This window comes from Molothrus ater, chromosome 5, assembly GCF_012460135.2.
Source record: "Molothrus ater isolate BHLD 08-10-18 breed brown headed cowbird chromosome 5, BPBGC_Mater_1.1, whole genome shotgun sequence".
NCBI lineage: Eukaryota > Metazoa > Chordata > Aves > Passeriformes > Icteridae > Molothrus > Molothrus ater.
In genome coordinates, this window is record NC_050482.2 from 32,846,079 (window position 1) to 33,126,222 (window position 280,144).

At 40.4% G+C, this 280,144-nt stretch overlaps 5 protein-coding genes and 1 non-coding gene across 8 annotated transcripts; 3 read left to right on the forward strand and 3 right to left on the reverse strand.

Annotated features, from left to right (window-relative positions):
- Nucleotides 1-18,551: 18,551 nt before the first annotated feature.
- SRGAP1 (SLIT-ROBO Rho GTPase activating protein 1) lies at nt 18,552-157,819 on the forward strand. Of its 2 annotated transcripts, none has more exons than XM_036400967.1 (22): nt 18,552-19,184; nt 86,041-86,236; nt 88,644-88,806; nt 97,006-97,068; nt 107,016-107,198; nt 107,583-107,711; nt 114,584-114,805; nt 115,588-115,689; nt 117,155-117,352; nt 117,472-117,556; nt 121,392-121,419; nt 123,781-123,883; nt 127,492-127,552; nt 127,706-127,783; nt 129,286-129,420; nt 139,300-139,405; nt 142,580-142,804; nt 143,851-143,930; nt 151,687-151,867; nt 152,428-152,562; nt 152,689-153,034; nt 154,769-157,819. In XM_036400967.1, the coding sequence occupies exons 1-22, from the start codon at nt 19,118-19,120 to the stop codon at nt 155,144-155,146; spliced, it is 3,264 nt and encodes a 1,087-aa protein (XP_036256860.1). In that variant the 5' UTR covers nt 18,552-19,117; the 3' UTR covers nt 155,147-157,819. The 2 variants fall into 2 exon arrangements, with proteins under 2 accessions (XP_036256860.1, XP_036256859.1); XM_036400966.1 differs by lacking the exon at nt 123,781-123,883 and adding an exon at nt 124,392-124,425.
- A 19,894-nt stretch (nt 157,820-177,713) lies between these two features.
- KICS2 (KICSTOR subunit 2) lies at nt 177,714-187,413 on the reverse strand. The gene is made up of 3 exons (XM_036400634.1): nt 187,140-187,413; nt 184,818-185,106; nt 177,714-180,440 (listed from the first exon to the last, which is right to left on the reverse strand). The coding sequence occupies exons 1-3, from the start codon at nt 187,372-187,374 to the stop codon at nt 179,624-179,626; spliced, it is 1,341 nt and encodes a 446-aa protein (XP_036256527.1). The 5' UTR covers nt 187,375-187,413; the 3' UTR covers nt 177,714-179,623.
- A 1,428-nt stretch (nt 187,414-188,841) lies between these two features.
- On the reverse strand, nt 188,842-192,377 carry RPL18A (ribosomal protein L18a). Its single transcript, XM_036400635.2, has 5 exons — nt 192,276-192,377; nt 191,708-191,887; nt 191,011-191,140; nt 189,412-189,521; nt 188,842-188,991 (listed from the first exon to the last, which is right to left on the reverse strand). The coding sequence occupies exons 1-5, from the start codon at nt 192,291-192,293 to the stop codon at nt 188,899-188,901; spliced, it is 531 nt and encodes a 176-aa protein (XP_036256528.1). The 5' UTR covers nt 192,294-192,377; the 3' UTR covers nt 188,842-188,898.
- LOC118698493 (small nucleolar RNA SNORA68) lies at nt 190,282-190,413 on the reverse strand. Its single transcript, XR_004981894.1, has one exon. It is a non-coding gene; the product is annotated as a small nucleolar RNA SNORA68 (small nucleolar RNA).
- Nucleotides 192,378-193,974: 1,597 nt separating the features above from the next.
- On the forward strand, nt 193,975-220,235 carry XPOT (exportin for tRNA). 2 transcript variants are annotated; one of them, XM_036400939.2, is made up of 25 exons: nt 193,975-194,097; nt 197,540-197,673; nt 199,476-199,558; nt 200,624-200,680; nt 202,148-202,217; nt 203,376-203,594; nt 204,175-204,359; nt 204,706-204,874; nt 206,125-206,361; nt 206,655-206,693; nt 209,240-209,302; nt 210,271-210,395; nt 211,274-211,418; nt 211,571-211,690; nt 211,872-211,966; nt 212,703-212,772; nt 213,069-213,307; nt 213,781-214,066; nt 215,278-215,467; nt 216,656-216,772; nt 216,858-216,973; nt 217,465-217,512; nt 218,431-218,502; nt 219,073-219,129; nt 219,603-220,235. In XM_036400939.2, the coding sequence occupies exons 2-25, from the start codon at nt 197,614-197,616 to the stop codon at nt 219,627-219,629; spliced, it is 2,889 nt and encodes a 962-aa protein (XP_036256832.1). In that variant the 5' UTR covers nt 193,975-194,097; nt 197,540-197,613; the 3' UTR covers nt 219,630-220,235. The 2 variants fall into 2 exon arrangements, with proteins under 2 accessions (XP_036256832.1, XP_036256834.1); XM_036400941.2 differs by lacking the exon at nt 193,975-194,097 and adding an exon at nt 196,557-196,572.
- Nucleotides 220,236-223,861: 3,626 nt separating this feature from the next.
- Nucleotides 223,862-252,021, forward strand: TBK1 (TANK binding kinase 1). The gene is made up of 21 exons (XM_036401226.1): nt 223,862-223,918; nt 227,841-227,961; nt 229,668-229,808; nt 230,645-230,774; nt 231,360-231,541; nt 232,372-232,532; nt 234,405-234,515; nt 236,250-236,429; nt 237,763-237,959; nt 239,151-239,209; nt 240,327-240,418; nt 240,858-240,959; nt 242,894-242,972; nt 243,822-243,943; nt 244,069-244,145; nt 244,488-244,527; nt 246,886-246,987; nt 247,077-247,173; nt 248,196-248,302; nt 248,613-248,684; nt 249,534-252,021. The coding sequence occupies exons 2-21, from the start codon at nt 227,875-227,877 to the stop codon at nt 249,583-249,585; spliced, it is 2,190 nt and encodes a 729-aa protein (XP_036257119.1). The 5' UTR covers nt 223,862-223,918; nt 227,841-227,874; the 3' UTR covers nt 249,586-252,021.
- Nucleotides 252,022-280,144: the final 28,123 nt, after the last annotated feature.

The following is a 280,144-nucleotide window of genomic DNA, read 5'->3' on the forward strand; positions in this document are numbered from 1 at the left end:
CCAACTATTTGAGACAATTAGTTCTGAAGCTGATGTAAAATGTATCCTTCCTTTCTGTTCCTCGTACATCTGCTCGATTATATTGCCTTCCTCAAGATTGTGGACAAGTTAGACCACTGGAGAGCAAGCTGCTCTGGGTGACTGTAGGCAAGGAATCCTCCCTGTTCTTCCTTTTCTTCCTCAATGGATTCTCATTCTTGTATCATGAAAATTAATGCTGAGCGGCTGTGTATCATCAGAGAACTTACAATTCCATCCATGGAAAGGAGATTTTGAAAGAGGATAACCTTTCCAAGCTATCCTCTTGGATGATGGGAGCTAGAAGATAGTAGGTGGCAATAGATGCCGGCTAAATCAGCAGAGCACTGGAAAGGCACTGGAAACAAGGTCTGCATCATTTAGAAGCTGGGAAAGTAGAACTGGTGTAACATTTTGCTTACCAAATCCTGGCTTCCAACTCTGACTTTCAGATGACCAGTGTGTGGCTGGGTCATGCTTATTCTTAGCACCACTCCTGTACAGCCCAGTGCAGGTTGCTCATGAGACCCAATAGCTTAGTTTTCTCTCCAGGAGCTCAAGGTCCACAAAGCAAGCTAGAAGTGGCTATATGCAGACATATGTTCTGGTATATTTTGAAACTGAAGTGCACATCAGACTGCATGTGTGTAAACAAAGCTATTATTCATATGTGAGCAGGCAATGTGACTCTGGTATAGCCTCTCTCCGAGCTTGTCAAGAAGGAAACACAAAACACCAGCACACAACCAGAGTATCCTCATGCAGCATGAATGCAACCAGCCCCAGCTGTGCCAGGTACAGTGCAGGCCAGTAAATCATCTGACCCATGTTTAGATTTCAGTAGAGCAAACAGGATACAGCCAGGCTGATAGGTCCTGGTGCAGGCAGAAAGCACACAGTGACAGCTTGCTGTGCTCCTGAGGCCAAAGCACAAACTAACTGAAGACCGGACTTCTGTGCCTCTGACTGCTGCTCCTAAATGGAGCATTGAAGAATTCATCTCTTGTCACCAGGCCTCAGCAAGGACCACCACTTAAAGAGCTTCAGAAGCCCAGGATGTGCCCTGGTAAGCGCCTTGTAAATACCACAGACACAAAGTATCTCCATTGCTCCTTATATTCAAAGGTTGGATGCTTCCTCTGAACTGTTTCTCAAATGTGGGAGTTTGCAGAAATCAACTGGTTAGTGCCATCACTTCTCAGTAAAGACAGAAGGCCATGTGCCCCCTGCCCTGTCCTCTGATAAACAAAGCCTGTGCCACTCTGCCTCAGTGTTTGTAATTCCTAGCCAGACAGCTGGAGGACACTTTGGGTACACCTGCATTGTCACCTTAACTCAGAGCATCAGCCTGCAGCTAGCCTCAACTCCCTGCTCCCTATCACGCTCTGCCTCACTCTGTGCCATGGACCAGAGAAAGGTGAATGCTGTGACCCTCCCTGCAACTAAAGTAGCCTAGCAGAGAGTGACACTGGCCCACAGGTGTATTCAACACCCCTGGGTTGGTGGATGCTCTGGTTCTGCAGATTTGTACCTGGCAGAGCTGGCTGAGCCTCTGCACACCAGACTAGCCAGGCCAGCAAAGCAGCACAGACATGGTGCCCTACTCATGGCTCCTGCACTGTTGAGGCAGGAATGGCAGCTGCTGCAGTGATGGATTCAACTCAGTGCAATTAGCAGGAAATTTCATTTACCCCTGCAAAGTGGAACACGCTTCCTTTCCTCCGAGGGGAGGATGGTCCTTTGTAACAGGCAGTGAATGAAGAGGACAGGGTAGGTGTGTGGTTGGAGAGATATGGGCCAGAAAGAGACAGAAGAGGGATTGAACTGACTTTACAGACCTGGTGACTGGGCTTATCTCATACCTGCAGAAGTCAAATGGCAGGTGAGTGCCCGTGGAGGTGCAAATGTCCTGCAAAAGGGAAAATACACAGAGGGGAGGGCAGCACAGGAGAAAACTGAAAGGGAACTGTTCTTTGTTTAATGCTGCAGCCTCTTCTCAAAGGGTATTTTTTTCTTTAATTACTCACACTACAGAAGGAAGTTATTAAAACATGAAAAGATGCTGGAATAAAGCATATACATCACTGTATGCTCAGTTTTAAAAATCTACACCAATATCCTGATGAACTTTTAGCTAAGGCACTGCAGTCTCTTCTTCTTACCTAGTACTGTGAGGAAAATTATCTTATTTATCCTCAAAGTATGAGTCATCAACAAAAGGGGAGATTATTGTGTATGTTTGCCATAATTAATGACACTCACATAGAATGAGACTTTTGCCCCCTCTGTGAGCTGAAGCTTAACTTTCAGAAGGAGCCTTTGAACACAGTGGCACTAAACTTATCAGTGACTGAGCACAAAGCATTTTTGTCTAGCTTTGAAGCCATTTATGAGGTTCTTGCAGAAAGAGAGAACAAAGTTACCTTTCTCTCCTACATGCTCCTTCATTACAAGCTCCCCAAGGATCATGGACAAGCAAGAAACATAATGAATATTCATTTCCAGAAGTTCAGTTAATACTTGTGCATGAAGACTTTCAGCAGGCTTATGCACAAGCACACTGGAGACTTTGCTGTATGTCTGTACATAAAGCCAAAAATATCAAGAACTCAGAAGCAGTCATGGCTCTCTCTTTCTATAAATTGAATTGCAAGACTTTATTCCTCATTGACTTCATGTTTTTATCATCAGACAACTTTTATCTTGAGAACATTACAGGGTACAGTGGACTGAATATAATATGCAATAAGCTTTAAAAACTTTGCCATAGGACCATGAGTGGAATTGCCTCTCTTTAAATATTTTTATACTTGATAATTTCCTTCTTTAAAGCACATGTGTTGTCTTCTTCATTAAAGTTAGTAACCATGCTGAATCACATTTCTTTTTTTTGTCATATATTATGCAGAAGAGATTTTTTAAAATGTGGCTTCTTATATAATGCCTCACCCGCCTAGCTGGGTTCAGTCCAAGTGTCTGAGCAGTACAACTTTAATTCTTTGCTTTCTTCTCAAAGTCAATTCTAGTTTCTTCTTTATGAGGACTAAAAAAAAGGAAGAAAATTACAGATTTTGGTATTTTTTACTGGTTTTATTACTTTCAATAATCAAGAACTTTCAATTCTCATCATCTAAGCCACTTTCCATGGCACTGCAAAATTTCAGACAAGGCAGCATTTTGAGCTGGGCTTCCATGACATGCCTACTACCACCACCACCTCCTTCAATCTTACCCATGAGGTGGCTGCTCAGGCAATGGAGCTTCCTGAAGTCCCCAGCTGGAATCCAACCACTTGGCCTCCAGCCCTTTGCTCTTCCAGCTCCCAGACAGGCAGGAGTCCTGTTCCTGGCTGAATTGAGGGAAGAGAGGTCTGTGGATATATTGTGTCAGTGTGACAGGTCCAAGCTACAGGCAGGAATCCAGAAGGATGGCAAGACTGACTCTGGCTTGGTGCCGGGGTAATTTCTTGGGGCACAGTGTGACAGGAAGGTGTAAGGGTAGTGTGACATTTGCACAGGTGCAGTAAAGTGGGCATGGAGCACTCCCTCTCCATGGGCCAGAATGCTACAGCCAAGAGTGCTGGAAATACCACTCCTGGGCTCTGCTCCTCAACGGTGTATGAGGGGGAAGGAAGGGAGATGGATCAGAGTTACAAGAGCTACCTCCTGCCTTCTCTTCCTGGCCATCCCCAGGAGCTACACAGCTTTACCTCCAGTGAGGTAGTGTGCTGCTGGGAAGAACTGAGCCTATGTCCCTCTTCTTATTTTGTTTCACTCACCAGGAATACATCTCGAAAAACAAGAATTAAAAAGGCATACTGCTTAGTCTGATATAAGATGAAAGGAAAGATATTTTCTGGCTAGTATATAAGAGTAAGACTTTGAAAATATTTGAAGAATTATGAAGAGCAATACAAACATTTTAGTATTGTGGCAGGACACAGTGATTGAGAATGAGGTGAGGTCTCAGGTAACTGAGCTGAAATTAAATGGAACAAAGGCCCTGATCCAGCAAAGACACTTCACACAGGCACAGCAGCTTCTGTGATCTGTTCTGAAAATAAGCTTTGGCTCAGATGTTCTGATACCATTTATTGTCTGGTTTAATATCTTAGTGAATGAGCTACTGACGCCATAGCTGAAGAGGGGATATATGCTTTTCTTAGCAAAAAGGATACAGAATATTGACAAGAAGAGAACTGCTCTCACCAGAGCTTAATTTTCACTCCTTTGAGAGTCAGCTTTCTGTAAATGGCATTAGCTTCATACTGCCTTGGCAAAATCAACCAAAACAAACATTCCCAGTTTGAGTTGTGCAATACAGGAACTCTGAAATGTTCATTTTCAGAATAGAATACTCTAATTATTATTTCAGTTGCCATGTTAAAAAAGGTTAATAAGAGTTCTGGTGGTGAGAGAAACACCTAGATAAAATGCTTTCTAAACATTAGATATAGACTTATTGTATCCTTTCTAAATAGGAACATCAAGCCCTTTCCTCCCAGTTCAAGATAAGTTGTAGCCACACATTCAGTGAGTTCCTGGGTTGACTCAAGATAAATTAACATAGAAAACTCCTAAAAAGAAAAGTGGCAGAGGATTTTTTTCACTATGTCTGTTTTTTTTGAAAGAGCTAAAGGAAAACAAGCTGGTTGAGATTCTGTTTGCCTGAGGTAATCAGTTTTTTGATGTGTGAGTAAGGTACAATTTTTTTTTCATCATAGTAAACATAGGGTGAGTAGGACTGTGAGCCTAGACTTGCAAATTTTCATGACAGCTTTGCATACTGAAATGATTCACATAGTGAAATAATGCTGGCAGTCAAGAAAAGAAACACAGCTTCTCCTGTCATCCAGATACTCTCCAAGATACAGAATCCTACAGACTCCTAAAGTCAGTAATTTTATATCAAATGAGTTCAGCAGTTTTGAACACATACATAAAGACCAATTCAAATTCTCCTTCCATGTTAGTACCTGCTTTGCATGATTACTTACCCAGGGCATTGTTCTAGCAGAACGTTGGTAAAATACTTGCTTAACACTAAAGATAAATGAATCATTCCATTGTTTCATTAGCAAAGTAATGAAGATGCAGGAAAAGACAGAATCTAACTCTAAATACCAATCTGGACATAGGCCTGCCCTCAAAGAGGACTAAACCATTGGCCAGCTTGCTGTATACACACTTGTCTGCTTGATGGTCCTCTCCATTCCTGCTTTTGTACATGAGTGGTTTGGGCCTGTAATTAACATGTCCAAAAAACATGTCCAGAAAACAGAAGCTATGTACTCAGAGAAAGAAAAAGAGAAAACAGAGGATTTAATGTCTAAAATTTACACAATGAGCTTGAACTTATGCACTGCAGGAATTAATGTTGGATGTCTGGGCCCCAAAAGAGAGTCCAGGAGCCTCCTACAGCTTCATATTGAATGCCCAGAGTAGGTCATGTATTGCACATTGGCCTGCTCACACATCAGTTTTATAGCTCTCCAGCCTGATATAATTCATTCTCCACAGGCACAGCACAGCTTCTTACCTGAGTTTGTACAAACTTGGGAGATGCTTGTCACAAGCCTTGGGACTCTGTTTTGCATCCCAAATACTTCAAGGCCAGTATATTATCTGACTCAGCAGCACTCAAGTCCTCTCTTGAATTCTGCCAAGGGAAGTAGCAGCTTAAATCCATCAAACAAAAAATTGGGCCTAAGAAGAAAAGGAACATTTTAACTGCATGGATAGAAGTCAATATGCTAGGGGGCCTTTGGGGAAGGTGCAGCTGCAGTTGCTTGATTTTCTTGAGGAGTCATCAAAAGCTGCTGCTCTGCACAGTGAACCTGATTTAACTTGTTCCCTGTGGCTCCCAGAACTGAGTCATCCTCTTCAGTATGTACTCCTTTGATACAAAACCTGTTCATTACATCACCTCCAGATCAACCATGCAAGTAAAATGGATCTGACACACATTTTTAACTTGCAATGATTGTTTTTGCCAACTTCTCCTAATTAGTGCAGATTCTCTCTGTGACCTATTTTCAGGAACTGAGCAGTTCAGTCAAGCCTGGATGATAAGAGCCTGTGGTTTTACTTCTACAAAATAACATAAAGTTCATCTGTAACTTCAAGTTTCCCTTTAGCTGCTGCTATTGCAAACAAGTTAGAGGTATGAAATAGGACACTTATTTTCAAGGTTAAACCTTGAAAGTCCTCAGCACTGAAGACATTTTTAATCAGAGAATCTCTTCTCTACTTCATTTCCATGTTGTATCTATAAAACAGATGTGACTCTCCCACCTCATTCCTCACCAGCCTTGCTGCAGAGAAGACTTGCTCTCATTTTCTCTCTTGTGGTCCTGCCTGTTTGTTCTTCAGTGAATCTTATTATCCTGTCTGAGCAGCCACACAAATTTAATGACTGGGGCAGAGACTACTTCCCTGGCTGGCTGTTGCCTAGGGTCTGGTGTTTCTAGTTACATTCTTGGGCACTAAGAGATGTGGCTGTGAATTGCCCAGGCTATGGCAGGTGTGTTTCCTCCAAGACATCCACATAGGAGATCTGAGGAGGGATCCCAGGCTCATTCCCATTGCTGTGTCTCCTGGCCCACACAAGGCAGCTCCCACACAGCACACTGGATTTCCTGGGTAGTCACTTCTCCCCAGGCACTATGAAAGTGAAATGGACAGCTAGACTGCCTTTGGCATTAGGCACTGCAGTGCTTGAGCTGTAGGGACTAAAATCTTACATCGGACCAATCTGACAAATACAAAAGACAGCTTCTGAAGTGTGCTGATAATCTTCTATCTATTCTTCACAAAAAGCAATATAAAGTCCTCCCAGTCTAATACCATTTCAAACCAAAGCAATAAACTCTCAACAACAAAAAAATCTTTTGCTAGGTGGTTCTGTCTTGCTCTGACCTGACTGGCCAGGTGGGATGCATCAGCTGCTGGTCTCCCAGCTCATTGTGACTGCTTGGAAAACTGCCCATCAGGCTCTGGATTTAAGGATGGGCTTTTTCATTCTGCTCCACAGGCTGAACTTGCCAGCTTCTGAGTTGTGTCCTATTGCCATGGATTTGGATTTTGAGACTGATTTTCTTTCTCTGTAGGTACTTTCAAGTTAACTGAGAAGGTCTGGGGGAAGGGAAAGGAAGGGACAGATAGTAATTGGGTCTTCTGATCAGACTCCCTTCACTGTATGTTCCACAGAATCATAGAATGGCTGAGGTTGTAAGGGACCTCTGGAAATCATCTGGTCCAACCCCCCTGCTCAAGCAGAGCCACCTTCAGCTGGTTGCTTGGGATCATGTTCAAATATTTATTATCCCTAAGGATGGAGACTCCACAACCTCCCTGAGCAACCTGGGCCAGTGCTGAGTTTAATAAAGCATATGTTTAATAAAGTATATATTCATATTCATATTAAGTGCATTTCTTACATTTTATAAAATTAGATAAGGACTCCATACACAAGAAAAAAAAAAACAGAAAGTGTAATATAAAATTAATGTCTAATATTCTGAGTCTGAAGCAAGAGTACCTGAGGAAATCTTTGTTCCTATGTAACTATACAGTGAAAAAGTTGTACAGAACTGAGAATGATTTGAGGGACTACTCTAAATGCCATCCTCTCTTAGATGATCTGCTAGGGCTACTCTTTTAGGAGTCATCTCAGTTATTTCTTGAAGCTTTCTTAATGGACAATTAGATGTTAAAACACAAAAAGAGCACAATCTCAATAGGGACTTGGGATCATATAAAAAAATAAATCAATAAAATAAAATTTGGTTTGATAGAATATACAAATAACATAGAATTGTACAAGAATTCAATTCAAAGAACTCTGCAGCAGGTGGTTAGTAATGCTGGAGGCACCCTGACTCACTAGAAATTTGTCCGTGCCACTTGAAAATATTTGTTTGGTGTAGCTCAAATCCCCATGCATCTGAGATTTATTGCCTATGAACAACTAATCATCTCTTTAAGTCTCTTCAGAGGTTCAGTCCAAACAGCTGTCTCAGAGTTTATTTAAGGCCCCACAGAGCTGTGAAATTGTGACACCTTTTCTATAACCCACCTTCTGGCTGGAGTATTCACCCCTATAATAGAAGAGCTATTCCTAATCCACTCAAAGGGGGTTGAATAGAGAGGTGACTCCCATGTTGCAGGGTGTCCCAGTCAGTGTGCTTCAGGGGATTATTTAGTCCTTTCCTACTGAGGCTGCACCTGCAAAGATGGGTGATATTTACGATTTCCTCTCTAGGTATGTTCTTCGCAGAGAATAGTACACTGAAGGCTGTGCATCAGCTCCATGACTTTGCAAATGTGGTCCACTTTTAATAGTGCAGGAATTACAGTTTACAGAAACCTGGGAATATAGTGTATATATATGGGATCTAGCTTTTCAGGTGTATTTAGCTTACCTAAACCCAGCTGAAGGATGTTGTAGGCTACTGATATGTGCCAAGTTGGTCTGCATATTAGTGCCTTTCCTTACACAAGATAAAGTCCAAGCCACAGGAGAGCCACACAGGCCAAATTTCTTGTCTCTGTGAGCTGAGAGATGTAAGCACAGTCTTACAGAGAAAAAAAAAGAAGAAGCAGTAGGTCCTGACTACATGAAGGATGCTTTATAAATTCTATAAATCCTGAACTATTCAGGGAAAAGAAGACATGTTCTGCATAATTATCCTTGGAGTGCAATACTGTAGAGTATGCTTAGGAAAAACACCAGAAGTACAGAATGCTTGATTGAAGCAAGGCATATTGATGATTCAAAAAAGGAGCATAATTTTTTAATAAATGTCATTTTTAAAGCAATCAGGCAGATTCAGTGTTCTTAATTCTGTGGTCATACAGTATCACAGGGACATAATTAAAAGCAGTAACTTTTCCAAGCTGAGAGACATGTGGTTGCCAGGCAACATATTATATGTTTGAGAACATACAACACTGCACATGATTTATGTAGTGCTTTTGTTGTGTCTCCAGATGCTGATACCATTGTATCTAATGCAGATTCTTATAGGCTCAGCCACCACCTATCTATAACCATCACACTGAATCCATTCCTTGGTTTGCCAGCACTATCCATCAGCTGCAAGCCCATTTTTAAACCTACAGCTTGAATCACAACTGAGTCAGTAATGTGAACAGAAATTGATAGGAAAGGAGTAGTAATGAAATGCATTAAACTCCTTTCATTACTTTTCTTTTAATAGCAAATAATAATATTAAATAATCAATGTAAAATTATTAATATAGATGTTGTGGTTTACGGTATTTGTGAAAACTAAAATATTTATAACGTGCTTATGTCACAAGACATCATCTCCCAAGAAAAATTACACTAAGAATTAGAATTAATGGAAATCTCCCAAAAGAACTGCTCTTTGTTTTCAGGTTCTTGGAAAGAAAGAACACATTTCCATTCTGGATCTGTTCCTTAGCTTGGACTAGACTTTGTCATTCCCATGGACATTGCTTCATCCACTGCCACACTTGAAAACTCATAAAAGAAGACATCAGCTCCTGTGAAGGTTCATAAGTACCAGTAATCCATGTTATGAAAACAAACCTACATGGGGTCACATATGTTCAGATGATGTCATTTTTGTTGGACTTGTTGCAGTAGTTTGATATTGGAGAATGATGACTTGGAGAATACAAACATAGGAAACCTTCCTTATCCTACTATATCTCACATGTTGTGGTTTCACAGGCCATGCCACCCTACTCCAAATGAAAAACTGTATTTACACGGCAGTCAACAGGAAATAATTGGTTTGAGTCTATATGAAAATCTGGTCCATGTATGTTAATTTTCTCAGATTTTATCCAATTTTTTGCTTCAAATATTATTCTATTGTGAGAAGGGAGAATCAGCTACTACATTCACCGGGAAAAATGCTAAAAAAATGGTTTGAATATTTTCTGTTTGAGGTCTGGAATCTTTGGGTTGGTGCAGGCAGAATCCTCCTCTTGGAAGTAGCCCGCTGGAGGGAGCTGTGACATCTCAAATATATCAACAGCCTCGTCTGGAAACTGCCCTGGAGGCCCCCAGGAAGGATTTTCTACACATCTTTAGTTTTATGCACTTTTGAAAACTATGAATCACTTTAAACAGATATTAACTTTGGTCAAAATGAATTTTTGAAGCAGTTGATGTTAACAGAAAGCTTTTGGGTTTATGTCTCTGAGATACAGACTGCATAAAAACAACTTCATTTGGAGAAAAGTGCCTGTGTGCAGTTTGCAATATTTGCACACCCAATTATTGTGACAGAAATAACAAAAGGGAACTATGACTAAGAAATGTTCTTAGTCATGCCAAAAATGAAAGGAAAAGATTGCTCCGGAACTCCTTATTGATTTTCTTCCATGTGGGACACATCTTCTTGGACACTGGCATAAAAGCTTAAAAGCTTTACCTTGAAGCCACAGTTGTGAGGCTAAGATCATTGTATTTTACCTTTGAGCTACTGTGTGTCTCCTGTTGATGACAGCCAGCAGCCCACGTGTGCAGAGAGGGTCAGCTGCAACCTGAGGATATGACAGAAAGCCAGGTTTAACAAAGGACATGGGTACCTTCAAACACCTAGTGATTCTACACCTCTGCAGCAGGGACTTGAGCATTGCCTGAGGAATCACTGGAACCTCAAAATTCACCCAGAGATGGAGACTGCAGCAAGGAGCACCTTCCCTGTACAAAGTCACACTAGTATCAAATACCTAAAAGAACAATTTTCAGGTTAATCCTTGTCTTTTAAAATCCAGTGGCAGAAGAAGGACATCCTGATGTCTTTTAATACAGGGAGACAGCAGCCCTAGAAGTAGATCTGGATTCAATTCCTTCCACAGCCTGAAACCATTCCAGCTGACACCACCCAACTTACCCTGGAGTATTCTCGGGCCATGCTAGCAGCTGGGATTTTGAGTGAAGTTAAAGTATTATTAAACAAAATGTAGAGATTCTGGATCTCCTCAGACCCACCTTGGAGCTGTATCCCTTCCTACCTCTATTTCACAGTCTAGGATTCAGTTATGTTGGCATTAGCATTTCCATGTAGGATCACAGAATATTTTGAGTTGGAAGGGACCCACAAGGATCATTGAGTCACAGGTATCACCACCCCTCCTGCATGAGTCTGGTTTGTCTTTGTCCAACTGGGAAGGCAAAAGTAGCTAAGAGGAAAAAAAAAAAAAAAACCTCAGGAAAGCAGCATCATGCCATCAACCATCAAAAGAGAAGATGCTCTAGAAGTAGCCTTCCTTTTCCACTTTTGCCTCTCTCTGCATATGCCTTTTTCTCAGGCAAGGGCTCAGCCAGAGGGTAGACCAAGGGGCTTAATCAGAGAAAGGACAGCATGCTGCGTAGACCATTAATAGCCAGGCACTTTTTCAGGCAGATAGACTGCAGCTGTTCCCACCCAGCCAGCCACATTAATGAATAAGCAGACTAGCTGGATGCTTCTGAGAAAATGAACAAGGCTGACATTTGAAGTGTCATTGCTGGGCTTCAAAATTAATGCCCTTTTGAGACAAATGAAGGCGATTCGCAACCTTTAAACTACTGGCACAGACGGAAGCAGCCCAGAGAGCTGAGATTCCTGGATGGCCCATGAAGGCCATATAAGGATAGCAAGACTGGCAGTTGTGTTCCCCTATCTAAGTCCTGAGGGTACAATCCAGCAGCCTTATTCATAGAAGCATTCCAGTTAAAGTCAGATAACAGCAGCATGATGAAGTAGGTAGAACTGATTTTTAAAAATGTGATGTTCTTAATTATCTGATGCTGCTTCAAGCAGTTCCTTCTCCTTTTAAACATAACCCAGCTTCTAATGTTCTCCACTCAAAACCATTAGCATGAGAAGGTCAGGAGTAATAAAGTAGCAGAAGCATTTCATTTTTAGATGAGAATGGGTAGAACAAACACAAACAATGCAAGTAGAAAATTTAAACCCAAAAGATGCTTATCAGAGTTGCAATTATCTGCTCATCAAAGACTTTAAATACCACTAACACAGCTCCTTATGCTCACTTGGAAGAGTTCTTTCAAAATACACTGGTGTTCCCTTACCAGCCTTAGAAAGAAAAGCCAAACCAAAAACAATCTTCCTGCTTCTCTGGACAATATACTCTTAAATTTAAGAAGTAAGATAAAGATACAGAATAATGCTAGTGTATGTAAGCTGGCAGGTATAACGTGTGTAAATCTTACAAATTAGGCATTCAGCTCATTATGTTCAGAAGCAGAATACTAGAGTCTCAAAGGCTACCAACAAAACAAAAGTAGCCCCACAGAGAACACAAATCCTGCAGTGAGGATGCAATTATTTCTATATTTCTTCTCCTTCCCAAAGACAAGACTGCCTCAGTCTCTTCTCATTAAGTGAGAAAGTTATTACTTGGAATTAATTCCTCCTTCTAATTACTAGTTGGGAAGTGAATAGCAATACCATATAAAAAAGGATAATATTGTTAACAACAGCATATGGCATAAAGTAGCTTCATCACTTTCTATATGTTAGTTATGTCATTAGTCCTATTAGCACTGCTCAAAATTAACAAGTTAACAAGGAAACATTAAGATACACTTCAGAATTGTAAAACCAAAGAACTAAATATTAACATATCAATCACTTATTTAAGTCTCATTAATTTCTTCAAACAAAATAGTAATGAAACTAATGTGAGAAGGTTTGGGTTTGGTGCATTTCTTTTTGATTTAGAAGAAAGACAAGGCTTGTTCAGGTCCCAGACTCTCTCAGTCCCCTAGGACTGAAATCTTACCTTATTGAACCAAAAGCATCTCTTAACATTTCAAGTCAGTGATTTCATTTGGAAGATTTTTTTTCTGCAATGTGAACAATTCTCCACTGGATTCAGATGCATTTCATGCTGAGAGAGCTATTGCACACATTTGAACATGGCAAATTGGCTGTATACGCACATGCACGCACACACATATATAGAAAAAGTTACCTAGTGGCTGTTTTTCTGAATCCTCCTTCAGATGACTGGCCAACAGGATTACTTTCCAATGTGACTGCAATTAGTAAATAAGCAAATGCAGTCTGCATACCCTTAGCTATGCATTTTACTCAGCAGCAAATTACTATAAATATTCCTAATTGTTGTTAAGATTCAGCATATTACTTTCAGGTTTTATGAAGAGGATATAATTTCTGTCTTATATGACCTCTGGTTATGACACTAAGGAAAATGGGAACAAAATCTATACTAAATTAACTATCTAAAACAAGTGAATTTCAGATGCCCACCTCTCTTAATTGACTTTTGAAGGAGGTTAAATGATGGTTAAATTACAGAATCACAGAATGGGTACAGTTGGAAGAGACCACTGGAGAGCATCTAGTCCCATCTCCCTATTCAGACAGGGTCCCTAGAACATGTTACTGAGGACTGTGTCCAGACAGCTTTTGAATATCATCCTCCACAGCCACTCTGGACAATCTGTTCCAGAGCACAGTCACCCTCACAGTAAAAGAAGTTCTTCCTCATATTCAGGTGCATCAGTTTCTGCCTCTTGCCTCTTGTTCTGTTTCTCAGCACCACTAAGAAGAGCCCAGCTCCATCATCTTGATACCCTACCTTCAGATTTTTACAGACACTGATGAGGTCCCCACTCAGTCATCTCTTCTTGAGGCTGAACAGGCCCAACCCTATCAGCCTCTCCTCTTAACAGAGATGCCTTAATCATCTTTGTAGTCCTCCACTGGACTTTCTCCCAGAGCTCTATGTCTCTTTCATACTGAGGAGCCCTCATTTGAATTGGGCATATGACTTCAGTTTGAATTGGGCATATGACTTCAGTTGCCTAAATCAGGGTGTGTGAAGCCCGCAAAATGGACATTCTGATCATTAGATTCTAAAGAAACTCAGCATAATGGACAAAAAAAGGAACCCGAGGGTGTATGTAGTAAAGCCTAGGGCTTGGAAATGGTCATGGACCTGGTATAGCATGAACTTCCAGCATAACCAATTCTACATACTCCACCTGTAGACACTCTTACCGAGGAACAAGAATGCCCTTTCTTCCTGTGTCTGGAAGAAATTGTGTACACCTGTCCTTACAATCAATATACCCATGCCAGTGGTCAGAGTATTATTCCTGGCGATGAAAGCTGAGTGACAGCTTAGGCTCACAGAGCAACTTGGGTAAGGGAAATATCTCTCCTGAACTACTGAAGTTTGGGCAGCTCACAGTCTTCATTTCATTGTTGTGAAGGTGCAGCTGATTGCTTTGGATCTGCTTTCAGGTCAGCCAGGGTGAAGTCCTGGCTGTTCTGCAGCCTATGACAAACCCCATAAGCCCAGATTTCATCTCCATGTTTCAGGAGTTTATAAGCACGGAGCAGCATTAAGAGCTGCAGTGGTTGGGGGCAGGGGAGAGAAAAAAAGCCTCACTGGTTTTACATCTTAGATAAGCAACTGTATTTGCAAAAATAATCTCATTCCAAAGCAAATAGATTTGATTCTTTAGAAATGTGCATCTTATCAGTGACAAACATTTGAATGAGCTCTTTGAATGGTGCCTCTTACTGATTTTTCAGTAACAATCAAACGTTTCATTGTTTCAATTAAAGGTTGGTCTTTCATTTAGAGACTTACTGTCCAATTGTAAAATGACTGATTGACTGCAATTATAAAGCAAGATGAATTGTCTTCTTTTCTGACTAAAAAAAAATAGTGTAGGGTTTTATTGTTTAAGGGGGTCAATGTGTTTCATTATGTACCAACAGAGAATAGCTCAATGATATTCCAGCAATCAGTTACATGGACTGTTTTTATTAGCAGCTGAAGAAACCAAATACTGTGCAGCTCATCAGGCTGTGCAAATGAAATGCAATAATGAAGTTCTCAAGCAAGCAGTATCAAACATGCCTGTGTTATTTCCTTTTTGCACTAAGTGTATGAAGTATTGCAGGAACTGCTCTCTGAATAAACACATCTCTCTTCTATCATACATAATTCAGGTTTTCCAATTCCCTGGTGGAGTAGATTATCTAACTCCATACACTGAGGTACAGTCCACAAACCCTGCACCAGAACTGTACCACAACAGTACTGTACTACACTGCATTATTGATACAGCTCTGTCTCTTGCAACAACATACATGCTCTCCATCAGCTTTATCTTAATACTTTTTAAATGTCTATAGCATTCTCCCTGTGAAGACCTGATATGCTCTGCAAGCAGTAAGTTAAGAGCACATAGAACACTGGATAAACATGATTTCTCGAGTATCACTCATGAGTGCACAGGGATTTATATAACAAGACTGTTCCACAGCTCTAGTACTTGCTGCTCTCTAAATTCATGGGAACTCCGTGGGGATCTTTGGGAACAGGTCTCAAATGACAGGCATTTCTGTAATAATCTTCTGTGTCCTGTGAGTCACCTCAAACATGGCATTGCAGAGCCCAGGCAGGGTCTGTTTCTCTGCAATCACCACCCTCACAATGGGATTGCAGGCTGTGTAAATCAGTGCGGAATTGAGTCTGGAGACTTGAGCTGCTATGAACATCTTAAAAGAAGATTACACCCATGTAATAACGCACAATCCTCCGCCAATCCCTAAAGAAGAGCGGGGCAGGGAGGGGGGGAGGGGGAGCTTGGTAAGCAGGGGGAGAACAGGGACAGGGGGCCAAAATCAGATTTCTCAGCCAGCTCAATCCTGGTTGTCCTGGAGTCCAACTCTAACTTGGGGATCCAGAATCTGTGCAGCTCTGAGCCTGGCACACTCAAGCCTGCTGGGTCCCTGGCCCATCCTTCCTCAGTGGTCTTGCTACGGACACACATAGCAAGTGTTGAATGGCTGAATACAGGGAGGTCAGTCTCCAGAGCCCAAAGGTGGTTTCTTCATCTTCTCAAGCAGTAACATAATCTGTCTGCAGCTTTTCTTTTGGCTCTGTGGAGCCAGGATGATCCTTCGGATGCAGGATCTAGTGCAGAGGGAATGGATGGTGTTGGCATGGGCATTCAGCCTGTCTCTGCACCCTTCTCCTCACAGTCTTTCCAGCATAGGCTCAGTAGTAAGAGAGGGCTGCATCCTTCAGGACTCAGGAGAGGACACACAGAACATTTCTACACCATCAACCACATTTTGACATGGTTTGTATGCCCAAGTCCTAGGTAAGGGAGAAAGGGAGTGGCCTGGCTGGAGGTGCCAGCCTGCATAACCTCACACAGGGTAGAAGGGGACTTGAGCACTGTTCCCTGTCCTGTTTGTAAAAACACAGTGCTCTGAAAGACCAGACAAGACCTACAGCTAATCTCCAGCTAGTGCCTCATGTTCCCAGGGAAAACGGCCCACTGTCTTGTAAATCAGCCAGTCCCCAGCCAAACAGATGGACTCAAACAGCCAGGAAGCAAGATGCTGGCATCAGAGGTTGAGATGAAAATCAAAGTGGTTGGGATTACAGAGATGACTGCTCTTTTGAGGCTGGGCTTCTTATTCAAGGGATGTAATTTGACTATCCAACCTAAATTTTTAAATTGGTTTTAGACAATAACCTCCTGTACTAAGACAGTGTTAGGTGATCTGGATTGGGATCGTAGTGGAAAAAGATTGCACTGGGAGGGCAAGAGGAAGAAACATAATAAAATTACAGAGAACAAAACATGAAGATGGAAAAGGGAACAGGAATCCTGTTACCCTGATCCCCTGGCAGGAAGAACATGGTACTTAATGAAAGAAGAACAGCAAAGGACAGATGTACACTTTCTGCTGAAATGCAGAGGTGCGGAAGTGACCAACTGTAAGACCAAGGCAACATGCTTATAAGAATTAAATATAAACACAAGCAAGAATGTCTGCATGAGTAAAGTTAACTGTGCCATTCCTCTCTGAGCACCAGCTCCCCACAGCACTCAAGCTCAAATCCCTTGAGCCTTTCCAATTGCAGATTATCCCACAATTCACTTGTTTGTCCCAAAGAGTCAGGTCCTGGCAGCATCAGTGCTAACTGTCCAAGACAGGATCTCTGGGAACTTCCACCACACCAATTATACAGCCACTGGATTTGGAAATTCATTGTAAATAGTGTGCATCTTTGCTTAATCACTCCTGGACATACCTGACATCAATGGAGCCCTCTGTCTCCAGAATGTCCCCTGCCTGTTTTTAACCTCCTCAGAACCTCAAAGTCTGAAGCTGTGCCCTGGTTTGACTTTTGGCTTTGACCCATGAATGATGCCACATTCTTTGCTCATCACAAGGCAGCAGTGTCCATCATTCTGCTTTTTCAATGTTTACTTTTTTCAGAAAGCTCTTTTGCAAAAGCAAAGTTTCAGAGCAGTCGGGGGAAAAATAAAAATGGGTTGTACAACCTGAGCCACACCTGAGCCCTTGTGCATCCCCAGCCTTGCAGCCGGGGACCTTGGAGAAGCGTGGCTACCAGCTCTATGAACCACTGTGCTAGACTCCTGCAGGCATGGTCTCACTGCACCTGCAGAGCTGGCAGCCAGCTCTCATCCTCCACAGTCTCCAAGGGCTGAACCAAGTTCCAGCTCTTCAGGCAGAGGAGGCTGTCCCCACTGCAGCTGGAGGTACCCCGGACCAAGGGTATGCCAGGGTCACTTACACCCTCTCAACAACTTGCCCCACGCTCCAAATTTCAGCTATTCCTGCCCTTCTGGATGATCTTCTTCCCACTTTCCCAGCCCCAGCTTTTTGGGGAGGGCTGTGCAGCACTGCTTGCTGGGCTGGAATCCATCCTTCGAAGGCTGACATTGAACGTGACTATCAGACATCAGGGCCAGCCCCATGTGTGCCATGCACAGCACCTCAAGGGAGCATTTTGAGTGGCCTCCCACCCAGCTTTGCTTGTTTCCCGCAGGAGATGTGGGGAATGCCCCACACAGGCGCTCCTGCCCTGGAGAACGAGCTGCACCCTCAGGGGAGCACCGGGCTGACAAGGGCGGTGGAAGCGAGACCTGCCGTGCTGAGGGCGCAGCTGCCAAGCTCTGGCTCCCTGGGTCCGGGCCCCTACGCACACCGGTGCAGCTGTGCCCTGTCTTCGGAGACACTGGGGAGGCACATGGTGTCCCCAAAGGCCACTCGTCCCCTCCGGGCTCCCCCTCCCCGGGCGGCTCGGCGCTGACAGCAGCACGGGGCTTTAACTTTCCCCGCCGGATCAAGGGCCTTCTGTAACCGTACCGCGGCCTCACACCCCTGTCCCCTGACAGCATCCGGCCACCATGTGCTCGATGGGGGCGGCGGGGCGAGGGTGTCCCTCCTCCCACCCCCGCCCGAGCCCGAGCCCCCCAGGCCTGCTGGGCCTCCGGCTGTGGGCCGGCCAGGCAAGCGGGCGCTGCACCCACGGGTCCGGCCCGGGGCGGTGAGCGGCTGCCGGCGGGGCGGGGGAGGCGGAGCGGGCAGACAAGGCGAGCAAGGACCGGAGGCGGGCGGGCAGGCAGGAAGGGAGGAGACAGCGGCGGGAGGGCGGGGAGAAGTTTATTCCCGGAGACACCTCTCCAGGGCGCGGCGGGGGAGCCGCCCCGAGCCGGCGACTGCTCGCCCCGCGAGGTTGGGACGTGCGCCGCGGCGCTGCCGCCCGGGGTTAGTCACGGCGGGGCGCCGGCCCCGAGTTCTCAGCCAGGCGAGCGCGGCGGCAGCAGTGACCAGTGTCTCTGGCGTACGGACCGAGCGCGGCCGCCTGCCTCCCGCCCACCGCTCTCTCCCTGCTTCCCTTCCCCTCTCCCGGGTGCGTGCGGACAGATAACAATGGTGGGGCGCAGCCGCCGGGCCCCCGCCCTCGCCTAGTGGAAGCGAGTGCCCCGCGGCCGCTGCTCCGCCGCCCCGCCCTGCGGCGGCCCCGGGCCGCGGACCGCGTTGCTGCCGGCGGCGGTGCCGGGAGGCGATGGTGCCTGCGCCGGGGTTAGTCTGATCGCCGCTCCCCGCCTCGCCGCCTCCGGTGCCGGCGGCGCTCCCGCGGGGCCAGCGCCCGCCGCCTCCCCGGCTCGCTCGGGCTTGCGGCCGCCTGACACAACTTGGGAGCACCTCCAGATAAACAAGAACAATTAGTGATAATAATTTAGAACAAGGCGGAGAAGCAGAAGAAGCGAGTGGATAATGTCAACCCCGAGCAGATTCAAAAAGGACAAAGAGATTATAGCGGAGTATGAAAGTCAAGTGAAAGGTAAGCGCGGGGAGGCAGCGGGGAAAGCGCCGCGGGGGCCGGGCGTCCTGCCGGCCCCTTTCCCCGGCTGCCGAGGAAAGCGCCGGCGGGCCGGCCGGTCCCAGTTGCCCGAACTTCGGGGCGGGAGGGAGCGGCGAGAGGGCGGCGGAGGCTTTCCCCCCGCAGCGCTCCGAGCGGCGCCGGTGGGTCCGAGGGGCCGGGTCGGACGGCAGCTGCGGCGGCTCTTCTACAGCCCGACCCCGGCCGGGCACCTTCCCTTCCTCCGCCGGCTTCGGTAACGCCCGGGGGGGAGGGAAGGGGAAAGGGAAGACAAAAAAAAAAAAAAAAGCTTGTCAGTTACTGAGGCGAGAGACAATGCTAAGCCATACCCTTTTCTTGAGGCACATGGCTGGTGTCTCCCACCCTTGCCTCAGGGCTGTAGTTTTTGTGCTGGGCTGTAGAAGATGGCTAATAAAGAATTACCCTTGACTATTGAATGAGCCCATTCAGCCATCCCAGGAAGTATTTCAGCCTCGCATCGCCCGCTGTATCGCATCCAACTATTGTGCCAAGGACAGCGCCGGCAGATCCTGGCTTGAGCCAGCGGCGCTTCCAGACCCTCGAGTTTCCTCGCCTAGCGTTTTCCTTCTGGCAGTGTCTTGGGTGGAACAGAGATGGGGAAAGTAGCGCCATGGCAGTGGGGTGTGGGTCTCTTGGTGCGCATCCTTCTGAGTGCTGTCGGGGAAAATATTGCATAATATATAAATTGCAATAAATCCAGGGATGGATGTGAACGTGAAATACGGCATTTAAAAAGCTATGCAACATCTGAACTCTGCTTTTTAAAATGATGCTGGTGTGCTCTTCACATCGGTAGGATGTCCCCTCCTTGATGCTGCCCACAGTCTGCGATGTGCAGAGATGGAGCCTGTCCTCATGTAGGTCCGTGGGCTTCAGGAGCAGCCTTCCTGCTCCACGCAGGCATGGGCTGGGGACCTTCCCTGTGAGGCATCTGGAACAGGGTGGGAGGGACCACTCCTCAGCTGTTGAAAGATTTATTGACTTTGTGTACTTGCACAATATATTTCCCTCTCACTTGATCCTGTGACATCAATTTTTCAAGGCAATGCTTGTCGTTCTGTTGGGGTTTTTCCTCTTAAAAGTAAAGAGGTAGTTCTTGAGTTTTTTTCTTCTTAAACTTTTTGTGAAAAATACCTGTCGCTATCAAAAGTCATTTTGTGTCCAAGAAAGGATCTATATTAAAATAAGAGATCTGCCAAATAGGTGGGCAGTGAGGGGTCTGAGCTGGCAGGTGGGGCACGCTTCAAGTGTCTGTCTGACATGGGCAGGGCCAAGACAGTTCTCACACAGCTGGTGTATACACTGCCATTGAGCCCTTGAAGGGTTGGCGCTTTTTCCTCTCTGTGGACATGGGTGCAGATTTGTCTTGGTCACTGAGCATAAAAAATGTTTGAGATCTTAAGCTCATTGCACAGTGTGCAGACTGTTCTTTGCCTCCTCCTAACTTGATTGTTAAAGGCTCAGCCTTTATTATCTGCAGCTAGTTGCTATATATGCCAGTCTTTTCTTTTGAATAATGAAGAAAAAATGCCATGCCCTTCAGCTACATCTATTGTATTGTTTCAAAAGACACTAAAGATGACGGCATGAAGTTCTGTTGATAACCTTGCTCTCCTTTGGTGTCATGGTCCTCCATCATAATTGCAGAGGGAGGTGGCGTTTGTAAATATAGCTTAATAGGAATTTTAACTTGCATTGCTTCTTTGTGGTGGTCTGGGGTGTGTGCAGTCTGATCCCACCCAACTGTCTTGCTGGAATTGTTGATCAGCAGCTGTTTGAAAAGGTATGCTGGGCTAGATGCTTTTTCTTTAACCAGCATCACTAGAATTGTATTTCAGATGTCAAGAACTGTCTGTGCCAAGATATAATTCTGCTTGACACCAGCTGTGATAGTATAAAAAAGCAGTGATACCACTGTGTGATACCTTGAAAATCTTTTTGATATTGAGGGTTCAAGGCCTAGGAAATCAGCCCTAATTAGCCAGCAAGATAGCTTTAAAGGAATGTAAATTCAAGAAAGTCAGATCCCCATATACTGCTTGGAATTTCTTATATTAGGTTAGGAGAAAGGGTGTGGCCAAATTGCTTTTGCTGCCTGTGATTTCTGGTGTTTGCAGTGGCTAGCTGATTTCTCACTGCTGATGTGTGTAGTTGCTGAAGGATGTGGACAGCTGGGCAGCAGACTGGCCCTTTGAGGTCCTCTGGACAGACGTGTGCACAGGAGTGCAGCAGCACTCCTGTGTCTCCTGTACCTTGGGGTGAGATTGCACTGAGCCTGGCTTGCTGAGCATCAGCGTTGGTGCTTCAGAAACCACGCCGCTGGTGGGTGCAGCTGGAAATCCTGCCCTAAGATTATGTCTGAATGTTAATACTGAAGGAAGAGGGGCCTGTACTGTACGTGCCCTGTAGGGTATGTATATGGTGCCATATTTGGAAATGAGGATTTGGTAGTGCCATTCTTCACATAGCTTTTCTACTCTTAAGTCCTCAAATAGGAAGCAGTAACAGATGTTAATTGTCGTGCCTGGTTCCTGAGTGGTATAAACTGACATCTTCTCCTTCGATTTTTAGCAGTATCACTAGATTGTCTATTGCTATAGTAGAGGTCATGCAGGAGCAGCAGAAAGTCTGTAAATGTTTGTCAAACTGAAGTAAACAAGGTACTTCTGACTTGTTGGGCAGAGTATTTTATTGCACCTTTTTTTATAACATCCTTGTTCTTCAGTCTACCTTCTGTCAAGAACTATCCCAGCTGAATCAATAAGGTAAGTGTGTTTACTTCCCTGTACATTGTATAGAAAGCAGAAGAATATTTCTTAAGGATGTTTTAATACTGAAGTCAGATCTGTCTAGCTGGATACCTATACATGTTGTTTTGGGGGATGTAATAATATAATGATGGCATGGGTACCTTACTTTGTAGACATAAAGGCACCTGGAAAGTAACATAACTAATAAAATATTCCTGGTCATCCACAGGATAAGTTGTATCTGTGTTTTTCTGAAGATTGTGGTAATTTTATTTGCACTCTGAAGTCATTAGAGATAGTTTTACCAACCTTGCAGCTGGGGTGGGGGATACAACTAGAGCTAGAAAGTGGAAGGAATACTTTTTAGATGAGCAACAGACTGATGGTATAGTTATGAGCCAAGTATTAACTTTCTGCCGTATGACCCTGTTAAATTTATAGTCAGCATGCCTTAACTCAAGCCTCAGTTGCCTGTAGTAGCCTATCTTACATTTTGTGTTCTGAGGACCAGCACTCCTTGATACTGCTGATAATGTCAAGTAGTGTCTATTGATAAAGTTATTGAGCAATTCACACTAGTTAAGAAATACTAGAGCATCCTCTGATATCTGTGAGTGGGTGTCTTGAGATGGTAAAGGGTGAGCTGGTGAGATCTTGAGTACCTGGCTCCCTTTGGAAATTTATCCTTCTGAAAAATAAGTCTCTTGTAGGAGCAAGAGGATTAGGGATATACTGCTCCAGAGCTTTTCGATCTTTCATGTTAAGCTGGCATGTTTGCCTTCGTAGGACTTGCAACTGGCCTTCCATGGGCAGGAGAAATGTGCTTTGACTAGGTAAGCATTGTACTGCCTAATTATCAGGCCTTTCTCTTTAGAGAGATACTCCTTATGGTGTGAACTGTTGAGAATCATTGCAGTTTAAGTCTCAGCCTTCTTACACTACTGCATCTCCAACTGAAATGGGCTGAGGAAAGAGCTGCTTAGATCCTTCCTTTTTTCCACCTTAATTTTTCAGTTGGAATTGACCTAGTGGAAATGCAAGCCCAAAAGCAGTTTGCAGAGGAAGACACTTCCCCAAGATCAATATTTGCATGGCCTTCTTCAGAACAAAATACTCCTATTTTTTCATCAGAAAGAACTTGGTAGTAGTCTGTATTACATTCCCTAACTAATTTTTATGGAAAATTAAAATTCTGAATTGTGAAACTGAATTTCAGCTTCACATTAAAACAACAACAGAAGCCTCTCTGAGAAAAGGCTGAGTTCTGAAGTACAAATTGGGCTGTTGTTTTAGTAAACTGATAGCTATTTTGAATAAAGTCTTTGTAATGAAACATTTGGTACCTTGGATGATGCCAGAATTCTTGAGGTTTATTTAAAAAAATCTGATGAATAGATGCCAGTTTTCAAAGTTCAAGTTTATCAAGTGTGGTTTAGCAGAAATTTTTCTGGTCAAAGAACTTGACCACACACAGGACTTTGTCTGATACAGAAAGGATATTGTTCTCCATGCTATTTTCCAGTTGGAGTTATGTTGTCTGATGATGTTCCTTATCTTTTCCCCCACCATTTTCTCCCAGCTCTCTGATCCTTCCTTTCAGAGTACAAACACCAGTTGTCCAGGTAAACGTTAGTGAGTTTGTCCAGGCAAAGGTTATTGAATTTGTAGTTGACTATGCAATTGAAAGGGGTATCTGCAAATAAGGACAGTTCAGTCATAAACAGAATAGTTTTTTGGTTGGTTTTGGGTTTGGTTGGTTTTGGGTTTTGTCTTGTTCCTTTTTTTGTTCTTTTTAGTTAACCAACATATTCAGTATTCTTACACTTCCACAGCTTTCTTGGAATGAAAACTAAGGAAGTTGGTTTATTACTATGCTGTGTACCAAAGTATTTGGGTTATGGGGGTGCCCTACAAAATGCCTGCTTCCCAAAGGTCATGACTCAGGAACTTCAGAGGTTTTGGCTTCTTAGTCTTTCTATATAATTAATGAAAAAACCTCCCACCTTTTCTTCATGCCTTTTTGAAAATATGACAGTCAGGAAAGTACACTTTTTTTTTCCCCTGGTTTGACCACACACTGTAACTGTTGTGTTCCCACAGCACAGTGAAACTACATTATTCTACTTGAATTTAAAGGTAAATAAAGTCTCGATTACTATAGCACACATGAAAAGGTAGGCAGTGAATGGATTGTCTGAACAGTGTTTCTTTCTGGCAGTATGGCGCACTCATAATGCATATTTAATGTATGTGTTTTGTCAATACAAATTTTTGTTAGTCTCTAGCATGAAGTTTTAACTTGCCTCTGACTCTGAAGCAATTTGGAAACTTTTTATGATCACTTCTTTGGGGCTTTTTTTTTCCAAGCATACCTTATATGCAGTTTTGCCGTTGCAGAGCAATGCTCTAAATCATGCTAAGGTCACTTAATTTCCTGCTATTATCGTTTATTGGTCACCTTTTTATGAACTGGAGTTCTAGTTGCTAATAAAATTAAACATAGCTTTGAAGTGGCTGCAGTAAGACAGAATGGGATCCGCAGTAAGACAGAAGGGGATCCAAATTTCTTTCCATTTTCTGCTTCAGACTTCACTTGTGTTAGGTTTTACCTTTTGTTAAAACTGGACTCCTTGTCAGTCAGAGGTGATGGATGGCAGTGCTGGTAGAAAGTGGGTCAATGCTGTTGAGATTGGATAAGAAATCCACTCCTGACCATTACACAGCCTGTTAGAAATCACTGACCATGACTTGACAGTGCAGCGTGTCTCATCTCTGCTTTGGACAGGGATGGACACGGGGAAGAGCAAAAATGGAGCCAGGCAGGTGTCAATGCAAGCTCCAGTGTTACTTGTTCTTCCTTTTACCTTTTTTTTCCCAACTCTTCCTACATCTACCTGTCATGCTATCCCACATCTAACCTTTCTGGTCTCCCTAGTGGAAATTGCTGCTACGTTAACTTGTATTAATCCCTATTAGAGTCTAATCTACTCTTACTGCTGGCTTTCACAGGGCAAAGTAGGCTTTGGAGTGTGGGGGTTTGTTTGTGTGTGAGTGATTAGGCTAAATGTGTAGCAGGGCTGCCTGTGCTCGGGGTGCTGCCGCCTCTGCTTCCTGCAGGGTTTAGTCTTAGGCAGCATTTCCTCTGGGAGTGCTTCTCCCAGCTTGCCGTGTATGGACCTGACCCTTCCAGGGATCTGCCCCATGCTGTCAGCTGTGTGGGCTGATGTGATTGAGTGCTGCCCATCTCTGGGGCAAGGCTGGCTGACCTTGTGCTGTGCTGCTCAGTCTGGGAGCTGTGAGTCATGAACGGCCTCTTGTTCCTGAAGTTATTTCATCTTTTCTTTCCCCACTTTTTGTCTCTTGGGCACTGTGCCACACTCCCTGAGGTTTAGGAGATTGTGGGAATATGTGTGTAGGTACATACGTATGGATGTGGAAGAAGAGCAACAGCTGAAAATTGGAGGCAGTGGTTGAAGGTGCAATGACTGCCATTGCTGCTTGTGTACCAGTAACAGGGATGAGGCTGGTGGGCTCTGCAGTAGCAGATATTGGGATGAAGGACAGAAGGCCATTGCTGAGAGCATGGGTCCATGTCTTGACTAAGAGACAGAGCTGTCTGCACAGGAAGACTGCTTGCTGTGTATCTTTTACATTACAAAGGCTATAGCTGGCACCAAAACTAAAGGAGTTGGTTATCACTGCTTTTTCCTTTGTTTCCAAGACTTAAACAACTGCAGGCTGTTCTGGCAGTTTGTGTGGTGGCTTGGTCCTGTGGGAGTGCTCTAAGACAAACAATTCACTTTGATCTGTTGTAATGGAGCCATAATCTGAGGCACTACTTCCTCTGGAATCTACTGTTTTCTTCTGGAAGTCATCTTCTTGTAGACATTGACGTGTGTACAGGTTAGTTACAGCCACCTGGTAGGCTAAAGATGTGTTACCTATGCTCTGCCCACTAAGCCATCTTGTCCAGGCAAAGCACTCATATTCTCAAGCCGTTTTCAGTTAATTTCAGTTTTGTAACTGATCAAGGAAGATCTCTTTAAGAACTCCTTACCTCTTATTTTTTCTCTTCTGTCACTATTTCTCAGGCATATACCTGTATGAATTTCAAGATGCAATATTCAGTCTTGCATTGTACGACCTGCTGGAAACCTGAATTTTACCTGGAGGTGACTGATAAGTCCTGAGATTGAGATGTAATGTCATTATGAAAAATGAAGAGCATTTTGGAAATAACCCCAAGCAAATCTGATGTCCTGTTTCCTGTATGTGGGCATGGGTCATGTTATTCTCCTGTCTTCTCTGGAAGGTGTAAATGCTTGGTTTAGTTTGTACTTGGCACAATAAAATAATCCCAGCTTTAGATGCATGGTAATGAGGTAGGTGTTGCAGGTAGGAAGGGAAAACCTATGACACGCTGTAAGAAAATGTTGTGGAGAAAATGTATGCTTTATGATTTGACTCTTTAATAATCATATCTGTGAAATAAATTTAAGATGGTCTGTGTTATTTACTCCAAACTCTATCCAGTGCAGGACAGTGTTGTTGATCTGTCTTTAATGAAGTCTCTCCTAAGGTACATGGGTTCCTTATCTGTGTTTACCTTGATCGTAGCATCTGGAGGGGGGGTGGTGCTTTTTAATTAAGGCGGTGAGAAGGAAAAAATACTTTGTCTATTTTTCTCAAAAAATATATAGACAAAGAAAAAATACAGGTATAGACAAAGAAAAAACACTTTGTCTATTTTTCTCAAAATGTTCAGTAGAACTTGCTTAAAAGTGTGATCATGGATTCACCAGTTAGAATATTCCTGTTAACTTTGTTTTGTTATCTATTATTGACCAATAAAACATGCTTTAGTTTCAGTTGCAACCTCCTGAGACTTTCCTTTATAGATGCAGAAGTGCTGACAAGCAGGCAAGGGAGTTGTATTAGCATATCAACCAAAACATTCTTGAAATATACTGGACCTAAGTGGTTGTTTTTATTGTAAAATAGAAGTTACAAAAAGTATAATTAGAACACTTATGGTGCAGTATTTCTTGTTAGCTATATTGGGAATAAAAAGTAAATGCAGCTGGCTTACCGGATGATGACTTCCAGGAAGTAATGATTGTAACCTTTTACATAATTAGCTGTTGTGGGAAACAAAACTGACTAGAGATTCATGTAAACTATCCAGACTCCTTAACTGACTCAGTGCTTACTCATCCAAATTACTCTGCATGTAAAATCTTCTGGCAGTTTGTTGGTGCTGTCTTTTGTGGGGAGTTTTTGAGATGCTCATGTTTCTTCCTGCGTGTCACAAACGGAGTGGTGCACACTTTTGGATTTTCTCAGTGTGTAAAACTAAATAAGGAGACAGGCTGATCCCCTTTCACTTTGCAGTGTACATTCTTTCATATGGGAAAAGAAAGCAGTGTCTGCCGTTTTAGCCAGTTCCAGAGTATCTGCTTCCTGAAAATCAGAGGAATCTGTTCATGTTTACAAAGTACAGAGTACACCAGAAGTCTAATAAGATTCAGTGATAGCTCTTGTATGACTCTGTTCTTTCAACAACGTGTCTTTTTTCAAACCTTGCTGTTCACTGCTTTTCCCCTCTGATTCTTTTTTAAGCAGAGATAGGATAAACAATCTAAAGCATCAGGTCAGAGGCAAGATAAAATAAATGTTCATTCAGTACCAAGATGAGCAGGCATCTCAGCTGAAACTTTCTAACTCATCAATTAAGTTACTGCTTTACACAATAATGGAGAAATTGAAATGATTGCAAGTTACTTAATTGAATTTTTAAAATATAGATCAGGATGATGCTTGTGCTACTAAAACCAAGAAAAAACACCCTAAAAAGGGGGTGGTGGCTTTTGTCGTATGCTTCAATACTGGTCTCTATTGACTAGTTGCTGTGACTAAGTTGCTAGGCATAAAGTTACTTTTATTTCTTTGAGAGTATTTCTGCAGGCACTCAAAAGGCATGCTAAAAAGAAAAAGTTCTTAACCCTTATCATAGGATTCTTACTACACCAAGGTTGATATAGGTGGTTAGACAGCACAGCAAGCTCTATCTCTTGCAAATCACTGATTTGCCAACGAGTAGAAATGAAAGTGTATAAGCTCTTGTCCATAGGTGCCTTGTGTGTTTTGCAAATGGGTGTCTGCATTCTTGGCTTAAATAATACTAGTTTCTTGAGGAATCAGCTGTGTAGCAGAAAGCTAGCTTTTGTGTGTGTTGGCATATGGATAACCAGTATGTTTAAGAACTTAACAACTATGCTTGCTGCCTAGCAGACTACTTGAGGTTAAGACCAATGTAAGAGGGTTCTTTGTATTATGTACCTTTTCTTGGGCTGTCTTTATTTGTGCCTTCCTAATTTCCAAGTAACAGTGCATAAAATTAGTGAGATTCTTAATGTAATGCCAGAAAATAGAATCCAATTGTTAATCTGCTCAGATACTTCAGCATTAAAATCACAACCATGTGCAGAGTGGGAGAAGGTTCCCCTGTGCAGAACAGATGAGGGAACCGAGTGCAGGTAGCAAGTCCACACCTGCTAGGTGCTCCTCTCCTCTCCTCCCAGGGTGCTGTGGAGGAGCCTGGTGGCAGTGAGCACTGTTGTGCATGCCTGGCATCACTGCTTCCCCAGCAGCCTGTGATGAGCAGTCTATTGCATCTGCAGCCGAGCTCATCGGATTATTGTGGACTGTATTGTAATCCTGTAATTGCCAGCCACTTCTGATGCCATGGTATTGTAGTTGTGGGTCAAATTCTCTGCTTCATAAGCAATATTCCCACTTTACCTGTGGGAAGGTGCAATAGACTATGCCTTGTGAACTTGATTGTGTGGCCTTAATGAGAAAAAAAAGCCTCACCACTCTTACAGTAAAGATTTTCTTCCTTATATCTAATCTAAAGCTACTTTCTTTCAGTTCAAAGCCATTACCCGTTCTTCTATGCCTTTGTAAAAATTCTCTGTCCAGCTCTCTTGTTCCCTTTAGGTACTAGAATGCTGCTTTGAGGTCTCCCCTGAGCCTTCTGTTCTTCAGGCTGTACAGCACCAACTCTCTCAGCCTGTCCTCAAAGGAGAGGTGCTCCAGATCCTTGATCATATTCATAGCCCTGCTCGTGACTTGCTCCAGCAGGTCCCCATCCTTCTTATGTTGGTGGCTCTAGAGTGGGATGCAGCCCTCCAGGTTAGGTCTCACCAGAGCAGAGCAGAGGGGAAGCATCACCTTCCTTGGCTCACTGGCCGTGTTCCTTTTGACGCAGCCCAGGATGTGTTTGGTGTTCTGGGCTGCAAACACACATTGCCAGATCATGTCCTTCTCAGGGTTACTCTCAGTCCGTTTTCTGCTCAACCTGTATTTGTCCTTAGGATAATCCTGACCTACATGCAGGACCTTACACTTGGCCTTGTTCAACTTCATGAGGTTTGCAGGGGCCCACCTTTCAGGCCAATCTAGGTGCCTCTAGATGCCATCACTTCCAGCATGTCAACCACACCACACAGCTTGGTGTCATTCGCCAACTTGCTGAGAGTACGTTCAATCCTATTTTTCGTGTCACCAGTAAAGATGTCAAAATGCCCTGGTCCCAATACGAACCCCTGAGGAGCACCACTCAACACCACTTGTTTCCATTTGGATGTCGAGCTGTTGGCCACAACTCTTTGAGTGAGACTATCCAGCCAATTCTTTATTGACCAAGTGGTCCATCTGTCAAATCCACATGGCTCCAGGTTAGAGACAAGGATGTTGTGTGGGATAGCATCAAGTGCTTTACACAAGCCAAGGTACGTGACATATTGCTCTTCCCTTATCCTCTAGCGCTGTAACCCGCATTACAGAAGACCACCAAGTTTCTCAGGCACAGTTTGCCCTTATAAAGTCATGTTCACCTGCCACAGTATTTTCCACCTGCCTTAGCATAACTTCAAGGAGGATCTACTGCATGATCTGGCTAAGCACTGAGGAGAGACTCACATCTCTGGGAAACCTTTCTGGACAACCATAATATTGAGCAAGAAGAACCCTCTTTTACATATCAAAAGGGATAAAAATCAATGGAAATAAGAGCCAAAGTGTAATTCCTCCAATATATAATCCCTGAGAAGCCAACTAGTGGGTTGCTTGTGAGAGGGTATGGGTGTTAAGAAGGATTGTTCAATGAAATTGTAAGCACATGCCTTGATAGTGGCCTGCTTGACAGTTCAATACAGCTCTGTGTTGTTCCCTGGTGGTTCCAAGATGGCCTCTGTAATTGTGGGTGGGGGGCTACTGGGGTCTCTGCTCAGGCCTAAGACAGACTTTCAGGCTACAGTAGCAGTTTTCAGTCTTCCTTGGGGGGCTCAAAGAGACTTAGGGTGTAAAAAATCCCATGGGATGAAATTAATAAAAGAGCTCTAGCTTGTGTTTGCCTTTCAGATGCCACATTCAGTTTGGTTGCTGTCTTGCTTCTGAGGTGTTGGTATGTTTGTGTGACTGCACATACTGGCCTACATGTTTATTCTGTAGTATAGTTTGAAATGCAGTGTCGCTAATATTTATAGAGCAGAAACTGCCTTGCCTGCAGCTGGCAGAGACAAAGTGTCAGCCTCATCCATGCTGATGTCATCTGAGTTGCCACCAGAGTAGACCTAAAAATATGTTGCTTTTTCTGCTGAGCCATGTGAGAATATGTATGAAATTGTGGCATCAGGAATCTGATCAGTGCATCCTTCCTAGGGATCAGAGCATTTGCTCTGAAGGAGTTCAGTTCTATATTTTGCTGCCGTTATCTTATTCAAAATTGAGTCTTGAGTACAGATCTCCCCCTTGGAGTTTGCTCTGAGAACTAAGGAACTGAGTATTCTTGGACGAGTCTCCCTGGTTTCTTGTTTGTTGAAGCTCTCAAGCTCTTTCCCAGACTTAATGAATATTTAATTATTTACAGGGTGATTATGAATCCATTGCCTGGTAGTTAGAGCAGGCACCATAGAGATAGGGTTCCCTATGCATTCCAGCAAGAGTGTGTTCCTGCTCTGCTTTTTTAAAGAAATGGAAAAGGAGGAGGACTGTAGGATTGAGATAATTATGTGACCATTCTAAATTAAGAATACTTACTTTATTAATCTGGAGGGGGGAGTGTTCAGAGGCTACCTTATTTGTTTATCACAGTGTATACAGAAAAAAAACCACAGCTCTTTCCTTTGTAATGATTTTTAATCTTAAAGCCCTTACAGGATTTGCACCAATTTTTTGTAGTTTGTCTCTAGTTTTGCAGATAATCTGTGAAAGAACTGTTTGCTCAGAGTTATTTTAAAGGTTCACAGATGAATGTCTGTTTGCTTGAACCTTTGCTTTCTGCAACACTCCCTCCATACAGCAGTCAGTCCTCTGTCCCATGGCAATTCTGGTCCCCAGGTGCCCAAGTTGCAGACTCACAAACAGCTTTTTTTTTTTTTTTTTGCAGCCACCAGAAACTTACTAAGCAAATATTCCTGATTTATTTCATATCTGTGAAGAGTAGGGGTAGGGGGTTTTGTTTTGTGTGGGGTTTGAGGGGTTTTTTTGGGGGCAGAAAAATTACTTCAACTGATATTTGAGGAGGAAAGAAGGGCAGTTGGTCTGCAAATATTACCAAGGCAAACCTTCAGGTTTAAGTCAAATAACAGTGAATGTTTTGGGGTTTAGCGACTAGAGATGAATAATTACTGTGCATTAATATAGCTCTAAGGAGGAAAAATGAAGAGCTCTTTATCAGTCATGACAGCTGATCGGGTTATTTCCTTTGCAGAGCTGTTTTGCAAGGCAGCAGGCAGTCCTTCAAGAAGCCAAGCTACTTGTTACTGATTTGGGGCTTTACTTTGGCGTATTAATGGGTTTATTCTTTACTTCTACTGCTGCAGCTATATGTGGTGAGGTCAGGTTGTTTGAACAGCTGTATGCAAAGTGACATAGCTGAGAATCAGGCACGGAAATGTCTGAATTCTTTTTCCACTTAATTTAAACGTGGATTTAAGATGACCCTACAGGTATGCTTCTGAACTGGTGCAGTGTTGTGTTTTGCATTGGAAAGGACAATTTGTTCTTAGTTCTGTTCTGTACTCCATTCAGTTATCTGATAATTTATGTAACTATTCATGTGATGATTTTTTTAAATTGTAATTGACTGTTGGGTTAAATGAATAGCTAATGCATCATGAATCAGTAGCACTTCCTACTGAATAAGAGTATTCTTATAAGTGTATTGAAGATACTGTAAGTAAGGAGATAGCATATATGTGAAGACTTAATAGAAATTTTAGTTCCCTAACTATTTACGTGTAATCTATTGCTTTTTTAGTTATAATATCTGACTTGGAAAGCACATGTTTGCGTTATATGGCTTTGGTTTTGCTGAGCAATATTTGTGTTAAGATATTTGGAAATAGATTTTAATTTAATTGCTTTTTTTACTTCTATCTCTGGAATTACTTTTTTTCTCAGTTTGTTAACTATCAGTAGTGTGGGAGATCATGGGATTAGCTATGATCACTGAAAACTCCATCTTATGCATAGGTCTGTAGCAAGATGCTCTGGAAAAGAGCTTCTTAGGTTACAACTTAAACCATATGGGGGATATGGTGGGGATTCAGTGCAGTGGGGATTCAGTACAGTGGGGATTCAGACCTGTTACTAGGATCATACAGGCCATTATTCCTATTACAGTGTGTTTATAACCTTGGAAACCCCTTTGAATCTCATCTGAAGAGTCTGTGATTTTAGGAAGACATACCTCTTGTATAGTTCTTGTGCAAACAAACCTGACTTAGTGAAAAAAAACCAAAAGCTTTCAGCCTCTCCTACATCAGCTACCCTGCTCTAACTTAAGCAAGAGGATTTAATTTAAAGTGAGGAGATATCTTAATTCCAGGTGACTGAACAGACTGACAAGAGTCTCCTTAAGTGTAGTGAAGGTAGCTGTACTTGAATCAAAAATGGAGTACCAAGTTCCTTGTTCACAGCATTAAATGAGTATTGATGAAACAAACCGGTATTTCTCTTTAGGAATTTATTTTTCCTATAATGGGTAATATTTTTGCCCAGATCTGGTATTTAGGTGGTTTCCTAAGCAAGGAGGTGTGCTTTGCTGAAGCAGTGCTGCATGTGGATGGTGTGGAGCTGGCACTGGTAGATGCTGAGGAAACTTCTCAGTTGTGTAAAGACACATCAGTGCTTTCTAATGTGCTTTGGCTACAGGAAGAGCTCGAGACCCACTGCAGTAAAATTTCAGTCAGTTAATGGAATAGGCTTTGAATGCATTCATTGCACTGAATAGTTGCTAACTAACGCAGGGTTGAAGGGATGAATGAAGTGGTACTGCTTTTACAAGCAGAATAGTTGCTATGTTAGGACAGCATTGCTTACTTCACACACATCAATTTGTTGACCTGACTAGAGCTTTTAACCTTCCTAGGGCTAATCTCCATAATGTCTGAAGAATTTGGCTTAATTTTGGCATGGGAATGTGCCAAACGAATCCAACTATGAGTCATTATTTTTATAGTTGGACATTCAGACCTACCCCCACAGTCAATGTGTCTGGCTGATACTTGCCTGAGAGCTTGCAGGATCTGATCCATGCTTTTGGAATCCTGACTTCTTAAGTGTAGGAGAGACTGTTCTGAAACAAAGGAAATGTAATGCAGAATATACTGAAGCAAAGCAATAACTGTCACTTGAATCAGATGCAATTCATAAAATAAAATTAGCGTAGGTTGTAGACAGGATTATGCATACATTACAGAATGTTTCAGTAGTACTCAAGATGCCTTGTGAAAATGGTAGCAATGATGTTTTCAAGTTACTGACTGTTACTTCCTTTTTTGCAAATGGCTAAACTAAAGCATGGCACAATAAAATAAAGTCACTTCTAAAATTTATTGGAGGCACTGAATTGTGGAGGTAATGGAGAATGATGTGAATGTCACTTTCATGTCTGCACTATAAAATGCAAAAGCACAAACATAGTAACCACTAGGCTCTTTTTGATGTTTTAATCTTTTAAACCTTTGAAATGGTGGTGTGTTTGAAAGGGCTCCTAAATCCATTGGTTAGTCTGTGCTGTCTCGTATTGTGTTCAAAATCATAGCAGATAAAGGAAGAGTGATCAGAAAGCTTAATGCAGTCAGAGCATCACGACCTGTTATGTAAAGCAACATTTGGCAGGGCCTTCCCAGCTGCTGTAAATGAATGTTAACAGCATTTTATCATCTGCTTTCACTGTCTTTATTACATAATCTGAATATTTATGACCCTATTAATATGTTTAGCCTTGAAATATTGAAGGAATGAAGGTTCCACAGAATATTGAACAACAAGAATTATTTTATTTTTTGCCTCATGAACAAAAGTTGTGTTAATATTAAAAAGCTTTGAGTTCATATTTCAGATAAGTTTACTGAATTGCTTTACAGGTATATATTGTTCATTCCCTAAATTAGGTATTTCTCTGAACATTGTTATAAGAAAAGTATCTTGATGATAGAATTGTGTTGCTGACCATGATGGGCCTGTGTGTATATGAAATACAGAGCACTAACAAGAAAGTGATGACTTTTGTTGCCTGTAATGCAAGTCCTTGATTGCATTGTGATGATACTCTGTAGCCTTGAGCAAGCATAGCCAACCTAGATCCGATCCTGGCTATCAGAATCACCTCTGTCAGAGAGCTGATCTGGGTGGGATTCTGGGGCAAGCTGTGGACCTAGTTATCACTATAAGGGTTTTGTGTGGGTGGGGGTTTTTTTGTTGGTTGGTTGCTTGGGTTTTTTTTTCTAACCAAAATCTTACTTTCTGCTGTGCTTCCTCACAAACATATATGCCCTCCCTCTGTTGTGACTAGCTATACTGTTGTCTTCTGACCTGAAATGCATATCACATAATTAGGGGTGTGTGTACCACATTACATAACTGGGGACTGGTTGCAGATGCTGTCCCACTCCTGAATGCACACTTGCCTGCATCGTGATTGTACTTGAAATTACATGTAGGATGGTAATATGCATGGTCAGAAGATGAATGAGGAGCTGTAAATCATTTCCCTTGGGAGCCTCTTGGGTTATATTATGTCCCCAAACAGAACTGAACATCACCATTTCAATAGTCATCTGCAAATTTCTAACAAGATGATGTGTTCAGCAAGTGACTCTCACTGATGGAGTTTACAAGTGACATTGGTATGTGATTCTTTACCATCCTGCAGTTAGCTGCAGGCTTATATTTGCAGATTGTCTACAATCATACAAAGTGGAAAATGAAATTTTACATCTGAGTGAAATTAAGTTCTTGATCACTTTTATCTTTAAGCACAAAATCTATAGCCTGTGTGAAAGCTGCTGTCCTAGATTTTTTTCCTACTGATTGCCAGGGCTAGAGTTGGAGAGATGCAGGTTTGTGGAGGTAGGTCCCTTTTGTTTCTAAAGGTCTCATGGGTGTAGTGCAAATTCTGTGGTGTGTTGTGACACTGTATCTAACTCTGAGCAACTCTGACTCATAATGGTCTGTACTTCCACCTCTCCACAGTCAAACCTCATGAACTGCTACAGGAGGCAGCTGCACATGACTGTAAGTGTACAAATTCTTAAAGATCAGTGGTTACAGGGTATGGAGTGTTAGAGTCAGGAAGTTTAGATTAACACATATTTTTTAACAGTATTTTATCCCCAAGCAGGATTGTTATAGTTACTGCAGAACTCCAAATGGACTCTCTTCCCTTGTGGGGATTAGAGATTTAAATATGTATTGTTCTTCTGGGCAATAGTACTGAGCAGTCAAGTAAGGTTCATAATAGAACAAGGAAGCCTTTAATTAGGACAGGAGTTTCAATTGCATTCTTTTTTGCTTTGTGTAAGAAAAACTTGCATTAAATCAGATAATTAAAACAATGGCAGGGTGAAGGAAGTTTGGAAGAAGCACATCTATTTACAAAGTTAAGTGCTGAGTTTACAATAAACCAGTAGTTTTTATTTGGGAAACTTAAAATATGATTTGCCTTCTCCCAATCCCTGAGCATTTGAGTCAAGATATTTTAAGGAGAAGTTTTTCAGGTTATTCAGTGGTTTGGGGATTTCTTGCTATCTTTGTTTTTTTCATCCAGGAGATAGCTTTATCGCAATGTAAATTTAATAGCAATGTTTACATGGTTCTAATATGTTGGGTTAGGTTGGTACGTGCATTGTAATTGCATTCTTCCCTTACTCAACTTTGTACTTACTTTGTGTGACCTAAATACAATGCAGTATTTCCTTTAAGCATAAAGAATGATAATGAATCTTTTCTGGTATGTTCTGGGGTATACATTGTATTGTTGAGGTCTTGAAGTCAGTAACCTTCTCTATAGCCTCAGCAAGTTGCCAGCCTGCAATAAATTATAAAACTGGCAATTTTAAGGAATCATACCTAGTAGCTTCAAGGGTTCCTTAATTTGTTTTTGAAATTACCTCTTGCAAACAAACCCCAAACTAGTCTCCTCTGTCCATCAGACACTGGTAAGAGGAAGCCTCACAGGTGTGAAGCTTTCTTTTGCACTGGCTTATTTAATGCTCACTGGTTTACTATGTGTGATGAGGCAATGGAATAATCTGTCTTAAATGAGTTTTTTAAAGGAAAAGCTCAAAAGATGGTGGTGGTGAATTTGGTCATCTGTCTTATGCCTGTCCTCTGCAGTTTAAATGCCAAATCCAGCAATGACAAAAGACTGCTGTTGTCTGAGAAACAATTGATTCTACTCCTTGTTTGGATAGAAGAGCTCTCAGACATGGCTTAAGGTAGTCCATTTCCCTCATTACCTATCTCTTTGGGTATTTTACAGCCTTCTGCTCAGTCCTATCAGGAGAACACTTTTCAGAGCAAAATCCATGTCCCTTTAAAGAATCTAACCATTTTGCTAAATTCTGAAGAAAGCAACTGTTGACTTCATTGGACTTTGGGAAAGAAAATGTGGAGCCCTTTATGTTAAATAACTGATGTGATCTTCTTTGCTCAAAATTTTATTTTGTGGAATGCTCTAGAAAAATTTGAGTTTTACTAAATTTTCGCCTAGCTTTTAGTTTACTAAAATTTCACCTAGTTTTACTGGGTGAGTGGTAAACTCCACTTTAAGTGCAGAACAGCATCTGAGTTGTGGAGGTGCAAAGAATACTTCATAGTAGCAGTATACTTGAAACTTACTGAAATCTCCTGCCCTTACCCTCATCTTGCATCCCCTTTAGTGCATCCCATATGAGTAATTTTTTTTGCCAAATAAAGCCATTATACTCCCTCCCTTGGAACAACCTCAACTGGCATTTGGGATTCTTTACCAGGAAGGAGTGACAGGGACATTGTGTTGCATTTATAGAATGTGCTACTAAATGGCTCTTCCTGTTGCCTGACTTGATCATGACTGGTTCTTGTTTGTCACAAGGATCAGTACAGTAATTTTATGCAAGGGAGGTATTAGTAATCTGAGAGTAGAAATTCAAAAAGGTCTTTTTTTTTCCCCCAAATATCAAATAGTGTCTGTTACCTCTTGTTCTTTCTATTGGCATTGCTGAGAAGGGTCTGGCTCCGTCTTCTCTCTTCCTTCCCTCTGTTCCCCATTAAATATTTTAATTCATTGTTAAGATCCATTATTAAGAATCTTTCTTCAGGATGAAAATTGCTCCTGTTTTTTAATCATTTTTGTGATTCTTTGCTGAACTCCCTCAAGTATTCCCCATTGAACTGGACAGTCCAGAACTGGACACAGCAGTGCAGATGAGATCTTACCAGTTTTGAGTAGAGACAAAAAATTTTCCTCTACCTGCTGGCAATGCCTTCCTAGTGCTACCTAGGAGGCTGCTGGCTTTCTTTGCCACAAGGACACTTTGTGGGCTCATGTTTAACTTGATGTTCATTAAGACTTTTTTTTGATAAGCAGTTTCCAGCCTGTACTGTGTACTGGTGCCTGCAGGTGCAGAACTTTAAACTTGCCTTTGGTAAATGTTATGAGGTTCACATCTGTCCATTTCTCCAGCCTATTGGGGTCCTTTTGAATGGAAGTTGATTCAATCATATGCCGAATCAACATGCTCTTCTCAGTTTTGTATTAGTTGTAGGCTTGCTGAGGATGTTCTCTGACCAATCATGTAGGTCTTTAATGAAGATGTTAAAAGAGTAGTGGCCCCAGTATCAGCCCCTGGGGTATGCCAGTGGCTGCCAGCTGGACTTCATGTTGCTGATTGTAAATCTTTGAGATTGACAGTTCAGTCAACTTTCAGTCCACCCCAGTGTTTGCTCTCTAGCTCATACTTAATATCAGTTTTTCCATGAGGATATTGTAGGGGAACAGTGCTGAAAGCCTTACTAAAATCAAGATAGACAATATTCTGTGCTCTTCTCTCCTCTGCCAGGGGAATCATCTAATTGTCGAAGGTTATCAGGTTAGTCAATCCTGATTTTCTTTAATAATTGTATACTGACTATTTGAAATCACCTTCTTGTCCATAACATGTTTGGAAAATATTTCCAGAATTACTTTCTCTTTCACCTTCCCTAGGGTCCTGGTGAAATTGGCTGAACTTTAGTTCCTGGATCTTTTTTATTTTCTCTCTTGAGTATAAGAGTTGCCTTTGCTTTTCTCTTGTACTGAGGAAGCTTTCCTGGTAGTTATGACCTTGTGAAGATATTCCAGAATTGCCTTGTAATGGCATTAACCATCTCTCAGTATTTATGGATGTATTCCATCAGTTATAGTGGACTTAAGTATGTCCAGTTTGTGTGTTTGCTAGACTAATTCACTTGTACCAAAGATAAGTCATGCTTGCTCCTGACTTTCCCATAGGTTTCTGGAACCTGAGAATGCCAAAGCCAAATCTTTGCCGCTCAAGTCCAAAGCGAAGGTGCCAGTGAACATCTCTGCATTTTCTCTGTCCTTAGTCACCATGTCCTCTGCTCCACTCAGCAGTGGTCCCACATTTTTCCCTCGTCTTCCTTTTGTTGTTGATCTACTTGGAGAAGTCCTGCTTGTTGTCCTTCATGTCCCTAGCCAGATGCAGTATCAGATGGGCTTTGGCTTTCCTAATTTTCTCCCTGCATTCTTGGATAGTTCCTGGGCTGCCTATCCCTGGCGCTTCCTCTTATATGCCTCCTTCTTATGTTTGAGTTTTGTCAAGAGCTCCTTGTTCATCTATTTAACCTTCCTGCCACTCTTGCTTGATGTTCTGCTCACCAGGGCAGACTATTCTTGAACTTGGAGGAAGTGATCCTTGAAAACCAACCAGCTATCCTGCTGATAGCAAGTGCCTGAACAGACCAGAATCTGTTCTCCAAAGGTCCAGGGCTGTTGTCCTGCTATTTATTTTGTTCCTTTCTCATACCATCCTGAATTCCATCATCTCATGGTCATTGCAGCCATGACTGCTCCAGCCTTCACATTCCTGGCCATTTTTTTCTGATTTTTAAGTATGAGACCAAACAGAGCATCTTCTTATATTGTTTCCTTAATCACCCATGTCAGGAGGCCACTATCAGGGTGCTGCAGAGACCTCCTGGATTGCTTGTGCTTGCCCTTCTCCAGCATGAGTGTTGCTTATAAAGCTTACTGTGACTACTCTTCAAGTAACGGGTGCAGCTTAGGAGCTTTTGGTTTTTTGGTTGTTCTTCCCTAGCTTCAATATAAATCAGTTTTTCACCTTGATCCAAATGGGACAGATCACGTGATGAGATTGTACCAGCCGTGAATGTGTACTTATGATGGATGGATTTCTGGAGCTTATTAACAAAATTTCGTACAACTTAGATTACATAATTAAATTAACCAGGAAAATATGAAACTATAAAATATATAAAACTATAGACTGTGCTGATACTATGGGTCTTTGTGAATTAACTTTTTGGTTAAGCAGTAACTTTATAAACTTTTTAAACCAATCTTGCACTGAGTAATTTTAGAATAAATTCTGTAGGGTGGATTTAGTACAAGAATGCCCTAGGTTAGTGACACATGCTGACTATACTATTTGCAAGAAACAACTTAAAAAAAAAGGTGCATCTTCCATTTTAATTGAACCCTTGAAATTTGTGCCTACAAACCAAATGAAAATTGAAATTAGATGTCTTGTCAGCAAATTGCAAGCTATCAGTCACAACTATAGATGAAAGTTAGCACGACCTACATCTGTCGTGTTGATACAATGGTGCCGGCATTACAGTTTCATTGTTCAGGTTTAGGGTCAAGCCTGTTGAGACCTCTTTTTATTCAGCTTTGAATGTATCCATTTTCATTAAGTTTTCAAAGCTGTTTGAAAGACTCAGCAGGGCAAGATGCGGTGATGCTGAAGCTACGTTAGTCTTGCAGCTATCAAACTGTCTCCTAGTCACAGATGGTCACTGCGATTGTCCACACCAATCTACCGCCAGAGCTGCTATTGAAAGGGCACAAAACTGATGGTACAAAGGGACGCCTTTTTTCCCGCCAGTAAATGAAGCTAGTGTTGCTGTGAGCTGGTATTGTCGGAGGTTTTGTGCAGGAGAAGAATGGTTGTTGACAAACCAGTTTCCATGCTGAGAAATGCTACTCTTATTCCTAACCTTAGGGATCTTTCCTTGGTTGAGTAACTGCTAATAGCAGAGTGGTATTTTCAAACTATTTTCATTGATTCCTTGGTCGATAGTTGTACTGGGAAGTCTAATAGTGACAGCAGTAAATGTGGACTTCCTAAAGTAGGCATGTTTCTGTTTCTGTTTTGTGACTGTTAGAAGAAAACCTCTTTGACTGTACACCGTTAAAAACATCAGAGGCCTTAATTGCTGTATTTCTGTGTTTAATCCTCAAATGTTAGTGTCCTTATATACATTGAAGGAGCTTGGACAGTTGTCTCTTTGGGTTAGCTAACTTAGTTAACCAAGTACCAAATATCTTACTTCTCATGCTATCAAAATTGATAGTTTTGGAGTGGGTAAATAAATCTTAAAATCTTCCATTGGCAGTATGAATGTGCTTTTTGTTTTGTTTGTCTTTAAAAAGAACAGATTTTCGTACTACCGTTTTCCAAGTACCTTTTCTTCCTTTCAGGGTGGGGTGAAAGCCTCTGTACAATGACTTCCCTGTTTTTTAACAGACTGAAGAAAGTTTTCGTGAGATTAAAACAGTTCTTGCCTGAAATAACAATAGAAAGCAATAAACCTGATTCCTATTGTATGGGATCCTTTGTGGCCTCTGATAGATCCTTTTACCAGTGGCGAAGGAACCTTTAAAATTCAAGTGACCACAGCAATGAAATGAATGCTTCCTGGAGGGGAAGTATCAAGCTTTTGTGGAGACCAGTTGAATGATTCACCCCATTACAAAGTACAAAGTAATAACCAAGTACAGATTAGAAATCATACTTTAATTATTATAGTATAGGGATGTTGGGGTGGTTTGTTTCACTGAAGCTATCCATTGGTTAGCCTCCTGTGCTACAGTGGAGTTTTTTATCCTACTAAGGCCCTGAGTAATTTCTGAGTTGCCTTTTGCCCTTGGAATTTCATAGCTCTCCGAGTATGTGAATGTTTGTTTGTTTGTTTTGTTTCTTCATCTGGCTGTTAGTCTGTAGCAACATGAAAGGTCTTAGACACATGTAAGTTGAGGAAGAGTACATTTCTACGTGTGAGAGGTAGGCAAGCTGGTAATGTACTTAAATTTGCAGTCATGAGAATAAAATACGTCTGTGCCAAAGATGGAACTGACAAAAAAGGAATATTTTTCCCATAAAATGAAAATCACTTGCCGAGGGGTGGATTTGACTGTCACAGAAGGAAACTTCGAACTTCTTTCTGGCTTGGTAATTCTGTTAACAAGGGAATCTAAAGAATGAGACTTTCTGCCAGGAAAGTGTTGAATATTGATGAATTTCAGATTTTGCAAGAACTGAAATGAATTTGACACTAACCTAAAGCCAAGTTATTTTTGTAACTAGTGGTTCTTAATGACTTCAGTCAATATGTTCTTGCTTCTGTGATCATGCTTTGTGCTGCCTTGCTTGGTTTCAGATCTTGTATTATTTTCCCATTTCTGCCATACAATATACTACATGAAAATAAGTTCTTAAACAAACATGTTGTAAATTATTAGAATTTCTCAATAGTGATTTCCTGGAAGCTGTGTCCTGTTTGAGGGGTGGTTTCCTTTCTCATAGCTTGTCTGTGTTTATTATGATGTCAGTGTAACTTATGCTGTGTATTTTCCAGGCAGAAGCTTTTCCCTGTTCTTTCTGATGTATCAGGTGCTTGTTAGAATAAGCAATAAATGTGCTTGAGCCAAGCAGTACAGGTTTCACAAATTGAAAGCCTTGTGCAAAAACAGTCAGCCTCTCCAGCCCATGGACTGTGGAGTTCTGAGGAATGGGAGCAGGGAGCGGTGGGGGTGATACGGGATTATGTGATCCCATGGCCTGGCGCCTCCAATGCAGGGTGGAACCAGCCACAGTTGCTTCAGCAGCCTCTGTGCCAGCCAGCCCTGGCACCTCCTGCACCTACATGATATGCAGAAGAAGGCTGACAAAATTAAAGCACAGTTTTGGCTGACTGTGGTTAGTTCTGGACCTTACCAACTATGGACAAACAACTGTTAGTGAGCTGGTCACGTTTAATTTATTACCAGTTTGAATAATACTGAAAAAGAAATGGTTTGGATTTTCTATAGTCACTGTCAGAACAGAAACAGCACTTCATCCTCCCTTTTCAGCTTCAGTTTAACTTCACATCCAGAAAAAATCAAGATCTTGCCCTGTCAAATGCACAGGAGTCAAGCAGAGGATCTTAAAGACAGGTCCATGAGTTGTGTCAACACAAGTCCTTTCAGATGTTGTTCATTTCAAGATGTTGTTTTCTGGCTTTGCACACAGAGTCAGATTTCTAAGAATAACGGTAGATAGAAAAATTTTGAAGTGCAGTGTGCTCTGCTGAGGGAGTAGTTCCTGGTGCATCTGGACCAGTTGTACCTTCTTAGTCTGGTTTCCAGTGCAGCTGTAAGTTAGATGGAGCAGCAAATCCTTATAAAATGTTAAAAGATCTAAGGTGTTAGGTGTTGTTTGGGGGGATGGTGTTTTCTTTTTAGCCTTACATTGCAATTAAAGGAAAATCTATCTGTTAGTTATCCTGCAGGTGTTAAGGTATTAAATAAATTGTACTGGCTGTATAGGTTATGTTGAGGTTTAAGCTAACAGCAATATCCTGAAAAAAAAAGGAGAGGATTAAGGTTTGGATGCTTGAGGAAAACTCTTCCTCCTTTGTGAGGAATTACTACTCTGCACTTCAGGGAAAAGCCAATGTTTACACTGCAAAATTAAACAGATTTACAGTGTCCCAGTGTCATAGAAATATTGTACCAATTATCAAATGCTCAAAACCACTCGATTTGTACTTCCTTGCTAGTGGTTTAAAATATTACTTTCTTATCTGATGCCTTTTCTTTCAGAAAATGCTTGTAAAATCAAGTAAGCGATTCCACACATAGCAGACTCTACTGTAACTATTTTGTAGATTGTAAAATTGCTTCTAGGTGGTCATGAACCCCAGAACAGTGTAGGATTTTTTGCCTTATCTGATGATATGGCTGAAAGCACCTGCATGACCTTTAGAGAGGCATCAAGTTTTATGACAGAATTAAAACATCTGGCAAGTGTTCTATTTGCTGGTTATTACAATTGCCGTTTCCTTCAAGACACCAATTTCCAATAACCTATCCTACATTATGGCTTTTCTTCAGAAGAGAGATTCTACCCCAGATAATTGTAATCACCCAGACCATATCCATACTGCCTGCAGGCCTGAGGGATGTTTTAGCATTGCAGCCTAGCCAGGAGCATACAAGATCTTAGACTTCATCAGCTTGGGGCTGTAGCTGCATGAGAGCTTTCAGTGTGAGGACACTTGGGAACTCTGCAGCTAGAAAACTAGGAGGACAAACCTGTAGATAACGAGTTTATATTTCTTGTTTAGGTGTCTCTTCTGGAAAATACTTGCAGAGTTGCTCAGCTCAAATGGGGTTGAAATGCAGTGCAGTCAGGCTACTGCATGCCACTCTGTGCCTCAGCCTACAATTTATTTTATCTGCTAGGACCATTTTTCACTGGTCTGTAATGCTTCCCTTCTTTTATGTTCTCCCCTCTTGCATTCTGTGTCTCAAAGGTGGCTGTTGCTACCCTTTTGCCTGAGGAATGCTGGCAGTCTCACCTCTGAGCTCTTCCACTTAAATTCTTAATCAAAGAGTCTGCAGTGTGAGAACTGTACTGCCTCTGCATCCCCTCTGCCAAGAGCACTGAATTGATATGTGTGCCTTTCTGTGGTGGATGGACCTTGCCCACTCTGTTTCTCTCTGGCCACTGAGGGGTTAAATGTCTTCATTTTAAATGCCTTCCTGTGGTTTGGGGGTGTCTGCTATTTGGGATAACTGGTGTTACTGCCAGTTAGACAAATTGCTGCTACTTTCAAAGCTCCTCTTCCTCAATCCCTTAACTTCCTTGCAAAAATATGCAAAAACTAAATGCAAATGCTTTGTGTAGTGCTGTTGTTATCAATGCAAACCTTTCAAGACATTATCTTGAGGGAAATTAGCAGCACCTTACTCATCAGTGTACTTAACAGTAGTCTCACTGGCACGGTATGGGAAGGGGGAAACTGCATGTTTTGTAAGTGGCTTAATATCTGGAAAAACTGGAATTTGCTTTGACTCTTTAAGCATATAATTCCTGCCTAAATTGCTTATTAAGTTAAATGATTGATTACAACTGGAGCTTTGTATAAAACTGAGGAGTTGCAGAGAGTAAAAGACTTAAAATAATACCTTGAAAGTTGTACATTGCACCTTGAAAGAGGTACATTGCAGAGGGAGGTGGAATTGGGCCCCACGCTTCCTGAAGAGTCGGCCAAAACTGTGCTTTAATTTTGTCGGCCTTGCTGTGTGGTGCTGTCTGTTTAAAAGTAGTTGAAGTTTGATTTTTTTTTAAGGTGGATTTTAACCTTACAGTTGCTCAGTACATTTAAAAAAATATTTTTTGAAAGTATGTGATAGAAAAATCTCAAAATAAAAAAGCACAAGGGAACTTTTAACTGCTTGAGCTGCATATGCTTAAAGTTTATGAAAAGAGGTATTCAGGGACAGGGTGCAGCGTTGTGTCTCGCATCCTCAACGCAGCTGCTTAGCAGCGATAAGGAAGCAATGCTCTATTCATGCTGACCTTGTTTCCAAAGAAGCCTTGTCCTGAAAACTACTGAAAATAAGGAAGAATTTCCTGTGACATGCTGCTCGTGTTGGCTTTTTAAACGGGAGTAGAATGAAATCTCTGAGCGCGACACATACTGTATCTAACCACACAGGATTTCCTGTGCTGGAATGGAAGCTCGGTGGAAGCCACGTTTTTCTCTTCCTCTTAATTCATTCAGAAAAACAGAGGTCAGCGTCATGAATTGATATGGCTATAGTCTCTGTTAAAAGCTAAAATCAGCAATTGCTAATGGATACATTGTGATGCCAAGAGGACTGCAAAGTAATTTTTTTTCCCTTTGTAACAATAAAGCCTGTACATATCCTGATTACACTTTGAAACTCTCATAAAAGAAGAGTTGTGCACTTAAAAATTCCATCTCAGTGAAGGTGAAAAAAATAATGCCTTAGACTTTAGTGTCTTTTGGTAGTAGACTTTTTGCTCTATTCAGAATTAATTAAGCAATTGATGAATTGGGAAAGACACAGAACAACAGTTGGATTTTGCCTCTGAAAACAGAGAAGATGTTTATTTTTCCTTAAATTAAACTTCATTTTCTACTACTTTAGGTAAATAAAATTCTGGTTTTCCTATCTGTTGCTCATTTGCAGCATTATTTTCCTGGGAGGGTCTCACTGGTTTTGAATGGTAAAATCAGAGCTTCATGCTACAGCCACAGGGAAGGCTGAAGTTATGCAATGGGTTTTGATAGGATAGAGTGCATATATTTTTTATCCTATTTAAAGTATAATCACCCTGTTTGCAATAGATCTTCAGAGAATGAGATTACAAGCCTGTGCATAATGGCAAGTCATCCAGATGTGCTCACACTATGTCGTGGCTCACTTTGCTCCAGAGCCAAGCTGACCAAGCAGCCTCCTGACTATGCTGTGTTAATGGTGAACCCAGAGCTTTCCTGGTACTTCTTGGCTTGGGTTCAGTGCTTGGGTTCAGTGCTTTCAGGTTGCTCAAATATTTTTATTCTTCCTTTAGTCCAAATAGTGGTGTGCTGTAATCATGGAGTGTGGGTAAGAGTGACTCAGGGCTGTAGGATAGCACCTAGTGCTTTTATGCTGTATTTGCTGAACCTTTCTGTTGTACTAAAACTTAGCTGTGCTAAGAAGACATTAGTAGCCCATGTTTCAATTCATGGCTTCATGACTTCTGTTTTGAAATTCTGTGAATAATGCCAGGTACAACTTGGCATACTCTTATCTGAATTGCAGTTTGGCCTTAGTGTAAAGTTTTGTGACTCTGTACTAAGATAGTGTGATAATTATCCTCTGTACCTGCCTTTAAGGAAGTAAAAGTAGTTTTGAAGTGATAATTTGCTATTAGCAACAATGAGATCATGTCCCAGAGTTGATAAAACCTGAAGGGAGATATTGGAAATTTCAAAGTGTGTGCAAACTGGTGTGTGTCGTACTGGTTTAGAGGGAAATATTGCTATATATTGCTTACCACATGCACTAAATTTATGCAGAGTATTAGTCCTTATTACTCTGGTCACTGGCCTTCCTTTCAGTGAATGAATGAATGAGTTGAGAAGAGTGTCTTTGCATCTGCAGATTGTGAATGAAACATTGATTGCATATTACTATGGTGGCCTTCCTGTGTGGCATCAGAGACACTATCCACAATTCCCTTTGATACTTAAATACATGCATTCCTTTGTGTGTGGGATCAAATAGATAGATATATAGATGAGATTTGTAATATGAGTGTGGTGTTTTAAACATATGGTCATCTTTTACTGTGTTTGTGGTAACCCAGAAAACCAGTTAAAAATAATCTAGTGTACTTGGGATTCATATGGCAAGCCTGCTGTGTCAGCATTTTCTTGACATTATTTGTGTGCCTGCTGAGGACTGTGTGCCTGAAGACTGTGAAGGGGAAGGTGGGACATGTGTTGACCTTCCTTGGTATCAGACAGACTGTTACTCAGTGAATATATTTAATGCTTGCTCTGAAGATACTGAAGGGAAGGTCGGAAGTGAATATTATTCCAGCTCGCCCTTATTTGTGTTTTTCTCCACTTGTTTGAGGACAAAAGAAATTTTGGTTGAAGCCCAAGACACCAATCTGATAGTTGCTCATCTTCTTACTTGTTAAATAGTTTATTACTGTTGTCCATCTGGGAAAGGTATGCTAGCACAGTTATCTGCACAGGAAAGAAACACTTATCAATGCTATGGAATAGACACAGTGGAAAGAAGACAGTAAGTATTTTAAATTTAATTTTAAGCCTTTTCAGTTTGAAAATATAAAATCATTGCTTTTACTTTGTAGTAGCAATGGTTGTTTCATGTTGCTCGTAAACAGAAAGATTCAACAATAAACATGTCAGTCTACTAGCAACTGCACCTGTGCAGCTACTTAGAGCTGATTAATGGAAGACAGTAGCATATAGGGCTTAGTAAGGACGTATTGCCAAAATTAAAACTGGAGAATATTCTTTTGAATAATAGTTGAAATGAGGAAAGAGGAATCTCTTTGTATATCTACCATGATGTATGTATTATGCCCATGCAGAATAGCAGAAGTTGTATTACTGAGCAGGGAATCTTTGACGTTGGAGCATGTGATAAGGATTTAATTACTTTGGGCTAATACTTTGTATTGTATTTTCTTTGCATTTTTACTGAGTTGTTATTGCTTCTGTCAATGAAAACAATTGCTAATCTGTCTAGAGTGTCAATTTGATTTGTTTTGATTTGTTAAAGTAGATCAGGATCACCATCTTATATCTGTTTCCATTTTCACCACTGGATGCCCCCATAAATTCTGCAAGGTCCTACACACACTTTGATAAATAACAAATGGCAGGTGCAGCTGGTCACAGATGTTACCAGATTTGGCTGTCTGGTCAGATTGATGATGTTATGTTGAAGCCATGACATGAAATGAAGTGTTCCTGCGCATCTTCAGGGAGTTGGTGCCTGTGAAGTGCCAAAACCTCTTTGGCAAGGCTGGAGTCACAAAGTACAGGTGGACTCACTGGAGAAGAGAAAATTTTAATTGCATTCAGGGAGGACAGCATCTTCTGGTAGATTGCTTATTTAAGGGATACAAAACTTCCTTCTAGAAATGCTCTGGTTTAGGAGTAGTCATTTTACCAAAGTAATTCTCAGAGTCCACAGCCTGTGCCTTTCACCTTCTCTTTTGGACCAGGCAGGAGGGCAGGATACAGACCACGGTGAGTCATCAGTGATTTACACTGTGGTTCCTTTTGTCCCAGGGGACTTGCTTCCCCTTGGCTGCCACCAGAATGCTGAGGCTCTCCCATCATGCTGAACACACATCTTAGCACACAGGCAGATACATGTGTGAGACACCTGTGTTGGCAGATGGTGATCACAGACAACTTCACTTGTGTGCCTGGCTGCGCCTCCTGCCATGGCTGCTGCCTGTCTGGATACAGGAATGCCTACAAGCTATGGAACTTAACACTTGTTTCTCCAGAATGTTTTCTCTACTGGCAGAGTATCTAGAGCACCACTACTGTAGGCAAAAAGTTGGAGGTATCCTGGAAACGTCAGAAATAGCATGGCCAGCAGAGCTAGGGCAGTGATTGTCCCTCTCTACTTGGCACTGGTGATACTGCACCTTGAATCCTGTGTTTAGTTTTGGGCTCTTTGCTACAAGAAGGACATTTTGGTATTGGAGCAAGTCCAGAGAAGGCCACAGAGGTGGTGAAGGGTCTGGAGCACGTCTTGTGAAGAGCAGCTGAGGGAGCTGCAATTGTTTAGCCTGGAGAAAAGGACGTTCAGGGATACTGCTCTCTAGAACTACCTAAAAGGAGGATGTAGCAAAGTCAGGGTCAGTCTCTTCTCCCAACTTAGAAACAATAGAACAAGAGGAAACTGCTTCAAGTTGCACCCATGGAGGTTTAAATTGGTTATCAGGAAAAAATTCTCCACGTTTCTTCACCAAAAGGGTTTTTCAAGCATTGGAACAGGCTTCCCAGGGAAGTGGTGAAATTTCCATCCTTGGACATGTTCTGACAAAGAATGTGTAGATAAGGGACTTGAGGACATGGTTTAGTGGTGAAGATGGCAATCCTGTGTTAATGATTGGACTTCATGATCTTGAGGTCTTTTCCAACCTTAATAATGCTATGTTGTTACTCAACTGTTCATTTTCTTTCATTATACATTATTTAGAGCTACATCAATTTTTAAGAAACTTTGAAGAGCAGAAATCACAAAAGCTATTTCAACATCACTTTGAAATTTCATATATTTATTTATTTATATATATAAGTCATATATTGACCTATAGCTGGCTCTGAATTTCTTCTAGCCTTGAATTCTTTTATCTGCCCTTTAGACTCTTGTCTAGTTTCTCATCTTTAAAATTATTAAGGTACCAATTATAATCTCTGGAAGAAACAGAGTCAGGATTAAGAAGGGGGGAGGAACCCCAAACAAGATAGTAGGTAGCTACTTCAAGAGATCAGAAGGGTGAAGAGGACCAACAGAACTTTGAATTTTACCTGAATTTGTGATAGGAAAATACCATTGCATACTATTGTATTTAACTTGTTAAAGATAGGATGTGAAGTGTGTTCTCTATTTTTTGATAAGGACTAAAACCATAATGATATTCTTTGAAATATCTGGGTTTGCTTTGTGAAACAGATCATGGGACATCAATCCATGTTCTTTGCGCTTGAGAAGGAACTTCTCTTTAGTATATTATTTTATTCATTCTGTGTATTACAAGAGTTCATGAAAGTTCTCCAAGTTTTCTGGTTGGTGTTCTGTGGTTTGGTTTTTTTTCATTCACAAGTGCAATAAGTGTTTAATTATGCATGTAGCAGATCTGGGCATGGTTATTGTTGCCTCCTGCTGAAGAGACACAGTCTCATATTCCCTTACCTGATGAGAATGTCCTCATCATCAGACAAAAGCCTGTTGGGGTGAGAGCCTTCTTTTTTGCCTTCCTTCGGGCAGCATTTAGTTTTCCATGGATTCCTCATAATTGTTAGAGAGTCTGAGCTAAAGGGAAAGCAACTTCTTTTTAGTGATGGAAACTATCACTAATCAGTGGGAATTTTTTTACAAGCCCCTTAGTGATTAAGAGTGACCCTGCCCATGCATTGTTTTTGCTAAAGGCTAGATGTGACCATCAGACTGTGATCATGGGGGGCTTTTTCTCCTGAACTCTTGAGACAATGAATCTCTGAATTCAGGCAGCATGAAGTGAGGCTTCTCAGTGTAGATTTTGGGACAGACTGACTCAGTTCTCTCAGGTGGAAGAATTTTAGCCTAGGCTGTCATACCTGGTGAATAGACTTCCCAACAGGCTTTTAAATACCATCTTGTTTTGTCTGCATCTGTCAAGGAGGAGTTCAAAGTTTGAATCCTCTCTCAATATGAGCACCTGCCATGTGCATCTCAATGCAGGGAGCTGTTTTGAGGCCTCAGATACAGCCTGCCAAGTACCTTGGTGGGCTACCATCCTGCTATAGTGGAATGCAAAAATCTTCATTTAGGAGTCTGGAAGCACCTTATATGCATTTGCATGATACTGTGTTGGAACAAGTAACTATTGCTTCTCTACCCAGTCTTCTCTTAACCTAAAGACTTGGAAAACTAAATGAATGCAAATATGGATGTTGTCTCTTCCATGGTAGAAAATGTCAAAAATTGTCCAGAAAGAACAGAAGTATTATCAGGTTTTATCAAGAAACAGGCTGACAGTCTTATTTAAACAGAGCATATAAAAACAGATAATCAAACCAACACTCAGTCTACAAGTGCTTCTATACAATGCTTCAAACTCTTACAAGCTAATATGAATGGATTGGAGTGTCTGATTTCTTCATTAAAATACCTTAACGATGAATATTCCACCTTAACGATGAATATTCCAGGGTTGTATATTGGTTTATATGTCAAAATAGCAGCAGGTTACAGCTTTGGAATAATGGCTTTGTGCTTTAAGGACAGTGAAACTGGATAGCATTAATAAATAAAATGTATTAACAGGTGCCTCACTCCATGTGGCTAGAAAATGAATGAATATATGGTCATTATCCTGGAAATAGACCAGCAGTTATAGCACAGAATGGTGATAATGATGCAGAATATGGAAGAAGATGAGAATTGCTGTGATGTCAGCAAAAAATGTCCAAAAAATTCAGTTACATCTCCATATGCAAGGGAGAAGTCACAAAAGGTATGATGTGGAAATAATGGTTAAGTGCAAATGAGTTTGTTGAAGCACCCACAAAAAATGCTGATTTTTTTACTGGGTCTTCATTCACAATTTATATGCTGAGGATTTGTAATAGATGATGTATTTTAATTCAGTTTTCTCATCAAATAAAAAGGCCTCCCAAAACCCCCTTACTTCCCATTATAATATTTCAGAAAGGAAGTAGATAAAAATGAGGAAACAATCCAAGGCATATTAAAAGGAGCCGCATAAAGGGTAAAATACATAATAGACTTTGGAATAAACCATGGATTAACCTATTAAACTATGGCTCCAGTTTAATGTGTTCTTTGTAAGTGTACTAGGTTAATTGTATGCTACTTATCAAAAAGAGTTTGCTGTGTAAAACCATGGTACAGAATTTATTAAACACTGTATATAATTATAGTCTCTCTACCTTATAACAAAGGTGACATACTTAAAAACGTACAGGATGCATGGAACCACTTGGGTGCGAAGGGGATTCCAGATGACCTGGGAACAAATGGCTAGGGAGGGAGATGGGAAATTGTGTTGCTGAAGGCAAAAAAATAGATAAGATCATGGAAAAGACGACTCGGAATGACTGAAGTGGCAGCATTCTGGAACACATTCTTTCTGGAGGACTGGAGGGAATTAGACAGTTATCAGCCTTTGTTAGAAGTGTCCAGTGTGAGAGGTGGTGATCTTTAACCTGGAGAGCATCTGCCAGACTACAAGATTTTCAGCCCCTACTTGAAAAAAATGTGTGTGCCCAATAGGATGAATATGAATGTGATATCATTCTGACTTGCTGTGTTTAATTCCTTACTAAGAAGAGAATATTCAATTCAAGGATAAAAACAAGTATTTAAGTCTGGAAAGCCTTATACTATGAAAAATATCACCTATTCAAAAACTTTCTTCTTTTTTGAAGAAAGCATGTTTTCTCAGTCTTTCTGTGCTTTGGTAAGGTCACTTGCTGGACGTGTTTCTTAAATTGACTTTTCTTGGTAGTTGTTAGCATTTTAATAAAGCACCAAATTGCCTGCTTTATAATAGAGATGGAAAGGAGCTGCTTCTGGTCATGTTTAGGACAGATCTTAGGAAACAGCTGGGCTTTCCTTTTAAAATTTTATTTTCCTTAAACTGACCTCCATTCAGTAATTTTGCTGCTTTTTGCAGTATATTGGTTGCATCTTGGAATAGTAAAATTTAGAACATGTATTACTTATATAAAGGAATACATTCATATTTTTATTCCTGAAGAATTTACATTCATATTTTTATTCCTGAAGAATTTTCTTCCTAAAGTCTGAAATTGTCTTACATTCCTGCACAGATATTTTTCAGGAACAGAGGTAAAGATTTTTACCCTGAGTATTGCTAGGCTGGTCTGATCATGCTTATATTTTTGGATGACACTTCTTCCTAAAGGTAATGCACATAGCAGCATGACTCTGTCTGTGGCTGTCAACCTTGTCATATTAAAATGTTTGAAAGAGCTTTTAATCTGCCCCAGTGCACATCAAATAAGCATAGTTAACTATCGCTGCCTTTAAAGAACTCTTTGTATTCTCTCAGGGACATCTAGATGTCTTCCTGATACAGGCAAATAGTGTGCATGATGGCACTCAGTATTTTTATTTGGAGAATTGTTTCTCTTATTTCCAAATGAGTTTAGTATATTATTCAATTGAACAAAATTCTTTGTTTAGGGGACTGTCTACAGTCCAGGGAAGAGTTCATCTGAGTTTTCTTTAGCTGTAATTGTGAAGTAAAGTTATTTATTGAGAAGTAGGTATATGTGAAGAACGTCTATATTCGCTTTGCTCATGAACGTGCAGTTTATCTTTTCAGTCTCTGTATACAATCATGATATAATTTAGGGTGGGAGGTGTGTCTGGAGGCAGCCTAGTCCAGCCTGTTCTGAGCAGCCCCTTAGATGAGGTTGCTCAAGACTGTTTGCACTTGAGCTTTGCATACATCCAAGAATGGACAATCACTGACTCTCTCTAGGCAACCTGTTCCCTTGTTTGACTGCTGTCACAGAGAAGGTCTTTTTCCTTCCAGCTAATCAGAATTTTTTGTCATGCAGTTTGTGTCTACTGGTTTTCCTAGCATCACTCTGTACCTCTGGGAATACCATGGTCTGCCTTCTTATATGTATGCCTTCCCATTAGGCAGCTGAGGACAGCACTAGTGTCTTCCCATGTATTTCAGTCTACAGTTAAAAGTGAAAAAACATTCAAGTTGCCATTTTGTTTTCCTGTGGGAATTGTAACGTGAAAGTCTTTTGCCTCAAAAGTCCTCTGTCTGCTGAGTAGTCTAATTAAACAAAGTTTTTCCTCCTCTTTTAGTGTAGGCCAGTCAATTAGACACTAGTGGAAAGTATAAAGCACTTGAATTACAACTCTCTGAGAATTACAGTTCCATTTTGAATCCAGATATTTTCAGCTCAAACTGTGAGGATGTTTTTCAGGCTCTCGTCCAGCAATATGTCAGAATCTTATGTGTCTAAAGCAGCCTCTTATAGGAAAAACTTGAGCTTTGCCATTCAATATAAAATTTGGTTTTTGCTTAAGTTTGCCAGAAAGCTTTTAAGCAGATGTTTAATGCATCTTAATAGAGCTGAATGTGTTTCTGCTGCTGCCAAAGGAATTGTACCCTAGTGTTTTTTGGAAATGACTGCCTTAATCATGGTTTCCCAAGCCTTCTAAAAGTCTATTTGTGTATTCTAAGTTGTGTCAGTTTTTGATGTTCCAACTAATTTTGATTAGGTTTCGGTTGTTGACTGTTTTTAATAACCAGCTAATTTTTTTCTTTACTACTACACCAGAAAGTATACATGAGTATAGTTTTCCTGTGCTTTTCAAGTATTAAAGTTGAACTTTCTTTGGAATATTCAGAAGACAAAGCAAAACAAAAAGGCAGTAGAAATTGTTGTACTGAACTGCAGTTGAGAGTTTGGTTCTGTCAAATCAGTTCAAACAGGTTTAACTGCTCAAAACTGACCATGCCTAAGTACACACACTGCAGCACTTTCAACAACATGACTTTACTGCCTTGGTATTACAGAGCAAACATGAAACAAGATGGTTTTATCTTCTAAGGTTTATAAAGAAGCATTTTGTTTGTTGGTTGGAGGATTATGAGCTTTAAAACATACAGAATGCTGGTATTTTCAACTGAGGAAAAAGGAAAAAGAAATACCGTTTATTGTAGCCTCTCAAGCGGTGAAACTCAACTTGTTCATATTCATGAAATAAAATGAGATTCTTAGGGCCCAGTGTGTGAGGCTGATGACATGACTCCATGGCTATAATTTACTTTGCATCATACCTAGATGTGTTTTACCTGGTTTGAGCCTTTTAAAGGGACAAGACGCCTTCATCTTCTTAAGCTCATTCCCTGGAGGGCAAGTTTGGAAAAAAATATTTTAATCTTGAAAGGTTTCAAAGTGGCTCATTGTGGCAGGAGGAGGCAAACTCTGTCCAGTGCTTGGATTCCTCGCAAGGAATGTAAAGAAAAAATAGAAGAATTTTGGGCTTACTTTTTTATGGGCAACAACATTGATAAAAGTTAATAGAGCTAAGGTTAGAAGGACTGTGTGAAAGCAGTGAAAATTTATTTTTGCGTATTTCTCATGACACATACTGAAAGTGCTCATAGCAACTATCACCAGGGAGACCAGTGAAATCCTGAAAAGCCCTAGGGTCAGATGTGAGCACCAGGAGACATTCCATTTTGATTAACCAGGCTTTGAAGCAAACAATCTCTTTCCCTCCATTTCAGTGGTTTTTTTAAAATAGTTGGAGAACGCCATGCCTTAGAATAAAATAATTCTTCATTGCTGAAAAAGTTGCACAGATACAGACAGTAATACATAAGGCAAGCATGGGGCTGGCATTACAATGATGGCAAACCTCAGAGTAAGCTGTCAGGATACCAAATGGCTGTAAAAATTAGCTGTAATGGACATAGTTAATGCATATTAGGCATGAGTCCACAGTCTAACAGCTTGCAGCTTCCTCACATCTGTAATGTATAATGTAATGGCCACCTCCTCGAGGCACTGACTTTTTTTTTTCTTTTTTTTTTTTTTTAACTTAATGGAAAATTTAAGGTAACATTGGCAAATTTCTGGTTTGGGTACCATGAGTTGTTAAAAGCAAAGCCTAGAGATATGCCAAAGAATGTATTGTTTGTGTTTTTTTTATTCTTAGCTTACAAATTGGGAGGAGATATTTCACAATACTTTCATGAATATTAAGTAAAAAATTATATTAGAAATTCAGAATGTGTAATTGGTTAATCCTGGAACGATTTTTCCCACATCTATGCTGGATCCAAATGCCTTTTTGGTTTATACGCACTTAAAATCATGGGGATGGCATTCTCAGTGGTAGTTGGGTATATTATATTCGGTTTTATTTTCTTTTGGTGCTTTCTTGAGAGAGAGTGCCTTTGCATCTACTTATACTTATCTCTTAGCTGCCTTCTTTTTTTCAAGTTTATATTGCTTTGTCCAGGGCTTCATTCTATTTCATTGCAATAAGTCTTAATGTGTATTGCTGGCTGGAGGATTATCTGTAACTTCTGCCAGTTTTTTACTTGGGTTCTGGGAAATGCGTAACGCTGGACGTGACGGCCTGGCTCACTCTCCAGCCAGTCACCGTGCTCCACTCATCTGACACATCTTCTGTTTTGTGGCCTTTTTATTGCTGCTTTTTAAACTGAGAGCATTAAATAGGCCAACTGGCATTAAAAGTGGGGATTGCTGTTTTCTGCTATTGATTAACTTACGCATGACCACACTTTTTAATTTGTGTGGATAAACAAAAATGAAGCAGCCAGTCCAGCAGCTCATTTCTTACATAACCTTGCCAAATGAGTCTCTTTGGGCTGCAGCCTGGATCAGTCGGTCTGGCATGTATTGATGAAACTTAGCAGTAGTGGGAAGACGTGGCAGCTGTTAGTGCTGTCACTGGCTTCCCTTGTCTGTGGCCTGATGAGCTCTGTGTAAAACAAATGGGTAGAAAAGTCACTGGGGTTTGTTCTGTGGTGGGGGTGTCCTTTACCTTCAGGAAGAAATCAGATCTCTCTGTAGTGACTGCTGTATCTAACTTTCTGTTAAGAGAATCTTCAAGACTGTTTACACCGGTGTTGACAAGAGGTTGCAGATCATGCTGTTTGAGTGCTTAATGCTGACGCACTTCTGCTGCTGCTGCAGCCTTCCTGATGCCCCCATAAATGTCCCAACAAGCTGACAGGATTTTGCAGTTTCTGGGGCGCAGTTACCAGGTGGCTCTGCTGGCTGCAGCCTTCCTAACCCATGGCAGAGACTGAACCATGAGGTTCCAGTGGGACATGGTGCTTGGTACAGGGATCATCGGTGACGCCAGCCCAAGGCAGGAGCAGCACTGAGGTTGGCAAGAGGATGGCAGAGGGGGTGAAGGTCTGTATATGAACAGGTGACAATTAGTGCTATGTTCCTAGAGGGCTGGGACACATCTGCTTTCTTTGGGATGGTGGTTGTAAGAAGAAAACACAATAGGAAAGCAAAATGCCTTCTTACAGAATGGACCAGATCAAATGTCTGAGTCTTGTATCACTTCCCCAGTATCAGAATGAGGTGTTATGCTAGAGACACTTTTATGCCCATGGTTGCAGGGTTAATACCAAAGAATTTATTTCGTTTTCCACTAGATTCTTTTATCACTTTATCTCAATTATGTAATTTCAGTATACCAAAAAAATCAGTGTAGTTCAGAGCCATTAATGGCTACAAGGGATGTCTTAAATTAGCAAACTATCCCTAATACTTTAAATTTTGCCTTAAAATGTGTAATTAGGTGCCTTTCAAATGCTGCTGGCACCATCATAATTGTGTTGTATGATATCGCTAGCTGGCTTTGTGTTGATCTTGGTTTCAGCTTAGAACAAGGCTGAAACTTCTCACTGAAGTAGCTATGCTCTTAAATCTACACCCCCTTAATTCAAGCCTAATAAACAATTGGAAAATTTTCAAGGAAATAATTGATTTTGTTCCAGAAATCTAGGTGGTTTTAGTGCTGATTTTCCATGGTATGTGAAAGAACAAACTGATTTGACCTGAATTTTTAATATATGTAAAACTGAGAACAAAAAAAAAGTCGGAATTTTCCATACCTTCTATGTCATTTGCAGAACTTTGGGATTTGGCTGATAGGAATAGATTGTTTGGTTTGCCCTGGGCATTCATAGTAAAACTGCAAAACAGAAGAGTAGGAAATAGCTTTTCATGAGACTTCTGTAAATGCCTCTAATATGCCTTTCATAATGATACCCCTGCCCAGTCTGAGCAAATAAATAGCATGACATTTGCTGAGAAATACATCTTGTACCATTTAATATTTTAGCTTTATAACAAAATGCTCATGAAAAGAATGCAGAGTTGCGTAAGAATATGTTGTTTGCTCTCAATAATGGGAGGAAATGCTTGTGACTTTAATAGACATATTTTATTTTAGCAGTAGTGATGGTGGAAGTATGTCCTGTGAGATGACAGTCTTTTTATCCAATAGAGGAAAATAAATCTTTCATTTCACTAACTTGCTCATAGGACATCAATTTACTTGGCAGGGTTATAAGATTCAGGGTATCTCAAGATGAAAAGAACTGTGTTGGATGGTTAACTCTGCCTTTTAAGTATTGGATTCTTTTCTACCTTGTTTCTTAATGGGGAGAACGTGGTAATTCTGCAATTAAAAAGTACTGGACTGTCAGTGTCACCTTATTGATTGATTTATAAACATTACAAATTACTTTACTGAATTAATTGCATAGATCATTTATATGTTCCAGTTCTGATGGCAACAGGGATAGTTTTGACTTTGGAAGATTGCTTTTGTTTGGATTTACAAGGGGTAGCTCAAGCATTCTTCTTCACATTGGTTTACAGTGAAGTCTTGCTAGTTTAGTTCCCCTCCACACTTATTTATAGCAGATTCATTCTGTTTGGATGCTCATTTTTCTGGCTTCAAATGGTGCTGTTATGGTTCAGCGACTGCCACAAAATGCACATCCTGAAAAATCTTGATTGCTGGGTGGACAGTAACCTGCCTGTGCTTTCCTGGCATCTGCAGTTATGCTCTGTCTGAGCAGGAGATCTTGAATCCTCTCCATCTCCGGAAGGAAGCTTGAAACTCTCCCTCTCTTAGGCGGGACCCCGAGTTTCAGTGCTGCAATGATAGGTTGTGGTTTCCTCACCAAGCCTAATTTATTCCCTAGACAGTGTAATTTTGGTATTTTTGGAGCAAAACCGCTCTGAATTTAGAACAAAACTTGTACTATGTAAGCTTTGGCTTTGAAAACAGTAAAATGGTTTAAATGCAGTGCATGTTTTCTAAAGGTTTAGCCAGCACTGGATGATCTCAGATCCCTCTTTAGAGCTTCCCTCTTTGCTACATTTCTTGGAGTGCTCACGTTTGGGAACCTCTGGCAGCTTCTCCACTATTTGTAGCAATGCCCTGCTTATCCTGTCAGGTAAGCCTTTGGTCTGCTTGTGCCAGTTCATGTAAGGCAGCATTGCACCTAATTGGAGATAAGAACATGAATTCCTTGAGACAAGCAGCTTGGCCCATTGTATTTCCATGTTTGCTCTTCCCAGAGCCCCACTGAATTTCAGCTTTAAGGCCTACAAGGACCACTATATTAGACAATGCAGAGGTAGGTAGTCTCAACAGCTGGCTTAGGTCCAGTGCCTTGCCTATTTTTTTTGCATAGCAGCCTTCTTATTATTCATAGCTTTATTGTGTATAATTTCTTTTTCACAGCTTTTATTATCCATCTTTTGAATTATGGCTAATATATTGATGTTTGTTACTCCAGGGCCAGAATACAATACTATTATGGCATTTCTGTTAACTGTGCTGGACTCAAACAATACAATGTGTTTTTCTTTAAAACTACTTTGCAAATTTGTGATACTTCTGTCTTTGTAGAAACAGAGAGTGATCTCTGCATCTACTGGAATTTTTTGAGACCTATGTCTACTGATAAACTGCTTCCATCATCTCCAATAAAATGGGCATTAATAACCATTGAAAGGAGCCACTCATAACAAAAGCTTAAACACTTGCGGTTAGAACAGAACATGACAAAATCACAGTGAAATGTATGATATGCTATGTTAAGTAGGGAAGAATTTAATGAGGCACTTGACCACTTCGGGTTAAACTGTTGATGACTCTAAAATGACAAATGACTCATAAGTGAGCTACAATTAAAAAAAAATTTAAGAGGAGAAGGAAAGTGGGTTGGCAAGCTGACTACACAAGGGCAAAAGAGGCTAAGGAGATCATACCTTAGAGGAGTTAGTAGAGCACTCACTGAGGTAAGACCTCAGTTTCATCCTGCCACGGCTGGCAGTTGTAGTTAAATCTGGTCTCTGCAGATCTGGATTTCTTTCTCAGCTCAGCTGCATGGTTTGACCAATGTAAAGTAGGGATGGTACTTTCTTTGTGATTCTGCTGATGGTAAACTTCAGGAGAATGTTGTGCATTACTCTGTATTTGCACATCATTTAGCACAGTGGGGTTTCTTCTCAGCTGGGGTTTCTGGGAGCTTTTATGCTTAAGGAATAAAATATTTTTATCTACTTCAATTACTGAACCATGCATATCTTCAAAAAAATGAAGACGACAGCTAAGTTTTCTTGTGCCACGGAAATAAACTTAATACACTTAGCTTTTGTATTTAAATATACACTTGGTACTGAAGAACGTTAGCCTTGAATGGAAACATCCCACCAAATCTTTTACACTCAAAGCCTGCTTTGAAAGAGAAAGGATTTTTAGTCCTGTAATGTGGAAACAGTTAGACCATTAAATTATATTAATGAATCTCATTGAAAAAATAAAATCAAGATTCTGTCAGTATTGGTGCACTCCCAGAGTATTCACATCAAAAATGTTTTTTGCAGGGGGCACTGTCTAATCAGGTGAGCTATAGTTTTTTCAATTGACAGAACTAGGCAAAACCTTCTAATTACAGAGTGCAGTAGAAATCTTCCAGGGGATTTGAGTGAAATCAAGCTTCTCTTGTAAGTATCAACATTCTCTAGAGAAAGCCTCTTGCTTATTTGCATCAAGAAACCCCAGTTCTTCCTCTCTATAATAATAGGATATCAAGCTGGTGTGTTGTAAAATACAGCAGAAGTCATGTATCTCCTTTATGAGATCACTGTGGTATATTCTCTTCTACTTTTCCAGAGTCATACTGGGAGCATAGTGCAGGTTGGATTAGCTGCTCTGATGAAAGCAATCAGCTCGTCTCCATCATGTTACAGAAATAAAGACCATCCTCGTGCATAATTGCCATTATAGAATTACAGAATATCCTGAATTGGAAGAGACACGAGATTCCACACCAGGCAACCTAAAGATTAAACCATGTATTGTCCTAAGTGCATTGTCCAAATCCTTCTTGACCCTGCCAGACTTGCGGCCATGACCGTTTCCTTGGAGAGTTTTTTACAGTGCTTGACCACCTTCTGAGTGTAGAACTTGTTCCTAATACCCAGCCTGAACATCCTCTGAGATGTCCTGATGGTACAGAAGGGAAAGGAACCACGCCTCAGGAAAGAAGGTGAAGAGGAACAGATTTCTTTGAAAACTGCTTATCCTGTTCTGCAGGACACTCAGGAAAACAGTCACTGGGAGGCAGCTACACAAATTACTCTGTTGGCAACATGCTGTTTATGCCCAAGCTCTCTCCTGGAGCTCTCCAGCCTTGAACAGGAAGGACTTAGGATTTAATGGCAGGAGCATGTACTTGTGCTCAGAGTCATGTGTGCCCTTAAACTCCAGTGCTCACAGGGAATGACCAAAAAGGGTACATGATCTGCAGACACATGAATGACCAAGTTTCTGTACAGTGGAGACCACCAGTTCCACTCTTTCCCTCTCTTAAAGGCTGTGTGGCCTACCGCAACAATAGAATTGGAAACTACTGTGCTGGTACCTAACACAATACTTGGAGCTTCTGTGATGGGCTTCATGATTCTCCAGTTATAGCTGAACCCTTTGAAATAGGGTGTTTCTTGTAGGAAATAATCTCCTAGCTAGTAAAGATCATTGAGAGATGTAGAAGCTATTTGAGTCTCTTTCTTCTTCCACTTTTAATGTCATATTGTATTCAGCAATTGCCCCTGAAGTGCCTGTGGCTGTGCTGCTTCCTTGTATGTGAGGTAATTACTTGGATTTGTTGACAGTGAATGTTCATGTGTTAAGTGTATTCTGTCTTTAGCAAGTTCCAAAGAGCATACTGTTGGTTGATAGTAACTGATATGTTTATCTATGATTCTCAGTCTCCTTTCTTGTCACTTTTTGCTCAGGAAAAAGAAAGATAATGACGATTGTAGTGTTGATGGCCAGAGGCAAGACCTAGTTCTGGATGTTACTAGACCTTATGAAGTTAAATTTGTTTCTCTACCAGGTGTGTAGGTGAAGAACCACAAGCAGGGACTTACTTCTTCAGCAAATGTGGCAGTAGAACTTGCTTTGGTTTCATTGATGCAGAATTGGATCTTAAGTGAATAGTAGTCTCTTCATTCTTCTTACATGTTTGTCTTGGCTTTAGTTTTCATTATTTTCTGAACTTAATTTTTTTAATAATAATTCACAGAGATGTTTAAAAAACCCAAACATCAAAACATAATGAGAGCTGTAACCATCTTTGAAATGTTGAAAGAATCATGCACTGGATTTGTACTGGACTGTCAGTGGTGCCTTTTGCTAGAATTGCTTGTGTTGGATCTTTAATGATCTTGAATCTTTCTGCTTACATGAAAACTGAGATGCTTAGGTGATCTCTTTTGAGATTAACTAAATCTCGACACCTGAAAAAATATCCCCTTCCTAAAGGTACACTTTCAACAAAAGAAACAATTACCATTTTAATTATTCTGGGTTTATGTAGTCTATTTTTTTAATATAAGAATGTCAACATAGTGCTGCCTGGGACACTTGGAAGTCTGGCTCTTTCTTCGCATTGCATCACACTGACACATAGCTCTGTTAAAACCCAAATATTTCTGTTTGCAGTCTGAAGCCCCTTCTCCTTGACCTGGATTTGGGGAGCATGGCCTTCTCCTTTTTGTGGGGGTCATGCTTTCCTGAGTCATTGACCAACTGAAGAGTGAGCGCATGTTTTACTGGAAGTGCCAGTAGCCCCACTGTGCCAGCCTAACTCTGTAACTCATGTTGGAAATACGTGTCTCTTCACGGGATTGTGGCTGCATAAGAAATTTTTATATTGTGTGTGAAAGTTTTTGTTCAGGTAACTCAACAAAAAACTGTCAGTGAGATTTGATGGCACCACTGCTATGAGCATCAAAAGTAAATTATGGTTTAGAAAGTGGGCATCACTTTCGTGTTGAAGTTCATGCTTGCTTTTCTGACTTCTTGAATATAGTGGAATTCTACAAACACAATTATGCTGACATAGTAAGAAGCTATCTTAAAATTTGAAGTTCTTAAACATACAAAGCTACCCATCAGCATTCCAGTTTGCCTTTCTTCAACCCACTTCCCATTTTCCTCCCAAAAGCTTCAGATGATGATTTGTTTTCTCTCAGCATAAAAGGAACTTCCATGTTTGTATTCCTTTATGCTTCAGATTTTTATCCTGTTTTCCCAAGTAAAGATGTACCACGAGATCCTGCTGTGTCCGTCTATTTGACTGCCTGCCCTCCTCTCTTGAGCACCTTTTCAGCTGGAGGGCAGATCTCAGCCACACAGGTCAGGGGGTCAGCAGTCTGAGAGACAGGATGCCCCTGAGAGCCTTTGCAGTGTGCATAGCTGTCTGTAGAAAGGAGAGTTTATTCCTGTTTCAGCTGAGGGGTGTACTAATTAGCTCATCTTTCATTAGCTATCAGGAGACAGAAGCAAACAGGTTACATCACTTCTGCTTTTATTTTTCCCTTTCCTCTGTCCTTGCCTATACTTTTTGCCATTTGTTTCCCCTCTCTGAACAATGCCACTCTCTTGGGAGATCCTGTTGTTTGTCATCCTGTTATTTTGACCAATACTCTGTCTTTGCTCCACAGCTGCTTATCTTTTGAACTTTGCTTGCCTAAAAATTATTGAAGATGCTGCAGGGAAACCAGCTGGGAGTCAGAGAAGTCATTGAAGCTGTGAGGTCTGTCAGGAAACAGGAAACCCAGGTTGTATACTGTGGGGGTTCTCGCCTGCAAGGCTGCAACCAGTGGAAAGTCTAATGCTGCCATCCTTTACTCAAGTAACTAATCCTAGTTTGTATGCTCATATGCTCAGGCTCTCAGAAGCCAGCAGAAGCTATCTGTTTTTGAAGATTGCTGGACCAAGTACTCATTTTGAGAGAAAGATAAATTGTTTCTTGCCTTTGAAACTGCTGCCAGCAGAAGCAGACTGCACGCACTGAGAAAAAAGTTGTACTTTGGGGAGCTAATCGCTTGAATGTTCAACACATGGCTAAGTGGTAAACTCTAAGCAGATTATGTTTCACTGAATTGTTTTCCCTGTTTGGTTTTTTTTTTAAATGTCAAATATATCACAATGTAATTTATGAAGACATGCCTTTGAGTAGAACCACAAACACTTATAGGGACACTTGCTTCAGACAACATATGGCAAATCCTATGAATTATGCACAGCCAACATACGGAGAATGGAGACAGCCTAAGGAAATGATTAGACCTGTTACCGTAGCAGTGACTGTACATTATTTTCACTTGACTGGGAAAAATGGAGTTTTATTCTAGGTTGGGGCTGAGATTGTTACTGCCAGGTGCAATATATTTACATGCATATTAATATTTAATGGTTTCTAGGAAATGTGGTAGCTTAGTTCTCTTCTGTGCTAAACCATTTTTCTGATGTAGTTGCTACAGTCTTGTTGCAAAAGTAGCAGCATAAGAATATATCTCAATTTTTTAAAGTGTATTATTGTAAAATATACGTTATACACCAGCAAATATTCTATGCCAGATGGGGTGGCTTTCATCAAATTTGCATTTACCAATTCTTGCCTTTCTTGTTCTGAAAAGTAGATTATATGTTTTTACACTCAGGTTAATTGCATTGTTCCACCAACAGATTTGTTCATCCTCCAGAGAAAATGCTATTAGTAAAATGCTGATAATGCAGAGTTTGGACTCTTCTGGGGTGAAAGACCCAAAGGTTTTTAATTTAAATCCTGGCTCTGCTTCTGAGGGTTGTCAGATGTCTTCCATAGCATCTACTTCCTGGAAAAAAAAATACTTGAAACTGGCTTGTTGCACTACAACCTAGCCCACAGCACTTCATTGAAACTCTGAAAATGCCCATGGGTGATGAGGCACCCAGGACATTTGGCTCAGCTGTAGAAGTCAGTACTGGATGGCCTTGCTGCTCCCAAAATTTCTGTTACAATTAAAAAGAAATCTGGAGGTGACATTTTAAGTTTAGATGGTTCCAGTTTGCATTACAGAAGTGAACACCTTCTGAAGCTTCATCTATGTGATTCAAGTATTTCAAAACCAAAGAAGCAGAATTCATAGAAAAAAATTACCTTCTTTTGCACCTCAGACCTGCTGTACTCTGGGAAGGTGACAGAAGTTTAAGAAGCAGACTACTTCTCTCAAGCCTATCTGGAAAGCACTTGGGCTATCCATTATCACCTCTTTTCTGATAGCATTAGCCATTTAATTCTTCCCAGATGACTGATACTTATTTGGGTTTTCTTCAGACTCTTAATTAGATATCTTTCCATCCTGCTTTCTCCTAGCTGGCCTCCTAAGAAGTGCTGTGTGATGAGCTAAATTAGAATCCTTACTCCACGTTAACAGTCTTACTTTTACCTCTTTCACTTTCAGCACTCTTTGTAATAGGTATATGAACATATATTGGCTAAAGACAATAAAGCATCTAGTTGTTTACACTGTAAATCCATAGAACTCATATGATTCCATATCAAATTTTGGTAATCCTTTCTGGCTTTACTTTTCCTGAAGATATGTGTTAGAGCACAATATAATAGCTTTGACTATGGAGAATGCACTAATGCTTCACAACATGTGTATGCAAAAATTTATGGAAAAGCTGTTACTTCTTCTGTGGAGGAAGGGGAGTAAAGGGTAAGAAATGCCTCAGTCAAATGATGAACAACATTATTAGTTTCAGAAGGGGACATTTACAAGTAGATCTTCATGGCCTTCTGTCTAGGCCATATGGTGAAAGATATTTATCTGGTGATTCTCTTTATGAAAATTCAGGTCAACTTCCTTTATGAGGAGTTGGAGTGAACATGACTCTTCTCTATTTGAAACTATCAAGATTTAGAGCAGTGCTGCCTTTCTCTGTCTAGGTTTACGTTTAGGCATTTGTGCCCATAATGATGTGCAAGACTAATAGATTTGGATTTCATGTTCAGCTGTAGATGATGTGAGTCTTAAAAGATGTTGAATTTATTTAGCATGATGCCTCTAAAAATTGAGATCCTGGTTTTCCTACAAGTCTGGATGTTTTCAGAGTTTTATTACAAATGTGGAATCTGGGATCCTGGGTTTTGCTTTCTTGTTCATCATATCAGCATCTGTAGAATTGAATATCCACACTACAGGAAGATCAGGCAGTTCTGCCTTTTAGTGTATTGAACAAAATCCACATACAGTCAAAAGTCACCATAACATTTGAAAGATCTAAAATCAGAATAGAATATCTTGATAATGTCTTTCAAAAAGCTCTGACAGAATCATTCTTCCCCTGTATTACATTTAGTGAGATCAACATTTTTCTAAGAGAAAATTGATTTCAGCGTCTTTTCTAACACCTTCACTTTTGCTCTGGTGCTCCTACTAAGCTTTGACTAGCCTTAGTTCTGGACATCTTGACATAGATAGGAGTTTCTAAAATGGAATTGTGCTTTTAATGGTAATATTCATATTAAATACCCTGATTGTTGTAAAAATACATATGTGTTTTAGGATCTAAAGATGCAATGGACTTGGAAGTAAGTGAACAGAAAGCTTGTTTGTACAATGGCACAATGACCTACAAGCTAACCCTGCAGCTCTGCTGAGTGCTGCAGTGCAAGTCACCAGACAGGCTTGTAATCACAAAAATGGCCTTTTACTTTTGAAGGCAATATGTTTTTCCTCTATGGGAGGCAATGAGAGAAGCACCCTATATTTCAGAGGCACTTTTTAATTGAGAGTCACAGATGGCTTTATTTTTATGACTCTGAGAATTTGAACTTCAGCTTAGGGATTTTCCACAATGATTTCCCCACTGTGAAAAATGCAATCACATTGTTGAGTTTCTTCAGACAGGTTGAAAAGTTGAACTTTGCAATAAACTGCCAGTGACTAATGCAGATGTTTGGTTTGCACACTGAAGGCAGCATTGCACAGAATTTCCTCTCTTCATCCTACAGATACCTGCATATTTGAATTGTGGCAAGAAAGGGCAAGAAAGTGGCAAGAAAGGGGCTTCTTGCCATTCAGAACTAAACGTTTTGCTTAAGGAGCAGGAGGAAGTTATTAGTATGCATACTCACAGCAGAGCTTTTAAATGAGATGTTTCAAAAGTACTACTAGTATGCAAGTAAACATGTCTCCTGTTTTCTCAATAATCAAATTGTTCACTCCTCCTGGATTTCTTTTGCCATCAAAGCCAGGCATTGTGTCTGTCAGTATGCTATGGAGTCAAGGCTATAGCTTGCAGGAGGAGTTGGTTTGGGTGTCAGAACCACTCTGACAGCTCCTTATGCTGCTACTCACTTGTTTCTTAAGTGCTGTGCCCTTGATTCCTCTGGTGGGACCTCAGACAAGTCCTCCTCCCCATGCCTGCCTTAGTTCCCTGGGCACTGCACCAGCATGCCAGTAGCTGCCTCACCTCATACAGTGTAGAAGTCCACTGTGGTATTAACTGTATGTGTTTTAATAAGAGCAGCCTCTGTGAGTCCCAGCAGACAGGCAGGAAGAGATGAGATGTGATGTATAACCCTTCTCCCCTACTCTCACCATGCCCAGTAGCCTAAGAAAAGCCAAGGAGGAAAAAATGAGAGGGAAGGTAAGGGACTGAAAAGTGAGCTTCTAAGACAGACAACTGTGTCTTTGTAGCACAAAGAGGAGAGGACATGAGGGAAAGGAAGAATAACACTGAGATAGGATCAGCAGTGTAACACCCCCTGGGACTTGGCTGTTAGGAATATGGCAGATCTGAGCTGGGGGTCCATCCCATGCTCCACTTTGATGACCAGCAGCCAGTGTGAGGTCATGACAGTCGCCTGGAAACAACAGCAGTGACTCTTTAAGGAATACACTTAGCTCAAAAGATTGGAGGGTGAAATGCTTTTCAGTTTCTTGGCTTTTGATCCTTGTGCATTTCACTCCTAGTTAGTTTTCTCTTTTCGTTTACAGCATTGATTCCCCTGGAGTTTTCATCTTTTGTTGGAGAGTATGTTTTTAACATGTCAATAAAACCCTACAAAACGCATAAAGTTCAATTCGCAGGGTGACTCTGTCAGATGGCTTGGAGATTGACTGAGTTGAAGTTGGTGGTGTTTCTTTAAGATTGAAAATGATAGGGGAAATCAAGCCAGGCCAACTGAGCTCTGTGGAGAGGCAGTTCTGGGAAGATTATCACCCCATTAGAGCTTCTCATTCTGCCATAGTTAAGGGCTTGTCATTACTGTGGTTTTCTAGCTATCATCTTACACCTGGAAAGCATTAACACAGGATTCAATTCCTTGTAGAATCCCTTCAAATGCATTTGTTTGTGGAAGTAAGTTATCTGTTGCATTTGATGTGACATAATAATTATAATTCCTTTCTCCTGAGACAACTCCTTGTTTTGTTCTTATGAATGCTTTTTTTACCACAGCATTTCCTTTCTGATATATTTGTTTTATAGTTTTAAGTCTCTTTGAACAAAGGGAATATTTTGTTTGTTCCTTATTTAATTGCCATAATTACTCTCTTTCCTGACTAGTATGTTTTAGGCATTTATAACTTCTTTTGTGTTAGCATTCCAACATCGACTAAGTGCCTCTGATCCATATTAAGTGCTGGCTATCATCTGCTGTGGAGCTCTTAAGCAGTTGCCTTAGAACGTCAAATATATTGCATTCTATCCTTAACAGAATAAAAAACAAGTTGGAAAGACCAGTAGCAATGAGGGAATACAGTGTTGCTGTTGTCAAAAAAGTTATCCTGGTACAGGAGAGGTTGTCTCAAGTCAGTCTGATTTGGTGCACAGCAAGGAGGCATGTTTCTACTTCTTCAGAAAACAGCAGTGTGTGTCCCTGTCTAGCATATCTGTAGTAGCCAGCCGGTGACCTGGCCAAGCTCCTGTTTGACAAATCCATCCATTTCACACATTGATGCATGGGCTAATGTTGTACCCAACCTTTCACTGGAGGGAGAAGCCCCGAGCAAGGCTACGGATCGATGTCCTACCTCCCTGGGACTAGCTGTTTCAGAGAGCCCACTCATGTCATGGGAGTCTTTTCTCCCTCTCCAATAAAAATAACCAGACCTACAGGATAAAGTATTTTCTTTTCCTCACACTGAATAACATCCTGATACATCCACCTCCATGCCTCAGGCTCAATGCACACCTGAAGAAGCAATTATATGGCAGACAGTTTCCTCCTCAGCTTTCTCCATTATTCAATTGCTTCACATTCCTTTGTCCTCTCAGCACTGGCTGATCTGTCCCTTGTCACAGGTGTCCCAGGACCCTCAGGACTGGCAACCTGCACAAAGATGATGGACGAGATATTCACTCTGGGAGTTGTAGCTGCTCTGAATTCCCTGCAGGAGGATTTATTTCATGGCATGAGGAATATTCAGTTCCTGAACTGGGTACTCCTTAGTCACTTAACATGGGTGCTTGCCTTCCAGAGGCATAGAACCCTGTGGGTTGCTGCTCTACACCACTGCAAATCCAATAGTGAGGTGCATGTGTTAAATGACGGTCTGATCCGCAAAACCAAAAGGAAATTCTTCCACAGGAAATATGGTGAAATGTGTGGTTGTTCCTACTGCAGGCTTTAGGCAAGAGAGTCATTTATCAAGAAGGAAGCTGTATCATCCTTCTTGTTAATGCTTTACACATGCATTTTTGCTCAAGTGCTTGACAATATCCACTGTACTTTATGGCTGACAGTAATAGAAATTGCCCGTATGCTGTAGGATTTGGACTGAAAGACAGCAAACCCTTGGCATTTGGTGCCATTACTCTTGCCAAGGCATCAGAGTGTCACATCCAGGGAAATGTATCCTTGCAAGTAATTCACCAGGGTGTCTAATGCACAGCTGACAGATAAGACAGCAACTGTGCCTAGCACTGTGAGAAATGGCTCAGCACATAATCAGGTGACAGTGTATCATGCAGGGCAAAGAGGACTTTTCTTACTCTTTTTTTCCTTTCATGTGTGAGTTCATATCTGACTAACTTAGGTGAATTTTCGTTTACACGCCGTGGCACCTCAGTGCAGTTGTTCTTTCTGCCTCTCCCTGATTCCTGGTATGGGGGGCTGCTGGTTCCTGTGTGAGGTGCTAGAGAGCTGTGTTCCAGGGTGAAAAATAGATTATACAGAAACTAATGGTTTGGAGTCATCGCACTCTTTTGGCAAGGGGGTGGTTTCTCTGGTTTCCCTCTGTCAGCAATGGAGAGAGTAGCAGCTTTCCCAGGGGGCAGACCAGAGTGCAAGGTACTTGGCTGCTGCTCTGAACCAGTGGCTGAAAGAGAAGCAGGGTGGAAGATGAACTCTCTTAGGCCAGAGTGATAATGTAACCCTGCTACAAGGGAACCTGCGTGGATGAAAAACAATCCTTACCTGCAGTTCCCTCACCTGATTTTTTTTTTTTTCTGGTTGGATTCAGGCTTTGGTCTGACAGATTATGCAGCATGCAGCCTCATGTATCTTACCTGAGGAGGGGATGAGCAAAGAGGGAGAGGAGGGAAGGTGGGCCCATATATTTCTTTAACAGCCCACAGTTAATCAGCTAAGAGAGATCAGCCAAAGCTTCAGTCCTTCTGCACTTCAGGTCCCATGACTCTTCTGGTTTGCAAGTAGTGGTGGCAGTGGTGTAGTTGCAGTGAGAGCTGATCTGAGGGATAATCTTTTTTACCTTGTTAATTTTTAGTGAGATCAACACCCTAAGCACGCATAACACATGTTAGCACAGATGCGCTGCTCTCAATCCAGCTTAGGTCAGCTTAAGTTGCACCTCTGCAGTATGCAAAGGGCAGTCAGATGGAGACTGTTTAACAGCAAGTGCAGAGATAGGCAGTAAGGTTTCTGCTCTCTCATAACACCAAATTTGCTATAATAATAATAGCAATTCTAATTTTGATAGTGCCTGGAGTAAATAGAATGCCTGTTGCATTTTTGTTCTGCTGGATTTCCTTTTTCCGCAAAGAACCACATAGGTCTTGCTTCCAGAACAGAAAGGTGCACTCATTCTCTCCCTTCATTGCTTTATCTGAATGTCAGAGCTTGGGTTTGCGTCCCTGCTGTTGTCTTGAGATTAGCTGGGTTTTAGGCAGTGAGAAGTGGCCCATCATAGAGAAACCACAGCCAAATACAGTCCTGTCAAACTGGAAGGTTATGCTTTTATTCTCAGCAACCACTTTTAGACAGCTTCATATTGAGCTCTTCATTTAAAAGTGCTTTCTAAAAAAAGTACTTTATGTCCTGTGTAACAATCAAACTTACTGGAATGCTGCTTACTAAAACACTTCAAGCCACCCACTTCTTTGCTCTTTTTCTCTTCTAAGGAAGCTTAAAAAAATTATGGTACAAAAACATTTGTGGTGAATAAGGTACAGGGCCTTATTGCACTCTGCCACAGAAGAAGATAAAGCATTTTCTCAGATCACACGAGAATTTAGCAGAAACTGAGAATAAAATCTCTATTTCCCAGGTGTTATGTTTGTACTGTCTTCATCCTCACCCAGGCAGCTCCTCTCTTCCTGCCTTAGATATGGCATGAGATACTTAATGCCACACAGAACCCACATTGTTCCTCTATGTGCAGCATTTGTCAAGCAGAGGTTTGAGATTTAGATGGTCATGTATGATAGAAAGGTCACCATTCTATGCTGCAGAAGAATGAGCATGGCTGTGCATCCATTCATTTGATCAATACTGCTGCTGTTGGGAGCTGTAAATGGCTGTCTAGACCAGACCTTAACAATGGATGTCTCGTATTGAAGACAGTGCAATATTCAGTATTTTTATGCAGAAAAGGTACAGTTTTCTGAGCTGATTTCGCCCTTACTATATATGTTCTGAAGTAGTACATCTGTATTATGACGATTGTCTATAGTCTTTAATAAGTAATGTCATTAATGTCACAAAATCTTGTTCTGTGTTTTTCAGTCTTTTAGTTCAAAATCTCATTTATTCATCAAAGCAGATTCTTCTGTCCTCTGATGCTCATCCAAATGTTTGCTGTGTAAGCTGCCTGCAATGGAGCAAATGATTCTGCTCCTCCAATTTATTTTTTTTTTTAACCCCAAAAACATATGGGGAATACAGAGGGAGCATATGCCTGCAAAGTAAAACATCCTGGTAAATAAAGAGGAGCATCCTCAAACCAGTGTGTTGTACATGGCTGTCTGGTGCCTGTATAAAAAGATACTGGAAGTATTTTGTTTTACCACCAAACAATTAGGGTTCTTGCTATCCCTCCCTCCCTGCATTCAGAGAACATCAGTGGAGGCTCTTGAGCTACAGCAGCATTTTTCAGGATGGCCGTATAGGGCAGTGGGAATACAGTGAAGGCATCCAAAAACCCACTCTCCAAAGGAGACCTGAAACTGTTACCAAGTTACTAATTTTGGATTCATTTGCGTGGGGCCCCATCCTGAAGTCAGCCATGCACAGAGGAATCCATAGGAAGGATGCAGGTGGTGGTGAATCCAGCCCAGATCAGAGGCAGGTGTATTTGGCATAAGGAGCAGTGACTGGCCAGACAGTGTGTTCTCTTGCATAGCTAATGAGTGCAGGCTTCTAATAAGACTGAGTGTCTTGAGACTTTTCACTGCACTGAGGTGATGGAGTGTGCACTGTGTGGCAACACAAGGAACAAGGACAGCACTTTTTCTTATTACATCTCAGGAACAAATGCATAGGTCTGAAGGTGCAAATTGCAAGAAGTCTGGCGCTCAGGAGAATGCTGACAGTCTTGTCAAGTATTCCCCTGCCAGATGCAGTCTCTGCAAGGCTGCTTATTCTCCTGGATCCACTGTTGTTACGTCACTGAAAGCTTTTACTTCTTGCCTTAAATTTCCTTTGGCAGCAGTTGTTTAGATGTTTTTGCTTGGAGATCTAAATGATAAAATTTCTGTCTAAATCAAACGGACTACTGACATATTAAGAAAAAGAATCAGAATTTCCTTAGCACAGGAAATTGCAAGGTTTGGAACTTCTGTTTACATCTTAATTACAAGCTTTTTATAAATTAAAAGACTGAAACTTTGCAGAGGAGGGAAGCTTTTAATTAAAATCATTAGGTGTTTTAGAATTGGAATATGTTTGTTCTCCTTTGTTAAATCAGAGTGCTTAAGGGCTTTCCTGATTTGTTTTGATTTTTTTATTTTAAATCATCTCTGCCTTCAGAGTGCTTGCATCCTTGTGGGTAAAGATATCCTTTGAAAGTATCTTTCCTTTTCTTGCCAAATGTGGGTGGATGTGCAGCACTGCAATGGTAATTCCGGCACAAAGTGCTTGGGAGGGGCAGGATCTCCAGCTTGGTGTTCCCAACAAAACACCTGAGGGGTGGGGGCAGGTCAAACTGAGTGATTCTCTTGATACAGAATGGCAAGGAGGACGTGCTTTGAGAGGAAGGATCTTCTTTGAAAGTTCTAAGTGTCCTAGCCTGAAACCAAACTCTGATGCATTTCTATCAAAGTGTGGTTTTTATGTCTAGCCTTAGTGATGATTCAAGAAACAACTAATTATTCAGCAGAGTTAAAATGTTGCAGATGTGCTTCTCACTCAAAGAACACGAGGTAGGTCTTCAGTTACCATCTAATCACATTGCTTCCGTCAGAGACTACACTAATTCTGAGTGGCTTTTCCACCCACTCTGAGGAGCTCAAGCAGCTTGTTTGGCTTGATTATGAACTGCCTGTAGGTCTGCTGGAAAACTTTTTCCTGGAAGGTGGCTTACAACCAGCTTTTTCTGTTCAGGCTATTGGCTTTTCTGACCTGAATCTTACCTTAGAGTGCCATATTACCTGTATGGCTAGAGGACTATCTCTCTATGGAAAGTAGGAAAAGCTTGCTTTTTCCTTGGGAGAAGGAGGCTGAGCTCAGCAGCCTGGCTGGATATCATGTCCAGTGGTCTTCCAGACCAAGGGAGGCTTTTGCCTATTCCTGTCTCTAAAGTAATTTTGTAAATAGAGCTTTAGGGGAGAAAAGTAAGTCTAGTTGTAACACCTTGGTAGATTTCTATATTTGCAAGCAGTTTCCACATGATTGACAGTTTTGGGCATTGTTTAAGGCCTGTTTGCTCTCCAAGCAAATTCATTTTTTTGGGAAGTTGGAGGAGGGGATTCCTGCTGAGGTTAGCTGGATTCATCTGGGTGTTACAGTTCTGTTGAGTCTTCTGACAAGCCTTTCTTCATGCCTGAAGTTCTTTATTTTCTCAATTTTTGACCTCACTGGTTAAAGCCAATGCTAATTTGCAGTGAAACTGGGTTTTATGGACAGGGGAAGAACCATTACCTGCAACAGTGCATCAGAAAGGCTTAGCTTGCAGAATGCTTAAATACTGAGCACTTACTGTCTTTGCTTTCCATTCTAGGTAAAGAGTTCTGTTTTTTTTCCTTCAAAGTAGACGAAAGTAAATGTTGCTCAAACCCCTTTCACAGCTGCTATCTTATTCTTTTTGACTATCTTATTCTTGTTCTTCATAACCTAAAAGTTTCTGTAAACAACAAGATCGTTGTTCTATAGAGAAGCCACAGATGAGGTCTTTTAGATAATGCCCAGCTTGGACATGAGTAATCTGCAGTTTTAGACTGAGTCAACTGGGACAACTTGAACTTCATGCAAAGGTAGTCTTCTTTTCTTTGTGGCTTTTACATGTCAAGGTTATGACAGATTATCACCAAAGTGACAAAGCAGTAGATGAGCACTAAGATGAAAATCCCTATCCAGGCAGAGAGGACAGGACTGATGCTTCAGTAAGCACTGTCGCTGTACTTTGACAGATTAGGTGCAGAAAGGAAGTTGCAGTGAAAATGCACATTTTGCAGAAACTGGAAAAAATAAATGTTTTTCAACTGGTTTATCTGTATTTTTGTGTTCTTTGAGGTTTTTTGATAAATTTTAAATGGAACAGGAATAGAATAATTTGAGGCAAAGGATTGCAGGTAACTTGAGGCGAAGGATTGCAGGTAACTTGAAACTGGAGGTCAGCTGGGTTTAAGTTATACACTATCTGTTGATAAGCTTAAGTAACTCCAGTGGCTTGCCAGTGGAGTTTTCTTTTCCAGGAACTGACCTGGTTTCTCCTTATCTCTCTACCTGTCTTTGTTCTATAAATATTTCTGATGAGAACTTCAGTAATTTACGCAGAAGTAGCAATTTGCTTGCCTAGAACACACTGGCATCTCTCTCTGCTCCCCCTGCCCTTTCCAGGAGATGTTCTCCAGCTTTTTGGTCACAGCAGCCACTTTCAGGCAAAGGGGGCAGATTCTTGTCAGCAGTTTGGCCATTGCAGTCCTGGGTTCATCTGGCCTAGTAGGTGTGCACTGCCACACTTGACTTTTTGGTCTTTACTTTATCCTTCTGTTTCAATTATTTTCCCAGTGCTCCTGACTGACTCAAACTCATCTTTGGTTTAAAAAAAAAAAAAAAAGTGTGGCCCTAAAGTAAACATTTGGAAATATAGCACTGTTGTAAAACCAGTATCTGGAGTATTCAGAGTATTCCTGATTAAGGAAACATAAGCCAGGAGAAAGCCTCCTTTGGCAAATTGTCAGAAGCCTGTGAGATTCATATTGCTTGCTGGCATGTCTGGTTTGTCCTTCCAACTACCCTTGCTTTTTTCCCCAGTTGGTATCCGTGTTTATTGTGTTTATTATTTCCAAAAAATTCCCCTAGTATTTTGCTAATGGTTGGATGATGATCCTCTTACAGGATGGAGATTTCTCCATTGTAGATTTCACATCTTTCATTTCTTCACTAAGTTGTGCATGGCCTTCCGTGAATTAACAAACAGTGTTTTTTCCCAGAATAAAAAATAACTATTTTCACAGGTTACCACTTTGCCATCCAGGTGCTATAACTGCTGATGTGCTTCTCAGAGCTGGAACTTTACGCTTACAAAACATCAAGATTCAATTTCAGTTTAACCAGGGAGAAGGGCCTAGGAGCTACAGCTACTGCCCTGCCCATTGCAGTTCTTCTCCTTTCTCACTCCAATGCAGCTTTTGCTACCAGAATGTCTATTTCCAAATGGAGATAGGCTAAAAACATAGGTAATAATAGGGATTTTATAGCCTTTTTTTATAAAGGAATTCTGAACTAAGCATGTGAAGCATTAATCCCTTGGCCATTCAGTGAAGGTGCCCTAAGTGGCACATCTGTTTCCTACAGCTGTTTTTGGTGTCTTAGCTTCCATTCAGCAGTCATCAAAGCCCTGCTGGAAACCCTAATCACCCATATATCTGTTGGAGAGAAACGTTTACAGAATACACAAAACAGTGAATCAATGCAGATACTGGGTTCTACAAATCATCAGCTTTAAGTTTTGTTCGTTCTGGTATTTCCTCTCATTAAAAAACTCGGAGTTATATTTTTCTTTTTTTTAAAACTTCTGACAGATTGAAGACTGTTTCCAGGGGACCTGGAAATATGCAAATTATTTTAGCCCGGAGTTCATTTACTAGCAGATACTATTCTTCATTTTACTGCTGAGTGAGTAAGCAACAGTTACCTACAGTCTCATGGGATATTTTTTTCTATTCCCATTAGCAGGAACCTCTGGGGGGGGGGGGGGGGGGGGGGGGCTTTCTTCTCCTGCTACTGTAACAATTGAAGATAAAGTTAATTAAATGTGGTCCACAATCCAATTTATACTCCCCTGTAGCAGAAAGAATCTGCTCTGTGACACTGAAGGATTTGTTTTTTCCCAGCTGCTGTTAGTGAATTTGAGGCTTTGAGTAATTGGGTTCAAAACCATCCTTTGAGGTAGGCATTTTATCTTCTCACTTAGGCATTACACCTTCTACCAAATCAGAGCAGTACACAGACAAATGTATTTGAAGGATGGCAGAATTTATCTAATCTTGTTAGGTGACATATAAAAATACCTGTCTCTTACTTCTACTTGTATAATAGTTATAATCAACCAGCATGGTGATTATCTATTTACTAGTACTCCCACAGATAGAATAAATAATTCCATCATGATTGGGGTTATTCTTTTGTTTAATTAGTAAAAATACGAATTTTCTGTTCAGAGTTTGTCATACAGAACTTTTTTTTCCCCCCAAAACATTATATCCTGTTTCTTAAATCCTCTACTGAGTCAAATTCAGTATTATTTGCTATGTGAAAATGAGACAAGACGCTGAAATTTACTTTTGGGTAGTATCATAGTCCTGCTCAGAGCACCAGTAATCCCTCACTGGGGCTTTGGTTTTGCAGATTTAGGCCAAGTCTCTACTAAAAAATTATGCAGATCCAGGTCCATCTGGTCTGACAGACATTCTCCTGAGCCAGACTTGCACTTTTACAGTTAAATCTGTCCAAGAAGCCTGAAGCACGGTGATAGAATTGCATTCAAAGTTTGGCTGGGTGGTGGATGCCATGCTTCACTCAGCGCTGGGTGGGTGAGTGAGGAGCTCTGATCCCCCACTGCTGCCTCGGCAGTGCAGGGCTGTCCCTGCTCTGTGCTGCTCGAGAGCACGGTGCTCATGGGCAGGGGCTGATGCTCTGCCCAGAAGTGTGCCAGCATCCAAGGCAGGCTCTGCAGCTCTGGCATGTTGCCCAAGACAGTTTCTTTCCCCACTTGGTTTGCTGGGGCACACAGGGCCTTCAGTAACTACAGGGATGTACTCAGTGAGTAGTTAGCATGGGATATGTACATAAAGTTTTAAAACCAGTGTTGGAGGCATCTCAGTGGCATAGCTGTTTGTCTCACTGAAGGAGTATCATGGATCTGTTGCAGAAAAAAAAGTACATATTTATTTTAGAAGAAAAACACAAAGGTGCTCAATGTATTGAGTTGGGGGGTTGGAGTTAAATGTATCAAAGCTAAATGAGCAATAGTGAAAGTATTTTACTGCATGTTTGACTGGTTGTACTGAAAAGTGATGTGGGTGAAATGCTGGCACACAGCACAGATTACCGTTTCCTTTTTGTGCTTAACTGCACTGTTACTTCACCTTGGGACTTAAAGAGCTGTCACTGAAAGTCATGGCTGGGTCAAATGCATGCTCTTATTTATGACATGCAGCAGGGTGTGTGTCATCCTAAAAATGTTTTATTGACCTCCTAAAGATGTGCCGTGCATGGAGAGTCATTTTCACAGGATGTAGGGAGGGAATTTTCTCTAGTTATTAATTTCTAAGTCTTATCACAGTGATAGTTACCAGTGTACAGGAGATGCTGTATCTGATTGATGTGCAGATTTCATGCTTTCTTATCCGGCTGCTCAGGAGTTCCTGACCTGCACTTCTACCAGCATAACTCTCATTTTAAGAGCTATGCCACCTGCCAGAGGCTCAGATTAATTAAATTTTTTGTCAAGAAAAGGTACTTCTCTCAACATTTCATTTCTAGAAGAAGCCTTCAGATGTTTTCACTTGTCAGCTCTCCGTCCAAGATATTAAGAAGGAAGGGTTTTATTGTGACAAATAAGTAGAACATAACAAAATGAAATGGTGCTGGTCTGGATGCAATCTGTACTCAAATCTGTACGGTCAGGAGGTTTATGATTCTCTGGAGGTAAAGGATATGTGCTAATACTAAGACTGGAGTTATTTCAGGGTAGTGTTGGTGGACAAGTGATGCAGTGTCTGTTGCAGAGTAGATACTGCTGCACTTTTCAGAGGCAGCTCCGTCCTCAGCCTTGTAGGAGCTGAGGCAGGAATTCAACCTGATTTCACCAGTTTACAAGTAAGGAAGCTAATGAAGAGTATTAAGTTTTCAGTACTGCTTGGATTGTGACAAACTGGGTTTTCTTTCCTACTGGACCCCCTGGTTAGTGTGGATTTTTTGTCTCATGGAGTGCTAATGCCAATCAGGCCTCCCAGACATTGTGCAAAGAATGTTTCCAAGAAGAGTCATGAATCATCTTTCTGTTCTATAGGTAGATACGTCATTGGTGAGAAGATAAGAAAGATTTGGGCATACTGATTTTTTCTTTTTCATTTTCTCACATGCCCAGAATTTAAGACTGCAAGGAAAGGCTGATGGTATCTTTAACAAGCACAAAAAAAAGGATGATTGAAGCTCTTAAGAAGCTTCAGAATAAGTTTTCCCATAGATCTTGACAGTTTAGATGCTCTAAATGGGTTTTTAGACACCTACTTTATGATCACCTGTCTGCTTGGCAGACAGTTGCATGGACTCTTTTTTTCCTCTCTCTCTCACTTTCTTTGCAGAACTGATTTGCTCCTCTAGAGGTAGGGCAGCTGGATTTTGGGAGAGTATCTGCTCTCTCAGGGCTGGTCACTCTGGTGAAAGACCTTGAATCAGACTGTTGACGCAGAGGAGGCATCTTGCCCTTTGCTCTCTACTCTTCTGGTTGGCAGTGTTTTGAGATGAGCTGAGCTTTTACTATTGAGCAAAATAAAGTTCCTTCTCCACTGAGGGACAGAATTTTTTGTCCTCAGTCCCAGATCCTGTGACTACAAGGACAGAGTATGCCAGGCTCAAGGTTTGGGAGGACATAGTGCCAGCACTTAGTTATGCGTGCAAAGGAGCAGTTGCCACAAAAGCAGTGGCACTCAAAATGTGGTGCAGGCAGACTGCCTGCTTAAATCCATGGTCACTTGGCAGCAGTATTGTGGCACAAGTGTCCTGCCAAGTCATGAGCTGGCACACTGCCCTCCATTTAGACTGGGACGGTAGGCAGCCAAGTGACCAGCGGCTGTGGCTGTGAATAGCAGGAGGGCGCTAGTCCAAGAACAACAAGAAGAAAAGCTTCTTCTTCTACATCTAGAGATTTTGTTGGCTCTTCCAGACATGTCTTCTCATTTCAAAAGGATCTGGAAGGTGCCCTATACAGCTGCCCTTTTTGAATCCTGTCCACTGGGATCCCCCAGTTACAGGATTCTGCATTAGCACATGCTGTTGCCCAGTCTGTGACTGCAGTAGACAGAAGTGTATTTGCTTGAATGTATAGAAATGAAATTTGCAGCTTCAAGGAGAGGATTCATTGTTTCTCTGCTCCCTTTGTTTGAGCAGGACAAGTGAAGTGACCCATAAAAATTTGTCTGCATCCTGCAAATGGCTTCTACACCAGCGTTCCTCCTAATGGCTGCATGAGGATTGGTTTTTATCTTTAAGCATGCCAAAGTGCTTGAATGAATGTAGTTTACAGTTTTTAAAGAGGTTGACAGATGTCAACAGGGGCTTCAGATTGCTCATTCTTTGTACAGCCCTTCAGATAGCAGAAGTGATTCTCTGTCCCCATCCAGCTCTACACTACAGCCTGAAGACGTGATCTGTCATAGGCAACCTCAAGCACATTCCCCAAAATCCCCACAGAAACAAAAAATCTGAAATGAATTCTCTGGAAAATAGCACAAAGTCAAACAGTAAGTTTAATGCTGGGGTGTGCACAGCAGAGGTCACACTTCAAGTGGCAACATGTATAAAGCTGTATGCTCAATGTACTAAGTGAAATTGATGGGGTCAGGGTAGAACAAAGTCCACAAAAACCCTGCCTATGGAAGCTCAAGGTCATCACTGTCTCTGCAGCCACACTTCTTACATGCTGAACACAGGGGAGTGATCTCCCCTAGTCTGTCATAGAAGGTTAATGTTGTGGTACAGGCTCATGATCTATTTAAAGGCATTTCTACATCAGCCTCCGAAATTTTTGCCCCAGCATCTCTCATTAGCTGTCAGTCTGGTGGAATTTCCTGGCTTTTGAAGTGGATTTTCCTGCTTGTGGTCAAAGAAAATGGCAACAAGGACTTGGGAGAGAGTGTGAGCCAGACTCCCTGCTGACCGCAGAGCTTCCCTCGCCATTTGTCATAGAAACACTCAAATAGCTTTCCAGCCAAGTCTCTGAGAAATAAAAACTTTACAGCACTAGCATCTTTAGGCTGTGTATCTCAGAGACCAGTAATATCAGCTGGATCTGAGCACCTACCATGGATGTGTTACCTCTCACCATCTTTATCTTCTTATCTGTTGAGAGGAACAGTAATGTCCCTGGGAACTGTGAGAGCACTGATGGGACATGGCATTAAGGAGTACTAGATGTGCACAGGGACACCTTCAGGCCCCTCTCAGTGATTCCTGCTGCGATTTCTCTGCTGGCAGCATCCTCAGTGGGCTGGAGCTAAGCACTTTGCTCAAGCAAAACCTAAACTGCAGATGTTGGCCAGCTGCACACAGCTGGACCAAAGCTCCACTCATCTTGACAAAGAAGCCAAAACCAAGTCCTTACAAAGGCAGAGGCTCGAATGAAACTGAAATGATTAGTCCCCTCATGCAGCACCCCAGCTTCTAGCAGCAGGGGTAGACATCAGCAATTCTTCATGCTAAATAACTAGGGCACAATGAGAGGCATATAAGACTCAAGTGTCTTCAAGGAGGAACTGCAAGATGATTAATGCTGCAATAGCTGCTTAATTACAAATGCATGTTGGTCACCAGATGATATCTAGGCTGAATTTAATGTCTGAATCTTTGCCTGTGAAATATGATCTGGATATCATTGGCATGACAATGAAGGATATGTGTGTTGATAGCTCACTGGGGAAAAAAAAAAGACTAAGTGTAATGGTTTTAGAAATGCAAAGTCTAAAATACCATGTATGGGTTTTAGCGCATGAGACATTTTTGAGACATTTAAAAGCAACTCTTTTTTTTTTTTTTTTTTTTTTTTTTTTGGTGAAGGACACATTTGGAGAAAAATGAGAAGGGATGCAGCTTTGTCTGGTTACCCAGATAAAACCTGCAAACATAACTATGTCTTGTGAGAGCTTCAGTACTCTCAGAGTTCTCTTGAGTTACTTGCTTTTGTGATCTTTTGAAGGGTGAGGCCCCAAGGCTGTTGGTATGATTGTCCAGTAATACCACTGGATTAATATGTCTGCATAGTTTGTGAATTGTAATCATGACTTAAATATAGCTCCTTGCCAGGCAGGGTGAGGCAGCAGGTGGGAGGCTTGCAGTGCAGCCAGGCGCGGTGACTGGGGAGACATGTCCTGCTCTGTGGCATTTTCCAGAGCTTTCAGCAAACACCACAGCCCATGCCAGGGCTGCCCTGCAAGCACAAAAGTTAAATGGGAGCTAAGAGTGGCAGGCTGCATCAGCTCTTGGAGTGGCTCAGGCAGGAAGCATCTTGAGGCAGGTGTGTTGGTAGCACCATGAAGCATTCTTTAGAGTTGCTTTGCTTGAGAGTTGGTAAGAGAGTTTGTGGTGGTCTGAAAGGTCTCCAAGGTCTAAAAGGCCGGGCACAGCCTGGTGCAGCATGGCTGGAGCACTGCAGTACCTCAGGGTAAGGACGGAGGTGGGCGTTGCAGTGGGGAGTTCTGTAGCAGGGCAGCAGTGTTGGTCTGTCTGTGGGTTAATTTGGTTAATACCATGTGTTTACAAGTTGTGACCTATGAGGTCAGGAGAGGGTTTCCTTTGACTTTTTGGGGATGTTTGATGGAGTCTGGTGCTTTTGTGTGTGGAAGTGAAGGTGAAGGACTTAGTTCCATGCTGGTGTGTAGCCAGCATTATGATTGTGTCACGTTGTAGTGTAACTTCACAGGTTCCTTCAGTGGGGTCACTGGCCTGTCACTGGTTCCATATGTGTTCTCCAGGGTAGTACAGGGTATTACAGCAGTGCTATGTAAGTCACTATTTGTAATACTGTACTGTGTGCAAAGAGGTAACCTTGATGAGTTATTTCTGATTATGATTTGGGTGATATCAGTAATTCAGCTTCATTTGCTCTGACTTAACTTTCAAAGCAACTATATATCTTATCTCTTTTTACTTTTCATGATGCACAGATCTGTCCACTTGTCAAGGAAATAAAGATTTGTTGAAATGTTAGAGCTATATTTTCAAAATTGGCATAAACAAAAATTGCATAAACAAAATATAATTTTATACTTAATGCAGTAATTGTAGTGGAGGGTGTCTGTGAGGGCATGACCAAAATAAATTTTAGCATAAAAATCTTTAGAAATAAGGCTTTATTCAGTTTATTGATTTAATTGCCATCACATTAACTGTTTCCTCACTTTGATTGTGCAAATCTTGGACAAAGTGTAGGTGGATTTAATTTTTTCCCCAGTTGATGTAATCTCAGTCTGTTCAAGCTGGAGTATAAATGGATGGGATTCCTTTTGAGCCTGCCCCTGGCCAGAAAGCCAGTAAGCATTGACTCAAAGCTGCCAAGAGAAAGAAGGAGAAGGTGCTAACTCATCCAGGGTTTAAACTGGTCTTTTCCTGGCACAAAATAGCCTGGCAATTTGACATCAGCCACTCAGCAGAGCAGAAGAGCATTGCCCATTACAACTGGTACCAATTCAACTTTTAATTTAAACATGTCAGCAAAATAAGAGTAAAGACAGGCACCCTTCTCTTACTTGCTACACCTGTCTTTGTATCTATGGAGTTTGGACTATACTGATTTTATTTCTTTGAATACAATGCAGCAATTTTCCATGCCACTCTTTATAGCCTTAGGGAAATCACACATATAAACTGGTTAAAGAAAATAGCATTGTCTTGGTGCATTTTTCTGTAGCAGTAGGTAATGGGTAGTCTATTATAGTTAATAATAGTACCTGGACAGTTGTGATTTTGTCACACACAGCCACTCAGGCTGCCTGCCTATTTTTCCAGTACTTGTTCTGGGGGTTTATTGTTGTTTGGTTTGTTGGTTGCTTGCTTTTTTTTTAATCCACCACTCTCATCAGAAAATGGAAGTCACAACATTTTCTGATCTGATTTCTTATTCATTGCCGTCTCCTCAGCCTGCCAGTATGGCATTACACATGTTATTAGTAAAAGAAAAGATAAAAAATGGAGAGAACTGTGTTGAAGTCACTTCTGGACTGACTGTGGTCAGCTAGCATGAGTGGGATGTACATCTCCCCTTTTTCTCCTCCAGCAGGAGGCCACAGGCTTAGCCTTTTGGAATCAACATGTTCTTTCTCTTTGCTGAGATTCAAATAACCAGAAATTAGAAATCTTCCCTTCATAAAGCTGCAGCCCCCTGAGCCTCTAATTTTACCAGCCTTACTCAGAGCTTGTACATCTCCATCAGCTTTCATAGATCATGCTTCAATTTTGTTTCCTAAAATGCAAGTTTGAAGGAAGCCACTATTGTCCACTGGAAATCCAGACAGCATTAAAAAGCTAAGGCAGTTTCTCATATTTTATCAGTTGTCCCTTGTTCATTGTTTCTTGTATTTCTATTCATATATTCCTGTTTCTAAAATCTTTCTCATTCTTGTTGCTATGGTAAAAGCCTGCCTAAAAAAGAATTATAGCAGCAAGGTACACTGACCTACAAAATAATCAGAACATAGTTGCTCTGTACAAAATGCTGCTTTCAAAGTAGCTGCTAGAAAATCTTGAGTGGGAAAGGGAGGTGGCTGAAGTATAGTGACCATGTACATGGATCTGGATTTAGTAAAAACTCCAGCTTATAAACAAAACTGCTGCTCCTGACCAGTGGATCTGTACAGCCAGTACCCCATACACAGGATTTTTCCATGACTGCAATATTTACAGTAGTAGAAACCTAAAAAAGCGGTCTTGAGCATCTGTTTCTGTTGTTATCCTTCCAGCTCCGATGTGATTTTCTCCTCTGTGTACATGAATGTCATTGATACAGTGTTGTATTACAGTGGCTCATCCTTGCTGGAGGCACGGTTTCTTTTCCAACAAACTGATTTGAAATGAAGTGAAAACCAAACCGTGAATTTTTTGGTTCACCTCCCAGACTATAAAAATGGATGGTCTCATTAATGATTAACACAGCAGCTGGTAGCTCACAGGAGATCTGGAAGAAAATACTGCAGTGTCTCCCTCCTCCAGCAAATATAGTGGCTAACAGTTTTCTCTGCTCGTACTACCTTATTTCAGTATACACGTTTGAATCCTAGCAGAGTGGATCTCTGCCTTCATACCTGTTCTAAGATCAGTAAGGATGCATTAGATCCTAGTTGCATCAGATAATATTTTGTGATGTTATTAGTGCTTAGTGGTTTGCAGTTGCATGTGATGTTAGTATGACTTTTAGAATGCTCTTCTATTTGAAACTATGCTGTGGGCTTTGAAGATTTCCAGGATCTTTTTGCCCACAGCATGGTTATGTCATTAAGAATCAAGTAAAATTTCACAAAAATTTTGCATTTACATGGACATCACTTTCGGGTGTTTTGCTGTTGATAAATCCTTATTATAGCATTCAACTGTGCAAAAAATATACACATATATTATTGTCAGGAAGTGTTTACTACTTATTCTACTCCACAGTATTGGAGTACACTGCCTGGGCAGCTGACAAATGTGTAATGAACTCTAAAGAACCAGAGGGATCTTTTTAGACTAAATGTTCTCAGAATGTATTTAACTGGTCAGCTAAAAAATCACCAACCAAAATAAAAGAAAATCAAAAACCCCAGAAATCTCTAAAATAAAAACCTTATTACATAGTAATTTTGCATATGGCAAAATGTGGTAGGTTATCTGCAGGCTTTTCCTTTTTGCTCTAGAAGAGAACTGTGAGCATCTATTATCTTCTGAACTGAGATTCTTCTAAAACAATTTTTTTTTTAATACTAAAAAATATACTATAGTCACTGGAACGTCGTGCAGAGGTGCAAATTTTCAAATAGTTGTCTCTAAGTATAGGTACATGTTTTCCTCTATATTTACTGTAAAACATTGTTGGATGCATGTATAGTACACCAGTTCCTTCCCTGGCAGAGATAGGGCAGACATGGAAACTCACCTGTGCACCATTACAATGGATAGTGCCTCCAGGGTTTATCACAAGGTTGTTTCCATGGCGTACATGGAGATAGAACACCTGACAGTCAACAGGCTGATCCTGGCCCAAAGGCTGCTTGTTTATCCAGCCATTCTTCAGGGCAGCACCACCTTCTGCAAGGAGATCACTCCAAGTGGAATGTTGTGCTAGTGCCAGTGGCCAGAAGAGGGATGGGAGAGGAAGGTGGAGACTCACCTGAGCCCCAGCTGTTTGTAAGACAGACAGCACGTGGAGTGGAGGGATGAGGCATGTGGTGGCAGAAGTGAGAGCTGCCGCTCTTGTGTCCCACCACAGACCTCGAATCCAGCTCCAGCTGGTGTAGCTGTGAGGATGAAGTACACTGGAGCATTTGTAATTTTGGTTGGTAACACTCAATTAATTTACTTTCACTGACCTGAGTGGATATTTGTTTGTTTCATTAGAGATCCGAGCTCAACTCGTTGAGCAACAGAAATGCCTGGAGCAGCAGACTGAGATGAGAGTGCAGCTTCTTCAGGATCTGCAGGATTTCTTCCGCAAGAAGTCGGAAATAGAGATGGAGTATTCCCGAAACCTGGAAAAACTGGCAGAGAGGTTCATGGCAAAAACCAGGAGTACAAAGGATCATCAGCAGTACAAGTAAGAGAAATCTGCTTGCCCATCGCCCCCATGCTGTACCTGTTGCTGGTTCAAAGGCCTGTTTAAAATTCCCAGCCCTGCTTAGCAGCATAGCAGTTCTCATTGCAGTTGAAGCATGCCTAAAATACCAGTGTTGATGTGGCTCTATGCAGTTACTCATGGCAGCTTCTGACAAGTAGTTTCAATTTCTTAAAAGTTAAGTTGCACAAATACTATCCCTAACCTACCATATGGATTTTAAACTACCCAAAATACAGCCAGTATCTAGAAGAGATGCAGAGCTCCAAAAGCTTGAAAATCTGTGTGCTTATTTCTAGTGGAGTTGGTAGGATTTTGAAGCATCTGCATGAAGGTCAGTCAACATTACAACAGCAACAAAAAAGACAATTTTGGCCAAGAAGGACATTAAGAAATAAAACTATTTTGATTTATTGTTGCATGTGAACTTTGCTGCATCTTCACCTCTCTGATTCCTGGGAATAAAGATGATGTGAACGTTATGTGTTGTTTACGATTTAATGTATCCTTTTAATGGCAGAGTTTTGTAACATGCAGCAGGTTTTCTGAAATGCTTCATTTGCATCACTTGCTTACATAGTCTTATGTGGTTATTTTTCTGACTTGAGCTGATTAACGGATGCATGTGTCTGGCTCTGTTATGCTTAGGGATTTAGAACAATATTTTTTGTTTGTAAAACTACAAAATAATTTTCCCACTGTTCACTCAGTGCTGTGCTAGAGATACACAAATAAAACTGTTGTTTCAGGACAAACGTCTTTTCCAAATAAATCTGGCGAAGGAAAGGTTAATCAATTAGAGCTTGAACAGTTCAAAGAGCATTAACATATATTTCTTAAAATTTGTTTTAGTGACTCAATGATTCTCTGAAATATCCAACTTGTGCATATGTCACCACTTCTCAGAGAGCCCTGGCTTTTATTCTGCTTGTGGCAAAATCTTTTTTCCTTATGTTTGCAAACATCTTTCCTTGTTCTTAAACATGTTAAATCTAGACTGGCAGCTGTGCATGGGAGTTATGATTTGAGTTCTACCTTTGGCTTTGCTCTTGCTGTTCTCTGCTTTGAGAACAGGTTACAGCAAAAGTGGCTTTAGTTGTTGGTCCCCTGAGCTGTTCCCACCATTGCTCCCAGAACAATCAGGAAGGTCTGTGGAATCGGCTTCGGGACGTACAGAAGCAGTGAGGACCAAGTAGTATCAGCATGGCCCTTCAGGAGTGCTCATGTGGTCTGACCTGGCTGATAAAACCCCTTGCTGTCAAGTAACACTGCTAAGATGTCTATCTGAAACAAATGGAGGAAGTTTTCTTAACTCCTGATTCATAGCAAAGCAAAGCACTGATGAAAAAGAAAATACTCTTCTCTGTTAATCATTCATTGTTGCTTTGATTCTGAGGGTGAGAGCTGAAAGTAGATGATTAGGTGGGAATTAAAGGCCATATTTCTAACAATGAGAAGAGCTAATTATTAGAGGAGTTTGCCAAGAGTTGCAGGAGTTTCAATTCATCACCACTTCTGCCTGTTTGATCCTCATGTGCTTTATCCTTTTAACTAAAGGAGAATCCCTGTAAAAGAGGAAAAAAAAAGAGCAGCAAGTTTCTGGAGCAGTTAGTTGGAAGGCAAACTTTATACTAAAATGTCAATAAAATCATAAGACAAATTATATAAAGTTTTTTTTTTTGTCAGTGAAATAGTTGTGAACTACATGTATTTTTATTTTGCCTTGTGTAAAAGAAATGAGAAGTCATCTTTTATTTCACTTTTTGCTACATTAAAGCTGGGAGTGGGCCTGCATTGCAAACAGTCTGTTATGGGAATTCAGAATTGATCACTGGAAAAAGTCCAGTCCTGCTCTTTGTCTTGTAATTGACACATCTAGGACTAGCAGTAGCAGTGTATTTATGAATGCTGTGAATTTCTGAGCATTGCTCAGAGAATATGGATGCTTGAGACATTTTCTTCTACTTCATCAGTTATACAAATCCATTGCAGTGAAACAGCTACACCTGCAATTCTGCTCATGAAGAATTTGGGTTGTGCTTCCAGTGCTTGTTTATTTCTGATATCAAAAATTAATTACTGTTATTCTTCCAGGAATGACCTTTATTGATTTTGAACATTTACATGTACTCCATCTCTAAGCTTTGTGAAAAGATATTTTATACTTTTAAGGTGGCTTGCAGAGTATCCGTGCCTCATGGGACTCAAGTGTGTCTTAAAAGTCATCTGAGGCTTGCCTAACCTGAGTTATCCCAAGAATGGATAGATTGTTCAGATGCAGATATTTTTATGTAGCAAGTTGTGACTGTAAATGTCAGTGAGGCGTTTCAGTTAATAACATAATCTTTTCATTTCTATATGTTATACATGTGTGTATCTCCTTCCTCAGGAAAGACCAGAACCTCTTGTCACCAGTGAATTGCTGGTACTTACTCCTGAACCAAGTGAGAAGAGAAAGCAAAGACCATGCAACACTGAGTGAGATCTACCTGAACAATGTGATCATGCGATTCATGCAGATAAGTGAAGACTCCACCAGAATGTTCAAGAAGGTAATGCCTCTCCTGCAGCCCTCTATCCAGGCTTATAAGATGCATGAGGCAGGCAAAAGTGTCCTAATAGATAGCATGTGAGGAGAAGATTCAGCACCCACAGCATAAAATCTGTTTTAGCATACATATAAATTCTTCATGACTGATCTTTTGAAGCAGATACTTAGTGCTGAAATGCCTGGGATCCTGCTGTATATGCTGGTGACCTTAAGAGCTGAATCACAAATATCCAAAAAGCAGGGGAAAAAGCCTGTCCTTCTCTAAAAAGCACACTTGTCTGTCCATGCAGAAAGGAAACAGTTTTCACTAATATCTCCCAAAATAGTAACATTGTATTAATTAATTATTTTTTAAAATAATTTCATTGTGAACAAAACAGATTGAAGGCGAAGCAAGAATCTGCTTTTTTGTCCCTTGACATAAAGTTGGTAGCATATGCTGTAATTCTCCTGAAAGTGTTTCTTTTTCTTCCTAATATTAAATATAAACATACACTTTTGATAAGTATTTCTATTAGAACCTTTAAGTGTTGTCTCTGTACATGTTTGTCCTTGTCCATGACTGTTAGGTATTTTCATAACACATGCATGGTGTGTAAATCCCTCATGTACTAAGCAAGCACTCTAAACAACCTTAGCTCAAGATCTACCTCATGTGTTTGCAGCCATTGTTGTTCAAATGTTTCAAAAGAAAAATAGATTATAAATGCATATATATTAGTCACAGCGGGATGCTGGTAGACAATCAGCATACAAAAGAGTTCAAGAAGAGTAAAGGTTAAAAGACGTAAATTGTGTGATGAAATGATAGCAGCGGTACCCAAGTTAATGTTTTCAAAACAGGGACCTGGTTTCACATATACCCAACCATAGATAGCACTGGGGTGGGGAGAAGAATCATTTAGGGACCACATCGATTGTTCTTGGAGGAAATGAAAGTAAAAACTTAAATAGAACTTCCTGGTATGCATTAAAACCTGTAACAGGGACAGAGCTGAAGTTTATAGTTTCTCAATCAGTAATGGGTAGTTCAAATAATATGTCTGATATGTAAAACTATAATTCACTGACCACTCAATTTAATGAAATGGAAGATAGTTATAGAAATTGATCCAATAATGAGAAAAGTGATTTGAATGGGCTGCAGTACTGTCTATGTGCAGATATCTCAGAGTTCCAAACCAGTAGACTTTTTTTTTAATCTGGAATAGTTTTCCCTTTGTTTGTGTCTTCTTCAATAGGTGTGCATTATTAGACAAATCTGTTTGCTTTCAGCATAGTTCAGTTTTTTGGCACTAGAAATTTTGCTTCATCTTCCCTTTTGTCCAGGTAGACTGTAAAATGGTATATTGTTAAAGTTTTCAGTGGACAAGTGTGTGTCCTTTTATATTCACTCATAGTTTATTAATGGAGATTGCTGCAGCTTCTCTCTCAAGAGGAGGAAAATGCGTGAATATTTTCAGTGTGTTAACAGGAGGCATATTGTCCCATCTCCCTGATAAACTTGTCTCTGTCCTCCATGTTGTTCCCATTCAGGTGCAACATTTCAAGTTTTCTCTTTCTAGCACAGCTTCTTGAAGAAGAGCTAGCATCTGCTCTTGCTTTTATATTCCTAACTTGGGAATATAAAAGGGGAAAGAAGAGCAGGGAAATTGAGGTGGTCCTGCCATGCATAACCTGAAGCTGACACTAGTAGAGCCCAGATCCTGAGCAGCCCTTTGCTACCTTTCATCAGGGTTTGCCAGCTGACACTCAGTGTGGGAGTGTCATGTCAAACAGCTGATAGCTGAGGTGGAGCATGGGCAGAGTGAGCTAAGCAAAGGCTCTGTGCAGGGATCTGAGCCAGTCCCATAACTTAGGGGGTTAGGGGAAGGGTGGCAGGAACACCTCAGTATGGTACAAGTGAGCTTTTTGGGCACATGGACTCAATGTGGCAGTGCTTGTTCACCAGTGTCAATTCTGAGCACACATTTTTAAGACATTCTGTCAGGCTCAGTACTTGTTGCAGAAGGTTGGTATTTCCACTGAGCCCCAGTGTACCGTGCACAGTTCTTGCTATGGTGCTTGCTGCAGAGTACTGGTGATTTATTTGCCGTTAGTTCCCAGGTGCAGAACTGCTGATGAAGCTCTCCCAGCCCAAACCCTTCCATGATCCTGTGATAATTTGTGTGAGATGTGAATGAGCAGTCTAACTTAAGGTACTCACAGAACTACATAATGGATGTTTACTGGGCAACAGAAAGATCAGATGAAAAACACATGTACTCTGCTACAGTTCTCTATGCAGGAAAGAGGTCACAGGGGCAGAGAGAAGGTGCACTTACAGTGAGAAAGGTGACAGCCAACAGTGTCCTCCATCAAAATTGTATTCTCCCTGAAGAAAATGGCATTGATTTTGTTGGAGATTTTTTAACATCAAATAGCATATTTAAGCAATTTATGTCAATTTCTGTGATTCTGCAGATTACTTTCAGAAAAAAAATGTATTTAGAATAAAATAGTGTCGGAGAAAAGTATAATCAGTCTCAATAGGTGTCATATCCCTGTAAAAGCATATGGAATTTGTTCATTGTTCACAGATTTTGGATTAAAGTAGAGACAAACCATGTCCTGCACATACTTCTACTCTGGAATCTGATCATACTATTGTGTGAAATATGTACTGTCTCTCTAAGTAATAAACATAAATAACAAGTAGAAATATGAAGATTTTAAAAATAGACTAACAAGTGCATGCTTAGTGTCTTACTGCAGTCCACGGTCAAGAGCAGGAAATATCTGTACTCTGTTGGCTGTCACAGTATTGCACACAAGAGCATGTAATGTCTACAATTCTGTGATTCTATAATTTACAAATACCAGCTAGTCAAGCTTCTCTGTATTCAATGGTTACACCTTTCACTTAGATATCTTACAGCTTATTAATCTAATGGTGTTACAAATCACTACTTTTACCTTGTTTTAGTTCTCCATCAGTCCTGTAGCTGCAAGGTGCTTTACTCCATTTCCAGGTTTGGAGAGTAAGTACACACACCAAGCCCCTGATCAGAACAGATGTTCATTGTGCTGCTCTGAAACCTCAGTCTTCCTGCTGCAGAAAGGGAAAGTGTCTCAGGGTGGATTGCCCCATTGCCCACAAGCAAGATAAGGGGATAAAACAGCAGAGTCATAATCACTCTGAACATCTTGACTCTTTCTACTCCCTCTTTTTTTCTCCCCCTTTCTCCTTCCAAGAGGATGGGACTTCCCATTCTACTTCTCAATGGTAGACAGTACTGACTTTTTCCATCTTGCTGGTGGGTGTGTTTGATCTCAAATGAAACTTTTCCATGAAATGAGCCCAACATTTTCTAGAGGAGTGTGGCTTGAATTTGTATCTTAAGATTGACTCCAGCTTGAACTGTAGTAAAGAAAAGATCCAATAATTTCCTCCTTTCCCAGCCCTGCTTTCCACTGGAGTATTGTTTTGTTACCCCTTCTATGTGAGATATAGCACAAGCCATAAGTCTGTAGCAGCACCTTTCTCTCCTTCTTCTGTAAAAGGTGTGTGCAGTAGCCAATGATGATCTGGTAAAATGTAGTGGTGAGGGTGTCCTCGTTCCTTAGGCTTTGTACCTTGTCCTTGTCTCAGTTTCTGTTCTTCATCATTCTGTTTTTCCTTTGTGTGCATTTTTGCATCTGTCTGTCTGAGTATTTGGATTGTTTTGGGGAAATGATCCCTATTGGCTCTGCCTTACATGGTCTGATGGGACTGGATGTGTTGTATTCAAGTACGTGATTGTATATGGCTTTGCTGTCTAGTCTGGCCTCCTTAACATGTTGATATTAATTAATTTTGTTCTCGCAGGAGCTATTTGTCATTCTTTTTTCTCAGGGGTCAGGAACTGGCATCTGTTTAAATGTACTAAATGCAAGACAAAGGATCTAATACAGAGATTTTGTAGCATTTGTTGGGAGACATTGTGTCAGGCCTCATACTTTCAGATAGGCACCTAATCTCTTCTTTTTAGTTGCTGGCATATAAAAGCAGTAAGATTGCTGTTGATGCCTGCCCTTCATGCTGCACATAAAATTACAAAAATAAAGTAGTGGAGTTCAAACCTTGCATACTTGCATGTTTCTTCAGGGTAGCTGGGTAGCAGATGGGGTAGCTGGCCTCATGGGGACAATTAAAGAATAAAGTAATAAGGAGAAATGTCAAGCAGAAGGGAAAAAGTATTATGCAGAATATTTCATGCAGTGATTCTGGTTACCCCTAGCAGTAATAATCAACTATATAAACACATACTCACAAAATCCTTAAGCAGATTTCTATATTTATAATTTATAAACATGTATTTTCCTTGGACAGAAATCTACATAAGCCAAGATGAACATGTCTTCCAATGTTTACTGTAAAAGATGCTGGAGAAACCAAGCACAATAAATATTTTAGTTCCTTAATCTGGCTATTAACAAGGAATATGACTACCTACTGAATCCGTTTGGTGTTATACAGATTGTGGTATATAATTTTTTTGCATCATTTTCTTAAACATTTAAATGTTTAAAAGGATAGCAAAGCTGTTTGTTGCTATAGACTGGCAAGTCTGGGAAAAAATTTTACTGAGTTGGCTATGTTAGTGTGACGCAGCTCATGAAACCTCCATAAAAGAAGGGTTTGCACTTCACTTCCCACAGGGACCAGCAGCAGACTTATTTAAAAGCAATAGGCACAGAATATTTTCCTTAAATTATGTTAACTGAGTAGTGTTGTGTAGGCTAAATACAGACACTAAAGAGTTCCAGGAAGAACTGGACTGACCCTTAAATTTCAGTTAAAATAAACAAGAGTAAAGCTGGATTGCCAAATTATCCTTTAACTGAAATGTATGGAAAAAAAATTTAACAGACTTCAATGAAAAGATATTAATGTGGAATAAAATTTTAAGTTTCTCAGACTTTTATCCAGAAAAACAAATCTTGATAACATTAGTAGGAGCACTGATGTGTTGAAAGTTGAGCACACACCAAAAGGAGGGTTTAGGTACATTTGCTTGTTGGTTGCATGTGTATGATCTATGCTGCTAGCAAGTGAAAAAAATACACTACTGTCTCTTAATGTCTTCAACCAAATTAGTACCATATATAATATTTTTAGCAGGAATTTGCATGTGCTCTAACATTTTTATTATATTCTTCATTCCTTTGGTTAATAGATACTAGTGCATTTCTCAGGGGCACAGTGAATAACTAAGCACCTTCACTGATGGTTTGTCAGTTTGTTAATAGCCTGATTAGCGCTATCAACTTTGCTCTGGGAAAATGTGTGCTGCATCTTACTTTCTGTTGTTTGAGTACCCTGTGGACAGGCTCCTAGAGGAGCACACCATTCACACGTGCTGAACCGTACTGCAAGGAATAGGTAGCATAAACAAGAAACAGGAAAGCAATTAACCACTGAAAATAAATTTACTTTTTATCTGGTGCTCTAACATGCCATATATTACACACTAAAAGCCATATTGCTTGCCACTCAAGTCAGCATTTCTTGATCCTAAATGGCAAAGAAAAATATGTTGGTTCTTGAAAAGTAAATCTCTTTTAACCAAATTTCTTTTTTTTTTTTGGACAATTCCTACAAGAACTTTCATCAGAATTGAAATTGTTTGAAATGTTATCCATCACTGCAGGCATTCTCTGCCAGTTGGAGTCCACAGATGAAGTGGTGGAGGGATGACTCCTCTGTGATTTCTTGGTTGTCACTTCCCAATTTTCACTCTTTTTGCTGATCACCTCCCTCCTTCTCATTTTGTTTTCCATTTTAAAACTTATTGTCCTTCTATAAAAGCATCTTTCTCTGTTGTGATCTCTTCCATTCACTTTCAAATTTACCACTGATCACTGTGTTACCCTGGAAAAGATCATGTATGCATGATAGCCAGTAAATCCTGAGGCCTGGACTGTTTGTATTTCAGTGCTGGACAGAGCTTGAAAGGAGCAAAGGGAAAAAATGGCTCCTAGTAAATAGTGCTCATTCACCAAATCCTCAGCTCATCTGGTGTCTACTTGCATCAAGGTGGGACTGCATTAAGAGGAGGGTCCATCCCTCAATGAACTGTGTGTACTTTGCTTACAGAAAACCTCAAGGGTAAAGAGAAAATTGATTTGGGGGTTTCTGTCTCTTCTGTTTCAAACAAACTTCTGCACTACCAGGTTAAGGCATCCTGAATTAGAATTGCTGTTGCTGTATTTAGGGTTCGATTCTCATCAGCCTCAAGATGGCTGTGAGCAACAGTTGAAAGGGATAAATTGCTTGAAACTGGACTTCTACTAGAGTTTCCTCCCACGTGGGTATGCTCTCATCTTAATGTCAAACATCTTATTTGTATGTTTTGCCCTTCTTTCTGCTGAAGTAATTTTAAAAACTACTCACGTTCAGCACTATAGAAGCATCTATCCAAGAATAAACAGGTAACCTCTGCTTGGAGCTTTGAGGAGATGTGTAAGTTGTGTTAGAGCTGTGCTGCTGACTTTTAAAGGCAGGGTACCAATGTAAAGCAATGAAAAGCAGCTCAGAATTTTTCCTAAAGATTTTATGGCATTTCTCTAGAGCAGCTTGCAAATCTGCAGTCCTTTTCAATTCTTCATAAGAACTCTACTATTACATATATGAAATTTTGTCCTTCTTATTAGATGAAAATAATATGATATTTGCAGAGAAATGGAAGTAGGAAGCCTTGTGTTCTAGATACTTTGGAACTAAAGCATACCTCGTGAAAATACATATTTGAAAAGTATAAGCAATAAGGAAAGTTTCACAGTAATTCTGTGTACCTCAGCTTCAGAGCAACTGTCTTACTGTGCCTCAGCTACTACAGCTAATGCCCTTGGGAGTACAAGAATTTCACTGAAGTGTTTTTTTAAATTATATTCCTAGCTTCTTGTCAGTGTAAAACCATCTTGCATTTAATGATTGGAGTGAATACTGATAAGTGATATGACAAGTGCTTTAAAATAGTGCCCAGAGTTAAAGTAGGATAGTAGGAGCAGGAGAAAAAACACCCCAAATTTTCTGTTTGAGCTACTGTATGTATCTGTTTCATCCTCCTGGAAGACACAGTGGGTGGGCTGTGTGATGTAGTTTCTCCTCATACATGGATGTTGTGCTGCGAATTCTCATTCAGAAGCCCATTATTCCTTCAGGTGTTTTAGTGATGGCCAAGTATGCGCTAGCAGCTTTGGACATGAGTTGTCCCTGAGGATTTTCCTTTGGCTTCCATACAACTACAAAGTACTTCTCATAGCTAAGGCCATTATCTATCATGCTGTTGAAGTTTTTAGAAGCCAGACTAATTATCAATTTATTCTCAGAAAAAAAATCTGATGCTTCCAGCATGGATGTTAGAATGCTGAGCATCACAGCAGAAGTGTAGCCAGGCTGTTTGCCAAGTCCCGTAGCTCTGTTCTGTAGCTGTTTTCCAAAGGCTGTGATACAAATGCCTTCAACTCTTGCACAGTTGCCACCATTTTCATCAGATGGAGCTGCTGTGGAAAACTAACAAAGGAATATATTTCAATGAGACTCCAATTAAATGATCTTGTTTTGACATATTTGCTTTGATAATAACTGCTGCTAAGCATTTCTTTTTTTTCTGCGTCAGAATGAAAGTAAAGTCACAGTCCAGAAAAGCTAAACAAAGCTGGTTCAGCAGCCCACTCTGTGGAATATTATGCAGTTGGCTATCTGTTTCAAAGAGGAGCCACAATTATTTCTTGCATAAATATTTAGATAGTTGTATGTGCTGAGAAACAAAGACTAGATGCAAAATTGGGCAGGATGTCCCTCTAGAATATCACATTCTGCATGGTTTTGTTTTTGTATATATCATAGCACTTATAAAACAGTTACACAGTTTGTTCTATTAAAAACATTAATCTTGAACTTTCCCCTTTCTGTTGGCACCTAATTTCCTGATGCTTTATGGGAAAAATACCTTAAAACTACTTCTGGCTTTCTTTTTAGGAGTCTTCTGTCCAGATGTTATCTGTCTGCCTCTGCATCCCTGTATCACTCTTTTTAGTGCACTGTAATTCAGAATGGTTTTTGGGAGCAATATTGCATTCACCGTCTAGGATGAGCAATGAGTATAAATATCAAGAAACAAATGTATGATGCAGTTTTTACATGCCCATTTCTAATGATTCTTTTTAATTACAGAGTAAAGAGATTTCATTTCAGCTTCATGAAGACTTAATGAAAGTACTTAACGAGCTTTACACAGTAAGTACAGTTACTTACTTAGCTTATCTTATACAAATTCCATATCAGACTACTTCTGTAAGCTTTAAGTGGACTTTCATTGACTAAGTTACCCCCAATGGAGTTACTTATTTTTATGTTTTGCACAAGCCTAAACTATATTTTTGAAAAGACTACTCACTTGTTTAAAATACGTATGATAATGCTTTCAGGATTACTCTTTACTTGCAACCCTTTTTTTCCCCCAGACTCTGGTAAGCCAATTTATTAGAAGTTTTGTTGTTTATTAATGAGACATTTCTACTCAGAGCTTACCAGAGCAAAATTCTTTCTTTTCTGCTTTGTTTTTGTCCATGCTGCCATCTGCTTAGTTTGACTTGTGGTCTGCATTCTCTAAAAATCATAGGTTTGCAGATCCAGTGCTGTGCTGTCTAAATGTTACTTATGTGCCCTTCCCCATCCCTGACTCAGATAAGTAAATAATGAGAAGAAAAACGGAGCATTTTGTAGACTTCCCATACCATTTAGAGAGATCAAGAAAAAAACCACTGTGAACATTCTGGCAAGCTCCTGCTAATCCGTAGGCAAATCTGAGAGAACTTAGGTCTGAATTTCTATTTTCTTGTTTGAAACCCATTTACACAACTTGGTACTACAAAACAATGTCTCGTCTACCTGATAACTATTTCCTCAGCTATTTTCTGAGGTGGTATGTTGTGAAAAAGAAAAGAAGCAAAAATTACCCTTTTTTTGAAACACAGCTGTAGAATTAAGATGAATTGGTGATGTGCATTTCTTATAGAAGCCTGTTGATTTCTGCTCATTCAGGAATTGTACATTTAAATGCTCTTTTTTTTTGTCTGGAAGAACTGAAACATATATGCTGTATAACAATCTCTAGGCACCTCTGTTCCCCATCCTCAAGAATTGGAGGACCATAAAAAAAAACCTTACAGTATTGATATCAAGAAACATTTGTGAAGTTTAGGAAGCTATCAGGGATCATTTCTCCACAGGCAGAGCCCAAACATTAGTTTTGTGCATCTTGGTGATTTTTCTTTTGACCTAGGGAAAACTGTGCAGCCATCAGTGAATGAAGAACATTTAAACTCAAGAAAAACTTAGGTGGCAAAAAGGAGATGCAAAGAAAATTAGTCTTGTCTTTCTGCCCTGAGGTCTTTTTAATTGTTATGGACAGATTCCCAAAGCCTTCCCAAACCACCACTTTTTATTTTGTTTGTTTGGGATTTTCTTTGGGTTTTGTTTGTCTGAAACCACCAGGATTTTGTAGGGTGTGACACTGCAAATCCTTCTTGGCTGAGGCCCGCAGTCAGTGAAGTGTTCTGGGATCAGCTTCTGCAAAGCAGCGATAGGCACAGACAGTTCCCTCAGCTGGGGGATCAGCGCCTGCCGGAGCCATGGCACAAGTGGGACTTCAGTGCTGAATAAGCCCTGAAGATACAGCCTTGTTTCAATTAAACAGTTGCATAACTCCAGTGTCTGGCAAGGCTTGGGATTAGTGCCTGTGCTCCCAGGGTAGGGAAACAGTGAAGCATGTGCTGAAATATTTTTCTGAAGTACCACTGAAAATCTGCAGGACTGGACTTCAGTATTTTCATTCTTTTTCTTCACACTAGTGCTATATATGCACACTGATAACCATCAGATTTAATCAGGTATTAACTTCCATATTATGGCTTCCAGTGCATGCTAATACCTTTCTTAGAATTAAAGATTTATTTTTTAAATGGGAATATTTTTTATGCTATAAAAATTCTGAATTTTTCCACAACTTGAGTCAGGCTACTGCTGCAAGATGGTTTCTTGGGATGGAATTTACTTTACCTGATTTTCAGACATCTGCAGTGTAGATACAAATATCTTAGCATTCTATCTGTGTTCCAGCTAAAGTCCCTGGAAATCTAATATGGGCAGATGAGACCCCTTTAATCAGATGCAAGAATCTGCTTCAGATTAAGTGATCTGTACTGTTAACTTCATTGTCCAGCTTTTCATTGATTGCAAAGGGCTTGGTCAGCTGTACATGTCCACATTTAGCTAAATAAAGCCCACACATAATAAAGTGACAATATGGTGCAGAGTGGCATCTGTTTCACTGCTTGAATGTTTAGAATGGTCATCATCATATCTGTGTATTTTATCTGCTCATGTACATAAAGATAGAACAGTATCTAGACAGATGGGGACCTCATGCACAGGTTTTTAATTCTTTATGACATTTACTGTGTACAGAATAAGATCATAGTGGCCTTATCAGGACAAGTATCGACAGTTTTAATCTCCAGCAATTGACATTCCTCAGTCACAAAAAGGAAATGTCATCTACTTGTTTGCCCCATGATTTATAGAGGGGAAAAAGTTTAAAAAAATCAGTCTTTCTATTGTGAGATAAATCATTGTGTCCAAGAAAAAGCAAATTGTTATGAAATCTGTGAGTAATATACTAATACTGAAGTCTCTCCCTACTGCTTAGTTCTATTTGTTTGACAGGAGATGTGCCTTCATGAAGTGTAACTTAGAATGTGGTGTCATATTGGAATTTAAATACCTCTAAAGCCTTTGAGTAAGGGGCAAGTATCAGAGCTTTTCGTGTGTATGAAGCTTTAATAATCCGGTTATTTCTTATCATCATGCCTTATCTTACAGCAAAGGTCTGTAAATTAAGGCCTTTAGCTTGTGCTGTCCTCATTAAAACTACACATCATGTACAGGATTGTTGAAGAAATAAGAACAGAAGCAGCTGAACCACAACTTCAGATGTTCTCAGAACAAAGCAGGCTTATTTCGCTGGAATAATCAGAATTTTGTAAGGGAAACCTTACTTTCTAATTTTCCATCTCTTCTATGTAAAGGGTTTTTTAAATGTTACATTACATAGGTTTTTGACATGTTTTACAACTAACAAAAATGCATTTTAAAATTCTGTATTTTCAGTTTTCAGTATTTTATGCATGCATTTTAAAATTATGACTGAAAACATCATTCTAAAACCAATTTAATAGCTAAGCTTCACTTTGTATCTTTGTGAGTTCAGTGAATTATGACTGGCAAGTACTTAAAGCTGTGCCTGGTGTCTCTGTGGCTGTGCCAGACAGTTGGTATTTTCAGGTCTGCAGCATCTCAGCAGCTGCACTCCTCCCTTACTCCTCTCCTTATCACACTTTAGCCAGTGCAGGCCAGGAATCAGTCCCATATTTCAGATAAGAATATAAGCTATAGAAACTACTATGAAATGTACCTTTTGAGTGAGGGGGGTGGAGAAGGGGCAGCTCAGTTAGTTGTGTGGGGTCACAGAGAGGAGTTTTCCTGGCAGTTACAGGAAGAAAAGTTGGTCAAACTGAAAGCTGGAAGATGTTTGGTTTACTTTTGTGAACTGATTGATTTAGAAATCTTCTTACACATTGACTTAAAGAGACAACAGATTCTTGACTTTGCAATAAATCATCTTTGCAACATAGAAAACTCCCCAGTCAAACTCTTCTATTTCTCTGGGAAGCTAAAATACCTTGCCTTGTTAGATCAGATACTGATATATAGCAATAGTATCTGAATGATGGGGAATGACAGGGAACAGAAGGTAGGCAGACACTTGTGTTGGAGAGAGGCTTTCACTGGACTTATTTAGGGGTCAGGACATATTCATAAATGTCCTCTAAAGACATCAGGAAGGTCACAGGTTTGCTGAAAATACAAAGCTGTTCCAGTAATAAGGCTGAGGGCAAATGGTGTAGAAAAGTGATGCACATCATAAAAGTATATCTTCATGTCTCCCACTTGGCTTTCCAAATTAATCCTACTGGCATCACACATTTCACAAGCAATGCAAATGTAAAGTGCTCAGAAAAAGGAAAAAGTGAGGACAGTCCCAAGCAACTTGGATGTTAAAAAAGACAGGGCTGCTGTGCCACTTCCATTTTCCATTGATTTATCTTACTCTTGAAAAACCCTGGCTATTTAATTTTTCAAGGTAGTTGATGCCAGATTTTATTTTTTTCTTTGCCGAAATAACACAGAATCTGATTCCTCTTCAAAAGTTAAGTTCAGTTTACTGTGGCACATCAGAGAAGGTGAAATCAGCAATCCTGTATTGATAGTAATATATAAGTGACAATTCCTAAAACCACAGCAGAGTTGGGCTTGGAATGAGTGGACAGGATGCTGACAACAGCTCATACTGAGTCTGCTTAACTGTTAGAGGCCACTGCTGTGGTAAAATTGGCATAAGATTTTGCTTATTTCTTGTGCAGAGCACTAACTAACCCAATTTAATGAAACCCTTGTGACTCCACCTTCTGAGAGGAACTCACAGCTTAGCAGGGACAATTCTAAAACAATTCAAACATAATAAATACACCAGGGATGAGCTAGGAAATTACTATTTCCCGAGAAACACTGTGAAAAGGCTCTTAATTATGCAGTTTTATTATAAAAATAAAGTACATGTTAACACAGTAAATTCAATCTATTTTAACTCTCTAGCTTTCAATCTTGCCTTGGTTTGAGTTTTCTAGAAAAGAAGGTACCTGTGTAGAGAATGAAAGCTAGTCCCCTGCTATGGGAACATTCTTCACTTATGGCCCATAGAAGTATAGCACTAATTACTGTCTTGTTGATGAATTTGCCTAGATATAACAACTGTGGGGTTAAATAAAATAATTACCTAAGTATATACTCTAGTGTGCCCTTCCTTGTGATAAATACTATCTTCTGCCTTAAGCCTATTTGCTGAGCTCTTACAAATGATGCTGAAACTTTGGCACACAAGTTGAGATGTTTATGCTACCAAGTGAACAGTCTGTCACCTACAAATGTGAGAGTACATAGTTAGGGTAGCAAAATCTTTTTCATCTGCTTGTAGTCTGACACAGTCATCTGACAAATATATATTTTACATACCTGGATCAGCAGAATAAACCTCCTAAATTAATAGAAGATAAACTCAGTATTTAATTTTAGAAAGGTACTAGTAAGCTTTTAACAGTGCTGGTTCACTACAGTGGAGAAATGCAGCAAATATCATTATGGCAGTTCAGCATCTGCAAAATTGCAACCTTGCTCTCTTTTTTCAGTGTGTACTTGACAGCTGATCAGTAAACACTTTGGAGACTAACTAAAGTCAGTTCAGTGATGGATACTCACACAGGATGATCTGTCAGTTCAACAGTTTGGTGGACATTTGAGAAGAATTATTACATGTTTCATAGTTTGAATAACAGGTCTGTGAATCCGTTGCATGTTCACAGATCAGAGGCCTACAAATCTCAGAACTTTTCATACAATAAGTCTATTTAGGAAAGCCTGTTACTGTGTTTAACAACATCTAACAGTCTTAAAAACTCCAAGGCAAAAAGATGACATAGTGTTAAGGGAAAGAATCATATATGCAACTTAGCCAGCAAATTGTAAGCCAGTTTGTTGGAGAAGTATGCGCTGAAATACTTGGAAGCCAACTCTGTAGCTATTCCCATTTATTTTTCCATACGTGTCTCTCTAATGCTTTCTCAAATTAAGTTCAGCTGCTGCAATATCAGCTCTTAAAAAAGCATTGACACATCATGAAAAAGGCTGAGAAATCATTAAGACGTTTCCCCAAAGGCTTGCAAAATAATGATGTCACTAGTGCATGAGATAAGCATGCTATCAATATCACAAACTGGACAGGAGTCACGTGCCTAGGCTGATCACTGCTCTTCATAGAGTCTATATTGATTCCTAAGCCAGTGAGGCTTGGGTAGGACTGACTGACTGATGTCCAGCTCTGTGAATACAGAGAAAGAACTTCTTTTTGAATTTTAGTTATTTAGGAAACCATTTGTACCAAGAACTTGTGCAGAGTTTGTTTTGAGAACATGGATTTCAAGTAGACATCTTCATTCCCTGTGAAGGCTATGAGTTCCATGTAGTTCTCCCACAAAACTTGCCTATCTATCAGTGGAGTGAGACGCTCTGGATTTGGTAGCATGTGCTATAAGCAAGCAGTGAGAGGAAGAAACACTCCTTGGTGATGTGAAGCTAGTGGAGTCAGTGTGGAGATACTGGTGAGAACAGAGATACCCTTGTACTCCTTCAAGGAGTGCTTCTTTCAGCAAGGAGGCAAGCTGAAGTGTCAGCCACTGCAGAAGGACATTTATGCTAGTTTAAGAACATAATCTGCTAGTTTAAAAATTTCATTGCTTGCTGCTTTTGGCAAGCAGAACAAATCCTTGTTTCACCACTTAGGTGCTTTTAGACACAGTTAGAAAACTTTGAGATATATTTGATACAGAATCACAGAATATGCTGAGTTGGAATGGACCCTCAAGGATCATAGAATCCAGCTCCTGGCCCTGCATAACACCATCCCCAGGAGTGATGTCATGTGCCTAAGAGTGTTATCCTGAACTCAGGCAGGGCTTAGTGCTCTGACCACTTCCCTGGGGAGCCTGTTCCAGTGCCCAGCCACTCTCAGGGTGAAGAACCTTTTTCTAATATCCAAATTAAACTTCCCATGACAATTTCAGTCCATTCCCTTGGGACCTGTCACTGGTCACCACAGAGAAGAAATCAATGCCTGCCCCTCATAAGGAAGTTGCAGATGGCAATGAGCTCTCCCCTCAGTCTCCTGTTTTTCGGGCTGAAGAGACCAAGTGACCTCAGCCACTCCTCAGACAGCTTCCCCTCAAGGTCCTTCACCATCTTTGTTGCCCTCCTATGGGCAGTCTCCAATAGCTTTATATCCCTCTTCTATTGTGGCTCCCAAAACTGCACACAGTTATTAAGGTGAGGCTGTCCCCTCCTTTGCCTGCTGGCAGTGCTGTTCCTGATGCTTCCCAGGACATGGGTGGCCCTCCTGGCTGCCAGAGCACTGTGGACTCATATCCAACTTCCCCTCGACCAGGACCCCATGGTTCCTTTCCATGGTACTGCCCTCCAGCCTCTCATTCCCCAGTCTGTCCATTCATCCAGGATTGCCCCATCACAGATGCACAGTCCCGATACCTTTCCTTTGGTGAACTTCATGAAGTTGGTGATTGCCCAGTTCTCTTAATTTGTGAAGGTCTCTCTGCAGGGCATCCCTGCTTTGGAGGGAGTCAGCAGCTCCTCCCAGTTTTGTATCAGCTGTGAACTTGTTTAGTAGGCCTTCTAGTCATGCATCCAAGTCATTAATGAAGATGTTGAAGAGCACAGGACCTAAGACAGCCCTGCAGAACCCCACTAGTGACAGGTCACCAGTCTGATTCACTGATTCACCCCATTCACTATAACTATGCCCAACCAAGGGGCCAGTTGCTCACCTATCACATGAGGTGTTTATCCAGCTATGTGCTGGACATTTGCTCCAGAAGGGTACTCTGAGAGACAGTATTGAAAGATCTACTGAAATCCAAGATTACATCAGCTGACTTCCCTTGGTGGGAGCTACGTGGGTTACCTTGCCATAAAAGGAAATCAAGTTTAATCAACAGGACTTCCCTCTCATGAAGCTGTGCTGGCTGTCACCAGTGACTGTGTTGTCTTTCAGGTGTTTTTCAATACATCCCAGAATAATCTCCTTCATAGCTTTGCCAGGCACTGAAGTGAGATTGACAGACCTGCAGTTTGCAGGAAGAACCCTTCCTGTCCTTCTTGAAAACTGGGGCAACATTTGCCAGCTTCCAGCCAGCCTGGACTTTGCCAATTCCCAAGACTGCTCAAAAACTGAGAGAGAGGTTTTGTGATGACATCAGCCAGCTCTTGGAGAATTCTTGGGTTAATTCCATCAGGACCCATAGTTCCCTCCACAGGCAGACTGCAAAAGAAAATAACTTTTCTAGGTGGTAAGACACATGAATTAGTCTTGTCCCACCAACTAAAAAGTCTCTAGAGATGACACAGAACAAAAGATAAAAAATAAAAGCAAACACCTCTAGCCTTATGTAAAGAAACACTTAAAAGATTTGAATGGAAAGGCCAGAAGAAAAGGGCACAACCTTGCTTTTAGTTTCCTTTCCCTATCATTTTTAATAAGAGCCATATCACTTTCTGTGCTTTTCTGTTTTATTATATAAACCATTTCTGTGAAAAGTCCTTTTCTTCTCTTTGCAGTAATTCATTTGTTTCCCTGTGGCTGTATGAGTTAAGCTCCCTGGCTACTGATCATCAACAGCTGTAAGAGTGCCTTTGGAGCAGAGCACGATACAGGAGACTGAACATGCTATTTAGTTAGACTGGGAACCTCGCAGACCTCACCCTTGTGGGCTTGCCTTCTCTTCCTAACCCAGCTTTGTCTGTCCCTGGGAGTTTTTTCTGCCTCATCTGTGCAGATGTGAACTGGTGGGGCAGCAGCTGTTCCCAGTGGGTGTAGGCAGTGTTTGGACAGGGAGCTCTGCCCTCTGCTTGGGCGTTGGAGCCCAGAGTGCTATAGAGGAGCAGCAGCAATAACACAGAGTCCTGCTCCAGGCAGTTTGGTTTTTTCCACCACAGATCTATAAGCATATGTTTCTTAAAATAAAAACAGGGCCACTTTTAGTGTTTGTCACCAGCTGTTTTACCTTACTACAGGAAGCTGGTGAAGAGTTGTCTGTTTCCTTTTTAGTATCAGTGGCATGAGTCTTAAATAGTGGCATACACAGTTATGGTGTATAACCTACATTGTTATGCAAAATTGCATTTCTCTGAAAGTGTCTGTCTTTCTGTTGCACAGGACTTGAAATAAACATCAGTTCAGCCACCCACTGGCATGGCATGCAGTTGGTTTGTGTCAATCTGTGCTAAGATGTGCTGTAGTGAATTGCAATATCTAGCTGTAGTGTTTTGCCACTCCATGGATACTCCTTAGGCTGGCCTAAATACTCAGTTACAAAAAGTACACTCTCCCAAAGGAATATTTCAAGGCAGCTTCTCAAAACTATTTCCTCCATGGATCACACAAGCAGCTGGTTTGATTCCTTCTGCCTGTGTGTCCTTCAGTTGAATGGTTTGTGTGGCCTCCACCCAAAGATAATATCTGCTGGTGAGAGCTTTTAGAAGAAGAGAGGAGGCCTCTGGCTGCCTGAGGATGCCTTCCTGCTTTATTCAGTGCTCTAAACTTAAGACAACAACACAAAGAAGCCAACAACAAAAGGCAGAAAGATGCTTCCTTTGGTGGAAGTGGGCAGAGTCAGCCCTATCCAGCAGAGGTGGGTGTTGTGATTGACTGCTGTCCACTAGGCTGAGGTTTTTCATGCTTGGAGAAGAAAGGGAGGACTGGGGTAACCCAGTCCCTTTTCCTCTTCATGCAAGCATGTATTTACATACTGGCAACCCAAGCTCTCTCATCTGCAGACCCAGCAGGTGTGTAGAGGAAAGATGCCTTTGGGTCTAGCACTTTCACAACTTACATATCAGGCAGCTCCTTCTTCAGTTCTCATCTGGTTTTAGATTGGGCCTAGTCTGCAGGCTGTGCAGTGGGCAGACACTTCTTTCCAGGCCATGGACAGCCATCCAGCTATCTGGGGATTTGCTCCCAGGGCAAAGCTTCCCATCCCGATTCCCTCTCCTTCATTCCACTTTTCTAGTGTTTAAGGGATCCTTCTGCTTTCAAACATTGTGATCCTTCTGCTTTCAAACATTGCTTTCAAACAGCCAAGTTGTTACTTAGCCCAGAAGATGGTTATATATCAGATAGATTCAGTACTGACACAGATTTAGTTTTGTTTTCATTATTTTAGATTTTCATTTGAAGATAAGAATACTGAAATTTATTAAGAATGGCTTTTGCTCTTTCCTATTAGAGAAAATGAAAGAAAAAAAAAATCCCTATTTGGAATACTGTTAAATAAATCAGAAAAGAAAAATGCAACGAAAAGTCCTCAGTCTCCACTGGCAAAGAAACTTACACAAGATCCATGTTTATAAGTCAACATTTTCTCAAAGACCCTATGATTTTTCTGTATATACCTTTATATTTTCATTCTCTCTAATTCTTCTTTAACTCTTGCCTTTTGCAGGTCATGAAAACATACCACATGTATCATGCAGAGAGCATCAGTGCTGAAAGCAAACTGAAGGAGGCAGAGAAGCAAGAAGAAAAACAGATTGGGAGGTCAGGAGACCCTGTTTTTCATATTCGACTAGAAGAAAGGCACCAGAGACGGAGCTCTGTGAAGAAGATTGAAAAAATGAAGGAAAAAGTAAATAGTCCTTTAATTTTGTTTCATTTAAAATAAATTCAGGGCATTTCTGACATTCTTTGGCATGATATTAGACAGAGAAATCCAGCTGGGAAATTAAATTAAGCAATGTACACATAATAAACTAGCAGTGGGTTATAGATAACTCGACATAATTTCAGTTGAGAGAGGGGATACTTCATTACAAATATAATTCTTACTTTAAAATTTGTCACATTTGGAACAAAATACTAAGTTTTCACTTTGGGTTCTATCTGTTGTACGTATAACAGGCTAGAAATTAAGATTCTCTCTTGTTACTAGGAATGTGTGCTTGAATTTTTACCATTTCTGCTACCAAAAATGAAGTAATTAAAATACATTAATATGAAATGTCTTTCCTAGCGTCAAGCAAAATATTCTGAGAACAAGCTGAAGTCTATTAAGGCCCGTAATGAATACCTGCTCACCCTTGAAGCAACCAATGCTTCTGTGTTCAAGTATTATATTCACGACCTTTCGGATCTGATCGATGTAAGTATTGGCATGTTGGGATTTATGTTTATTATTCTCTTCAGGAATGATACATTTTTTCAGTTTTAAAGGGAATATATTAGTCATATGGGTTGCCTACAGTACATTTGCTATTTATGATATTGTATGATACAATCAGAAGTTTTTCCCTTATTTCCACAAAATAAAGTGCCAGTAAGATGCTGAACCCATTCCTTTAAAGTTTGAACGTTGTGTTTGCACCCCATGTGTCAATAGAAAATACAACATTGCAATTATGTGTGATCTCTGGAATCAAAGTATTTTTTACAAGATAAACTTCTTAACTGGTCATCTAATGATATTTATTTCAAAAGAAACAATTTCTTCCATGTTTTCAAAACTCTTTCGTTTCATTCATTTAGTCATTGATTCATACATACAATGGCTTCTTACTCTTACTTCATGCAGTTGGAAGAACAGGCACAATCAGTCCTGTACTCTGCACTGTCAGCATACCTGTTACTTATTTTCAATAAGTTGTTTTTATGAGAACATCCTAGAAGAATGAGGTTATACACTAATGTTGACTTGTGCCAGCATTTAGTCTTCTGTATTACTGACATTCTTACATGATGCAGAGGGAGCATCCTGCACCCTCATCACATCCTACCCTCTTTGTAAGCTGACTTCATATGTGATAGAGAAGATGCAGAGACAGCAAACACAAGCTCCAGAACATTCATTCACTAGCATTGTAGGGTTAAATGGCTCAGTGGGTTCACCTCTGAAAAAGTGGCCCATCTGAAATTCTGGATACTTGAATATGTTTGCCTACTGCAACACTAACACGTTACTTCCAATAGTAAACAACATTCATACGCAACTCTGGTTTCTAATGTAGAATAGATTAATACAGAATTTGACAAGAAGTCTCATTTCTACTGACTGGAGAAGCAAAGCTTCACAGAGAAGGGGAAAAATGCCTTCTTAAGATTAAATAAAATAGCTCCATATACGTGTTTTATTATATGTCATCTAAAAACTGATATTTTCTTTATAATTTCTAGTGTTTCTATAATTATAAAATCTTGCTGGATTTTGTTAAAACTTTTCCCTTTCAAATGGTTTTGCTTCATTTCTTACTTGCTTTCCTGTAAAAGATGTCAATTAATCTTTTTTGTGTTTTCAGAATTTTTTTCTGTCTCTATTTCAACATCTCTCTTATTCCTTTCCTAGTTGCTACTGCATGTTTGCTCCTGATTTCTTCTGGTTTATTCTGTGTCCTGTCCTTGTCTAGTCTGCATCCATCCACTTGCACAACCTGATCCACCCATCTAGGTTGCCCAGGCAATGAAAGCATTTACCAGGACCTATAGGTGGAAGATTAGGGCATAAAACAAAGGACAAGCTGTGTACCTGCTGGGGTATCCCCCAAGTGAGAAATTGAGCCTACCTAGTGGATGATTTTCCTGCTACTGCTTAAAGGATGACAGATTTTTGGTCAGTAATTAGGGCATGTCTCATACATGTGAACTTCATAAATTCTTCTTGGATTATGGAAGGAGGGAAAGGTCCTTTTCTTTTTGTTTCCATCACCCATACCCCTTCAGAAGCTGGATAGATGCTCATTTTGTCACCTCTCCTGCTTTCCCTTTCAAAGTTCACATTTCTCAGAGAATGTCTCCAGTGTGTGCTTCTAAAACTTTATCAGGTTGGAAGATGCATGTGATTCTTATCCACTTCAGTGATGTCCACAGAGGTTTCTGTAGCAGTGAAAACTGAGGGGAGGAACCACCAGGCTGGAGCTTTACAAAGAATTGTGAGGGGAGGAGAAGTGAAGCTTTCTGTCCATACACACACACAGAGCCAACACTTACTGGAGTTAGTGTGTATGTAAGGGTATTTACACAACCATGAAGACTAGAGCTTCCTAACTGCTAGTCTTTAAGAAAAATATACATTCTACAATATTTAGTAGCACAGAAAAGTTGTATCTACTCTGCCTGTCTTTTTGAAAGCCATGGACCAGTGTACAGAATAACATTCTTTTGGCAAAACGGCTTGAGAAATTACTCTTCCCTAAGGAATTTAAATGGAAAGTCTAGCTGCCCTTTCCATCGCTGTTTTGTAAGAGTAGGCTGTAAACATGTGCAACCAGAATTTGCTTCAGAGCTAATTTAATCCAATTGTGAGCTTGTTTAAATGAAGTGTCTTTCAGACATTTGTATTTAATCAGAATATGCTGTGAAAGCACTGGTATTTAGACAGTGTTTGCCACTTGACAAAGGAAACTCTTTCTGTAAATGCAAGAATCTTGGCAAGGTTTTGGAGTTATATCATTGGAATGTGAGACATGCTTCCCATTGGCCATATGTTGCAACAGTCCAGACTACCTCATTCTGTAAATCTGTTAATGTCATGGTACAATTTGGAGTTTTCAGAACAGTGGTGGCAATTTCATTCTTTGCCCTCTCTATTTTGTCCCGCTTTACTAGCCTGACTTCTGTGCTTCCTTGAACTCTCTCTCTTTGCCTGTACAGAAAGGGGTTACCTCTGCTCTGTGTCTCAATTCCAGTGATAATGGAAGAATTTAGATCTCCCCAAGCTGTTGGTGTTGCCCATAAATGAAATGAAATGTCTTCCTGTGCTAGTGAAAAATGTGTCTAATGAAAGCAGGCTAAGTACATGCAATAAACTGTTCCATAAATTTTTTTCTAACAAGGTTGGGGAGCAGAGTGGGACTACTCATTTTTACAAAAAAAAAAAAAAAGAAAAAAAAAAGAAAAAAAAAAGCCACCTATTTTTCCTTTGGATTCCACTGCATTTTCCATATATGAGGCTTATATGGAAAATCCTAAATTACTGTTCCCCATCTGAACTCAGTCTGAACTGTTCAACTCTGTCATTTCATTAACAGAGCTCAGCGCTTCTGACTAAAAATTATGTTTTGCTCATTTTAAGCTCTTGTGATAAAAGTAATATAAAAATATTGCTGGAGTCTTAGCTGGATGATTTAATGCAGTTAGTGAGCTGAGAGATGAGACCAACATTTGCAAAGAAGCAGAGAGGTAAACAGGATTTGATATGCACAGTGTATTTCTGTCCCCTGCATATTGTAGAGGAATTTGAATTTTCTGTTAAATATTTCTTCTGTGCTGTCTAGAGTGGGATCTAGTTCAAGTGCAGGACAGAATTAGTTATTTTCTTTATTTGTACCTATAAAAACCAGTAAATATTAGCTGAATTAAATAAGCTTTACCTAGTATGTAGAAATTTTTTTAAGATTCTGAGTTTCAGAGGAACAACAAACTATACAGTGCTGCTAATCTGACTGTTAGTGCCAGCATCTGTCCATATGGCACATACTTTTACTCATTTACTTCCATTAAATTTGTCTAAGAGGAAGGTAAGGACCTTTTTTCAGACTTACCATGCATTTTTATGATCTGGAGATAAATACTAGGAAATAGTGATCAAAACCACTTTACTGTAGTTCTGCCGCTGAAATAAATAAAATATCAATGTGTTGGTCTTTCTTAAAATGTAGTTTCTGAATCTCTAATTGCAGTATGCATGCTTTGGACCATTAAGAAATTAAGGAACATTTAGCTATTGTGAACTTAATTTATTCTGTACAGGTTCTTTATTAATCATTCATAAAACCAAGTTTAAAACTAGGGTAAAATGTGTGCAGCTCACAATCTTTATTATGTAAGTCCTCATAAATATGGTATGTACCCTTAGATCCCTTTGATTTGAATGTGGATGTCTGTGTAACAAAATAGTTAGAAAGTGACTTATTCAGAGATTAAGGCTTTTTTTATTAATTCCTCTCTCCATTGACGTTAGAATTTTATTACTATTCCTGAAACAAAATTAAATTAAATAAGAGCAGCTTGGTTTGGTTGAAGCTCTGTGCTAAGCACTTCAGTTTGTTTTGTTCAAGCCTAAATGTACTCTGGGGTACAATAAAGGCAGTAAATGCTCTTGAGACTGCTTCCTATTTAATTTCAAATAAGAATAAAATGCAAATTACAAAATTAATTTTTCACACATACCCCAAATGCATCCCTCATCTGACTTCATTCTGTTATTTCTCATCTTCATGTCTTAGTGCAGCAAGTGACATCTCACCTCTCTATCCCATAGACAGGTAGCAGACCCATAGATGGATGAGCACCCTGGCTGGACCCTCTGTGCTGACTAGTGAGCCTCTAACACTCGTGGTTATTTTGGCTAACAGTGTGGTTGCTCACTTGAACTGTACAAGTCTTTCCACAAATCTACAGACTTTTCCTGAAAATCATGTAAATACATGTCCATGTGTGTGTGTTTAGAGACAACTCTCTTTTCTAAACCATCTTTCCAGCAGATTAAACCAGAACATTTCTTTCTGGTTAACTAAGATATAGAGCTGTTGTTACCCTGTGTGTCCAGGTTTTAGGGAAAGTGGGCTATGGTATGGCAGAAGTAAGAGTTGTGATGTCTGAGTGTTTAGTTTTGCTTTTAAAAAATAACTTCCCTCATACAAATTCTATTTTTACATAAGTAATTTAAGCAAAATTTCAAATTCAGATGTTTTTAATTCCATTCAAAGAGACACTTGTGGTAAAGCATTAGTTCAGGATCTGCATTTAATTTTTGTTTTCTCTGCTGGCATTGGCATTGCAAGAAAATGCCTTAGCCTGGCAAGATACTCTGCTTCACTTGAAAAATCCTCTTCTTGTCTGATTTGTTGCCTTGTTCAGCTGTCATCACTTGCCAAAGATGACCATGGTGATAGTGACTGAGTAGATTAAGGGTTAAACAGTGAAGTTGTGTCACAGCATAAAGACTGCAATTTTATGTTCCAGTTCGCAAAAAAGCTGCATCAGAAACCCACACAGCTCTAATTGTAAATCAATAAGCTTTCTAGTAATACTCGGATTAATCCACCAGAGCCAAAATTCAGGCTGTAGTTTTCTAACACATGGGTAGTTGGCAATGCTAAACCTGGCACTGCCCTCTATTTCTAATTCTTTTTCAGTTTAATCTTCTCTGAGGTCTCTCTGAAACTAATGCACATGAAATAAAACAGCTGTCCCAATTCACTTTCTTATCAGCACTTTTAGTCCGTCTTTTTCATCCAAGATAGTGAATTAAATATGAGATCTGATTTGACACAGAACAAGAGAAAAACACCAAGAGACTTTTCCTTTTAGAAACAGTATTTTTGAGGCTGGTGTTCTTTGAAATATGGATGCACTTCAGTATAAAGGTTGAGTGGCTGTTTTAGTAAGTGTAAGAAAAATTTCCATTTTATGAATGCAAAAGAGAGAGGTTAAGGTATGTGTGTGTGATTGAACATGACATCTTTTCTATTTTGTTTGAATGGTTCAGCATCTGTTTTTTTGGGGAGCCACTGTCCCATCTGCAGTCACTGCCTGAGTACTTGCTAGGAGTGAAAACTTAGTCTTTATGGAAGCTTTGTTGTGAATAAACAGCTCTCTGTTAGATTTCAGAGAGCAGCTTCATCACTAGTCATTACCCTACCTAAGTCAAGGTGTGAAGTGTTTCATTCCCTTCTGTTCATTACAGAAGTGTTTCATTCCCTTCTACACGCAGGTTTTGGCTTGGTAAATAGGTTGAAAGCTCTTTCCTTCTGTCTCTCTCTCTGTCTATGTATCTCCTTTTTCAAATAAGCAAGAGGAAGGGGAGGGGAATGTGATTCCATGAGTCCTGTGGGGTTTGTAATAGCTGTGAGGGAGGTACTCATATGAACAGTGCATTTATGCATGTAGGGTACAGTGGACTGAATCCAAATTGCTTCTTTACCCAGCTCCATAGTTACCCTGGGAGTCCTACAGGGATGGGTGACTTCAGGCTGTGGGTGGGCACCAAAGAGGAGTGGCTGGGGACTGAGGGGTGCCCTAAAGCAGAGTGCGCTGGCTGCTCTGGCCAGGCACTGGCCTCTGATTGGGGCACATCTCACCTGTTTGAATAAAGAGCACTGCTTTGTATGCAACTGTTTGCAAACTGATGTGCCACTATTGAGGTGACATCTCTCCTTACTTGGAGGCTCACTGAGCAGAAACTGAGGGTATTTACTGTACAATGTAGGGAAACAATCAGCTGATATGCTACTGCGATGACATTTTTAAAATATATTCAGCTGTTCTCTAAAATATTAATGAAACATGAATAATGCAAATTGAGGATGTTTAAAATTCAAGAACAAACACAACTTTGTGTTTTACCAATTAGGTTTCAATTACATTCCATTTCATAGGAAAAAAAATACATAAATTATGACTTTCTGCATTTAGTAACATGATATACATTTCTGGCTTTACACGAGCATGGGAAATAAGGTGTTTATATTAAATACATTTTCATGATCAGGGAAAAAGATGTTAAACGTTTCCTGTTGTTTGAAAAAGCATTTTAGATGGATTGCTTATGCTCAAAGTATTTGTGGAGGTTTTGGTTTGGACACAGGCAGGGTAAGCAGGAATTGCTTCAAGTTCACTTTGCTACTGTCATTAACTTAGATGATAGTTATGTTAGGGTGTGTTTAAACAGGGGATTCAGGGCTTACAGATGCTATTGATGCTGAAAAGCCTACTTGTGTGGGGCCCTAGATTTCATTGATATACAGTGCCTGCCCTTCCCTATCTGATAAGCAAACTGTCACGTGTACACTTGATCTCTTTTCTAAAACTGTCCATTAATCTTTGCAACAGACTGACGATACTAAATACTTACTGTCTTGACCCCAGTAGTGTATTTTAATTTAGAAGATATTTTGTTAAATACTTCAAAGATAGAAAAATTTCAGGACAGAAAATTTTAGTGACAGTTTCAGGATTGTGATATTGGAATGGCATTTCTCCTTTTAAATTTGTTTTCTTTTCCCTTTGTTGTTTTTTTAGTGTTGTGATCTTGGATACCATGCTAGTCTGAACAGAGCCCTAAGAACATACCTTTCTGCAGAGTATAATCTTGAAACTTCCAGGCATGAGGGATTAGACATCATTGAAAATGCAGTTGACTGCTTGGAGCCACGCAGTGACAAGCAAAGATTCATGGAAATGTACCCTACTGCTTTTTGTCCACCAATGAAATTTGAGTTCCAGTCTCACATGGGTGATGAGGTCTGTACACTGACAAGTATCCCCAAGTGACTGTTTCTGTATACCAGGACAGAGAGTTTATCATTTACCAAGCCCTTTTACAAAGAGTTTGGTAAAAGCTACTGAAAGTCAGTGGATCAGCAATAACATTTTGCAAAACTTTTACAGCACTGTCTGCTGCTTCAAAGTTCTCACGTAAAAACTAAGTGTTACTATATTCTGTATCATTTATAATGGCATTGCTATGAATTTGCTGGCCAACCTGTGCTCAGCCCAGCACCAGTGTAAGCAGTGACTTTGTCTTTACTAACTGCATCACTCATAACAGAGTTTGTGGGTGCTATTTGAGAGCAGCTACAGAGCTGCTCCAAATTATTCCTGCAATGCAGCCTTTCCCCCTTCTTCTTCTCTTGTTTTATCATCTGGAGATTTTAAGCATATGGGGTACCCCAGCTGTGCCCTGTTCTGCTACACCAAAGGCCAGTAGCAAAGCAGAATTTGAAATCACCCATGTACATCTTTTTTTCTGAAGATAACTCCAGGGTTTGCATTTCTGTGTGATACAAAAGCTATAAAAAGCACACATACAAAAGTGTTGTGCTCTTTATTAATAAGCTGTAGTACATACTTTCACACTTTACAGCACATAAGTACTTTAAATTTAGATGGGCACATTTTATTGTCTGCTTTATTAAGTTTTAATAGCTTTGGTAGGAATTCACCTAGTTTTAAGAAGAACACAAGACTATTGACTGTTTTTTTTAATTGCTTGCATCTTACAGCTCTTTTTGATTCTTTGTTAGGTTTGCCAGGTCTCTGCCCAGCAACCTGTGCAAGCAGAGCTTATGCTTAGGTATCAGCAACTGCAGTCACGATTGGCTACACTCAAAATTGAAAATGAGGAGGTAAGATCTATGTCTACAAGGGCTAAGCATTGAACATAATTTTCAGGAAGGTGCAGTGTTTTCTACCTTGCCAAAAGCATGTAAATGACCCTGAAGTGGCTCCAATCTGTATAAGTGGTTTTAATTTTAAACATCAAATACTGGCACATAGGCTAAGGTGAATCCTCACCTGCTTTACAGAGATTTGAAAACTTTGTCTTTTACCGGTCCATACATTTACATTCCTGAGTTCCATGTTTTGCAGATGCTTCAGTGTAAACTTGTTAGAGCACATATTTTTAAATTCTTGTGACAGAAAGGCACTGAGAACAGTTATTGTCTTTTGTGACCACCCTCTGTCCAGTTCTCAACTTGCTTCTTCTGTAGTACAAAGGAATTTGAAATGTCTTTTGTGGTCTCTGAGTCAAGATCTCTTAGGCTCTCAGCTACAGCTATTTATAAACATGACTAATGAATGCCTGTGATGGGAACAGCTCACCTAGCAAAATAAAATGCAGTTTTTTGTAAAATATGGAAAAAACGATGCTGTTGTCTTTCCCCTGCTCTGGCAGTGGAAATAAAATGCACTTTTATCACAGTTGAGGCAATGTTAAAGTCCTTCAGTTTACATGAGAATTTGTTCCTAAAAGGAAACATAGAAATAATTTAGTTTCTTCATGTACTTTACTGATAAGTTTTCAAGATGTCAGTTTTTCTCATTCTAGTTTGTATGTTGAATATCTAGAACAAAGTATTAATGTCCATGAGACATGTACAGTAGTCATAAAATAAAAAACAACCACCTGCATACAGAAAGTCTCTCAAGGTAACAAAGATGGAAGGAGAAAGATAATTTCTTTCAGTGAAATGAAGTACAAGAGCATAGCAGGGAAAATCATGTTTGACAGGCATGGAAGGGATATTTGACTACACTGGAGTTGTGTGTAGACATGTTCATGATTTGGTTGACCCTACTAGAGACTCCATCTGAAGCAAAACTGGGAAGTAATCACATCCTTGTGAATCTTGCCAGTTATTTTATTGCACTGTGGAAACTGCATCCCTTGTCCACAGCATCCATGCCTGGGTTTCCACTATGAGCAGTGGTGCTCCATAGGTCATAGGAGGGCTGGGAGTCTGGTCTGAGAACAAACAAGAAATTTGTCTTTCTCAAGCCCTCTCTGTCAACAATGTATTCCACTTCTGCAGTCTGAACATTACTGTGGCCCTCATCACAGCACTGTACAGTACAGGAGTCAACACAAGGGTACATCTGTGTTTGTGGGTTAGACCATGATAAAGCAGAGAATGAGACAGGATATCTGTTACATAGATATCTGTTATCACACACCTGACTTTTCACATTTACACACCAGTTTGTTTGGGGGAGTGTGCCAGAGAATTACTGTGAGTAATGAGCTTCCCTGTTAAGCTGTTCCTTTATATATTTATCTGGCATTTGGCAAACTCTGCTTTTTAATACCAGGTTAAGAAAACAACAGAGGCTACCCTGCAGACAATCCAAGATATGGTCACCATTGAAGATTATGATGTGTCAGAGTGTTTCCAGCACAGTCGCTCAACAGAGTCTGTGAAGTCAACAGTCTCTGAGACATACCTGAGTAAGCCTAGCATTGCAAAAAGAAGAGCTAACCAGCAGGAAACAGAGCAGTTCTATTTCATGGTATGTTGGTTGCTTCCTCATTCATCTGATGCAGACCAAACACCTGAAGTAATCATTACCCAGAAGTTCCTGGGATTTATGTGTCATGCATAGTAATAGATTCATCTGCATTTCTACAGAAATTCAGAGAATATCTGGAAGGTAGCAATCTCATCACAAAACTTCAAGCAAAACATGACTTGCTGCAGAGGACACTTGGAGAAGGTAAATATCACGCAGTAAACTGAAAAGTGATTCCAAACTATACAATGAACCTACTGAAACGCCAAAGATACACAGGAAAAAAAATACAAAACTTAAAGCTTAATTGTCCAGTAAACATAGATTTGATTTTTACCAATCAGAGTTTTGGTGCAGTGGTAAGAGTATACACAGTAAATTGATTTTATTTCGTCAACACATACTTATTTCCACTGCACAGGTGTTTAGACAAATTACTGTATATGGCAGCAGAACTATTGAATGAAAAATCTCATGCCTGCAAGGAGAGTGACGCAGTCAGTGCAGGTTTATTTAAGAGCTGTGACAAATGTAGTATTTCTACACCCTAACCATTTCTGTTGACTTGAGGTTTTTAATGAATCACACACTATACACAGCTCCAGCCTTTTACCAGCCCTCCCAACAGACACTTCCTCATGCACTGAAGGGAAAGGGGAATTGCAGTACAAACCTTGAAGACCAGACACACAGAGTGGAATGGACTTGAGAGGAAGTGAGATTACACCACAAAGAATAAAAATCTTCTTCTGGAAGTTAAAGACTGTGATTTAAAGTTTAGACTCAAGAAAGGAAACCTGTTTGCTAAAACAATTACTCTAAGAGATGTGTCAGCTTATTTTCTTTTTACTGCCAAGTATCTGTAGTTAATCACATCTCTTTTTGCTTTTAATACAAAAGCCCAGATCCCCAAATCATGTGGAGGTGCCTGAACAGCTATTAACACTTCAGTGGCTATAACCCAAACAGTGCCTCTGTCCAGGGAGTGACTGAGGTTGGGGGTAGGATATAAGCAGCATTTTCTTTCAAAACTGAACTGTAGAAGATGGTACCTGTTTTTAGACAGCTACCTATGTTACCCGCTTTCTCGTGGAGGTTTTCATTTAATAGATTTTTATTTTGAATGTGTGTGGTGAACAGTTTATTCACACAAAACAGTGTGCAGCTAACTTTGGTCAAAAAAAGAGGACATTTTTCTTCTGGAAGCTCATTGAAAATGTCTTTGGAAAAATACAGTGAAAGGGAGGGAGATAAAAGGCAAAAAAATCTGCTGCATAAACCATGTTGGAAAAAAGGAAGGAAAGAATTGTTTGAAAGGAAACCTAAAGAAAAACTTCTCAGCAGGGTGACCCAAGTGATAAATTGCCATTAGGCTCTGGGCCATTCTGCCATGCTGAGGCATGCTTGGACTATTCTGTTTGAAGAGTTCCCTTCTACACACCATCTGTAACCCCCATGTAGTTAATCTGTGTTGCCCACAGTGGTTTTGCACGTATTTGTTGTCCCAGCACCATAGCATGGCACATACAAATAGTACCTCAAACATACACATTTACATTGAAAGCTGATATTTGGAGCCATCATTTTTACAGGTTAAGAAGTTTTAGTACCCCCTTCAGTTGAGGCATGACCTGCATTAAAATGCCCATGTCTTGGATGGAGGACCTGGATTCTGAAAGTTTCTTGAATGGGGAGGATTGAAAGGATCAAATTACAGTGGTATTATGAATGTTATTGCTGTAGCTAATATAGAAATTAATTTGTAGGACATGAACTGCTCCCCTGCTCCTCTCAAATTGCCTTTTCTGGAAACTTTAATATCAGCAAGACTGCAGACAAATAACACAGTGTGCTGTGTTAAATAAAGTGGGGAGAAGGAGAGGATTGTCTCAACTGCAAGTTTTCCTTTGGCACCCTTTCTTGCTTTCATTCAAAACTATAGAGTGTAAGGATGTAGGCTGAATAGATCCAGGTTCCATCTGCTGCCCACAATGTTAACAGCATTTGGCTTCTATGCTGGTTCATCACCTGCCTACTACAGTCTTGCTGTTTATGAACACAGCAGATACATATTCATGATCTGCACAGTGAAGATAGATGAAGTGCTCTGTGCTGAATCTGCTTCTACAAACTTGGAAAGTAAATAAAAAACACTCAAATGAAATTGATACTAAATTGATAGTATCAATTGATAGTATCAATTGATAGTATCAATTTACACACACTGATGGTCGCATTAGTTCTGATCCAAAGGCTCATCTATTGAAAGAAGAAATCAACAAAGCAAAGGGAAATGCAGGAAAGAAAACAAGGAGTTGTAGAAGAAATTCCCCTAAAGCCCAGACACCTTTTGCCCTAAACAAAGATGTGTTTAAAACCCCCCAGGCACAGCATTTGTAACATCTTCTGTTTTACTAACATTTATTTTTGGAATTCTTAGTCTCAGTGAATTTCCCATAGTAACCTGAGTACGGAGAAGTCCCTGGCTTACTCTTTTTCTGTCATAGGTTATTTTTCATATTCTTCTTTGATCTCTCTTTTTCACCTATCTGAAATAGATGCCAGCAAGATTCACATGTCTTACTGTCAGTGTTTGTTCCCAGAGCTTTTTCTTTGTGCCACTTTGAGGGGATCCACACTCTTCTAGTATTGCAAAATATATTTTCAGACTAGGATATTCAGTACTGTGCAGTACTTTGCACGCATCTGAACACTGGCACATAATAGTATGTTTTTCATATTACTGTTATTCATTCTTCCTGGAGTCTGAAAAACTGGTTTGGTGTCACCTTCAAACTGGGATGTGTACTTGGACCTAGCCCAAGTGAAGCTCAGAGTGATTTTGAGAGGTCATATCCATAGATCTGTTCACTGGCATAGGTGTTTAATTCTTCACTAATACCTTACTTGAGCCTGTTAATAGTGAATTTTGTTTGCAGTGTATGTCACTTAACCCCTTTAAAGGCCTTCACAGTTTTGTCATGATTTGATACAAAAGTATTTCAGTTATCTGCACAGTGCTCTGCTTCCTTAGCTGCTGTGATCTCTCAAGATATTAATAAATGCCTTCTGGATTGCATAAATGGTCCTAATGGGAAGGTCTGAGTAAATGGCTGCTACATTTTTTGCCATGATGAAAAAAGACCATTATAAGTCCACTGGGTTTCCCTTTTCTTTGCCAGTTTTTGATCAGTGAGAATATTTTGCCACTCTATCCATGGCTGTTTAGTTTCCTTCATCACCTCCTGTGAAGAAAGTTATCAGTGGCCTTTGAAAGCTTAAGTAAATTAATTGAACTGATTCTTCATTATCCAGTATTTTACTGACATTTTCAAAGATTTTTACTAAATTAATAGGGCACAATCTCCCTTTGGCAATGCTGGGCTCATTGGAACTTACCATACCATGATCTTTGTCCTGTTTCATTATTTTGCTTTTCATTATGATGAGTCAGTCATGCCTAATTTACTGGTCTGTTGATCTGCCAAGGAACCTTTCTGGAATATGATATTTGCTTCTTTACAGTTCCCTGCAGTTCTCTGTGGTGTTTCTCAGTGATAGTGTTGTGCTTTTTTCCTGTAATACACAGAGAAAAGAGAGTAGGCAGTCTTTTAATAACTACTCATGTCTAGAGCCCTGCATTTTCAGCACTGAACAGGTTTAGCCACAAGGCACTGGGGGAGATGTAATCTAATCTTGGCACAGCTCTATTTCCATACTGATTTAGTCACTGAAACATATGAGCACCAACAATAGACATTGTTTGGAATTTTACTTGAAATTATTTACAGTATCAAGTGACTCTAAATCTTTGGGTAGGCTCCTTAAAAGTTGTTCCATAAGATGGGTTGTGTTTGTATTTTAAGTGGAACTGTGGAGATACTAGGTAACTACAGTGCCCTGTTTGTTGTATAGTTGTATATCTTTTGCTGGTAGTACGAAAGTTAGGGTTAAAAATAATTTGCTAAGTATCATTTAGATACAAAAATTTCAACCTAAAACCTACAAATCATTGTTTCCTGTTTATTGAACTTTCTAGGTCACAGAGCTGAATACATGACAACAAGGTAAGATATTTTTATCTGACTTGGTTTGGAGTTAAAAAATAGATAAAATCTTAGAATTTACAAATTTTAGAACAACTTTATAAGGCTGGTTGCTGTTGTTACATAAATTATGTACAGACCCTGTGTGTTTTAACATTCAGCATTTCTGTTTCAGCATGCTGATGAGTAAAGGATCAGACCATTCATCTTCCTCATTTTTGTGAGCTGCTTTGGCCAATGTCAAGGGTGGGACAAGCTGGGAGATCATCAAAAATATTTGTGAATTACACATCAGATTTGGAAGTTGCAGGGGGGACTTAAGTGCTCAAAAAGAAATATTTTTCAGTTGTCAGAGATACCTTGCTTCTCATAGTTTGTGATTCAATTGGTCAGGATACACAGTTTAAAAGAAACTGGCAGGAAGATCAATTTGGGCAGTGGGCTGTGTCTTTGATAACCCAGCTCTGAAGACTAATACCTGCCTCCCCCTGCATCCATGTGTTCCATACTGAAACAGCTCTATATATCCACAGAAGAGAAGGGATTCAGTGTTAGATCTCCCAGCTTTGTGCTGCATGTACTTTTTCAGTTGTGTAATGCCACAGCTTTGAAGCTGCCTCCAGATGTAAACCTGGATAAGCTTTGCAGCCCCCAGAGAGTAGGAGGGGGCAATGGCAACTGCTTGAATTTGCAGCTGCCACTTGTATGTATCACTGCTACGGGCAGTCTGCCTGGCTACAGCAGGAACATCCAGCCCAGCTTGCTTGGTCTCACTCTTCCCTTCCCTTCCCATGCAATACATCCTTGCCCAATGCCTTCAAGAACCATATTTCCTGGTCCTGATGTTTCCAGGACATCTCTACAGACTTTACACCAGATTTTCTCCCACCACTCCATGTTCTCTATTAGCTCTGTGAAGCTGGACTTCCTCAACTTCTTAGCTTACATGACCTCAGTTGAAAAGTGGTTACAAATCAGAGCATTCTTCTCAGTTGCTGCCATTAATTCTGACAACTGTACCTTTAACTCTGCCTCCAGGTGCTACCATTCCAGGAATGCATGGAAATCAACAAGTTTATGTCTAATGAGAAAAACCTCCTTTCTTGACTCCAATGCAGGCAACTCATCAGGCTCACATCATCCTAAGTTCCCTGCTGTGTAAATAACTGAAAGGAGATGGTGGATTCAGTCAATGATTTTGCCTTAGCAAAGTGGGGGAGCAGTGAAGCCATCTTACCTCATATCTTGTTACAGCTGGTCACCTAGAGAAAAATACTCTGAGGAGCAGGGCCTGCCATCTGTTCCTCACACCAGCTCCTGGGCTTTGGCTGGGCCCTGCCTGTTGCCCCAAGGTTCAGTTATGTTCTGGACTGTTAGACATGCAAACAGAAATTTTCTTTAAGGTCAAAGTTAAATTGTAGAAAGGAAGAAGATATCTTTAAAGATGAGTTTAAAACAGCTGACAGTACTCAAACAAACTGAAGTCCCACTGCTGAATGCTCTATGCCTTATTGTTTTGCACTGGTCCCCCAAAAACATTTGATTTTTTGCTAAGTCCAAAAAACCTGTAGAAACTGCTGGTGCATGGGAACTAAAGAAGCTGTTGGCATTTAACTGTTGACATGACATTCACAAAGTAGTTTGTGATCTAGAGAACAGTATTTATTTCCTGTAATCTCTTGCAGTATTGGTCACCACGTGTAACACACTAGGTAAATTTTGCAGACCAAAGTTTTGTGTGTTCTTCCTTTACTTCTTTATGTGTTATTCTGGTTTTATTTATTTGTTCAAGTTGATATACTTTTAATTCCATTAGCCAATTAGCAAGGTGTTTCTTTTCATGTGTGAAGTTGTTAATTGGTTGGATGTGCAAGGCTAAAGCTGTTTAACTTTCTTGGCTCTAGTTGAAAATGCAGACAGTTTGGTTTTGAAGCATCTTAGGAGTGTGCTGAGCAGCTTTAATTTGCATTTGAATTTTCTCCAACATGAAGCAACTTTTCTGCTTGATATGAGGTGCTTCGAGTGGTCTGTGTTCTGCCATGGCTGGCAGGATGAATTCCAGTGGTTGCTGCACATTTTATGCATGACCACAACAAAAAAAGCCATTCCAATTGTGCAGTGTTTGGAATAAATTTATGTGGTAAAACTGCAAAACAGGGATTCATAAAGAATGTCATTATGTATCCATAAGTAATTCTTAATGGGGGAGTTCTCTGCTCTTTAATGTGGTACACTTAAATTTGATGGAAAGTCTTTATTTGATAAGTATTGTGTTTATTGCTCCCTTTTACAATGTTCTGTTGTGCCATGAGCTTACAGACATTTCATTTTATTGTGTGACTTAATTCTACTTTGCTCAGTAATCATATTCCCTTCCCTTAGGCCTCCAAATCTTCCCCCTAAGCCCCAGAAACACAGGAAGCCCAGACCCCGATCACAGTATAGTGCTAAGTTGTTTAATGGTGATTTGGAGTCCTTCATCAAGGTACTGGCACCAGCCACCCCCATGGCTGATCTCAACACTTCTTACTATAATGGTCACCAGCTCACCAAAGCTGAGGCAGATCATTATGTTTAAGTCTGTCCTGGGGCTCTTCTTTCCCAGTTGATCAATATAATACTTCCTGAAGTCAAAGGGAAAGAGAGGGATTCGTTTCTCACATTAGCCTCCCTACAGTTGTGTTTATCAAGTAGGAATAGTATTGTCAGCCTGCTTTTAGTAGGAAACTTTGCTCCATGTAGTAGGTAGGATGTAGTAGTGCATCCCACAATTTACCACAATTTCCTGCTTGCTATTTTCATAACATCCAGTGTTCAAAGTCTGTGGAGAAGCAGCATTTCCCTGGGTTTGATATCCAGATTTTGATTTCCTATGACTTTAGGAATTTATTATATTGTGTGAAATTGTGATCGACACTATTCTGGATCTTGTATCTTTGCTGTATTTACTATCTTCTTCTTTCTCATACTTTTGTTTCTAATAATGCTTCTAGCCGAGGCCGAAGGAACTCTCACACGAGACATCAGGTATCGTTCTGGTGACAAGAGAACAGCTCTGCCTCGCTCTCGGGTTGCGTTCCTGCCTGGCTCAAAATGAGTTCTTTCAGAGACCTGGAGGGAGAAGTTTGCAGTAAGAAATGAGTGTACAAATATAGCAGGCAAAACTAAACCAGAGCAGAACTCTGGAGGGATTGTAGTCTTAAATGATGGATATTCTCTTACTCATTTTCAAGGACTCGCCCACATCACAGTTTGTGCCTTTGGACACAGCTGACGCAGCTACAGGAAAGAAATCTTGAAAATTGTAAAAATACATTTATAAATGCAATGAATGAAATTATTGACTGCAAGCTCTGTGAATTTGGTTTGAATATTACAGGGATATTTTTTTTCTTGTTGAGTATAGCTAGTGGCAGACATTTTGCTGAACAAATTCTGTGCTCAGTGGCACTGTATTGATTTAGCTGTCTTTGAATCAAGCTTTCAGTCATCCTCAGTACAACTAAAGGGGAAATTATTATTTTCATTGTTACTGTTACACAGGAGGTGCCATGAAATGCAAAGACCTTTAGAAATCATCACATGAGAAATAAATAAGTATCATGAGCAGTTTCTTGCTGAAGGGTTAAAGTAAGCAAGGAAGCAGAGATTCTCACAGTGAAAGCCCCATGACTAGAGAAGGACAAAGCAACTCAGGAGAAATGGTACCCCATCATTTTCCCTCACAAGGGAACATGGCAGTGTGGCTGACAGGGCTTACTTGCAAGTGGAGAGTCCTACATAATTAGTCTTTCAAAAGGAAAGGTCAGAAAAGCTGGTAGCCTTATGTCAGATTCGCCAATGCGGGACAGCCTCTCTGCCCAAAGACCGTGTCATTCCTGGTGGGGATGAGTCATTTTGACAGGCACAGCTAGTGAAATACAGTGTCAGGCCAAACTGCTTTGTGATTGAGTTTTACATCGTAAGAAATTCTAACTAGTCACAAATATCCACTCACTGACTTCACACATCAGATTAAATTCACAGTAGCAGTAGGGTCACTGTTCTTGACACTCACCAACACAGATGGTTACTTCAAATTATTTTTCATTGATTAGTTCCAAAAGGCAAAGCTGTTGGTTTAGATTATTCGGGGTATTACATAAGTACAAAGTTTTGTGTGGTTCTGAACAGATTCTCCAAAAACAGGTATGAAAGGGATTTGGATTTTGGGTTTTTTTGTAATTTCTTACTGCAAACACTATCTTTTCCTAGGCTTTACATTCTTTGCATGAACCATGAACTACTAACAAGAGATGTGGGTGCATGTTGTGCATTTTTGCTAATACTCTGCTTTTCTGGAGAGCCAGGCTGCTCAGTGTTGGTGAAGATTATGGTGTTCCTGGGCTTAACAACTGACCTGATCCAAGGGGTTTTTTATTTAGGTCTTACTGAATCATGACACAAGTCAAAGAGGAAATGCTAATCCAGCCATTACTGGTTCTTGGCTAGCCAGTCTTTGCTAGGTTTCGAATTCAGAGACAAACAAGCCACAGTTTAAATAGCAGAGTTAGTGGTAACAGTCTTTTGTAAGCCCCACTAAAACAGTGCAGAGTACATGTAAGATTAGGGGGTTAGGTTACCTCAGAAGGTGCAATTGCTTTACTGTGTGTTATTTTTCAAACTTTTTTGTTGTTTTTTTTCTATTTGAGCTTAATTCATAAACTTCCCTTTAGTGTAGTTTAGCATGAAAACAAAGTACTAATTTATAAGAGGAAATATGTATTCTGAGTTACAAGGTGCTTTTGAATTAATGATTTTATAATTCAGACTGATTTTATACTAAACTTCCAAATGAATTAGTCAATTCTCTGAGCACTTACATATTGGAAATTCATTTGGAAAGAAAAATTACAGCTTCCAAGACAAGAAATTCGAAGATTGTTTATGAAACAGTAATTTCTGCAGCATAAGCACCAACTTTTCCAAATAATTTTTAATCATATCATTTATGTCTTTAATCTGTATTTGATAACTTCTGGTCACTTGGATTAAAATATCCATTTCTTGAAGTGCCAAAACAAAAAGTTTCCAATGGTTATTTTGGAAAATAAGCAGTTTAAAAGAAAAAGACAAGTAACTCACTAATATAATTATTATATAGTCATCTTCTCCACCTCCCATCACAAATGCCATTTATCCCTTTTTAAAACAATTTGTGGAGCTGAAAATGTAGCTACAGACCTACTGCTGTGTCATTGCTGAGATGAGGAGCTGTGATTTCTGAGCTCTGCAGGTGGGGAGATAGAGGTTGTGACCTCCCTTTCCCAGTAACCTTGTGCATAGAGACAAAGCAGCTGAGCCACATGCTCAGCTCAGGGTAGCTGCAATTCAGCACCCGGGGATTGCCAGCCATTTAGAGCAGCCAGAAACAACATGCCAGCCCATCATTGCCCCATGGCAGGGCACACAAACCAGCAGAGCCCATAGCAGTGCTTCAGTCAGGAGGGAGACGTCATGGTACCCCATGCAATGTCATTTAGTGGCTCTGCTCCAAGAATGTTTCTCATAGTCCAGCAAATCCAGAAAAGCCTTGTAAATTGTTTGTGATAAACTTCTTACAAAAAGAAAACCCCACATTGAGGAATTGGGTCCTGTGTAATTAGGTCCATGTAGGATTTTCTTCACCAGGAAAAGAAAGGTCAGTTAAATAGATATAGAGGAATCATCTTCATCATTAATTATTATTCTTAATTGTAATCTTTTTAAAAGGCAAATTTACTGCTTTAACTCATTTTGCTTCAAAAATCTAAAATGCGTGCATGAGCTTAGATGTCACATACAGTGTTAGCCAGATATGGTGACAGAGGTAGAGAACTGAATTTCCTGAAGAAATGATTTTAAGAACCATAATCCTTTGCTTTACCTGTTCCTTTTCCTGCCTCCCTAAATGGGAAGAGACCTCTGTTAAAAGTGGTATTTTTTCTTAGGTGTTTTTTTGCCAGCACTGTATGTCCATCTAGATTGACCAAGTGCATTTTCACATTGAGGCCATAGCAGGGAGGTTTCCTCTTTCTGATCTGCAGCTCACTCATTCTGCTCTTGTTTTTGCAGGATTCGGGGCAAGTCATTCCTCTTATTGTGGAAAGCTGTATCAGATTTATAAATTTATATGGTAAGCTCTGAAAAAAACTATTTCATTATTGTCCTTTTTTGTGTGTCTTTGACATTACTTATTTAGCACCACACCTTAGTATTTAAAATACACATTTTAAGTATCTTAAAAAATAAAGTAATCTTTCAGCACTGTCTCCCATCTTTTCTGCAGGTCTTCAGCATCAGGGGATTTTTAGAGTGTCTGGTTCCCAGGTGGAAGTCAATGATATTAAAAATTCATTTGAGAGAGGTAATTGGATTTTCATTTATTTGAGCACTTTAATATCTGACATTTAAAAATCTTTTAAATTCTAATAATTTTCTCTGTGTGCTGCACCTAAAACTTTCCACCATCACATGCTTAAACATGAAGTATAATGATGACGGGTGGGTTTTCCCCCCATTATGTCCTAGGACCTTGAGGGTTTTTCTCATTTTGTTTAAAAAAGGCATATGACTCTACAATCAACTGTAAACATTAGTTTTTTGTTAATGGTAAACTGCAAATAATAGTTTTTTTATATTTTATTTTAAAGATCCTCAGAAAAGAAAGGTAATGAGTTTAATTTGATTCATGAGACTACTTAATGAAATTTGAAAGTCCTGTTGCTTGATCTTCTGGAATACAAGTGCTTAACTTTCTGGCCCCTCTGCCCAAGTTGCATCATGATCCAGGAAAATAGGGAGTTAAAAAAAGGGTCATTCCATTTTTCATTCCCAAAGGAAACTTCAGCCCCCCAGAGGAGGAATTACATGAAAAATGCCAGGAAGTACAGCCAGCTTTTTCAATATCAGTGGCTTGCAACACCCAGCTTGGATTGTTCTGCTAGGGAAACGAGGATCCAGCCATCTTCCAAGTGTATTGAAGCAATATTGTTACAATCTTTGTAAATCTTACATTCTTTTTTGTTGAGTGTTAAAAGCTGGGCTGTTTTAATTTCTAGGGAAAATTAAAATTTCTGCAGATCATCTGCTAATGACAAAACCCTTGAAGCAATAAGTCTTGCGACTAAAAGCATAAAATATATGTACAGTATTTTGCTTCCCAATATTAGTTATATATATCTTGTTAAACCTGATCTTTTCTTTGACAAGACACATAAAGCAGCTGTTTTCACTTGCTAAGTGAAGCCACAACCCTTCACTCTGCAGCTTTTAAATCTGCTTATTCTTAACTCCTCCTCCTAGGTAGCGTTATCCTTGAAGATCCATACATTTTAAAGTGTTTCAAAATAAAGATTATTTATGTAATTTAAAATTACATAAATAAAACAGTTCAGTCATGGATGAGGTTGCAGTTAGATTTTCATCAAAGTAGTTGCACATATTCCTGATATTTTAACTTTTTAGAATGAAGACACATATTCAATTCAATGAGTGGTCTAACTCCATTTGTTTTATGTAGGGCTCCAAAGAAAAGTCTGCAGAACTCTATTCAATTAAGAGTGTTTGGTTATTTTATTTTACTAACTGTAAGTCACAACATGGCCATAAATACCTAGTTGGAAGTTCAGGACCTAAGAGATCACTAGGTTATGTAATTTTAAGGAAGCTTTATTTAGGCTGCCTTTTTTTAGTTTAATCATAGCCTGGGATTTCTAAATCAGTGTTTATTATCTTACTTGAATGCTTGCATTGCCACCTCCCACATACTAAAAACAAAACCCGCCCAAAATGTCACTCACTTCTAAAAATGTTCCATGCAAGAATGCTCCTGCATGTGTGTTTCATTCACTTTATTTACTTTTTAAGGTGAAAATCCTTTGGCAGACGACCAAAGTAACCATGACATTAACTCAGTTGCTGGAGTACTGAAGCTCTATTTCCGAGGGCTGGAAAATCCTGTCTTTCCTAAGGAAAGATTTAATGATCTTATTTCTTGTATCAGTAAGTATAAACTTCTGATTTTTCTCAATAAGATTTTACTTTCAGATACCCAGTAGTAGCCTGAAAAAACAGCTAACTTCACAGATTTTCCTGAGATTATTTGTTTGCTGTGTGTAGCAGTCTGGCTCAGTTGTTAGTCATACTCACAGCTGTGGTTGTTCTCTTTTCCCATTGGGATTAATGTACAGTACAATTCTTTGTTTAACAGGGCAGGAAGAATATCTTTTGGTACACAAGGGATAGTTAAATTTAAACACATTATTATTTTCCTCTGTGCACTGAGGCAGACAGAAGTGAATGAAGTCGTGAACATGCAAACAGATTGTGTTACTTTCCAAGGCTTTCATGCCCCACAGCTTGGGGTCAGCACTGGTAAATAAGTAACTAACTGCTCAACATTGTGTGATTCTGGACCTTTATTGTGTTCTGCTGAAAACCACCAATCTAACCCAGAAAACTCTTGGGCGCAGGGAAGGAGGAGAAGAGCTGGGTGTTGTCTGCAGGAGAGCCTGGTCTGCCTTCCCACACAGGAGTTGCAATGGGATGCCTTGGAGGAGCATTGCATGATCTGTGCCCTGCTGGTGTTCATGACCAGACATGGAGAGGTTGTAGTAATTTGGAAAGTTATCAATGGATTGAGTGAATTGCTGTGACATGCACAAAACCTCTTCCAATTCACTGACCCCTGCAGGTGTTGAGGGGTGAGGCCAAGCCAGCCATCAGTAGATTTGCTGTTCCCTGTGGGCACAGTGGTCAGAGGAGCTAGCTTTGAGGAAGAATTTCCTTTCTACTCTTCCTTTATAACTTGCCCCCTTCAACCAAATGGAGAAAGAGGCAGTTTCTCAAGTAATGAGAGCCAGTCCCTTGGGATATTGATGAGGTCAGGCTCTCCAAACTGTTATTTGGGCAGAGATCTCAGCCCAGCAGGCAAGGCCACCAGTTGGTGGGTACACAGTGTTCCAGGCTGGCAGTCAGGTGTGGTTTTTGGCTCCCTACTTGGGGGACACAGTGTGTGTGGTTAGCTTCCCCCACAGGGAGGATTGCAATAGTTTCTCCTGGAGGTTAACAGGTACGTGCAGCACTGTGATCACATCTATGTGTGGTGCTTTGGTATCGTTGTTTTGCTGGGTTTTCTGCAGCTGTTGCTGCTTACAGACTTGGTGGCACTGAGGAGTCCTAAAGACCTAAAAAACACAATTTAGCAGTCTGATCCCTGATGCTGAGGGGGACAGTGTCTTTTTAGGAAGCACAATCCTGGTTCTGCTTCAGTTCAGCTTTAACTGACTGTGGTGCCACAGCCCAGAAAATCTCTGCAAGTCACGGAAATTGAAATGTAAGAAAGGATCATTTTGACTGAGTGATTTTCTGCATGACAGGGATGATAGAACTCTGCCGAATAATCCTGAGCTGGTTTCCATAACTTCTGGATGAATTAAAGCATATCTGCTGGAAAAATTTGTTGATTTAGTGGCTTTGGTTGATAGAAAATCTACCACATTCTTGGATAAGCTGTTCAAATGAATAATCACTTTCATCATTAAACATTTGTACTAGATTTCTTTCTCAAAGTTCCTGCTATCAGATTCTGCCCATTTGATGTTTTTATGTCTTCATTATTTTTACTAAGCATAAGAGAAATATAAATGGTGGTTCTTATGCATGAAGATGTTACTGCAGTCTGCTCTGTTGAAGAGATTTAAATACATATGTAAACTAAATTTTAAAATACCTTGAATGAGTGTTCAGTTTACAGAGATTATATAACTGAATGCTCAGGAGATGCAAAGATACTTGCCCAGAACAGCCTTATAAATGTGTTCCAAGAAGAGGAACTTGGATGATTTCAGAGTTCTCATTCACAATTGAAGGTGCTGAAGAGGGGATGGGGTATTTGGAAAGAGGGGTGGAAGTTCAATGGACTGAGCTGACAGATCTGTGTGGCACCTGCACAGGCAGGAGAGATTCACCAGCCTTCCAGAGCATCACTGTCTGAGAGGGTTCCAGTTCAGTTACCCCAAAAAAAAGTATTTCTTTTGTTGTTAAGAACTTCCAGAAAAATGGCTGTGAATACTAGATCCCTAGTGCTAGATCTTGTTTTCCATAGAGAATGTCCAACTATTGCATGTTCCTAGTAGGCATTCTTGCGAAATTCTTGCGAAAGAATTGCCAACCTTTTATTTAAATAATAGTATCATCCAGCAGAACCGAAATCAGTAACAACAATAGCCTGGAACAAAGTCACTGCTTTTCACAACAACATTTTAAAATGTTCATTGAGAAAGAGGTGTTGCCATCTGATCCTGGTTTAGACTGAGTGTTCTCTGAGGATGTCATAAATCTGGATTGTCATCTCTATGACAGTTTGTCAAAACAAGGTGTAATGACTGAGTAGTTCTGCTAGCTTTGACTTCTGCTAGTGCTGTTGTACAGGAAAGCAGAGGATTTTAGTCTGATAATATGTTGTAAGAGTCTGAGATCTGTTTTCTTACAGGTTTTGGGGGAAGCATGGGGGGGGATGATTTTGTTGTTTGGTTTGGTTTTCACAAGATTATCATTAGGGGCATGCTGAAATGGCACATCAATGCCTTCAGCACAGGGAGGAGAGTTAAGTGTGGACCAAGGTGGGACAAAGGGGGCTTTCTCTGTGAGCACACCAGGGTGAGTTTGCTTTGTGTTGTCACAGTGAGGGGAGTTTGAATGAAGTATGAGGACAAGAACAGCTCTTGTACCTTGCACCCAGAGCCAGCCCCAGAACCATATGCTGAGAACAAGGGGCTGTGTGGCTGCATCTTCTGGTTATCTGAGAAGCCTGAGGCAGAGTATTTTTACAGCTGTGTACTATTCTATGTACTTTGTTGAATGATGCACCACTTCCAAGGAATCAGAATGCTTTGTTGGGAAAAAACAAAACAAAAACCAACCAAAAAAAAACCCCAACCAAACAAAAACCCCCAGCATTTCTAAATACACTGTGTAGCACCTACATGGTACAAACTGTCATAAACTGTGGGTCTAAAACACCATTTCCATTGCTATATTTTAACCTTAACACCGGATATCTTGCAAAAAGGGAAATTGTCTAGGCAAGATTTCTCCTTCATTTCACACTTTGAATCAGTCATAGTTGTATTAGGTTTTTTCATGTGCTTATGTGGCCTCACAAATTATGTATCTCAGTCTTCCTGCTAATGGGAGCAGGGCCAGACTCCCTTTTTCTGTGAGAACTTAGGTTAATGTAACTTCTTTAGATACATAAAATCCACAAAACTTTCACATGTTTAATTATGTGTTTTTAAATACTCTTAATTCATGTTGCATTCATGATCTGAAAAACACTGAGGAAAGGAATAAACATTCTTTTCAAATAGTTTTTCAAGATAAATGTCAGTGTGGTTTCTTAATTGTTGGCAGAAATTGTTACAGAAGGGTAGAGGGAGAAAGGAAATTTGTGAAGTTAATGTTCACTTAAAACCATAAAAGGGCAGAATGTCACACATTTTATATGGAAATGTGATGTTGCCAGTGAAAAACCCCTTGAAACTGAAGTACTTAGTTATGGATGTCAGGCATAATTGAGGCTACAGCTGCAAAATGAACCTTTCCTCAGTACAGCCACCGAGAAATTCCTTTACATTTATGCATATATTTCCAAATGAAAAAGAGCATTGTAAGTTAATGCTTTCCATTTTGTAAATACAGTGGAAACAATGTGAAATTACTGTGATTTTTATGGCAATTTGTATTAATTACACTCATGAGAACAATGTTATTCTGTTTGGGCTTATGATCTAATTTAGATAAAATTTGGGCAAACTTGTATGCGCTGGGCCAGAGCAAGCATGAAAGGTAGAGCAGAACATAAAGAATCCATCTGATCATGGGCCATAATGGTTTCTTCTTATCCTTAGGAGTGGCTACTCTTGGTCCCAGCAGCATTCTGTTATCCAGAGGACAATCCAAGGCTGGGGTGGGAAGGAGGGGAGTCCCAGTGCACTTCTTTCTTCTGCCCCTTTGTAGGAACAGATTGGGCCAAAGACAAGAATTTGTAACAGGAGCCACCTGGAGGCAGAAGGTGCAGGAGCTGAGCTCAGTAGGACTGGCTGTGATCCACTTCACTGCTGGGGACTGCAGTTTCTCTCCTGGTGTGAGCTCTTACACACATGGCTTACTTAAGTCCACATTTAAGTAGATAGCTGTGCCATGCAGCAGGAGACACACCTGAGCTATTCAGACTGCTTAATGTCTGCACAGAGCATTACAGTTCTTCATGGTTTCATCTCCCTTGCCTTAAATTTCATAGACAAAAATGGCAAGGTGATTGAAAACTTGTGTCCTTTTTTTCTTCTGATTTTTATCATTTTAATCCCTTGCCACCAGCAGTGCCTGTTTACCTGAAGACATAAACGTTATGAAAGAAAATTATTTTACTTCTTTTCCAGACTATTGCCCATTACTTAAAGAGTAAAAAGTACTCTGAATTGTCAACTCTCCATGAAAAAGTTTCAACAAAATAGAAAGTGTTTTCCTCCATAAGTGACAGTGGAGACTGCTGGGTTTGTCCTCTTGTAATGCCTTCTTAAATAGATCTGAAAGAGCTGTGAGTGGCATTGCTGAGTTAATATATACATATCTTTGAGCTGGATTGGACTCCTCGACCAAAATGAAAAGAGGCACAAATTGTTAACTTCAGCACTAATACATATTCATGTAGATAACTTGTCAGCTGCAAATTGACCATAAAAATTACATCTGCAAGTGTAACTCAGTCCCATTTGGCATTCACAGGGTGTGTAAAATATGCATTAGGCATTCACTGTTACTAGTAGGCACCACACCAAGTGGAAATAGCAAGTAACCCCCACAAAGAGATATTAAATTGGATTTTATCCTTCAAAGCCATGGTCCTAAAGTGGAGAGACATCTTACATTACCATTGTTTGCTTCCTCCTTTGGGCTCCCATTGCTTGTGAAATATGCTTACCTTGCACAGCCCTGGATGTTGGTTGTAACACAATTCATTAGTTGCTGACACCAGGTTTCTCCTTCCATATGTTTTGATCAACAATATCTTCCCTTTGCCAAATGTTTGCAGTCCTGTTGTTCATACTGAGATTGGCCCATGGAGGCTGCCTGTTTAGAGAGGCTGGTCAAACATTTGCAGTCCAGAACTGATGTTTCAGATGCTTTCAGATGTTTTCAGGTGTTTCTGAGCTGTGCTGGCTCCCAGGCTGAACCTTCTCAGTTGGATAACCATGTCTCACCTCCATTGCAGGGGAGGCCATGTGTATGACCAACCACAGAGCTTCCTCTGCTTCTTTAAATTAAAACAACAGAGTAGTATGCAGCTGTCCAGTTGGTCCAAAATACTTTGAAGCCACCAGTAATTGCTCTCATGCAAAAGACTTGTATTCTGCATCACTGCATTGATATATTTGAGTATATCACCTTTTACATGCTCTACTACCTCAGAGTTATTGTTTAATTAAACTTTAATTTACATTTTCTTAATATTATTTGGGATTAATGTACCCTATTTTCAGTTCTAATTTAGTTTTTGTTTATTTGTGTTTTGGGGGCTTCTGTTAGTAACTGTTTTCTCCCCTCTCAGGTTTCCTTTACTCTTCTGTGGTAGATTGTTCACTTCTGATCTGTTTTAATTTGGAGTTACCTTTCAAAAACCTCATCATGAGGGACCAGGTGGTTAAAACTGTTATTTCTCCTGGAAGAGAAAAGTAGAGATTTGTTGTTTCTGTGTGTCTTTACAGCCAGTGAAGGTGACAGTGCCTCTCCAGAAGAGGTTCCAGTGTTCTTGGAGACTGAAGATCACACTTTTCAAGGCTTGAGTGCCTAGGATTTATGTCTATCTGTGTGATTGAGAACCAGTCCTTAGTGTGTGGCTGAGAGAGAGGCAGCTAGCTGATAAATATATGCAATGACATTAATCTCTTCTGGATTCATTCATCCAGATGAAGGGCATGGAACATTTGCAGAGTAAGTCCCTGTGAGATCAGTAAATAAAGGCTTTTCCAAGAGCAATGTAGGATTGCACCTCAACAGATTTTCTTGTGGAGCTTGTGAACTGCCTTTTTGGAGGATTTTATGAACAAGTTGAACAGACATCTTTCAGAGGGGATTAAAGTGAAGTCAGAGGCTAAGACTGTAGACTTAAATGACCTCTGAGCTCTCTGTTTTTCATTTTTTGTAGTAACTGGTGGAGGCTTCTTAGATCCAAAACACTTCAGAAACTTAGATGCCTAGATAATGTTATGGATAGACAGAAAATAAAATTCCTTATATTATTAGAATACTTGTTCCACTCTTGTCTGATGAAGGTACATTAATGCTTCTGGCTCAGGTGCCTGGCTCTTCCACAAAGTGCTACAGTCATGGAACTCCAGAAGCTGCCTCCTTCCCCTCCTCTTGTTCCACCCTACAACTATCTCCTGTGCTCTGCTTTGACAGAAGCACAGTGTTCCCATAACAAGCAGCTTCTCATTTTGCTGACAAGAAACTCTCCTGCTTGTGGGTTTGACCCCCATGGCAGAGATGGGTCTGGAAGGCAGATGTGTCAGAGCAGAGCTCCAAAAGTTTTGCTTTGCTCTGAGAACTGGGAACTAGAAAATAATAACCATTTCACTGTGTGATATTTAGTTGACATTAGTCTTGATTTGTAGTTGATATTCCTGTGTCCTTCATAGAGATCTCTCTTCCCTGTCTCTCTCCACAGTCAGAAAAAATACATTAATTCTCAGTGTGTTTGGCCTTGCCAGAGGCTTGTCCTCTTGCTTCTCTTTGGGAATATGAGTCTCATCATATCATTAGAGTAATGAACCAGTTTTCAAATCCCCTGATTTCTATTTCAGCTCAGCAGTTAAATTGCATTACTAGGACAAATCATGTAATAGCAAGCACTTCTGTTTTCTTAGCTGAGAAATGGGTAATACCTCATCAGGCACTCAGGTAGAAAAAATCAGAGTAATGAAAAGAGTGTCTCCAACAGAAGTACTGTGAGAGGGGAGGTGTGTCCAGCTCTCTCCAGCATTGAGCTTGCCAGTATTTCCTTGCAGCAACCAGTGTGGATGGTCCTTCTGCCCTGAGGCTCTCTTTAGCAAAGCCATTGGAGGCAAAGCAATGTTTTAGCTTTTCTCTGCATGAGAAGCAGCAGAGCTGCAAATTCTTTCTGCCTGCATGTAAAAAGATTGCTCTGTATTCATTCCATCTTTCCTAAGTACCCAAACACTCATGTGCTGCATACACTCAAGCAATGGGGAAATTCAGCTCCACATTTCAAAACAGCATGCAAATACATTACATCATTACCTAGCTCCTTTAAATCAAATCAGTGCAACCTCTTGAAATAATGTGGAAAGTACATAAATTTACCACTTGACAGTAGTTTGGATTTTCAATAAAGAGACTTTCATGGAAACTGGGTCCAGTGTTACCAGGAAAATACTGGTAACACACACCTCTCATTCAAGCATATATGGCTTGTAACTGCTTCAGTATGGAGTGCAGGTCACTTCAAGTACTTAGTACTGATCATGCTCCTAGGAGGACAGCTGGGATAGTTCAATACATGACTACACAGCCAGAATATCTGTACCTGCTCCACCATCTCTGTGCTGCCTACTGGGACTGGTTCCTGACTCATGCATCTGTCAAACTTGTCCAGGAATTGCTTGGAAAAATTGTAGTTGGCAGGGACCACAAGCACACTGGAGAGTGTGATAACTACTGAGTGGTAATTGCCTGCCAGTGTGCCCCATCCTGGTTTAGCTCACTAGTTTAGACAGAGCTATTGCAGCCATTCAGGCAACACACTGCTAGAAGGAGCTGCTGAACCCACCTTGGGTCCCAGCCCGCTGCATTTCTCAGGTCTGATTTGAATTCAGCAATGACTGAACCTGGAGCAGGGCCAGTCTCCAGAATTGTCTGGAGGAGGCAGGACTGTAGCACAAGGTATTAGCCAGGAAAGGCTGTAATGCAGAATGCAAGTCCTGGTGTTGCATCAAAACTGCCCTCCAGCTTCCCACATGCAGCACACATGTGCTGCTGAAGCAGGAGTGTTGAAAGATGCACTGGAATGGGAAAGGACAACTGTAGTTGCTCTGTGGATGTTCACTATGCAAGCAGCTCCCAGACTTGGCATGTCCCTGCCATGGACACCAGTTCTTAACCAGTAATCAGAAGTATTTCTTGACTCATGCAGTCCATGTTTACAAGAAACATAAAAAGAAATTTTAGGTCCCATGCTCCACTTGAGACGGCTTGAACTGATTTCCAGCTAGTGTTTGGGTTCAGAGTGACTCATTAGGTTATAAATTATACAGCTTGTCAGCAGTCCTTTTTCCTACCAGCTCTGCAGCAGCTCGCCAGGGACACTGTCCAGCCTTCAGGGTCTCTGCTGGGGAATACATTTTTACTTCCTGCCAGAGTTTTGCTGTTCTGCCTCTGCAGTAGATACCATAAGCCAAATGGACTTCTTCATGCAAGCAGTGGTAGGCAGTTGTGCTTCTACAGAAACTCTGATGGAGGCCAGTCTGATCCCATCCCAGAATCTTTTGTCCCAGCACACTAGTGGTGCTGAGCCAGTGGAATCTCCTGTGAATGCTGATGTGGGAGCAGATCTCACACCCTTTTGCTGCACTGGCATTTCCTAGTGAACTATAACACCTAGGTGGCAAACAAAGTCTTGCTGCCAACATGCTCTTCTGGTGCTTAGTTTTTAATACCAAAATAACAATTACTAGATACCAGTTTTCTTCTAAGAAATGTAAGTCAACACACATTTTGCATCTGCAAATGAATACTTAAATAGCCATACCAAAGAGCACATAAATAATGCCAGTAATTCTGATGTGTATTACTTATGTACACTTTCACTTAACACATTTTTATGTAAGTAATTATTTTAATTGTACACTCCTAAATACCACATTTTGTGGTACAATCTGTTTTTCAGCTATTGGAATCAGCTCCTGTTTCTGATTTCCAAATTGCTGAATATCCACTTTAGTGCCACTGACAGGATTTCTCATCTTTGTCTGCTAAGATTTCCCCTAGATTTTGTTAATTGCAGCATACTTTCTTGGCTCACATAAAAAGCATTACTGAAATTTGAGGTTGTTCCCACAGTGTCATTTACTGTGGACTCAGAAAACACACTGAGTTAAAAACTGAGATACTGCTTTTTCTGAAAAACACTTCAAGCTTTTATCCCATCATTGCCCGACTTGCAGCCACACAGTCCTTCTGACCAGCATGGAAAATAGTGCATCCTTGTTACAGGACATTAGGAACTGATGCCTTTATCAGATGATTCTTCCTACTTCAGAAGAATTTCCGTGGACTGCTATAAAATCATTTGAGAAAAATGCAATCTTTGTGTTTCTTGGCTCCATACCAAAAAAAAAAAAAAGGCCTTTCTCCTATTTTGCCACTAAGAGAGTTATAGCTGGATATTTGATTAAGAAAACTTGCTAGAGAAGCTTGGTGATCGGATTAAATGTCTGATGGGAAAATTCAAATTAAGAGAATGCATCTGTATTTGAAAGGAATGGCCAGCATCTTTCCTTGATTCCTTCAGGTTATTTATGTACTGATTTTGTGGTTTTGTGAGCTGTAAAGCTCAGCAAGTGTCCAGTGTTTGATTTAGACAGATTTGTATCTTCTTTAAAAACTGTTACTTCTAAGCTGTATGGTTTTAATGAGAGGGAAAAGAACTTCTAGATCTCATTTTTGTGATAGGCCAGAATAAGACAATACTGACTAGAGGCATGTGATGATAAAAAGTCAAAGTAAATTGAGTAAATTGACTTAATGCTCTTTTTGACAATCATATACAAGGGAACATAAAACACTTTCTTCTGTTTGCAGGAATAGACAATCTCTATGAGAGGGCTCTTCACATCCGCAAACTGCTCCTTACTTTGCCCAGGTCGGTCCTTATAGTGATGAGATACCTCTTCGCCTTCCTCAACCAGTAAGTACTGACCCCAGCTGCTGCAACTGTCTCTGCCTTCCTTTGCTGCTGTTGAAGTTCTTTGGGTTCACTCATACTCTATGTAGAATTCACGTTTGAGCTCCATTTAACACAAAATATGATCTTCTAATTGGCAGTGGAAATAGAATGAAAACGCTGGATTCCGTTCAAATGAAAATTCCATTTGTCCAGAATTGAATAAGACAGATTAAAGTGTTGTCTGAAATGGGGAGTGCAGTCTACAGCATTAAAGCTGGCAACAGAATAAGACAATAAGAAAAATAACAAATACAAACTGTAGCTACATTAAAACTAGTTTATGCAATTTAAAAATGCATTTCTTTTCCTTGTCTCAAACTGATTTCTCCTGATGGGAAAAACCCCAGTATATTCAAGCAACACAGGCACTACAAGCTACCTGTTTGATGATAGGCACTGCCAGGGTGAGACTTTGTCTTGCTGCTTCTGTTTTCTGATAACAGGAGTATGAGTACAGAGAGGACACATCCCCTGAGTATGCTTCGATGTAGAGTAGTTTGTTTCTCACGTTGCAAAACACAGGCTGGAAGGAGGATTGTTTGAGAGGGAAAGTGGTGTTCATGTCTTCATCATCCCAGAAAAAACTTCTTCTTCCTGTAAGAGAAAATAAAAGACAGGCTAGGCAATTGAACTGTGTTTCTTCCTTCAGTCCTTCATGGCCCTCTCTGGTTTTGCTGACCCCAGTGGTTACACAGAAAATTTTGCTTATGTGCACTTTGCCCTGATTCTAAGTTTTCTCTTTCTACTGTCAATTTGTCTGTTTCCTGCTCTGTTTTCTTATCACCTTTTTCCTCTTTTTTCCTAAATTTGCCCTTTGCTGATTCATTCTGTCTTTGTGACCTTCCCCATTTCATCCAGCCTGTCTGTTCCTATAGAAACAGGGTCTTTTGCAGCCAGGTTATTTGTTCATGCCTGTAGTCACAGCTGTTCCTGTTTCCTTTCTTCTAGCAATTTCTGAACCACTTTCAAGCAGTATTTAAGAGAGAGACAGAGATCTAAAGTTTTATGAAAATAACCATTCATTTGAAACTGAATCCATCCCCCAAAAATTACACGAGGTAAATTACATCACAGCTTCTCCTCTGCAGAGACATACAGATAGACCAGAGCTGTCTAGGGCTGTACTTGTTATGTGATCATGTTAGCTGCATCTGTGCTCTCCACAGGAATGCAATTTGGAAAGCAGATTAAATACCTTACTGCCTCCTAATTGCTCCTGATGCATCTACAGGAAAAATGTTCCCATTATTTGACTTCCTGCAAATCCCATTCTGCTTTTTGCATATGCAGTTATGCCTGCTTGACCACATGAAGTCATCATGTCTCATGGCAGACCTAGCCTGGTGTAGCCTCCCACACAAGGCTCCAAAGTTAGATCAAGTTGCTCAAGGCTTTGGCCAGTCAAGAACCTCAAATGGCAGCAACTCCACAGCCTCTCCAGGCAGTCAGTCCCAGGACTAGGTCACTGTTATAGTAAAGAAATTTTTTGTGCTTTCATTGGAATAGCCCTTGCTGTGTCTATTGCCTCGCATCTCTTTGCACCTGTGTCTGTCTTGCTCTTGTTAATAATCTTATATATAGTAGGAGATTGCAAAAAATTGTAACTTTCTTATCCAAAGGCTGAACAAACCCACTTCTCTCTGCTTTAGATTTTAATTCATATGCTTCAGCTCCCCAGACATCTCTGTAGTAGTCCTTTTCTGGGCTTGTACCAGTTTGTCAATCTCTCAAAACTAGCCACAGAACCTCATGTGCAACTTCACAAGCACCAGTTGGAAAAGGAATCATTTATTCCCTTAACCTGCTGCCTTTTCCTAATATAGTCACAAATGCTGTGGAATGAATTCCCATTTTTCCATTCTATTCCTCCATCTTGTCAAGGTCCTTCTAAATGGTAGCCCTGTGTCTGACCTTTGACACATTTACTGCTCCCTTCCCTGTGTGGCATCACCTGTAAGCTGGCTGAGTGTGCCTCCATCCCCTTGTGTAGGTCATTCATGGAGATGCTAAACAGTACCAGCCTTGCCACTGAGCCCTGAGGAGCACTGCTTATTAACAGCCATCAGCAGAACTTCACATTTCACAATGATTGTTACAAGCTTTTTTTACAGTTGTGCATGTATAAAGTCTGAACCACCTGATAAATCAGAAGAACAAGATGTCTCCAATTAACACACAGGACAAGATAGTAAATCATGGCATAAGAAAGGGGCAAACATGATTAATTTTAAAAGCTAGTTATGAGGGTAGTCATGTAGAAGGTTTGCATATGTATTGATTAAACAAGGAAAACACTCTCTAAAATTCCTGTTCTAGAGGGAACATGGTGTTGTATTTGAACACAACCAGACATCAGAATTCCTATGCTGCTTCAGAGTGCAGGACAACACAGTATAGGGCATCCCAGCACTTCAGATTCTATTTGACTTAGCCCCACATAGAACCATTCAAAAAGCCAGCACTGGCATTCAGTAAAAATGCAAATGCTTTTAAACAAGGGAATAGATAGCAACTTCTCATTCAAATTAGAAAATTAGTAACCTTGCATTTTCTGGAAGAAAGGAGAGCTTGCAAAAGTTGATTAATAACAATGAAGGCTTTTCATTTGGACACTTCCATAATGAAACTGTTATATATGTTTTTTTGGGCAGAAGGCAAGGTGCTTAGGAATTTTAGTCTATAGTAAAAACAGAACCCAAAGGTCACAAGAGCCCTTGCAAGATCCAGGAACTTAGTTGCCTGCAGAAGACAATTCTGTGTGCCTAAGTTGTGTACCTGGCTGTTGAAAGAGATGCACCCAGGTCCAATGAGAAATGTAGACCCACTTTGCATCCAGTCCACTTGGAGCATTGTTGAGCTAGAAGCAGTAGCAGTTGATGTTAGCCCATTAAGTCAGTGTACACTCAACATGGTAGCCTGGGAACACATACACATACATAAATACATATGTGGCATAAACTCACTTTATAGTGTATATAATCTATTGAAGAAATCTTGTTTCCGTTACTTTATGTGGGATTGTCAATGACAACAGGAAATCTCCAAGCTATGATTTCAAAAAGTTTTCTACAGTTGTCTGAATAAGGTTAGTCACAGTGGAAAAGTCAATTTTTCTTGATTTTTGTGTTATAACAGCCTTTCACAGTACAGTGATGAAAACATGATGGATCCATACAACTTGGCCATTTGTTTTGGGCCAACCCTGATGCCTGTTCCAGACATACAAGACCAGGTGTCTTGTCAGGCACATGTGAATGAGATAATCAAAACTATCATCATCCATCATGAGGCTATTTTTCCAGATGTGAAAGAACTTGATGGACCAGTGTATGAAAAATGCATGGCTGGAGATGACTATTGGTAAGTCAGAATATTATCCTTCTGTCTCCTAAACAAAATCATTAGGCTGGTTAGAAGTATGAAGATAAATGAGAAGAGCATTTAGGTCCACACAGTAAAATGTAAAAACAGTATGAAAAAGTAAAGCGAAAGCAATTATGATGATGCTTCCTACAACATTTTGTGGAGGAAGTTGCTTTGTGTTCAGCCAGAGATAGAATTCCGGATGTACAGAGCACACAGGCAGGTAGGAAATTGTTTCTTTGGCTGTGAACCACCTTAGGAAATTTCAGCTTATTATGCCTGCTCCTTTTCTTTATTGTGCTTTAACAGGGCAGGTAGCTAAATAACACACAGCCACTCACTCACTCTCCCCACAGTGGGATGGGGGAGAGAATTGGGAAAAAAATGTAAAATTCATGTGTTGAAGTGAAGACAGTTTCATAGGACAGAAAAGAAAGGGCAAATAACAATAATTAGAATATGCAAAACAAGTGATGCGCAATGCAGTTGTTCATCATCACTGATGGGTGCCCAGCCAGTGCCTGAGCAGCAGCCCCTGACCAGCTTTGTCCCAAGTTTATGTGCTGAGCATGATGCCACGTGGTCTGGAATACCCATTTGGTTGGTTTGGGTCAGATGTCCTGGCTGTGTCTCCTTCCAGCTTCTTGTGCCCCCAAGTCTACTTAAAGGTTGTGGTGGGGTGTTCAGTGTAAACACTGCTCAGGAGCAGCTAAAACATCAGTGTGTTATCAACATGATTCCCATCCTAAATACAAAACACAGCACTGTACCAGCTATGTGGAAGAAAATTAACTCTATCCCAGCCAAAACCAGGACGCCCCCTTGGCAGCAAACACACACACTTTTTATATATAAAGGAATCAAATGTTCTGAGGGCTTCTTAATGTTGGGATTTTGTTTCAAGAAAATGCATACAGGCTTCTTTATTAATTATGTATTCATAGCGCACGAGGATAATTATGTTGCACATAACTCTGTAACATTATAAGATGTATGTGGTTCTCTCTGCTTGATGTATGTGGTTCCTCTCTGCTTGCCTCCAGTGACAGCCCATACAGTGAGCATGGTACCTTGGAGGAGGGGGACCAGGATGCCAGTACAGAGCCCCACACCAGTGAAGATGGTGAGTCTGTCACTTTACTGTGCCTTTGATGGGGGTAAGTTCTACAGGTGTTCCAGGCAGGAGACCTTCTTCCTTTCCTAATTGTGTCTTATTTGAAAGAAGGAAATTTCAGTCCTGGTTTTCTGTACCAAATCTTCAATCTCTGTTTGTGTGCTTTTGCACTCTTGATTCATCTGTGTTTGACCAGCTGTTTCCTTGTTCTCTCCTGATTTGCCCAGTCACAGGAAGGGCAAGAGAGAAACTATTTCAGTCAGCACATATTATTTTCTGACATAGTGTTACATTTTTAGTGACTCTTTTGTCTACAAAAACTAAACTTGTCAAAAGTATGCCCTTAAATATTGCAGCTATAGGATATTTGCCATTGAAGCTCTATTTTTATATGAATTTAAAAGCTGCTCTCTCTGAAGTATTTATAACAACTTAAAAACATGTGTGTACCCCCCACAGTGAAACTTTTGAACAGTAATAATTTTCTGTAAATATCAGTCACGTATACTTCTAGGTATGAGAGGTATCAATGAAAAAATTGATGCAACTCTATTATATTAATTCTTTTTATCCAGGTCATAAATATGTATTCAAGTGTGACAGTTTGACCATTCTTCTGATGTCCCTCACAGTATCTTCTGCCAAGTTTCAAGCAAATTTAACAGATAGAAAAGGATTCTCAAAATTGTTATATAACTACTATTTTGTGAGAATTAGTAGCTCATTAGAGGTGAAGAATGACACTCCATGTAGAGAAGAGCAGCAGTGTGAGCTCTCTGCCTGTCTGGCCAGCAGGCAACCCATACAGAGCAACCAGCACACGTGCAGCAGCAGAAACAAAAGCTTCCCATTGTCCCTTACAGAGGATGTGTGGAGGAAGGAAGAGGAAAAGACAGAGCAGAGGAGAGGGGAGGAAAAGAGCTACTGCAGAAAAGGATATATTTTTTTTTAATAATGTCATAAGGGATACTGTTCAGGAGCTGGGACAATTGCTGTGGGGAAGGGAAACCGGAAGGTGTATGTATAGGAAAGCTGGCTGCACTGGTCCCATTGCACACAGAGCAGGGTAAACAATAGTTCCACTCTAGCTGCACCCCTCTGCTTGGTCACGTACACAGGCTGTCACTGACAGATTGTCTGTCTCTTCCCCTTTGCCAAGGTGAGGAGGGGCAGGCAGAGTCTGTCAGTGCAGCTGTTTGGACAGGAGGGACATTTGGGTGGGCAGACATTACAGAAGGAGGGAAGACTGAGAGTAGGAGAGAAATCTTGGTCTTCTGCCTGGGTGTATAGCCATGCCTGTGCAGCAGGGAGTACCAGCAGCTCTACAAGACAGGCTGTGCATGGTTCCTCTTGACCAGCTCTGTACAACTAAACCCACCATCTTTCTACAGCACATCTCTTCTAAGCAGTGTGAACAAACTCAAAAGTTGCACCTTATTTTTCCAAGACAGTATAGCTATACTTTAGAAGAACACCTTCTTCCATTGGAGGTATGAAGCAAGAGTGGAAGCTGAGGAAGCCTGCCTGTCTCTCATTTAGAGCACAAGTAAAGTGTAGATGACACACCAGTTCAATATATTGGGGCCAACTTCAGGGTCCCATGACCAAACTGACAGACAAAGGCACAAGTGGACATGGAGAAGAAGTGCAGCTTTTCAGCAGCCATCAAAGCAGTTACTTCAAAGCCATGCCTAGGAAAGATGAAAACATCAGCAGGATACTGACGAGCAGGACTGTGGCATCGTGTGATGCATCATTTGGGCCTCAATCATCACGGGCTGTACCCCACCACTGTGTTGTTATACCAGTTTTACATTCCTGTCCTGGTACTACTTGTGACTGTGTCACTGGGGAAGACAAACCCTGAAGAGAATACCTGTGAACAGGACAAAGTTCTGTTGAAAGATTTGACTGCTCAAGACATGGGTTTTTGTTCACCAGATCACCCAGTAGTTTAATTCTAGTTTCCTCATCACACCTTTTTAATTAATTCAGTGCCAAAAGGAAGCGGACATCTGTGTTTACAGAGAAATAATTGTTAGCACAAAAATATTTGTAAGCTAGATAAATACTGCTGCAAAGCTGAAGATTAACAAGCCTGGATTGCACACAAAAACTGTTCGTTTTCGATTCCAACCTGCAAGCTCTAACCCATTTTTTCCATTAATGGAAAAATGGCTTTGTGTTGTAATAGCACATTTTTCTAATGTAGGTTACAGACTTTAAATTAAATTCACTCACTCTCTCTTTGCACATACATTCATGTGTTTGTGCTCTAGACAATTCCTTTTAAAAAGTATTGTTTACACCAGATATGAGAATAGGTGAAAATTTTTCAGTTTGCTTACTGAACTTTGTGAGAGTCACTGATAAACATGTGGTGGATAACAAAAACCCTTCTACTAAAGGGTCTGGAGTATTTTGGGGGTTTAATGTGATTGATTCATTGATGATAAGCTGGATGCTTCATTGCCAGCTGAATGTGCAGAGAGAGAAAGGGAGGTGCCGCATTGCTGCTGCATTGATCGGACATGTGGTACTTACATGGCTCCCTCTGTTAGGACATGGAAGAAGCAGATTCTGTAAATGCTTAGGGGTTTTTTCATGTTGAAAATCTGATTAGTTTTATGCTAAAATGTTGTGTACATATGTAAGACCAAGCTGCCTACCCTACAGGAATTACAGGGTCATTGAAACATAATCCAGAGGTTACGATCAAAACCAAAAGGATTTATTTTACTACTCTTGCTGTAAAGTTAAACTGCAAGTGGCTCTCTGTGCCTGCTAGGAAAAAACCCATCTGTAGGGGCTGTGTCAGTAGCGCTAGAAATGTTCATTACAATTTAGAAAACAACAAGACTTTAAAAATTAAATTTTAATTATGTCCACAGAGGTAAAATGCAGTAGATTAGGGGAAAAATACTAGCACATATAAATGAGCATATAAATATTTCATAACTGCTTTATTTTAAGCATATAAATTGTTGTGGCTTTTTTCCCCCTATGATTACAGGTGTTCATGTATTTCAGTTGATCACTGGAAAGGGAAGCAGGAAAAAAAAGGAGCTGCATTTTTCTGTAGTGTTTTCAGACTTTTTTAGATATCCAGAAAATATCCTGATAAGGGAAACATAGAAGTTTTTTCCTTTCTCTTCAATCTAGAAATGAAATTTAATTTGTGAAGTTCAGAACTTTTGTACTCAAGCTGAGACACAAAAAAAAACTACCTGTAATTTTGCTGCAGACAAACCTTTACCTGAAAATCTCTCTGCAGTAAAGATTCAAAGGCTATTGTTTATGTTTTACTGAAACAGCTGTTACCATATTTCCTTTACCTTCAAACTGATGGAGATTTTTTATTCTTGTTGGAGTCATATGGTAAAGAGTGACTAAATTGTTTGCAAAGGAAGTAAACATTTCCTGAGGAAGTTAGACAGATGGAGTTCTCCTAGGAAAACATACATAAAATTAATGCCATGCTCTCCATAGATATCTCATAAACTTAGGATAAAACTTTAGCTGGTATTTCTGCTGAAAACAAAGCTTACAGGGACGTGTCAGACTGTACATTGTTGTTTCCAACACATACTCATTTTCTTGCTCTTCAGAAGCGCGTGCTGTGATCGATACTTTGCCAAATTCTGTTTTGTCAACACTTTGCAACAGTTCTTTGCTTTTGCTATTCCCAGTCAGAAAACTGCTGTCCTGAGGAGAAGAGTTTGAAATTACAGAACCACTCTATTCTCTGATGGGATGCAGAAGATAAGAAATATGGAGATAGGCTCCCATGTTCCTGGGGAGTTTGGGACGTACTTTATTCCCAACAGACAGGGTACACCTGGGAAAACTGAGCAAGTGCAGAGCAACAGCAACTCCCCTAGAAAAAGTGCAGGGAATGGTGTCCCCTCCTTTCCTTAGCTCCTTGTGCCCTGAGGCATAGGGGGCAGCCCAGGGCCAATTCACTGCCATCACCTCTGTAGGGAGGTTAGGTCTACGTCTGGCACTCCAATCTCAAAGATAAAACTAACACATTTATTCTGCCCTTTCTGCTCTCCCAAGCAGAAGTTGTTCCCACAGTTCTTCAGTTTGTCCTGATTTTTCCTTTCCATAGCATTTCCTGGTTCACTAGAGATGATAGCTGGTGAGATCCTGTATGCCACCAAACACTTCCTGGTATTTTAGCTGAATGCCCGCAGGTACGGACAGAGCAGTGCAATTACACTTCCCTCTGAGCTGACAGTTTTACTGTTAGACATTCAGTACCACACAGAAATTGAGTTACAGATCCCAAATTTAGCCTTCATTGCCTTAGCTTTTTGGAAATACTCATCTGTCATTCAGTAACCTTGATATTAAATGGCTTAACTTTCCCAAATGCATTTATGTTTAGGAGTAACTGTCATGGTACTTGGGTTTTCACTATTAAAGCTTGACCTGTAACAAGGTGAATTACTATTTAAGTGCAGTCTCAGTACTGTTTACTATAGGAAAGTTATCTCTGTGTATAAAGAAATGAAAACACCCCTTTCACAGTAGGAAAACCTGTCTGAACTCATTTTTCGTCCTCTTCATGAAATCTGTGTGAAATTTTCTGGGCACTCCCCCCTGAGGAGGTGGGATTTGTTACCCAGGCAATCTAATGTACATGTCTCAAAAGTCACATCCATTATGGGTACATTAACAATTCATACAGCTGGTTCCAGTGGGACAATGTCATTCAGACCTCTGAGAAAGAATGTGAGTCTTGCAGGTGGTAGAAGGATACAATAAAGAGGATACTCATTGCACATTACACTTAGATGAGCATAATTCCAGTGAGCAAGACAGAACTGTTTCTAGTTTAGTCCACTGATTTGTAAATAAAAAGACCTGTATACTTAATTGTGGGATACTGTATGGTCTGTTGACGTTAGCAGAGAAACAGGAAATTCCATAGCCAATCAGTGTAGGGGTTTGTCCAGCAATCCAGTACTCATGAGCATTATCAGTTAACTGTGGAGAATGTCTAAGAAAAATATGTGCAGGAAATTTGGGATTTTGACTTACTGTAAAACTTTTTTGTTTGGTTGATTTAATTTTTTTTTTAAAATTTTAAAATATTGCCTATTAGTGAGTGGCTGCCTCTCCAAAGCCTGGGAGATTTTATTTCTGAATTCTTGATCAACTCTACCATAACCCATAAATTAGCTGTAATCTGAGAACAGAGTGCTCATAAATGTCTGCTTTTCAATCCTACCTGATTCCAGTATTTCCTTCTTAAAATAAATTCTACGAACAATACACATGATAGGAGAACTGTGTTCTTTTGTCAGTGTTACATTGTTGCCATTTCATATTGCCATTTCATATTGCTCTCATAAAGATGATGCAAGATAAACAGGCATGTTTGGTTTTACCTCTTTTCATTTTCTGTGCCTTACAGTTACTTTGTGGCCTCTGTATTTTCTGTTAGAGGCTGTAGGAATGACAACAGGGTAGCATATCATAATATCACACCACCATTAGAGGTAGCCCGGATTTCCAGAATGTTTCTTTCTGTGTCAACATTATAGTTTCTTTGCTTAAAAACATAAACCAAGAAAGTTTCAGTCCCACCCACCAGGGAATGCCGGTGAGCGAGACGTTCGTAGGTGCCGTGATGTTTGTTAAAAATTCTCATCAGGCTGAACAAAGACATTGGACACATATCAAGGAACTCCTAGGTTTTATTGTACAGTCACCATAACTTTGGCCACCAGCCCAATATTTAGACTCAAAAGGTATTGGCTAACACACCCTAAATTTCTTACGACAGACTTCCACAAGAGCAGAGGTGAACGAGCCCTTTGTTTTGTACAGTACACTTCAGTAAGTTCTCAACTCCCACAACACACAGCCAAAAGTGCTGACTCACAAGTCACAGTACATTTGGTATTCAAAGGTGCTGGCTCACAAGCTCTTCCTTCCCACAACAAACTTCAGAGTATGGGGTAGAATATGATAGTTGTGCTTTGTCCATGCAGGGCAAGGGAAGAAAACAAAAAATAAAACCAGCGATTAGATCCCACATTGTTGCTGCCATGTCAGTGGTCCAGAGCAGGGGCTGTGAGACAGAGAAAGCAAAAGAGAGAAAGAGAGGAAAAAGACAAAGAACAAAAAAGATAATATGGTCCTCTACAGCCATCCAGTAGGGATGCATTTTCAGGAATGTATACTGTTATTGCTTGGTTCTTAATTGTATTTATATGATTGAAATAATTTCTGCCACCATACATTACTTCTGTGTTTGTAACAGTAAATTCTCCATATCACTGTATTCCATCTGTGTAAAGTGTCTGTGTTAGTGATTTCTATACACACTACAGTTTGTCACTGACAGGAACACTTAAAGTGACTGCAGAAGCAGCAAACCACAAGATACTCTTCTGCAGGCTGGGCAAGTTACTAAAAAATGAGCTGCAAGCTGTAACCTCAATAAAGGTGCTGTCATTATGTTTTCACACTGTAGAACGAAGTTAATTTTAAAAAGACATTCCTGTGCAAAATGTTGTCATAAAGGGACAGTGCCTTTCATTACCAGCCTGGTTCTGTAGGGAATTACAACCTCAGCAATTTTAATTCGCATCAGACAGAAAGTTGCTATGCTAGTCATTAGCCCAGATGTTAATTTCCATCTAAATATTGCTCTAATTATGTAAAGAAATTAGTCATTTCAGGGACTCTTGAGTTACTGGAATCATCAGAGTATGTGATTTTTAGACCTGTATTTTGCAGTTTTTTCTTTATGTTTTGAGACTTTGATGACAAAATTTCATCTTTTAGAGCTCAGGTGCTTTTGGTTTTATGCAGACAAGATGAGAGCTTGTGAAAATCACAGCTTTTTGCTGGATGCCTGGGCACAGCTCTGGCCATAGCTGCAGGGCCCCTTTGCTGACATCAGTAGGTCTCCATCCCGGCACAGGTTATGGGATGGAACCCATTTCCAGCCTAAGGCTGGTAACTAAGTCTGAATTTACCAGCATTTTGACAGAGGATTAGCCAGCACTGCTGTAGCCAGTGTGTGGTTTCAGAAAACACCAGCCTCCCCTGCAGAAATCAGGGCAGCTCAGGATTTTGGAGCAGTCAGAGCTGCTTTAAACAACTTGAGGCCACACAGGGACTGTCCCTGTGGTCTGGAGCCATCTTGTCTCACTCCAAAAGGGCATTAAGGAAATGAATTAAAGGAGGAGGCTTTGGTGCTGTGTAAAACACTAGGTTTCAGTAGGTCTGCATGCTTGTCACGTAAAAGACAGAAATTCCATGGCCCAGTTCAGCAGGGTATCCCTACTCATGCACAGGCTAATCTTGTCTTCCTTCCTTTGCCACTGCAGATGGTAAAAGCATTCTTATTTACTTTTGCCTTATCATGCTAGTTCCTTGGGCCTTTGATTATTCATCTGAGTTTGTTCTTTTTATTTTCAGAAGTCTTTATTGCCTGGCCTCCATCCCACTCTCCAGCCATGCAGGATCCTTTACAGCAGGAGGCAGAGGCCTCTCTCCCAAAGGCAGTTGTAACATTTTAGTATGCTGTTGTTTTCTGCAGCTCCTGAAGCAGCCCAGATGTTTCACACCTAGGGCACAGATCAATTATACTTCTTTGTAAGGGGCACATTGTAACCACTGCCTGAAGTCTGCCTTCCTTTAGCTGATCTCTGTCAGAATGAGCACTGAGAAAATGGAAAAAATGGGGTTGATGAAACCAAAAAGAGCAATATGTAATCTGATATTTGTTGTTCTTCCCACCCAGAGTGCGAGCCCATAGAAGCTATTGCCAAGTTTGACTATGTTGGAAGATCTGCACGAGAACTCTCTTTCAAGAAAGGAGCTTCCCTTCTGCTCTATCACCGAGCGTCTGAGGACTGGTGGGAAGGAAGGCACAATGGAATTGATGGCCTTGTTCCTCACCAGTACATAGTGGTGCAGGATATGTAAGCAGTGTCTGGTGTGACTGGGTTCTTGGGGCGGTGTAAAGTCTACAGTGCTTAGCAGTATTTGCCAAATGGGTCAGTGGTTTGAAGGGTCAGATAGATTAAACATTTGCCTTTTATGCAGGATACCTGTCTTTACTGCCCTGAATTGAAAGCTCCATCAAAAACTACTACTAGGCTAAGCTACTTCTATGGATACGTTCCCAGTACATTAAGAGGCAGATGCTGCTGCACCTATTTTAATTTGACTATCTCTGTGTAGCAGTTGCTGACTTTCAACTTCAGAATAGCAAGAACTGGGGAAATGCAGCCCTGAACTCTTGTTTTGTAGTATTAGGCACGTGCTTTGCCAAGGATGACAAAGTTCTTTACTGAAAGGTTACATACACTCAGAGTGCAAAGAGCTCAGTAAACAGAGGGATTATAAACAATTTTGGGAGATGCGCAAGGGCTGCAGTGCATTTACAACATGCCTGCTTTTCCTAAGGGGATTAAAATCTGAGAGTGCCAAGGTGCTCTCACTCACTGACTTCTCATCTCACCACCTGTGTTCTGTTCAGGGATGATACTTTCTCAGACACACTGAGCCAAAAAGCAGACAGCGAGGCCAGCAGCGGACCCATAACTGAGGACAAGTCATCATCAAAGGATATGAACTCTCCTACTGACCGTCACTCAGATGTGTATTCAGGAAGGTAAGCCTCAGTGTACCATGTTTTCAGCAGTGCTGCTCACAGCTCAGTTAACACAGTAATTACTCCTGCACATGCTTATGCTGGCTCACTACAGTTTGTTCTTCCACCACTTCTCCACTGGTGCAGGCAGAGGAAGAGAACAGAGCCTCCACCTCCCCTGAGACGCCCAGGCAGGAGCAGTGACGGCCACTGCCCGGTACACCCACCTCACCCTCTCTCCAACTCGGCCCTGGAGCTGGGCTCCCCCAACCTGGCAACTCACTGCAGTCCCAGAGCCCTCCTTCAGAACCGCAACCTGAACGCCGACAGCCCTGAGCGGCGGCGCCGGCCGGGCCACGGCAGCCTCACTAACATCAGCAGGCACGACTCGCTGAAGAAGATCGACAGCCCTCCCATCAGAAGGTCTACATCCTCTGGTCAGTACACAGGTTTCAATGACCACAAACCACTGGACCCGGAGTCAATAGCTCAGGTTTGTGTCTTTTTTATTTATGGCACTGTCTGATTTTCTGAGCAGCAAATCCCACTGAATAGCACAGCACAGCACAGAGCGCATGCTCTGGTGGGAAGGTGTGTGCAGGGAAATATCCTACTTGGCTTTCCAAACAGTGTGTGTGAAAGAAGATGGATTAAGCAATCCTGAATAGAAGAAGCACAAAGGGGAGTAAACATTGCAAAAGCAATAAAAAGAAATTATTTCCCATTACACTGTAATGAAATTGCCTCTGCCATACAGAACACTAGGACAGTCTTACAACAGCTACATAGACTGCTGTGCTCTGTTGAAGGCTGGCCTATTCTGACTTGCATGTAATAAGTGTTCAATTATGTCTCGGTAGTGTGGTAAGCAGAAAAGTGCTCTGACTGGCTAGTAGTGACCATTGCCATTCAAAGCAGAGATTTACAGTCCAGGGTCTTGTGGATTTTATAGTTTTCATACAGTTCATACTGTGTGTTGATTTGAGGCATGTAGTTGAACCTGATGTGCAAGATGTCACAGCTGCATAAGTTGTGGGCCATCTTACTGTGTGAACAGTCACCTGTCTCATTCCTGGCAGTGAAGAGGTGAAGAGAATGGAGTAGGAAGTACCCTGATCGTCAAATTGGTCTGTTGTACTGAGCTGGTAACAGCTCTTGAGTAAATAGATGCCTCTGTCTTCAGAACTCACATTTTGTCTAGGAGGGAAAACGTGATTACTGGGAGCACCCTGAGGGTGTTCTATGATTGCAAACGCATTTTACAATAACACTGGCACTCATGTTTTAAAATTTAATGTACTGATAATGCTTGCTTTCAAACTCTGCTTCCAGTGAGGAATAGAAGGGACTGGCATGCTTAGGTCAGAACCCATGTATTAGGGTTAGAAAGTGCAAGTGTTTTTACTGTTATATTTTATTCTAAGCTGTTAATTTACTTTCCTGGAACAGCACTGTTTGGCTTAAGATATCTCTTTTTTATGCCTAGACTAGAACCCAAACTTTGATTAAACTATGTGAAAGTCAGTGTGAGCAGGCAGGGAACACAAGATATTTTAAGATTAGTTGTATCTCAATACCACTGAGAAGCAGTAAACTAGTATCTTGGTGCATTCTTTTAGCCTTCAGGCCTGAAATCCTGATGAAGAAAATAGTTTTTCTTAGGTTTTCATACTGACCAATATCTTAGAGATTTTTTTCTGTTTAAGATTTAACTTGATGAAACAAGAGGAGAGAAGAGCTGATGGGCACACAAACTTTATTTCCTTAGAAAACTAGGTTTTGTAGTCCATATGAGGGAATACAGACCCTGAGCACCTGAGGCTTTAGATGAGCAGAGCAGCTAGCTAAGAGTGAACAAATGGACTAAAATCTTTAAAGTTGTCAGTAACCAAGAGATGACAGAAATCTTCACCACTAAAACATTGCGAAGCAGACATCAGTTGTCCTGACAATCACTTCATAAATGGCTTGCAGATTTTGGTGTAACACCTTTTTTTGATTCTCTCATATGAACAAGGTTAAATGTTTGTAATGTTCACCCAAAGCTGCCATGTTGTCAATCGTAATGTCTTTCAAATAAATCTGGTGGAAATTGATTTTAGCATTATCATAATTGTTAGAGGATGGTTGGTGAATTAATTAATGCATTTCCTTACCCCTCCCCTTGCTCCTCTGGCATTCAGTAGCAACACAAATGACATGCTGCTCTCTATGTGCTCTGACGCAGGACATCGAGGAGACAATGAACACAGCACTGAATGAGCTCCGTGAGCTGGAGCGGCAGAGCTCGGCCAAACACGCCCCTGATGTTGTGCTGGACACCTTGGAGCAAGTGAAGAACAGCCCCACCCCTGCCACCTCGACGGAGTCGCTCAGCCCTCTCCACAGCGTTGTTCTGAGGAGCTCCGAGCCTCAGATCCGCCGTAGCACTAGTTCTTCCAGTGACACCATGAGTACTTTCAAGCCCATGGTGGCCCCTAGAATGGGCGTGCAGCTGAAACCTCCTGCTCTTAGGCCAAAACCTATTGTTCTTCCAAAAACAAATCCTAGCATAGGGCCTTCTCCTCCTTCCCAGGGTCCAGCCGACAAATCTTGCACAATGTAGGCAGCTCAGCCACCCACAGCGCCCAGCTGGGGTGTGCTAGGGAAAGAGATGGATTAACAATAGAAGTCAGGGCTCCGTAACATCATTTGTTCATGTTTGTAACTGGAGAGGCTTTGTTTTTCAGTGTTTTTGAATGTATTGTCTGAAAGTAGCTACATTAACATGGGCATTTGTATTTTGTATGGTTTCGATTAAACGAAAAACTGGACAATTGTGCATAGTTTTAAAAAACAAACATAGACTTACTTGAAAACTTGATGCTGCACCATTTGTAATAAAACCAACACAGATCACAGACAGCTTGCCACGTTGTACCATACTTCACAGTCTTACTGTAGCTATATAATAACAGATCCTGCACAAAACTAAGGGGCGGGAGGGGGTTCAGAGGACATGGAGCCACTCATTTCTGGGTCACCAAACCAAATCTCAAGCAGGTTAGTAAGAACTGAAACTTAGCATGTGAGGATTACGTGTCTGTGTGGAATGTCTAAGTCATCTCAGGCCACATTTCTTATTTAAGACACAAGAGAAAAAATCACCAAACCCTTACAAACTCATAATTGGCACCAAGTGTTAGCTTTCTTGTTGGCAGTCTCACTAGAGGCAAGCGCTGAATGGAGCTGGAGATCACATTGCTCTCACTGATACAAAGCAGCATTCCAGGACACAGCTAAAGCACATCTCCAGGATAGTATCTAGAAACTCCTTTTGCTGCCCTCTGTAATAGTGTACCTTCTCCCATGAAGTCAGACCTTCATTCCCTGATACCACATTTTTTACAGAAGCTGAATTTGTTTGATGTTCACAGAAGCCAGGCTCTGGGGAGTGCCTGAACCTGTTGGTCCATCAGGGAGCATGAGGGGCTATTAAAGGGACTAACTACACAGTAGTTCAGAAAAGTATCCCATTGACTTTATTGCTCAGTGTCCAATTAGGGACGTGATTTGGGTTGCAATAGTCCAAGTTTCGAGCTGACCCAGCTGTGCTGACTGCCTTGCACAGCAAATGCTCAGTTGTGCTGACAGCAGCAAGACAGGGACTCTGAAGGGGGACTACCCCCTGCCAGTGGTGCAGGGGTCACTCACAGGACAGGCAGCTGAGTTTCTACTGCCTAGATTCAAGCTGACTAAAGTTTTCCATAACCCTTTTCCCCTCCACTTCCCTTTTTTTTAATGACTGAAATCAGTACCGTTCTTATGTCTGTGTGAGTGGCGACTGTCAACTTTGCTTAGTGCTCTGTTGTTAAACTTTGTTAGGCATGAGCTAAACCTACAGCTGTTTTGCACATTGCAACAGTAAGCCATAATACTATTTCTGTGAACATGTTTTCAAGCATCCAATCCACAAAAGAAGGTTCAATTAATAAAATGGGGAAAAATCACTTGTGGTCCACCTACAGAAGTACAACTGGCTGTAATTAAGATCTGTTTTTCCACATATTCTGTAAGATCTCACTTTTGGAAAGCTTGAAATTTTACAACTCATTATACATAAAAAATTGAGTTTGGGAGGAGAAGAGTAGGGACAAAATTTGATAGACATAATTGCTGAGGTGACAGGAGTAATTTCCTGTTGTTATTTAGGAGCAATTTATTCCTGCTCTGGTTTACACCTTCTAGACAGGTGATGCAATGTGAAGCTCTAGGTGTGAGAAGTACCCCATAAACTGCCTCTGAGCCCCAAACTATTGCTGGTATTTGCAAATACTTTTCAATGCAGTCAGAGCCTTCACACACATCTAGGTTAGAGGCAAAGTCTTAATCCATCACAGTGGGCTGTGCAGCATGGGTCAGCAAACCTCCATCCTTGGCCTGGCCCTAATGCCAGGGCCAGAGCCTAAGCCAGACCAGCCCCAGCTGCAGACCAGTGCTGGTCTGCTCACTTGTTTGGGACCAGAGGTATTTTCAAGTAGTTCCCCAGTTTACTAGACTCAGTGGAGCAAAACTGGAATTTGTCTAGCATTTTTAAATTAACCCACCTGGCACAATTGAGATGGATACGTGTATCTTTAAATTGCATAGGGAATTTTGTATGTTTAAATAACTGTACTGGACTCCATAATGCTTTTATTAGAAATTGTTTAGCAAAAGAAAATATTAGAAACAGTGCATTTAGTGAATGCATCCACTTAGTGCATTCACACAGTTAATGTGTAGTTTGATGGTTATTATAGATACTTTAAAGCATAGTAAGTGGATATGTAACAGGAAAGACTGCTACATCTACAGGCGTACTAAAGGGTAACTCCTGCACACCTAATCCAATCAGTATTGTCCTTTACTGTCAAGTTTGATGAATTGCAGTACTGGTAGCTTCCTGCTTGTTGACTGTTACCTACTTGTGTCAATGTACATCTGTAGTATGTACATGTGAAAGTGCCTTTAACTTTTAGAGGAGCTGTAGCTTTGCTCTTGTACTGTTGCATTTCCATTGCATCCTTTCCTGTTTCGTGTATGGCTGCATTCCCATTGCATTCCTTCCACTCTTGAAGATCAAATAAAAACATGGAAAACCCACAGTTCTGGAAGAGAAATGTACTGTTAATCTGTTGTGACAATGCACTTTTATGTATAGTACTGTACATTTTTGGCATGTACCATTACAAGCTTCAGTATACATTCAAGTTTGTTCCTCATAGTGTATCTTTATAATAAAGAAGATAGTTCTGTCTGTGTGTGTAGTTTTGCTGGGGAAACCACTGTATCTTCCAACATGCATTAATGATCTACTTCCCACATAGGGAAGCATCCAGCACACCAGCATCCCCCAGCTACCCACACCCCACACTGCATCAAGAGCTATCACACTCTTGGCCTGAAGAAGCACTTGTTCCTGGAAAGTTCCTTGCCTAAACTTAACGTAAACTCCCTCTTTACCTGAAAACCCCTCACAAAGGGCCACCACCTTCACGTAGTTCTGCTGAGAACCCATCAAGGGTAGTCGATCCTGCTCAAACTGGCTGAGGAAAGCCCCCACTGCCCACTTGGCCAAACACCCTGCCATCCCCCTCCTGCTCCCCACCCCACCCCACCCAATGGGGTGAGGAAAACACTCCAGCTTACATATTTTAAAAATAGAGTGAAAAGAATTTTAAAAGGGACATTTCTTAAAATGGGGATATTTCTTGGAAGAAAAGAGAGATGCTGTCAAGGCTGGGAGGGGGTGGGGGGAGTGCCACAGTTAAAGGTCATCTTCAGTGACCTTATGTCTGAGAAATGGTGGCAATACACACCCTGGTTCCTGGAGCCAGGGGGTCTGATTGTCAGGCTGATAGCTGCAGAGAAATGTTCTGCCATACATGGATCAGATGCTATCAAGGACAATTCCTGAGCTTGGACTACAGCTGCCCAAATAGGCTTGCCATGCTTTCCCACCTTAGATGTTTAGGAAGAGCTATTTGGAAATGCATTCTCAATCCTTGCTAAAAAAAATCCAAACCAGTCATCCCTAGTTGTTGTTGAGGACCACTGTGTGCCTGAAGAAGACAAATGCCCCATTCCTGGAAGTGTTCCAGGCCAGGCTGGATGGAGCTTTAAGCAATCTGGTTTTAAGGTGGAAGGTGTGCCTGCATATGGCAGGGGGTAGGAACTGGATGATCTTTAAGGTGCCTTCCAGCCCAAACCATGCTGTGGTTCTGTGTCAGGCAGTGTGGGGTGGTGTGGGGGAAGGGGTACCCCAGCTCAGAGCAGGGCTGTCACTTCTCCTGCTGAGAAAGCTGTGACTGCTCATGGATCAGCCCGTGGCAGCAGCCTTTGCACTGCAGTGTCCAGCGACCTACTTCAGGCATTTCTTCTTGTCCCCTACTGCACAAAAGCTGACTGAGGCACACAGGAGGGGACAGCAAAGGTCATTCCTCTTTCAAGGTCCTACACAGCCCAGAGGATGCATAACCCAATTTCCACAGTCAGATCCTTCACTGGTGAGGGGAGGGGCTTATGTGGTGGTTTTTAATCTGTTTTAAAATAAGTAAGAAAACACAAGGAGTCTTCTCCTGTTTTATAACATGAAGTTTCAGTGTTGCACGGTGCTGATTTCCTAACTTCCTTCCAGTTTTTGTAGTGGAAAGAAGCCCAGCTCTCACGGAGACAGCCAAAGCTTTTGGCAGGTAGTGGAGGAACTGCTGACTCTACTGATGCTCGAAAAGCAAAAGGGTGATGAGATGTTTTGCTGAGAAAAGTGTATTGGCTAAACAGAAAAAGAGTAGCAGTGGCAGCAGAGTGTTTAGCTCTCAGGCCACTGCTGCAAATCATTGTTTCAAGCCACATGCAGCTCCAGCAGGATGTGGCACTGCCCCAGCCTGCACAAACACCTCCTCAGACAGCATAAGGAACCCACAGAGGATCCACCCAGGACTTAAGTTCTCCTTTGCAGAGACACACAGTTTATTTCTTACTCTGTGGCGCACATGGACTTATCCTGACCAGAAGGATCCATATTTGCTCTGTTCAGTCACTGCTACCCCATGGAACAAGCCTTGATGTCTGTCTGGATGGAACTGATACATGGGGAGCAACTGAAATGGGAAAAGTATTAACTGGAGATGGTACAAGATGAAGGTACCATTCTTGTACATAGGAATATTGCTTTTTTCCATGAACTTGCCTCTTGAGGGAAAAAAACTCCCACTATAATATATGGAAGCCTAAACAGATCAACAATTTAGCATCCTAAAACCCAGTTAGCTGAACCAGCTCAATTATTGTTTAAAAAACAAACCAACCAACCGCTCATTCAGACATGCCACTGTAACTGCAGCTATTCCCTGTCTCTCATTTTGCACAAGGGCATTTTGCAGATCACACAGCTGGCAGCACCGGTCTCTGCCAGCACTCCGGCTGCAGCAGACGCAGCCAGAGCAAGTTTTTCCTGCCAGGGAGCCCTTATGGCTCGGGGTGTCCCTCACTGCACCGCAGTGCTGCAGCTCACCGGCACTGCAGCGGCCTCGGCCTCTACCCCGGGTCCTGGCGTCCCTCAGCCTTTCCTGGCAGTCAGCCCCACTGGATACTCAGCTTCCCCTGGCCCCAGCAGGGCTGTGGCCCTGGCACAGTGATTTGGTTCCTCTCACCCAGCCAATCCCATCGATCAGCAAGGCTAAAACCAGTGGAAAGGAAAACAGAAAATGGCAGGCCTCGGAGCAGCCTGCATGATGCACCGTCCCCACCAGGTGTGAGAACAAATCTTGTGCACTGGCACTGAGCTGGAATCCAGGGAGAGAAGAGCTCTATGTTCCCTTACCTTCTTGCACAGCAGGTACACTGAGAGCTGGCAGGCCCAAGGAAGGAGAACGTGAACAATTTGATGCTGGCTGAGGGATTAAATAGAGTTAAATGACATGATCTGGGTCTGGCTGAAATGGACACGTCAGCAGGTTTTCTCTTACCTTTCTCAATATATACATGCAAATGAAAAATGCAGGAATATACTTTTAACTGTAACTCTGCAGTCAGCTGAGCCTCTGCCCCACAGCTGCACAAGTAGTGTGCCCATGTCTGTCTCTCTCCCAGGTAACAAGAAATAAGCCAAGAGGAAATGGCCTCAAGATGAATCACAGGAGGTTTAGATTGGATGTTAGAAAAATTTCTTCACTGAAAATGCTGTGAAGCACAGGAAAAGGCTGCCCAGGGAAGTGGCTGAGTCACCATCCCTGGAGGTATTTAAAAGCCATATAGATGTGGCACTTGGAGACATGGTTTGGGGACGGACATGGCAGTGCTGGATTGGCAGTTGGACTCAATGATCTGAAAGGTCTTTTCCAACCTAAATGGTTCCATGATTCTGTGATCCCCAGTTGTGTCACTGCCATCTCCCAGCAGGGTCAGGCCACGCTGGTCACCGCAGACACATGAGAGCAGCTTAATGATTCGGGGTTGGAGGTTGAGGAATTTCCCCTTTTTTAATTAACAAGCTGCATTGATTTATTTTATTCAAGTAGCATACTAATGGAATATGAACATGAAGTACAAGGCCAAAAAAAATTCAGCTGTGAAATATAGACAAGTTGTGCTGTACAAAGGAGGTCAAACACTTGTGGGATCAAAATCAATAATAGCTGCACAGTGAATAAACCAAAACCAACCCCTGCCTGTTCTCATCTCTGTGAAGCACATTGATTCCTCCCTTAATATCTGCCATGTGCTTTTTCAGTAGTGTACACTGACATCTATAAACCCTGACCAAACAACATAAAATAGTGATTTACATTTATTTGAATGAATTACGCTCCAGGAGGGACAAATCACTGAGCCCAGCGCTCCTCTGGAGGTGAATGAGACACTCACTGAAAGGTCAGGCTTCTGGCAGTGAGTTTTTGATTGCAAAGAAATGGCATTAATATGGATGTTGGTACCAGAGTCATGAATAGAGAATTTAAATATGTTAAAGGTGGAAAATGCCTAAAATCTTTCATGACTTCCACCCAGAACTGCTGAGTACCTTAAAACAACTCACTGCAACACATATTTTAATTGGGTTTTTACCTGCCTACAGTCTTTTCTGAGACAGACATTACAGTCACACCCCAGCACCCCCAGCAAACAGCATCAAGGTGAATACTCAGTGTTATCCATCAATACTCACAGGTTTAAGCTGAATTTCACCTGGACAATTTTCTCAGCTATTTAGTTTTTTTGTTTTGTTTTCTGAAAGCTACTACAAAAATATGTTAAAAATTAATTTCAGACCTAGTGTGTAGATGATTTTTAAATTTGTCATACACATCACAAGGCTTACTTTATGATTAAATCAAAGTTATTCTGAACAAATCAGTTTATATACAATGTTACAATCAGAGATAGAAATGCGGCTAATCTGGGGCTGCTAAATCGTATAGCAATTCTGAACTCTTCTCTGTACTTGTCCCAAAATTACAAAATAAAACCAAATAAATATGTATGTATGCATATATAATGTCTTGAAAGCATTGGACCAGGTACACTGCAAAATTGCTGCTGCATGTTTTATTTCTGGTTAACAAAGCACAGTAATGGGGCCTGTTTTGGAGGGGGAAAGCCCTGCATCCGCATCCCTGTGCAGCATGTGGGGAACACCAGGCACCCAGACTGGAGGGACCCCCATTTTCCCATCCCCACAGGACCACCCTATCGTAATGCATGGATCCTCTGACTCAGGGAAGAATGATGCACAGAACTCCATGGTGTCAGAAGGATGATTAATTACTTTATTATACTATACTCCATCATACTTCTGAGTACTACTCAAAAACTCGTGACTGTCAGCCCACAGTCCCAACACCCACACGTGGATTCACTTGGTCAATGAATCAAAACACCATCACCAGAATTTAATCAAACAATCCCTCCAGGTAAATAATCTTCCAACACATTCCACATGTTCAAAACAACAGGAGGAGCAAGCAGAGATAAGAATTGGTTTTCCTTCTTCTCTGCTTCTCTCACAGCTTCTCTCTGTTCAGAGGGCATGTGAATACCATGCCACCCTTCTCCTGCCCTCCAGGCTGGCAGCACAGCACATTCTGCCCAGCTTTCTCCAACCAGACCCTGGGCAATGCTCTCACTACACCTCAGGCCTTCAAATTTCTTCCAGTATAAAAATTAACTTTGTCAAACTCTGGATGTTCAGAGCTAATATAATTTATTACGTACCATAGGCCTAAATGCCATTTGTATCCATGTCCATCCATGAGTTGTGCATGTGAAAATGTGCATATTCAGTGAAGCAGCAGCTGATTTACAAGCTTTTATGTAAAAACTTGAGTTCCCCCTGTACCTACGTGGTAATATTGGGTCTCTGGTTTGGCCTCTATCGAAATAACTTGATATTCTGTTTGCATGCCATCAATTTGTGTGTTCTCCATTTCACTGTTTTAACTTTCTTCCTACTTTATAGGCATACCAGCAGGCTCCAGCATCTCAATGCCATTTCTGTGTGCACTACAGTTCTATCTCCAGTACCAGGTGCATTTATTATTACCTCGAAGCAAACTCAATTTTTTTAGAGATCTATTAATAACACTAGTAACAGAATAATTCAGTTATGCTTAATGTGCTTTTCATTCTTAGTTAATAAAATCAATGGGAAGGCAGTTCCTGAAGATAATTTAACTTTTCCCAAGGTTTCCTTTTCTTGGTGAAAAAAACAAAGAGTTTTGCTTGGGCCTTACAAATTTAGCAGCATCTGCCCCAGATATCAACTGTGGGAAGAGCCCCATTTGAAAATGCCCATGCAGAGTGGCAGCACTACCCTGGTCCCTGCACTGTGACCTCCAGGACTCGCCCCTGGTCACCACAACATCAGTGAGACATTTTCCTCTCTGCTAACCTGAATGAGGCAAAGAGTGAGAGCATTCAAATCTGTCCATCTCCTCTAACACACTCTGAATCCCATGTGTCATGGTCAAAGTAAAGTAGCACTCAAATGCAGTAGGATTCAGTCCACACCTTGCTCCCCTGGAGGAGGACTGGAGGTAAATATGTCACCTGTGCCACCCCTATAAGGCTACTGAGTGTCACACATCATTCCTGAAGCCCTTTGCCCTCTTGGCTAACCCAACACAAACATCTCCAGTGCCTGCAGTGCCTCAGTTTCCCCACTGCTTCCACTTTTCAAAGCACTGGCAGCAGTCATGTCTCATCTGACTAAGGGAAGGATTCCAGCATCAAATAAAACACACCAAGTGGGGAAAAACCCCACTTGTATGTGGCAGAACTGCTTGTAGAATTAGGTGCTGCAATTCTGAAAAGGAAATACAAATCACTTTGAGGTTGTGCTTATGTGCAGGAACATTTTCCAGTGTTACTTGCAGTAGTCTGAGTAAGAGTGAGGGATAGTCAGGTTTGATCATAACTTCTGTTGAGATAGCAATGAAGTGGGAGTGGTGCTCTTCTCTCCAGGGCTTTTGTAATTCACTCCTATCTCTGGGAAATGCTGCCCAGCACCTCTGGTATCCCACTCCAGCGGGGCAGACTTTGATAGGAGAAGGACCTGAGTGCAGGATGATCTTAAACTGGGCAGAAGATGACTCTGTGTTAGAGTGCCAAAAATATGGTACAAAAAGATACAGCCAAAGAGGCAATGAGCTGGGTCCAGCTTACTCTCACATACCCAAGTGCTGGGAGATACTTCACTGCAGGGTATCCTCACTGCTGGGCCAGGGTGTGCAGGGAAAGGAAGCAGCAGGGCCTGGGGGAAGTTGCAGATGTTTCAACACTTAGAAGACTGGGGAGGAAAAAAAAGGTCACTGTAATTCAGGTGAAAAGTGATGCTTGAATTCCTGTCCAGCTTCCTCTTCCACCACAAGTGATTTTGTGCTCTCTGCCATAGTGTTGAAGGCTGGAGTGGCAGCCCACACTGAGCTGGCCACTGAGGCTGTGTAAGGAGCCTGGGTCATGCAGGAAGTGAGACATCAGACATGGACAGGCAATGAAAGGCACCACCAGATTTTGTGCCCACACACAGCTCCGGTACAATTCTGTCTCCAGAATGATTGTTTGTAAAACTGTCCTGTTTAACCCAAAGCAGAGTCCTTTGGAAACTTCATTTCCTTCAGAGTATGAAATATAAAACAATTTATTTTAAGCTCTAACTTGTACCTCAGGGTAACTGAATATTAAAAATTCATGGTTCGGTTCATAACAGTTTCTCATAATTTGTGTGGGTTTTCCATGGGGTTTACCTTTTAAGGAGAGCTGAATGCACATTTCAGGGTGGGAGCACTGGCATTTGGCCTCGAGCAAAATCCCAGTCCCCAGCAAATTAACCTATACAGGAACATAAAACTTACTCTATTGGCTTGTAGTACAAAATATACTGTCTGAATTTTTTAAAGGAAAAATCCTCCAAAAGGCCTAAACCAAACTGTCCAACAGCCTCTGTTTAAATCTGACTATCTTACAAGTGACATGCTCTCTTCCAGATTCAAACACCAAACCAGAGAGTCCTTCTGTCTTTTAAGAGCCTCAGGAGCTGAATTCAACAGCATCTCTCATTCCATATGTAGGATGTTTACTACATTGCACCTTTGTGAAGTTTTGTATACCTAAGTTATAAATTACAAAAGCTTGGACTGTAAAGGTATCATACAGCAAATAAGTTTAAGCAAACAAAAAGTCAACCACAAACTGAGAAAAACATTTTTTCTTGCACAGCTGAACACCTCGTTAATACAAGACATAAACCAAAGCAAAGCAGCACAGAGAGAGAAAACAAAGCTGGCTTTAATGGGATTTCCCCTTTCACAGCAAATTCTGCAAGCTTAAATATATTTTCCATAATAAAAATGGACAAAAGAACCTCTGTAACTTGGTCCTAAAGAAATATTTTATTGAAATGCTTTGCTGCATTTTTCATGCTTATAGGATAAATGCATTTCATTGTAAAATCTTATATAAAAAAACTCTGCTTTAACATAAGAAAAATGCTTTTTTGTTTGTTTGTTTGCTCTTTCTAGAATGAAACACTGCTGTGAAGTATGTCTTCAGGAAACATCCTGAGCTACACAAAGTGGCATTTCCTGATGGCACAATGACTTACTGGAAAATTACAGGTCAGTTCTGGCAAACAGCTTTGGGATGTCTCAGCTCCCTCAGCAGAGAAAGCCCCAAGGGCACACAGAGAAAACCCAAAGTACAAGTCAGGGCACTGGAGACCAAATATTGCTATTAAAATAGTAATGCTTAAGAATGCAAAGGAAAAGCTGTCAGACTAAGAACTTCTATTTGAGAGAGAGAGATGAAAAATTTAGCAGCCTTGTGTTTTATTTAAGGAGTTCAGCTCAGCAATCTGAGGACACTGCTCTTCCTCCCTCCCAACAGCGCGCGCTGCCCGTGGCTTGGCAGCACCCCAAGGAGGAGTTCAGGTATATTTATAAGTCATATAATTTGAGGTTCTCCTAACACTCTTACAAGTGGCAAGTCTTCCCCCATACTCCCAATTCTCAGCTCTTACCTACCTAAAGATGCTTCCTATGTGTTTCCTTCAGTTGTGAGCACCGCAGGAAGGGATGGAAATTTGCTGCCTTTTAAACTCCATCTGTTAATCACTCATGGTTTGCAAATGTCCTGCAGCCACTGACCTTTCAGAAACATTATCAGTTTGAGACTTCTTCCTTTTAAATGTATCTGATAACATCAAGTGTCCCTTGGTGAGATCTTAGGGTTTTATAGAGAAATAATCCCCATATTTATTTTTTTAGAAGCCACTTGATCATACTGCTACAGCATCATTTTTCATTTCTCCCATTTATTGTGTAACCAACTACTTCTGGGTCTCTGCAAGGACAAAATCAATATCTCTTGGTTTCTGTTTCCAGTCTCCATTACACACACATATGAATACACACATGCAAACAGGTTTCATACCCTTACCCCAAATCTGGAGGGCAGGTGTTTCCCACTCCCAAGGCTCTTGCAAATTTCCCTAGTATCTTTCCTAAGTTGACAGGCCCACCAAATAGAGATAACACTCCTCGAGTGTTTTATGACTGTACATGTGTTTTCATATTTAGGAAGACTAAAGGGGACAATATCCAATGTTGAAATCATCTTTGATGCAGTGCATGTGTTTTCCACCACCAAAATCCATTCATAAGCATCCTTCACATGGATACCAACTTCTCCTCCCTCCTGGACTTTGCATTTTGACAAGCAGTGTTCTGCAGTCCATTCATGGCAGAGCATCAAGAGCCTGTCATCTCTTGCTTGACTGTTCACAGAAGGAAAATGGGTGGGCCCCATTGGGCCCACCAATTTTTTTTGGCAGTTCCTTGTAGCATGCTGCAACATCTCATTAACACTCCTTGCCATGTAAGGAAGCAGCTGATGTACGTATCAGAGGAGTTTCACTCCTGTTTAGAAATGTCTCCACTGACTTACTAACTGCAGTAGTTTGTTGAACATCTTGGAAAAATCTCTAGGACAAACATTCCCTCATCAGAACTTCCTATTAATATAATTTGCAGCAATATTCCTTCTAACAAGAGAACAAATTTCTGAACCAATGCTGTCCCTGTAAATAAACACTTTGCCAAAGACAAGGGGTTTAACAGTATCTTGTGGAGTTAGTTTAACATCACTGAAAAGTTTCCTCCGAGCTCATAAACCCTGAATTTACTCATTAGTGGACTTGCACATCCTGTAATCTTGTGAGCAGTCTCTGCTGTAAGAAGTTACTCATGCGACTTCCAACATTATCTTTCATCTCATCGAGCTTCAAAGTTTTTCAGCAGCTGAACACAGTTAAATCCACCTCTCTCAAAATACAGTGACAGAAACTGTCTTTTACTTGGGAGGAATAGGGGTGGGAGCACTCAACAAGTCTGGGCATAAATCTTCTTGTCTATACCAGAGTAATACAAGAGACATTGGTTATTTCAAAAGCCAGTTTTCTTTTATCATCAGAAAGACTGATAAGGCAGAAAAAAAATCACCTTGGTGTAAGATTTCTTGAGATCACTTGCCAAAAATCATATACAATATTATACCTGGAGAACAATAGCACAGTTTACAAATCTTTATGCACTGGCGTCACCTGATCTGGGACACAGCTGCACTGACATCACAGTTTATGCCTGACTAGATATCCAAATAAAGATCCTATGAAGTCTTTCATACTTCATTTATTTGTAATTGCCCCATGACCACAGACTTGCATTAATCCAAACAAAAGTAAACTGAACAGATCCTAGCAGAGAGCAGGGACTATCTGAAGTGGCTTTGAAAGGCTTCCAGGGCTGATGCAACATCAGAAGAATAAGATGGGCACTGCACAAGCCCCCACTTTGTGATTATTTTTTAGTGTCAACAGGACAACTCAATGACATGCTGGATTTAATTCCAGCACTTGAAAGATTCAAGTGAACAAAAGCTTGAAATATTCTGTATGAAAAGCAAACAAATGGACGTACAATGAGATGATACAACAGAGCACATTTGCCAAATCTTTAATGAGATGGAACAACATTTTCCCAATGTTTTACACATCTCCTGGTAAAACTAATGGCTCTGAGAAGCCTAAGAAGTCAATCAAGGAGGGCTGCACCAGGTTTGGCACAGGTCCATGTAGCTCTCTACCTAATCCCTAACAGGGACTCAGATCTATCCAGGGTATTTTGGAAAACCAGAACCAGCATGCGGTGGTAGTTCAGTAACCTGTACCTTAGAGCTGACCTCACCCAGATGCCTCACTTTCTTTTTTTTTTTTTCTTAAATTAGTAAATGGAAACCACACAGCTCAGTGAATTTCTGAAAACTTAGTTCTTTGGGTTGATGAGTTTAACATTATTTACTGGAGTAGTTATAAAGGTCCAAACAAGAAGAAGTAAAAGAAAAAAAGAAAAAAAACCCTGGCTTCTGTAGATGTCAACAGTGGTGCTGTAAGAGCTGGATTTTGCTTAGAGGAACTAGAACAAGGACTCCAGGACATGTGCCAGTGGTGTTCCTCATGTCAGTAGAATGCTGAAGCACACAGTCATCAGAGCTTTTTGAAGAAAACATATCTGTGATTACTTTCCTAAATCCAAAGTGACACAGCCTCCAGCATAGCCTAGATTCCTCCCCAGCACTATACAGGTCCAAATCCCAAGATGCTTCTGAGCCAATATTGTTCCTATGCTCCCTGGCAGTCAATACAGTTCTGCTGGCATACCCAAAACTTACCTGCAAAAAAGCACAGGACAAAATGAAATTGGAGACATTTAGGAAATATTGATGCTATTAGTAGCTGTAATTCCCAAATTGAGATTTTCCCATTCCTGGGCTTCCTGGTGCCTATAAATCAGCATTTATAAGAGCAACATGTAAGCCCTGATGTGAAACACCACTACTGGCTTCATTTTGAAGTGTATGGTATAGCACAGAAACTTACATGTGGTAAAGGGTTTAGGGATTTTTAGAAGTAGCTGATGAACAGAATATTATGTTCTTTTAAAACAGCCATCACCCTGCATCAAGTTGAATGGATTTCTGTCCTTACAAAACCAAATTGCTAGATGAGCTCTGCAGTCTAGGAGGTTGTTTTCTTGCACAACTGCAGAGACATAGCTGATAAGTATGCTCTTGGTCCCCAGGGGTAAATAGGCATTACACCCGATCTCCTTAAGAAAGAACCATTGAAAGCAATGTCATTTACATACAGGGCCCTGGTCCTGTGGATCACCTATACGAAAAAGGCCCTGACAAGGAGGAATTAATGCCTAGCTCATGAGTAAGGAAAGACAGTGTATTGTTCTTAAAGCCCAAGGAATACGAGAAAGCAAAGGCAATTTAAACAAAACTGAAAAAAAGATGCATTTTCAAGGCAGAACATACATTTTTTTCTGTATTAAGTGGGAGCATTTGAAGCAAATCAGCTTAAAATTACTTTTTGCAAATGGGCACCTAATGTCCCATTGAGTTGTGTCGTTGGCAGATACAGAGGTGAAGAGCACAAAGTGTTTGGGAACAGCCCCAGTGCCAAAATTATGTTTTTTTAACACACCTTATATAATAATAATGCACATAATTAGGTTTGGCTTAGCAATTTATGGCTGATCAGTGTTCTTAACTTTATAAATATGAAAGAAAAATTTAGCATGAGGACACGGAATACCAGGTAATGACACTGGAAGGGCATGTTCACTGACTGCAGCAGGTGCAAGTGTTTCTGTGCATATGAGGCAAATGGTTCAGAGCCTCCCAGAACAGCATCCATCACCCTCCTGAAGGAACGTGATGAAAATTCTGCTCCATCACCATGACAACTCGTGCCACACCATTGCTATAGTAACTGGCTGAACATTATTAGTTTTTAACCACACACTCAATGGCCAGCGTGCAAATGAGGAGGAGCCACTTAGCTCTGCCCTGCTGCTGCTCCCACCCCAACATGTGTTTTTGCAGTGTAATCCAACCTCCTTCCATGTTCCCCCAGCCCCACACTGTCAGCCAAGCTCCCCACCACTGCCAGCTCTCCAAACCCAAGTCTGTCTCATCATGGGAGCACTAATTGCACCTATATTACTGTTAAATTTTGGTTCCCCCCCCTCTCTCCAAGTGATTTATCAGGCTAAGATTAAATGCAAGTAGAAAATTTCATCTTCCCAATGATTCATTGAAAATCTGTTCTATTAATCCAGTGCACCACAGGGTGGCTTTGCATGCTGCATTAGCATCCTACTCACGCAGTGACAGTATCAGTTCAAAGGCACCATCCTGTCCCCTGAAGAGCCAGGATTTCAACATTGTCATGGTGCAGGAATGTATTTACTGCACCACCAAACCCCATGTGATCATCATTTTAATACTCCAGCTCAGGCTGCAATGCTGCCCCCCAGCAGCATTGCTGTTGTGTGCAGTGATGTAAAACAGCAGCAGGGAAACACACACTAATGCTTCTCAGATCACATCAAAGCCCAAAAGGCTGTGGCTAGATAGTGCCTTACATCCAGCTACATTCCAATACCAAAGAAGGGAAAATAAATACAATTGTTACTGGGGTTTGACCCAGGCTGGGGGCAGAGGGTGAAGCACAAGGGGTTGGCTGTCATCACAGAAGGTTGCAAGAGGTTGGGAGGAGTTTGTCACTGTCTGGGGACACCATCCCCACCTGACTCCTGGCACAGCAAGCCCACACCCCCAGGTGCTGCAGGTTCATCAACCATGCTGAAAGTGCCATGAAATTGGCTTGCTCTCCTCTTGGAGGATAGATGGGAGAAGAGAAGGTCCTGCTGGCTTCTCCTTTGACCCTTGTGTTCTTTCCACTTTCCCTCCTCCTCTGCCTCCTGCAGGTTCTCTTTGGGGCTGGTGCAGGCTGCAGCATTGGCAAAGCTCCCCCACCTCCATGCCAAGGGCAGCAGTGGCGTGGCACAAGCTCTTGCCCACAGCCCTCGTGCTCAAACACAAACCCAGCAGCATCTTGTGCGGCTTGTGAAAGGTGTCTCTGCCCATGGAAGAGTGTTGGAACCAGATAATCTTTAATGTCCCTCCCAACCCACAATCCCAAACTATTCTGTGATTCTACCACAACCCAAAGCAGCACAAGGACATCAGTCCCAGGCCTGGAGCCACCAGCCCCTGCACTGCCCTGTTCCTGTCTCTGCCCCTCAGCCCCCAGTGCCCAATGTCTGGCTGTACTTTGGCTGGTACAGTACAACCATTTATCAGAGGTACATGGTGATACCATGGTGACTGACATGGTGTACATCATGTGCATATGAGTGTACCACACTCCATGCACACACACAGATACACACACTGTTATGCTAGATATATTTATACTTATATACCACACTAACTCTTCCCACTATCAAAAGACTATCAAAAGATTATCCCACTATGAAGACTCTCAAAATCTTGTTATTACTTTGCATTAGGCTTAAACCCTAGCCTGATATTCTCTATGAGGCCTTTAACAGGTCATACTGCACAGCCTTGGCAAACAATATTTTTTTCATTTTCTCACTGTTTAATAAGAAAAAAAAAAGGAAAGAAAAAACCCACTCCATCTTTTCTAAACTGGAATACAAATTTAAGTGAATGGGTAGTTTTCAAGAGAAAAAAAGTCATAAAAGCTCTTTTACAGATTTTTTTTGGCAATCAATAAAAAAGTTTCTTGCAGAGAAGATGAAACAACATCATTTTAGTATTCCTATATACATTAAGGTATGAAACTAGATAGCTGCTATTGCTGTTTACAGCTAAAACAGAACTACAAATCATCCAATGGGGAAAAAAGCCAGCAAGACTCAAACAAATCTGACTAGAGCAGTAAAATCTATCTCATGTTTATAAATGTGTAGGAGAGTATTATTTTATTCTGGAAAGAGATTCCTAATTGCTTTTTTCTTTTTGTAATAATACCACCCTCTAGTGGCACTTTTTCTGCCTTACTGAAGCAAAAATGTGGTTTAACATATCGATCACATGCATTAAGAAATAGTACAAAAATTGCAAATGGGAATCTGTTGACCTGCACTGAATTTCAAGCCAAAATTCTGCAGTCTCTGAATCTCTGCAGCTTTGGAAAAAGCTGTATCTGGCTCAATTCAAACATAACATACCAACTCAAGAAAGTCCTACCGTGAGAAGCATAAATAAAGTCCTTCAATGCACATTTGCCAAATAACATTCCAGATAGATGAATTCCTCAGTGTTTGGTGAGTAAATCACACTCTGAAGTATGAGCCTTATAGTTTCAATTATTATCTTAGTCTCCTGAAGATATTTTCCTTGACAGCTTTAAAGCTAGATGTAGCAAGAGCTTGTGACTGCTCCATCTCTCGTTTTGCACTTCCTTTTTGAACATACTAAAAATTCATCAATAAGGTGGTGGTGGGATTTTTTAACTGTTCTCTCACAATTTCAGATATAAACAACTAGAATGATCCATTCCTAAGTTACAAGCCCTATTTTAACAAAACAGTCCTAAGCAGAGGCGAGTCTGAGGCACCCACAGGCTATTAGGATATTGAGAGCCTCACATTTTCTGGGGTAAGGATTTGGGATATCATTTCAGTCTACAGGGATAGCAAGAAAAATCAGATAGTGCCACAGATCCCACTAGGTTGGAGCAAGATTTATACCCATTTATTTTTATGCTTGATAGAGAGTAACACACAACTTCAGAAATTTGCCTCCTGCTTTTCTCTCTGCAAGGTACAGACAGGTCAACCAGCTTGAGGCAACTCCTGGGCTGGGAAAATTCAGTGTACAAAATTTTGAAGTCCTCCAAGCAAAGCCAGCCTGAGCACAAAACTAAGTTCATAGTAGCTGATGGGCTACCTCCAATTCTATTGAATTTGCAGGCAAAACTGTAGATAAATTGTGTAGGAGGGTGAGGTGGAGACTTGATTCATTGCACTCATTCCCTGTTTCTGTAACAATAAATGAGTATCAGGTTTTCCCCAAAATGCTATTATCTAATGACACTTGAAAGTAACTTGCTCTTGCTCTTTCTAGACAGGGATGCATGATGAGAAAGGAAAGGCAGCTTTTATTTGGCTTACACATCTTGCTTTCAGCAGAGCTCCAGGCACTTTACTCAGAGATGAGCTCTACATCTAGAATGGGACTTAATCTGTCAACTTTTCAAAATAGTTTGGACAGATTTGCATCATGGGATTAAAAGCAGAAAGCTAAACCTGTTAGTACTCCCAATCTCTCACCCCATCCCCCTGAAGTGCTGGAATCCCTCAGACTGAGGACAGGAGCCAGCTGTACTGCTGGAGGCAAAAGCATCTTTCCCACTGCAAGTCTTATGCAGAGCCCTCACATGAGTGGTATTATAACCCAAGTTTTCACTGTTTACGTGTTGTCTTCCTAGAGTTTTACCTCTGGGTGATATGGAGGTCTCAGGCAGTCACAGACAGTCCTTGGTGGAGCATCACTCCCAGTCCCTGAAGAGCACTGGGAGAACCTGTGGCTTCAGGCTGCAGCAGCCACCACAGATCCTGCTGAAAGCAGGGTGGCCCTTTGGCCACTGCTCACAGTGATGACTGTGAACCAGTTCTGGGCTGCACCCAGCCAGAAAGCAGATGAGCTTCTCCTCTTCAGACAATTTAACCTCTCCTCCACCATCTGCCAAGAGAATTATCCAGGGCCAGGGAGAGGAAGCTTATTCCTTACCTGAGAAAGCAGAGGAAATACCTGGAGGCTCTGCTGAACATCTGCGTAACCACACAGAAGAGGGAGAGGTTGACTTGGATTCCCCTGGTCAAAGCCAACGTTGATATTGGGTATGACATTTTACTAAACAAATGTTTAAGAGACCATCAGGCTATTCCATACTGTGGGAAGCAATTCCCTCTGCCTGGGTTCCCTGAGAGAACTAACTCCAAGACACAATCAAAGCCTGGGAATTCACTTTAATAGGGACACCCCCAGCCTGACCTCAGCATCTCTCACTGGCCCTCATTTTGCCAAGGATCACATCATCCTTCCCACAGGAACCTGACAATTCTTGGTTCAGTACAGGACCATGGTGACATTGGCTACTCATGGCCTCTACTCTGAGGAATTCAACTTGCACACACTAAAGAGCCTCTCAATACCTTTACAGCAAATGATGCATATATCAGAGCCAAAACTTAGTGCCACTAAATATTTTATCTTATCAGCAGTGAGCTGCACAAATGAAGCACAGCATTTCACTGCTCTGATGCTTCAGATGTTAGCTTGTAGCATTGTAGCAGCATATTCCAGCTAATAACAGGATACCACAAAGCTTGTCTTAATCATCTGCCCAAAACCAGCTGCTTTGCCAAGGCTGCTGATACCTAAAGATGGAACACCACCCTAATATAAAGAGTGTAGTTATTTTAAAGTAGTCACATAAAACAAGCAGCTGCAACTACAGGTGGGGTCTAACCCAGCTTTTTCAGCACATAAAATTTATATAGATTCCTGTGAAATTAGGCCAGCAATGCAGAGAGGCCAACAAAATCTTCTGCTCACAGTCCATCTGCAATGCAGCCCTTCTGCCATCTCTTTTCTCTCTGCCTGTCTTTCCCAGAGCTGCCATCTGCCCAAGCCCATCTTGTAGTGGCTTTTCTCCCTTTCTCCTGCATTTTGCCCTTCTTGCCACTGCCCTGTGCAGCTGGGGCACAGCCAGGTCCCAGCTGCAAGGTGGAGAATTCTGTTACCCTACCACAAACCTAGTGGCTGCAACACCAGGTTGGAAGGTAAGAGAGAACTGTACTGAAACAGGCAAACTCCCCCAGAAAAGCTCCATAGCAGTGATCAGAATAAGTTAGGGCATGTGTTGAGTGCATGCAAGAATCAGAGAGGGAAAGAAGCAGTTCCTGGAAAAAAATGGTTGAGCATTTAAACCAGTTTCAGTACAAAAACGTTTTACTTCTATCCTCCAAAGGAGACTTCATGTTTAAATCAGTCCTTTGCTAACATGAAATCAGAGTGCAGTTCCATCTTGCATTTGACCTGTATATTGTTTTTGCCAGGTCTGCAAAGCTGTGCTTTGTCAGCATTCTCATTTCCAGAGCCTCTTCTGGAATGAATGAATTAATTAATTAATTAATTAATTAATATTAATAATTATAATATAAATATTATAAATAATATTTATCAATATTATAAATAGCTTCCACCTTTGCACAGTTGCAGTCCAAAGGCCATCCCTGCTGGGCCACTCAGTGGCTGTTCCCATGGGCACAACACTGACCTACTGCTCTTGAGGATCAGGTAGAGCCCAAGCAAATGAGCAGTGCTTGGCCTCTGCTGCATCCACCCAGGCATGGCTGGCTTACATCCCTGTGAGTCTGAAAGCAGGACTTCTGGAGCAAACAGGGAAGAAACACCAAACTTTTCAGCCAACTAAGTCAGCTTAGTGCCAGCACTTGTGGAAGCAACCACAGAGCTCACCAGAAGCCCAGGACCAGTCACGCTGTGTGACGTCCTGCTTTCTGCAAGATGAGCGGTTGTAGGCAGTGGGCCAAAAGACAGGACTTGAGGAATGAAGTATGGCACATTGCTGATTTTCTTAAGAAAAGCTTGGTAATGAGAAGACTGGGACCCAGTGCAAAGGCAGCAGCAGGCTGAAGCACATACACAAAGAAGCCTCAGAAAAATTATGTCAAAGAACCACCACTAGAATGATCACTAATGTCTCAAAAGGCTCATATATGAAGATGAGTGGACCAGAACAGTGATTAACTGTGTGAGTGCCATAAAATTACTTTCTGCTATAGTGCAAATATTTTTTTTAAGTGGATTAGATGAACACTAGGTGTTAGCCTTCAAACAGATACCAGGAGTTACTTTTAGATCATGAAAGCCTGAATATTATATGCATTATGCAGATGTTGCAGTACTTTGCAGCATAATACAAAATATATTAGTTTTCATTCCCTGCACTGTCTTTATGCAAAGGGAGGAGAAATAAAAAAAAATGTCTTATTCAAGAAAAAACCTGAACAGGGCAGTGTTCACATGCAAAAGAAAACAGCTTACAAGACTTAAATATATCAGACTTAGAATACATTTGCTGTCAAAATCACACTGCAGGCAAAGGATACCAAATTAAATATTTCCCCAGTATCCTCATGGACTCAAGCAAGTGATGAGGTACATGGAATTTGCTACAAGATAAGCTCCAACACAGCTATTCTAAGCAATCTGAATGGCACTGGGAATATCAAATCTCAGTACCTGTTTTAAAAATGTTTAAATATGTTTGGAAGAAATGGCTTTCAGTATGCTATCAAAAATATCTTTACATCTTGTATTTAAAGCAGTCATTTATACATGACTTTCAAAGATTTAATCTTAGCTAAATTGGTGTAGAGGAAAAGCTGGCAGATGGGCTATCACCCAGTTCAGCAAAAGTCTATTTGTTTTGCAGTTCTTATAGTAAAGACACTCATCAATCTTTCCAGTATTGGAGTTAGTAATGAATGCATTTTTTTCCAGTTACTGAGTTTCTGGTCACCTTTACTTACTCCACAGATATGTTCCCCCCCCCCCTTGCTTAATTATGCCGGTTTTCGTTTCTGGCCTAGCCAGTTTTACATCATAGATACAGAATCACAGAAAGGTTGGGGCTCACAGGGATCTTAAAGACCATCTGCATTCAAGCCCCTGCCATGGCTGGAGACACATTCCACTAGACCAGGTTGCTCCAAGCCCCATCCAACCTGGCCAGGGATGGGGCAACCACAGCTTCTCTGGACAGCCTGTTCCAATGTCTCATCATGCTCATAGCAAAGAATTTCTTCCACATATCTACCAGTTTGAACCTAATGCAGTCTCCCATCACCTCATTAGTAATTTAAAACATAATCTCCATAAAGCATCAAATAAGAAACTGTGCCATGAGCATTCATGGACCTGATAAATCTATAAATATTCATTCATTCCTCATACTCACAGCCCCCACACTTTGTTTTTGGTCACAGCACACCTCAACTCTGCAACACTGTTTCATATTGATTGTATGTCACCTCTCTCTTCAGCTTCACCTGTCTTCATCCAATGGCCTTCCTATGGCCTGAGCTTTCTGCTCCCAATGTTATATAATTAAGGCTGAGATCTTGCAAGGAGAGCAACAGGGACAGGACTCAGAGACAGCCCCACAAGTCTCTCCAGAACCCAATTCTTTCTACCCTTTGCCTGCAAGTCTCTCCCATTTCCTCCCTTCACACACCACAGAGTAATGGTTATGGTTCCCTTTGGTTCTTCATCAACTGAAATATTCATAAATTCTTACCCACAAGTCACAAGGCTCCTGTGATTGCTTCACCAAGATCCTCTGAAGAAAAAAACTGCAGCAAACCACCTCCTCCAGCACAAAAACATCACCCAGCATACCTTCCCTTCTGAGACACCATTTGCCAAGAACAATGACAGGAGTGTGATGTGAGCTACCAAGTCTGCTGAACAGTCACCCCCTTTTCCTCTCCCCATAAAAACCACTGGGAACAGCCTCTAGACATTTCAGCAACTGGTAAAAGCTGCTAGTCTGCTTCAAAGGGCAGAAGATTTCTCTTCCCCCTCTTCCAACTCAGAAATGAACATGTCTGTACCACACAGAGTTTCTTCCTCCAGCTTTCTCTCCCCTTTCCCACAGACACTATGACAGAAAAGTACTGTACAGGCAGACAGATTTTGTACAACACTTTATTTACACTGCTGAAGACTGGGAATCAGTTCTGGTGACAGTTTCTTTTGTGTTACTCAGGCTGAGGAAGTCAAAACTACATGTTATTACTAGGTCACTGTCCCACAGAGGGAAGCACACAAACTCTCTGAGTACTGTCATTTGCAACTTTGTCCTGTTAAAATGTAATTCAAGCAGCAAAGGGTAACACTCTTACAAAAAACAGGTGCCCTCCAACTGCTGGTAAATTTGCAACCCCTGATATCTTTTAGTGGCAATGAGTAGAGCTTTTTCAAGTGGTGCTGCAGTCAGACCAAGACTTCAGGTAAAAGGCAGTACCAAAGATATTCAAAACAGGCTACACACAGTTAGAGCAAAGCAAGGAAAGTTCCATTGGGCACAGAGTGGAAAGTCAGAGCTTGTATTTCAAGAACAGAACGTGCTTATGTGATTGTAAAATGTCAGCATTTGCAGAGAGGCAAGACAAGTTACCACAACCTTCTGTGGGAGAGAAAGGGAAGCATTAAAAGACACATTTGAAAAAGTATCTTTTATAGCTCAATCTTAACAGAAACCAACATTTTGACTTAAACTCCCTTTTAAAACCAACCTGATGATGCTATTATACATTACACAGTGTCAGCTAATGACCTTACTTTACTACACTTATATATACATCAGTTCTCCTGAACCCCTGTCAAAGTGCGTGCACAACTGCATAGCTAACAGTCAGAAGAATCCTGCAATGTAAGGCTAGAGGCACAGCCAAATTGACCCCTTTATTATATTTGGAAACCCTCATTTCCAAATTAAAGCACTTTCAGGGTAACTAGAAAACATACTTATTCCAACCCTGCAGCCTAGAAGTGGTGAAAGAATGAGGTAAACATACTGCATAGGCTATATATTTAAATCCAAATCCCCAAAGTGTTTTGGCTTAATTATGTAATTATTTAAAACTGAATAGAGAGAAAAAATAGTTATAAAAATCTGAAAACAAATCTAGGTCAATACTAACAGCATATTAGACAATAAATCATTTTGAAAGGGCATTTTCAACTACCTTTTTAAAGTTAGCCAGACAAAAAGCACAAATTGAAAAGAGCCTTGGTGCTTTTCCCATGGAGCTGCTCCTTCTAGAACACCTGCTCAAATTCACCTTGTCTGCTTCAGTTAGCCTGAGCCAAGACTGGGCCCACACTGTCACAGCACTCCAGAACACATCAGCCTTCCAGGCCATTCTGCAGCTTTTCTTGCCCCAGCCCAAGTCCTGGAGCAGTGACCAAGCTTTATGACACAGGGCCTTCAGAACAGATTACCAGTGCTTAACAGAGTGTCAGAGACCTCAATTATCATTTTAAACAATTTGGAAACTAAATTATAATTAACAATAGTGACTTTTCTGATTCTCATCTTTTTGTTTAAAATGTGTCTTTGCAGGTTCACGTTTTTTTAATATTCCCTTGCATCAGTGTTTAGTTCCCAGAAATCATTTCTATCAGGCAATGCAGTTTTCTGAAAAGATAGCATCTTCCATCCTTAGCACATTTTCAATAAACTCTGTAGAAGACAGTCAATGATCAGACTATGATAAAGTGCATATATTCCTTTCTGATACAGGCAACAAACTGTGGACTAAAAAAATAAATCATACTGGAAATTGAAAACCACACCAAAAAACCCCATGGTGGCCCTTTACCACCCCACAATTAAGTTGCCCCACAGAGTACTGCCCAAAAATACTTTTCTTCAAGTGTCTGTTAGCTTAAAAAAAAAAAAACAACAAACTTATAACATTAAAAAAATGGTTCCTTTTCAATTAGACTCTGAGAATCACAAATTTATGTAACTTTGAAAGCTACAGCTCCCTCAAGGCTAGCATAGTGCCTTGACAACTTTTAAGTAGTTTGTACTTCACCCTTTGGATCCAGGTTTCAAACTTGCAAAAGCTTTGGAGTTCTTAAGGGAATGTGAAATTTCATTGAGAAAAGAAATAAAATGATAGTCCCTTTCTGACTTCTTGGACTCAAAAATAACTACAATGGTAAAGTGTGGTTCAGGGCGAGTCAGAAAGTAGGTGCTTTGGACTTTGTCATCGTAGAAGTGAACAACCTTCTCCAAACTGTTGAGGTCAGAGGTTCTATCAGTCATAATCATGATGACATTGGGCCAGTGCATAACAGGCCTGTCACTGGGCAAAGACACCACTGCAGGATACTGATCCACTCCCTTGGGGGCTTCCCTGTATGAGTGGGGATGATGATAACCGTGTCCCTGAAAACTCTCTGATCCACGATTGTCAAAAATTAAGGAAACATTGACAGCATCATACTTCCGGATGAAGCTGGAAATTTTCCCAAAGTAATCAGGATTTGTTTTAGCAGTCAAAGTTTTCATTTCAGATGCTGTTGTCTGTCGACTAAGAGCCTCGTGAAAGTAAAAGCTAAACTTGGCAAGGAGAATGTTTTTGAGCTTCACGAGCCAGAGGAAGAGGTGTGGAGGTTGCACAGCCTTCTGAGACTGCCCTCCAAACAGGTGCTTCTTGGTCTCCCGCTGTTTCTCAAAAATTTGGCCCCAAGTTTGTAGCTTTGTGTGAGCACTGTGCAAGTTGACCAGGGATGGAAGGAACTTCCACTCTGAGATCTGAGCCTGAGCCTTTAAGAGGTGTGCAAGCACATCTACCTCCAGCTGGAAACTGCTTTCAAGAGGACTGAGGATTGGATGATGAAATCTAGAAGACATAACATTAGTCAAGACATGAGAACTGCTGTACACAATGGTGAAATAATCAGATAGTATTTGCCAGTTAGACAAAAGATCAAACATCAAAGCAGAGCAAAGTGTAAATCAAAAAATAATACTCTTAATTTAAAGAACAGTTCTTTTTACATAATTAGGGTAAGTATTTCTACAAACAAACAGCGCTTCACATCTGACAAAAACACCTGTCAAACATTTCTCTACCAAAGTAAGGGAGTTATATTTCATCAGTTCAACAATCACAGTTTATCTTAATCTATGAACTACTATAACACCATTTCTTTTTAAATTCAGATGATCTTGTTCCAATTTAAAATCTCTTCTGGCAGTAATATATATGTCTTGATGGTAAAATATATGTCTTGATGGTTCTGGAGCAGCAGTAAGACATTAAGTTAAATCAAAGGAATTATGTTATAGATCTATTGTTCACATAGGGGAGCTATGAGGAAGTCAGGCTGAGTTTGGTTTTGCTGTTTGGAACCATAATTAACTCCTTCTCTTCTCACTTTTCCCCCTGACATTTAGAAAAAATACAGATGCAGTATTTTCTACCTCTCTTTCCATGATAGTCAAGTTATTTGCAATTTATAACATCAGCAATAACTTAATTGAAACAGTGAAAAACTGTAATGTAAAATATATAACTTTAGAAAGAAGTGGCCTTTTTAGTAAGTTCCCCCATTGGCATTTAGGATTCAAAGAGGTCTCTAATAAAGAACAATGAACAGTTCAAAGACAAGACTTGATGAGGTTTCCATTTAAGTAAAGACAAATTTATCATCTCACTTCAGAAAAATATCTTGTGTCTTGTTATTGGTTTAAAACAATAAAGTTAATACAGAATTTTTCCAGCTTTTAAAACTAAAGCAATGTCATTATTCCTGTCAGCTTCTAGGACACAACAAATACAACCTGTTTTGGAAATAGCTGGTTCAAGATCGAAACACTTCATTTTGTGGTAGACCAGAAGAGAGAATGAAAATGTCAGGCTTTTCATCCCCTCTCCGCTACTTTTCCTTTGGCTTGTGAGAAATGTCTGACTATTTGATCCCTGATCTGTAAGCATCTCTCTTTTTTTTGGAAGCCAAAATTTGTATCTTGCAAGTATCTGTTATTAAGATTCAAGTCCTAATTTATTTGAAGAAAATGAAATTAAGAGTATCATAAACCAGCTGATGCACCACGTTGGGCAAACCAGCCTGGCTGGGTGATCAGGCACCTTCTGCACCCAGCACGTGTCAGCAACCCCCAGGCCGAGCTGCTAGAGCAGAGATCCAGTGTTTACTGGCCACTCTAGTGGGCTGAGAAGCCCAGAGCTATTTACATTTCTTTGAACAAACAAGAGCTTAAACAAGAGTCAACAAAAAATAATTTCTAATAGTCAACATTAACTCTTTCCAATGGTTTTGGTATTCACCAGAAAAACAGTTTTGTTGCTCTGTATTTTAGGAGGGTACAAAAAACATTATGCAACATTTTGCTGCAGTCCCATCAAATGACACACAGCACAGTGATTTAAATACATTTGCAGTCAGATCAAGAAAGTTTTCTTCCATTTTAAAATCAATTTAAAAATCCTTATTAAGGCAGCACTGCCAATGTCTCCTGGATTAACATTCTGATGTACAGCTTCCCACTTCTACTTTACTTCATGGCTTTCCTAATGTTGCACTGTCCAGCAGGATTTGCTAAACTGTTTTAATCAAAAAATACACACCTCAGCTACAGCTGAGAAGCTTGATATGGTTACAGAGAAAACGGATGAGTTATGCACTAAATCTAACTGCTGTAATTGAGTTTTATAATGTAGAAGCATCCAACTGAGCTCAGTATCACAGAAAACAGACGAGTTTTTGCACTATTTCATAAGCCAGAGTGTCAAAAGCTTAAGAACACATTGAAATTTGATTTTTTTTCCTCCTAATCATTCCTGAAAGCAGAGGGATGTTTTGTTTTGCAGTTTTGTTTTGCAGACTGTGAAGAAGCCATATTTTCTTTTTATTTCCTTCCAGAGATCACACATACATGTACATATTACACAATGCTGACTAGATATAATACATTAAACATTTAAAAATTATTACATTAAAATAGGTGTTATAGTAACTTATTCATTTTATACTAAGCTTTTAAAGGATCTTGCTTCTGATGCTGCTTTAATTATTTAAGATCCCACCCAAACCAACAGCTAAAAACTTCAGAGAAGTTACTCCTCAGATGTACTCTACAGAAAAATGGAAAGGAAAATGTTGAGTACTGGCCATGCACAAGTCAGCAATAAGTAGTAATAACATAGTAACAAAATAGCTTTAAACTGTTCAAGAATTAATGATATTTCAGATACAAACAATATGTTTTGTTAACTGTCAATTCTGCTGTTCCTTTACCAGCTACCAGCTACTTCCTCTACGTTATCTGCCCAGCTACTTTCACACATAAGAAGAAACCAAGGCCAGAACCTATCTAAAAACAAATGTCCTGTCTGGCCTTAGCACAGCTGGCTGAAATAATGGCACAGATCCTCAACTACAAGTGAGGAATATACTGACAGAGGGAAGAGGCTGGGTAAGGATGAGTTTATTTGATCTTTCAACTGTAAAGCAGAAATGCCTAGCAGCCAGTCCATATCCACATAACACACCCCAGAAACTGATTTGAGATACAAAGAAACTAAAAGGAAGGACTAAAGGAATATATCACTATACCCACTTTCTCCAGAAATGTTCTGCATGTCACTGGGGAGGAGCACACTGCAGCTACTGAATTAGCTCTGACAGCACCTTAGATTGTCTCCATCTTAAAGACTGCTTGTTAACCCAAAGCAAGATCATCAGTATTTTTTCCAGAGAGAAACTGCTTTTTTTTTAAGATGTTATGATATATATAGTTATATAATACATATTATATAAACATATTATGTAACAGATATGCCTTAGAAGTACAAATGTACCAATGAAATTTATTTAAATAGCATAGTAAAACGTGTCATATGCAGATATAGTCTCCAATCTCTTCATCAAAGTAAGAATTTCGGTTCTCAGATTTTTAACAGTGCTGTTGATTCAGCACATCCTCAGAACAGATGGCAGTTGTTAGTGTGCAAGAGAAATCAACTTAAAAAAAACAAACCCAAAACCAAACAAAAACATGCCAACAACAAACCCACCCAAACCCCTAAACTTACTTCCCTTTACTCATTAAAGCTTATCACACCAAGGAAAAAATATCTAAGTTTCAGGTTTTTACTGGAGTAACAGCCCTGATATTTTAAGTGATCAAAAGCCAAGAATTGAAAAACATCACTACTAAGATCATATAGACTAGTTTTGATTTTCAAATTGCAAAGTTACATAGCAATTTGCCAAAGGTATCCCTAAAAAATAAGAGAATCAGCTGCAGTGCTTCTATTTGGAATATCAGAAAGCAGCACTGAATTATCTTCATTTTTCCTAGGTAAACACTATAAAAATCATAACTGAAAAAGTAAGACCTATGAATATTCTCCCCAAAAGTCTTCTTAGACACTATTTCACTAACAACAATTTAAAGAAATTCAACCACATCTGACAGTTAACTTCCTTCAATAGCTACCTTCTTTGGTTTAAAATGAAGAGGCAGAAATTGAGTGTGTTGAGAAGCATTCAAAAATTCTCTTTTAAACTGCTATCACTTTCAAGGCACATAAGTTAGATGTGAAATACCCAACCTACCCTCATTTAGAAACATCCCAGGATTTTTGCAACAGGATCTATTAAATCTTAACTTCAAGAAACCACAGTGGCAAGGACCAAAGTCTCAGAGGTGCTCCTCCTACTGGCTCCAAGACCTCTGGAGAAAAGTGGTAACAGAGCACCATAAAGCCCTCCCAGCTAGGCCAGATAGTTGTGGTGTAGCTTTTAGATCTAAGCAGATATATATTCTTAAAAAGTAAGATTGTCACAAAAGTATTTGCTTTATTTATGCCACCTTTACTGAAGTCCATACAAAATTAAGGCTTGTTTCCTCTCCCCTACCAAAGAAAAAAGTTCAATAAGCCTTGCATCTTATAAAAGGAAAATCACTCCTCCTCTCTCCTGGAAATGAACATGCTGAATATTAATTAAGGCATAGGGAGGAAGGCTCCTAGTACACCATGAGCAGACTCCCTTTGTTATTTTTCTTCTTTGGAAGAAACTTCATGCATCTGATGCTGCTGGCCAACACAGACTTCATACATTAACTTGTGAAGGACCTGTGCTGCTCAGCAGTCAAAGGACAGCAAAGTCTTTGGGTTTGCTTTGAACTTCAACATCAGGTATTAAAGATCACGTGCCTGAGTACGTACTGCCAGCAAAGAAGCACTGACCTTGAACTGTATTTCTTTAAGATGGATTCCAAAATGTTTACCAGTTCCTCAGAGTTAATGAACTTTTGGGTGCTGAGCGTGTACATTTTTTCATAGAAGTCAGCAATTTCCATCCGAGCCTGAACAAAAAAACAGAGCTGTTCAGACAGGTGAGAAAGCAGCTCTTCCAAGTGAGGAGCTGTTCCTCCTAGTGCATTGTGACCCGTCGCCACCACCTTCTTCAGCTCATTATGCAGAGATGTGTAGATGGTTCGGATGGAGTCCTTGCGGCTGAAGAATGACTGACCACCTGTTCAGATAAATATGGAGGTATTACCAAAATCCAGGGACAGCAAAGATAGACAGCAACACTGGAAAATTCTTGTAATTATAGATCTAGTTGTTTGTAAGCATTGTTTAATTACAGTACTTCTTTTAACAAAGAAACAAAATTCAGTATTTTATTCTGCACGTAACTGAATTACAGAGCATATGCTCAGAAGCACTTTATGTAATTTCATGCAAGCTACACTTGTCCCACTTCATGTCTCAGCAGTCAATGGCTGCTGCAAAACAGTAACTCCTTCACAGCTGCCTCAGTTATGACATGACTTTTAAGAAACCCAGGGTTCAGTTAAATTTGCTACTATGATACATAACCTGGAAATACTGTTATCTGTGGAAGTCAGAAGAATTAAGTCATCATGACTTGACTGATCAAATCTTAATAGCCTCCACTCCTATTAATAACTCTAGATGTTTTCCAGAGAATTCCCTTAACAATCGCTCTTCCATCATGAAGCACTCAAATTCACAAAGCAACCTTTAAATGGGAGCCATGTGACATCTGTGTGTACAAATCAAATGTTACTAGTCCCTATACAATCTAAATATAAACCAGAACTTAAAGGGAAAATAATCACACTTTATCCCAGTGAGACCACAGTGCAGGTTAATCCATAAGTAAAACTTGGAGGGCAGGAAGGAGAACAAGAAGTTATCTGCACCCCTGTCTACCCCCTCAACACTATGAGGAATTTAAAAAAGAAAAGAAGAGAGCAGCAAAGGGCCAAAGATATTTAATTTTGACATTACAAAAAGACTATACAAATGTACTAGCCTTATTTCATAGTTTCTATTTACAGAAGACCTAATGTGCCATTCTGGCAGTCAACAGCTGCAGCAGAGCAAAAACCACAGAGATTGAGTCTGAATCTTTTAAAGATTCCAAATTTAGGTACCTCTTTGAAAGCACTTATAAATTTTGTAATGCTGGATAGCTCTTTCCACATTCCTTTTACACATATAATGGTCAAAGGTGACCACTGACATTTGAGGTAGAAATGTAGAGAATTATCATAGTGAAACAGCTCCCATTGTAACACAGGAGTAGCCCCCCCAGCCATGGGCAGGAGGAAGAATCATCTATTGCTGTTGTTCATGAAGCAAATAAATAAACAAAACTTTGCCCCTTCTGTTGTCACCTTCATCCTTTCTGCAAGCACAAAATTCACTCTTTAAAGTCAGCCTTATAGACTGAGTTTTGGCTGTAAAGATCTTATAACAGTTCCAAGTCATCACTTAAATAACAAAGCTGAATTTTCTTGATGGTTTAATGTGCTACACATCAGACTCATATCCTTTGATCCATTTCCATACCCATCTGCACTTCAAAAAGAAAATAAGCAGATTTGCCCAGAGGGTAGCATCATGAAAGCTCATCCTGTGCCAGTTTGGAATTTTTCTATTCATGTACTGATAAAAGATGAAGCAGCTGCTATCAAGGCCAAAGCTTCCTGAGATCCTGCAGTATCTGCATGGGTAACAACTCCTAGGATGCTATCTCCAGCATATACACCTCTGATGCAAGGTGAAAAAGCTTTAACGCTTTGGTCACCCCAGTAAGGTCATCTTTGCCTATATCTCAGCCAGAGCATCTCAGCACAGAAACACCTCTGGCTAATTCTTGGGAAGGGCGGGTAGGTACCCTGCCGGCCAGGGAAGAGATGCAGCGAGTGGCACAGCAGCCAGCGTGCCACCTGCACAGCACCTCTGTCCTCTCGTCCATTCCTTAGTGGCAGCGCTAATGGTTTCTCAGCGGCCGATTTCCCAGCGGGCTCACGGACTCTCACTTAGCCAGCACTGGTCTTTCGGACGCACGGGCACGGACCCGCCGAGGCAGGGCCCCCGCGAGTCCCAGCACCTGCAAACGCCGGCTGCCAGGTGAGCTCCCGGCCGCCCGCTCCGCGATTGCCCGCGGAGCCCAGCGCGGGGCAGGCCCCCCGGCTGAGGCGGGCGCGGCACGGGCTGGGAGAGCCGGTCCCTCCCTCCCCGGAGCGGTACCTAGCTTCTGTCCCAGGAAGGTCATGCTGTGATAGGCCTTCTCGGCCGCCGCCAGGTGCGCCAGCCCGGCCAGCAGCGCCAGCCAGCTGGAGCCCGCGCTCTTGTTGGCCTCCCGCTCCTTCTCCACATTGTCCTTGGCCTTGTCGTAGGAGAAGATGCCCAGGTGGGAGAAGAAGGTCTCCAGCACGGCCTGCTCCACGGGCACCGGCGCTCCCAGCGGGATCGACTCCCCCATCCCGCCCGGCGCCTCCGCAGCGGCCGCCACTTCCGGGTCCGGCGCCCGCCCGCCCGCGCGAGGGAACACGTGACCGGCGGAGCGGGGAGAGGCCGGCTCTGGGTCACGTGACGGGCGGGGGCTCGCGCGGCCGGCGGGCGGGGCAGCGGCAGCGCGCGGGAGCGCCGGGCCCCGGTTTGCGCGTGCCCGTGCGCGTGCCCTGCTGGCCGCGCGCCCCCGGCCCGCCGCCCTGCGCTTCACGGTGTACGCGGAACGTAAACACGCTCCTGCTAAATTGTACGTACAGCTAAAAACCTTCTAAAGCTCCAGGTCCTTACTCCCACCTTTCACTCCCACAGGACCCTCCAGCTACTTTGGCTTTAGTTTCTCCCTCCCTTGCACTGGGGAGATTGTGGATTACATTATTCCCATTATTCCCACATAATTCTCATTTTCTGCAGTTCATGTTTCAGACAGACGAGCTGCCTGAACTGATTCTCCGTGCAGGCGATGAGGAGCACAAGGCTGAGCCACAAGAAGGGGAGCTCTCTGCAGCCACGCTGACTGGTCCCAGTTCCGCAGAACTTACCCACCTTTGCACTGACAGACAGCACCGCTCCAGATTGAGTGGCAGCTCTCCAGTCAACCCAGAAAGGACACATTCCCAGTTTCCTCTCTGCACAGTATTTCCCTGCACTCTAACAGCACCTGCAGCTGTTTTTAAGCTGAAATCTGAACAAGACACAGCATCAGTTCTTTGACACTGGTATGACCCACGTACTTATTTATACGTAGCTGACTGCCTCCTGTTCAGGAAACACCACCACTGAAAATGGGCATCAGATGCAAGCACCACCTTTAGGTATGAAGCAGCCTTTTAAATCAACCTCAACTACAGTGTCTGCAAGCTTCTAACTGTGAACATAGGAGCCTAAGGATTCGAATTTGGATATAGAAATTGTCATTATTTTCATTCATTGGTCTAATAGAAAAGGATAAATCTGCCAAGCGCTTTATCATTTTTCTTTTCTAGGCACAGGCACCTCCATATGCATCCCTTATTCAGAGTGCTGTGTAACATCCCTGAAAAGGTTCTGGTTAGAACTAGAATTTTGGCTTCAAGTGCCTCAAGTTTGAAGCAGCTTAACTGAAGTTATGAGGTCTTTTATTCTTACAGCTAAGTCTGAGTTCTGTATGCACCAGAAGCTGCCTTCTTCCTGAACTCAACTGTTCACTTAGTGTGCCAAAGGGACAAAATGGAAGTAGGATTTTACAGCAGCTCAACAACAGATGTCTCTGACCTGAAAGTTGGTTATTAAAATTTGATTTATTGATGGAATATTTCAGTAATTTAAGTAAGCACCTGAAACACTCACCTGTTCAAGGGAATCACAGCTGTGAATAGTAGGCTGCCAATAGTTTACAGAAAAGAACAGGAATGGGGACTCCTAGATAACCAGGACAGAGTCTCCAAAAGACAACTGGGAGTGAAAGCTTCCAATAAGACCTTTATTGCAACACAGAGTTGACAACATGTTTTTGTATTTAATAGAAAGTATTTGGTCTCTTGGTGGTGAAGCGTGGTTTGTGCTGGCGACGCAGAACTCTGTGCGGCAGCGGGAACTTGATTTTAGAATCCTGCAAGAAAAATGTTTTATGTTAATTGAGGTATCAGATGAACAACAGAAAATAGTTTGGAATAAATGGCCAAGCTGTATTCAGTGATTACCTTATGCTTAGAGAAGTAACCCATCCACAACTTAAGATACACTTCACAGGACTTAAATTAATTAATTTTGCATTCTTTTTTTCAAAGTAATGCCAGTCATAGGCATGTATTCTGTAGCAGAACATGTATTTACTTTATTGTGACTTTCTTCCAAACACTTGTAGCAGCAGAAGTCTTGATCATAATATACCATAATCGTGAACATACGCACCCCGGTTTGGCTCCTGCTCTATTTCTGGCTGCAAAGCAAACCTGTACCACACAAGAGAGATCCCCTCTTCCAATCCAACGCTGGCCCAGGACCCACCAGCCAGTGTTGGCTCACTTACATGGAACTGCTTGACTGCTGGTCTGCGGCACTTGCTGGCAGCAATTTCCTCAACCTTCATGATCTGGATAGAGTGAGCACGGGCACGATGACGGGCTCCCATATCACGGTCTAGAACAACAGAACTCATTAAAAAGGAATTTTATTACATGTTCAGCTCAAGAATCTTACAGCCCTTTGTTCAAGAAATGTTCATAGCGTCATCTAAAATTTTTTAAATTTCTGATCATCTGTAATTAAAATCACTGTTATATAAAGTGATACCACAAATATCACAAAACCAACAAGCAGCAGCAAACTCCTCTTGTAAGTTTTAAGTAAGCTCCACAATAGGAAGAGCCATTTGAATCTTCTTGTCAAATTTCAAGAAGGTACACATGGACACAAGTAATATACCTAGGACTACTTACTCTCTTGCAAGAGAAAAAAATCCTGTGATTCAGAATCAACTGAAATATTACTAGAAAGACACAGTGAACTTCAAAACACTTTCCTTTCCAAAAGGAAGGTGCAGGTAAAAGTAGGACCTGAGGATATCTTTACTTTTATTGAAATTGACCAGTAGTAGAACCATGAATTGATGTTCAGCCCACGTAATCAGGCTTTTTGAATAGAGGAAACAACTGAACTTAGGCTACCTGAAAATTCCTCTATTCAGCAGTGCAAATCACTGGCTTCAAATCACATCCATAGCTAGCTCCACAAGGTATGGCTGTTAAAATACTACTGTGCTTCCCATGAAGATCTAACACATCTATTAAAAACTTACCTTCCACAACTATTCTTGAACATAAATGTATCAGTCATGAAAAGTTTTCTGGATCTCTTAAGCAATCCTTCAGTATGTTCATTAACAGAGATTACTGCACATTAATGTAGAACCTTAAATTTCACTTTCAACAGCACTTCAGCTTTTGAAAGGCGACAAGATACATTTAATATTTGCACACATGACAAGAATATCATTATTAAGAACAATATTCTTTGGGTTTTTATGTGCAATCCGTAGTGCTTATAACACTCTGGACTCAAGTATCAACAGCAACAGCTACACAAATGGTCTATCACTTTAAGTACTTCACAAAACAGTCTGAAATCAGGACAACCATTACTTCTCCATGAAATGAGGCAATGAGATCTTGGAGTTACAGTAGGGGCTTTTTCCCTGTGTTTTTTTTTTTTTCTACTTGCTTGATAAAGGACAGATTCTATTATATTCCCCATGATCTCTAAAATACTCTTTTCACAAGACTTGGGAAGATATATTCAATTATCTTAAAACAGCACAGCGCAGGAAATACACACAGCACCTGAAAAGTCAATAAATTCTCAGAACTAGAATTGTAGAAAGACACACCAAAAGAAGTGGGAGTATTTTCCAGTCAGAGAAACTGTATAAAGAGAGGTAACAAGTCACCTATCAGATGTATAATAGATAAATATCTATGGAATAGCTGGCAACCCCCTCCTTTAATTGTCCAGTGTTTCAGTTATTTTACCATGGGTTAAGTCAGCATGCGTTATGCCTAATTTGAGATTTAATCTTCTGCCTGTATACTGCTTCTACTATTTTACACCTCAAACAGCTACATATACTTACAGCACTGAGTGACAGCACCCGCAGTGGTCAAATCTCTGTACTCCCTGTACATGTTGTGGGTTCCACTACGAGAATCATAGCGCAACCAAATACCAAAATTTTTTACCCGCAGAGGGGACTTCTCATACACCTGGAATTACACAAGAATATGGAAGTGTTTAGAGATGATGTACTATCACCATTTTACAATTTTAAGAATAAATATTTCAGAGCTCTAACAAAACCCCTGTTTTAAGTCTTACTGTCAAAAAACAACTCTTTGCTCTCTTTCCCCTTACCAAGATAGCTGGATATGTCTTGGTAATTCAGAGTAGAGAGCTTTAGTAATTCAAAGAAAAACACAAGATTTCAGCTCTAAAGAGTGTTCTTTAAGTATCAAGGAAGAGGAGTGTAAGCATACAAACATCCACTTCCCAGGGCTACGAATGTGCAAATGCCTCTTAAAAGGTATATTGTACAATGAACCTAAGTCTAAGATTCAACACATGACTCGTCATTTTGAAGCAGTAAGTAAATTTGTATTTCGTTTACAAGACATATACCACTACTTTCAAAAAGCAAACTTGTCACTCCTTTTCACAGCAACTGAAAGACAATGGATTTCAACCTCACACCCCATAACTGCAATTCCTGTAAAATCCCTCCACATACACCTGCTGGAACTCCATAAGAAGCTTTTAGGTTTATAATTCTTCACCTGTCCACAGTACACAATCTCTCCAGAAGACTTCTTCATCTTCTTCAGCTGAGAGACGAAGTACCAGAATCGGGACTTGGCGACGACATGGTTCGGAGCGAAGATGCGCATGCGGTACAGAGGAGGGGTCGTGCATTTCGGCGTGGGCAAGCAGCGCCCGACCACCTTGTACTCCCGCAGCTAGAGGAACACGAAAACCAGGCGGACCGCCGAGTGAGTGAGCCGCGGAGGCATCGCGACGCCCGTCCCGAGCCCTTTGAGGCGGCTCCTCAAAGGAACAACGCGACGAAAGGAGCTCAATCCATTAGGGGAGGGAGCCCCTTGCGCCGGGCGGGTCGATGTCCCGCGGATCTCCCCGCGGTCCGGCACGCCGATCTGGGTCCGCGCCTGGCGGGAGCGGCGGCGCCGCCGCCATGTTGGCCGCTCGCCGCCCCATGGGCCAGGCGGCGCCGTTCGGCCACGCACGGGCCACTCTCGAGCTACAACCCGCCACCGTCGCCCTCCCGACGGCCACCCCGGCCGCACTCCCGGCCCCGGCTGTGCCCGCCGCGCTCCGGTCCGTACTCACGGTGCCCGACGCCTTCATGGCGCTCCACCGCCGTCGCTCGCAGAAAGGAAAGGGATGGGCAACGTGCGCTGCCGCCTGACGTCATCACCCCACCCCGCCCCCGGAGGCCCGCGCGGCGATTGGTTGCGAGCAGAGCGCGATTGGAGCACGCAGCTGTCAGTCTCCGCGCGCGGCCCTGGCTTCCGGGCTGGCGGCGCCGCGTGGCCCGGCCCGGCTCGCGCTCCCCCTATCGTTGGCTGCAGGCAGCGCGGCCTCGGCCCAAGCCCCTGCTCCCGGCACCGGGGCCGCGGGCCCGCATGGGCCTGATAGAAGGTAGACTTGGCTGTGCGTGACTCCCTCTCCAGCCCGCCCTGCTGGCGTTAGCGTGACGGATGTAGCAGGGAGGCTCTAGGCGGAGACACCGAAATTCCCTCGGGGCGGTAGCCGGCAGCGTAGGGGTATCGGGGGAGCCTTTCTCACTCGTCGTCCTCCGGGATAGCGAGGTCACTGGCTACCGTGAGGTTGCCCCCGAAGATCGCCCCCACGCACTCAGTTGCATGAGATGCGTCTTAGGGCTGGTCCCGCCCGGCGCTCGTTTCCCCGTGCATTGGGAGCGGCCAGTGCCTCTGCTGGCAGAACAAACAAGTTTCTCTCGATCTTTGAGCCCCTCACGCCTTTTGAGAGCCGCGCTGCCGTGGCCACGGGACAGGCGTGGGTTTTGCCTCGGAAGATACTGTAACAGCCCCGGGGCTGGCTCGGGTTTGTAACGCAGTTGCTCGCGTTTGGGTCGGTTTTCAGTCCGGCCGAGCGGCCCCGCGGGCGTGTGGCGAGGCAAAACCCAGAACACGGCGCTGCCTGCAGAGCCCTGTACCCAGGAGCCCAGTGCTACGTGTGCAGACACAGCTGTGCGAGAAACGACGCTCACTTTTAAAATTTCAAAGGTTTATTAAATCTTAACGGAATAAGGAAAAATTGCAGCGCCCAGAGTACGCCCCCAAACGGCCATGTGCTCGGCTACAAAATGGATACTCTGTTTTTTATATCCTCGGCCCCCTCCAAAGTCTTGACAGTCAGCTCCTTCTCTGCCGTCCATTGGTGGAGATCACTTTCTTACACTTCGATTGGAGGTCAAGTGTTGCTGCGCCTCCTACTAACAAGCCTGCCTTCCCTAAATGCCCTGACTAGTGATGACAGCAATACTGGGGGGAAAGGGATGAGGACTGTGGGGAGAGCATACCAAAATAACATAATTATACATCTATAAAACTTCTCTTAATGTACACATAATGCTCATCTCTTAATTCTGAAAGCCAACCATCGCATTAGCTACCTACAGCAGCTGGATTCCTCCTTACGGACAAGAGCACGCCAGCCCGGGCCCTGCCCTGTGCGCGCCCCCAAGCCGGTCGCTCCGGCCGCTACTGCAGAACTCGCACCGGCGGCGGAGCCCCGCCCCACCGCCGCTGACACGGCACGATTTCCAGACACTGCAGGCAGTTCGGGGGCATCCCGGGACAGCCCTAGTTTATTCCACCGCTGCGGTCGGTTTTACAGCAGGGCTGGCGGTACTGAAGCGGCGGGTGGGACTACGACTCCCAGGCTGCCTCGCGGCTGGGGCACATCCCGGCGTGCCTCGCGGCCGGCCGGCTTGGCGGAGAGGGGTGGTCCTGCTTAGTCTTCTCCTCCTCCTCCTCCTCCTCCTCCTCCTCCTCCTCCTCCTCCTCCTCCTCCTGCCGCCAGCCGAGGCGGCGCGGCCCGGCCCGGCCCGCTCCCTGTGCTCGTGGCGGCTGCGGAGCTGTGGGGGTGGGCGGGAGACGGCGGCGATGGAGCACTGACCGGGAAGGTACCGGTGGGGGGACGCGGGCAGGACGCAACACGCGGAGCGGGTGACTCAGCCCGGGGGGGAAGGGGCAGTGTGAGCTGAGCTGGCGGCGCCTGCGGGCTCCCGCGAGTCCCCCGGCCGGTTTCCTCAGCCCGGGGCCGCCTCCCCACCAGCCGAGAGGCTCCGGGAAAGGGGGGGAGGCACCGCCGCGTCCGCCTGGCCCAGCTGCTGGGGGACAGCGGGGGCTGCAGCCGACCGGGCCCCACCGGTCCCGCCCTGCGGGTGCCACGAAAAATATCTGCGTTTTTTTCTGCTAATACACGCTGTAGTCTGTGGTGCGGTTCTGTTCGCGGGAGCTGCCGCCTCGGTGGCTGTCCATCCGCTATGGTTCTGGTGGGGGAAGGAAGAAATCGTAGGACGGCAGCGTGAGCGGAGGGAGGGACCTCCCCGCACTTCCATATTCCGCTGGTCGCGGCGTGGTCGGAGCGGCGGTTCCCCAGTGCGGGTGCTGGGCTGGATCACTGCCTACGGCCCGGGACGGCACCGGGCAGGTCTAAGGCCAGGCCGATGGCTGTGCCGCGGAGCTGAGCGCGGCGGGCGGTGAATGCCCGAGCGCCCGGGCCGGCTGCGCTGCGGAGCCCTGCTGGCCCTTCCCAGCCACGGGAGACCGGGCTCTGACCGCGTCTGGGGAGGGGGCAAGGAGGCCTTGCTCCTTACCGGAGTTCCTGCCGGTAAAATTGTGCCTGAAACTAAGACCTAATGTCACTTCCAGAAAGAAAAACTTTTCTAGTCCAGTTGAAAAGTTGTCGAAGTAGCAGTAGTTACACAGTTGTTGGCTTTAACCGCCTGTTAGGTGAGTGTAAAGGGTCTAGAGCCCAAAGAAGCTGTAAATATGCCCAAGGTTTGCAGCAAGCAAAACCGCAAAAAAGACTATAAAAGATGAATTTTAATGTCTTTGTTTTATTAGAGAGAAAACTTGAGGAAATGCAAATGAGGCACACCACTGGCTCCCCCTGTGTTACCGCATCTTGTAAATACTTAAAATGACTGCTGAACATGAAGCTTTTTATAATTGCTGATTGTTCCCGTGATTAGCATCTGTAGTTAAAATGCTTTGAATGCTTTCATTATTGGGGTATATCTGGATTGAAGTTACACACTTTGGCCACGTCTGTATTGTTCATTGGGTAGTCTTGCCCAATTAAAATGGGTTGAATTTTTTGGTTTTTCTGCCTCCTTTACACTATGAAAACAGTCTTTACCGTCAAATGTGCTTTTAAGTATTTAGTAGGGGAAAAGGAGTAAATTATTTTGATGTGTCATACCTGTATGACTTTGCTGGTAAGGAACTGCAGCCTTCTAATTACTGTAAGATAAGTTTGCCACCTGACATGGTGTACTGCTTAACAAAAAATAATGTCTAAGTAAGCAAGACAATACTTTCTGCACAGCTGCATATTAACTATTAACATTATCTATTGTTTTTTATAAATAAAACTTGCTTTAATGACATATTTGGTGTTATAGCCAAGTATTTTGTGAATTCTTAGTACTGCTAAAATCACTGTTCAGTTTTGCTTTTGAAGTGTAACTGGCTGGTTAAGTAGATACGTGGCAGAAAAGCTACCTGCTTAAGTAAAACCATGAGGCAAAAAAAGCTATTGTATTAGTTTTCTCAAGAGGCTCATTTGAATATTTTATCTCATTAATTGTCTTTTAGAGTTGGCTAGTCAAGATGAATGTGAGAAAAGGCTATATGATAGAAGTTGAAATTTTAAATACACTCATGAGGCATTTAGAAAATCAGTAGAACAGATTGGCATTGCTGTTAGCAATAACGAGGGAAGGGAATACATGTTTGAGTCACGTCATTTTTATTAGTAAAATTTGTCACCAGGTATAAATCATCTGCCCAAAAGATAAAAATGTACTGATACCAGCAGGTAAATGTGCAAAAAAAAGTCTCTGTAAATTAAATAGTTGTGTAACTCTGGACCAGACCCTAATCAAAGGATGCAATAAAAAAAAATCATTTTTCCCTACAGTATTTTACCTTTTTTTAGTCTGTTGTTTCTAGGTGTTGATTATGGGGAAAGCAGATTGGGGGCTGGGGACGCAGAGGGAGAAGACTCAGCACAGCAGTTTAATCCCTAAAGATACTGCCCCTGAGGGAATCACAGTGACTAAGGCAGTCTGTGAGGCTTGGTTTGCCAGGAGTCATCATTTTGTTCCAGACTTTCTGGTTTCTGTACTGCCAAAACCTGCAAATTTTTTTGTATGAACTCAATTTTACTTATTAAATTGCTTTTCATTATGCGTAGTGTATTCTGTCTTGACTTTTATAGAAAAGTCTGTCACCACGTTAAATTTTGGGCTCTCCTTTTCAGTTCTGCTTGCTGTTGCTTGTCACTGTGCCACCTTTCTTCCCGTGGGGGAGGGTGAACAGTAGAGCGTGCACGAGACACAATACTAAGAAATTAGAAGTTCTACCTATGGGTATGTAGGCAGCTTGGAACCACAGCTCCTTTGTATTTCATCTCTTCCTCTTGTCTCTTCCTTTCCCCTGCCTCCTACATACTTACATAACAAGGCCTGATTTCAGGCCTAATTAACTATGTTACCATGGGCGGGGGAGGTGGGGCAGAGAACTGAAGGATAGATGGATTTTTGTCCCCTCTTGTTATTTGACAGCATCCTGTTATTTGACAGAGAAGTTTTAATTTTTTTAAATTCTCTGTGTTTTACTAGAGCATTGCAGAACAGCCCATAGCAGCATGCCAACTTTAGAATATTTGTCTAGCTCAATTGTTAATTTTACACTGAGTTTTCTAAATAAAAATCATTGCTAGTGAATAAGCACCCATTGGTAGGAACAGAAAACTTTTGTTAACAACTTAGTGTGGTGTATTTTTTGCTTAATTTCTAAGACACTTGCATGTGCTTGCTTTAGAAGAAAGACCTCCTAATGACTTTGCCCCCACCACTGGAAATACTTCATAAGTGGGTGTATGAAGCATCTTATCTATATTGGAGATGAGTAGAGATTCTTTTTTGGGGTTTTTTGTAGTTAGGTTTGTGGTGGGGAACAAAAACAGTGGCCTTTCATTTAAGGAGTAGATTTGTGCTTATGTTGTATCTTGCTGAAACTTCTGCATGCTTGAAATTTGTACTTAAGCCTTTCAGCTGAATACTATACTTAATGCCATCTTCCTGTTGACCAAGTTCTCTTTTCAAGAGCCCTGAAATATATGGAGACTTTAAAGTTCCCTTATTCAGTACTAAATACAGTACTATGAAAAGTTGATTAAAGGACTTAGAATTACAGTATTTGTACTGTAGCATTCATGTTTAGTTGGACTACATTTTTTGAGGTTTGTGGGCCACCTTGTGTGATTGTTGCTGTCCTAGTTTTAATTTTACTTGTTCTGCTGAGCAAATAAAATTTCTCTTTCTGTATTTGCAGATGATCGTATTTTGCCCTCTAGAAGCAGTGGGCAAAGCAGTTAGGAACAGGAAACAACGAATATAGCAATAGACATGGATGAACAAGCCCTTTTAGGGCTCAACCCAAATGCTGATGCAGACTTCAGACAACGAGTATGTAATTAATTTCCTCTTCTCTCTAATAACTGGAGATGGTATTGCAGTGCAAAAAATCTAATGTTTTCATGGGCTGGGTGGGGGTTTGTTGAGTTTGTTCTCTGAGCCAAATGCGTAGGATTTGTGGTGGCAAGTACAAAGCCAAGTCATGGTGCAAACATGTAAGCTGAGGGATATGTATTATCAATTCTGTTACATTTCAGTTTGATTTCATTTAACGTGCATAGAATTTAGTTTTCTGGACTCTGACTGTTTAAGTTTTTTCAGTTCTTTATACTTGTTACTCAACTCCTTACATAGATTCTCATAGAATGAAAATCAGCTACAAAAAACAATTTGCTTGAAATTAGCCTGTTGATTCTTAGATGTTTTTAACTATCATCTTAATAGGTTTAGTGGTCTTTTTAATGAAATATGTGGGTTTAATTGTAGTGAAACTTGTGTAATTGTAAAGTAGGTTAAGAAAGTAATCATGATATGTGGGTAACATTTTCTGCATAAGAGATGATCCTATGAAAAGACATTATTACTTATTATTTATTGAGTAATTATCTCTGCTAACTGATTACCATGTTGATTTAACTGTCTACAAGATAACTTCTAGGAAAATCTTCCAGGAATGAGGATGTTAATACCATGGTTTTGTGTTCGTAAAACAGATCCTGGAATGTTTAGAACAGTTACAGATTTGGTTTGATTTGCTAAGTAGCCTGTTAAATATGTTGGTTCTGGGTATTTGTCCTTTTTAAAAGGATGGATATAGCTAATCTTTAGTGATCTGTCAATAAAATATCACTAACATTGGAAGCTTTTAGATTTGACCTTTTGACTATGCAGTCTGCTGAGTTTTGAAATATTTCATAGCAGAAGGGGACCTACCTTTTCCACAGTCATGTAAGATGTAACATAAGGGAAGTATCAAACCATTTGTAGTAAAATAATGCATTGAGAATAAGAAAACCACTAGTACTAACTACAGGAAGCGAATTCTTATTTTAGGACTTAGTTCTGAATAAATACTTTAGGACATGACTATGGTTAATGGAAATCTTTATGAACTAATGCAAAAAGCAGCCCCTAAAAATATCCAGCAGCCAAACCCCCTTTGAAATACACGCATTCATAGAATTGAAATAATGTTGTTAATCTAATTTCTGCTTCAAAACTTGCTTTACTGTTCTGTATTACAGGCTGCACTGAGCCTTAAAGCAAGTAAGTGAAATTAACTGTTGTCAAAAGCTGTTTAGGAGTCCTGATAAGTAACATGATTATTTAAAATTTGGTAGAGGTTTTCTCAATTTCTGTAGAAGATTCATATACTGACAGTTGTCCAAGTGGTTAGTGTTTGAATGTTTTTGGAGCTTGGGGTGTTGAATACAAGCAAAGTGGTGCAACAAAACAGGGAAATGTTTTCAGTGAAAAAACTAAATTAGCACTTCTTTAGAATGTGTGGAAGGAATTGTAACTTGGATGTGAACTTCCTCCTAAGTGGAAAGGCCCTGTGCAAGCTGCTCTGGTCTAAATGTGTCTCTAGAGTTCCATCTAACCTCAACACTTCTGATTCTATGACTTCCACATTCAAGTTTGTGTTGAATGTGAAGTGGAAATGGGTACCTATGATATTAGCATTTGGAAAAAAAGCCTGCTTGGTGTTAAGGTGATTAGGGAGCCACTGGAGTGTATCCAAATAGTGTTGGTGTTTTGAAGAACAGTTGTTTAAATACAAGGGAAAGTGTGAATGAGATGTATTGCTATGTGCTTTGTTAGTTTTAAAGTGAAACTTACTTTGATTTTTGCAGGCACTAGCCTACTTTGAGCAGCTCAAGATATCTCAGGATGCTTGGCAAGTCTGTGCAGAAGCATTAGCTCAGAGTATATACAGGTAATGTAACTAATAATTTCTTATTGTCATTAGTAATATGTGTGGGTCTGATTTAGCTGAGCAGCATAATAGGCAAACTAAATTGTTGAATGTTAATATGTCTTTGTACTATTTTTAATACTGTAGTGATCTGTGGCCTCTGTATAATGCCTTTCACCAAGGAGCAATGTATAAATTAAACTCCATAGTAATTTAGGAGCCTAAAGACTGCTAGGTTTTGAAATTCTGAGGAAAAGTGCTGAGAGTTTGCCCCCTGTGAGACTATAGACTTTATATGCAGTAATATCATAAGTAGTTCCTTGCCCCAGTTCTATGGAGTAGGCCATCCCATTTTTCAAGATGCATAGAGTGTCTAATCACCACTATTTTTGCACATAGTTGTGTATTTACATCAAAAATACTAGGTTGTCACTGTTTTATGGAATAATTCAATTTGGAAAGAAATTGAGGGGTGCAGATCTCCTGAATAATAGCAGTAGTTTATAGGAATGCTTTTTTGTAAATGATTTATCAAAACTACTGACTCCATCAGAATGTGCAGTAATTAAAACCACATACGATTAGAAATTATAATCTTTAAAATATACATTATGGTTGTTGCAAGTTTTAGATAATAAGATGAAAAAGCAGTGTGGATAACAGAGCATGTGGAATGTCTATGCTGAATCTACACCCCAGTTTCTCTTTACCTTTGATTTTTAAGATGCAGAATACAATTTACTCTTAGTGTAGTAGTGGGCCTCAAAGATACTGGCAGATTTTTGTAAGGGCAGGATACTGTAGGTATTGTAGTTCTGTTTATTCAATACTGAAATCAAACCATAACAAACAGGTGGCTGTAGAAAAAAAGACTAGTATCAAACATAAATATTAGCTTAACAGTTGCTCATTGCTACTAGATTGACTGCTCCACTATTTGTCATTTTTACTTTGAAGTAACAGTAGCAGCAGGTTTGGTTTTTGTCTGGTGCCAAAGGGGCAATCTGATTGTAATATTTGAGGAACTTTTTTTCTTCACAGAAATGTGAACTGTATCGCTTCCAGTAACAGAATTTTCTTTTCTAGTGATGATCACATAAAGTTCTTCTGCTTTCAAGTTCTGGAACATCAAGTTAAGTTCAAGTGAGTAATTTTACTTAAAACCATCCGTATACATCCGTTTAATTTTCCCTTTTTATTCTACTTGCAAATGAAATAGTATTTGTTCCCTAGTTGTGATTGATGAGGTGTCTGTAGTCTGGTGCAGAGAGCTGTCTTGTATTTCTTTTCCTTTTCCTTGGAGAGGTTTTGAGCAGCATGCTCTGCTCTCAGCTAGTCTAACACATCTATGGCCCAATGCAGACCCAGTTAGCAAGGACTGCTTGAAACTTAGCTATTCCTGTCTGGAGATTCAGGCTTTACTCTGTACTCTCACTGATTTTTGCAGCTGTGCTCTGTACTGAGTCCTGGACTTCAGACAGAGCCCTATTCATTCAATGACCATGGCAGAGATGTTGAGAAAGTAGTCTTTTCACTGAGTGGTGGTTTCATAGAACCATGACTCTAGGGAAAAATACTTTTAATAATATGAATGTCATTGCACAGAACTGTATTTTTTCTCACTTTGGGCTCCCTTGATCTGGAATTGAGCATCATGGAATCTTTGAATATCATTTTGACTGCTTGTAATACACTGAACTGGTCAGGAATGTAGATAGGAATAAGATGTATTTTGTGACTGATTTTTACAGTTTGATATGAGTGCAAATGTTAAACACTTTTTTATTTACCCAATTTTACCTCACTGTCTACTTTTCTCTGCTTGTTTCATTCCTGTCACCTGCTTCCTGCAGTATGCTTGTTCTTGTTTCCTGGTGCTTATTTTCTTTCAACATTTTCGGTGGGGTGTTTTTTTTTCTTCTCTTTAATGAATAGTTGGCTGTGACTGGAACACTGGAGTCCCATTCAGCAGTCATTCCTCTTAAGGACTCTGCAAGCCTATAGCTAACTCTCTTTGCAGTAGAGTATTCTCAGCTTCACTAGTCCTAGCAGAGGTATGGCTGGTTTTTGAGGTGGGCTGGATATAATGTCACAGTTTGCCAGGACTCTGTGTACGACATAAAGCAGAATTACTTCCTCGGGTTTTTTGACATAAGGCTGACAGTAAATGTAGTGTAGGTCAGATCAGTGAAGGACCTCTTGTACTCAATAATGATAGTCTTCAATGTGTAGTGAACAAGTTCAGGCATATACAGATGTCTCTTCTTTCTCCCTTTGGCCTATGCTGAAATGTTTATTTTTGTCAGGGTCATATGTCCTGCCCCTAATAGAGCAGCCTTCCTGCAAAATTTCAAGCTTCTACTCCACTCTAGGAGGCAGTAATGCCTCAAAATGTGATCCATTATTATGGGTAAAACGTTTTTTATTATCTTTGCCTTTGAGTCAGAATTTTAACATGCAAATAGCTTTGTAAATTGCTGTCCTAGAAACTTTACATTTACGTTCATGTGGAGTATTACGTACCTTATAAAAAAGTTTTTGCTTTGCTGAGTGTTGGTGCTTGCCATGAAGCACAGTTGTATTTTGACCTCAATATTTTTTTTGTTTCAGATACTCTGAACTTACTGAAGTCCAGCAGCAGCTAATTAGGGAAACACTCATAACATGGCTGCAAGCACAGGTATGTGTGTTCTTCACTGCAGTCTTACATGTTAGGCTTTTAGACTAACATAGGGCATTGAGTGTGGACTAAATGTTTAATCTGTTGTTTGAGTATAAAGATGGCTTCCTGAAGATATTTGGTATCTGATTGTTAAAGGTTTGTGAGAAATTTTTAAATCAAGTGTTGTAAAGAAGTCCATGCCTGAATTTAGTATTAAATAGATAATTCTTGCATCAGATAATGACTGTGGTTTAATTATGTGTGAAATAAGGTGTATTAAAAGTTCCCCTTTAGAGAGGCATAATACAGATTCCTGATGTTCCTGAGTGTCTGGAGGAGAAGCAGGCCTGCTAATTATTTTTCTAAGACCCTACTGAGTGAACTCCTGTCTGCTTCGAGTGCTGGCAGATGTTTATCACTTCTCTGTGATAAACCATGTTAGTAGTGTCACAGAGTATGAACTATTCTTTCTTGTGGATTAGTTACTGTAGCCAAACTTGTAGTATCAGCCCCACCCAGGAGTTTGCAGTCAGCAGAAGTATCCACTGGTTTGCCCATACCTGCCATTATATAGCTGCCATTGCACTTCTACACTGAAGATAAACATAGTTACCGTGTAGAAAACTTAACAGTAGGAAATGGAGTGTAATACAACTTTTAAAACAACAGATGATTTTGAAGTGGATTAAATTGCTCTTCTCTTTGTGGCAAACTGTTCTGTTTAGGAGTTTCTGAAAGGAAAAGGAGAGGAGATTGGTAGTGGTGGATTTTTTTTCCCCTTAGATTTAGGAACTTTCCTTTCTATTTGTAGCACTAACATCTAACGCAGGCACAAGCTAGCTACAGGAGGACTGTAGCTTTCACCAAAGTGGCAAATGATCTTTTAGTCTTTGAGTAGCTGTGGTGGTTTTGCATGGGAGGCATTTATGAAGGACACTTAATGTCTTGGTACTGAATGAAAGGCTTAGGACTGTATCACCCATAGAAAATATTTTCCCTATTGCAGGACACTTTACCCAATTTTTCTTCAAATTCCTTGGAAATGTAAGGGTTTATTTATTGGTCTTGACCAGGAAGAGAGGTAGTATATTAACTACTACAGAGAGACCAACAAACCTGTAGGATTCTTCTCTAATTTATTGAGAATATACAAATGAAATGTCTTGTTTCTACCAGATGCTGAATCCCCAGCCTGAGAAGACTTTTATTCGCAACAAAGCAGCACAAGTCTTTGCATTGCTTTTTGTTACTGAATATCTCACAAAATGGCCCAAGTTTTTTTTTGACATTCTGTCAGTAGTTGACCTTAATCCACGAGGTGTGGATATGTACCTCAGAATCCTGATGGCTGTTGATGCTGAGCTGGTGGACCGGGATGTTGTTCATACATCAGAGGCAAGTTATTATTTTGCATTAACACTTGTTTTAAAATTTTACGTTCTCTTACTTTAATTAGAGCAGAAGGTTTTTAGATATGCTTTTTTTCCTGTGGCAGCTCTGCCTTAGACATATTAGGAGGTTTAAATTCAAAATGTTATGTTTAGCTTTGTTGTTTAATGCTTTTTATGATTTCATACTTTTCAGCTATTTTTTTTTTTGCTTGAAAGCTTGCAAACAAAAATTAATTAACCAAGTTTGCCAGTGTAATGCTAGACTGACTCATTTTTAAATGTTAATGTTTTCTAGTGCATGTGTTTAGGGGTCCTAACCCCTTAGAAAAGTCCATTTAATTATTTAGAAGACTGCTCTTCTTTTTCTGCCTTTTCTTTCAGTGTTCAGGCACTGTGGATAATAAAAGGGAAAACTTTGGCTATTTTGGTTTTATTTGTTGGAAAGTAAAGAAACATTCTCTTTGGGTTTCTGATTTATCTTGCTATGACACATGATGTCTGGCATCTGGATACAAAAATGCTACTAATTTGACAAGATGCTGATCTGTGACAGGACTGATTTTTTCCTTTTTCTGTATTGATAGGAGGCTCGTAGGAACACCTTATTAAAAGATACTATGAGGGAACAGTGCATTCCAAGTTTGGTGGAGTCGTGGTACCAAATCTTACAAAATTATCAATATAATAACTCAGAGTTGACATGCCAGTGCCTTGAAGTAGTTGGAGCTTATGTATCCTGGATAGATTTGAGCCTGATAGCCAATGAAAGGTAAGAAGGTTTTTATGGAAAGGGTTTGCAAAAATCACCTTGGCAGTGTGCTGACTGTATAGAATGAAATATATAAAAGTCCTTCAAAGATGACTTTTAAGTAATCTTTGGAGTTTTGGAGTTTTAGGAGAGTGATTGTTTTTGCAAGCCAAGCTGATATAATGGCCAAACTAAACACTACCCCATTTGCTGTGTTCTCTTTAAAATGCATAAAATGTTAGGTTTTGTCAGTACAATAGAAAGAGAATTGTAAAAAGAGATCATTGTAAATATGCGCACAAAAAATATAAAGCTTCTATACAATGTTACTTTGTATATATAAAGCTGGACTATTTTTTCTCTGAAGGTTTATAAATATGCTGCTAGGTCACATGTCTGTGGAAGTTCTCCGGGAAGAAGCCTGTGATTGTTTGTTTGAAATTGTAAATAAGGGAATGGACCCAATTGATAAAACAAAACTGGTTGAGTCTTTATGTCAAGTATTGCAGTCTGCTGGCCTCTTCAGTATTGATCAGGTTTGTGTACTGATTTTTAACAATAGGAATGAGTCATAGGTTTCTGACAGTTTTTAAATAAGTTGATGCACAAAAAATTATAAAACAGTCCATAAGTTAGAGGGAGGTACTTGTGCTTCTGCATCAAAACTGAACACTTCTTTCAGCTTTCTCATACTTAAATTTAAGAGCTTGCTATTAATGTTCATTATTAATTTGAACACACAGGGTTTCATTCTAGAAGCAGGGTATTATGTAACTCCCCTGTTCTGTTCCTCTCCTAAAGCTTGTTGTGCTTATTCGGCTTCTGTGTTTCCTTGTCTTGAATCTTCTCTCCTGAATGATTCTGTAATAGGTATTGCAGGCAATATAGCTGATCTAATGTCTTACCCTAAAAAAAAATCTGTGCATAATTAAGTAGAGCAAAAAGCTTTCTAAAGGACACGTATGCTGTTTTGCACGTGTGCACCATCAAACATGAGGCTTGAAATGCTTATCTGGAAGCTGGAAAAGTATACCTACTAACTAAACACAGATTTTCTGGCAGTTGCCTTGTTTAAGGAACAACTGTTCACTACCTGCTGTGGAGAAAGAGCAGCCAGTCCTTGTGAAGCTGTGGTTCTTAGATTGCTAGGCTTTTAACTCTTTTGAAACCTTTGTCAAATTTGTATTCCTACTAATATAAATCTTGCCTTGGTCTTTCTTAGATAAATGTGTTATTCTTTCACTTTTGTCTAGTTATGGCAGAGACCAAAACATCCTGTTGAGGTGGCTGCTTTAGGGGTGTTTCTCGATTCTGATCAATGTATTTCTGCAAAGCAAGCCAGAAATACTTAATATTAACTCACTCTAACAGGCAGTACTGAAAGGTACTTGTTATCAGTATTTCTGAAGTGAGCTGCAGCTGGTAATTCTTTGAAGTTTTTCCATAGAAAGATTTTTCTCTTATACAGCCTAGAATTTATGGTAGGCATGTGCTGCTGCTTTTATTTTGAACCTTATTGCTGTAAAGAGAGAAACAAGCAAATCTGAAGAGGTGAAGCAAGCTACTGTTGTGTAATGGAGGACACACAAATCTGGCATTGCTTTAACTTTTTTCTCTCTCCATTCCCAGGGGGAAAAGAACCAATTGTAGGCAATTGGTAGTTTCCAGCTAGGAGACAAGTGTTGGTTTAATTCTATATACTAGACATGGGTAGTACAGTCTGTAATCTTGTATTACTTAAACATAAGCTCTGTTAGTATTTTTAATCAGGTGTCTTTTCTTGCAGGAAGATGATGTGGATTTTCTGGCCAGATTTTCTAAGCTGGTCAATGGGATGGGGCAAGCATTAATAGCTAGTTGGACTAAACTGATAAAAAATGGTGATATGAAGAGTGCTCAAGACACTCTACAAGCTATTGAAGCAAAAGTGGCCCTGATGTTGCAACTTCTAATTCATGAAGATGATGACATCTCTTCTAACATCATTGGCTTTTGTTACGACTACCTTCACATCCTGAAACAAGTAAATACATCTGGCTTCAATTTAAGACCAATTCTGACATAATTTCATTTGATTTTTTTGGGAATGTCTCATATTGAGTTGCAAAATAGTTTTTTTTATTAATTAGCATTCTGTTTCTTCACTGCCTGTGGTCATGCTATTTCTGTAGTGTTGTTTAGAGATCTGAAGGAGTTGAGTTAAATCTTGTTAAGGGGAAAGGCAGATCATATAGCTGTTAAAAAAGCAAGTCTTTCTCTTAGACAATAATGAAGGAGTAAGAATACAAAAAATAACGCTTGAATTTTATTTTCCAGCTTTCTGCACTTTCAGACCAACAAAAAGCTAATGTAGAGGTAGGTATTTTTTACTACAGATTCTATACTTCAAGGACACATTAGATCAGAATATTTCATTTTGCTGAAACAAATCATATTTAATTTTTATGCCTCAATGTGTATGTGACAGTAATTAAAAGTAAGGACAGTGTGTTCCATCTTTTGCTAAGTAACTACAGTTGTTTCTTTAAATAGTAAGCCTATATTGAATTGTGTATGAAGATGAAAGCTATTCTGGAGCTGGTCTTCCCAAACAATCCTTAAGCATATGCTTGGCAAGCTTGGCAAGCTCCTCTGCAGGCTATACTGTTCAAAGAATATTCTTAAATCAAACTTGTTTCTTCAAGTTTTTATTTTTATTAAAACCTGCTCTTATTCCAAAGGATTGGAAAAAGTCTAGGAAGGATTGTCATAAATATAACTCTAAATAATGTAAGTTAAGCTCAAGAAAGAAGCAGCAATTGAGAGATAACAATTGTAATTATGAGCAGTTATATGTTAAACATTACATCAAATATACATTAGCTCAAGTCAATAATCTTAAATTTATATATAAAACATGAAGTTCATGTCCAGTTTTGGAAGTAGTAAACTTATATGGATTTTTCAGTCCTGTCTGCACCAGTGTAGATGTACTGATTTGGATGTTGAACTGGTTGGATTGGTGTAGTTATTTCATAAGTTCATACAGCTAACACGTTTGATTCCTTTTCCTTTACAAAGAAAACGCAGTTCTGTACCTGTTCTAACATGACAAGTTGAATCTGGATAACTGCGGTGTAGAGTATATGGATATCTTGATTTCCTTTTGTCTAATGTCTGTTTAATTTGGATTAGGTAACACAAAAAGAGAACTTTGATAAGAGCACTGAATCTTTTTATTTTTGTGGCTGTCTTTTGTTGTTACAGCTAGATCAAATAATATTACTACTGCAGTATACTTAAGACACTACAAGCTGGAATATATTCCTACCCTGAAATATGTTGGTTTAAGTTGCTTTCATACTGGAGATTTCCTTGTTGCAAATATTTCTTAATTTTACTGAGCACTTCTTGAGGATTTGTGTTAAACGGGGAAACACAAATCCTTTTTCTTTGTTCCACCTCGTAATAAGAAAGTAATAGGAAATAGTCTAAATCTTATTGTTGTTTGCCTTAAGCTTTAAGTGTTGTGCTTAGCAGCATTCCTTTAAAGTTTTGCATTTTAAAGTATAAACTTTCAACTTGTTCGTTATTTGAACAGGAAAAAAAGGAGGCTTGTTTCTTGTGCCTCTGAAGATCCAAAGTTTTTTCTCATCAGCAGGATCACATTTTTAGTTCTTAGAATGATAGGTCTTTCTAAACATTTTTGGCTACAAGTGTATTGCATTAATGTTTTGCAGTTATTTTAATTCTTAAATATCACTTCTTACAGAGAAGCAGACACTTCTCACAGGTCATGGGGACACTTAGTGTCAAGGTATCTATTTCTGCAGGATGACCAAGAATTTCACCTCAGTAACTTAGGTTTAATCCATTGGTCCATTTTGGTGTTGATGAATTTCAGGTTTTGCAGTTAAAATGAAAGATAGTAATCATGGTTTATTTGTCAAAAGGTTTTTTGTTTCATTGTGTTTCATTCAGACTTAAGTAGAGCTAAGGTCAAGCCTTTATACCTGCTTTAAGATGTACCAACAGTCCCTACTAAGGTTATATTGCACTTTATTGCTCTCATTGTCTGACAGCTTGCTGCTGCAAGTTATGGACAAAGTGTAGAGAGACCTTCCCATTGAGTGACAAGGTGCAGAAGGGGACCCCTTGCTTTCTAAACTCCTCTAGAGAGAAGTCGAGGTGCAGCTGGATCCAGTCTATCTCCCAGACTTAGACAATGGTTTATGTATAAAGGATTGTGTCGGTGAAGCTTTTTGCAACTTTGTTCTGCAGGATTAAGGATGGCAAACCAAATCTATAAATGATTGATTTTATTGATGTTGATGATAATGATTAGACTAAAAGACTTGAATCAGAAGTATTTACCACATGCAATGGATAGTAGTTACAGGTACTACAATATAGTGCACTGTTTCTTGAAGCAATGTTGAAACAGCTGTATTAAAGATGGCAAAACAATTATTGAATAGAGATGGATTTTACAGACACCAATTACTATGGACTATTAGAGAAGTTGATGTTATACCTAAGCTGACTTATCCCTTTAAAATAGTATCTTGGACAACCTTTTTAGTTTCCTCTGCCTAGTTCAGTCATCTTGATTGTTTTCCATGTGAACTGAGCAGCACAAATTACAAGCAGGAAGTAAAGCTTGATAATACTGTCAGACTGAGAGCTCCAAAAGGTCTTTGCTGTCTGTCTGGAATAGCATCTGTGTATTGTTTGGATATAATCCATCTATTTTGATTTGGACTGTTAACTTCTGCTAAACCTCTGAAAAGAATAGTTTAAAAGGGATTAAAAATATTTGTAAACACAACACTAGCTACAATGTTTTCTTTACTGTAGTATTTTTCACGATTGTTTCTTATAACTTGTCTACTTCTATGCTTAATGTTCTGTTTTTATCCTAGGCAATCATGTTGGCTGTTATGAAGAAGTTGACATATGATGAAGAATATAATTTTGAAAATGAGGTATTGTGTTGTAGTAATAAACAGACATATGCAACTTAATTATATGTAGTAAAACTTGCTCACACTTAAAATACATATTTTTCACAGACTAAAGATTTAAAGGTAGGAAGCAAGGGTCCATAGGCTGAGGTTTTTTCCATATGGAAAGCTTCTAGACATGTGTGCATAGGACAAAACAACATAGTAAAGGTATATCCAAGCCAACCGAGTTTACAATATTTGTGGCTGTGTTTGTACAGAGCTATTCCAAGCCAAATACAGCTATGCTGATAACTAAACATAGCTGTTGAGGTTCAGTGCAAAGTTGCATGTTTCTGCATGTCACTTCTGTCTTGCAAAAATACATGAGAAATACTGTGTAATGAAACTCTCAAAAGAAGTGCCACTTGAGCTACTGGAGACGGTCAAACCTCTGCAAAAATGAGCTATGGGTGGGGTAAGGTCTTTCATTTCATTTTCCTTCCATGCTTAACATCTCTATCAGCCAACAGTAATGATTGAGTATGTGGGACAGACTTTGTCCCAGGCTGTTGAGAGAGCAATAGCCTTAAAAGGGTTAACTTAAGCTGTATCCAGTCCATCATAAATGTTGTCAGTCCAATTTAAAAACTAAGCTAGATGCTAAGAAAGAATGTCTTTGAGGAGTGAGTCAATTTTTAAGAATTGGGTTAATAAGGCTTTGCCAAAAGCATTTTCTTTCTTGTACTTTTGGCTGGTTTTCATTTTGGAAAGCCTTTTTAGAATGTTTTTGGACAGAATGCAGTGATTCTCAACATACTATATCCAGCCATAAAAGAAGCCTGCTGTTATACTGCAAGAGCACTGGATGAGCATTATTGAATTCTCTGAGTGTGCTATACTGGTTTTGTATGTACATGTTTTTGCTTTAGATGTATTTGTCTAAAATAGTTGTGGGTGAATTTAAATATGAAAATAAAGACTTTACTGATGTGAATTTTTTTTGGTAGGGTGAAGATGAAGCAATGTTTGTGGAGTACAGAAAACAGTTGAAACTGCTGCTGGACAGACTTGCTCAGGTTTCACCAGAATTACTGTTGGCATCTGTCCGCAGAGTTTTTAACACTACACTTCAGTAAGTTGGGGTTTATAACTTGATTTGTATGAAGCCTTTTGGGGTTAGGTTTTTATTTTCCTTTTGTAAACCATCAGTCTGTAGTGAAATGTGTGATGCAGCAAGGTGAAGTCAGTTGACAAAATGAGCTCGTTACAACTTAATGATAAATACGGCTTCATATCATCTGTTACTCAGCCCTCAGAAAGAAAAAGCTTTATTTTGTAACCTTTAATGGCAGCTTTTCTTTCCTAGAGATGTTTCTGGATCTTTGTCACTTACCTACACAGCACCAGCTGTTTGGAGAGGTGTTCACTTTGCCACATCTCATAAGAGTGTCCTTGAGGTGTAAATATTATGTATTACTTTTATCAGAAAAACAAAGTTGGATGAGGGGAAAAAAAATCTAAGTGAAGTATTTTTGTAAAAAAAAAAAAAAAAAGTAGACCTAATCCTGGAAACTGCACACAAGTAAAGAAACATTACTAGTTCCCTGGCTAGGAGGAGAGTTTTGTGTATACAAATAGAAATCCAGTATTGTTGGTGGCTACCTTGTACCTTAACTGAGTCTCTTCTTATGTGAAGCTGAATGGATTGTCCTCGTGTCATAGTAGGTGTGTTTTGTATCTAAATAAGCACAATAGAAATCTGTAGCTTTCAAGTGGAAACTGGCAAAAGAAAGCTGGTGGTGATCTGATGAGAAGGTGGTATTTTCGAGGATAAAGTCTCAGAAGCATCTTGAATAACTGTCTGAGCCTTCCAGTGTTTTACTTAGTTTAAATCTGTTCTTTTTATGCTGTGCATCTGAAGAAGGCTTAAAAGAAAATATTAACATGGTATAATCGTGATTATTTCATAAAGTACTAAAGACTAACATGATCTTCATATTCTTGCTCTAGGAACTGGCAGACTACACGATTTATGGAAGTAGAAGTGGCAATAAGGCTGCTGTATATGTTGGCTGAGGCTCTTCCTGTGTCTCATGGTGCTCATTTCTCCGGTGATGTAACTAAAGCTACAGCTTTACAAGACATGATGAGAACGGTAAGCATGTCTTGAGAGCTTTTAAAAAGCACCACTAAAGCCTAGAATGTTTCAGTTCACATGGCTCGTTGTAATGACCAGCATGTCACTTATGCTGCAGTTAGGTTTTCTAAACAGCTTAAATACTAACTTGCTAATGCTTTTATTTGTAGCTGGTGACTTCTGGTGTTAGTGCCTATCAACACACATCAGTGACCCTGGAATTTTTTGAAACAGTGGTTAGATATGAAAAATTCTTTGCTGTTGAACCTCAGCACATTCCAACTGTACTAGTAAGTTTCATCTCATTTACATTTTTAACTAGGTGAAACTAGTTAAGTTCGTTAGACTTAAGAAATTTTCCTATTCTCTGAAGGTTCCTAAGGAAGCTGGGTTTCTTAACTTGTTGAATGATTACATTTTCCCCCTGCTTTGTTTAGACACTGTAAGACTAAGATGCTTTATTGATTACAGATGGCATTTTTAGATCACCGTGGTCTTCGTCATACAAGTCCTAAAGTACGGAGTCGAACAGCTTACCTCTTTTCCAGATTTGTCAAGTCTCTGAAGTGAGTAAATAAATGTATCCAAATGGCACTGAAATTACTACATAAAACACTTCTGTGTGTCCCAGTTGTCATTAGAACAGCCTAGGTTTCAGATGGACTGCAATGAAGTAAAATACCAAAGCAGGTGCTCTAGCAGCATTGTTCCCCTGTGTAGCAGTGGAAATATTTGTCACAGAACAAAGAAGTGGAATACATATGCCTGGTTTATTTTGATCAGACTTTAAAGCTGATCAACAATATAAATGCCTTTTCTACTTTTTCTCAGTAAGCAGAGCTGAGTGTGAGAGGATCTGGAGACTTTCAAGAGTAACTATTCCCTGGTCCCTAAGTTTTGAATTCTTTTGGAATTTATACTGATGAAGTTTACTCAGTGTATGAGTCCTTTGAACAGTCCTGTCATTTTGGTCTTATTTCACAGGCATGCATTTCATTTAGAGGCAGAAGAAGCTCAGATTTCAGTATGCTTTTATTTTTTCAACTGTTCAAAGTACTTCACTTAAATGATGCATATTTTAAAAAATTGTTATTTCCTACTATGCCATGTATTTATTTGGCCTACCACTAGCATCATACCTATAAGCCAGATTTTTCTGCAGCAGTGCTTTGATATTTATAGGGGATTCGTATATGGAGAAGTCAGTTTGGCACCTAACTTCACAGCTTACATAAAGTATCTTGAAACCTGTAAAAATGAATATGCTTCTAAGTAGTGTTATGTACTTGTGTTTTACTTCAGTAAGCAAATGAATCCCTTCATTGAAGATGTTCTGAACAGAATACAAGACCTGATGGAACTTTCTCCTCCTGTGAGTATTTGCAGTAGGTTTTTTTAATGAGTGAGGCTTGCACTTATCAGTGTGCCTGAGTACTTGGTGAATTGTAAGCTTAGCATGCAGACCTTTAAGCACAAATAATTATCCTGCTTTTTTGTGTGAGATCAGTTGCACACCTTACTTTTGTACCTAATTGTAATCATCTTGCTTATGTGGGTTTCTGGGAGTATGGGGTAGAGATGGGTGTATACATAGAAGGCTATAAACTTTGAGAAGACAGCCTTGATAGAGGACACTTAGTCAATTAAGCCTGTTGTCTTCCATTGTAGGAAAATGGCTACCAGGCGCTGTTAAGCAGTGATGATCAACTTTTCATTTATGAAACAGCTGGAGTGTTAATAGTTAACAGTGAATACTCTGCAGAAAGAAAACAGGTTCTGATGAGGAATTTGTTGACTCCACTGATGGAGAAGTTCAAAGTATTGTTAGAAAAACTGATGATGGCACAAGATGAGGACAGACAGATGGCACTGGCTGACTGCCTCAATCATGCTGTTGGGTTTGCTAGGTAGGTACAGCACAGTAACACTGTATGTTTCTGGTTTGAGTAAAAAGGAAATACAAAGGTTTTACTGGGAGGAGGGACTGAGATTTCTATTTATTGACCTAGAAAGTCATCTGTGGTTGTGGAATTTCTTGCGATAGCTGAGAAAAAGTAAAGTCCCCTTAGAAGAGTCTGCTTTAGATGTATATACAGAGACTATTGAGCGAGTTCATAATCAGCATCTATTTCTTTGCTCAAAGAATTGTATAGAGCTAATCTAATCATATGTTGTTGGTAAATTGTTAGAATTTAATTCTCAGAAACTGCCAAAGTGATGCTCTTTCGTATGAAAATATTCTGTTCATTACTTCCACTGGTTCATGAAATGGAGTATTGTAGTTTAGTGCCTGGGTTGGAAAGCATTTGTTCTCAGTGTTACTGCTTCTTCATTGTACTGGAATGGGAGCTTATGTAAAACTTGATGTGTGCTTTTACAGCCGGACCAGCAAGGCTTTCAGCAATAAGCAAACTGTAAAGCAGTGTGGATGCTCAGAGGTTTATCTGGACTGCTTACAGACGTTTCTGCCAGCTCTCAGTTGTCCATTACAAAAGGAAGTTCTGAGAAGTGGTGTCCGCACTTTCCTTCACCGCATGATTATTTGCCTAGAGGAGGAAGTTCTTCCCTTCATTCCTTCTGCCTCTGAACACATGCTTAAAGATTGTGAAGCAAAAGATCTTCAAGAATTCATTCCTCTTATAAACCAAATAACAGCTAAGTTTAAGGTATGATAGTGCATAAGCTTTTCAGGGTCAAAGTGTTGCTGAGAGATCTTTGTTTCTAGTTCCAGAAAACAGTTATGTGTCAGTACCCTCTCTAAAAATTAGTAAGTGTATTTTGAAGGCTGCTATTGGGAAACATTGTTTTTGATTACAGTCATGTGTTGCTGGAACACACAGTGATTAAATTACTATTTTTTTCTTTGATTCGTCTTAAATGTTTATATTGTGTTAAATTTTTTGGATTTGATATTTTAAAGTACTACTTGCATCACAAATTTTTTCTTATTGACACAATTAACTTCATGCTCTCCACTGAAGCTTTAAGCTAATGTTGCAAATTAGCTTACAAATACACAAGCTTTGAAGTGAATTCTCATCTTTTATAATGAGATTTCCAGAAGATAGAGATACCGAAATATCAAATATGTGTATAAGGAGGAATACAGACTTATATCTGGGATAACAGATAATTAAAAATAGTCTGTGAAAGAAGGAAGGTAAAATAAAAAAGTCACAGGAGCAAGGTGGGACAAATACCATGTTCAGGTGTAATATTTTGTTTATATTTGTATGATACAGTACTATTCTTATTGTAGCATGGTAAAATAAGCTTCTACAGTCTCACCTTGAATACTTTAAAGGCATAGTAAAGAGAAGATAAAAGATAAAATCTTGCTTAAGCATTAACAAATTAACATATGAGTTGCTTCTTTGTGGAATTCTGATGTGACTGAATAGCACATGCCTTCAGTTTTTCGATTCATAATTAATTTAGTGCCCTTAGCTATATTTTGCACTAAAAGTGTTGTGACAAGTTTATTCTGTAATGTCAGTAGGAAATATTTAGTAATCCTTAAAATTTCTATAAAACCTGACCTGTTGCCAGTGTTAACGTCTATGAGATGGTATTTCAGGATATTTGAAATTGTCTGTCTGAACAGAAGAATGAAAAATCCTGAAAAACCTTTTCCTGCACAAAATGATGCTAGACAGGATTAGTTATTTTTGTGCAAAAGGCTTAAAATAGGTGGTGTGTAATCGAGGTGCCGTAATGTTCATGGTGACCCTGATGCAACTTGCTGTGTTGTAAGTAATTATATGAAATTACTAACATTAAAAGTGTATCCAAGCTGAGAATTCTACAAGACTTTAGTTTTAACTTCTTGATGTTCAATTTCTCCTTTTGAGCTGACACCCTCTTCTGATCTTCACAGACACAGGTTTCACCTTTTCTGCAACAGATGTTTATGCCACTACTTCATGCTATTTTTGAGGTGTTGCTCCTTCCAGCAGAAGAAAATGACCAGTCTGCTGCTTTAGAAAAACAAATGTTACGGAGGAGTTACTTTGCTTTTCTGCAGACAGTAACTGGAAGTGGAATGAGTGAAGTCATAGCTAATCAAGGTAAGGAATCCAGTTTCTCAAAGGATAGTACTATGGTTATTCTCACCTACGTTTTATTTAAGAAAATTATTAGCCCAGTTCCTGGCAAGTACTGTTAACTATCTTACAATATAATGGATTAATGGAAGTACTGTGTTCAGCTTGCCTGATTCAAATTATCTGTTGTACAGGAATTTGGGGTTGTGAAATCAAGCTATAATAGGCATATTCTTCCTATTGTACTTTTCAGCTTAATGTGATCACTGTGCCTGTTAAGACAAGAACAGTGTATCCTGTCTTCATGTATCATTGTACTTGTCTGGTGAATTGGAGATCCTACACTACATATCAATGTATAGCGGTGTTCAGACTGCTGGGCAAGACCACTCACAGCTGCCACTATTCATTCTGTCTATTTTTGGAAGGACACATCAGTAAATCCTGTAAACTTTTATTACTGTTGCCTTATCTTGTTATGTATGGTAGAAGGCATCATGTGACTTAGTATATATGTAGTTACCAGGTTTTCCCCACCTTTACTGGCCACATGCAAATTAGTTATTTTTCACAATGGGAATTTGAAGTCAGACATCTAGTTGCTTGATACTGTAAGTGATTCTTTCTATTTAAATTCCATCAAAATGGATAGGGACTTCAGAAAGTTTAAAGTGACTCATCTGGTAAGTGAAGCTCAGAATTCCTTTCCCCTGTCCTAAAATGGTGGTAATACTGCTGGGACAGAAAAAAGTAGTGAGAGCTTTCTTGAAAGAGGCACTTGGTAGTTGTGATAGGCCAAGAAATTTTTAAAGAGATCAAACAAATAAGCATAGATGCAGCACAGAAATTTTAAATGTTTGAAAAATATCTTGTCATGTGCTGCAAGATAAGCTAACTTACTGCAGTGCTGCTGAGTTTTAATTAACACTTCCAAGTTAGGTAGAGAGGACAAAATTTTTTGCCCTCACCTTTGTGTGGGTTAAAGGCCAGAAGAGCAATTTAAATCTCCAAACTTAAAAAAAATTAACCTAAATAAGAGTTGTCTTGCATCGTAGGGGAAAATTCCCAAAAATATTTGAGATTTGTGCAAAAATGAGCTATTTTGAAGTTGAAGCATATCTTCCAGGTCAGTATTAATATAAAACAGTGTATGAGTACCAAAACATTTTATGCTACAGTTTGAAGTAATGAGTTCATTTTAATGTGTTTAAGGTGCAGAGAATGTGGAACGTGTGTTGTTCACTGTCATTCAAGGAGCGGTGGATTACCCAGATCCTATTGCACAGAAGACTTGTTTTATTATTCTTTCTAAGCTGGTGGAGCTCTGGGGTAAGAATGTCTTTCCAGAATTCCTTTCCATCTGCTACTACCCATGAAGAAGTAATAGAACTGGAAATATTTTTTTTCTTTTTAGGAGGTAAAGATGGACCAGTAGGTTTTGCAGACTTTGTCTACAAGCACATTGTTCCTGCGTGTTTCTTAGCACCTTTGAAGCAAACGTTTGACTTAGCAGATGCTCAGACAGTACTGGTGTGTATTATGGATGGTTTTTTTGCATTCATTTCTCTGAGGCAGACTGAAGCTAACAAACCTACAATAGCCATGGAGATTAAAGATTGTCATCTTTAGGTTTTCCTGGACTTTTTTACACTTAGGTACCTGTATGATTAATTATTGAATATTGTGGTGGTGTATCCTGTAGTTTATCTAGGCTTAAAATCAATTGGAGATCAAAGTATTTAGCACTGACCTGCATTACCTATTAACTAATGTTCAGTGAAAGCAAATACACAGAGTGGGCTGTTCTCTAGTTCATTTTGGATTCAGCTGTGCAGAAGCTTTTCTGATTTTCTGATGAGTGGAACAAAACCTGGAAAGTCAAGACTTGGCATTGTGTGAGGGGAAAATGAAGGGATAATGGCATGAACTAGCCCTTGTTTTGGGTCTCATTAGGTTCTTCAGCTTTGAATAGTGAACCAGTAGACCAATGCAATAGTCTAATGCTCTGTATTACATTTCAGGCTTTATCAGAATGTGCAGTGACATTAAAAACAATTCATCTCAAAAGGGTAAGCTTCATCATACTTCATAGGGAATAACTGTCACATGTTTCTTTCTAGTGGTTTTATCAATTTCCAAAAGTTAGATACTTACAAGGATGAATTCCCACTGTATTTTTGTATAAAATAACAGGATGATTATAATGCTGTGCATGGATACAGGATCCAGTAGTTGTATCTCTTGATAAATGAATGCAAAATACCGACTCTTCATTAAGGAGAAAAGTCTGCTCACTTTGTTGCTGTTCTAGTTCCAGGGTAACTTATGTGAATTGGTAAAGTTAATTCACTTTCCCTTGGTAGATCTATTGGATTATGTTTGTATTCTGCCAGCTTGTGCAGTAATCCCTCCTGTGCTGAAAGTTATCTGATAAATATAGGTAAAGAAAACAAAAGCTGAAGTGTTAATCAAAATGTTTGTTTCACTCAAAGGTTTGGACATTCCATTTTATTATTGCTTAGTTCACTGCAGATTACATAGTCAATGTTACAGAAGAAGTACTGTGCTCATCTTCTCTTGGCTACTGAATGTTGCAATGGAGTAGTATGATAAAGCAGTAGGCAGATGCTAATATCCAGTTATTTTATTTCTTCCAAATATCAGTGAAATTAGAGTTGCCTCCATAATTAACTATCTCTTACAGTTGACATGTAACAAACTGTTTGGCTCTATTGTAATTCTTACTTCAGTGCAATTTTTAGTGCATTTTTCTTCTGTGTAACAAAAGGTACCAAATTGCAGTAGAACCTTTAATGCCAAGATTGAGAAATCTTTTTTATGTGCTAACAGCTAAGAATAACTTAAACATTTGAAAAGCATTCATTTTCTGTGAAATGGTGATGTAGACCACCATACAGTATAGGGCTATGATTTTTCCATCTGTTAAAAAAAAATGCATGAAGAAAATGTGTACTGCTTTTCTATAGGGTCCTGAGTGCATTCAGTATCTTCAGCAAGAGTATTTGCCTTCTTTGCAAGTAGCTCCTGAGATAATCCAGGTAGGAGTTCCTAAAAGACTACTTGGAAAACTCTTTAACACTTTGATTGATTGTTAAGTGGGGAGAAATGGATATTTTTTACAAAGTTAACCTACTTTCATCTCATAGTAAAATTTACTCAGTTATTGCATATGAGAATAGGATTAATTTATCACAAAGAGTAAAGATACTGTAAAGGTACCTTGCAAAAAAAAAAAATTCCAGTGCATGTAACTGTCTAAGCAATCTTCCTACTTTAATTCAAATTTTCAAATTTTAACTTGAAGATATCCTTATAGATAGTCCTGTTTCTGTCTCCTCAGCTAAAAGTGAACGAGATATCCTGTATTTGAAAAAAAAAAAAACAACCCACCAAAGAAATAGTTTTTCACCCCAGAGTGCATTTGGACTATCATAGACTTTTACAAATTTTTATCCATAACATGCTTTTCTTCAGTTGTACATAAGGGAAAATACAAATGAATACCAATGACTTTACATATGAATGTATCTCAGGTTGCTTTGTTGCTTCACTTAGTTACTTCTTAGTTACTGCTTTGCTTTAGTTATTTCTTTGTTTTTTTCCTACAGGAATTCTGTCAAGCACTTCAGCAGCCTGATGCTAAAGTTTTTAAAAATTACTTAAAGGTATAAAGATTTTTTTTTCTTTCAATAGCTTTTAGTTCCATACCCTTCAGTCATAGTAGTGACTTGAAGTAAAACCAAAATACTGAATTATTTAGTAGTTTTCAGTAGATTCCTATTGGGAATCTCAAAGGAGCAAAGCAGTTAATTGGAAAGACAGAACAAACAAAAACAAACCTGCATCTATAAAGTTGTCACTCATTCTTAGCACCTTGCTATCTCAGTAGTTTGATATTCTTGTGGCTTTTGTTTAATAGCTGAAAAAGCAATAATGTGATCCTATAATTGTAGAGAATCTAAGAACAGATAATTTTTGAGGGTGTGAGTATAAATAAATAGCACAAGTCAAACTCATAATGTGTTGACCAGTATGTTAAACACAAAAATTAGCTCTGTCAAACAAATTCTCTTATACCTCAAGCATTCCACGTCTTACATTTCCTTTGTTTTAATTTTTTAAAAATAATTTTTTGCAGGTTTTTTTCCAGCGAGCCAAGCCCTAAGGAAAGTACTGGAAGCTCATGTACCTGTTTCCATAATGCAGAACTCTGGTTCTTAATTTATAAAAATGCTAACTCTTGTGCCATTCAAACTGGTCATGTTTTAAGAAATGTTGCTTTGTGCTCACATCAGTACGTACTTTAACCTTCTGCAAAAAAGAAATGCAAATTCCCCACCTGTGTCTCAGACATGAAGGTATGTGACAACATGAAAAATTATCTGTATACACAAACTTTTATTATGTATAGGATGAGTTAAGCTTACACTGTAACACATACAGCAAGGAAATTACACTTATTTTTTAAATTAAATGAATTAAATGTAAAAATACCTTCAGACCATAGCAATGGTTATTAAAATGTGTACATTTTTGATACGGAGTAAAATGTTTTAATAAGACATAAAATTCATTTGTTCATGTATGGTGACATGAAAATAAAACAATCAAAGTCCTTCTTGTAGATAGTCATTTTATTGAAGTTGTCTTAATGATAAAATATATATATACCTCCTATAAAACAGATTGGTGTAATAAATGATTTCACTTAAAAGTAGCATCTGGTTCTATCTTTTTTTTTATAAAAACAATAAAATTTGATGCAGTGAAATGTCTAAGTCTCTCTGAATCATTTTAGCTGAATCTTTAGAAGCTACAGCATTCTTGAAACTTCTGGCTGTTACATCTGAGTGGAACCTGGCAATTTTTCTGGTGCTTAGGTAATAAATTATATTGCTCCCTTGCATGTGGAAGATGCTGGCACAAAGAAAGAATTGTATTCACTGCAATATTTCAGTAGCATCAATGGTGTAACAGTGATTTTTAGTAGAATGCTGCTACTTTTATTTTTTTAATTCTGTAACATAACAGGTTTTTATAACTATCTCATAGGGGCAGGGGAAAGTTTGAGTCTTGCCATGCATGGGATTTATAATACTTTCCTCATTAACTAATGCCCATAATAAAAAGCTGACTTACTTCTAGTGTAATCAGATGAGCATTTTTCCTAGACTCTGTGGTGCTGTGTTCTTTAATTGAAAAGTAAATGGGAAGGTGGGTCAGAAGCAGCGTCCAGGATCAGACTGTGGTGATATTTTGAGCATTTTAATTTTTCACTGAGGGAAGAAAGTACTGTTACTACCTTCAATAGGACAATATTACTTTTGTAAGATTTTGTTCCTGATTTATATGTGTTTAATCAAGTTTCTTGTTATTTATTTGTCGTTTCACAGAATCAGTGCTTATTGTGCTTTTCATATTTCCTAGTTTCACAGTACTGTTTCCCTCCCTTTGCTGCCATACCCATGCTCCATTTCATTTTCTCCCATAGCACTAGAAGCCTTCCCTCTCTGGCTTGGTGCTTTCCAGGTGTTGCAGTTCTGCACCTCCCCAGCACAAAGGCTGCACCTCTGACACTGCAGCTATGGCTGAGGATTTGCTGTCAGTCTTCTGTGTCTGTCTTGGCCTCCTTCCCCACAGTTATGGAAGCTTCACCACACCGAGGGGAGAGTTTTCAGTAGGCAAATTAAGAAGTGAACAATAAAGCTTTTTGGGTTTTTATATGTGAACTAGGGTTTTGCCTTCTCAAGTAAGGGCAGTGCTGCTAAGATGATTTAGCTGTTATCAAATTAGACCCTCATGAGCAAAGTCTTTAAACTGGTCTCTGCCAAAAGAGACTCTTTTCATTCCTCAACCCCACCATCCCTCACCACTCCTGTAGGTCCCTCTGTGCCAAATCTGGAGCTCATCTGTGCCCATAATCAGCTATCCAGGAAGCTGAAGCAGCAGAAACACTTCCCCCTCACAGTGTGTTGCCTGCTCTGGTGGTGGCAGGTGAGAACAGACAGAAAGCAGGGTGTGCCAAGTGTAGGCTAGAGCTGTGTGTGGCACCCATTATGTGGGTGTGCCTCTATTATCAACTTGTACCCTGCCCTCCCATCCATCACTGAATGAGTATCCTGTAGGATGAGTAGTCTGGATCTTTAGGGACTCTTAAGTTGGTTCAGCTTGAAGAATTAAAAAAGGATTGTTTACTTTTGTATGCTTAGACTGTTCATTCAGCATATTGTACTGTTGGGGCTTATGCAATATGAGCTGTAAAGCAGCACCTCTGGGGTAGTTTCTGTATCTTTAGCCTAACATGTAGTTACTGATTCTGGTTACAAGCAGGTTATTGGGGTTTTTTTTTTGTAATTTCCTTCAGTGATGTAGATGGCAAGTCTGCAGCTGCTGTATCACAGTTGGGTTTGTGGTGGGTATGCAGTGCCTAGTAACATTCTTTGCAAAGAATTAAGGTTTAGAAAGGCAGTTGCTGGGTTTCTACATCTTTACTTTGAATAAGTGGATTCCTGCTGTGCATGTTTGTTTTTTTTTAATGTCCGGACCAAGAAATTCACTACTTGCTCCCAATAAGAAATCTTGTGATGCACCTCAATCAAGAGTGTGAACTAGATTCTTCAGGCAGTGTTTAGATACTTAGAATATAGGAAATTTCCTTAGAATAGGAAAACTACTCAAGCACATGGTGACTCTCAGGGATGGTCTTGTGCAGAGCCAGAAGTTGCAACTCAGAGATCCTTGCTAGGTCCCTTCCAACTCAGCATATTGTATGACTGCTATTTCTTGTGGGGTAGGAAGGGGAAGAAGATAAGAGATAAATGAGAGCACTCCATGGAGAGATTGGGTTGACAATCACAATTTATCCTTTTTCAGACAAACATTAGTGATCTCATTTAAAGGCTGCACCAAACAACCACCTGCAGCTTGCCTGTATGACTTAACATTGTTGTGGTCAAAATGCCCCTATATCTAGACTGAAGGTGTTTAAAATCATCATGGTGGTAACTCCTCTAGTGTATAAGGCAAATTTCCTCTTGTAAAGAGTATCTAAATGAGAAACAGAACTGCAAGTCATAATTAAAGATGAGGCACCTTTTCTAGAAAGATGGTACCTTTTATTTACAGGCTGGTGTAATGGCTAAAGACTGATAAGCTTTCAGGCCTGTGCAGCTACAGACTGCTGAATTTGTGAACATGAATGAGAATCCAAATAGGAAAGAGGGGAGGAACACCAAAAGTTTTACTTGTATGTCAAAAACAAATGGAAGCAAAGTAAAAAAATTCTAGCATGAAACTACAATGGCAGTTTCCTGTTTTGTGTGTGTTTTCTCCTATTCTTAAATTGGACAAAATGTTTTGAAAGATGCAAGGACAGAACACAAATGTAGTAGGCAACTATCCCCTCTACAATATAACATTATAAAGCAAAGTTCAGATGCCAACAAATGGGAAACATAAATTAGGCATTTATATTAAGGCCATAAATGCATCAAAGTCAATGTATCAAAAAACCCTTAGTACCTTGTAACCAATTCATCAGTTTCACTAGGGAGGACTTCAGAAAAACTTTAGTGCCCTGTAAAAAGTGAAGCAGAGAAAGTCTGAACTTTTGATAAAACTTAGGTAAGATAGTAACAACAAAGAAAGCCTGGGAGCAAGAGCTGCTGTCAGTTCCTCAAGAGAACAGGCTTCCTAGATTGGGAAATACAGAGCATCAAAAGAGGGATCGTCTTGGAAGGTAAAAAAAAAATATTTTCAGTATTTTCCCACTATAATTATGATCAGATTACATTATGCATAAATTATAAAGCTATCAATATTTCATTATACAGATCATTTACTGGAACAGCAACATTACCAGACAGACAAAAAACACATAGCAAGGGAGAAATCAGCCGAGAACTTTGGTTTAAAACATATCAGTAACAACTAAGCGGGAGCGGGAATGTGGGAATTGCCACGATTTCCTGAGGTTTTAACGAGGTGAAACAGAGAAATTACATGGGGTGGGAAGACATTTCTCTCGGGTATCCCTTGAGACTGCCGTGGGGAGGCGGGGGTCCCACAGCTCCGGCTCAGCGCCGGGGCGGGGGCAGAGGCGGCTCTGGCTGGGGAGCCGAGAAGGCGAAGCCTCCGCCGGACCGATTACGCAGCAAAAAAATCCGCACGCAACCCTCCCCGGAAACGCTCCGAGCGTTGGTAACATCGCGCCAGCGAAAACACCCGGAGTGACACTTTTATCCAACAGCCCGCTCGCACTTTCACATGTTCCCAGTATTTTCCTGTCTCGAGATCCACCGTCTCAGGGCTCGGCGGCGCATTCTCGGCCCCCAACGCGCGGGCGGCCCGCACAGGCCCCGCCGCCCGGGCGGTGCCTGGCCCGCTCCGCCTCCCCGCGCCGCGGCAGGAAGCCGGAAGCGGCCGGGGCGCTGGGCAGGCCGGCGGGAGCGGCTGGTGCGTGGGGCTGCGGGGCTGGGCTGGCCAGGGCGGGCTCGGGGGTGGCCGCGGAGGGCCGGGCCGAACCGAACCGAACCGAGGTGGGCTGCGCCGGCCGAGTGCCCTCGCCGCCATCGCGCTGGTGCCCAGGGGAGGCGGCAGCCGCCGGGCGCGGTGCTTTCAGTTTCCCGGGGCGGCGGCGGGGCCTTCGCGGGAGCTGCCGGGTCGCGGGCGGCACGCCCCGAGGTAGCGACGGGCCCGGCCGTCCAGTCCGGGGGGTATGAGGCGAGGCCGGCCCGTGGCCTCTGCGGCGTGCCCGGTGCCCGGCCCATACCCCGGTCTCGGTGACTTCTGTCCCCGTGAATGTGACTCAGGAGGCGGCGTCGCCTTTGTGGCTGTAGGAGTTGTTAAAGTTTCAGGTCGGGAATCTTGTCTTGCTGTGGGGATGAGCCCCGGTGCTGTGCCTATCCCCTCCCCGCCGAGGGAAGGACGTGGCCCTCCGCTGGTTTCCAGGAGCTGCAGTCCCACATAGGCCGAGTCCTCTACCTGCAGTACGGATTGGACATTCCTAGAGTAGGGGTGGTGAGCAGCACTGGAGCCAGGCTTGCCACTGTATGTCTTTGTTAGAGTTCAAGCAGCTCCTTGTGTGGCCAAGGGCAGGGTATTTCCCTGACTGAGATGCCAGCTGTTGGACTGGAAACCCCCTAAGGAGGTTATAGCTGAAGAAAGCAGGGGTAGGAAGCAGGAGCTTTAGGGGGAGAACCTTATTTTCTAAGCCTTGAGAGAGGGCATACAGGGAAGTATTGAAGGTTAATAGTTAAAAGACGGTGAATAATATTTATGTGGAGCCTCAGCACCTTGTCTGTTGGCTTTGGTGGCATATAGGATCTTGCCTGTAAGCAGAAAGTGCCACACTTAAACTTCATCATCTGTCCCTGCTTGCCTGGTGAAGTTGTATATTGCAGCTGTCAACAGGGGAGCCATACCTGCTTTGTGTGCTTATCCCGTGTGCCTGAGGTAGCAGAAAATTCCTTCCTGTTAGTTAGGAGCTGGCAGTACTCCTGCTTCAAAGCATTGGAAGTTTAAAAAAAAAACCTGCATAGTAATGTAGTCTTTTTTGTTACAATCCCCTCTGCTGGTAGATTAAAAGAGTAGTAGCATGACCAGAAGCAGAAAAATCTTCAATAAAAAAACACCTAAAAAGCAGACCCCAAGCCCCTGAAATGCTAATGAGTCATGGGGGATAATAAATCAAACTGCAAGCTGGAGAGATTTCTTTAGATGTATGTGAGGAGCTTTTGACTCATCTAATACCAGACTTAGTGACCATAAGTGAGATGTGAAGAATTAGCAAGTTCAGCATTAAGTCTAGTGACAGGATAAATCATAGTTAGAGCCTTTTAAATTTTTTTCTTTATTATTATTTTAATAGGAAACCCTTAGTACCTTGATTTAGAAATATAGTGGAAGAAATGAAGAGAAAACTTGAGATGCTGAGTATTTAGCAAAGATCAGTTATGACTTTGTCAGAGAACACAAAGTATTAAAGGAGGCCTAACATGTTAATCGATCTAATTGTTATAATTTGAAGGTTAAAGCTGAATGAGACTTTATTCCTTTGACGTGAAGACTGCCAAAAAGAGTGTACTCTTTTAACAAAAAAGGGTAATAGTGCAATACTGACTTTGTTTTGCCACGTAATATGTACCCTGGGATTAATATTGCTATATTTGTATTTTGTTTTAAGAGTGAAAAAACCCGAGACTTTGAGAATCCATTAAATGACTTTCTGATATCCACTGAATGATACTGAAGATCATCTGTTGCAGTCATGTTCTTTTTTCATTCATTGACCTTTGTGCATATTTAATTATAGATTAAGACTGTAAAGAAAAAGAGCTGATCTTTTACATAAGCTACCTCATCTTTATTATTTTGGGAAATATAATCATTCAGTCTATTAATGGGCTGCTAATTTTGGTTTTTATTTGAATAGATTTTGATGGAGAATTTCTGTGTGCTTTCAGTCTGATTAGAAAGGATTTGTTATGTTTCTGTGTCTTGCTATGAGTCTATGAATGTTGTTTTGAAGTAAATCACAAAATCCATGCTTGCTGGTAACGTGCCAGCTGGCCTGTTAGAAGCAGGAGTTTAATTATGAGAGGAATGTTTTAACTTGAAGATTTTACAGATGGTTTGCAGAGCAGGCTGTGCATTATTTCTTTGCATCCTCTCTTCCGTACCTTCTGTGTCTGCATTGTAGAGAGATCATTGGCATCTACAGTAATTGCCTGATGGGAGAAGTCATCTTATCCTACTATTGCAAATTGTCTTATCAGCGTTAACCAAGAATTGTCAGGGTTGGGAATGTGGTGTTAGGGTTTAGTTTTTTTTTGTTGTCTAGATTTGACATAAAACCTTTTGTCCCTTCCAGAGGCATTAAGAACTTTGTCAAATTTTGCAGATGGCATTGCTGCGTGACTCTCCATTAACTGTGGAGTAATGTCAGGTCTTTGCTTTGTGTCTTTGCATTCTGTATGCTGCATGTCATTGCTTGGATGTTTTGGGGCAGCTTTGCAAGAAGCTCCACATCTCACGTGAGCGAGCAGCTAAAGGAAAGTGTGCCACCTGCGGTCACTGCAGGCAGAGAGAGCAGTGTGCTCAGAGCCCGTGTGCGGTCTGCGCGGGGCGCGGTGGGACGGGAGCAGGGCGGGCCGAGTGCTCCGGCCGCTGCCGGGGCGGGCTGGGAGAGCGGCGCTGCTTGCGGCTCCCCCCGCTCTGCTGGGCGCGCACGGTGCGGCTCCTGTGCACCAGGGAGCTCAGAAAGTGCCACTTCTGGTAGCAGATACAGGACATTCTGTCATGCCTCTTCTTCAGCAGTTACAGGAAAGGCTTCTTACTCTGAGTATCAGTCAGCAGTTTCCTGTCAGGTATCACGTGCAAGTAACATGCAGCGTCCCCTGCCAAGCTGAGCCAAGACCAACACTGTAGGAACTTCCCTAGTCCAGTTGCCATTTTGCTCTTGAGATTCTTTAGGTTAGGCAAACTCCATCTTTGATTTTAGAGCCTTTTCCTAGGTTTAATGGCAAAATCAGTGTGTTAATTAAACCAAAAAGTTAAGGGTATTCACTTGCAGCTCCTGCTGTTTTGGCACACAGGAAAATGTGGCAGTTCTAATGTTCTATTTTATGTTAGTAATTTTAATTTAATCAAACTTTATTCCTCTTTCATGTGAATCTGTGTAGACTGAGTATTTGACAGTTCGTATTTCAGGAAGGGTGGGGAAATTCTGTAGATGTGACATACCCAATAAGAACTTTTACAAATGAGAGAAATGTCTCTTAATTTCTTTCAGTAGTAATTGCTAGTTCCAGCTAGTGGATGTAAATGCTTCTGTCAATTGTAGCTTTTTTCAAGCTCATGTAAAAGTAGTTTTTTATGTTTTGTTAGTCCATCTCCTTTACGGTTCTACTGAAATGCAACTTCCAGAGCCAAAGTGATGTAAAATATCTGTATGCATATCTAACATCATCTCTAATGTTTGTTCTTTGGCATATGTACAGAATAATGGAATTCAGTTACAGGTCTTGCTTACCTTTAGAAGACCTTGTGCACGTGTTTTTGCCTCTTTTCTATATATTTTGTTACTTGATCATTTCAACACCATGTAAAGAGATTATAAGATTTTCACCTTTCCAACTGATCTTTCAAACAAAGTCTGGGGAATACAGACCTTAAATGCAGAGAGGTGTTGTGTCAATGGCATTAGTTTTGATTGTTTGGCTTATTTTTGTTTCCATATTTCACTTCTAGTTCCTCTACTTGGTTGTTCTTCATTCTACATGTCGTTGGGGTTTGGACATTTATATTTCCTTCTAATTTAAATAAGTCATGTATTTTACTAAATTATAATTCAGTGTATTGAACCTTCTGTTTTAAGGTGAAAAAGAAAACTATCTGATCAAAGAGCAAAGATGCAGAGCACTTCAAATTACCTCTGGCTGTTGTCTGACATTCTGGGACAGGGAGCGACTGCAAATGTTTTCCGAGGGCGACAGAAGGTTTGTGAGGAATTTTCATGTGCAAGTAACATCATGAAATCAACAAAAAAAGTTCAAGATTTAGGCCTAAAGCAAATGTATCTGTGTAATTATTCATGCTTAGTTTTTAATTTTTAGTATTTGTCCATTGAATTAGAGTTCTGTGGTTAGATTTCTAAGGATTTGTTCTTAATGTTGCATTATTTTTCCTTGTAAAATATGTTAGTAATTCTTCATTCCTTTTTCTTCATTTTTACCAAATAAATAAACCTTATTCAAGAATATGAATAGAAACAAATGACTTTCCAGTTTCTATTACGTGATCCTATAATATATATATCCTTGTTAAACTGTCTTTTCTTTGGTTTTTATCTCTTCTTTTAAAACCTGTTCTGGTGATTTTTTTTTTTTTTTACATGAAATGTTCTTATTCTAGTGGATGAAGCTGTTAGTTGTTATCTGTAAGTCGGTGCTTTTTCTATGTCTTCTTGGTGACATGCCTTGAGTAATCAGTGCAAAATAGTAATTTTTTTGCTGTGCAAATGATACACTGCAGTGTATGTTGCAACCTGAGTGAGGGGCTAAGAGGACCTTACTTGTGTATGTCATTTGTTCCTATGAATTTCACAATATGTCTGACAAAGCAAAGATAAGTATAGTTGTGAAAGTTGCCTTACAGTAATGATAGTCTGTGTGAAATCAGTACAAAGTGATTTGTAAGATACAGCGTTTCTGTGTTCCACATACAAGTGTGAAACAGCATTAAGCAATAGTTTAGCAGTTAATGTGCTTTTCTGGGTAGGTGAATTTCAGCACAGAATGATTCCCCTGTAAACCATGGTTGCACCTGTGATCACCCTCGCTAGTCTGTGCCTGTGACCTGCAGCTCATTGTCAATGGGAGAAAGCTTTTACCTGGGCACCAGTAGTGCACATGAGTGTGCTGCTGTAAAGCACACCTTGTCTGAGCACAGCAAGGCTGTGTCCTTAGAAATAATCTGTTGCACCAACTGCTAGTGCAAGCTTATTTCTAGAGTGGGCACAGGAAGATGCTTTGCCCTGAGAGGGACAGGAGTTGCACTTCCAGCTGGTGCTGTTGTTGCCTGAGTATGTTGTGGCTTAGTCCCTCTGGAGAACTTAAATCTGATTAAGCTCCTGATTGTGCTCCTGACACTTACGATGTGGGTTTGAACTGCTTCAGGATTTTACACGAGTGGCATGTAGTGCTCAAAACTGCCTTTGAAAAAACAAAATACTGGTTTATCAGTATAAACAGAACAGTAAAGAAAGAAGAGAGCAACATTCAGCTACCAGAAATTGTCTTTTAACTTAAGTAAGCCAAGTATGTGCATGCCTCTCATTGCATTGATTAGTGCAAGTAACTCTTGCTGTGAAAAAATATTTTTCAGCTAAGTTTAGGAGTAATTTTTAAATGTGTAGCCTTTGTTATACTAACAGTTCTCTTTTTTAAGAACTCTTAGGTTTTGTGACCTAATGAGTTTCCTTTCAGCTAGTCTCTTTGCTTCTAATCTATATTAAACTAATGCAATTTTATTTTTTTAGCAGAATCTTTTTTTCCACCTTAGCACAAGGTAGTATTTTGAAATATTTCTAGTCTGGTTATACTCGCATGTAAAATAGAAAATCTGAAAATGCTTGGATAATGTCTATGTGTACACTTACAACTTTTTGCTTCTGTTTGATGAGTAGTTTGTTTGTTTTCAACAGAAAACTGGGGATTTATACGCTGTCAAAGTATTTAACAGTATAAGTTTCCTTCGTCCTGTGGATGTTCAGATGCGAGAGTTTGAAGTATTGAAGAAACTAAATCATAAGAACATTGTCAAATTGTTTGCCATTGAGGAAGAGGTAATGAATTGTGTTTGTGATCTGAGATGCATGGAAGTAACTGCAGCAACTGGTTTTTTGTTTTATCCACAACCATAAAGTGTACAGTTGCATTTTTAAAGACTGGTAACATACATGGTGATACAAATACTCCCACCCAACCACCACCATATTTTGGTTTTCTTTCTTCTTTGTTGTTGTTGTTGCTGTAAGAAAGAATATGTTTGCTTTCAGTAGGTGAAACATCTTCAGTGTGTAGGCTCAAGTAATGAATCTTATCTTGAGAAGCCACCTGTCCTAAGTTTTATCTTGATTTAGGATTTTTAAGGTATCTACATGTACTAATATTTAATAGTTGAATAAGGGAACTGTTTATAGTTGAAGGTGTTTCAGTAATCCTGACAATTTTATGCTTTTCTTTTTCAACCAACTAAAATGATGACATAGATACTATTATACAGTAGTATAATAGTATAAATTGGAGCAGCTGAACTGAAACTGAGACTCTTGAGTTTAAATGATCTAGGTGATGAGATGAGTAAAGAGTAAAGAAGGACAGTTGATATTCTCAGCATTTACGGTGTGTAGTTTCTCGCTTGTCCACCTGTCAATGCTGCTGTCAACCTGCTAGTGCCTAGAACTTGAGGCTTTCTTATTTTCCCCTCTCCAAGTTGGAATACGTAAGACATTACAAAAATCCACCTGCACTTCTTTTGAAGATCAGCAGAATGGAAATTATGATATAACTGTAGATTTTACTTTTCTTTTTTGAAAGTAAGGTCTTGTGGTTATAGGTAATTTCTGACATTGGTGTCACAATAGTCAGATTCTTAATCTCCTTTTGATTTTTTTTTCAGACAACTACTAGACACAAAGTACTAGTTATGGAATTTTGTCCATGTGGGAGTTTGTACACAGTTTTAGAGGAGCCATCTAATGCCTTTGGTTTGCCAGAGTCTGAATTCTTAATTGTTTTGAGAGATGTAGGTATGTAGACATAGTTCTTTGGTCTAATTTGTTGACTGAAACAATCTCATACTTGTTTTATTTACCTTGAAACAGCAAGAGACAAATTTATATGACTGTCAACTAATTGAACAAATTAATATGGTCATATGGAATCATATATTTATATCTATGTTGGTATAGGTATCTGCATTGAGAAGCCATTTCTGTGCAAAGTATTGATGTATTTTTTTCTTTATTTCAAGATTACTTTTCACATATTGAACAGACTTCTAGTGATAATTTCAGAAGAGTTAATTAGAAAAATAATATGGTTTATCTTTGTTTACCTGCTATAAAATTTACTTTATGGGAGAGAAGTTACTGAGGGCAAGAAATGCTGTAATTTAGCTGTTTACTGTTAGCTGTTAGCTGTTTACTTTAGCTGCTGGGAAGAAAAAAGAGCAATCTGTGGTCATGGTCTTTCTGTTAATTATGTGTCCCTTCTCATTCCCATTTCCCAATGAGAAGATAAGCGTGTCTTCCTAGTGTCAGTTACAATTCAGTGTTTGCACAGAGTGTGTCACAGTGTGTACATGAATTCTGTATTTGTTTTTTCAATTGAAGTGGCTGGGATGAATCATCTCCGTGAGAATGGAATAGTGCACCGTGACATCAAGCCAGGCAATATAATGCGTGTTATAGGTGAAGATGGGCAGTCTGTTTACAAACTTACAGATTTTGGTGCAGCAAGAGAACTTGAAGATGATGAACAATTTGTTTCTCTCTATGGCACAGAAGAGTATTTAGTAAGACCATATGATTTAATTTTCTGTTGAAGAAATGTTTGAAGCCTGAGGCCGTTCATGATTATAGTTGAATAGATCAAGGTCAGGTTGTTGGGAATAAGTATTTAAACCTTTGTATTACAATTGTTTTTATAACTTTCCACTGGACTGTTTCACCTTGGGTGATGCCATCTTCTGCTGGTGTAAATACATCAGCCTTGAAATAATTTCCAGGTCCAGCTTTAACTGTTGCCTTGTGTGAAAGGAGGAACAATATATTTTAGTTATGAATATATTTGCCTTTATCTCTGTAGATGTTTTCATTTGTATTTGAGCTACTTGGATGACATTAGGTGTGGTTAAGATTCATGTGAAACCTTGGCTAACCAAAGAGAGGCAGGTAGAGAAGTATTGAGACAAGCATGTTAGTATGATTTTCTTCCTGCTATGTTTTCCCACATGTGAATCACAGCTGATACTCTCCTCCGCTATGGATCTTTTTTCCTTTTGGTTTCTGTTGTTTCAAAATCATCAGGAGGAATACTGAATTTCTTCTCTTTTTTAGTGATCTTTTGTACTAGTAGTCACTCTCCAGCTGAATTTTAAAATATTTTTTGCAAAGCTTTTAATAAAAGCAACAGTCATTCTTAGGAATATAGTGCTGTTTGTCAGAATAGCCTAAGCAACTTCTATGATACAAGCAAGCTTTTCTTTTTTAAAGAACTGAAAGTTTAGACTTTCAGTTCTTTAAAAAGAACTGAAAGGCAAATTACCTTGCTGTGAAAGGATAGATTGGGTTTTTTTCTTTATAAAGCTTCATAAAGCAATTGTAACTTTTTTTTTTCTCTTAGCATCCTGATATGTATGAGCGAGCAGTTTTGAGAAAAGAGCATCAGAAGAAGTACGGAGCAACAGTTGATCTATGGAGCATAGGGGTGACCTTTTACCATGCTGCAACGGGGAGTTTGCCTTTCCGACCTTTTGAAGGACCTCGTAGGAACAAGGAAGTGATGTAGGTAATTTAGAAGGAGAGTTTTATCTGTTGGTAAATCAAATCAGCACTTGAAATGCTTTTTACCAAGGAATCCTACACACATATAGAAAAACTTTAAAACAGTGAAAATATGAAAGGAAAAACACTCTCTTGTTGTGGTATGGCCCCAGCAAGCAGCTGAACATTACAGAGCTCTTCACTCACTTCTCTGTAGTGGCATGGGGGAGAAAATTGTAAGGGTGAAAGTGAAAAAACTCATAGGTTGATGTAAAGACAGTTTAATAAGTAAAAAAAACTCCACAAGAAACAGCAGCCCTTGCTCTTAAACCCAAAGGGAAACAAAACCAAGGAACACAAGTAATGCAGAAAAATCCCCAGTTGCTCATGAGCAGCCACCTGATGCACAGTCAGTCCCTGACCAAATGCCACCCTGGCAAATTCTTTCCCCCCCTCCTCCTTAGCTTCTGTTGCTGAGCAATATGGTGTGGAATATCCCTTGGATCATCTGTCCTCTGGTATCCCCTTTGAACTTCTTGCCTGGCCCCAGCCTACTTGCTGGTAGGGCAGTAGAAAAGTAGAAGAGGCCATGATGCTGTGTAAGTGCTGCTCAGCAATGGTGAAACATGTCTGTGTTATTGACACTGTTTGGGTCACAAATCCAAAACATGGTACCATACACTACTATGAAGGAACTTAACTCTATCCCAGCCAAAATCAGTAGAAACATTCTGCTTCAACAAGGATTTTACTGTGTGGCACCTTAAGATCTGAATTAAGCATTTAAATTGAGAAAGACCTGAATTGAGTTCCCCCAAAATACTGGTGTTTTTCCACATCTTTCCTTCGGCATGGCACCAGCTGCTCTGTTGCAGTGCCCTTTACGTAACTTGGATACTCAGGCGAAATTATGGTATTCTGAAAAGGGGTTTCGGTGCTGCAAATTTTTGTTGTCCTTTAAATGATGGTTGGACCCAGCAGTCTTGAAATGAGTGCACTACCAATGAGACTGACATTTGGGTAGTATAGTTGTGGAATTGCAGCTGCAGATAACAGGGATGGCTCCTGAATGGAAAACAGAAGATATGCCTATGATGTGACGATTGTATTAGATTCCTGTTTCATCTTAGTCTGGTTCTATTTTGTTTTTCTGTGTGTTGCACTTTAAGAATAAAGCAAGGTGGTACTTGGAACCTCTAACACATCAATACCATCGCTGTTCTGATACTCCATGTAAAACCGACTCCAGTTTTCTTAGTTGAAGAAATTTTCCATCTTGTGATTTTTTTCACATAAGAATTCTTGTAGCTGCTTGAGAGATGTTTTGTATACATCTTGTCCTCCAGAAAAAGAAAGCACAACTGAAATATTCTGTTGCAACAAGTCTATTGATCCTCATTTCGTTTCTTGAAAAATTTGAGAAATACTTGCCTGTGCAATACAAAGTTAAACAATGCCAAATTGTGTCCAGATTTCTGGATGTTCCTTCTCTATGCCCGAGCCACTTTGTGGTGGCTAAATGTTGTCTATGGCTGTGGAACATGCTTGAAGTTAGCATGTTAATGTGTAAATTGAGCTAAATTGACTTTGATTCATTAATTCTTGTGAAAACCTTTGGTTTCCTTCAGTATGTTGGAAATATCTCCAGAAGTTTTCCCCAAGGCTGAGGTAGACAAAGTTGCTTCTCCAGCATAGCTTTTTGTTCTTTACTCTTTTAGCACTGCTCTGTCAGCTTGTAAGTGAAGTTTCGGAATTTTTGCACCATCTACAAATTTAGGCCAGCCTATGATTTAAATTTGCATTATTTCTGCCCCTTTGAGGATTAATTACTTAACCTATGTATGTATAAGAGGTAGTAGTTGAAGTTTCCATCATTTTTGTCACGTATTGCAGGTATAAAATAATCACTGGAAAGCCTTCTGGTGCTATTTCTGGAATACAGAAAGCGGAAAATGGACCTATCGAGTGGAGTTGGGAGATGCCTGTTTCTTGTAGCCTTTCAAAGTAAGTTTGAACTTACAAATGCTCACAAAGTGTTTCAATGCCATTTGATTGGGCTTTTCCAGTTATTTTCTAGGATTGTGTCTTTGGAGCAGAGGTCTGATGCAATTTTTTCTTTGAACTCTTCAGTACATCAGTACAGTCTGATATTTGGTTATCAAGTGGTTTTTTTCTTCCCATCTGTCCAAATAGTTTTATGATTGCTAATTTACAAATGAGCACATCTGATGTGGTTTGAGAAGAAATACTATTACTGCATTTTTTCCACCCTCAGGAATGAAGAATCAATAACTTTGATGGCCCTCATTTCTTGCAAGAATGTGACTTCAGATGTGACAAAGATTATGCAGTAGGAAGGAAATTATAAGCAAAGACAATTCAGAGGCTTACTTTTTGCTAGGAAAAAGGTCACAACAGTGCATTTTAACACATACTTGTATCTTTTCAATTTTATCATCATATTTTTGCTTCATATGTCCATAATATTCAGTAGAAAGAGCCATGGAAGATCTAATTTTGGTGTGACTTTGAAAACACCTCCCATAACCCACTTACCCATTTTTCTTCCTGAGACTTCTTCCATACTTTAAAGTTACTAATCTTTCATGGTAAAGGAGGAAATAAGTTGTTCTATGAAGAGACTGTAGAAACAAACCTTTTTGAAAGCCAAATATGTACATCCTTAAGGGGCGTAGAGTCAAAGTCTGGTTTATATGAATTCATTAGTTTAGAATGTGCAGAATTTGCAATTTGTATGTGTTTTTCATGATACTGCTCATTTGTTCCTCTGCTTATTCTGGACAATTGAACTGCTTGAAATTATAAAGGAAGGAGATTTTTTCTCGTTAAGCATCTGCTCACAGTAATCCTTTTAAGTAGTATTCAAACAGTATTCAAAGTTTAGTACTAAAGTGAGTTTGAGCACAGCATCCACTGACCTCTAATGCAGTCAGCAGTGTGCTTGCAAGCCACTGCAGCTTGCTCCAGAATGTTACCAGTTCTACTGCTGGATTCAGGCTTGATGTGTACATAATGTTAAAATTTCAGAGAAGTTGTTAATGGAAATGCAACAAGTGGGATCCATAAAGTTCCTTACCATTCAGATGCTCAAGGCAGAAATGCAAGAAATTTAAGATTACCTTTCTCCTAGAATAGTAACTAAAGGCAATGGGTACACAGGTTTTTTTGAAGCTGCATGTGTAGAGCACTTATTTAGCCCCTCAATCAGGATGAATTCTTAGTGTTGACAGTTTAAATAATGAGTCTTTGCTAATCCATCTGATTTTGATTGAAAGCAACATAGTGTGCTCACACAAGCATCACCACCAGCAAATAGTAGCTGATGGTAGCTTCCTTCAAAATGATACACTGTGGTGTGTGGGGTGAGCTGGGTATAATGCTGCTGGGATGGTAGAAAGTGGCCTCAGCTCTACAATGTAGACTTAGTAAATTTTATGTAATTTTTGCCATGTGACTGAAATTTCTCAAATACCAAAAAAAAATATTGATAGTTAAGCCTGAAAAGGAAAGATTTAAAGTACATGTATTAATGAAAAACAATAGACATTGCCTTTGAACATTTTGTTACTCAGTGTAGGAAAAAAGGCACTGACATATTCTTTAAGGGATAATAGATGTGTATGCATGAGACAAGTCAAATGAATTATTGTGATTGGTTGCAAGATAAAACATTCCAAGTAGAGCCAAGTTGTCTCATCTCTTCCTGGTGTCTTCTAGGGGTCTGCAAGTACTGCTCACACCTGTTCTTGCGAATATTCTTGAAGCAGACCAGGAGAAATGCTGGGGATTTGACCAGTTTTTTGCAGAGACGAGTGACATACTGCACCGAATAACAATCCACATCTTTTCATTACAGCAAATGACCTTGCACAAAGTTTATATTCACAACTATAACACGTAAGTGCTCTCTCTCTCTGTTTGCATTACTTTACTCTTGTTCAGGCTAACAGCACTGTGACCTCAGATCACCAGTTACAAATTCAGTAACCTGTGACCTCATGACACCAGTATTGCAAATTCAGCACCCCCTCCTTGGCAGTTTATCTGAGGAAGCAAAAGGACACAATTCTCCTGCATAGTCATAATGCATATAGAAGCATGTTGACCAAAAATAAAAATAATGTCCTCAAGCATACAAAATGCACACATTGTCTGTGGTATAAAACTCTCACAGGGGTTCTGAAGTGGTAATTGGTACAGTTTAGGATCCTGATTTGTATGGGGTTCACTTCATGACCGTGAAGTGCTGATGTTAAAAGCTGTAAGATGTACAAACATAAATGACTTTTCTCTGCTGTGTTACAGATAATACAGAGCACATGTTAATTTCTAATACACAGATACATACTGTTATTTCATCAAATGTGTAAATAAAGTTCTGCCCACTTCAGTTTTTGTTTTCTATTCATCACTTTTGTTGAGAGAGAGCCCAAATACTGTTTTTGCAGAGAAATCTTGCTTCTAATTTTTATTATTATTTACATGTGTGATTATTTATAAACTAGCTGTAGTATTAAGAAGCAATAGTGTACTAGTGCTGCACAGGAGGCAAACTGGTGCTTCCCATTATTGTACTGAAGGTATTTCTTCTTTGTGGGAGGTTTTGCTAGTTTGGTTTTTGGTTGCTGTTGTGGAAGTAGGCTTTTGTGGTGGGGTTTTTTGGAGGAGAGAGGTATGGTGGTATTATGAGTTCTTATCTATTGTATCTATTGATTGCTGTAAATAAAATTCCAAAGCATCTTTGCTCTTCCTTATCACTGCTGTTTTAGGAAATAATCTGGCTATCTGTTAGCTTACTGGCCGAATTTAATTTTTTGACATGTAAAACACCAGACTTTGTTTTTGGAGAGACCATCCATCTCCTTTCAAGAAAAGGATATGCCTTAGAAAAGTTAAGTAAGCTTCCTTCCCCTCATTTAGTGTTGCCTGTTTTTATTGACCTTCAGACCAGAGCAATTTTGTTTAGACAGACATGCTTTGGCAGATAATCAGAGGTAGAAAGGAAGTTTGATATTTTGCAGGAAATAGCTTTTATTTTTGTAACACAGCAACCTCGGGTCTTAGGCACCATGCTACTGTTTTTTTACTTAAAAGTCAAGTGCTTTATTTGTAAATGCAGTCCTTAATTAATCAGAAATAAAAGCAATTTTTATTTAAATAATACAAAATCTGAATTCCTCAACTATTGTAGTGAGTCTAACTGCTACCAATTATATTGTTTGTATTATAGAGCTGCTATATTTCATGAGTTGGTCTACAAACAGACAAAAATACCATCTCAGAATCAAGAACTGATATATGAAGGTCGGCGCTTAGTAATAGAGCCTGGCAGATTGGCACAGCACTTCCCCAGAACAACAGAGGAGAATCCTATCTTTGTAGTAAGCAGGGAGGCTGTGAACATTGTTGGATTAATCTATGAAGAAGGTATATGAAAGTAATTTCCCTTTTCTCACAGCTATCTTTTGTAAATACTTTGTGTTACTTAATATAATTGTTTTATGTCTGTTATGTCTTAAAAATAGTGTTGGAAATTTTTTGTTGATATCTAAAGTTCTAAGTATGCAGTCCAATATTTTTCAAAGCTGCTGAGTATTCAGAACATTTTTACTGAAACAGTAGGTGCTTGTAATGTTCCAAGTCCTTTGAACCTGAACATTTGTGTGCTAAGATGTAGTGGTTCTTACAGAGTTATGAACCTTTTTGAAGCATGACACTTTAAACAAGTAGAAAGAAACATTATAGAAAGTAACTAAAGCTGGTTCTTTTGTTCCATTATTCACTAAGTGGAAAGTCAAGTTTTACTTTTTTTTTTTTTTAATTTGTTGTGAATGTGGTTAGCCTTTCAGTTAACAGAGGAGGTCTTTGCAATGTACATTTGCTCAGAAGATAAGGTAATACTATAACAGGGGGGAAAAAAAGAAATTGAAGTCTTGAATTTCCATTTATCATTGTGAGGCTTTTAGAGAGGCCTATGCCCGAGCCCCTTTTTAATAAATGATGAGCAGCAGGACATGGCTGCAGTTGAGAGGTCGGTGTTGCTTTTGTCAGTATGTCCTAAATACTGACTGCTCTGGCCAGCTGGCACTCCCACTGAGGTAAAGAGTGTGGGTAGGAGAACTGTTTGTGGAAGGATCAACAGGGCCTTTATATTGTGTCACAGAGCTTTCTGAAGGAGCCAGTGAGCATGAGAACAAAGGAGATTCAGGTGGTAGGGGCTGCCTGAGGCTGGTGAAGTGCTACCCTTAAAGAGCCTTAGTGAAAATAAGCAGCCATGTGATGAGAAGGAATGGTCTCCTGTGTGGGCAAACATGGTGCTGAAGAACAGAGAGAAACAGTCAGCTCTCTCAATGGAGAGAGGTTGCAAGTGGAGACCTGCATGAATTCTGTGCCATGCAGCATGTTCAGAAGTGAGTCTGGAAAAGAAAGGACAATTTGCTGAAGATACCAAGTTATTTAAAACAGTTAAGACAAAGGCTGGTTTTAGAGGAGTGCACGAGAAGCACATGATATTAAAAGGCATAAAAGCAATGTACAGGGTGGGGAGGGAAAACAATCTGAACTTTTGAAGTCTCTTCTCAAAAATAATAAAATACAGACACTTGTTTTATGTTTCAGTTTTACTTCCTAAAGTACATCAACGTTACGATTTGGATGGGGATGCCAGTATGGCTAAAGTGAGTAATTACCATTTTAAATAATATATATGGATAATGATACTGAAATGAAAACTACTTAATTTTCAAATTAATAATGTTTATAAAACTATTTTAGAATGCTAATGAGGATAGTGACTGATAAAAATATATTTATTAACAAAGGATCTAAAAGTATATTAAAGCTATACTTTTGTATGCAAAATATGGTTTGGGGTTTTTTTTAAAACCAAACTCAAAGTCCAGTCTTCTAAATTCAAAATGCTCTGCTACTGTATAATTCAGTGCTGGTGGGGAAAGGAGCCTTACACTGTGTAGACCTGAAGTGAGTTAGAGGCTTCATATCTTGTAATAGTACAAAATTTAACATTAGAAAAATAACTCTTGCTCAATAGAGAGGAGTCTGTAGGACTATGCAGAAGGGTGGAATTTCTGTTGCCTCTTAGAAACTTTCAGAATCTGTGGGAGACAAGTCAAGGATGTTGCACTGTTTTGGTTGTTTTTCTAAAACTACTGAGTGTATGTGCAGCCATACTTTGTCATGACCACTTATACATGTGAAATACTGACTCCCTTTTATTCAGACATGGTAGTGCTGAAAACGTATGCCTCTTTAAATACCAGTAATCTTGAAAATTAATAAACAGAAAAGTGTCAGTTGATACTAATTATTTAAAGCATTGTAAATTATAATATCTGAAACTTTTTTCTTAATTCTAAATAATGCAGCAATCTTGTAAGTGGAATTGGGTAAATTTAGAGAGTCTCTAGCCTTAGAATTTAAAAAAGGGTCAGTTTTCGCAAGTTCCTTTTAGTGTATGTGCTTGATTCCTAAAATATTGAAGAAATGTACTTGTAACTTTGACAGAAATAGTAAGTTGCATCATTTTTGTTTGTGAGATTGTTTTCATCCCTAATAGGTGTTTCAGCATAACTGGAAAACCCATGTTGGCTCTGCCTTCATAATGGCTGTTTGGTTGTTACCTGAGTAAAGCTTAGGCCAAGTTGCACATTTTAAACTACCATCCTCATGTTGCTTTCTTTTATTAATCTGTGTTGCTTTGTTGTGATGTATTGTCTTGAAGCAATTGTTAAGAGAATGCCAGATCAGTACTTATGCTGGGTTTTTTTCCTCCAGGCAGTGACAGGTATTGTATGTTATGCCTGCAGAGTTGCCAGTTCTTTGCTACTTTACCAGGAGCTGATGAGAAAAGGAATTCGATGGCTGATGTAAGCAATTGACTGCATTTCATTATGCTTTTTTTCTTTTAATTGAGATATGCCTTGATTATCAATACATAATTCTGTCATCTCTTGATATCTTGGGAGGTTTTGTTTATCCTTGAGTAAGGATAGGCTGAATTTCTTCCTTTTTCCTGTCATTAGGGAAACAAATTTTTTTTTAAATAATTAAAGTTAAGGTGTTTGCAAATTTATTTTCTTCTGTGTATAATTTAAGTCTAACTTCTGGTAACATGCAGATGGAATTGAACAGCTTGCACAAGGTATTTTTATATGAGGATTATGTTAATGCATCTCTAACTGAAAACAATTCCTCCTGGCAATTATTGCTGCAGGTATATTACTGTATTACTGATTGCTGGTAGGATGGCAGTTGAATACTTTTATTCATTACTTTATACTTATAGATAATGCTTCACTTTTTTAGTGAAATAATCAAGGATGATTACAATGAAATGGTTCATAAAAAGGCAGAGATTGTCATCAGGCTGGATTTCTGCAGCAGAAACATTGAGAAAGCTGAGAAAATGTGAGTAAAAGCAGTACACCGTACACATTGATTCTTCATTATCATTTTTAGTGACAACAGTATTATAAGTTATGATTATTTGCAGTGTTTTTGCATATAAAAATTAAATTTGAGTCAGCATGGATTTTCTGATGGCACTGACTTAAGCAGATTTAATCATATATGTTACTTAAGTTAGAGTATTAATTTTGCTGTTTAACCTAATAAGAACAAGTAATTGCTAATTAGTGGTAACTGTGTGTGTTCTTTTTCTTCTTCTCTGACTCAGCTCATTTGCTCTTACTGACTCTAGAAGCTATAGTAAAGCTTGGACAAAGAATCAAGTAGCTTTGCTTTCTTTAGTGCTTTTGCTGCTGCATTTGGTTGCATATGACTTCAAATACTGCCCCTTACACAGTTTTAAGACTGTAGCATTTTCTGTGTAGAAGGAATTTTCATGTTCAAATGCAACATAGAGCACCTGCAAAAAAAAACCCCTGAACAACCAAGCCCCACCCCCTTTGGTCCCTTCCCAGCAAGGTGTTATCCTTAGGCATTGTGATAGGAACTTTAAATAGCACCTCTTTTTAGCATTCTCCTATGGATGGTAGTTTTCCTGTTCAACCTACTGCCAGTCTTTCCCAAATGCTCTCTTAGTCATGGGATTTTCTGAACTTCTCACCAGGCTGCTCTGAGAATGCAGATACCCACAAGGTGATTAACACACACATGTAGAACCGCTGGGTTTGCACAGTAGACTTAAGAATTAGACTTAAACCTGTTGGAGCTGCTATGCCTGTGCAAATTGAGCACCTTGTACGTAGTAATTGTGGATGCTCAAGGGTTTGACAGATTTGCTCTGTGTGTGCCAAACCTACCTTAAAACCCAGGTGTGTCTGTTTGTATTGGCTTCAAAAACACCACAAAACCACAACAGTGAAATAGTGAAGTTGGTAACTTGCGAGATAAGACCTGTGCAGCTTAGATACAAATCATTAGGGCAAGAACCCAAACTCCCTTCAAGCCCATTTGTACTAGTTAGCAGGACTAGATCTTGTTCAGTCTGTGTTTGCATTCTGCTAGAAGAAAGCCACTCAGAAGAAACCACTGTCACTTCTGTTTTGTGACTCTGAGTACCTCAGCAGTAGTTTGAAAAAAAAATGATATTCATTTGCTAACTGGAGTAGTTCTCATGTGAACAGAAATTTTCTATGTGTTTGCACATGGTCTTTTGGCCTCATACAAAGGGGCAGGATTTTCAGTTTGTTTGACTTTGCTAACTCCATAAAAGTCTTCTAAAGGACATGTCCTCGTGTTTGTCCTTCCTTTTCAAGGCTGTGCTTCAAAGCATGACAATACAAAGTCTTTATTTGAAAAGGTAAATAAAGCATTGAACTTGAGTGAAGCATGTATTTTTTGAAAGCAGTTGAGCTGTTTGTGATAGTGTTTTTAAAACTAAAATGTACACGAGACTCAAGAGAAAAAATATTGTCCTGAATAATTTATTTGGCACTTGAGCTATGGTCATATGGAAAGTATCATTATGAACAGATGGTCCTACTATCCCAGCCTTTAAACATTTAACCCAGTAAGTTTTCTCAGAAAAGCATTTTGGTACATTGAAATATTAGTGTGTTAATGACTACTTTAAGTACCTTTAGTTTGATAAGATTAAAAAAATTACTTGGTGAAAGGAAATAGTCTTCCACTGCCTGTCAAGTACAAGTAATAAAAGTAGAATAAAGAATTCAGGAATGGAAATTTCAACTTTATTTTAACAGTTCCAGTGTAGGAAAAAAAATCAAGGAATGTTTTTTTAAATCTAAATTCTTTCCATTGTTAGTGGCCACTTAAATTTGTCAGTTTCATGGTTGTTGCTTGACAGATTCAAGAAATACTTTGAGTGTATTCACTGCTTGTTTATTTTTTTTCAACTGCCTTTTTTTGCTGGACAGATACGAAAATTTGATGCAGATCAACTTGGAAGCATCAGAAGTGGATGAAATTTCAGAGATACATACGAAACTCTTGCGCGTAAGTGTCTGACAAAGTTACACTGTCATTCCGAAAAGGGTGTTTCTACAGAAAAAGCCAAATACACAGTAACACAGGCTTCTGGAAATAACAACTCAGAAATTTCAATGTAGCTTCTAGATTGCCTGTTGTTAAAATGTCCATACTAATGTGAATAGCTTTCTGAAAACAGAGCTTTTATATTAGCTCAGTGTAGTGAAAATGGGTTCCTGAAAATACATTCCTATTTTCTAAAATACTCAAGAATTATAACATTGAAATATATTTTCCTTTGCTATATTTTCTTTTCCATTTTTTCCTTTCCTTAAGGAATTATTGACTACTTTGTTGGCTTTCTAAAATGTTACATTCATAAACACAATTCAAAGTGATCTGCTTTGAAGTGTGCATCATGTTTCCAGACATGAAAGGAAAAATTGAAAATAACTTAATACACTGGGAGCAGATAAAAAGTTCTCCATTTCAAAAGGAAAAGATGATTCGTGCATTTTTATTTTGAAGATTGTATGAACTGCAGAGAAAGGAAGGTATGAATCATGTGGATAGTTATTATATGAATTCTTAATAAACCAGAAGAATAAGGGTAGAAGTAAATAAGGGATTTATGAAAGGGTGAAAGTTATTGTTGAAAGAAAGTAAATTTTAACTAACAGAAATGCCAGCATCAAATATGATTCTTTCTTTAATAATACCTTGCTTTATCTGCTTCTCGCTAAGCCTAGGCAGATAATTGGACATATTTCTTTAATGGAGATCAGTGAAACAAACAAGTTTGTAGTATTAATGTGCTCAAGTAATAATTTTTCACTTCACCTAGTGGTAAGATTGAACCTTCTTGCTCTTATGTAGCTCTCCAGCTCTCAGGGCACCATAGAAACTAGTCTGCAAGATATCAAAACCAAACTTTCTCCTGGTGGTTTACTGGCTGACACCTGGGCTAATCAGGAAGGCATGCATCCAAAAGACAGAAAGTGAGTAACTACTTACTGTTCTAATATGTGTTGAATTCTGCGTTGAGTTGTAGTTCACAAAGCTCCTTAATAGGTACTTGAGTTTATGTATAAAACATCTCATTTTCTTCCTTTTGTCACTCTAGTCCAGAAAGACTTCAGGCACTGCTGTCTTCCATTACAGACATCTACTATCAGTTCAAAAAAGACAAAGCAGAACGAAGTAAGTAATTTATTTGATTCACTTTTAACATAAAATGTAAAGCAAGGGACAGGTCAGTCTTAGTTTGACTAGGATATTAGTGGTAGGTATGGACAGTTAGCCACAGTGCATATGTCTGTAGGTCCTTAGTGTGATACCATGCTAGAGCCCTTATGAATGAAACACCACTGTTAATAGCATAAATTTGAATTGCAAGACTAGAGAGGAGGAAAAACGTGTATGACCACTTTGACTTGTAAAAAGAAGGAAACTTTGTAGGAAATGGGTAAGCTTAGTAGAGTTTTGCATAAATACAACTAGCAGAGTTAGATTGGTAATGTTTGTCATCTGCTCTGATCCTAGGGCTTCCTTATAATGAAGAACAAATACACAAGTTTGACAAGTAAGTTTTGAAGTTACCATTGGGAACTACCATGATTGCTTTCAGGTCCTCCAAATGCTCTTGCCAATAACCCATTCTATTAATTTTATTGTAAATTGCAACCTCTTTAGGATTGCTTTGTAAAAAAATTCTTTTAAAAATCTTAAATACATAGGGGTATTTAAGGGGTATTTTAAAAATTCTTTTAAAAATCTTAAATACATAGGTATCATAGCCTATGATAATGAGGTGCTTTCTGGCTGTAGAGTTTTTTCACTGATAGGCCTTCTAAAAGGAAAATACCTGATTGTTATCTGGGCATAACTGTTTTGTAGGAAGTTCACTTCTTCCCTGTTTTTTTCAGGCAGGCAAAAGCCCTGAGTAGGATTGAAATGACTTTGTAGCTAAGTGGACATAATTTTCTACAGATGAGTAAAGTGTGGACTAGCTGAATTAAATTCCAGAATGATTTAATCTTACAGGAAATATAGCACACAAAATTAATTTTAGTCTCATTCTCCATGCTTGTTTAAGATTGTCACTCATGCAAGGTGTTCACATTAAGCATCTGTGTGTAACTTGGGTCTCTAAACTCCCATAGTCTCCACTGATTCTATAGTGCTGTACTTGTCTCAGCATTTATTCAGTTCTTCATATGCAGATGGGTAATGCCATTTAAGTTGCCCTAAAATATCTGAGACATGCTCTGAGACTGGGAGGTAGGACACAAATGGGAACCCTGTCAAATGGACAGGTGGTCAGAAGCAGGGCAGGATACCTTTGCTGGAGAAGAGAAGGTTGCATGGAGTCCTCCCAGTGGCCATCCAGTAGCTGAAGGGGGGGCTACAGGGAAGCCTGAGAGCCACTCTTCATCAGGAGCTGCAGTCATAGGACAAGGAGTCATGGCTTCATGCTGAAAGAGGGGAAATTTAGGTTGGATACATTGAAGAAGTTCCTCTCTGTGAAGGTGATGGGACACTGGAACAGGTTGCCCAGAGAAGTTGCAGCTGCCCCATCCCTGGCAGTGCTCTGTGACAGGGAGGTTGGAGCTAGATGATTTTTATGGTTCCTTCCAACCCAAACCATTATAAGATTCTATCTCAAATGATGCTAGATGCTTATGTTTAAGTAAATGAATTATTCTCCTCGTGGCTGGTCACTTGCATGGTTCCCTAGACTTTGCTAAATGCTGCATTAATTTAGTTACCACTTACATAATTTTCTAAAAAATCTTTCTCTTCCTACCATGAATGTGGCTTCAATGACAATTACAGATAGAAAGCTGTCATGCAGAGGGCACAACTTTGCCACTTGATTTTCCCATAGTGAAAGCTAAACTGACTAACTGCCAAGCAGAGCAGAGGGTTTTCTACTACTAAAACCATGTCCTTGTCTTAGTGTATGATAAACTTCAAATAAGTATGCTTCATTTTCATGAAATGAATACTGGTTTGAATACTGGTATATTTTCTACCATATATATCTCCCTGGGACTGTACAGGTTTGAGATCCTAAGTCCATCTTTTTTATACTTGATTCACCCCACAGGGAAATGGCAGTGGCTTTTCTTAGAGATTGTGTGCTATTATCAGCAGAGGCTGGCCTTTGTAATACTTATCTCTAGGCAGATAAGGGTAAGGGAGCAGCTCTCAATTTGAATTTTATTTTTTTGGTTGAATGATAGGTATGCATTCCTGATGACAGTCCAGCTACACACTATCTACAATTTAATTAACAATATTTATTATGCAAGACTTAATGAAATGCCTGAACTAGGTGTTGGTCTGTAGCGTTGCAGTATCCCTTACACTTACTGGTGCAATGCGTAGCATGGCAAGGCAATTACACTGGGACTACTGTCTGCCACACTAACAAGAACTGGGGTTTGTTTTCCTTTCTTTTCCTTTTCTGCTTGTTTCTTTTTCCTCTTGTCATAAAATTAGGCTGACACAAAACTCCTGTTCTTTTTCTTGCATGTATGTTACTCAATGCAAAGGATTATTCATATATGCTAGAAGTTCCAAGTATCTGCAGTAGGCAAATATGAAATAATTAGGACTTTTGTCCTTTCCATTTAGAATTCTGAAATATACCAGCTGACTCAAGGAAGACATTTGGCCATTTATTCATATAAAAATATGAATGCAAATACAAACAAAGTGCTTCAAATAATTTTCTTCCTCCGTGCTAGCATATATTTTTGAAACATAAATTTTTGTCAGTTCCTGCAGAATGTTGAGTTCTTACACATTACAACAGCCTGAATAAAGGTGGCTGCACAGATTTTAAGTCCACAAACCTTTCTCCAAATTTCAGAAAGTTAGGGGAATGGGGTTTTGAAAGCAGTATGACACTAATTTGGTTGTTTCTCTGTTGCAGGCAGAAGCTGTATTTGCATGCTACAAAAGCCATAGCTCTTTTCAAAGATGAATGTGTCAGCAAGTATGAAACATTTTTGGACAAAGCTGAGGACTGGACAAGGCAAGCTATTGATTTCTTTAATGTTTGGTAATGTTCATTGCACCACTTTTATATAAGCAGCTCTTAAAAGAAAACTCTTTTTCTTTTAGGAAAATGCTTCACACAAGGAAGCAATTACTGGCTCTCACCAACCAGTGTTTTGGTATTGAAGAAGAGGTGTCCAAATATCAGGATTATATAAATGAGGTAGAATGCTTCAAAATTATGGGAAGCATTTGCATAGTTAAAAGACTTCCACATATTTTCATGTCAGTAGTGTTGCTAATAGTGAGTCTTACATTAATGCAGTTGTATTAAAAGTGCTGTATGTGGTCTGCAGTAGCTTCATTGCCATGTCATATTGAATGGTGTTATTTTTTGAATAATTGAATAATGTGATTTTGTGAATTGTAACTTGATTTTGGAATTTGGTGGGGCTAGTTTGGTTTGGGATGATGGGTTTTTTTTATTTGCGTCAGGGTTTTTTTGGTGGAGTTTGTAGGTTTGGATGATTTGGGGTTTTTTTTGCTAATGTTAGCAATTCCCCCTCAAAAAAAAAATCAGTGCAAATGGATGTGGGTTCATTGAGAAATGTTCTGTGCAACTGTTACCATAATACTTTCAGAGGACCTAGAGGATTATCCTAATTCTCTTATGAAATATAAAAATGCTGCTTCCATAGTCCAGATGATAGGATACATACTTAAGGATGTTAAACTAATGATTTGGATGGTGACTCTGCAGGGTGCAAACTTATCAGAATTACCTCAGGATTGAGAGAATAAGCTCACTTTCATGAAGTAAAATTATTGTTTTTTAGAAAGGAAAGATAAATGAACAAAAAGCCATTGCTAATTGTAAAATCAGTTTAGGAATGGTGGACAGCAGCATTTTACTTGTTATTTGTATTTTAGTTGCACCTAATCCATTGATTAGGATCCTGCTGCCCTAGGATATCTACAGACATAACAAATAGATAATTCTTCCTTTCCAGAGTTTATTATGAAAGTATTAGATAAGAAGATGGAACAAACCAGGGAATTATTGGTCATGTCAATACAAAACTTGCTGTGATGATCTCGTCTTGGAGCTTATCAGCCACCTTAGTACTGTAATGAATTTATGAGATATCACAACAACAGAGAATTTAAAAAAGGATTTTAAGGTGGGCATCAAGATATACATGACAACTTCTATTGTAACTTGAATTTCCTTTCTATCTATTACAGTTACAAGATGCCCTGCCACAGAAAATGTTTGCCGCTTCCAGTGGAATGAAACATACAATGAATACAGTCTATCCAAGCTCAAACACATTAGTAGAAATGACTCTTGGGTGAGAATTTTTTAAGGGGATTGATGTAATAATGTATGCTTGCTATACAGGGAAATTGAAAAAAAATTAAATTACTTAGTGATTGTTGTATTAAGATCAAGAATTTTAGATTGCTATAGTGGTGGCACAGATTTGGAAGTGAGTGGGGGACAGCACTAATGTATCATCTGTCTCTTTGTAAATAAACAACTTACCTGTCCCTTGTTTTGTATGTAATGGCAAGTTGCTGAAAACTGTTGTAGTGAGGGATCAGAGCAGGTATCTATACCAATAAAAACTTTAATATTTATTTTGCTTCTGGTTACTACAGGATGAAGAAACTGAAGGAGGAAATGGAAGGTGTTGTTAAAGAGCTGGCTGAAAACAATCACATTTTGGAAAGGCAAGCAATTGTTTTCCCTTTTGGGGCTGAAACTAGGGGCAGGCTTAATTTGGTACCTTTAGATCCAGAATTTAAAGTAAGGGAACAATTCTTTAATGTCTTTAACAGTAAATATATTTTGAGCTGTTCAAATGAGATATAACAAAAAAAAAAATTACTTAAAACCTTGGAACATGGCTGTGTCAGAATGATCTTAGAGCAATTTTTGTTGCATTTTTGTTTCATGTTACTTTTGTTTAGCTATAAATATTAAAATATAATAAAATAATATATAAATAGAATAGAGATATAAAAGTATAATATAAATATAATAAAAATTCCTGTTGCACAGATGGATCAGTTCTGAATTTAAACACAATAATGTTGCAGCAATGCAATGGTGCCTTTTAATTCCTCCCATTTAGAGGTTATTTTTGACAACCATGGAATTACACCAATCTGAATTGATGATTTTGCATTTTTCAGATTGCTTAAATAAAGTGAAGAGGTAAACATGTTTCTTACAATACTGAGAGGGTATTGTCATTATCACATATAGACTGATTTTGATTTTTTTTTTCCTATGAAGATGAGAAAATATGTAAAAATAAGTATCTCTTTAAAGTTCCAGGGTAAATTGCTAGTAGAGTGGAGTTTAGTTTCAATTTGAATTAGTTTTGTTTTGTTCCCCACTCCCAGTCCCATGCTTGCAGCAAAGCTTCCTTTCTTCCATCCTCTTTGCAGATACAAAAGTTAGTTACAAATGCCTCTGTTGGCATGTAACAAGTGAAAGGAAAACCCCATAAAGAAATTAAAGTTTGATTCTATAGTCTAGTCAACCACCTAAAAATGTACTTTTTTATGGTTTAGATTTGGTGCCTTGACTATGGATGGTGGCCTGCGGAACGTGGACTGTATCTAGCTTCCAAATGACCTGAAGAGGATTTGTAAATTTTTTCAAAGGGAAAAAATACTGTTGGGACAGTTGAAAGCAGAACCTCTATCCAGGATTTTTTTTTCCTTCAGCAACTGTATTATTAAAGAAAATGTAAATATGTATAATATGTAAATACAAAAGAAATATATATATCTTTTCTTGGTCACTTTTAGGATAGAATAACTTCTGGCAGGGAATTGAGCCCCTTGGAGGATCTCTGAGGAGTCCTAAAGGGAAAAGTATTGTTGATGAAATTGACATTTGTCTGCTTTGAATATTGCCCTTTCTTTCAGAATGCAATTTAGTCTTCATTGCAAGAGGACTTGCAGTACTCCAAAACACCGTTGTATAAAGGGTATTTTGGATTAACTTCAACAGCCACTGTTATGTAGGAGTCTAGCTGAATGACTGTGATCATCACAGAACATGATGAATGTTTTAAATGAGATGTTTTTAAATGAGTGTGAATAGGGACTAGGAGTGCAGATAGGACAGAACAGAAATGCATTTCTCTTTCCTTCACATTCAAATTGTTAGTTCTCTTCTACTTGAGAAAGCAAATTCACAGTATTTTTAAGTTCTCTAAATATTTGGTGCCATGTTGTCTGTAATCATTTGACTGCTTAGTATATGGAAGTTTTGCACTCCAGCTTGTCAGAATGAATGTAAAAGTCTTTTTTTGGAGTACAGCATTTTCAGACTTTCCCTGAAATCTTGTTGCTCACCACAACAATGGGTACTTAAAATGGCTGCTTCTTAATCTTATTTGCAGGTATAATTTTTTAAAAAGGTTAAAAATTTGGTATGAGAAGAGTTTGTGGACAGTCAGTAGACTGGATAGTATCACATCTCAGTAGTAACTGAATAGTGGAAAATAAGGTACCAGTCTAGATTTGAAAGGGACCACTCCCACTGCTGCCTTACAACTTTGGTACCAAACGTTGATGGAAAATTTAGTAAGACTGTATATTTATTTTCCATCATCAATAGTTACTACTTTCAGTGCTACATGATTGGGATGCAGAGATGCAAAGTGAAACATTCTGCTCCAAAATACATAGGAGAAAGAGAACAGGAAATCAAAAAATTCTGGAAACATCCTTTTGTTTGGATACTACGGATGTACATACTTGTTTCAGATGAGCATGCAAGTATTACAGAACTCATTCTCTCCTTGTGGAAACCTGGTCATGGATGTTCAGTAGTGTCAATAACACTTCTCATTGCTGCATTACACCTGTAAGAGCTGGACCAACTATATTTAGAATTTTCTATAATTACTGGTGGAACATTTAGATGTAAACTAAACAACATTGACCAGTGATAGCATCTGGTAGTTTTGTGGTGCTTATTCCCTGCTTATCTGTCCAGGTCAGAACACAAAGCATTTTAATTTCCTTTTTAGAAAATATGTGGAGAGAAACTTAGGAGCTTTAAAGCGAGTGTTTCGCTTTAAAAGAAAAGGAAATTCGCTTGCCTTGATGTCCAAGACCTGCATTCTAGTGTTCTTGGTGAGAGTCAAAAAAGGGAATTCAAACATTTTTACATTCATGTGAGCAGCTTCTGTCTTTGTCACCCAAAAAATCTAGCTATGCAAAAGGGGTGCAGCAGTTTGTCACCTATATTTCTTTGGCACTCTTAACAGTTTTAAAATACTGGAATTATGTCTAACTGGAATGTTTTAATGCCTGCTTGTACATTTGTTCATTCACATCCACAGTCTCACTGAGTATCAGTAAAACACATGAATAAATGTTAAAAGGATTGGGCTCTCTAGATGTGGATAAACTGTATTTTGTTTCCAACATTATAACACTTGGTTGTTTCAAAGTTCTTAATCTTGAAAGAAATCAAATGCTAGGTGGAATATACAATTTTCAACTTCCTTATACTGAAGCAGTCCGAAAAAGAAAGTTAATTGTAGTGTAAGTATAGCCTGTATGTTGAAATATGTGCAGCATTCTTTTACATGTTTGAAAATTTTTTGTTATATTTTATGTTCATTTTAAACATTGCTGGCTTTAGTCTTGCTGAATACATCAGTAATCTTAATCATGTTAAAATTTCTTTTTCTAAAGCAATTTTAACAAAGCAGTAGCTAAGGCACTTGAAGTAATCAGTTCATAATCTTCTGATTACGTTATTATGAAGCAAATAATTTTTCAAGTCAAAGCATAGTGTTGTACCATCAACTTTTTGCTCAAACTAAGTGTCCTGATGCTATGAATCTTGCTATTCATTTGCCAAAATAAGTAATAGAAAGTAATATATGGTTCTTCTTCCTGAAGCTGGTTTACTGGTTTGGGGGGTTTAGCTGAATATATTAATTATCTGTTACTTGAACAAACCTGTCTTCATATGAATTGTGAAAATGCATGAGTGAACAGCTTAATGGCATGAATACATCATCAACAGTGTGTACTTCTGCCTTTTCATAATTTAATTTTCTGTTGATTTCAGGATATCCTTAAGAGATTTATTTTCTTGTAAGCACAACAGAGAGCCTGAAACATGAAGTTGCAAATTGCAGCTCAGTTTGCATTATCCAGCTGTTCAGAAAATGTGTCCTGCACAACAGAATCACTAGCATTGGCAATATGGTAGAGCCACTAATTGTTCTAATTTTTTTTAACTTCTTGGTTGATATATGTTCTGAACTACATTAATTCTTTTAATGGTGGTTAAAGTCCTAGTGTCTGCTCACTGGTAGAACTCAAATCAGTTCTAAGGTAGTCAATCACTGTAGAAGTGGTAATTGTAGAGCAGTTCTGGATAGTCCTGAGCAGAACTGGGAAAAAGGGGAGTTGTTGGCTGAAAGAAGGGAGTACTGGAAGAAGAGGGAGGTAAAAGTCTTTGGTAATCTACAGGCTGTTCCAGAAGATCAGCATTCACTGTGACTGTGGTGAAAGCATTATACATTATTAATATAAACTGTTATTGAAACAAAAAAACCCAGCCTACAACTTTGGTAAATCCTTTCTAATGCTGAAGAGAGGCGAGTGCCAGAACAGATTGCCCTGGGAACAGCAATACCGTTTTAAGAGGGTTTATAGGAACAGGTTAAGTTCTTGAGCTCTTGTGACCGATTCTGCCATGGGCAAGGCTTCATGACCTTCTATTTTTCTGTGCCCTAAATAGCTTTATGTTTTCATCAGTCACCAAAAAAAATGTGGTAGGGGTAGTATCCCTCAGTGGAATTTGATATTTTGTCCCTGGTACTAGCTCAGGCAGCAGTAGTTGTAGGTGCACATCTTTTGGAGAACTTTGCTGCCTGTGTGTAGTAAGGCCGGCAGCGGCAGGTGAGCTGCTGGCGTGCTGCGGACGGGCAGGGCGCAGTTCTCCAACGCTGTGCTCCTGAAGCTCACACAAGTGTTGGATGCAAGCTCTGACTACCCCGGCCGCCACAGCCTCCCCACGCGGGTGTGAGCTATGGAGCTCTACCCAGCCCTGGGAAGTATTTCCCCAGTAGCTGCTTTAGGGCAGGGAGGCAGATCATTTTAATGGGAACCTATTGAAGCGCATCCCCAGCTCTTGTCAGCTCGCCCCGTGCCCGGGGCTGCCGCAGCATCCCGGAGCGCGTTCATGCCGAATGATGCGGAGTGTGTGCCTGCCGGGCGCGGGGCGGCGGACCGGCGGCAGGACTCGGGAGGTCGGCGGGAGGACGCGGAGCGGTGCAGCGCCTCCTTCGCCCCCGCCGCCTCCCCGCTCCCCTCGCCCGCGGCTGCCGTGTGCGTGAGGCGGGCAGAGGCGGCGGGGCTGGCGCGCCCCGCTCCGCTCCGCATGGCGGCGGCCGCGCGGGACCGGCGGGAGAAGCCTCGGCGGGGCCGGGCGGGGCCCCCGCAGCCGCCGGACGCGCCCGCCGCCCGCCCGGGCCCCGCGCTCGGCGGCCGCCGCCGCCCGGCGCCGCCGCGGCCCCGCCACGTCCGCACCATCTTCGAGGCGCCGCCGCCGCCGGAGCCCCCGCACCGCTTCGGGCCGGCGGCGGCGGGAGCGTGGTGCGACCTGTGCTGCCGCTTCGTGCTCTCGCAGGGCCTGCGCTGCGCCGGTGAGCGGCTCCGGCGGGAGCGGGCCGGGAGCGGCGGGGCCGGGGGGACGGGACACCCTCACAACACCCAGGGGCGCGGGGCCCGGTGAGCGACTCCCGCTCCGCGCCCGGGAACGCGCTCCTCGCCCGGCCCCGACCGGAGCCGGGGTTTCGCCACGTGAAGCGTCGGAGCACGACGGCTGCCGCGAGGGAGCCGAATTGCCGGGACACCGGCCTGGCGTGGGGGTGGATGCGGGGTGATCCAGGTAAAAGTGCCCCGTCCCTACGCGACAGGAAGGTAACGCGGGTCACAGGAGTGCGGAGTGCTGTCCTGAGCGCTCGGGTGCTGCCCAGCCCTGCCGAGAGCCATGCGTTCTGCTCCCCGGCCGGCAGGGTCATGCCCAAGGCAAAGCTGCGTTACACAGCATGTACATACGCGTCCTTTCGCTCTCTGGCCTCGGGTTCTTAGTAGGCAAAGGTGTGTTTTCCTTTTCCTGCATAGAAAGCAACTTTCCTCCTTTGCACCCCTTTCGTTACCAATGCCACACTCTAAAATACAGCTATCATTCACCTTCTAGCTCCTGTGCTTTACAGTACGACAACATACATCGTCTAGTGCTGGTGAAAAGTCCTCTTTTGCCATCCCTTGATTGATTGAAAAGGCTTTGGCCACGCTGTTGGGCTTCATGGTAACCTCGAGGGTGATTTCAGCATAGAACTCCTTGGGCACGTTCACTTGGCTGTGTGTTCCTCACCCTCAGCTGCAGTGCTGCTGCACTTTCTAGGACAATTTGTGCTATCCCTAGTGGTGTGACATGTTCAGGTGTGTGGTTTGCTCTAGATTTACATCACTGAGCCTTTGTTTAACAGCTGGTATTTGAAACACAGGGTGGAAAAGACAGGTCAATCTTCTGGTTTGTTTTTTTTTCTGTCTTAAGGAGATGTAATAACCTCATACTGTCCTTTGCTGATAAATATAATTTATGTTACAACACACTCTTCTCATGGTTACACTCACTTTCAGTGGCTCTATTTTTACAGTCATTCTTGGAATGGAAATATTTTGGCTGTGGAAATAAAATACTTTTTATTTATCATTTGCATTAATGCACTGTTTGTTCTGACAGGATGTGTAGTGCACTGATGTGAAAATAGACCTTAGAAATAATATTTTTTTAATGATCAAATGCTCCATGACAAGAGCTTCAAGTGTCACATTGGATTATGTATCTTCCAGCAACATTTTCTCAGAACAATTACAGCTTACAATGTTTTTCCTTCTCCTCTGTGACAAGCTCAATTTTTATGAGGCATAGTACTTCAAGCTGCTCTTCTAAATTGCTGTTTAAGTAGCAGAGGAAACATTCGACTTTCATGATCTAGCATGAATATAATATTTAGAAGCTGTAAAGTGCTATGCAGATGAAAGGAGACACCAGCTAAGAGCACAAGGGCTGCTGTGAGAACCTCTGTTCTTGCCCACTTGGCAGGAACAACTGGTGAGCCAGGCTGGTGAACAGACTGGCTGAGAAAGTGGCTGAGGGCAGCAGAAACAGGGACTGGGTCAGGACAGCTCAGAAGACCTGAAGGAGTGTGTGACTGGCTGCCCTCCTGGCTCAGAGTCACTAAATCCACTCTGGCCAGACGTCAGTCTACGCCCAGAGTCACAGGCTCCTCTGTGAGCAAGTGAATATAGGAGAGGAAGAAGTCCCCTGCTTTGGGAAGGCAGGCAGGGCTGTGCCCAGCAGCTGAAGTGTGTCTAGAGTGGCCTTGAAAGCTGAATTGGATGCATCCAGGACTATAGCCAAATCTGTGGCCTCTGTGGTGACCTCTGCTCTGTGAAAATGCCATGGTCTCCTTTGGGTATCCCTTGCAAAGCAGAGATTACAACAGAGGTGAGAAGTACCTTTCAAAGATTTTAGTCTGCCTGGCAAGGTGTGACAGTGCTGGAAGTTTCCCAAATAAACCTATGCTTTCCAGAAGCCACTTATTGTCATCTAAAAAGCCAAATAAAACAGCATCTTCCAGATGGGCATCTGGTAATAAAGAGGGATCTACATACTATATTCTCATTATTCTGAATCACAAAGACACAAATGCTATATTTATTTAACTTACCTTTTCTCAGTACTGGTTGAAGTCAGATCAGACTCACCAGATCCTTGCCATTAGACATGATCTAAGTCAAATGTGGTGAGCGTAGCGACAAGAATAAAATGGCATGAGAAATTTCCTCTGGGATAGGGAAGCAGTCAAAAGGCACATCAAAGGAGTAATTTTAAAGTATTTAGATACAGACTTTTTTTCTGAAAGAAAAGTCTTTGACTTCTCTATGGGAATGGGGCTTTCTTTGACTGTCTCTGTCCTTCCTTCCCCACAGTGTATATGAGGAATTCCCAAGCTGAGCTTCAGGAGAGGTTAGGCTTTACTTTTACCATTTTTCAGTGGGTCTGTGATTATCTTAGGGTTATCACACTCCTTGGTGCACCTCATAAAATGAGGTGTAATCCCTGACTACCAAGAAAAGATCTTTCTGCCTTTTGTGAGATTTTTGTTTGGAATTCACAAGTTTTCATGCTTCTGATAAAAAAATTCAAAATACTTTCATTTTATTTAGGGAAGATAGATCTGAACAGAATAAAAAAGATTAAGGATTGTCTATTTCAATGCAGTGCACAAGGTGCACATTATTCAAGCAATTTATTTTTTGAAAAGAAGTAAGGCAGTGCTGATATTCCTGGACCCCAGCCCAGAAAGAAAGCCAAGTGTAATGAAATCCCTCTGGAAAGGATACTTTGTAGTATCCGACTTCTTGCTGTCTTTTTGGATTCCTTTTCAAGAGAGGCTTAATTGGTTTTGCAGTTCAGGTTTGCTCTGCTATTTCACCTTTTCACCTTTGGGTGAAAAACCTGGTGCAGATGCAGAATTCCATTGCCTGGCCTGACTTCTCTGCACAAAGTTGTTTGAAACAGAAGCATCAGGATTATTCCAGTTTCTATAATGGAATGGTGTACAGTAAAAAGTGGGTTTTGTTTTCTAGCATTCGGTTTTTCTCTCAATCTGAAGGTAGTCGGGAGTGAAAATTCTCCATTTCTTGTATCTTATTGATGGTGTGTAGCATTATGTAGTGTAAGAGATTGTTGCATTGTATCAACATGTCATTTAGCATTTGAAAAATGAGGTATTTATCATAACTTTGGGTGAAAGTCTCTACGGCCAGGCTATGAAATACAATTTCTGAGCAGTTTTACTTTCCTCATAGTCTGGAGAACAGACTGGTGGTGGGAGTGTGAAAGGAACTACTTTGTGGACCACTTGCTCTGGACTTCCTAGTTAATTTCTGTAACTTTTCTTTTTCTTTGCATTTTACACTTTTCTTTGCATTTTACACTTTTCCATTGAACCAGATGAAACCAAATTAAACCTTTTCAGAAGTTTTACTCTTCACTTAAGAGAATATAGAGAATATAGAATATATAGAAATTACAGGTCCTACATGACTTTCACTTCAAACTTTCTAAAGATATTTAAGCAGATGCTTTGGAGGTACCATGAAAACCAGGTGGCTCCTTTCCTGGATTTAGTGATGGGACACGTTCTCTTCTCTACATCTCTTTTTTAACCAAATTTCCAGTCTTTGTTTTTTGAGCAAGCATTCCCTGAGAAGTGTATAGCACACTGTCAGGGCTTGTCAGGGCCTTCTCTCTGTTTTTTTTCTGCTCAAATGGGTATTTTGGTGGGAGCCTTGTTCAATTTCTAACATGTTTTTATATTAGCTTTGAATACTCAGTATCTGACTCTTGCTTTAGTGCAGTTGAAGAACAGAGGTGTTATGTTTTAATTTGTAGTATAGCTCTCCTACTACAAGAACTTTTAAATATCTGTAAAAACAAACAACAGCACAATAACCTGAGGAAAAAATAGGATATATTATCTAGATGCCTACTAATTTTCAGGAGTAGCAAAGAAATAGATGCCCCTGTAGAGAGAAATATGGAGGAAAGGAGCAAACACAGAGATTAGTGGGTTTTTTTCCTTCAGAAAGTACTTTTTTGACCACCAAATTTGTGTAGCATACATTTTATTGGTTTTAGGCAAGAGAATAGACATTGCCCATTATCTCTTCAGTAGGACTACATTCATATTTAATTGAATGTAATGAGGGGGTTAAGTTGCTGAAACTACAAGACTTACTACTTGAATTACCAAAGCTGTTCAGAGTTGAAGGAGCTTCTGAAAGCTTTATCTATAGAGGGAGCACTGGGCATCAGATTAGAAATTACAGTGGTGGGAGTCTGCTTCCCTTTCCCATTCTTTCTGCAGAGAGTTTTTTAATGATGCACAGTTTTCCCAATGCTTTATATTTTCTTTTAAATCCAAAATTATCACATTTTCTCAGAATCCTAGAGGCTGGAGCAGCAGGAGGTGACAGGGTTTGGGTTTGCTGGTGGAGCTTGGCTCAGAGAGAGCTCTGTTTTCCTCCCTGTTGGATTTGAAGGAGTGTGGGTGGTCTGCTGCCCCCAGTGGGGTGTTTGCTGGAGCTTGAAAGGGCTGGTAGAGCTGGAGAACAAATGAGTCCCTGTGCAGTGCAGTAGGCAGTGTGTCCTGCACTGGCAGTGGACTGTGCCTGGCACAGGGTGAGAGGCAGAGGTGTGGAGATGGAAAGAGGAAGCAGCTTTGGTGGAGCCTGCTCTTCAAGAGTCATGCTTGCTGTCTTCCCCAGTGCCTCTCTGCCTCCTGGAGCATTTCTGTGGTCTCTGTAGCCACAGCAAGGTTCTCACTGCTCAAAGCTGAGTTCTTTCCTCTGCTGTTGGCAGGGAGTGGTCACTCCTCGCTGAGGTTATGGTGGATCCTGTTTTCTTAGGCTCTGACATTTATATTCCTGTGTGAGTCCCATCTTCCACTCCTAAGCCATACACTGTCCCCTGTAGAAATTCTCATCTGTTTCTGATCATTTTCTTTGTTCTTGTTTTCACCATCTCATTAATAAATGGTTAATTATTAATTATGGTGTTCTTCAGAGTCTGAGTGTCTCAGATGCAAACTTTAGAGACTACAGAGAATACAAGCAGTTGTTTTGAGGCTGCATAGCAGTGTAGAGAAAAATTTTCTAAATCACCCTGTTACATTTATGTGCCATCACTGAAAAGAAAGACTCTGAAAATGCTCTGTGGTTTTCCCACTTGTCTTCCTCACATGCTTTGGAGCTGCTCTTGGGGCTCCTGCAGAGGATTTTTCAGTAGCCTGGAGCCTCCTTTAAGGAGCCTCCTTTGCCCAGGACATCTTGATGTGAGATACCCTGTGCTTTGTTTCGCACACAGGGGGAAGGACCACAGATGCAATAGGGCTTGGTTTCAAACACACCAGTATTTGAGAGATGACACAGGAGTAGAAAAGGGTCTGCTAGTAGAGACATGATAAAACAGGTGTTTCTGTAGGCAGTGTTCCTAACCTTGGGTGTATTCAAGATGTGTAATAAAACATCAAAGCAATGATGTGCTTACAAAAGCAAAGATCTTAGTAATAAAATTATTGGCATTTCTTGTCAGTGTGAAAACTCCTGATTGTCTGCTTGGAGAAAGTCTTGGGGAACCAAGGAGGAACTTGATGTTGTCATGGGAAAGCTTTGAAGAGCTTCCTGTGACTTGATGCTGGTTTTATACAGTTATACCATGCTCAAAGTTCAGCAGATTAGCACTGCTTGGGCAGGAGTTTGGGTCATTGTGGGGTGTAATGATCCAGGTGCCTTTTAAATTATGTTGTGCCTGCATGCTATATACATATTGCTAGTATCTGTGATTTTAACACACTGGAGACAAAGGTAGAACTGAAGGTTTTACTGGACAATATGTATTTTTGTTAAATGACTAACATGGTTTGGGGTTTTTTACATTTAGGGCTAGCAGTAGGAGGCCAGTGTCAGTCCCTAATAGAGAGTATGCTTGGACAGGAAGAAGCAGTCCCCACTTTGAATTGCTGTGAGCCAAGCAGTCAGCACCAATATATTAAGTAACATTTTACCTGTTGAGGTCCCTGGTCAAGCCAACATTAGAGATCAGCTCATGTCCAGGGACTGTGGTCATCTCCTCCTTCTGCTGTCAAGTGGTGTTGGCCAGAAATCTCCGGCCTTCTTGGAAGGATCTCTTTATCCAGACGGTGAAATGCAGGCCAGCAGTGTGCTGGCGGGGTGGCTTTAGGAGCTGCTAGACATGCCTGTTTTCTCCACACTGTACTGAGCATTGAGGAATGCCTTTTTTATTTTGCTCAGTAAAGGAAGAGTGCATTGTGTCAGGAGCTTGGATGCCATAGCCTGACAGTGAGTGTTAGAGCTTGGAGGAAAGTATGAAGAACTACAGTGAAAGTCCTCTTGTATTGTATTTTTCTCTTATACTCCTGTTCTAAACATTCACTTATTATCTAGTAGCTGCCATGGCTAAAGTAAGAAACATTCTACTCTTCTAAGAGAGAAGAAATATACAAAGTACACCCTTGTTAATCTCAAGTGCAAAAAGCAAGTAATCATTCCTACTGCAATGCAGATATCTAAAGAAGGAGGGTCACAGCTTGCTTGCACTCTAAAAATGATCAGGTTTAAGCAGATCAGATTAGGATTGAACAAATTTACTGTTTTAGCAAAGTTTAACACGTTTTTGCTTTTCTGCCTCAATCAGTTTTCTCTTAATGATAGCTCCCTGTGAGCTCTCACTGGGAAGTCTGCTAATTTTGGCACAAAGTCACCAAAGCCCACAGGCAAGTTGGTCTGTCTCGCGCTGAGTCAAATCCTGTGTGTCAAACTATGTCACAAGGCAACTCAGTATCTTCTCTCCAGTTTTAGCCTTGAGTTTTATTTTTCCTCTGCTATACAGTGTAGATGTTTACATAGAAAAGTGGTTTTCCTAAAGACTGTTCAGTAATTTCCCTGAATTTGCTGCTACTAATATAATGTCTACTGCAAAGCTAAGATTAGCATGAATCTGTTATTTTCACACTGCACTATTGTTCTGTTCATCTGGCTTTAGAATCTTTCATTCAGCTTTAGTTTTGAAGCACAAACCTGCAGAGATGCAGTAAAGCTGTAACCAAAGCACATTAAAAAGGAGCAAGTGCAGCACCAGGAAATGGTGCATTACCTTCCTGATGCTCAGCTGCACCAGCACAGCAATGCCCTCCCTCACACACTTCATCACAGTACTCTGCTGCTCCTGCCTGCCTCTGCACATTCCCAGCATCTGGAAAACAACATAAAGCAAATTACAGCAAATTTTACTGATTGAAATATTTGAAATAAAGCAGGGAATGACTGTACAGTACAATGGACGATAGTGAAAAGAATCAAGAAGAAATATTCCTGAAATACACAAAGAAACATTATTTTCCATGTAACAATGCAGGAAGGTATTTATTTACAGTGTAATATATTGTAGAGTTAAACAAAAACTAATCAGATATGAAGTAACATGCTTTGAACAGTGATTTTCCTCCTCAAAATCCAGGATATGTTTCATTGGAGCTATTGCTAAGGAGAAAGCTTCCTACTCCTTACATCTTAAGGGGAGAAATCAAATTATTCTCCAAAAAGAGTCATTAATAGATCATTAAATCTGATAACGATGTATTTCACATCAGTTTGAATACTACAGTTCTTCAATTACTACCTTTCAAAAGGAGGCGAGGTTTTGGAAATTGCAGATTGCCAATCACTGTTTAATTTTTAGTCCTTTCTTTTTGTGTACATGCAGCTGCTGAGAATCAAAAGTTTTTTTAGAAAGCTCACAAATATAGCTGCTCATTTGGATTAGGGAGGGATGAGCAGCTGAGCTGGAAATTGGAAGCATTGTGCTAGTTTCACTGATTCAAAGTCAAATACAGCAGTTTTTTGTTTCTTTTCTTTCATTAGTTGTGTTCTTTATTAACTTCCTAGCAACTGCATTGCCTTGTCACACATCATGATGTTATAAATTATGTTTTTATATGAAATCAGTGATGCTGTGTCTTGACAGTGTCGTGGTAATGCAGTAGTGCTGAATCCTAGGAACTAGTTAGGCAGGGCCCTTTTGGTGATAGCTGGATAAAATTTACTCTGGAATACAGCTGAACAGAGTTTAAGGAAGGTTGCAACTTTTGTTTATAATTTCTAGGTAAATATGTTTCACACATTCCATTGTTTCAATGCATGGGTACAGTGTTTCTCTGCCTAAGGCAGTTCTGCATTGCAAAAATCTTGTAGTCTGTTTCAGATCTCTGTCAAGAAAAAAAAAAAACAAAACAAAAACACCAAGCAAACAAACAAACAAACAAAAACAAACCGTGAAGGGAAACAGTTTATGGAACTCTGGAAGTCTCTTCTTTCTTCTGTGGAAATTCAAGGTCCATCAATATGGAAAATATCCTTGTGAATACTTCTCCATACTGAACAGTGCCTGTGTGTGTGGCGTATAGCATAGTGACACACCTCCACATTGGGACAGGTTGGAAAGACACCACCTTATTTTCCAAATATATTATTGCCTGCAAAGAAAGCAAAACCTCATTTTGAGCCTAATTAATAGGGACATTTGCCAATGGAGACAATCAGATACTACTTAACACGCTCAGCTTCTCCTACACACAGTTCTTACTGTGAGCAGGTGTGTGGGGATCTTTGTTCCTGAAACCAGACTAAATGGAGAAGTTGCAGTTGAAGTCAAAGCAAATGAATCCTTTACTCATCCCAGCCATTTGCTTCCTAAGAGCTGGGGGAGTGGAAATGGCAGTAAGTCCTCACGAGGAAAAAATCTCTTCTGCTCTGCAGCAAAGAGTTCTGCATCTGCCCCACATCTGGCACCACTGTATGTGCTCCTCCTGATTATTAGGCTTCATTTTTATGGTATCTCAGCACTGCTGTGTTGCTCTAAAAAATGCTTGTTAGCAAAGAATTTACTTTTAAAATATATAAACTCAGCACACCCCAAGAGAATATTTCCAGTCAAGCACTGCTGGTTGTTTAACAGTTCATTTAGGAGTATTTTATTGTATCAATGAAGGTTAGTTTGGGGTATTTTTTGTTCTTTCAGCTCTGTCAGTGGGCATGTCACTGCAGTAAGGCAGTGGGGTCACTGTGTATCCCCCTCTGCTCAGAGCTGGTCTGTCGAGCTCTGTAGGTCAGGGTAGACATGTCTAAACTGCTGGGTGTTTCATCAGCACCCTTTTGCTTCCCGGCTGTTTCTGCCATGCAGAAAGTGGGTTGGGAGGCAGATGTAGAGAGCAGTGTGGTGGAGCCAGCTCTGCTGACCAGGTGGTGACACCCTGGGCACCACACACATGGAGGCTCTGTGGGCATTCCTGCCCTGCACAGGGGCCCTCTGAGCTCTGACCTCTGCACTCTTGTGGGGAGGTGGGAGGTCAGAGGCTGCCTGCATAGCAGAGGGGACAGCTGCTCACCTCCCTTCCCAGGCAGGTGGGACAGCAATGAAGGCAGCAGTCATTCCCTCCCCTCCTCCAGACACTGCTCAGATGAGCAGAGTATGACCTGGGGGTTGAAGTCTCTTGCAGGAAAAAAGCCTTACATGGCTTTTTTTCCCTAAAGGGAGGCAGGGATCAAGAGTCTGAGTCTGCTCACATTTCAGGTCCTTTTGTCCTCCTTGCAAAGTATCTCTGTGCTGTCTCTCTGTCAGAGTAGATTGAAAGGTACATATGCAGCCCTGTGTGGTACCTTCCTAATACAGTGAATTCTTAACTTTAATAATACATCAGTGTAATGTGAGGAATCAGAGCTCTCTTAGGAGGAGCTCTGTGGACTTTCCTGAGTCCAGCTGAGAGCAGTGCATTCCTGTGCAGAGCACCGTGGCTCATATTCTAAAGCTAGCAGTTCAGGTTGAGGGGAACCCCCATCATCATCACACACCCCTGATCCCTGAGCTGTGGGAGGCAGGCTGTTGTTCATTAGCTTTACATTTTGGCCTAAATATGGCCTAAAAATGTAAAGTGATGGAGAAGTTGTGAAATTATTGTATTCTGACTACCACTGCTGTTTAGTTCAGCTTGAATTCAAGTCTGTGTTCTCAGCTGTATTACCTGGTTTGTGGCATAGTATAATTGTCAGATTCATCCCAGTGATGTTTTTTTGTATGGAGTAAGTTCTCTTTGTTTGAAGTAATACACAGTGTTTTATGCTCTTGCCTACTTTTGTTTCACTAAACATTGTAAGGTCTAAATATCCACAAGTTTCTTACTTTCATCAACAAATTCAGTTTATCCCCTTATGTTGTTCCAACTGGATATGTTTTACTGAGTAGTTTTTTAAGCCTCATAAAATACCAGTACAAAGATACTGTATCAGCATTTCTGTTAAGTGAAAAAAAAAAATATTCCTGTGCCCTTCATATCCTGCTAAAGGACACATATATATATATATATATATACATATATATGGATTCTTTGACAAATTGCAATTTATTACATATTTACTTAGGGTTTGAAATAGTACAGGATTTTTTTATGCTACTTTGATTTTCATTTAATTTTATATGCATAAATTTCAGAAAAAAAGAAGTCATTGTTTGATCTTGTATTTGGCAGATGCCAATACACACTCAGACCCCTGCTATTTCCTGAGAGAAGCAGGTTGTCTGTTGGGCCTTTAACTCTGCTCCTTGCCTGTTCTGAACTGGGTGACAGACCTCCCACTTGTGCTAAAACAGTCACTTTGCTACTAAATTCCTTCGGGTATGACAGGGTGGAGCTCAAACGAGACAAAATCCAGTGGTCTGTGTCCTGCCTTCTGCTCTTTTCATTGGCACTGGCTAAATAATTGTGACAGATACAGTATAAATGGAAATGTTTATTTGTTTTTAGAGACACACTGACAACAGGAAGTGCAATCAGAAACCAGTAGCTCAGTCCTGACAAGCAGCAGTATGTTTAAAAAGTCAGATGTATAAAATGGGGTTAAATACTTCACATACTTCAGTGTAGAAAAATACATTGTGAATTCTGGAAGATTTATTAACTGTGTGCTGTGAATATAGCTGGTGTAACAAAGCTGTTACTTTCTGTCGTTAAAAGGTTGATACAAAAGGACCTTTGTTTTGTAATGACATTAGTCTTGATTTTCCAGGGATTTCTGCCACTCAGATCTAGCAGAAGCAAAAAAATCAAATCAAATGTGAGAAGATGGACACATAGTCAAGGAAATCATACCATCCTTGGGAAATGGTTACATAGTCTTGCTGTTTAAAAGTGTATACTAGAAGTTGTGATAAATGTTGCAGGGGACATTGCAGTAAATAGCATCCCTGGATTAACAATTTGATATGTACCATGACTGGAGCAGGTGTAGGCTATGTACTGAGATGCTGTTAATTTATTTGTATAGTGATATGTTGATAGATGCTCAATACTTAAGTAAATTGTGGCAGTGAATGATTTGACTCTTACATTTGCCTTAAAATCCTTTAAGAGGAAAGCTGCATTTTGAAGCATGTGTGTATCCATAGAAATCTCTGTTAAATTTGCTGCTGAGAACCTTCAGAAGAAAGCCTTTGAAAGACACTCTCTCCCAAGAAAATTCTGTTGATTTACATTAAGGGATTTTGAAAGAGGACTTGTCACTCTCAGTTTTGTTGTTTATTTGTTTTCAGCCTGGGGAAGGTAGCTAGAGATGAACAAAGGAGCCCTTCAAAGCCTTTCCTGCAGAAAACATGCCATAACATCATTGGAAACACAGTAACAGGTTAAGACTCCAGAGCATTGGTCTTTCTTTAGCTGAAGCATCTATTAAAATAGCTGCTTCTTGTAATAAAGAGGGAGGTCTGGAGGGCTGTGGGCAGAGTGACGGAGAGGGAGGGGATTTAGGGCTAACAGGTGGTCCTGAGACGCGCTGGCTGACGCTGAGCTCAGAGCCAGCACGCTCACTGTGGGTGTCCGTGGGCTCTCCTCTCTCCTCTGCACACATGTGCCTCTTGTTCCTGGGGTAGCTGTGGAGCCCCTTCAGCCATGGCAGTGAGAAATGATCTGAACAAAACCATCAGGAGGATAGCACGGTTTTTTTACTGGTTTCCTAAATCGTTGAGCAGTTCGAGGAGGAGGACGGTAAAACTCTCTGGAAATCTCCTGGTAAGTCTGCTGCTATTTTTCCTCAGATTTTTTTTCTTCTAAACAAAACAAAACAAAACCAAATAAAATAAAACCAAAACAAAACAAAAAATAAGATAGAAAAAAAGGAAAAAAAACCTGTTTCCATTGAATTGGTTAACTTTTTCAGTCCAGAATTGTTTGCATTTTTTCATTCTTGGAGGCTCATTATGCAAAACTGTCAAAATATCCTGGAAATGCAATAGAAGGTTCATCAGGCATGTTCTGACAAAGAGTTCCCTTACAGCTGCATAATTTATTCACATCACTGATATTTGGTATCTTGTTTTTGCTGTGTTTCTCCCTTAGGGATGCATATGGGAGCTCTAATATCACTCAAATAATTGCCTGAAAATTTGGAATTAAGCTGTTAATTGATCTGGAAGGCTGTGCAAAGACTGAACTGACTAAAGACTTTAACTCACTGCACCAGTGTTCACACACAGTGATGGGCAGCTTAGAGGGGTTTGTGTTCAGCAGTGATGCCCTTGCCTTCTCTTCCATTTTATCAGCTGAAATGCAGTACAGCTCAGCTCAGCACTTAGTAAAAGGCGTTGTTCCTCACAGTGACTCAGTGCTCTGATCCTTGTCCAGGCCTAGCAGAAAACTCTTTGCATCTCTCAGATTAACATTCTCAGAGATACCCTTAAGGCCCAAACATGGTTTTGTCCCTTTAGCATGGTCTGTGAAGTCTGAGGTGTGTTCTCAGGGTTTGGAACAACATACGCTGCCATAGCGGGGGAAGCCGAGTTCCTGCTGTTCTTCCTAAGGGACTATTGGTACAAGGTCAGTTTGCTTTTGGTTGGGACTCCTTGGAACAGGATGGTGAATTTTTCAATTCTGCAACATTAATAACAAGTTTGTATTTGCATGAGGTAGAATTTGGGTCAGTTGCACAGCTGAGCAGTTTTGTACTTCAGACAAGAGATCTGTGACTCTTGAAAGGGGATGTGCCATCTGAAATGTGTCACAGAAAGGTTGTTAGGCTCAATGTCTAAATGACACATAACTTCTTCCCAAAGGAGTCCACAGATTTCAAATATTCAGAAGGAAATGCCAGGACATTGAAGTCTGTATGCAACCTTCCTTGATGAATCTAGAGTTTTGAACCTTTCTTGGAATACTGGTAATCTCAGGTCCTCCCAATACATGAAATCATCCTGAGTCCTCATAACACATCAGATCATTGCTGCATCTCTTTTATTACTGCAAAAACTATCAATAAATGTTATTGAGAGCTTTAATTGCTAGCTGGGTTACACATGTGTGAAAATGTTTGCATGCCAGTTCTCTTTTCCCCCAGTATTGCAAAAAAATTATTGCATCCATGACTTGTAACGAGAAACTAGGTGAACTCTGAGTGCTTTAAAAATAATGCTTTTTGTGGGTTGCCTTCCTTCTCCCTCTACATCTAGTGGTTTGAATAAGATTTACCTTTTTACTATCATTTTAGTATATGTTTTAGCAACTCTTTTGAACTGAATTTGTAAATAGTGTCTGAAGTGCCCTAAAAGTCCTTTGCAATGAGATATTTGTCACAAAACTGTGGGTTTGATGGAAATGTGTCATTTCAGCAGAAGGTTAAGTCCAAGCAGAAAAAAAATCTCAGTGTGAAAATTCAACACAAATTTCTTGTAAGTTTACAGAAGCCAATGTCATAAACTGGAAGCTGAAGTCCTGATGCTCCTGTCACAGGGGAGGAGATTCCTAATTGCTCTTTAGTCTGTACAAAGACAGCAAGTTACACCTGTGAGTTAAACCTTAGCTACTCTGAAGTCCACGGGCATTTCTGCCTTCTTCTTCAGTGTCCAGAATTTTCCTTTAGTTTTTTGGTGAATTACAAAATTACCCACTTCCTCAACTTCCTCAACTCTGAAACACCACATTTTGCTAATCCTCTACCAAGGTGCCCTTCTGTCCTTCTAAGAGAGTTGTTCAACACAAAAGCCTACCCTGAGCAGTACTGACCATCTACCTTGAGCAGAATTGGCTACCATCCCTTGGTACACAGAGATTTACCCTTGCTTCCAGCATACGAGAATCCAACTTTTTGCTGTCTTTCTGGTGGGTTTTACTCCAGGACTGGCAGTAAAAAAATTTTTGATTCCGTGTTGCTAGGCTTGCCCCACAGATGAATAACCCAGCTGGCAATTAAAGCTCTCAGTAATACTTACCGATAAATTTTGGCCACTTGTGCTTTAATAGATAAATTAACATTTTAACAACAATAAAAGAGAAAATTTCATTACTTGGAGACGTTAGGAAGATCAGAGATTATGTTCTCTGTTATACTTGGTCCTAGATTTTGGGTGATCTCATTCATCATGTGAACGAAGAGATGGGCACTGTGCCTCTGCATAGTACCCTCAGGCTTGTTGCTCTTGTTCTGCTTCTCTCACTCTGTGTCTCAGGATGCCTTGTTCTCTCTGCTTGACCCAGAAACAAAATCTGCCAAAGCACAAAATTAGTTTATTAAGTACAAGAATGAATTTAGTACTGTTGTAGGTCACTGTGTTCAGAAAGGTGCATTTGACACAATTTTAGAAAGAGCTGTCGAAGCATAATTAGGTTGCTGTCCCAAAAAATTCTTAGCTTTTCAGCCTGTCCTTGGATGGGTACTTTGGGATTGTTGACCACAGACTTTGGCCTACAGCTAATGTGCTCCTTGAAAAGCTCTAAAAGAAGGAAGATAATTTGCGGGTGCTCTTCAGCCGCTGATTTTGATTAAGTTACTTACTGAGGTATTAAAAAATGTCTTAGACATGGTTCAGAATATACTAAATATACCTGATAATATTTTAACTGCATTTAGTTTGGTCAAGCATCCATAACATTTTATAAGAGGCTTAAACTGAAGGATGTAGATTTTAGGGTTCTGGAGCCTTCATTTCTTTGAAATATATTTGAATTATTTTCCTACAGCATCTTAGGAGAATTTATGCTGGCACATCATGTGACTAGAAATTTTATCATGATGAAGTATGTATGTATAGGGAGAGATATTGGAAGACAAAGGAATTAGAAAAAATATCATGAAGGGCCATGATAAGATTATAGAATGATGTAAAAATTCAAAACAGACAAGTAACTCCTGTTTTTTCTGTCTCATAGCAGAGGAATAAGGTGAGGGGTGACAAATATAAAGCAGATAAAAGGATTTTTCAAAATTATTTTTAATTCAGCATATAATTAAATTGTAGAACTCATTACCAGAGGATGCTGCTGAGGTCAGGAATGTAACAAGATTTAAAGAGGGTCTGGAAAAATAAGAATATTCAATATTATGATAAGTGAACTACAATAAAAGCTTTGAAAGACACAAATCTTCTTGCTTAAGGGTTTAAGATAATTTTTAACAATTAAGGATTAGTCTGAGATAATTTTATGGCTCAGATCTCACAACTGTTACTGTTTCATATAGTTTCTCCTTAAGCAACTAATGCACCCCCCTGGAAGAGATAATTTTATGATCTGCATTGGTTTAAACCTTTATGATATTTTTTAGGCTTATATAGAAAAAACCACAGATTTTAAACATGCTCAGAAGAGAATCCCATATTGTCCTGTGGAAAACATAAAAAGCACAATGCTTGCTGACTTTTAATTTTTTTTAACTTTGCAAAACTGCCCCAGGGGCAAACCCTGCTTGTTCTGCAGCCATTAGAATAAATAAATAGCTACAGAAATCAAGTCTGTCTGAGGTGGGTGATTTTGTGTCCTGTTTCTTGCCAAATTCTGCTGGCTCATGAAGACCTTTATTCTCAGCTCTCATCTGGTGAGAGTTCTCATAATTTTGAGCTACGGTTTCTACTAGGTACTTTGGAAGGTTCTTTCAGAGGGCAGAAAGGGAGAATTTATTGACAGAATTTTAAACTGACTGTATTTCAGGCAGCTGGAAATTGATTTTTACCATTTGCTGTTGGTTGACATATTTTGCAACTTTTCTGCTCTATTGAGTTACACCTTTAGTCCTTCTCAATGTTAAAGTTACAATATTTTTATTGGTTTCAAAGGACTTTTGGTCAGAATGACTAAGCATCCAATATAAAATTACATTTATGTAAGAATATGTGTTATGGAAAATAAGTGGAAATCTTTACATGGGTATGTTGATATGCTTTAAACTTGCTACCTCCCCAAAGAATTAACATATAGAGTTTTAATTGATCATGCAGTACAAAAACTCAAACTTTCAGCTCTCTCTTCAAAATATATCCAGCTGACAAAATAGATCGATAACACGTCTGGGATGGGAGGACATTGTTAGCTCAGTATGTCAACTTAGATTGTCTTAGGTTAAAATATTTATAAAATAATTTTTTGGGGTTTTTTTTAATTTTTTAAATTTTTTTAAATATTTTGTTTTCATATTTGGCCAACTAACATATTAGTTATGGGCTTATGCTGTGACATGTCCTTCTGTGACATCTTTAATTGGACTATTCTGTCAATAGCTTGGGTATGTAGAGGCAGCATACCTTCGTTTGGGAGACTAGCTAGCTGGGAAATTAATGAACAGACAAGGTCACTCTACTTCAGTGTTTTTGTCAAAACCCAGCTGGTGAAAGCCATTGCCTCCCTGTCTCCCTGAGGCCAGGGATGGGCGACACCCCTGCAGTCCCTGTGCTCAGGCCTGTGTCTCCTCATGGATTCTCCTGGTCATCCCCACAGTTCACTGGAGCCCTTGCAGTATCTGGGGTGAGTGAGGCCCTTGCAGGCCCAGCATGCAGGGCTTGCAGAGGGGTACTGAGAAGGAGAGTGGCCACCACTGGGAATGATGGAGAGAGCTTTGTCCTAACAGAGACGATAGATAGAGCATTGAGGCATTTGGGAACTGTAGCTCTGAAGCTCTACATCTCTTGTTGATGCTACATTTCTTGTCTCTTTTGCCAATGTCAAGCAAATGCAGTTGGAAGATGCTGTTTCTTTCTCTCCACTGCACCTCTTTGCTGCCCTCAGCACTAGCAGGAGCATGAGTAGATGATGATGACCAACTGTTATGCATTTAACTAAGCACCTCTCCAGCACAGCTGCTTCAAGATTCACTATCAGGGCTGGCATGATGACCCATAACACCTGAAATAAAAGCTGTGAATTGGTCATTTATGAAGAGTGACATTAATGAATTAGTAGTGTGGAATTACCTGTTTTAAAGAGATAATGTAACATTAGAGCTTGAGATGTAAACATAGACCAAGCTTGGATACAGCATGCAAAAGCAGGTTTAGAATTGAGCTGTACCCAGCACAAGGGGTGATCTGCACAAATGCAACTATTTTTGTATTAAACTCCATTTAATTTGATGGGTTTGAGTCAACTGTTTTCTGATCTCACATTTAAACAGAAGAGACTGCAGGTTTTGTTTGGCAGAAAGTTCCAGCTTTTAAATTTCATGTGATCTGTCAGTTAAAGGTCTGGCTTCTGTCCTGATAGGATATAAACTGCTGTTTCACTCCTCTAATGGAGTGATCATTGATCTGCAGCAGCTATTCAGAATTAACTCCCAGTCCCAGTGTTGTGGCCAGGTAAAGCAGGGAGCCCTTCTGAGCTCTCAGGACTGTTTTTCTATGATCCATCTCCTCTGTGAACTTGTAACTCTTGTTTGTTACCAATTCCAGCAAGAAGAGGGAGTTTGTTAACTCAGGTCTGGTCAAGAACTCACAGTTCTGGGAGTGTACAGATGGAGAGACCTAAACTATACTTTTCTTTCCTGTTGTGTTTTCATTGTGTTTCTCCTAAAAGGAAAACAAAAGGAAGTGCTGCTTTGCAAGTATCCGTAATGCTGGCTATTTCGGGGATTCAGCAATAGAGGGCACTAGAGTAAATGCTTTATTAAAACAGTATTTTTATTGGATTTGCATACAAAAGTGAAAGATCACTTCTGGTTTTTTATGTGGGAGGGATATTGTACCCATTTGTTTAGGTTTTTAATGTTGGAAAGAGACTAACAGTCAAAGCAAGTGGAAGTCCCAAGATACCAGCATGACACATAGTGGAACTGCATAAATACTTTGGACTGATTTTTGACTTTTTAAACAGAAATTCTGCTATTTCTTTCCATTGCATTTGCAGTACAGAAGTGTATGCAGCAATGTGTTCCCGAGCCAGGTGTTTATTGAATGTAATATCTGACGCCTTTGATTCTGTCAAAGGTGGATTTCAAATGCATTTTATGAAGCCACCGCAAAAGGAACACCAGGTGTGAGAATGTGTTTAGACCCACAGTCTAGATCCAAATTCTCCAGAATGGGGATTCTTGTTCAGGCTCTGTTCCCTCAGAAGTTGAGAATTCAGCATGAGCTCTGAGCTGCTGCATTTTGTGGTCTCCATATGAAAACCTAATTTAATTTAAAGACAACCTGAGCTGCTTTTAGCCTACTGGCAGAATTTACTGGGTCTGGTGGATTAGGTTGGTAGGTGGGATTCAAATGCCTGTGGACAGGTTTGTCAGAGGAAAAGGGCCATGGCTGCTGTTTTGCCTGCTAGGATTACCCACTCTGCTGCCACATTGCAGCTGCAAGCGTAGCTCAGTGCAATGCCAAGACACCCTTCTGGAGTGTGATGGAGACACCACCTTTTGGAGCAGGTGGTAAAAGGTGGAGCAGCCAGAACTCCTTGGGGAGCTGCTGGTATCCTCCAGCCTGACTCTGGGGCTGCGTGTGGTGCAGCACAGGGCTGTGAGTTGGATGCTGGCTAGGGGCTCAGCCCTCTGCTTTTCCCCCATGCTGCTTCATGATGGTTAGAGATACCTGACAGCTACTGCAGGCTTGCACAAGTAAGCTTAAAATCAATAGTTCTGTAGGAAATCAATTGTAAATGAATTATTGTAAGCTGGATTGGTAAGGATTTTACCTGCGGGGCACTTTTTTGTGTGTGTGTCATAACTTCACTGCAGTTCAGAAATTAAGAATAAGATTTGTTTTCTGTTCCAGAAATGCTATCTCTTTGCTCTTGAGCTGAAGAAGAAATCCTATGTGGTACCCTGTTTTTGTCACTGGTACCTGCAGGGGGGGAGCCCTTACAGGTAGGAGGCATTTCTGGCTTCCTGGGGAGTGAGAGCTCAGCCATGTACCTCTCAATCTGCCTCCCAGAAACTGGCATACTAAGAGCTCCCAAAATCATGATAGCTATGGTATAGCCTGAGGAGGGGATGTGGTCTAGCTCTCCAGCTAACTATGATGCTGAAACAGGTAAAGGAGATTGTGAGAAGTGAACATGACCTAAACTTGATTTTTCTTGTCTTGGGCTTTATTTTGAAAGTATTTCCACTATTGCAACTTTATGTTTGAACCCATACCTCTATTGAATGAAGTGAATATTCTCAGCCTTGTTTGCAAACCGATTTTGTGATTATTTCAGGGTGGTTTGGCAGTCACTGGGTGTTCTGTTTCTGTGGGAGTGGTGACTGTAAACAGGACTATATGCAGAGCAATATCTGGCCAAAAGAAGTGTAATAGATTTCAGGAGCAGAAGCCTGTTTATAGGCTAGTTATATAGGATCCCACGTTTGTGCAAGAGTCTCCTGTGATAAGTCTTCACTGGATAATTCTGGCAAGTGCTGGAAGGAGGGAGAAGACTTGAATGTTGTCACACTGATAAAAATACAAACAAGCTTTATCAACCAATTAGATTGATTTTAATTCTTTAATACTCCAAAGTAAATCAATGGGATTTACACTCCTATGTCACTTAGGGCCAGGTCACTCAGGGCTCAGACACGTTTAAGCATCTGAGAACCAGTGCAGATTTCAGCAGCTGAATCCTTGACCCTTCTCATGGCACCGGTGCCAAGAGTGGGGAATCCTCCCTCAGTCAGGGACCTTCTTTGGCAGCTGCCAGCAACCTTACCTGGCTAACAGAGGTCTCTTAGAGATGCTTTGTCCATGCTAACACCTACATCCCAGTTTTTCTACGCGCAGCTAGATGGCAATGTCACCCTCCACTTCCCGGAGAGGCTGCTGAGCTGCCCTGAGATGCCATTCCAGGCCAGCCTGCCTCATCTCCTCCCCATGGCCAAGGATGGCCATGATACAGAACACATGTGTCCTGGTGTTTACCAGTTATCTAGCAAACCATCTGGCACAAAACACGTTAACATTAGCTCATACCAAAAAAAAAAAGTATTTAAAGGCTCTAAGATAGATGACAGAATTTTGGAGGTTTATAGAACTACCAGCAGCAGAAACTGAAAAAAAAATCCAGTTCAGGCTGTTTACTCTAAAATACCTGTCCTTCTTTCCTGTTTTGCAGATGGGAAACTGAATTTAGGTATACACCAATTATTTGCTATCTGGTGCATGAAATCAGAAATATGGTCATTGAGTTCCCAGGCAGCAGGGACATCAAACAGTCCCAGGTTCATGCAGGATGCTGATTTTTATACCTCCTTTTCTGCTTTGGGCCTCCCTTGGAGTTCTCAGTTAGTGATTCACTCAGGGAAGTGTATTCTTCTTACCAAAAGACTGATCACTCCCTCCTGCTTTGCAAATGTGATGTCCTTTGCATGTGGCAGAGTTGGGTTGTTGCCTGCCTAGATGACAGATAAACTGTTATCTAAAAACTCTGAATCTGAAACTGGTGAGTAATATGGAAAATTTTATGTGCAGTACCCAAACTCTATCTCACTAAGACACTTGGCAAACAAAAACAGCACAAGCATTTGTGTTGGAACCTGGACAGTTTGATTAAAGCACTTGTCTTCTGCTGAGGTCCAAATATATGCTCTTAAAAGAGCATTAACAGTCTCTTAATAGAGACTGCTACAGGAGCTTATCCTGTTTCCAGGGCAGGGTTGCTGACCCTGAATTGGGCTGTGGCACTCACAGATAGGGCTGCAGTTCAAGTGCTTCTTGGAGAATTTCCCTAGACAGGAAGTTAAGCCAGTTCCATGGTCTTTCTGTTCTTGGGAGAATGACAGAGGGTCCTCTCTGTGGGAAGTGTGTATCCCAAAAAGCGCCTCAGCTCCTGTGAATGGCCATTGTACCTACAGAGACACAGCAGAAGACCTTAAGTGGTACTTGTAGATAGTCACAGCCTTACAGGAGTTTGGAAGGTGTGGGCTTTGCTGGACTTCAGTCTGATATAAGCCTTGTGTAGCTTCTCAATGGGGAAGGGGCACAAAACACACACAAAGATCCCTCAGGGAAAAGGATCGCCATAAGGACCTCAGAAATCCTATCTTATTTGTAATAATAGTGATCCCTTAAAAATCACTACTTGGAAAATATGGTTAGAACTTTATTTTAATCTCAGACGGATGTTAAGTGTGACTAACAGGTAAACAAACAAGCAGCAATAAAGAATATTTCACAGAGATAAAATGGATGTTACAGCAGATCTCCACTTCCTAGTAGCTGTGCTTAGAGCTTTCTGGAGGCTTTTTATTTCAACTAGCTTTCTCATTCCATTACAGAACTGAGTGAAACAGTTAAAAAAGACCTTTATGGCAACTTTGGCATCAAACTAGAATGTAGACGTTTGAGCACCAGCAAAAAAAGACCAACACAACATATATTAAGCATTCACTGAAATGTGACATGCTGATACCAATGTATTGTAGAAATAACACAGTTCGTTCTGTCTTGCAGGAGAAATATAGCTGAACTTCGTTCTCCTTCCTTTTGGTACCTGCTGGCTGAAAATTGATTAAAACTTAAAGCACTAAACAACTTACATAATTTGAATAATTTTTCCAAGACACTTTACAGGCATACTTTCCATAGAGCAAGCTAAACTCTCTTCTGATTTCTGGGAACCAAGCCACAGGTTCTCATGTAGAGATGATTTTACTTGCTAACTTCCCAACACAGTAGCAGACCAAGTAGTGTGTCCTCCTCACACTTTCTAATGAAGACTCTTTACTGTGGTTGATAAATAATGCAAAGGTAATACAAATTTGACTTTGAACTTTCCATGTGCTTCAGTTGTTTAGGCACAACATACATTTTGCATATCCATTTGGAAGTTAAATTTGTCTGGGCCATGACAGAAATGAAATCACACATTTCCTAGGAAGGGGAGACCACAGAAGAGAGACTTTGCTATTGAGCCTCTCCCTGCCTCTGCCTGATTTAGTAATACTTGGTTACTAGGGTCTGATGTTGGAGCATCTGTGGGGTTCCTGCCTGTTCTTTGCTTGCTTTCTGCTGCACTGCCCTGAGCAAATTGGTTGTAGGAACAGCTATTTAGAAGCTATCAGGCAAAGTCAGTTTTGAGTGAAGAAAACCCAAACATCACGTAGGGTCCATCCATGTAAAATGAACATGCTGAAACCTTACAGTTCACCCCTACTAGGGCAGGATAGGAGTGGTGGTGATTTCTAGCAATAATGTAAGTTATTTTTTTCTATGACTCTAGTAAAGCCATTGTTGCAATAGAATAACAAATCATAAGGTGCTTCATTATGTCTCAGTAGTTGACAATGAAACTTGCAAAGCATAATATTTATATGTTTAATAGATACTTACTTTGCATTTCTTAATAATGCAGGACAATTTTCATAATTAATATGCATTGATGTATCATTTTTATACATAAATTCAGTGTACATGACAGCCTGAGCATCTGTAAAGTAAAACTATTAGCTTTCCTAGTTGTCAGTGAATGCTTTTATCAAATGTGCTAAGTCCCCAGAGCTCGGATTTCAAAGAACAGGACTCGTTTCAGACCACATCAGGAAAGAGCACCTGATTCTAATTGCTTTCCAAGCAGAAATGATACGGTAATCCATTATCTGATCACCATAACAGTCTTTGCAGAATTATAGCTACTTTCTGAACTCATGGAAATTTTGGGTTTGCTCCAGTAAAAGTTTACCAGAAGAAGGCCTTTTTTAAAATTTGATGCTGTCTAAACCTTTGCGGAACACTGTATGCCACAATTGGAATGAAATAATGTATTTAAAGCTAAAACATGTATGAAGAAAAGATCATACATAGATTCACTGTTTTAGGGAAAAAAACATCCTTTTTCTAATCTTCCTTATTAAACTTATAAACAGTATGTTAAAATCTAGCTTAAGATTGAAACAATTTTAGAGCTGAAGCTTTTTTAGGGATAAAGCTTTCACATTTTTTGTAATTATGCCTATAATAGCCAGGTGGAATTTATGGGCTTGTCTTGCAAATGACATTATGGACTCACAAATTAAAATTAATATAAATGGCAAACAAAATAGCATTGAGAGTTAATGCTTCCTAACTGAATAAGTAATCCTGTTTCAGAACACTGTTTCGCTAACAGATTTTCTCCTAATATTATTTGTGAATTGGTGCATGCTCAGTATATACAATTGTGCAGTCACAGGAAGTTGGAGAATTAGTGAACCCTGGTGTCCTACAGATTTGTAGGACAATGCCCATAACCTCCTCACCACACAGGTGATGTGCAGTAGCTGCTTTTCCAGACATGGTCAGACAATGGCATAATGGCTGAATTTTGCCAGCTTTGCCCTGAGTATGGGTGTTAGTTTGGGTCTTCCTCCTTTAGCCGAGAGATAATTTTCATAAAACTTAATTAGCTTTTAGACCATTTGTAGTTGAAATGGTCAGCTCTGTCAGAACTACAGGGGGAGAATTGAAAGGTGGGCATACAGTGCAATCTTATAACCATTTTTTCTAAAGAAGGTAACTGAACTTGCAAAGTAAAACCATAGAAATAAAGGAAAAAAGAAGAAATTAAAACACTACTTTCATTTGACCTTCTTTTGCTTATGCAGTGTAATGTAATTTTTATTTAAGTGCTCCCATCCTGGCTTTCTCATGGAGATGCCCTGTTCCCTTTCCTGATAAACACTGGCTCCGAAATTTATTGATTCCTCTTGGTTTTTCCACTGTGTCTTATGGGGTTTCTTCCCAAAGACAAAATACTTCTCCTCTCAAGGCATCCACGAAAATGACTGTTCTCTCTCCTCCAGAATTTCATGAGGTACATGAATCATCTGAAAAATAATCCCAGCTGCATAAGCATAAAACATAGCCCAGGGAAAACCTCATTTGGGTCAAAAGCACAGCTCTCTCTGACTTCTGCTGCAGTTGGGAATACTCCGTGTTTACTAAAAGTTGGATAAAGGAACTCAAATGCATAACCCAGGAGAAATTAGGCAGCAACTGAAGCAAGCCTAATGTGGCTTGCCAGCACCACACAAGGATGTAGGGACAGCTATCATTTCTCCTGGGCACCATACAGCTGCCTAACCATCCTTTTTATTTGTCTCTGTAATCTTCTGTATTGCTTCACCTTTTTCAAATTCTGTGTTAAATACAGTGGCTGTTTTAGAGAGTTTGAGTCTTTTTCAGATTTATACTGCAACAGGGTCCTTTGTAACCCATAATTAGCTGGAAGTTATTTGCTGACTTGTCAAGAGGAGTGTGACTTGAGATACAGTGATATTATTGTGATATAGTTGTTGTGATGAAGTCAGTCTGTTTTAAGATCAGAAACATCCCAGTTGTCTGCCTCAAGTGCTGATCCAGGATGGACTCATTATCCTGGGTTGCTGTGTTGAAAATGTTTTGACAGGCTGACTTTGTGCCAAATAAATACAATTAATCTTGCCTTAATGCAAGTGCAACATAAATTCTGTATCAGGCACAGGAATGTGATTGCAGGTTTACACTTTATCCACATTATAATTTTTACTTTTGAATGGTCTGATGGTACAGGGGTCTTACAGGGGTCTTAAAGATCCAGTCCCTAGCCAAGAGGAACATCATTTCAGGGAATACTCTGCTGTCTTGCCCATAACACCATGACGAGTATGGATATTGGAAATGCAAAGGTTCAACAATTTATTTTTTGCAATGAGAAACTAATTAAACATAAGGAAACTGAAATTTTTGAGAAGCTGATAAGGGAAAAAAGAGCCCCTTCAGAGTTCATCTTTTGCTATAAATCTTGAAAGTGTAAAGCTTTGTAACAACAATGGGAAAAAAAAAAGTGAGCATGGCTTAGTTAGAGAAAATTAAAGCATTTCCTCCTAAAGTCATTCTTGGAAATGGCTGAATTGTTTTAGGCGAAATGTTCTAAAACAAACAGCATGATGTTCCCCAGCATGGAAACTTGAAGTACAAGTGGTTGCTCTTTGGCAAAATTATAAGCAATTTAAAACCTAAAAATAGAAAGTGACATTCAGTCCTAGACAAAGATGGCATGGTGAACTCTGTCCAGCTTACACAGAAAACCAGCAAACACAACAGGGCTTCAAAGCAAACACAAGCTGGTTTTGCAAATACTCTTACAGTGATTCTTTCTTTGAGATTAGAGGGAGTATGAATCATCTATTTCTTACTAGAGATAGGGCCATCTGCCTGTTATAATGAATTTACATTTCTAATAGCCATCTTAGTTGACTTTAATCGCCAGCAAGTGAAATTTCTGAATTGTTACTGAAGGCAACTATTTGATTTATCAGCATAATTAAGCTTCAGATAAGCCCCTTATTCTGCTTTCAATATTCATGCACATATTCTTCTAAGTACCTAGAGCTTAAAACATGAAAAACCATGTAGCAGTAATTCTATGTGCATAGAATGTTTTGTCTGTAAGTCAAAAATGTTGTGTCTTTTCTGAGAACTGCCCCTTTCATGCTTATCTTGCAACAGCTAATACCTAGTTTGTGGCATGGACCATCTCAGTGAGGCAGCCCTGATCTAACTGGAGACCTGCTTGACTGCAGGCCTGTCAGTGTGACACTGGGAGGGAGGTGTGCTGCACTGTCACCTTCGCTCCGGTGAATTTACATCTCCAGCACTGTGTAGCTATTATTATCTTTGATACGGGTGGGGAAATTCACTTGAGAGCTGGTTATTTCTCTGAGGTCACGTAGCAAATGAGGATGTGTCTCACTCCTATGTTCTGTCTGCAAAAACCTAATTTCTAAATACCATTTTAATTTCTTTTTTTTTCTTTCTTTTTTTTTCTTTCTTTTTTTTTCTTTCTTTTTTTTCTTTCTATTTTTTTCCCCCTGGTGTCTGTGTGCGGGCTTTTAAGATTGCAGGTACACCTGCCATGCTCACTGCCGAGACCTGGTGCACCTGGGCTGCCGGCGGAATGGAAAATTAATGGACTGCCTCGCCCCGCATGACACCTTAGATTCATCCTACAGCAGCAGTCAGGTAAGAGATGTCCTGCTCGTGTAATTACTGCTTTCTCTTGTCAGCTCTGTCCTCAAGTGTGGTCTGCCTGCCTCATCTGCCTGCTCGGGAAGAATGTCTCAGGCATGGATTTCCCACCCAGTGCTGTGATTTTGCAGCACAGCTGGGTTGAGGTGCAACTGGCTGCTGCCAGCTGGGTCAGTCCTGCCCCAGTTAGTTTTCAGCTAAAAGACTAAAAAGTAATGCCACAAAACAGTGGTTTTCCTGTTGGTTCTGGAAACTGTGGGGCCATTTACACCTAATCAGTAGAAACCTC

Coding starts and splice junctions, on each gene's coding strand:
- SRGAP1 (XM_036400967.1), top strand. CDS start 19,118: ATGTCAACCCCGAGCAGATTCAAAAAGGACAAAGAGATTATAGCGGAG. Junction 117,353..117,471: donor CAGAGCAGTTCTATTTCATG/GTATGTTGGTTG, acceptor GCATTTCTACAG/AAATTCAGAGAATATCTGGA. Junction 153,035..154,768: donor ACCCGGAGTCAATAGCTCAG/GTTTGTGTCTTT, acceptor GCTCTGACGCAG/GACATCGAGGAGACAATGAA.
- KICS2 (XM_036400634.1), bottom strand. CDS start 187,374: ATGGGGGAGTCGATCCCGCTGGGAGCGCCGGTGCCCGTGGAGCAGGCC. Junction 185,107..187,139: donor CTTCCTGGGACAGAAGCTAG/GTACCGCTCCGG, acceptor TTATCTGAACAG/GTGGTCAGTCATTCTTCAGC. Junction 180,441..184,817: donor TTAAAGAAATACAGTTCAAG/GTCAGTGCTTCT, acceptor TATGTCTTCTAG/ATTTCATCATCCAATCCTCA.
- RPL18A (XM_036400635.2), bottom strand. Junction 189,522..191,010: donor GGGTGCTGTCACTCAGTGCT/GTAAGTATATGT, acceptor CTGTTGTTCTAG/ACCGTGATATGGGAGCCCGT. Junction 188,992..189,411: donor CAGCAGTCAAGCAGTTCCAT/GTAAGTGAGCCA, acceptor TTTTTCTTGCAG/GATTCTAAAATCAAGTTCCC.
- XPOT (XM_036400939.2), top strand. CDS start 197,614: ATGGATGAACAAGCCCTTTTAGGGCTCAACCCAAATGCTGATGCAGAC. Junction 199,559..200,623: donor TTAGCTCAGAGTATATACAG/GTAATGTAACTA, acceptor TTTCTTTTCTAG/TGATGATCACATAAAGTTCT. Junction 217,513..218,430: donor AAACAATTCATCTCAAAAGG/GTAAGCTTCATC, acceptor GCTTTTCTATAG/GGTCCTGAGTGCATTCAGTA.
- TBK1 (XM_036401226.1), top strand. CDS start 227,875: ATGCAGAGCACTTCAAATTACCTCTGGCTGTTGTCTGACATTCTGGGA. Junction 246,988..247,076: donor AAAGCTGAGGACTGGACAAG/GCAAGCTATTGA, acceptor TTTTTCTTTTAG/GAAAATGCTTCACACAAGGA. Junction 248,685..249,533: donor AACAATCACATTTTGGAAAG/GCAAGCAATTGT, acceptor TTTATGGTTTAG/ATTTGGTGCCTTGACTATGG.